The 242529-nt window shown below is 36.1% G+C and overlaps 2 protein-coding genes across 2 annotated transcripts; both read right to left on the bottom strand.

Annotated features, from left to right (window-relative positions):
* Nucleotides 1–47501: 47501 nt before the first annotated feature.
* Nucleotides 47502–77620, bottom strand: SERPINI2 (serpin family I member 2). Its single transcript, XM_081077244.1, has 8 exons — nucleotides 77358–77620; nucleotides 71222–71452; nucleotides 69592–69786; nucleotides 69321–69513; nucleotides 58458–58555; nucleotides 54737–54823; nucleotides 51655–51744; nucleotides 47502–47589 (listed from the first exon to the last, which is right to left on the bottom strand). Exons 1-8 carry the CDS (start codon nucleotides 77602–77604, stop codon nucleotides 47513–47515), a joined length of 1218 nt encoding a protein of 405 aa, XP_080933370.1. The 5' UTR covers nucleotides 77605–77620; the 3' UTR covers nucleotides 47502–47512.
* A 7384-nt stretch (nucleotides 77621–85004) lies between these two features.
* Nucleotides 85005–221275, bottom strand: WDR49 (WD repeat domain 49). The gene is given in 20 exon segments (XM_081072548.1): nucleotides 85005–85203; nucleotides 102683–102829; nucleotides 104450–104559; nucleotides 112014–112195; nucleotides 115934–116128; nucleotides 116879–117066; nucleotides 119012–119176; nucleotides 120804–120902; nucleotides 123386–123541; nucleotides 130678–130702; nucleotides 130708–130824; nucleotides 133965–134129; nucleotides 159425–159658; nucleotides 175921–176069; nucleotides 177785–177952; nucleotides 194298–194469; nucleotides 195300–195476; nucleotides 205523–205963; nucleotides 220566–220782; nucleotides 221096–221275. Coding segments are annotated over 19 exon segments (3165 nt in total). The 5' UTR covers nucleotides 220710–220782; nucleotides 221096–221275; the 3' UTR covers nucleotides 85005–85072.
* Nucleotides 221276–242529: the final 21254 nt, after the last annotated feature.

Here is a 242529-nt window from a genome sequence, read left to right as displayed (position 1 = left end):
TAAAGAGATAAAAATTACCCACAGGGAAGAAATTGAGAGCACAGACTTATTGAATTCAAAGGATAGCTGCAAGGTCATGCTGAAAAAGATATATTCTCTCTCTCTCTCTCTCTCTCTCTCTCTCTCTCTCTCTCTCTCTCTCTCTCTCTCACACACACACACACACACACACACACACACACACACACACACACACACACTTCCATTAAGAAAGCCAAACACATTAAGCAATCTTATGTTGTACCTGGTAGGCCACCTGCTGCCTGTAGGAAATTTGTGGCAGGTGTCATGACTTTGTTGGTAACTCACAGGTAATAAAATTTTTTTAGAAGAGAAGAAAAATTTCCAGTCAAAACTTTGCCTGTGATTTAGCACTAAGTTTTTTTTTTCTTCCGCATTGGTTGGGCCTGCTTACTGCAGGCAAGCCTGAAATCAAGGACCTGTGAAGAAAAGGATTATGTTTCAATTCCTCATCATCCATTCTTGCTTTAGTCTTATTAATTTCTTACATTAAGATCACAGGAAAGGACAAGGATTAAAGCAGCGAATTCCTAACTTGACTTGTACTCTGCCTGCCAGCTGTTTAAAGCTGTGGAAGAAAAATGGGTTCTACAGAAAGTAACCTCACCAGGTCATCTGATCATAAATTCCAAACTGGGCAGGTCATGGTGGGTAGTCATGCAGCAGGCATATAACTTTTTTAATAAAAGGTTTATCTTTGCCATAAGCAAGCTCTGTCCATTGTTTCTGTGCTTCTAGGTTAACAAATGTTTTCTGAAATACCTCTTTTTAGACTCCTTCTTCTAAAGCTTGACCACCTGCAAGAGAGTACATAATCTTAACTATCCTGTAATTCTATCCTCACCATGCTTTCTCTTGCCTTCACATAATCTTCCTTATGGTCCCTTCATTCCAAATGTATAAGAGAAGCTGCAAATTACCATTCTAAAAGGCATTTTTCTCAGTCTGTTGTGATCTTACTTCCAGGCATATCCTGTTGGACTCAAACACGTTTTTGTAAAAATTCTCTACAAGTCTGGACATTCTTACGTCGACAAAGCTGTCCATTTTCCAGAGACAACTGGGGACCTCTTACAGGCATTCTTTTCGATGCAGGTGATGCATTCTCCTCAGACTTTTGCTCACTGAGCCCGTAGGCATCAAGTGATTATTCTCCCTTCTCTCTGCAGGGTCTCAATGGTCCTCCCAGACAGAATTTTAAATGACCCACTCTCTGTTACGTGTTTGCACGTTCCATGTCTGACATACAAAAAGTGCTCTTATGTACTTTGCCCTGCCGTGCTGGGGGAGTGCAGGAAAGCCAAAACAGTCACTCCTCTTTGGCTCATAGACCAGCAACCGGCAAGCCTAACAATTGCACTTCTGACTCCTCAGATGGGAATCAAAAACCAGTCCACCGTATCCCCAACTACAGGGACCCACTGATGTACATCTTACCAGGCTTGAAATGACAGTCAGGGACTATTAACTAACAAACATTGTCCAAGACATAGAAATAAGATAAGGAACGTCTTTTCAATGCCTGTTCTAAGAGCCCACTCAAAGATTACCTTATTCTCTCAGAAAATGTAACTTTTTATGATTATCATATACTATTCATAAGGCTTTAAAACTTTACATTTAACTGTAAAGTTATATGTTAATTGGTAGGCTTTATTTCATCTACATTTTTCACGTCATTTGTATCTGTATATGTAAATAATTTCTGTCCTTAGAAAAATAATCCCAGGGTTTAGGGTATTATTGCCCTGTAGTACATTAACCAGTTTTGTATTTAACCTAAAAATCACATACCAATTTTTGTCAATGTTTATATATAGTCAGCCTATCAAATTTTTCTAAACCAGCTTTACTATTCTGGTGTTTCCTTCCTTAATGAAGTAAATAAACTATGAAACAAGTACATTCTATAGTTAGAGAACATCATGTTCTTAACTACTGAAATAATTTTTGATAATACCATGCCTTACTCTTTTGAAGGGACATGGAACACAAAATAAATCAGCAGCTTTCCAAAAGTAATCCACTTCTTGGCTCCTTAAACTCTTTTATAGGCAGAAGTCCAGGGTCAGGTCAGACGTACAAAGCAAGTTTTCTATCATCTCCTTTTTACAAATCCTACAATGTAGCCTTCGTTTGAAAGGGAGCATCTACTTTCTTCATGCCTTGGCAGACACTGAATATAACATCTTATTACATACATATGGGATTTTTTAAATTGTCAAGGATAATTGAGCTTTAGAGTCAACATAAAATCACAAAAAGATTTCTCCAAACCTAAATTAGTATGATATAAATATATTTAATTTTGTCTGAAAGACTAAATTTAAAGTAAGTAAAAGAAGAAACTTGTAGTGAGGAGGTGAAATTGTCCTTTAATAAAGTTTTTTCAGCATTGTAATTTCTGGCTGTCATTCATGACACAGAATTCTTCAGCAAATAAATTTCCATAACAAAAGGAAATTATTACTGATGGTTCACAAGTAGAGGAAAATGATCACGTCACATGATCCCTGTAATGTGCGGTACTTTCTCAATAAATGTATAGGCTTATTGGGTGGGCATAGCTGCATTTAATCAGAAGTCAGCCAACACCTGTTCTATCTCAGACACTGCCCTAAGATGGATACAAAGGGGAACAAAGACTGCATCTCTCTCTTTGAAGAACCCACTGTCTATTGAGGGAAATGAGTTTACAAATAATGAATATGTAATGTTGCAGGTATGTATTTATAAAAAATGGTAGCGTGAAATGTTTGCTGCCTGGCCAGAATTTCTGGATAGTTCAAACATAGTATTTGTAGCAGAGAGATAAGGATGAAAAGTTGTGCTGTGGACAAATTTAAAGGAACTTCAGACAGTACCCTGTGCACAACAGAAACTCCAAAATTGTTTTTAAAACAGAAAATAATCATCTCTGTATGCTTATAGCAGCATCTTTCAAAGATTATAATTGCAGCAATGTGAAGTTGGGGCAAAAGGAGAACATAGAAGCAAAGGAACAAGTTTAAACTGTGGCTATTTTAGTCCAAGATAGAAATGATGAGTCTGGAATAAATCAAGGCAGAGGGCACAGGCCAAGTGAAACAGATTCAAGGGGATTTCTTCACCTCCAACAGGACTTGGAGACTGAAGAAATGGGTTATCGAGGAATAGGGAACAGTTCACAGAGAGTTGGGACCAAGGAGGTGGTGTAGAAATTAGTTCAGTTTTGAAGTTTATACTTTTGAGATAGCAATAGGAAATGATAAAAATGAAATGTAGGTCTAGTTATTGGAAAGTGATGGGAGTGGGCCATATATATTAGAGTGTCATCAGCTTATAGAGAGTAACCAGAATAAACTTAAGAAAGGATGTGAAGGACCTATACACTGAAAACTATATGACATTTTTTTTAAAAATCAAAGAAGACATAAAAACATGGAAAATATTCCATGTTCATGGGTTGGAAAAATCAACACAGTTACAAAGATCATATCACCCAAAGCAATGTACAGATTTAATGCAATCTCCATCAAAATCCCAATGGCATTTTTTAAAGAAATAGAACAAAAAAATCATCAGATTTGTAATGGAACCACAGAAGACCCCGAATAGCCAAAGCCATCCTAAGAAAAAAGAATAATGCTGGAGGTATCACACTCCCTGACTTCAGCTTGTACTATAGAGCAACAATAACCAAAACAGCATGGTATTGGCCAAAAGAAACAGACACACAGATCAATGGAATAGAATTGGAAACCCTGTAATAAACCCCATAAATATGGATAATAATTTTCGACAAAGGAGCCAAAAACATACCATGGAGAAAAGAAAGTCTCTTCAATAAATGGTGCTGGGAGAATTGGAAAGTCACGTGTAAAAGAATGATGATAGACTGCTATCTGTCATCATGTACCAAAATTAATTCAAAATGGATCAAAGACCTAACCATAATACCTAAAACAATAAACTGCACAGAACAAAACATAATACCTAAAACAGTAAACTGCACAAAGATACTAAACTTATGGACCTTGGGTTCAAAGAAGATTTTATGAATTTAACCTCAAAGTCAAAGGAAGTAAAAGCTAAAATAAATGAATGGGACTATATCAAACTAAAAAGCTTCTGCACAGCACAAGAAACCATCGACAAAACAAAGAGGCAACCAACGGAATGGGAGAAGATATTTGCAAACATTGCCTCCCATAAGGGGCTAATAGCCAAAATATGTAAGAACTCATACAACTCAACAACAAAAAGACAATCTAATTAAAAAACGGGCAAAGGACCTGAAGAGACATTTCTCCAAATAGGCCATACAGATGTCCAATAGACATATGAAAAGATGCTCAACATCAGTAATAATCAGAGAAATGCAAATAAAAACCACTATGAGATATCACTTCACACTGGTTAGAATGGCTACCATCAACAAGACAAATAATAACAAGTGTTGGAGAGGCTGTGGAGAAAAAGGAATCCTCATACACTGTTGGCAAGAATGCAGATTGGTGTAGCAACTATGGAAGGCAGTGTGGAGGTTCCTCAAAAAATTAAGAATAGAATTACCATATGACCCAGCAATCCCTCTCCTTGGTATATACCCCAAAAATCTGATAACATTTATCCATAAAGATATATGTGCTCCAGTGTTCATTGCAGCTTTATTTACGGTGGCCAAGACATGGAAACAACCAATGTGTCCTTTGATAGATGATTGGATAAAGAAGTTGTGGTATATATACACAATGGAATACTACTTAGCCATAAGAAAAGATGAAACATTGCCATTTGCAACAACATGGATGGATCTTGAGATTATTATGCTAAGCGAAATAAGTCCTACATAAAAAGTTGAGAAACATATGGACTTCACTATATGTGGGATATAAAACTGAAAGCAACAAAGGAACAATAAAAAGAAAGAAAGAAACAAAAACTCATGGACACAGACAATAGTTTAATGGTTAGCAGAGGGAAAGAGGGCAGGGTAAATAGTAGATGAGGGTCAAATGTAGGGGGTTAAAGTAAAGAGGGTCAAATATATGGTAATTGAAGGAGAACTGACTCTGTATGCTGAACACACAATGTGATATATAGATGATGTATTACAGAATTGTACACTTGAAAGCTATGCAATTTTACTAACCATTGTCACCCCAATAAATTTATTAGGTTAGTGCAATAGTAATTGCAGTTAAAAAGGTTAAAAATAATTGCAATAACTGCAATTACTTTTGCACCTACCTATTTTTTTTTTTTTTTTAAAGAAGGAGAGTAATCAAAACCAAAGGGAGAGTTGAAAAATGTTCTGGTAGCCTTCAAAGAAGTATGGAGGAGGAGGTTTTGATACATTTATTCAGCATTCTTAACACAGACTGGTGTGAAACTCATACTTGAACTATTTTATCCAACAGTATTTATTGCAGGGTCCTCACAAGTGAACTTGACAACCTGAATGAATGTATTAATATGATCCTCAAATATTCTGTTGTCATTCATACACTTACTTTCAAGAAGCATGCACTGTGCACAGTGGTTAAAAAAAAAATCTGGAACGTGTGTTCTCAATATTGATTCACCTATATTCAATTCATGTAAACAGGTCCAGAGTAGGTGAAGATAGAAGTCACCTGATGAGGCATTTGGAAAGATACTTTATTCTAACACAATACTGTTTTATTTATTTATTTATTTATTTATTTATTTTTACTACACACTCTAATGTAATATGAGGGTGACATTTCTTGGTTACATCCAGAAATTGATAAACAACTATAAAGGACACCAATAATCAGCCCTTCATCCCCTTCCCTTTGCCTGGAAACAATCTGTGAGCCTCAGCAGCCAAGTTTTCCTGTACAACCCAGCTAACCCTTGTAATGGTTTACAAGAAGTCCAAACTGAACGAGTCAGATTCTCTCTTGTGAGAATGTATGATTGAGATTGAAAGAGAGGTTCTTGGATTAGCAATATTCTACCATTGGACCGCAGGAAGGAAAAAAAAAAAAGGAAGAAAGGATGAAAGGAAGGCAAAAAGGAGGGAGAGAGGTAATTTCATGGAATTTTCCCTTTCTTGAGGACTAGCTACATATTAGCCTTTGGGTTCCATGTTACATCCTTGGATCCCCAAAATAAATTTGTCTTTGTTTCTTAAACTAGTGTGGCTTGGTTTCAATTTTGCAGAACGAAGAATCCTAACTAAGATGACTGCCAGAACAATCGTAATGTGAAGTAACTTTTTTTATAAGACAAGTCCAAAGTGCAGATTCCCAGATAATTCTTTTAAACAGCTGCAGAACATTAATATGTCTTTCATAATTTTAAATGAATATTCCTACGTATCCAAAGACAGAAAAATAAGCTGGCATTCTTTTGAAGCCATTCCTTCAAAACAAAAGCTAAAATCTCTTGTTTAGTTTTTAATCAGCTTTATTTCTTATTTTGTTTTAAGGTTAGCTGTGTCGGTTTCAACAGTCGACAATTATTTACAACAGATGTAGATTTAGGGAAAAGCTAATCTTAAAAAGAAAAAAGCTGGCGTTTCAGAGAAAAAGTCATTCATTTCTGATCCTTGCCAGGTTTGGATAAGTGTATCCTACTGTCTTCTTGAGATTTATGCACTGTTAGTTGTACTTCATTTGGAAAATTTGCATTTTTCTCTCATGCACTCAAGCTGTGAGGCACAAAACAAGAGCTACAAGATTTGTTTGACATGAAATGTCTAAGTAATTTTCTTTCATCAACTTTATTCTCCTATTATTCTTAACCCCAAGGGCAGATTTTTTTCATCAGATTTTGTGAAACATTTTATAACAGCCTTACCTTTGCAGAAGTTGTTCCCCAAAACATTCAAAAGGATCTGTCACAACTCTCTCCATTATGGAACAAACTAGATTTCCCATACTTATGCTCATTGTGAGTTAACATGATCTGTGCACCCATTTTCACATTAGTTCAGAAAACCATATGTGTCTAATGTAGATAGCTTTCATGAAGGTGTGGACAGAAAACCATATGCGTCTAATGCAGCTAGCTTTCATGAAGGTGTGGAAGGTGTGCACATACTTATTGAGGACCTACTATGTCCCAAGGACTTTGATAGATAATGGATATAACCATGAACAGGACAGATTTGTATTCTATCCTTGCAGAAAAAAAAGTAAGTCTAGATTGTAGATACAGGTGATAAATAATTCAGAATAATAACTGCTAAAACTGTGTGAGAACGCAATACTGTAGGAACACAGAGGAAGGACACTAAGCCAACAGTTGAGGCTCAAGAAAGGCTTCTCAGCATAAATGATGCCCTATCTAGATTTGGACTAGAGAGTTGAGTAGGAGCTCCAGACAAGTTTGGGGTGGGGTGTGTGGGGGGGGTGAAATTAGAAAGTGTTCTGTGTTGAAAAAATAATGCGTATGCAAACGTCCCCACAGTGAGTCAGAATATGGTAAGTCTAGAAATGTAAAAATTTCCAGCATTACTGAAACACGAAAGGGACTTAGAAGTGGGGAAATGGAAAGGAAAAAAGTGGGAGTCATACAACTCTGGCAAAGAGGAGACTAATTAAGAGGGTATTGCTATAGTCTTGTAGGTATGAGGGGCCTAGGCCAAGATAGAGGAAGCAAGACTAAAGGCAAGTAAAAGGATTAAGATTTATGTTGAAAAATTCGAAAGTGGATTTGTAATTGATTATATGAGAGGGTGAGAAATGAAGGATGGTCCCCAATACCTATGATTAGGATTGAAGATAGAATTTTTTTCATTTATGTTCAGGAGAGATGTTGGTCTATAATTTTCTTTTCTTGTAATGTCTTTGTCTGGTTTTTGTATTACTGTAATGTGGTCTTGTAAAATTAATTAGGAAGCATTTCCTCTGCTACTATCTTCCCATAGAGATTGTACAGAATTGGTATTTCTTCCTTAAAGTTTTGGTAGAATTCACCAGTGAATCCATGTGTGTCTGGTGCTCATTCTTTTGGAAGGTAATTGATTATTGATTCAATTCATTTAATGGATATAGGCTTATTCAGATAGTCTATTTCTTCTTGTGTGTTTTGGCAGATTGTGACTTTCAAGGAATTGTCCATATCTTCTTGGTTATCAAATTTGTGGGCCTGGAATTGCTCATACAATTACTTGATTATTCTTTTCATGTCCAATAGATCTCTAGTGACTTCTCTTTTCCTAGTATTGGTAATGTGTGTCTTCTCTCTTTCTTTCCTTAGGTAGCCTGGGTAGAGGCTTGTTGAATTTATTATTTCAAAGTACCAGCTATTGGTTTCTTTGTTTTTTCTCTGCTGATTTCCTGTTTTAAATTTTATTGATGTCTGCTCTAATTCTTATTTATTTTCTTCTGCTTACTTTGGATTTAATCTGATAGTATTTTTCTTTCTTTAGGTTGAAACTTATGTGATTTATTTTAGATTTTTCTTTCTTTTTAATGCATACATGAAACACTATAAATTACCCTCTGAGCACTGCTTTTACTACATCTCACAAACATTGATAAATTACATCTTCTTTTTCATTTAGTTCTCTCTCTCTCTCTCTCTCTCTCTACATATATATATATATATATACACATATACACACACGTATATATAATATTTATATTATATATAAATTATATATACATATACATATAATTTATATATAATATATACATATAATATAATATAATATATACATATAATTTATATATAACATATATTATGTATTATATATATTATATATATGTGTATATATACATGTATAATTTCTCCTGAGATTTCTTCTTTGAACCCTGTGTTATTTAGAGGAGTTTTGTTTAATCGCTATGTATTTGAGGATTTTCCAACTATCGTTATGTAGTCTATCCTAATGAAAATTCCACGTGAGCTTTAGAAGAATATGTCTTCTGCTGTTGTTGGGTAGTCTGTAGATGTTCTTAATACCCAGTTGATTGACGGTGTTGATGAGTTTAACTGTGTCCTTACTGATTTTCTGCCTGTTGAATCTGTTCACTTCTGAGAGCAGGGTGTTGAAGTCTCCATTTATAATAGTGGATTTGTTTATTTCTATTTGCAGGTCTACTAATTTTGGTCTCACATATTTTGACATAGTTGTTAGGCACATAAATATTGAAAACTGTTATGTCTTTTTAGAGAATTGGCCCATTTCTCATTCTGTAATGGCCCTCTTTATTCTTGATAACTTTTCTTGCCATGAAGTCTGCTCTGTCTGAAATTAAAACAGCTATTCTGCTTTTTTTTTTTATTAGTGTTAGTATTATTTATATTTTTCCATACATGTATTTTTTAATTTATATGTCTTTATATTTAAAGTGTGTTTATTTTAGACAATGTGTAGTTGGGTATTGGTTTTTGACGCATTCTAACACCCTCTGTCTTTTAATTGGCACATTTAGACAATTCACTTTCAACATGATTGTTGATATATTTGGAATAATTTCTACATTTGTTACTTTTTTCTATTTGTTGCTCTTGTTCTTTGTTCTTATTTGTTTCTTCTACTCTTTTACTCCTTATTTTGGTCTTAATTGAACATTTTATATAACTCCATTTTTCTCCTCTCTTGGCATATCAGTTATGCTTTTTAAAAATGTTTTTTAGGGGCCGGCCCGGTGGCTCAGGCGGTTAGAGCTCCATGCTCCTAACTCCCAAGGCTGCCGGTTCGATTCCCACATGGGCCAGTGGACTCTCAACCACAAGGTTGCCAGTTCGATTCCTAGATTCCCACAAGGGATGGTGGGCTGCGCCCCCTGCAACTAGCAAAGGCAACTGGACCTGTAGCTGAGCTGCGCCCTCCACAACTAAGACTGAAAGGACAACTTGAAGCAAAACGGCACCCTCCACAACTAAGATTGAAAGGACAACAACTTGACTTTGAAAAAAAATCCTGGAAGTGCACACTGTTCCCCAATAAAGTCCTGTTCCCCTTCCCCAATAAAATCTTTAAAAAAAAATGTTTTTTAGTGTGTCCTAGGGTTTGTAATATATATTTACAACTAATCCAAGTCTACTTTCAAATAACAGTGTACTGCTTTACAGGTAGTGTGAGTACCTTATAATAACAAAATAATTCAAATTCCTCCCTTGCTTTCATTGTATCATTGTTGCCATTCATTTTATTTATATATAAGCATATATATCATACATATATATTATATATATGTAATATAGATATACTTACAAAATCGAATACATTATTGATATTATTTAGAACAAACTGTTACCTGTTAGATCAATTAATAAAAATAAAAGTATTTATTTCACCTTCACTTATTCCTTCTCTGGTGTTCTTCTGTTATTTACATATAGCTCTTTCTGACCTATATAACTTTCCTTCTCTCTAAAGAACTTCTTTTAATATTTCTTTCAATGCAAGTCTACTAGAAACAAATTCCGCAATTTTTGTTTGTCCGAAAAATTCATTTTGCCTTCCATCTTGAAGGATAATTCTAGGTTAACTTTTGAAAGTATAGAATTCTAGGTTGTTGGGATTTTTTTTCTCAACAATTTAAATATTTCACTCCACTCTCTTCTACCTGATTTAGTTTCTAAAGAGAAATCAATATAATTCTTATCTTTGCTCGTCTCCATGTAAGTTGTTTCTCTTTTGGGCTTCTTTTAAGCTTATTTTGTTTGTTTGTTTGTTTGTCTGTTTTTATCTTTAATTTCCTATAATTTGAGAATGATATTCCTATAGTTTTTAGGCATTTATGCTGCTTGGTGTTCTCTGAGCTTCCTGGATCTGTATTTTGGTGTATGACATTACTTTGGAAATTCTCAGTCATGTTTCAAATATTTCTTCTCTTCCTTTCTCTCTTTCTTCTCCTTCTCGTATTACAGTTACATGTATGTTCTCCTTTCTACAATTGTCCCAAAGCACTTGGATATTCAGTCTATAATTTTTTTTCAATGTTTTAGCTGTTTGTTTTCCAGTTTTGCAGGTTTCTGTTGAGATAGCCTAATGCTCAGAGCTTCTTTTATCAGAGATATGCAGTTCACTAATAAGCCCATTAAAAGCATTCTTCATTTCTGTTACAGTATTTTTTATTTCTAGCATGCTTTTTGCTTCCTTCTTAGAATGTAATCTCTGTGCTTACATTACTCATCTGTTCTTGCATGATGTTCACTTTATTCATTAAAGCCCTTAATATCATAGTTGTTTTAAATTCCCAAGCAGATAATTCCAAGATCCCTGCCATATATGAGTCTGGTTCTGATGCTGATTCTGTCTCTTCAAACTACGTTGTTGGTTTTTTTTGTGTGTTTTTTTTTTACTTTGAGAGTGCCTTGTAATTTTTTTTTTTTTTTTTAATAGCTGACATGGTGTCTGGGTAAAAGGAACTCCTATAAATAGGCTTTTAGTAATGTGGTGGAAGAGGTGGGAGGAAGGTAAATATTCAAGTCCTATGATTAGGTCTCAGTCCTTTAGTGAATCTGTGCGTCTGGACTGTGTACTTTTCATATGTTTTTCAGTTGTTTCATTACCCCTTTAGGTGGGACAGAATGCTAAAGCCAGCTGGAGTTGGGTATTCCCCCTCCCCCAGATCAGTCAGGCTTCAAAAAACAAACAAACAAACACAAAATCCAGAGGTTAGATTCTGTTTAAATAATTTCTCCAAAGTGTAGACCTTAAGAACAGAATGCTCTGTCATATTTTAAAATGGTTTATTTTTCTTTTACTCTGCCCCTGCAGGAAGCATGAAGGGATTTCTCCTCCTTATTCACTGTGAAAACCTGGTAGAATTTCAGGAGGAAAAACTCACAAAAGTGTCGGGTCCCTCTGGTGACTGTATTCCCCTGGAGTTTTTAATTCCCTGAGTTGTCCTCACTGCACCTCCAGCAATTCTAAAATTACAGTTCAAGCTTCCATTCTCTGGCACTGGTTCCCAAGCAGGTCTCAGTTCCTTTAAGATGTGATTCTCTGTATTTGCCTGTAGGTGTTTACAATACAATTAGGGGGCAATGCCTTGCCCTGTGACCTCACTTCTCTTATAGATCTAAGAAGCATTGTTGATTTTTCAGTTTGTTCAGTTTTTTACTTGTTGTTAGGACTGAATGGTGACTTCTAAATTTTTACATGCCATACTAGAAACCAGAATCCTCTGTTTCTGTTTGTCTTTTTAAATAATTAATATGTGAAAATCACGTATTAAATTTCCATTTACCTCATAGCGAGTTTGAACATTTTCTAATGGCCATTTGTATTTCTATTTCTATTGCTTCTTTTTAACATAATTGATTTTCAAGTGTTACCACTCAGTCTCTTCTGTGATAAGGCCATCTTTTCTTTTATCCAGCTTTATTGAGGTACATGTAACATACATACAATAAATTACACATATTTTAAGATTATAATCAGTGAGTTTCGGAAAAATGTATATACTTGTGTAACTACCACTAAAGTCAGGATATAGAAAATATACATCATCCCAAAAAAGTGCCGGCTTGCTTCTGTGTTGTCAATACCCCAGGTAACCACTGATCTGCTTTCTGCTACTATGGAATAATTTTTCCTGTTTCATATTTATTGTAAATGTAAGCATGTACTCCTTTGTGTAAAGCTTCGATCCCTCAGCATAATAGTTCAGAAATTTTTCTCTGTTGATCTGTGGATCAGCAGCTTGTTCTCTTTCGTTGCTGAAAACTATTGCATTGGATAGATATACCACAATTTGTTTACATATTTACCTATTAGTGGACATTTGATTATGTCTAGTTTTGGTTTCTTATGAATAAATTTGCTATACGCATTTGTGGGCAAATATGAGAGTTCCATTTGCCACCACTTATTTTGTGAGCATAACCTGGAAATCACATGTATGACTTCAGTCTATGTCCCATTTAACAGGGGTTAGTCATGTGACTACACCTAACTGTAAGGAAAGTTGGAAATACAGTCTGCAGCTGAGATGCCAGGTGCCCATCTAAAACTCAGGGCTTCTATTACAAATGGAAGAAAGACACATGGAAATGTCAGGGATTGACTTCATGTGAAGTGGAGAAATCAAAAATGTTTTTTAGATTTTGGATGGATGTTGGTGCCAGTGAATGATTTGACAGGTTAAATTTAAGATTTTAGACAACCAAGTAGATGGATAAGCAAATTGTTCACTATACCATTCTGGTATATTTCCAGCATGAATCAAAACAAAATATAAATTTAGGAATCATCAACATATAGATGGAATTTAAAGCAATGGGAGGAGATGAAATTATCTAGGGAGTAAATGTAGGATATGTTATCTTTCCGATACAATGATTTCAAAACTGTTTTCAGAAACCAAGCTAAGTATAAATATAACTAGCAGAATGTTAATTAGCCAAAAACAAAACAAACAAACAAACAAATAAAAAAAAAATGTTTCACCTCTGTTCTCTGGTAAAGCAGTAAACCACTTAAGGATTATATTACTTCCCAGCCTCTCTGAAAGTTAGGTATGACTGTGTGACTAAATTCTTACCTATGGAATGTGAGTGATACAGTCTCCTTATCAATCTGAATTCCCATCTCCAGGTAGACTTTTATGTAAAAGGAAAGGTTAACGCCTATCCGATTTAAGCCACTATATTTGAATAATTTCTAGCAATGTAAGGCTTACCTTAATATTCATGAAGCATACTTAATTATTTCTTATGCTCAGCTAAACAAATCTCTATTGCCAATTATTTTATTCATTTTTTATTGATTTTATCACAATTTTTTATTATTATTTTTTAGCTTTACTTATTTAAGTTTAGTTTTCAAAAAAAATTAGGTCACTAGTATTTCTAAACTGCTCCAAGAAATAAAGTAACGATGTTATCTTGCAGAATATTAATGACTATTTTATTCGTGTATTTGTGATTCTTTCCAGTCATCGCTTCAATTAATTCTTGAAGCTAAAGTTAAAAAAAAAAAAAAAAGCTAATGTGGTTGTCCTCATTTCACTGAAGAGAAAACCGAAGTAGAGATATTAAATTATTTGCTGATAATAGCAAACCAAGTTAATGGAAAAGGTGGAAGTAAAATGCAATTATCTCACTTCTGTCTTTATTGAACTATTGGATTATAAGTCACAACCAATTAAATACATGATACAAGAGCTAAGAAGCATGACATTTGTATCATATAGATGGCCCCAAAAAGCCCATCAGCATTTTGTAAAAAGTTTTCTAACACTTTAAAAATGAATTTTATTGACCTTTTTCACTAAGTTTATACACACATACACACACAAAGTTGGACATTTAACGTCATAAAATCATCCTAGAAAAAGTGCTATATACCTCATTGCTGAATATCATTATGGTCACCTTTGAAGTACTCCCCTTGGGAAGCTATGCACCAATGCCAAGGCATAGTCCACCCTTCAAAGCAATTTGGAATTCCTTTTCTGGAATGGCCATCAGAGCTTCATCATATTACCCTTGATGTCCTGAAATCATCAACATGTCTTCCTTTCAGTATTTCCTTTATCTTCAGGTAAAGAAAGAAGTCATTGGGGTCCATATCAAATGAGTAGGTAGGGTGTTCCAATACAGTAATTTGTTTACTGGCTATAAACTCCCTCACAGACAGTGCCAGGTGAGCTGGTGCATTGTCGTAATGCAAGAACCATGAATTGTTGGCGAAAAGTTCAGGTCATCTAACTTTTTCATGGAGTGTTTAGAGCACTTCCAAATAGTAAACTTGGTTAACGTTTGTTCAGTGGGTACAAATTCACAATGAGTAATCCCTCTAATATCAAAAAAGGTTAGCAACATTGGTGTAACAAGTTTGCTAACTTAATTGGCATATCTCGCACGCACGAGACAGAGAGAGAGAGAGAGAGAGAGAGAGAGAGAGAGAGAGAAAGAGAGAGAGAGAGAGTGTGTGTGTGTGTGTGCTACTTACAGATAGGGAAAAATGTGAAAAATTTTTTTAAATAGAAAATATATTCCAAATTTTCCATATATATTAAAAACTGTTTATATGTTTATATGTGGATGCATTTTCTTCCAGCCCTTTCTCAATCCACATCATTAATCATTTAATTTTCACATATTTGTGATCAAATATAAATTCAGATGGCATCTATTATATATAGTGTTTCTCAAAACAAGTGAAATTCAGCAGAAATCCATTGGGTGGAGTTGTATTATAACTTAACATTTGAAAGTGTTTCTCAACTTTATCTCTAACTTTCCCCCCAGGCTTTATATAACTTATGGCTAAGCAAAACTGATATTTGAGACTTGAAAATATTTTATTCCCACTATAAATTGTTTGGAGATTGTTGGCTCAGGCATTATTTTATTTCCCGATTGCATCAAATACAAGACACACGCACATGAACACAATTTAGGATTTGATAATCCTGTCAAATAATATGTTGTTTATTCTTCAAAAATATGAAGATGAAAAAGATTAAATAGAATATCACAGTTGAATTGGTAACAATGTTGTTCTGTTCTTTCATCTCTCCAACTTACTTTTTTTTCTGCCATCGAGAAGAAAGGCAAGCATCTAATTTTCATTTCTGAGAGAAAAAATGCTACACGCCCGAAATAAGCAAGTCTTAATTAATGTTGATCCATTCTCATAGGTGCTACAGAAAGCTGCCAAGAGTTTGACATATACTTAGGGAACTAGCTTCTGAAGAAATGTTCGTACCTGTAGCTGGACAACTTAAATCTTATTCATCAGCCTGCTGATCTATTCCTTTTTCAGAAACACAGATACCATCACAAAATTTTCTGATATCTTTGTTTTTAACAGTTGTGGCTTGTTGAATGAAAGCAATGAAAGTCATGTATTGATTTGGGGGGAAAAAGTGTTGGTACCTGCGTGCACAACCAGGTTCATCTCTCTCTCTCTGGCAAAATTTCTAATTAAGTGACATAAATATCAAGGACCCAACCCTAGCAATTGTGATTTTGTAAATTTGAAGAAGACTTCAAGGATCTGTAAATTTTATCAAGCACTCACAATGTCCAAGGATTATATGTGGAAGTACCAACCTCAGGGAAGGACAAAGAAGATGGGGACCTTGCCATCAGTTAGTTCACAGTCTTCAGCCAAAGAAGGAAATAGAAACATATTAAAACATGCCTCTGGTTCAATGATCACTCTAATTCAAACCATTCATCCTCTGAAGGGAGGCCTAAAATTTTCTTCTGTGCTCAGTAGGGCTTATTCCCCAACACTATCAAAAGTGAACCAGTTACTTATGCTGTTCAGAAAAATTAAGGCCAAGACTGTGGTTGGAAAATAGTGAGATATGCAGATTTATAGATTGAGCTAGATGGGTATTTTCTTTCGCTCATTAGGAATTACTAAAATTCTTCCTTAGGAGGAGATAATGTTCTTGACTATTCCACTTTTGATCTCACATTTTGTGTATAATAGTTATCAATTTTGGTACTCGCTGGTTTTACCTGTGATACTGGTGTATTTTATGCAGGCATAAGGTTGTGTTTTTTTTTCTTTCTTTCTTTCTTTCTTTCATTCATTCATTCATTCATTCATTCATTCATTTATTTATTTATTTATTTATTTATTTTTGCTGGCTGTGTTATAAGAACAGAGAGGATTACCAGTATTACAGGAGCAGCTGTCATGAAAAGATCATATATTAAAGACTCCTGAGATCTGAAATTAAATCTGAATTCCACATGTAGTAGCTGAGTAAAAAAAGGAGCATGTTTCTAACATCCATGAGTTTCACGTGTGTATAATATCAGTAATAGTGCTTTAACACTTTATTAGGTTGTGATGAGCTTTTCAAGAAAGCACACAATAAAAATACTTTATAAACTGTGAAGTGTTTTGAAAATCACAATAACCTTGTTTCTAATGATACACTCGCACTTCCAAGTCACTATCCAAAACAACACTGACTGTATATAGTGCATACAAATTGAAGACTAAGAATCTGTAAAATGTTCTCCAATGGTCAATTAAATCAAGACTTAACACCCTCTCTATTCTCAGTGCAATGTTAATTCTGATACAACATTAAAATTATGTTCCTTGTGGTCCAGTTGATTACAATAGGATTGTAGAAGAGTAGATTTGAAAGAAACATTACAGGAATGTTTCTCGATCACAAGCCTCATTGGGGTACTTGTTAAAAACTCCAATTTCCTGGCCCCGCATCAGATCTACTGAATCGGAATCCCCAGAAGACCTGAGAATCTGTATTCTATAATCAATGCAAGAATGTTGTTATGATGAGAAAATAATTGGGAAACTTTCTAATCTACTTTTTTTCCAAATGCCTATACCATGTAAGTATCACTCAGACAATACCCTTTAATTTGGTTAAGCTCACATTTTCAAAGGGTAATATATTCTATTATTGGAATTTTGGTCAATAAAGAGTTGAGAAGGCAAGATGTGTGTATAAAATAGCAGCAGGCACTATAATTGTTCAGTTTTGTAATGAGACACACTGATGCTATGTGCTGGACATCTATGTTCAAAAGTAATGTTGACAAAGTTCGATTTAAAAAACAAAAGTATCTAATTCCATGTTAATTTTTGGTCTAGATAGCATGACATATCAATGTGCTTCCATAAAAATAAATATTGAGAAGATTTTTACTTTATTTGTATGACAGCATCAATTAACTTATGTGTGACATTTTTAAAGCCACACCAGGCCCATGCCAGACACTGCAAAAAGGAATAGGAACAGTTAATTACATGTTGGTCTCCTCTATTCACATGTGTCTTTGATCGGCCTCAAAGTAGGCCCATAATTCCTTTCTCTTTATGCCTCCTTTTTTCTGGCACAGAGAAAGATCTCCACCTCCTTCTGCAATTCTACAGGGTAGAAGGCAGATCTGAGTCATGTTTTAAGAAGTTCTGTAAAAGCTATAAGATCAACACCTTGCTTTGTGTGGTCCTATGTTCTCCCTTTTGTTCCACTCAGTATCAGTGGGACAGGAGAGCTCTAGGGCCTGCTCCTTTAACATGGCCTGTCATCCTTCTCATCTTTCCTTTCCCACATGACTGTTAAGTCTAAATACATTGTCTTGGTTTGAGACACCCAGGTGGCAGCTTAAGCAAGCTTTACCATATCAGAGCACAATTTATTTATCTTTTTTTTTCACATTTTTCTCTTTGATTCTGCCCTATTTTGCCTTTTCGTCTATATATGATATAGACGAAACATTATGTAACATTATGTAACACTATGTAACATTATTATATATATTATATATATATATATATATATATATATATATATATATATATATATATATATATATATATATGTTACAAATTTGGAAGACCTACAGCAAGAGTATGAAATTAAGAGAGAAAGCCATGTGGCCTACTTTGGTTTAAGGGTTTGGCTTCCTTGGAATATAAGGAACATTGTGCATGGTTCACCCTCACTTACTGGAGTTCTATTTTCAGGCTTGAGTCCAAAGCTCAGTTAAAATAAGGTCTTTTTTTTGTTTTGCTGTACCCTTTCATATCTCACTCAGGGATCACTTGAAGAGAAAGCAATCAGTCAAGCCATGGCATGATTTCAGAATTCTTATTCTCCTGGCCAAAGTTCTCCGCAATAGAGCCCAGTCTAATCCATGCAAAAATACAGTTTCTGAACACATCTAAGCTAGTGCGCTGATCCTGCGCCTGTTCGGCCCAGATCAATCTTTGCTCTCTATGCTGTCTCGCAGCTGCACTGCAAGACAGCTGACAGCTGGAAGATGCTTTTCCCTGGACCTCCGTCAGCTGCTCCCAACTGGGTTCTGTTGTCAAATGTACAGCTGACCTTTGAACACACTGGCATTGGGGGCACCTACCCCTTGCACAGCCAAAAATCCATGTATAACTTTTGACTTCCCTAAAACTTAACTAATAGGCTACCATTGAACAGAAACTTAACTGCTAGTATAAACAATCGATTAACACATGATTTGCATTGATATGTATTATATACTGTATTCTTACACGGAGGTAAGCTAGCAGAAAGAAAAACTTATTAAGAAAATCATAAGGAGAAAATACATTTACAGTATTTATTGAAAAAAAATACATGAAGAGGCGAACCCGCCCAAAGATAAATGAATGACTATGGAAATGAGGTTAGTCTGCATAGTTGTAAGCCTGGGAGATTGAGAAAATCAACACTACTATGGTGCACAACTCTAGTGGACAACATTCACATTGAAGAAAACCTGAAATGGCTTGTAACAGATTTGGACAGAATGTAGTTTGTGTGGCCAATTTCAAGCCACAGAGCAAAAGGCTGTTAGCACTGACGGGGATAGAAATGAAAGGAAGAGTGTTAAGGATGATAAACTGATAGGCAGAACAGAGTAGTGGAGAGAAGACTGAGTTAAATTTGAAAAATCTGGAATTGTTAATGTAGATGGGATAGAGTGAATTCATCACAATGGATAAAATCACTGAGGGAGAAAGGATGTACCAAAATATGACAAATATAAGGTTGGATTTAGAGCAAGGAAAACGGGCAGAAATAAGTGAAAGAAATAAGTGAAATGGACAAAAATAAGTGAAAGAAATGCAGAAGTAGGAAGAGTAGAATAACTGAAGCAATGTTTTAAAAGCCAAGAGAGAAAAAAAAAAAAAGAAAGATCAAATGTGTCTAATGGATAGACAGAATAGAAATCTTCAGAGAATGAAAGATGAATGCAGGGCCTGGACACCGACTATTAGAGGGACAGTTAAAGCAACTGTGGGGGAAATACCATGTGCTTGGTTGTGGAGAAAATTCCGTTACAAATCCTTTTGCTCTAAAAAACATTATAACTGATACTAGGTTATATGAGTTTTATGGCTTTATGATTGAGAGCAATTACAATATTTAAATTATCTGAAGACAATAGATTTTAAACGTCTGGGTGCATAAGTATTGCCTGGGGACTTGTTAAAAATACCAGTCCCTAAGACTCATCTCACAAGATTCTGATTATTTAGGACTGCCACCAGACTTGCTAAGTCAGTGCTACTCAAAGTGTGCTTGTACAACCAGTGTGAGTTCGCAAACTGATTATTACCAGTCATGGAAGGAAGAAGTACAGATAATGAGAGTAAGGAACCAGAAACTTTCTGAACCGGATGACATTACTGCAACATCCAAGTTCCAGGATTAATGGATTTGTCTCACTGTACACGGTATGGAACAAAAATATCAGTCCTTCACAGAATAAGGATAAAAAGAACTTTCATCACACAGGTTAAGAAGCCCAGATCTAGATAATTTTGATGCAAATAATCCATGAACCAGATTTTAATGAAATATGCTATTAAAAAATTTCATGAAAATCTCAATTCAGTCACATGTGAAATACTTTTTGCATAGCAAAGAAATAGTATTTATATATATGATATATGTATATATCATATATATATCAAAGTAATATATGTTAAAAGATAAACTGAGGCATATTGAAAATTTTAAGAATTTATTTGAGCAAAAATTGATTTAAATCAGGCAGCATCCAATTTAGCAGATAGAAAGGAGCTACAGAGAGGAGTGTAAAATGAAAGACTTTTATGGGAGCAGGAACAAGGAATTTATGCTAGGTAAAAAAGCAGGTTGGTTATTCCCAAGTTACTTTCCTTTAGGGGATGGCAGGGGTCTATTAGGCACATGACCTAACTAGTGCTAATCAGACGATTCCTGATTGACTGGTTTAAGATTCATTTCTGAGAGAGCAGAAATTCTAAGTTTCAGTTGGGTGACATAGGCTTAGCATAAGCAACTCCATTTTGGGCTTATTTTCTTGTTTTTAACATATTCAAATGGACTCATACACAATATCAAATAAGTGGGGAAACTTGGGGTGCATCAATCTAGAGAGTTTTGTTATATTTTTCTGTCCAGATTTAACCTATGTTTAAGAAGTAGCAGCTCATTTTATTTTGCTTTGTTTTGTTGAAGCTAATCATGAATGCCCGGGTATGTTATAAATATTCACGGTTTATAAATGAGAAACTGCAAATGACAAAGTCCTTTCAAAATAAACATAGTAATAATGATACACTAAAGCCTATAAGGTTTTGTCAATGAACATTTTAATTGGAAAAAATTACATTAGCAATTTTTCTCGCCATTTCTTCCTAAGAACAAAGGATGATGAAGGCTGAGATACAGCAAAATTACTTCAGGGAATTTAAATGATCTGTCTGGTTTTCACAGGACTTAAATAAAATATCACCACCACATTAGATCTGGTTGTTATTGGAAAGAGCAGAAAGGTACTCTGTCCTAGTCTCATATGATAAGCATGACACTGCTTACCTTTTTTTTTCTTCCCTAATCATTAAATCCTTAAGCATCTCATTTATAAACATGAAGAAGTCAACTACTAGTCTGCAGAACTGATGACATAGTAGTTAAGCAAAGAGATTCTCGGTGATAGAAATCTGGTTTCTTTTCACAAACATCTTCACCTACATCTTACTTATCTTCCCTGGTTTGAATTCCTGTGCATTTTTCAGGTTTTTCTTTCAGCCACCGATTGACTTGCTGTTTGCTTTGAATAAGAAAGAACACCACCCTAGCAAAGATACACAGGTCACCTCATATACACACTGTGTGAATGACCCATGATGCTCTTTTTGAAATAAACGACTCCCTATCCCATTCCAGCATATGCACACGCATATAAACAAACACTTTTTTTTTCTTTTTCATATCATGAGAAAATGATCAGATATATGTTATTTCCATATTTAATCTTCCTTGAAACACTACTTACTCTCATATATTAATATTTCAGTCCCAAATGTAACATGTCAAAGTGGAGAGTTGTGTTGACCAGCAAGAAGTCAGAAGGTAAGAAATTTCGCTGCTTCCAGAAAACTATTGTTAGTACAGCAGACAATAAATAAAAGGGAAAGGCAGGAGGCAGGCTTTTATGCTGAGAGAAATGCAGACGATGACAAAACTTATAAAGCTAAGAAAAGAAAACAAATCATCTTTAGAAGAACTTTTATTTGAAGTGGCTTTGCCTTTCAGAAGGAAAAATGCCTTGCTGAATCAGCAGCATTCGGGAGAGGAAAAATCTTGTATTGTTTTTCCAAATACTAAACTCAAACTCACTGGCAAAAAAGAAAAGAAAAAATTGAAAGGTTGTGTTTGCATGTGAAATGAGAATGAGTTTAATTAAGCTCAGCAAACTGCAAATTACAGTCAAGGAAAATCAAGCAGAAGGGTTGGGAAGAAAAGTTTGGGCTAGTAGCATGCTGATGTACAACAGAAAAATCCACATAGTAGGTAGTGTGCCAATTTCACCCTGCACTTTGTTTCACCAATGAGCTTCAAGAAGGGGGACAAAAATGAATGAGCGCTTATTCTTGTTCAGTCATAAAGCTGTTCAGTCAAGCAAGTAGACAGATAATGAATTTCTACAATGGGAAATTAATTTGTGGGTTCTGAAATTCTTCATTTTGTTTGTTTCAGAAATGTGTAGCTGTGTCAGGATGTCTTGCTTTTTTATTTTTTTTCTTTTCAATATTTTATCACAGCAGAAAATGATGACTATAACTGTGAAATGCAAATTTATCTTGAAATGTCAGATATACTATTGTCAGTCTACAACAAATATAAAAAGGAATAAGATTCTCTGAAGGACCAGATAACATAATCAATAATATGCTTTTCTATAGGAAACGAAATACCCAGTTGTTCAGAAAATATTGCCTGGATTTCTATAAACTTTAAAATTACTGGCCATAAATTGTGATATGTATGTTGTAATTAGTTAGAAAATATTTTCTATACCTAGTGAATTTATTGTGTAATATATCTACATCGATTGTATAAGGATTTAATGAGCAACTATTATCACTACTGGTTGGTATTGCCATAGAAAAAAGCCATACGCAGTCAGGAACAAGGCCACAGTGGAGGGGATTAAGGCGGAGACCATAACAAAGCCAGAGGAAATAACTTTAATAGTTAACAAAGCCATGCCAGTTGCAGAGCCCGCCCAAACTATCAGCTCAGGTGTAGCGGGAGGAGGGAGCCAATCAGCTTACCCAGCCCACCAAGATTAACTGCCCAAGTACAGAAGACCAATTAGCTTTGACTCGAGAGTTATAGTTCTCAGCACAGCCCAGCCTGCCGGGGCATTCCATTTCGGAACTCCCTCTCTTAGGAGAGCTTTTCTTTTGCACTTGTTCTCTTATGCTTTTATAATAAAACTGTACTGCTTAAACCTTACCTCTTCTTCCGAGTCCGTGTTCTCATTCTTTGGGTACGTGAGACCACGAATCCTGGGAACACACTAGACACCAGAATTCTATGTCAGTATTTACTACAAACCTTTTTTTTTCTCATCTAAAGAATTATGATAGTGCATGAAAAAAAATTAGCTTTTAATATCTGATATTTGTAAACTTTTAGCAAAATTTGAGGACATGTGAGACACCAAAAATAATTGCTTTTAAATTGTCAGGCCAACTTGGCTTCATTGAAAATCTTGTACAGAAACAGTTAATTAAGATGCATTGTTAAACTGATAAGAATCAGCAATTCTCACATAAAAGAAAAAATAGTTTACAGAGATAATCCAAATAAAAACCCAGCTATTGTATATTCATCCACTCACTAATAAACTCACTCATTCATAAATAGGTATTTTGTTAATACTTTTGTTGATGTAAGAAATTTTGTTTTGTTGATCTAAATTTTGTTTTGTTGATCTAAATTTGTCCTGTAGACAGTTTTAATGAGTTTATTTGAGCCAAACTGACAGTTGCCAGGAAGCAAACTCTCAACGGATTAAAAAAATGTTGCAGAAAATGGCAGTTTCGCTGCTTATTTTATACACTAGAATCAAAGGAGGAGATGTAAGGATGGTTACATGAAATCCATTGGTAGTAGATGAAAGGGGTGGGAGAAAGCAAAGCAGGGGAATCTCTGGGACCGATCAAAAGTACAATGGAGAGACACATACTTCTTTTGCATTTGTGGGCACAGGATAATTAATAATTAACATTTACAACACATAAAGATGGTATTTGTGAAACAAGATAACAATGAAAGGTTGGTTCTATGGTCTCGTGCTGTTGTGTGCAGTGTGAGTGAACTGAGGGGTCCAGAAAATGGAGGTTACTCTGAGATTCCAAGGGTATGTTTTCTTAGATGCAAAAGGACAATAGACAGGCTCACTTAAGGTAAAGACTGATCTTTATCAAGAAAGCTACAGGCCTAAGATATGACTACCAGTCATGACCTGCGTTTTGGAAGTTTTATGTTCAGACTATGCTATATGGTTAATTTTGGTCTCTGAGTTTGTAGGGCCTGCCATGCTGGCCTCCCTTGAGCTTGTAAGGTTTAGTATGTGGCCCCTTTTTCCATCCACACTTTGTAATAAAAAATATTTTATTAGTACCACAATATATTAACAGCCATTTATAGAAACCAATATGCATCAGCCATTATATATATGCAGTCTCAGAAATGTTAGGAAATTTGCTAATTGTTTCAAAATTATTAAGCACAAATCCAGTCCATTTAAACCCCAGTCCCTATGAAACTGAAGCCAATGTTTTTTTAAAAACCCTGAGCTCTTTCCCTTTCACTATTTTTCATAGCTTGCACTCTGGTGCTGAAGATGGGGACACAATTAAGATTACTATACAATGTGGTGCTTTGAAAGTTGGACTAAAAAATAGATTGACTGAGCTGAATGTTGAAGTATAAACTGGAGTTTCTCACTAAAAGAAGGAATTTCTTAAAATGGTGGGTAGGGGTCGGGGGTAGGGGTGGAGGGTGGGGATTGCATGTGTAAGGTCATGGAGACAAGAGACAATATGGTATATTCAACAAACATTTATTATGTGTCTATTGTGAAGCAGAATCTACACTATAGATTGGCATTGGTGTTAAATGAATGAATAAAATATGGCCCCTAGACTCAAATATTTTATGATCTTATAGAAGGTTAAATCTTATAAACAACTAGGTACTCTAAAGTACTACAACTGATATTATGGATTATATACAGGGACCAAACCAAAAAAAAAAATTAGTTTCAAATGAGAAGTTCAGCAAAGACTTCTAAGAAGTAACAGTTGAACACGGTATCAAAAAATGTTTCAGATTTCTCTAGGCACTTTCTGATTCCAATTAGGACACAGAAGACATGAGAAACCATGAGAACATCAAAAACATCTGAATAATATAAAAATCATATCTGTATATGGGACTGTCAAAGAATAATGGATACAAGAAAGGTTTGATAATCAAATTTCCAGAGAGAGGAGCCCTTCATAAGAGAACACTGAATTCTAGACAGTGTAGAAGCGAGGAGAGCAGAAGGCCGCCCAAGACCCAGAACTGGAGACAAAGCCATCTGAGCTACTGGCAATGGTGGAGACAGGTGGAACGTGCTGGCATCTGAAAGACTATCAAGTATAATAATAATTTGCTCAGCACAGAAATCATCTCCACCCTACTCCAAATTTACTGAAAAAAACTGAAGTAAAAGCAGGACTGATAAGCAGAAAGAAATCATTCCATCTGCCCTTCCTCTCACATTCTCCATATACCTGAAATTGAGGGATTTATAGGGGTTACATGGGATTCCAAGTTAAATCCTGATAAGAACAATTAGATGCCCTTTATTTGGAAGATGGATGTTGGGTGTTGGGCTGACCAGAGGTGAGCTAAAGTTCAGTCCCAACCAAATGAACACTTGCTGAAATTTGAGTAATCACCTCTCTAATTTGACCAACAGGGGAGAGAACTTTAAGTGTCTGGGAGGAAAATCAGTATTATTCTTCAATTCTTACTTTTCTTCTATACATAACTTCCAGGATGCAATAATAAATTACAAAACCTGCAAACAGGCAAAAATAGGACTCCAAACCAAGGTAACATCAACAGAAGTAGACCACTAATGACCCAGATACAAGAATTAACAAAATAATTTAAAACATCTATGTTAAATAAGAAAAGATGGGAAGAACAGGTGAATGAATGAGTGGTTTGGCAGAGAAATAGAAAACATAAGAAAAACCAAATAAAAATTATATATCTGAAAAACACAATAATGAAAAAATATGTTTTACAAAAAAATCAACAAATTATTAAATGATTGGTGACCTTGAAGACAAATGAAAAGAACTAATCTGAAATAAAACATGGAGAGAAAAGAAAAGACAAAAAATACACCAAACAGAACATTAGTTGACCTGTGGAACAATATCAGACAGTCAAATATACATGTTATTGGAGTCACAAAAGGACAGGAAAGACAGAATAAAGCAGAAAAGAAAAGAAAAGGAAAGAAAGAAAGAAAGAAAGAAAGAAAGAAAGAAAGAAAGAAAGAAAGAAAGAAAGAAAGAAAAGAAACAATGATTGAAATTATTCCTTATATGTTTAAAAATGCATAAATCTATAAACACAAGAAGCTCAGTGAATGTCAAATGGAATAAATACATATAAAATGCAGCTAGGCATACCATTGTCAAACTACTGAAATTCGAAGGTAAAAAGAAAAATTCTAGAAGGAACCAGAAGCCAAAGAAAAAGTCTATCATATGTGTTTGTGGGTGGGTGTGGTCGGGCGAGGAGGGGAGAGGGATGAAGGGTGGGCAACAAACTCATTAAAAGGAATGCAAGCCATACACAATGGATTGACACCTTTAAGATACTAAAAAGAAACAATAAAAAATAAGTTAACCTAGAAGCCTATATTCAGTAAAAAAGCCTTCAAAAATGTGAAATATGTACATTTTAAAATAAATGAATAAATAATAAATGAAAGCTGAGAATGTGTTGCCATCAGATTTGTACTACAAGAAATTTTAAAAGAAGTTCTTTAGTCTGAAAAAGAGTGATACCATTTGGAAATGCAGATCTTCAGGAATATTTGAAGAATTCTAAACATGGTAAATGAAGTAAATATGCTTCCAATTTCTTTTTACCCCTCTAATTTCTTTTAAATATATTTGACCAATTAAAGAAAAAAACATTTATGTAGTAGTGATTATAATATGTAATAGTAATATATAAGAATAGTAAAACTGATAAAATGGGGATAATGGAATTATAATTTAGTGAGTTTCCTACATTATACATGAAGAGGAGTAATATTATTCAAGATAGAAAATGATAGTTTAAGTGTGTGTACTTTAGCCTCAAAGCAACTACTCGAAAAATAAAATGAAAAAGTAAAGTAAAAGTCCAAGTTAGATAAAACAGAACTCTAAAAATACAGAGAATGCCAAAAAAACAAATGTATGCACATTTTAAGAATGGAAAACTGTATTAAAATTGTAATACTCAATTATGCCAACAACAAAAGATGAATAAAAGTCACATTTGACTTCTGCAATTACAAGAGGTGCTCAAAGTCGTGACCATGACCTGCTTGAGCAACGCTGACAAAGTGTCCATTTGTATACAGTATTTGGCACCCACTGGCTTATTAGATTAATTTGAAAGGAAGCAAAAGAAGTATGACCAAGACAAAACAGAGGAAATAAATGGAAAATAAAAAGAATATGTTGAAGCTCAAGCAAATAAAATCAATAATTATATTAAATATAAATGAAATAAACATGCCAAAAAAAAGTGATATTGTCAGAGGGGATTTAAAAATAATTACTAATAATAACTAGTGGCAGTTAAAATCCAATTACTAATATTAATAATATGATCTCTACAAAAATTTCATTTTAAATGCAACACAGATAGGTTGAAAGTATCAGGATGCAAAAAAGTACCATGCGAACCCCAATCTGAAAAAAACCTGGCACGGCTATACTAATATCTGACAACGTACATTCCAAAACAGGACTATTACCAAAGATAATGAGCAATATTTATAATGATAAATAAGTCAATTCACCAAAGAGACAAAATTTTTCTAAACATGTATTGTCTCCAATAAAGGAGCTTATAAGTAAGCAAAGCAAAACGTACACAAACAAAATATAGACAAATCCACAGGAGACTTTATTACTCTTGCAAAGAGAAATGGGCAAATGGGGGCCGACCTGGTGGCTCAGGTGGTTGGAGCGCAGTGCTTCTAACACCGAGGTCGCCAGCTCAGTTTCCACATGGGCCAGTGAGCTGCACCCTCTACAGCTAAGATTGTGAACAACAGCATTCCCTGGAGCTGGGCTGAGAAACAACAGCTTGAACTGGGGACAGGGGGCAGAAGAAAGGGGGAGAAAAAATAAATAAACTAACAAATTTACAATTATAGTAGGATATTTCAACATTTTTTCTGTCAAATAATTAATAGAACAAGTTTTTAAATGAAAATAATATGATGAGAACATTTTACGTTCTGGTAGCATTTTTGAGAAGTATTGAAGAAGAGAGAAAGTGGTTACTAATTAGCAGTCATTACAGCAATCTAGTTAGAAATAATGGTGGTCTGAATTAATAAAGAAATTGTGGTGGTAGAGGAGATAAGGACAGAAACTAGAACTATATTTGGTTTATATTTGGTTTCTAAAATTAATAGAAACATCATTTCTTGCATGTTTGGTGCAGGTGGGAGTTGGGAATAAGGAGACATCTAGAATCTTCAAGGGTTCTTTCTAGGGGAGTGGATGGATATTTTTCATCAAAACGGTGTAAAGGAGGAGAATCACATCTGAGAAGAAAGTCAGTGAGTTAACTTTTGTACACTTTTGAGATGCTTTGAGACATTGTTGAAAATGTCCAGTAGGTAATTGAATATGTGGATTTGGAACACAGGAAAGAGGTCAGGTTAGAGATAGTTGCAGTGATTGAAGTCATCGGAATGGTAGAAATTACCCAATAAGGCCAAATACAGAACCCTTGAACTCTGACATAGAAAGTGTAGATAGAGGAAGAGGAATCTGCAGTGGAGACAAAAAGGGAAAGGATGAGATGATAATCAGAAAAAGTCTGTTAGCAAAACTAAGGAGAGGTATTAATTCAAGAAGAACTGTGTCCACGGGAACTAAATGCTGCAAGAAAGTGAAGACTGAAGTGCACTCATTGCATTTGGCAAATAGAAGATTTCTCCCAATTTTAACAAAATAGCTTTGTCAAGAGGTTGACTGAATGAAAGATGAAGATGAAGAAAAAGTTTGTATAGATTATTTTTTCAGGGAGCTTGACTTCTAAACTGAATAGGAACTCCTAACCTGAAATTAGTAATCACAAAAGGCGTTCCTGGTAAGTTGGTGTCACCAATAACTCAGAAGACTACTAAGAACTATGAGAAAGATACAGGAGACACTTTCTTCAACTTAAGTGACCAACAAATTCTTCCTGACTGGAGAGATTAGCATAGTTTCTTTTCTGTTATGTTGATTTTCAACCTAAGTGACATCTTCAGAAACAGCCCTTAATAGCATGTTTTTATGAGAAGCACTGTATGTGTAAAGTTTCTAGGAAAGGTTTACAATTATAAAGAAGAAGGTGGTAAACACGTCAAGGCAATTTTGGCAAAAGCATATTTTTTACAACAAAAGTGGAAAAGTTTAACACAGCTTTCTTAGTAATTTATACAATGGAGACACTCTTCGTGGAACTCATGAGGTTGAAATGGTCTGTGTAAAAGATGTAAATAAGATATTTCTCATTAGAATAACCCCTGGACTTGAGCATCATGTATACATCTAGGAAAATGTCTTAGAATTCAGATTTTACTGCAAATTAGTGAGTTCTCTAATGTTCTCTACCATGATCTTCAGGAATAAAGTGAAAGGAGTGAGAAGACTATGGGAAGTGGCAGCAAAGGTCCAAACCGCAACTTTATTTCTGAAAATAACATGAGGAATGGGAATTGTGCAACGTAAAAAAAAAATTTTAATTTTGTATATAGGACTTGGCAGTTGAAAAGTAACAATCTCACTCAAAAGATGAGTTTTCTTCTAGTAGTTCCTGAATAGCCTGACTGCCTAACCACTAGTAGTGCTTTCCTGCCAGCTTGCTCTACTCTCAGCCCTGTTTTACAAATGGCCACAAAGTCAATGATCTCTCGGTCTGCTGGGTGGCGCCAGATTATCACATAGCAGCAGAATCCCAGCAACATCAAGCATTTCAAAACCTTAAATGAATAGGTATAAACACATGTTTATGACCCTCACTGTATACTTTAAATTTCTCTAACAAAATCCAAGTAAGGATACCAGAAAGAAAAAAATGTATGAAGTTTCTCAAGTGTAAATACATTAATGTAAAATGATTTTTTTCCGCTCTCTGGAAGTGAGGGCAAGATGTCAGAATAAATATTGCTGTGCTTGCCGCATCCCCTGACAACATCAAAATTACAACTAAATTATAAAACAGTCAACCTGGAGAATCATTTGAAGATTAGCTGAGCAGAAGTCCTATAACTAAGAATATAAAGAAGAAGCCACAGGGAGACTGGTAGGAGCGGTGGAGATGGACTGGCCCCCAAACCCGTGTGTGGTAGATAAGAATTGGGGGGATATCTTGGCTGTGGAGGTCCCATTCCAGAGAAGTAAGGGACTCTGAGCTTCATACCAGCTTTAGGTTTGAAGTATCCCTGTTCATAAGCAGTTTGTTTCCTACTCAATAAAGTATCCATATCAAGACTTAAAAAATGTTTTTTTTCTGGTATTAATGCTAAAATATTTTTATAAGTATAAATGCCCAAACGTAATGTCCACACCATATGACTTCCCTTATCAGAGAGGCAAATGCAGGTGTAACATGGTTTATATGAGTATTATAATTACTGTTGTGCTGGCAGAGTGCTCTGGGAAGACCTTGACCTAGTCCAACCCAGCTCAGTGTAACACCTCCACTGTGCCCCCAGGTGATCCGTTATAGTGCCTCCAAGTTTTTTCTGGCTGACTTACGTTCCTCCAAGCTTATCTTAGACAACTAGAGTCTCACCTCCACACCCAACTTACAATCAGCTCCAACTGGTCTGCAAAGTACTTATTCACTCTCTCCTCATTAAAAATATTGCTATTCTGTTTCATCACTTCAAGATTTTGCAAAAGCAATAGCTACTTTATTGACTAGACTATGCTGAAAATGGTGATGTTTTGAATGAGTCTTTGGTGGAGACTTTTAGTTGTCTACCAAAACCCATGCTCCTATTCTTTATAGGACTAGAGTTCATACTGGGTGTGTGTGGCCACCCGGTTGGAGACTGTTTTCCAGACTTCTTTGCAGCTGCCTCTGAAATGTGCCTCAGTTCTCACCAAGAGAATACATGTAGAAGTGACAAGTGCAATGTCTACCTCATTAGTTTTAAAGGAAAACTGGCTGTCCTGGACCTCTGTTCTTTTTCCTGGTCTTGAGCCAGAACATGGAACATGGTACAACTGCAACCCAGCTTTGATCATGTGGATGAAGACGTTGCCTAGAAATTGACAAATCTTTCAATGCCACTGTATTTGGGACCTACTTTCTTTTTTTCATAGCCGCTTAACCTTTACCTAACTAATACAGATGTTAATAGACCAGTGAGTTTTATCTCCCATGTTTGCATTTTTAACACAGGCAGCATGGAGACCTAGTTACTTAATGACAAGGAGCTCCTCTACTGCAAGAATTCTCCACGTCTTGACAAGTCAGCCATGTCTGCTACTGTCACAGCACTAATGACTTGGAAAATAAAGACTATGTCTTTCTAGCTCGAGCATTTAGCACAGGTTTTAGTGCAATGACAGGTGCACTAAAATATTGGGACTAGGAAGAGTTTGCAGCCTCTAAAATCATGCCACAAAGGCAACCACGTAACCTGCTTACACATAGGGTGAGCCCTGCAAAAGTTAGGCTTTATGAGCACGGACACTGCTGCATAGCTGAATAGTGTCAAGCTTAAAACAGACCATATGGCTAATGCTTCCACATTCTGACCTGCCATAAAACGTGGCAGTTCATCAGAAGATCAGCAGTGAGTATATTGACATTGCTAACTTTCCTGACATCTGAACTGTACTTCAATATTAGTTGTCATAAAATTACATGAATGAGATATCTATATGCTTAATTAAAAAATACTGCGGGATTAATTTACCAGATGAAGGATAATATAAAAATTGAATCTAGTATTCATATTGCTACTTGGATGCTGTGTAATAGCAATCTTGGCTCTCCCTGGAGCATCCTCGCAGGCTATGTTTGTGTAAGCTAGCGCACACCTGGGCAGACACTGACCTCATTTACATGTAAGCATTATTTTCCAAAAGGCACTGCTTGAGAGCATGTCTCAGGCTGCTCTATGAACAGTAATCTTAGTGTCAGGTCTGCCAAATCTAGATATCCATCTGTAACATCCGTTGAAAGTGATTTTTGTACTGGGCTTGATCATAAAAGCAAAATGAGTTACGGGAGAAATTACTCCATCGAGAGTTTTTAACCTGATATATTCCCAAGAAATACAAATAATACTTTGCTGGTCATCATCACCTCTTCACTAAGAAATCATAGCCACATGTAGAGAAAATGTCTTTCAGGACCCAGGATAGGTTTCAGATACAGAAATCTTGGAATAGATTATTTCACTCTGAGTCTTAAAGTGAAATCTTTCTGCTCCACTCTCCTTTGTCAATATTTCCTTCGATTCACCTTCCCTTGCTTTTGAAGACTGAATATAAAGGGATTAAATGTAGCTCTGTGCTTGGGAGAGATGTAAACAAGCTGCTCTGCCTGATTTGATTCCAGTTTAAGCTGTCTTATCATAAGCCAGGGGATTTTGTTTTTGTCTCTTCCTGTCCAACTCAGCCTATAAATAAAACAAGTGCTTTAGAGTTAAGGCAAAAAGTCATGTATGAATAAAGCATTTGCATTTTTCTGGAGACTTCCAAGAATTTGGGCATGCTGAACTCCAACATTTGTAGGTTCCTGAGAAGAGTACAAATGGAGGCCCATCAACCATACGTCCAAGTCAAAAATTTAAAGAAAGTATCTCTATTCTCCTACTTCAGTAAAGAAACCTTCATAATAACCTGAAAGGCCAAGCTTGAATTTAGAATTCTTGAATGTGTTGTGTTTTTGTAACAAAACATGGCAGCCGAAAGAGAGCCAGTCCATTATTCCCAGAAGGTAATAACCCACTCCTTTCCCTTCTATCCCTGCCTCTATCCCACTTTGGGAGGGGCCTGGTTGCATGCCTGTCCCAACCTGTACTTGCCTCTATGCCACTGCAAACACCAGTCCTTTGGTCCTTTCTTGTATCTTGGGGTAGGCCCTCTAGCTATGCAATATTTCTTAGAGAGAACAGACTCTAGGAATACCCTACAGTAACCTTGAAAGCAGACTTGGGGCTGTTTGGGAAGTGAATTCTAGAATTTCAGAGATCCAAAGCATGGTCTAAAAGGGACAGGCCCAAGCTCTAGATGGACACACCCTTTGGTTTTACAGACTTTTAACTTTTTGGATAGAGGACATGGTCAGAGGAGGTTTATAACATGGGACCCAAACTCTTGCCTGGGTTTAAGGGTGATACTGAATCTAGGGCAGTAGAAGGCAGCTAGGAGATTTGGCAGTTGGGTTTTGGTCCTGTTTCCTAATACTACCACCTGATTTCAAAAGAAGAGTATACTCCTGAGTACATTAATTGTTAGCTATGTTATATGGAGATTCATAACATCAAATTGGGTCCATAGGATATGTTATACACTAAGAAGAAATTATTTCTGGGCACTGCCATGATAAGCATAGAAAATGGAGAATTCAAATGAATTGTTTATAAAAAGCACTATTACTGCTGCATATGTCATATTGCCCTAGTTATTAAATTAGTCTAATTAAGATCCAATTCTCTAATCCCAAGTGTGGAGCTACTGAAATTATTTTTTCCCGTTTAATTAAGTGGGTACTTACATAGAGACACAAGTAAAACAATCCTGATAAGACACAGGCAAGCTTAAATCCCACTTGAAATATCTCTCATTAACTAGAGGAAGAAAAGATACAGTACATGGCCAAATAAGACAGTTAGGTGTAACATTTTCTCAGCATTCTAGGCAGGATTGAAGGAGAGTAAATCCCATTCCTACTAAAACAGTTCTGATTTTTAGCTGTTCCAGGAAAGGTCCATCGTTTCATGCCAGACCATTGATTCAGTTTGTCAGAAAGGGATAGCATTTAGACTTTCCATTTTATGAGGTCAGCTGGCTGTACTTCTCACATCACCAAGAGTGATGAGGCATTCTGACAAAGAACAATCTGGACCAAATACTTTAAGAATTGATCCCAATGCTAAAAGTCAATTATATGCTTTCACTGCAGACCTACACATATCCACAGTAGTTAACAGCTTCCATTTATATATAGGTTTTCATTAATTTAGGTGAGAGTTAGTACCCAAGAAAGAAATTTTATTACAATATAGCAATTGCTTAGGGAGCCTCCAACTTCATAAAGAGAAATGTTCAGGGGAATTCTACCAAAATAGATAACTACTATGAGATATAAAGAGAGTTTTAGCACCAATTGCTAAAACTGTAGTGATCATACGCTGAAATCACAATTAGCTGAGGCACTGGGTAAGGTAACTAAGTTACTTAGAGATAAGTAGAAATCTGTTGGATATATTTACATATCTCATTACTAGTGAAAGGTAGTGTTTATCCAGCTCACAAAGTATGTCTCTGAGAACTAACTGATATTCCTTCATAAGCATCAGCTCCAGAATACCTCTAGGCAATAAGTATTTTGATTAGGGCTGGACGTAACCCAAACTGAGCCAATCAGATTACTGTAAGGAATTGGAATTGGAATCTGATGATGGTAGCCAGCCTCTGATGGTGGCTTGGTTTATAAATGCAGGAACTTCCATGGGTCATATATATAACCCATATGGTCATAGATATAACAATATCCATGAATGAGCAAAAACACCAATCTATAGAGACAGATGAACTTGAGAGGATCTCAACGAGAAGCAAAGAGGATAAACCGTAGTGCTCCAACAGGAAGCATAATCATTTAATAACATCCTGAAGAATTAATGTTGGTCAATTCCAAGTACTGGTCCCTCCAGAAACTTGCTTACAATTTATATTTTTCAGTAATCAAAATATCCCTGTGTCCTTAAATAAATCATTCCTGTTTCAGCATGTGGGCTTTGTGCCTTGACAAAATATTATTTGAATGTCTCATTTACCCTGTAAAGATCTCTGCAAACACAGAGAAAATGAAAAATGAGTTTTGCTTTTCTCTTAATGCATCTTCTCTACAAAACAATGTCTATGATTTTATTTTCCCTCAAGGGGGAAACACACACACACACACACACACACACACACACATAAATAAATGTATTTTTTTTTTAATTTGCATTGATTTTCTGTGGTCCTCCTTGTGGCTATATTCTGCTCTGTAGTCACGCACTGTAGTCCATCTGTCCTGTAGCCATGTAAAAGATTTTACATGTTTTCCATTTCCTTTTCTGGTGTGAGAAAAAAATTTAAGGGGGAAGTGTTGTAGTACTTGAAATAGTTATCCACACTGTGCGGGCATCTTAAACTGTGATGTGCCTATTTCACAGTGTAATATAGTCCTGGTTTCCCAGACTCATGCTTCTACTCTCTTTGCCATTAGTCATCTAGTTTTGTTTTGTTTTGTTTGTTTGTTTGTTTGTTTGTTCATTAGTGGTAAGTTTTGAAAGTCTCATGTCAATGTGGCCTATGTATATACACTAGGGATTCACAAACTTTTTGGTCTCAAGTTATCTTTCCATAGTAAAAAATCACTGTGCATACCAAAGAGCTAGATATTTGTCATATGAGAAAAGAAAACTTAGCAATTAAAATATTTATATTAATTTTTAAATGGCAATAATCAACTTATTACATGTTAACATAAATGATGTATTTTATTAAAAAACAGTATCTTCCAAATTTAAAAAGTCAGAGAAAATTAGCATGTCTTTATATTCTTTAAATCTCTTTTATATCTTATTTAATAGATGACAGCAATAGTCTTATATCTGTTTCTGCATTCAATATGTTGCACTATCACACTGCTTATAACACGTGAACTTTGCTGTACACTCATGTGAGACTGAGAGTAAATGGGCAATTAACTTCATAATAGTGTCATGAAAATAGTTTGACTTCATCATGTCTCGGGAACTTTGAAAGTGTTGCTGTACACTATACAACCACAACATTAACCTACCAAAAATCAAAAGTAAGTTAATTTTTATACGATCAAAAAGGAAAAATAAATAAATATTTTGACATAAAAAAATGTCATTGTGGCCTTTAAAGGAAATGACCAAATTAACATGTTTGGGGCATCCTATACCAATAACTTCTGAAGGGGAAATCACATTCCTGTTTTAAATTTGCTAATACATAAAATACTTCGGGGAAATTTAAGGTGGATATGAAAAAGTTTATATATCAATCCATGTAGCAAACGGGTTTGTTAATTTTTCATCATCGTGTAGATAGAATGAATACATTACTTAATGTCTTTACTTAAATGCCTTAACTTAAATGTCTTACTTTACTTAAATGTCTTAGATGACTAACATTACTTTTTTCCTTTGAATGTATCCACATACAGAAATGGACTATTCTAGCATTTTTCAGTTTTGATATATTTTTTATACTAACCAACTGGTATATTACGTTATTACGTTATAATATTACGTTATTATATAATGATGAAAATTATATAATGATGAAAATAATTCATCATTAATATATAATGATATATAATGATATATAATATATATATAATATATAATGATATATAATGATATATAATGATATATAATAATGAAAATAAAATTACAGAATTCTACAAATCTCTAAAAAAGGAAAGAGTATGCTGTGATTTGGTGTATTTAAGAAAGCTCAACTACCTCACCTCCCAAATTATCTTTCTTCAATAACCTCTAGATAATTTTATCAAATAAAATGTCCTCTTTTACAATCTTTTGAAAATAAACCAGGGTAGAACTCAGTTATATTCTATCTGTTCTTAATTCCATGCCAAATTCAACAATTGTATGGCTGCTGAAATAAAACTCAACCCTTCTCAATGGCAGGCAAAAAAAATCCAGAATCACAGAGACATAGTAATAATAACAATGACCAGCATACAATCAAAATGTTACTAATGTGAAAAAGCAGAAAATGTAACCCACAAATAAAAGAAAAATCAACGAATAGAAAAATAGACCCCAAAATAACAGTGGTGATAATTTACCTGAGAAGGACTTAAAATATCTATTATAAATATACTTGAGTATTTAAAGTAAAAAATAAAAACAATTTGGAGAAAAACACACTTTTTTTTAATGAAATTTCTCGAGATAAAAAAATACAATATCTAAACGAAATATTCACTGAATAGAGTTCAATGAAGGTTAGATCCTACAAAAGAAAAGATTAATGAACTTGAAATTTACAATGGAAACTATGCAAACCAATGCATAGAGAAAAACAAGCAAAGCTACAATATTCTGCGGAGACTGCAATGCAGTCTATCATGTACATATGTACTTGAAGTCCAGAAGAGGTGGGGGAGGAAAGAAAAATATTTGGAAAAATAGTAGCCAAAAATTTACAAATCTGATGTTAACTACTAGCCCACAGATACAATAAAGACAACAACCCCAAGTAGGATAAACACAATGAAACTGATACAAACCACACTGTAAACAAATTGCAAAAGCCAGTAAAGAACAAGGTCACGTTACCTACAGAAGACACTTTGTGAATTTCTCAGCCTCCAGAACTGTTAGAATGAAGTGTCTGATATTTAGTCCTCCAAGTCTATAGTATTTTGTTGTAGCAGCCCAAGATGATCAAAATACAACACCATGGGGAGAGAGTAACTGAAGGAGATTGAGTCTGATAACTGTGGAACCCCTACACAAGCCATAGATTGGCGACTTCTAGACTTCTTTTACTTGACAGAGAAGTAAACTTTAATCATCTAAGCCACCCTTTTCTGAGTTACTGATACTCACAGTTGAAATATACCTTTCCCTAAACAATTGTCTACAACTTTTGGGCCCTCACAGCCCAAAAGGCAAAAATCTATACCTGAATTAGTGACATTAACAAAGGTTTTTTTGTTTTGTTTTGTTTTGTTTTGTTTTTAATTCAAATGACTCCTCATTCAGCATCTGCAGTGGAGTCCTAGGTCCTATAGGAAACATAAAAAGGAATAAGACCTCACTATGGTGTAATTTAAAACTATGAAATTTTTCCTGGACCTATTGTTATATGAGCAACTCAAACAAAGAACTGTTATCATGCAGGGTCTCTGGTCCCGCTCCCCACACAAGAACACAGGATATGGTGAGGCCAAAAAGGAACACCAACGGAGCCATAGATAGGAGAGTCATACTGCTATATTCTGGCAGCTGGGTTGGAGACGCAGGAAGCAGAAGCCACATGACCCGCAACCTGCTGTCTGCTTCTCTGTCAACCAACCCACCCCCTACAGTAGCAACGGCAGTTATATTAGTGGCTAATGGCTAACTGGTAACAGCTGATGGCCACCCAGCAACAGTAGATGGCCATCTGATTACAGCTGATGGCCATCTAATAACCGAGCTAGCACCTTTCCACATGAGGCTGAGAGCCTGGAAACTGCTCTCCTGGCTCTGTCCCCACAGAGTCTTAATGGGAAGAAGTTGAAATTGAGAACACCTTGACTGACTTTTTTTAGGAAGGAAAATATTTAAACTAGGTCATGAAGCAAAATTAGAGCTTTGGCAGATTTTGCAGAAGGGGAGAGAAAAGCATTTTAGCCAGAGGAAGTAGCTTAAACGTCATCACTCAAGGTGGGGGATTGGGAATGTGTTGGATGACCGAGTACAGATGGGTAAAGATCAGTCTAAAGATGCAGGATTTAATTCTGGATGGCTTTGAATATTGGATACAGTCTTGCTTTTATTCCTCATGCAAAGAGGAATCCTTATCTTTGTCACTTATTTATCTCTGTTCATTTGGATTTTTAATGTAGTCTTTTCTCATTGGTCTCTTTTTTGCATGGTAGCTTCTTTCCTATTACACTGTCAAATCATTCTGAGTACAGCAAAGGAACTATAATAGTATAGAGAAGCAGTATACCTTATTTCAGTAGTTCTCATAGTATGATTCCCAGACTAGCAGTATCAGCATTATCTGGAAACTTGTTAAAAATGTAAATACTTAGGAGCCAACCCAGACCTTCCAAATCAGAAACACAATCTGTGTTTTAACAAGCCTCTAGGTGATTCTGATGCACATCAACTATACTTTGATGTGCATCAGATATGTTAGTTCCTTTGCTCTACTTAGAATGATCTCACAGTTTAATAGGAAAGAAGCCACCAGGCTGCGAAAAAGAGGACAATCATTAGCTTAGTGACTAAGAGGCCAACTATTAGCTTAGTAACTAAGTAGGTGAGGTGTAAAGTAAGAGAACTAGAGTTCAAATACCAGTTCTACTATATACACTCCATGTGTGTCCTTAAAAAAAGTTTCATAAACTTTAGTTCCAATTTTCTCATTTTATAAAGAATGTGACAGAAATGTGAAGATTACATAAGATATTGTATGTACATTACTCAGAGACAGGAAGATCTATAAATATAAGCTATTGTTAATTACAAAACAGGCACTTGTCAGAATTTTTCTCTATATTTTCAATGGATACAAGAATATGAATAATATGATACAAGGCATGACAAACCAAATCATTCAAATCTAATTTGTACATATCATCCAAAAGAAAATTTGTTTTGGTGTTCACAATGCCTGTTGAGAATTTCTCAGACCAGCTTTTCTTTGTCATTTTCTGTGAAGCATTGAGAACATGCTTTAAATATCATCAGCAAGATCACATTTTCATCCTTTGCAAGTAGGCATAATATTTTTTATTAGTCAAAAATCTGTTCAGGGGAGAGGTTCCAGTCAAGAGGGTGAAGTGGGTAAACGCTGTGTTTACTTTCTCTCACAACCACATCAAAATTACAACTAAACTACAAACAACCATCACTGAGCATAACCTAAACTCTTGATGAAACAAAGCCCTACAACTAAGGGCATACAGAGACAGCCACCTAGAGACTGGTAGGAGGGGCATAGATATGGAATGGGCTGGTACCACATCCGCATATGACCATTAAAAATCAGGAGAGATATCTTGGTTGTGGAGACCCCCCACCAGAGGAGCAAGTGGTCCCAACACCATACCAGGCTCCCCAGCCCAGGGTTCCAATTCAAGGGGGAGAAGTCTCCATAATTTTTTATTGTAAAAACCAGCGGATATTGTGGCTGAGTGAGATGGAGGGCAGACGGACTCCCAGCAGATCCTCTTAAAGAGACCACGCAGAGACTTACCCACTGATGAACTCACTTGCTCTGAACTCCAGCATTGGGGCATCAGTTCAAAAGGTGACAGGAACATACAGGAAGACACTGAGATCTGGCTTGAGGGTGAGGGTCGAAAGGGCAGCTTCCTCTGGAAGGAAGAGCTGACAGAGGCCATTGTTTCTTTGTTGAGCCTTCCTTCTTCCCAGCATGCAGACTCTGGTGGCCGCCCTAATCTGAGTTCCCATCAAGCTGGCCACGCCCTGGTGATTTTGAGACTATGCCCCAAACAACTTTCCAGCACACTCAAGCTGCTTCCAGTGGCTTTTTCATATAAACCACCTACTTTGGCTCATGCTATAGACTTTTCTAGGGTCCATTAAAGGTTCACAAAACCCAAACAAGCATCATCTGGCTTCAGCATGCCCCATACCTCTGGCTGAGCAGCCCTAAGCCCAGCACTAACAGCAGCCAGCTTTGGTTCCCGGCTTGGCCTCTTGAAGCACTTCCAAGTACAGCGAAGGTGGCGGCCACCTGCAGATTGCCTTGTGGATCCTATCAGGTGGCCCTGGGTGGGGTACAGAATGTGGCTGAAGTTGGCCTGCAGGGGATTCCCTCTCAGGAGGCCCTGGGACTGGTGCACCCAGTTGCCACCTTCGAAAAGAGCTGGAGCATCACCCAGCTGCCTCCAAAGATGACACACCCAAGAGGAAGATTGGGCAGTCACCACAGCCCAGCTGAAGCAGATCCTGCTTCGTCAGGTCAGCCCCTGCACAACAGCTCCTTCATTGAAATTACAACCAGTCTTCACATCCAATGAGCCTGAGGGTCAATCCCTCATTGATGTGCAAATAGCAATCAAGGTTTAACTACAACAGGAGGGCACACACAGACCATATAAGGGACACACCTGGAGTGCCCAGGAAGAAAGTGCCACTGAGCAGCACAGCACACCTACTACAGAAGGCCACTCTACTAAGATTGGGAGACATAGCCACCATACCTAATACATAGAAACAAACACAGGGACGTAGTCAAAATGGGGAGACAAAGAAATATGTCTCAAATAAAAGAACAGAACAAAGCTCCAGAAAAACAATAAACAAAATGGAGACAAACAATCTAACAGACACAGAGTTCCAAACACTGGTTATAAGGATGCCTAAGAATCTCAGGGAGAACTTTAACAAAGAGATAGAAAATATAAAAAAAGAACCAGTCAGAAATAAAGAATACAAAAAAGGAAATGAATATATTAAAGTAGTATATCAACAGTAGATTAGATGAAGCAGAGGATCAAACCAGCAATTTAGAAGATAAGGTATCAGAAAATACTCAATCAGAACAGCAAAAAGAAAAAAAAAAAGAAGAATCCAAAAAACATGAGGAGAGTTTAAGGGGCCTCTGGGACAACATCAAGTGTACCAACATTGACATTATAAGGGTACCAGAAGGAGAAGAGAGAAGCAAAGAATTAAAAACCTGTTTGAAGAAATGATGGAAAACTTCCCTAACCTGACAAAGGAAATAGATATACAAATCCAGGAAGTGCAGAGAGTACAAACAAGATGAACCCAAAGAGGCCCACAGTTAGATACATCATAATTAAAATGCCAAAAGTTAAAGACAAAGAAAGAATCTTAAAAACAGCAAGAGAAGAGCAGTTAGTTACCTACAAGGGAGCTCCCATAAGACATCAATTGATTTGAAGTCCAGAAGGGATTGGCAGAAAATATTCCAAGTGATAGAAAGCAAGGACCTACAATCAAGATTACGGTACCCAGCAAATTGATCATTTAGAAGAGGTGGTACACATAATAATGGAATATTACTTAGCTCTAAAAAAGGTGGAAATTTTGCCATCTGCAACAACATAGATGGAACTAGAGAGTATTGTGCTGCGTGTAATGTCAGTCAGCAAAAGACAAATGTCATATAATTTCACTTATAAGTGGCATCTAAAGAACAAAATAAACAAATGAAACAGAATCAAACTCATAGATACAGGGAAAATTTTGATGGTTGCCAGATGGGAGGGGGCTTGGAGGTGAGTGAAAAAGAATGGATTAAGAAGTACAACTTGGTTGTTACACAGTAATTATGGGATGCAGGATATAGCATAAGGAATATAGTTAATAATATTTTAATAACCATGTCTGACGTTAGATGGGTACTAGTTTATCTGGGTGATAGATGGGAGGGGGGCTGGGACAGTGTGGAAAAGATGAAGGGATTAAAAAATACAAATTGGTAGTTATAAAATAGTCACAGGGATGTAAATCAATAATATAATCAATAATATGACAATAAGTATGTACTGTACCAGGTGGGCACTAGTCAAAACTATCACTTTGTAAATTATATCAATGTTTAACCACTATACTGTACACCTGAAATTAATATAAAATAATATTGAATGTAAAAAAAAAAAAGAGGAAACACAAAAAAGAAAAAAAAATCTGTTGAGGACAAATCTTTGAAGAAGATACCTTCACTCTCTCCAAACCCCCACCTCCACAACACACGCACATACACACACACACACACACACACACACACACAGAGTAACTAGGAAGTAAAGGATAAAGGCTGTTTGTTTGTTTGTTTGTTTGTATATAATGGAAAGAATCTCCATCAAGAAAACTATGTGGCAGCCAGCAGAACACCGCATTACCTAGTAAGCTTTCTGCATTTTATATTATTTTTTTCTCCTTTGGTGAAGATACATTTTTACAAAGGAGCTGAGCAATTGCATGGGGAAATACACTGGAATATCATTCCTTATCTCCTTTCATGAATTAGGCAAACTGAAATAGTATTCTAGAATTTGTTCTTAACAGATGTCAAGCATTAGGATGAGAAAACATCTACTATAGGGATATATATGGAAAACATGCATTAAGAACATAGTTATACGATTTTGGTGAGACTAGATACCTAGTTCCTATGGCCTAACATCATATGGAGTATTTCTTGCTCGGAACAGAATCCAGTGTGTGAATCCCTGGTCAGTGGTGGTAGGGCAGAGGATAAGATGTATGTTACCCATGCAATTATCCAGGGACTCATGTTGATGGAGCCTCTGCCATCTTCCAGATGCCTTGTGAGGCTTCCACAGTCATCCTTAATGTTGATATACAACCAGCAGAATGGACAAAAGAGAAAGAAAAACAGACAAACTTACTTCCTAATCACGGCAGCTAGAAGTAATATATAGCATTTCTGTTCATATTCCACCTTGTGAGAACAGGTCAAGAGAGTCTACCAAGTTCAAGAGAGATGTAGTCTCTGGCTGGATAGTGGGTTAGCATGCACAGGATCTAGTTTCCAAGTTATCACAGGCAACAATTTTACCACACATTTCCACAATTTAACAAGCTCTCCTGTTTTCCACTCTATGTCTGTATTGTTCTTGTTATTGCTGTCCAACTTCAAAATATGCCACATATTTTGGATTTTGTTATAGAAGCACCCCATTAAACATTCTAAATTAACACTCACTCTCATCACTAATAAATCTCTTAAATTCCAATGAAAAGATCACTCTTGCTCACATCACAATTCAATGCCAGTAAGACACTCTTGGTTGGCTTTGACCCAGGCATCAAAGAGGGTCTGTGATGCACGGTGAATCTAGGCTGAAAGTGGTTCTGGCATCTTCTAGGGCTTCCAGGGTCACCTTGAGCATTGACATCTAGCTGATATAGAGGAGAGCACTTAGAGAGAGAGACTCTTATTTCTTATCACTTGAGCTCACAAGTGACACACTCACCTCCGCTCCCCTTCCATTGATTAGAACTAATTACAAGGCCCTACTTAGATAAAGGCAACAGTGGCTGAAATGAAGTCTCTGGCTAGATCACCACTGCCTGGCAACAGCTCCACACGGTGGAAACCATGATCAAAAAACTTTGCTAGGAAGAGGTTTCTGCCACAATAGTAAAATTGTTTTATATGTCTTTTGTTTTTATAAATTAAATTTCAAACCTATAAAAAGACAACTATAGATAGTTAAGGATAATGTAATGAACTAGGATCCTAGTAAGAGGTACATCCTGGGTTGCTTTGTTTGGTTTGGTTTTGTGACAAAGCACCGCATATAGACAATATTGATTCAAAAGACATCATTCCAAATATGTGTCTCGATTGAGAAGTCCAAAGTTTCTAAACATAGAACTTTGGAAGAAAGATGTTCAGTAGGATTTGTCCAAACCTTCACTATACAGGTGAGGACATTGAAGCCCCAGAGAATGGAGGTGACAAGCCAAAAATATAATGTTCAACAGTGAAAAATATCCCATCTTTTATTTCTTTTGTAGACCATCAGGGTGGTCACTTCAGGCTTCAGAAAGAGAAAGAACCTAGATTTTTGACCTCTTCGATTTCGGGCTTCAGATTTACAGATGATCGCATAAGGAGACAGAGAAAAAGGGGCGGAGTCAGAAAAACAAAACTCTTACAAGCAAACATTACAGTGGGCCCACTTTTTCATCTTATGCATGGAGTCAGTCTCAGGATTCACAGCTCAGGAGAACGGCTCCTCAGAGAGTATGTTTCAATGGTCTGAGGCCGTACTGTGAGAAAATATCTTATATCCAGAGGTCCAAAGCACTGACTTCTAATGAAATCTGCCTAAAGTTGTCTTTGTATCTTACAAGGTTTCCAAATCTTTGTGATCTAATTCAGGAGAATTCTATAAACCTCACCCCCAAAAAAACGAAGTGTTCGTTGTCTCAGGCTTTTGACCTCTTAGGTCCCACAGCCTGATGTAGCAGACTTCTCTAAAAGGAGAATCATAACTATGTGACGTCAATAAAACCCAATTCCAAATTTCCCCCCCAAAATTCTACTACTTAAATGACCATTTTACTTCAAGGAGGGAAAAAAGTATATATGTAGTAGACTTTTATAGGGAGTTTTAACTTGACAATATTTTTATCCCATAAAAGTATGCACTGTTGTGAATCTTTAAAAAGTCATATAGTTTGGCAAAGAAAATCATTTTGTACTTATTTTATTTCATAATAGACATCTATTTTATAAAAATATTCTTGACACTTCAAACCTTTGTGATATGCAGCAGTAATAGCTAATAAGTTAACTGCAGCTGAAGGTGAAGATTAAAGGTTTTATTCTCTGAAGTCTTCTGGTGACTTTATTTGAGAGAAAGGTAGAAGAGGAGATTTTCAGCTTGAACCCACACCAGAAGGCTACTTTCTCTGCTATAAAAACTTAAACTTTCTCACTTTTTAATCCAAGTCACCTACCAGAGACAGAGCATGAAATCAGAGAAGAGAAATAACAACCCAAACTACCTGCCCTACAATGCAAATTCCGGCTCCATAATAGGGAACCTGAGATGTACATTTAACAGATCTTATTGAAGAAAAGCAAATACATTAGGAACACATTATAAAAACATGTACTTAAAGTGAAACTTAGGCAGTCACTTTATTACATCATTTCTTTTTATAAAACTCTTCTTATTTCCTCATACTCTTTTATTACTGTCATTACCTTTCACCATTTGAAATAAACTTCTTTTTGTATTTGTTCACCAGTTTACTCTCTTGCTGCCACCAGGAAAATGTCAAACCCCTGAGGGCAGACACCTCGTCAGATTTGTTCATTGATTTATCCCCTGTATCTAGAACAGTGAGTGGAACATGGTGGGAGCTCAGTTAAAATGTATGGAAAGAATAAATGAATCTCCAGGGCAGACTGACTTGTAGCACGTGGAAGAAGAGAATAGGAACTCTGTCAATCCAAGGAAAACAAAAATCCGGGCCAAGCCTGAATAAAACTACTATACTCTTAACTGAGCTTCTTATTCTCTTTTCCTGAATAGAGGAAGCACATTTTCAAACCAGTTCCATGGTGAGGAACAAATCTGTGGTATATCATTAACACATAGATTAGCATTTACTGTATCTAAGTAAACTGGAGCTGACAGTCTAGGAAAATGAATATTCTTTCAAATATGTTATGGTTTTAAGCAATCACAATTAATTCTAAAATTGTCTTCATAATGTCTTGAATATTGTTCCAGATTTTGCTGGAGGTGGACACCCAGACTTTGGAGACTAGACAGCAAAATGTTTCAGGGGGAGACCTGTACTACATTGAAGGATCTCATAGAAAGAATTATAAATTAGTGATTATGGTCACAGACTTCTAGCTCAGCTTTACCATATTTCAAACTTAGGCTCAAAGTTTGAAATATGGTAAAGACCACCGTATTTATTTGCTTTATGTCCCTGACTGATTTATGTAACATCTTTGAGTCTCAGTTTCTTTATCAGGAGAAAACTCATAGGCTTTTTAATACATTTAACAATGTAGATAAAATATTTACTTTAGTGTCTGACACATAATTAGGACTCAACAATGGGTTGTGATTATCATTAAACTCTACTAAGAATCGCAAAGACAAACAAAGAGACACCTTACTTCATTACCATGAAAATGGAAAAAAGTGTGAAGCATGTTATATGAAGTCATTAGAACGCAGTAGTGTTTTGGATATTTCCATCTGACATGCTAGAATATTTAGAGGACGGGTTCTCCATTTAATCCTTATAGATTACCATCTTGGCTCTAATACTTCCTTAGCTCAGTGGTGTAAAATTATGAAAGATCAGCCTCCTGAATCATGCTAATTTAGCTGTCACTTTCACATACAGGAAAGCTTTACAAAAATTCTCTTCATTTTCACTTTCTACACATGTTTAAAGCAAAAATCAGAACCAAAATTAATATGTTCCAAAAGGTATTAAAACAAGGCAAATGTTAAATGTAACACACAGAATATCTAATTATGATGAGCGAAAACCTCAAAGCTTGTCTACTGTCATAGATACCAAATCTCTGTATCTTAAGTATCATCCCAGAGAGGCAACCACGATACCCACTCTATCTTGACCTTACTTCCCCATGGTCTGGTTAATGCTGTTATGCCTGATAGTTAGCTAGTCTTGTCTTTTAGAAATATAGACTTTGATATCTAAGAATTTCATATGCAAAATAGCTTAGTAACATTTAAGTAAGTAATAGCAATATTTTATGTTACATGCTGTAATATAGACTTTATAGGACATACAGAAAGAATAGAAACATTGAATGCATTTTTATTTATCAATAATTTCACTTATTCATTAATACAGGTCTATGTCAATACAGATTAACAAAGGCACATTTAAAACATAAACAGATATATAGAATACATTTGCAAGATGATGATATTTGGCCAATCAACTATTTTCCAGGAATCATCTTATATTCTGAGGTGGTACTTTTTATTCACAGTGAATCTAAATCTCTTCCATTCATCTTTTGGATGTCAGGATTTGTCACACGTCCCATAAACAAAATTGATTCTAGGAAAATAAAAAAAAAACATATTTCAAGAATATCTGGAGAAAAAAGTTAATAATTAGTTTTTCTTACTATTTTAACAAACCATTTAGTCAGCTAAGCAATGTCTAAGAGCAAAAGCATCTCCTTTGTCTAAAATACATAATTATATCATTATTAATCATTTTCTGGTAATTTATAAAGTAAATTAACACCCACAACAGCTTGCCATGAAAAATACATTAGTCCTGTTTTCATAAAGCAAAGCAAAAATATAGTGACTGTGAGGTATTCTTCTAAATATAGAGACTCAGTCAGGCAAACACAGCATAATAAAATGGTAATGAGCATGGTAGAGTTTTAAATTTAAGGCATTAGCAGTCATCTTTTTATGCATGTAACATAGCCCTTACAGTTAAAAGTGTAGCTTCTCAGATCTCCTTTAGCTCTGAATCAAAGTTCATTGCTAAAAACAATGTTTTCATATCACTAGTGTTTTCAAAACCTCATGAAGGTGATATAATATACAGCATAAATGAAAACACTTATTTACAGCCATTCTGTGTTTGCAAGTGGAAAGGAAGAACTAGAGGACAAAACAGAAATAAATGATGTGTCAAAATCCATTCACCTTTCTTTTCAATTATGGTAAGGGAAGTGGCTTGAATGGATCAATGTCAAGGGTTGCTTTAAGTTCCTATGGTCATGTAATAAAGGTTAATTTCAAAAGTGATAAAATAAATTTTACATAATTTTAAAGGTGATAAAAAGCATATTTAAATATATTTGGAATAACAGTGAAAGAGTCCTTTCTTATTAACTCTTTAATGTTCAGTCCAAAGACTTTTTAGAAGTAAAAAACATGGAAATAGCCATAGTCTCCAGCAGTTTTTTTCTTTTTATGAATTATTACAATAAATAATACTTTATGAAAAATTATAATCAATAATAATAAAAAAATCAAAATAATTCTGAAAAAAAGAAACAAAAACCCCTAGTTTTCAGATAGATAGGATGCATTCCATGTTTCCCCGAAAATAACACCTAGCTGAACCATCAGCTCTAATGCATCTTTTAGAGCAAAAATTAATATAAGGCCTGGTCTTATTTTAATATAAGACCCGGTTAATATAATATAATATAATATAATATAATACCGGGTCTTATATTAATTTTTGCTCCAAAAGATGCATTAGAGCTGATGGTCTGGTTAGGTCTTATTTTTGGGGAAACACAGTAAGTAATTTTCCTAGGATATATATTATACTTAGTCACAATAGGATTATCAGTGACTCTTGTATCTTTATAATTCTATGCCCTCAAAATGCTTGTCAGAATTATTGTTCAGAAAATTTTTTAAATAACTTTTATAGAAATTCATAATTGAAGACAATAGTTTAAAATTTTAACACTCAGAAGTGTAGCATATTACATCAAAGTCATTTGTCTCAGACTTTTCAATCTGTTTTTTTGACCAAGGAGAACCACATTTTGAATTAAGTCTTTATGCAGTCACAATCTATTCACTACTAAAATGGACAGACTAGTGAAATCTCCCTTGACATAATAGCAATGTATTTAGAGGCAGGCTGAAGCAGAAATCATTATCGTGTCCATTTTTCTCTTTATGTTCCCTTCTTAAAGAGGTGCCTCCAACCATATTTAATCATTACATTTAAACAATGTATCCATCAGATGGAAGCAAATTTTACCTACTAATATTAAAATACAATAACATAATCAAAGCTCATAACCTACAAGGAAAGATTTCTCCATAAACACCCTGCGGTCTGCTTCTCCCTTTAACTCAAGATCTGAAAGAGTTCTAAACACACTATTTTTGAATATGTATGGCATACTGTCAGTTTCAAAATCATGATTCACTACTTTGTCAAAAGTGGCACGTTTCATATAGGATCTTCCACAGTTTTCTTCTGAAAAATCTGTAAAGCTATTCTAGACCCTCAGCCTAGAAGAATAAAAAATGTTCTTCATTTTCTTGGAATTTCAGCTTAATAAGAGCTTTTGATGATTAAAATATAAAACTAACCTGATAGGAAAATACAAATCATGTATGGGTTTTGCACAAGAGGACTATTTAACCCCAAATAAATTTTAAATCTAGATAAAAATTGGTTGTACTAAATCTAAAATCATTTATCCTCATACTTCTGAAATTGTCAAATGAATATATTTTATGTAGAGCATTAATCCACTTAGTCTACTATGCTATGCAAAATCACCATCTTTGTTAATCTTAATGTTTTCTTGAGTCCATTTGTGAGAGAGAAAAATAAACCACTGAATGTCTATTGTCTTAAAATAATAGGCTATTCTACATTTTATATGGCAACAATTTACAGCCCTCAATAATAAATGAGTGGTCATTTATTTGAAATAATACTTTAAGGGAGTAACCTTAGCTGAGAAAGTTTCATTACAATTAAGATCATAAAATAGTGGAAATTGTCATTAAGGTCCAATAGTGAAGGACTATCACAGATAAATGAATAAGTGGATTATTTGGAGTTTTGAATTTCACTGCTGTTTAACTGATAGCTATTACATAGCCTTAGTCATCAACTTGGAAAATAAAGAGTCAGACATCACTATTCTAAATGTAATTATTTCCTTGTGTGTCAATGCCCAATACAACTTCATTTCTTTCTGTTCTCCATACTCAACAATTACATACTAATTATAAGAAATTAGAGTCATCCAAAGGTTAAAGATGTATATATCAAATGACATAATCAGAATATCTTTTAACATTGACACAACCTCTACTGGAAATGAAGCTGTATTTGTGCAATATCAGCAAATCAAAACTGTTCCATTGTTTTCAAGATATAACTTTCAGAAGTGTCAGTTAGCACTAGTGTCATGGAGCCTAAAAAAGAGGCTGGTATATCCTTTAGGGAGCCAATAATATCAGAGTACCTAGTTAATCTAACAGATTCAGATTCTGAAATTAATTATGTTTCATTTCCATGTAAACCAACTTCTACAGAGACACTTTCATTTTTCCTTTCTTTATTTATTCAAGCATTCACTCAATTATATTTATTGATTTGTTCATCATAATAAACACTATGTGCCAAACACAGTGTTACAGGCTTCATATATTATTTTATTAAATCTCTGAGATCGGTACAAATATTATGTTCATGTAGGAGATAGAGAAAATACGGCCAATAAGTGATTGTGTGAAAACTATTAGATAATTGAGCTGAGACTTGAGCCCAGGTCTAACACCCATGTCCATGCTCTCAGGCTTGAGGGATATTGATATTATGTGCAAGTCACTCTGCCAAATACTTGGCTGGATACAGAAACGAATGACAAACGGTATCTGCTCTCCTCTGGTTTATAACCCTCACATGATGATTGTCTCCTGAAGAGTCCTAAATATAAAATTAAAGAAAGTTCCCTCACTCTACCCAAATTCCTGACTTCTCTTTTTCATAAGAGAAAGTGACCCAGACAAGCTGCATTTCCTCATGTTAACACTGTGTCAAATGCCAGTCCAATCCACCATGACCTCTACTTTTTGTACCTAACTGCATCATCTTTCACCAAGTTCCCAAATTGGAGATTTGAAATTATGTTTGAGCCCTCCCTCCCACTCAGAGCCTATATCCACTCACTTATTCTTTTGGAATCTACCTCTGAAACATTCACAACTCTATATATAATTTCTAATTTCCAATCCCATTGTAGCACTGTAGGGAGCTAATTTCAGAGACAAGTAGGTTCTGTTCCCACCCTGCCATTTAGACAAACTACAGAACCTCTTCGAGCTTCTATGTCTTCATTAGTCAAATGTCTAATATATTAGAATGGTGTTAGCTTTAGAGATAAGTATTTAAAATGGCTAGAACATACAACAGCTATGTCCTCAACTATTATTACCACTGCCCTATTTTAGGCTGCTGTCATCTCTTAAAACAGAATGCTTGGTACAAAATTGGCACTCAACAAATACCCATTGAAAGAATAAATGATTCAGATATGTAGATTGCAATCAGCAGCTAGGAATAGGTCTGCTTGACTTAAGCAGTTCCACCAGGGAATTCTCAAAAAGGTACCTGCTGGGTTATTCTTCATAATAAACAGAAATGGATGATTTGCTATAAATTGGTTTGGAGACAGGCTCATGATCGCAGGGATGTGTATTCCTACGAAAAAGAGATAACAGTTATTTAGATGTTCACATTAAAAGATCAGTAAAGAAAGTATATCCATAATACTTTTTGTAGACAGGAAAGGCCATTTTGTTTGAAGAGTTAACAAGTGAAAATATTACCATTTTCTAAATACAGAGAAGTTTGGAATAAATTTAAAAACCAAAGAGCAGAAGAATAAATATTGGATCATTCATAGACTAATTCTAAATTCACATTTATGCTCAGTGAAGAAGAAAGTCAGATACTAGATTCAATTTAGTGAAAGCAGTTGAAATATTTTATCTTTTAAACAGTAATTTTCTGCTCACTGTGTATTTACATTATATGATTTATTCTTATAATATTTCAACTCTAATTCCTATGCAGATATGTTTGCACTTTATTTCCATTCTTCAGGCTTGTGGTAATCACATCTGAGTTAAAATTTATTTTTTTAACTTACCTTTCCAAAATTATTCTGTGAGCTCAGAGCTTTTAGGATTTGTGCCGTGAATGTATATGAGGTTTTTATTATGCGATGAGGAGATTTTATCTCTTAACAATTATTTACTATGATAATTTATATTATGCTGCTCCATTGTGTCCTTTGTCTATATTTAGAGTGGGTAAATATAAATGTTTGGATTTCTTTTCTTTCTAAGTTAATACTTCTACACTCAACTTAGATGGTTTCTTTACTAATAGTACAATGCTTTTGTACATTTTTTTCAAAACTGTGAAAAAAGCAATTTTTAAAAATGTAACATGTGTGATTAGAATTGAAAAATAATTGTATGGAAGGAAAAAACTGTTCCTCTACAGTCTTTGTTTGGGATGTGCAAATTAAACTGACAAAAAACAGATGAATGGAAGACATGCTTTAGTTTTTATCCACACAGGAGCTTCATAGAAAAGAAATGACTACCCAAAGAAGGGCTTAGGCTTAAGAGCTTATATGCCATATTTACAAAGGGTGGTAAATTGTGGAGAAGTGACTAGAAAAAGAAAAAATGATTTGGAGTTCTAGGGGCAATAAATCATGAGAAGATAAATATAGAGGGAAAATTAATGGTAGATAAGGTTTATTTAGTAAGGTTTGTTATGCAGAGTCATTTCAGTGACAACTTTCATCTCCTATGATAAAGGTGAAATATATGCCCTGGTTTTAGACAGATAGGAGGAGGACAGAGAGCTCATTTTGTATATTTTGTTTCTCAATTACCTGCAGCTCAAAGTAATTTTTCTGTCAAAATGGCGTATTTTGGTTTGGCATATTCTGATCCCCTTCACAATCAAACATAATCTTAGTAACATAAAAGGCATGGTACTCCTACTATCTGGATTATCAGGGCAACATAACCCAAATTGCCAATGAATAGTGACTCATGTCTGAACTAATGAGATAATCAGGAAAGCAGAGTCAGTATCACCTCCATTCTCATTTGGGTGAATACTTGAGCTTTTTTGTTCTTGAGTAACCCCTGAGCAGATGCCTGAAAGTAAAAATATTCATGCTGACTATTCTGAGGTGTGGTACATCAGGGTCACTGCTGATCCCTTAAAGATTGTTACATCCTTTTAAGAGAATGCTAGACTTAAAATGAGAGGCAGTGGGCAATGGCAGAAAGAGCTCTGAACTTGATGTTAGGAAACCTGATTTCAGTTCAAATTCCGCTGTCAATTAATAGTCTGATCTCAAACAAGCTACTTCACATTGCTGGGCCTGTTTTCTCACCAATATGAGAGGATCAGACAATGATCTATAAAGAATCTTCCAGTTCTATGTAAAATTTGTCTACATGGGCCAATAACCTCATCCCAATGCAACCTTTAGATTTCTCCAAGGATTGAAATATTTCATCCTCTCCAATCTATGTTTTTTGAGCACAGTAATGTGAAGTCCTTCAGGAAATGACAAAATGGTAGTGAGAGTCCAGTGTGTCACACCCAGACATCAAAATCCACTGGTACTATGGAGCATTACAAATTAATCAAGAAATTCATAACATGGACATAAACTTATAGAAATTTATCAATAAGAGAGTTTAAATGATACATATCTTTTACATATTGGTTAGAATCCAAATAATCTAAAAATATTTAAATACACCTATGAGGGATTCATTAAAGTAGCTTTTCCATTTCCAATTTAACTCAAGGATTTCCTCCAATTATTTTTATAGTATCACTTATATATAGCATAGATACTACTCACAATGCCACCAATTCAAGGAAATTAGAGGCACGGTTCTCAAACTGTAGTGTGTACACAGATCATGCAGATTCTAATTCAGTAGGTCTGGAGTTGGGCTGGAGGTTCTGCATTTCTAGCAAGCTCTCAAGGGAAGCACATGCTTCTGGCCGATGTACTACACTTGCAGTAGCAAAAACAGGCTGCCAGCCCCTGTGAGCACTGGTCCTCAGCCCGGAAGCACGTGGGGAACACTTAGAAAAATTTAAGAAAACACTGGTATCTGGATTTCACGTCCAGACATACAAATTTAATTATTTTGGGCTGTGTGCTGGGCACAGGATTTGAAAAAGCTTTCCATGTGATTCTAACGTGCAGCTAAGTTTGAGAACCACTGCCACAAAGACAATGACAAGAATCAAATTAGAAAAGCAGAGGCTAACGTGGTGTAATGGAAGAATGAAATTAAGACCATTACTTAAGAGTGAGCATTCCTGAACAATAATGATTTTATATTTGAGCCTAAAGTTTGCTCTACAGGTCCTATCTGCTAATTGGCAGGTAATCCCATGTGCAAAGCAAATGTCAGTAGATGAGGCTCAACTTTTAATCAAATCCTTTTATTTCCCTTTGCATTAAGCTGTGGCTACAGACATGCGCAAGCACCTTGTACAACCAATTTCTTTTTTCTTCCTGCAGAGTACTAGACAACAGGAGGCAACAGGGAGAACAGATTACAGCACAGTGCCAGCACCCTAATGCTCACTCGCCTTGATCTTTCCTCCTAGCTTTTTGGGAAATCATTCGTCTTACCAGTAGATGCTGCAGCTTCGCTGCCATCTTCATTTATCTCAAAGAAAACTTGTTGCATGACTTGGGAAACATACACTTCAGATGAATCTGTTGGAAAATGTGAAAGTGTATTTAAGGGTTAAAATTCAGAGTCATTGCTTATTAGGTCCCCAGTTAATTACATTTTCAAATGAACAAAGAAAAGGAAAAAAGAAAAAAAAAAAAAACTGTTTCCAAGTTAGATAATTTGCTAGAGATAAAGGTGTTTTAGGTATAGCTTTTACAGAGTGATCCCAAGACAGAGATAGAGAGACAAAGCTTAGTTCAGATATAAAAGGTAAAGATAGAAGGGTATAAGCCTCAACTCAGGTATCCCACTAAGCGAAATATTGGACTGGACAGAGGGTTTTGCCCCCCCTTAGCCATGGTCTACAGACAAGATGAAAGACGCTTTACAGATTTAAATTAATCCTACCCTACGTATTCAACCTCAAAGCCAACTTGCCTTTTAAATTCTGTATTCAGTTTTGATCTAAGTTTAAAATAAAATTTACTTTCCTTCAAGACTGATGAGGCTGTGAAAGTCTAAAGAGCTTTTGTGGCATCTGTTACAAATTCACTTCAGAGCTGTTTTAAAACCTGTCAAACTTTTCAGTGTAAGATAGTGTTTTACAATGTTTTGTTCTGGTGTAGATGAAAGCTGAGGGAGAAGGCCTCTCTTCTCCCCTTGGAACTGATGTACGCGTGAAGCATTTCTCACATAGTGGCCTGGGAGTATAGTCTCTTCGAGAAAGGGGAAGTGAAACCATGAGTTCAGAAGTCATCAGCCATCTCTGCTCCGTTAAGACCAGATAGATATAACAATGTTCCTTCCTCAAACTGAACCGTGGCTGTGTGTTCAATGGTGACAAATGGGAGGAGGAGAGGAAGATGGGCCTTGAAACTTTAAGAGAAGGGAGAAGAAAGAACTTTGTCTCTCTTGAGACATCTCTCTGTGATGCAGGTGGACGCCACCAAAGCGACCAAATTTGAAAGTGTTCATGAAGAAATACCTTAGTAAAGCGGAACCAGCTCTAGCAGCTTACTGAAAGGTAAATCCCCTCAGACAAAATAGAGAGATGTCATCCAAGCGAATTTGCATAAAAAATGGCTTCTCATCCCACTAAAAATAAACTGCAAATTGTTTATGATGACTCTGTCTGGGCCCCAATTACTTTTTATCCTCATCTACTACCCTCCTGTCCTTATCCAGTAGCTCAAGCTACAACATCAAGCATCGAGACCATAGCCCTGGCTCTCCCTCCACTTAGAACTCCTTCCCCAGAACTTTCCATGACTGGCTCCCTTGTTATTCAGGCTTCAGCAAAAATGTCACTTAATAATAGCAGTCTTCCTTCACCACCCTGTCTAATTCTGACACGTAAGATGGAGAAAAGGGGGCATTCGCCCCATTGTGGGGATTAATTGAAATGTGGGAGATTGGTCTTTCAAGGTCAGGCAAAACATAATCTTTCTCTGGGATTGCCTGGAAAAAGATAGGATTCACACAGGAGAGCACTGAGTACATGACCTAGGGGCCCATCCCAGGAGCAAGGACCAAAACGCAGGTTGGGAATGAGTGGAGAATTTCTCCCAGTTTCACAAAAGTACCAACAACTGACTCTGGCTAAGTAGACTGAGCAGCTTATTCTTGTGTTTTCCATCTTATTATAGAGACGGCACAGTCTTGGGAAAAGAATAGGACCTGAGGGGCAATAGGCTAGAACAAGGAATCTGGACTCCATAAATTCACTGGTTTCTACACTTTTATAATAACTCTTTCCCTTTATTTCTATGAAAATGCCTCATATGTCCTTGTGAAATCCAGAGGATGAGAAACCTGCAGCTTTGCTAGAAGATGTGTAAGTAAATATTAATGTACCAATTGCTTCCTTTGTTGTCTTTGAATTTAACATACACTGAGTATCTACTATGTGTCAGATGCTGACCGAGGTGATTTACATATTCTTTCATTTAATTCCACAACTAGGATATACTGTCTCATTGAACAGATTTGCAAGGTGAGGATCACAAAGGTTAAATGTTTTACTAAAGACGACATAAAAGGTAACAACAATTAGAAGTCAAATATTCACCTCAAAGTTTCTAAAGAAACTCTGAAAACGTTTCATCTAAACCTTGGGAAATATATGAGTAAAAGGTTGTCTTTTTGGTATAAATATCCCATAGCACTAGGTGTGGGCTGTTTCCCAGCAGCCTTTAGTGAATGCTTACTGCACAAATGAAATGTAGGGATGGCAGGGAATTCACTATTTTCCTAACGACCAGATGTAGGGCCACCCTTGGCTGGGGTTGTTCTATTTCAGGCAATAAGGCAGACCAAAGATGGTAAAACAACTCAAATAGGTAACCCAGGAGAAAAAGAATCGACAATGCTGGACTTGTATTCTTCTCTGTTCAGGGTTATTTTCTCACAGACATTCTTTTATGAAGCATTTTGGAGATATTTTCTTGACAAATTTGCCTATAACAAGAAATTGTGTAAAAGTCACAAATTGCTGGGAATTGTCCGAGGGAGTGGCTGTTGGACATGCCTAAGGTATAGTGAGTAAGCTTCCGAAAACCAGAGAGAAGCTAAAGAGAAAAAGGTACTTGAAAAAGGGCATGCTTCATTTCAGGGTGGCGGGGGGGGTGGCTGTGTTCTAGGGCACACTTAGATGGCGTCCTGTTGCAGTGAATACTGACTGTTTCATTTCTGGCATTGATGAAATTGTCAAAGAAGTCAGATCTGTCAGTATGAGAACAAGTAGCTAAATCATGTAGGAAGGTGGCAAGGAACATCTATGTCACCTGTGTACCGCACCCAACTCCTCCACCAGGAAAGCTCACTGATTCTGTTCATTTACTCACATAATTGATAAGTGAATGATTTAATGAATACTTCTAATCCAAGATATTTATATGGGAATACACAAAAATTGCATGTTATGATACAAAACCACATCAGATAGTATCATTAGGCCCCTTTATAGAAAACTAGACTATTTAAAACAGGGTAAGTAACTTGGGACAAATTGGTCCTATTCATCATTTTTTTACTCTCTTTAATTAGGTATTAACTAGTGGGTATCACCAGGATGAGAAAAATTAAAAGATTGTCTCAGGCTTTGCTGTACCAGGGAACATCTTGGCTCTGCACAATTTCCTAGGTGCAAGATAAAGTAAGAGCTCCATGTCCTCAGATCTGTGGTCAGTCCCAAGCTAAATCTACCAGCTGTAGCATTACAATTTCTAGATTGTGTTCATCATGCACCATGTTGTGAAAGCCTCTTTCATGCGCTCTAATATTACAGAATTAACATTTGAAAATTGGTTTATAAGAGTTTGATTAGTTCTGCTTAGATGAGAGACTCGAAGTTGTACTTCCCATTGTTCAAATAAGGAAATCCAAATAGGAATGAAATAGAAGCCCATGTAATACTTTACCTACACAGTTTCATTACAAGAATGGTTGGAAGTCTTATCCAACATTCTAAAATGTTTTTTGGCTTTCATTTAGAAAAAGTACTTAAGTGCAAAATAGAGTGCTTCTTTACAAACAGCTCAATATGACTATGGCATTTATTCACTGGATATGTATTTTCTGGGGCCAGATGCTCTTTCAGTTTTAAGATCATTCAGTTAACATAGTTACTAAGACAACACATTAACATGATAATATAAGAATTATTTATCATATTACCTGTTATTCCAGAAAGGTCACAGCCACCACTAAATATTTCAGTTATGTTCAAAGAATACAAAGCTTCTTTAAAGTCTAATTTTTGTTCTACTTTAAATCTGTTAAAAAAAAAAAGATGAAGACAAGTCTTGAAACACTATACACATTTGCTATCAAAATGTTTTTTGTTGTTTTTTTTTTTAATAACTCTAAAGTGGATGACTTGGAAGAAGTTATATTATGAAATCTTTTGCTTTCCTTAACCTGATTACATTTCCTTACATTTCACACCATTTTTTCCACAGTTCCACTAGGCAGTTTTGGGTTGCTAACAACGTGCTTCCAAGATAAATGGTTGGTGGGAAGAGGGAAGAGACTACTCTACTTTTTAAAGTAACAATTACCAAAAAAAACAGGGTGAGGATTTTAAGTTTGCAATTGCTGAGCTCCTTCCCTAGAAGTGTAAAATTGTCCTCCAGCTACTATATACGCTCCGTTTTTTTCATACCATCTAAGACGGTTCCTAGCAGATGCCCAAAATACTATGAGAGGGGAAAAGGGAACCTGCAGTCTTTGGGGGAGACTGTTGGCTATTGGGATACAGAGAGGGATTAATAACTTATTATCCTTCCCATCCATTGTCATAATTGATGTGATTTTCTTCAGTTTATGAACACACCTAAAACTTCCCGCTAGGCCTTCTAAAGGGATAAAATATTAAAAGGGAACTAAATTTCTTCCAAATGAAATAAAAGATAAAAACTATAGGAGAAAAACAGTAATGCCCAGTATTTCTGATGCAAGGCCAAAAGTTAGGATTCCAGATACAGATCACCTAGGCTGATGTGAAAACGGACTTTACCCAGGGAATCTCAAAGATTCTCTTAGGCACTGATCTGTGATACCAAGTCAACAGCAATCACTGACCCTCATATTACCATTTTAATAATACTAATACTAATGCTAATAATATAATAAAAGAAGCTATTTTATAGATGCTTAAAGCATCAACGTACATTTGAAAACCAGGTTGGAAACTCTGTTTATGAAAGAAAAGAGTGTAAGGTCCTTAAACAGGAGTGTGCCAAAAAAATGTATACACATGACTTGTACTCCTCTTTTGTTATCAGTATATACTATTACAATTTTAATACAGTTTTTTTCTTCCTTTTTTAAAAAGTGTATGCAATTTGGGACACCTTCTGTATGTTCCCACATCAGCCAAATTCCCAGGCAATTCCCGCCCAAGTTGCTTTGTGCCCTGCTGGGCATTTGCCCCTGTGCTCTCTGGTTTGGACATAGACACAACTGCTCAAGCACAGAATCTTTGCTTAGATCATTACTTAGTTAACAGATAGGCCCACATGCGGGGCTAGAAATTAGCTTGAGCAAAGGGTCTAATTAGATCACTGTCTTCATTGCCAAATACTGAACAAGCAAGCTTCTTAATTATAATTTTTCAAAACAATGAACATGCAATGGCAGAAATTTACTGGGCCTTAATTATTTCTTGGTAAAATATTATGCACTTTTGGAAAATGTTAACTCATTCAGAACCCTAGCTAACTGGGAATGGGCACAATATGCATATTAAAATCTACTGATAATAAAAATAGCTTGTCTTATGCCAACTGTGTTCAATTTCTTCCTCTGAACTTCCTGCTAAGAAAAATAATGTGCAGCATGATGGTTTGAGGGTTTTTCTTTTCTTTTCTTTTCTTTTTTCTGTTTGCTGTTTCATTACCACACTCTATTTTTAAATTGAATGGAATATGGGCTTCTAAGAGGTGGAAGATAAATGTTCCACCTATAAATTGGCTAATTTTAGTATAACAGTACAATAATTTTAGGATGATGCTAGGAATACTGCGAGACTTATTACAACTTCTAATAATGCCTGATTTTCACCAAAGTCCCTTAAGTAACAGTCCTGCTCAGAATATAGTCCAATGGAACTCACAGTAATAGAAACACATTTAACCATTTAATCAAAGTAAACTCTGCAACCAATTTCTAATTATCCATAATTACTGGAGCAATGAATAGCCACATGTGAAGTAGTACTTCCATGTGTTAGGCACTTAATATAGATTATAGTTTTTAATCTTCACAAAAATCCTATGATGTTAGCATTATTATTCCCATTAACATATTTTTAAAAGGGAGGGTTGAGGAGGTTGATTTTCAGATTCAAGGTCAAGATAGGAGACAGAGCCAAGATTCAAACCTTGGTCCTTTTGAAGTGAAAGTTAATGTACTAACATCTATGGCCATCTAATAAAAGTTAATTAACAATCATTATATATATATATGTATATATATATATACATATACATATATAATATCAATTGTGTACCTTTTCCAAATTTTGCGTCTGAATGTTTATTCTAGAGGTAGTTCATTTCCCCTTTTCCTTGACCTTCCTGTAAAATTTGTCAACAGAATACAGCTCAATGGTAAAAGATTGAGTAGGAAGAGGACTGGATAGACAATTAACAACTAAAAAATCATGAAATGAGTATCTATTTGCTAACAAGACAGCAACTCACTGTCAAATGCAACCATTGTGCTTAAAGGGGTCTTACGCAGGTAAAAGCTGCAGAAAATGAAAGAAAACAATTCAGAATTCCCGTCCTGAGATGGATCCAATCCTGTGCTGCAGGCCTGACGGTGGATTGGTGGTGTTCCTTCATTTTTCTTTATACACAGGACTCTTGTTCTTGTTTAATGAAAAAAAAGTCTTGGATGGTTCTCCCTTGGGGTCCGTATTCTTATTATTTGGAATCCCAGTTTAGATAAAGTGGATTTGAGTCCACATTGGAATGTTCTGTCTTGGAACCAACCAAACCAAATCTTAAAGCTGCACACAAGAATGAAAATATAATGCAATCCTTGACAGTGGTGGCCCTGGACTATCATGTAAGTACATAGTAGTTTCTGTTCACTTTCTAACCAGTTATTTCAGAGAGAGGAGAGAGAGAGAGAGAGAGAGAGAGAGAGAGAGAGACAGAGACAGAGACAGAGACAGAGACAGAGACAGAGAGAGACAGAGAGAGACAGAGAGAGAATGTGTGATATACTCTATTAGCTACAAAGGCTGGATTAAAAATGCTTTCTGTCAGATATGAAACACGTGGACAATGTTCAATGTAAACTTGGGATTCCAATTTGTATCAGTGTCCAATAGGTTAAGGAAAATCAACATTTTGTAACCAACTACTAGTGCAGTTGGTCATGACACAGCTATTCTCATACCCAGCCTTGTTTTCCCTGAGTTCACTTTCACCCGCACATAGGCCACATTCACCCACTTAGAAATCCACAGCTGGCGAAGCCTGGGGTAGATTTCTAGCCCAGCAAGAAGATGATACTTTGTGTCCTATGGGAGGCATTAGCTATTTGCAAAAGTCGCCTGGCACTGCTGCCCCACATCTTTTATATTGCTGCTCGTTCTGCCATTGATTATTTCCTCTGCTCTGTGCTCTCCCTCATGTTGTCCCCACATTACACCTATTTTCTGACTTTGCCATTTGTTAGCTGTATAACCACAAGCAAGGTATTTACCTGTCTGCACCTCCTCTGTAACCTGAGTATAAAAATAGATCACTCTCGATTTGTTGTGGGGAATAAATGAGACATGGTGAAGAGAAGTAGCTAGGAGAGTGTAGGTACTGTAAGAGATAATAAATGTTAACACTGAGAGAGGATAATCCTAAAAATAATAGTAAAATGTAGTATCAAGTACTAAAACTTTTATGCAGATTATTTATTTAACCCTCACAATAACCATAAGAGGGATGTATTATCATTATCCCGTTTAATAACAAAAGAAAAATCTTAGGTAAGGTAATAAAAACTATACAGTGAGTGAGAAGGTAGCAAAATTCTTAGTCGTCAATATTATGTTCTATTTTCCATGATCTGGTTCTAACAGTTGATAAAAGATACAGTGAGATGCCACAACAGTCAATATTGTTTAGAGAACTCTTCTCAGACTATGGCTATTGTTTAGCTATTACTATACTTTTGAATAGAACTTTAGTATTTAACAAATTTAAAGACCTGGGCAACCAAAAATTCAGTGACAACTACAAAGCCTCCCCCAAGGAAAATACACATATGACCTTTTAGGTATAAACTTGCTAATAATTTCAAGGGCTTCAAGGACTGTAAAGCTTGCCCCAGAACTCTTCAGAAGTCCATGGTGCCCAGTTAAGGATGCTACAAAAGAATAAGAAATCACAGTCGTATCATTTTCCTAGTAAGTCAAACTTAGAACCTCAAAACAATCTATTCCATTTTCACCCATATCTAGTCAGTCACACGCCAATGTCTTTCTACTTCCCCAGCTCCTTACTATTCGCAGGGAGGCTGCTTCTTTTAAACCCTCTGAATTATTGTGTCTGAATTATTGAAGTGGTTTCTTAACTGTTCTGTTGGGCTTCAATCTTTCCTTCTTTAACACATTCTGAACATAAGTACTATTTAGATTAAAGCAGCAAATGTTCATTGAACAGCTGCTATTTTTTAGATGCATACTTTGGGCTGGGATCACAGAAAGGAAATATTTATAGCTTCTGACCTCAACAAATTTACAGTCCAATGAGAAAGACAAACAAATAATTTTAATATAACTGCTCTGCAGAAATAAACACAAGGTACCCGGAGAACTTTTCCCAGAAAGGGAGAGATCAGAAAACTTTCTAAAACCCAAACTTGGTTTTAAGGACCATTAGGAGTTATCCAGAAAAATGGGGATGGTGGGGGAGAATGAGGAAAAAAGTTTAAACAACTTATCCAGCACGAACAAAGGCATTGTGACTACCAAATACATCTATCTAAAACACTGACTTAATTATTACACTATCCTACTTGGAAATTTTCAATAATTTCTCATCGCATCTGAGATTTATTCCTGTTGATTTTTAAAAGCTCAATTCAAGGCTTTCCTCTTTCATGAAGCCTTTGTTTACAGTTCCAGTTTCTGTGCTTCTTCCTTCTCTCCTCTCTTTTTTCGTGAACCTCCTGGTGCTTACTGGTTGTACCATTCTTTTAGTATTTACTCTATACTACCGGATATTGTTAATAAATTTCTTGTACAAATCTTGCACCACTCCACCTAAGTAGTAACCATCTCATCAACAGGGATTATGTGTATCACTTTGTAACTGTCCTAGTTCCTTGTCTACAGTGGTCCCAATTTATCTGTACTTTTGAACAGGACATACATTTTCTAATAAGTAGCAAACTAATAACACCATAAATCGATGTGCTAATAGATATGAGAACTTATCCCATCACCCAACACTTAGTTGAATGTCAATCAATTAATTGTGGAGGGATTCAGTTTCCTTATCTGTGAAATATAAGATATAACCAAGTCAGACTATAGAACGACAGTATTTAGTATTAAAATATACATGCTAAATGCTTTAAAATTTTTAAGTGCTATATAGATGAAAGTTACTTGCTTATTTACTTGCTTACTTACATGTACTAAATGATCACTTTTTTCCACATATGTAATCATAAAAACATATTCTCAGAATGTTTCTTATAAACAGAAGAATCTAATACCAAGCAAGTTGTGTGTTAGACTCTTCAATCTGAGGATGTTTGACTATTAAGATGCTGACAGGATCCCATACTGCATTTAGACAAAGTGACATGATTATTTTAGTTGCTATCCAACTGCAGGATAATGCCCCAAATTAGGTATCTGGTATGTTACAGATAATAAACATTAGAAATCACCTTAGTATTTTTAGACTATACTCTAGCTTGTTGGCCTTGATTCTAAACTACTCATACATCAAAGAAGGGAAAGTGTTTCTTAAACAGTAACTATAATCTAAATAGTCAGTGACGTGTTCCTTTCTATTGTTGCTTATATGCAAGCATTCTTAGATTATTTTTTTTTCCCTTTAGCATTTACTAAATCGCACCTTATAATCTGACCTTATTTGAAAATTGGGTCATGGCAGATGTAATTAGTTAGGTTGAGGTCATACTGGAATAGAGAAGGCCCTTAATCTAACATGACCTGTGTCCTTATAAGAAAGGAGAATGTTACATGAAGAGAGATGACCATATGATAACAGAGGCAAAGATTGGAGTGGTGCATGTACAAGCAGAGGAATAGTCAGGATAAAGGCCACCACAAGAAGATACGGCGAGGCAAGGAAGGACTCGACATTGAGTCTCAGAGAGGGCATGGTGCAGCAGACACTTTGACTTTGGACTTCCAGACTCCAGAATTGTGAGAAAATGAACTTCTCTTGTTTTAAACCACCATTTTGTAGTAATTTGTTACAACAGCTTTAAGAAACTAATATACCTGATTAAACTGTTTCAGTTTTACCAAAATGTTCAATTGTCAGTTTGAAACCATAATGCATTCATTCAGATATAAAAGAACCACCTCAATGAATAATAAAATGTAAACTTGTCAGTCTACACAAAAGTATTTATTGAGCCTGTATAGTTTTCCCTCTTCTGTACCGAACAGATTTTAAGGGGATATTTTTCTGTTGTCAGAAAAGTATTCATTTTGGGGAAAATCCATTTCAGAACTTTCAATCCATAATGCTTAGGGAATTTAATTCAACAAATGTGTCCTAAAAAACTAAAATTGTTTGTGAACTTAACACATAAGGGAATTCTTCCTTTAAGAAACTGGAAGACTAATACTTTTATAGAGAGATGTTAATACATTTTAAATGCAATGTTTTATTAATGTGATTGAATAATTGATAACAAAATTTTCAGTCCTGTGAATTTAAAAAAAAATCATTTTTATTTCTCTAGTGAGAAGTTTCCAGGAAAATGGTTGATGTCCTATTTTTCATTGTGCTGCACATAAAGGAAGGAGGAACAGCTCAATCAGAATCCTCAGAGGGAATGAATTAAAGAGTGACGAGAAAGTTGAATTCTGATTTTTGAGATATGTAAAATTAGATAAAAGAAAGTAACAGAATCTTTCTTTGAAAATATTTGTATGGCTTAATTCAACAATATTCATTTAGCACATACTATGTACCATGAAATGTGCTAGGGACTACAGAAACCAAAATGAAGGAGACATACCCCCTGTCCTAGAGCTCACATCTTAATAGAATTGACAAGAATGTGAGCAAGAAGTGAAAAAGCAGTGTACTGACTGCTATAATGTAAATTCACACACAACGTTCAAGAAATAAAGATAAGGAATTGTTGATTCTAATTGTCCATGCTGATGAAATCTACATGTTGATGAAATCTCTGAGAACAGTTCAATTGTGAGGAAACCTTGAAGAATGAATGATAATTTACTGGTTGGACACCATGAAGAAGGGTCTATGCGACAAGAGAGGATAAGAGTAAGAGAAATTTAGAAATCAGAAGACTTTCTAGTTTGGTACTGGCTGGGTAGTGATCCTCTTAACAAAAAAAGAAAAATAGCCATCACTTATTTAGCATGTTCTATTTGCCAAACTTTGTGCTATGAATAGAAGTATGTAATAAGGTACTTAATTAAACTACCACTAAATTAAAAAAATAATTGTGGTCGAAATTGTTTGGAAAAAGGGGGGTACAGCTGCCAACTAATGTTTCTGTTCCCATATAATTGAAGATTCAAATTCACCTGTAAAGTCAAAAGGTGTTCATTTGTTTTGCAAAAGCTTTTCATTATGCAAATAGAACCAGTAACATGAAGATAGAGAAATTTGAGATGATGAGGCTGTAATATATTTGACATGACATGAAAACATCATTTCATTGTGGGTTGAAATCTACTGCTATAGATTCTTATCATGACTGGGAAGCTGACCTTAGAGAGGATGGGAGAAAAATCTGTGATATCTTCTTTATATGCTGAGAAAAGTTGGAGAACTCTGGAGCCTGGGTAGGACTGAGATGGGAAAAACACCCCTTTTCAGTGAGAGTGGGCTCTGATACTATGATAATGGCAGGCTAACAACAGCAATGAACAGGATTACAAAAAAAATGGTACAAAAAAATAAAAAATAAAAAGCCTATACTCCAGGAATACCCATCCCTGGCACCTGGTTTGAAATTACCTTGTAAGCCCCTCTTATTAAGAATAAACTTCCAGTAAAGTTTGGTTAAACACTCAAGTTGTTCTTATTTGTATTAGTTTGCCAAAGCCAACTATTTAACAAATTACCATAAACTAGGTGCTTTAAATAGCAGACATTTATTATCTCACAGTTGTAGAAGCAAGAAGTCCAAAATGTGGCTAACTGATTTCTTCTCAGGGCTGTGCAAGGAAGATTTGGTCCAGGCCTCTTTCCTTGGCTTATAGACAGCCATCTTCTTCCTACACATCTTCACTGACTGTTTCCTCTATGTGTATCTCTATATCCAAATTTCTCCTTTGTATATAGACTCCACCCATATTGGATTAGAGCCCACTCTAATGACTTCACTAAGTCTCTCTCCAAATGAGGTCACATTCTGAGTTAGGGATTTAACATATTAATTTAAAAGAGACATAATTCAACCCATAACAGTTGTTCTTAGAGAAATTTTTTTAAAAAGTCTATGTCTACACTTTGGGAGAAGTTTTAAGAAAAGCGTGGCCACAGTTTGGAGAAGCTGATAATAAGGCCAAACAGTTTGGAAAAGCTGTTCTGGATGGATTTGTGACTGTGAAATATTCCTGTAGGGATTCCTAAAATGTTGCAGAAGAGAATTCTGGTGAAAAAAATTTTATTTCCTGTTGTCAATTGAGTTTGGGATGTATGCATCATTCTCTAGACATTTGTTATCTAGGCTGATGAAGCTGGGGACACTTATGGTTACAGGTATCATTACCCTCATTTTACACTAATAAAAACACAACTCAGGATACCGTAGTCATGTGACACTCCTAAGAGCTCAATGATAGTACAGGGCATAGTCCATTTTCAAACTCAGGATTTTTTGGACCCAAACAATGATCTTTCCAGAGAGAGAGAGAGATGAGGGAAGAAAAACTGAAAATAAACAAATTAATTCAAAAAAATTTTACTGCTATTATTACAAGGTAAACTATCTGTCACATACACCATTATATCCCAATGTTAAGCACATGATAGTTGCTACAAAAGAACACTCCTTGAAAGACTGAATAACATTCAGGTAGAGATATACAGATGATACGGAATAGGAAAAGGGGTTGGGGAGGAGATTCAGATTTAGATACATAAATAAAAGAGAGAGTAAGAAGAGGACATTTTCTGAAGATGAAACTCTGGTAAATATTGTTTGTGAACAGAAACAAAAAAATGTAAGTCATGGAGCAAGTAAATTTGACAGAGAGATCAAAAAATAAATACAAGTGTGTAGTGCCACAGGGTTAAAGAAAGATTTTTAAGAAAAATAGGATGGTTAATAATATTTGTATCAAGATCCCAGAGTTCGAGTGAGAAAGACACATCTTTCTCCAGGGCATTAAAGAAAGTAGAGAAAGAGATTACAAAGAATTGTACATATTTAGTGGTTACCAGAGGGTAAGGGGAGCGGGGGGGTGGGGTGGGAGATGAGGGTAAGGGGGATCAAATATATGGTGATGGAAGGAGAACTGACTCTGATTGGTGAACACACAATGGGATTTATAAATGATGTAATACAGAATTGTACACCTGAAATCTATGTAATTTTGCTAACAATTATCACCCCAGTAATTTTTTTGAAAAAAGAAGAATTGTACATATTTTGAGGTGAAGAGTAAAGAGGTGAGTTTGCTTGATGTTATGTTTTCTTTAAGGAACAGAAAGTTGAGACATATGTTGAGAGTAAAAGATATCAGCATAAAGTAGTACATTAAGAATAGAGGTAATGTTTTGGTATTGTGTGGGGTTTTGATGTGGTGTGGGTACTAGAAAAGAAAGTTCTCTGAAGATCAACAAGGAGTTCCAAGCTCCAGCCTTGGTGAGACCAGAAGTGATTGCTTTCTGGGTTTTGGTAAACACAATCAGTAGTTGTGGAGGAGGAGTGGCTTTTCGTGTAGACTCAGGATTGACAATGGTTGGGGAGGGAATTAGAGAGGGGCACAGACAAGGTGACAAAACCATTAAAACTGATGACAGTATGATTAAAATGCCTGACCGGGTCCTGGCTAAGTGGAAAAGGAGAGAAAGACCAGGAGGTGTGAGAGACCAAGGGCCTGGAAGAGAGGCGGACAGACCATGCAGGCCTTGAGCATTAAGAAAATTTAAAAATAAAAGAACAAATATAATGTGTTAGACATCTGTCTCTTTTTAAAAATTCAGGTAGAGTGTGAACTGACTTATTTGGGCACCAGACTCTCTGAAGTTTCTCTTGTCTCCTAGAAGCATGATATTAAGAAATTAGTGTTTATAACTACTGTCTCCTGAGATATGCCTTTGCGTATTCCATTTTGCATTAACTATCTAAAACTGACCATAGAATTCTATTTATAATTCCATGACTGTTAGAGAACTGTCTGTCAAATGTGACTTAATGTAGCTTTTAATTGTATAGTATCATAAGTATTTTAGGGTTTTATTTTCCTTAAACACAATAGAAGATAAATATTTTAAATTCCAATCAGGAAAAAAAAATTAGAAAAAAACAAATTTGTACAATAAAAAGAATAATAATTCCTTTTAATGCCTGCATTCTAGTTTGAAGACTTACATTTCTTCATTTCTTTCAGGGACTACGGAGCTCTTAAATTTAGTCTCCCTTATGGCAAAGCAATGCTGGTGATGTTTAGACCTGCTTTTGTATCCATAATATGTAGTAATACTTCCAAATGCATTTTCTTTTCATTTTTGTCAATAGACTTTTCAAGCATTTGTTCTCATTCATCTGGTTATTCAAATTCCTCCATAAGTAAAAACATGAGAACTAGAATAATAAAATGGCATTACCAACCTAGGAAGGCTTATTTCTACTTCCTCTTCTTGCATCTCTGAGAACCATTTGAAGATTTGATGAGCAGTAATTAGTTTTTCCATTTCTTCTATATTTATCTCTTCTGCAGGAAGTATAATGATTAAACTAAACTCATCACCTTTATAAGGTAATTCCAAAACCTGATAGTTCATGGAGGATTCAGAAAAATAACCTGGAATAGAGAATTAAAATGTTAAATGTACTTGGTAATCCCCAAAGTCATGCTTTAGAGTGTGCTTTCTCATATTACCATATTTTGTCCTCAAAAGAGCCTTCATCATTGGGATTTTAACTGCTGCACCATCTTTCTTAGTGAAATTCATCAGCTGTGTGTCCTCTTTTCTGAATTTTTGTTTCCAATCCCCCTTGAAATAAATAGCATTCACCAGGACAAGCCGAGTCAGAGGGCCAAATTCTTCCTCTGAAAACATGTCTTTAATTTTTCCTGTGAAGGGGGTAGAGGAGGAGATAGGAAGAAATATGCAATAGTGATTCAGTAAAAGTGCTTTAAATAGAATTAAAACAAAAATTTCTTTTGCAGATCAGTTATAAACAGGGTGCTTCATCATCTAAACGTAGCAATTTTGAGAGCAAAGGGGAGCACTATTAAAAATTTTATTTAGAAACGGGTGCAAATGTGTTTCACTAGGAAACAGGAGATAGGGGATTATCTTAGGCAAATTTGGACAGACCTAGTAATGAACTCTCTTTAGTGAGTTTTTTCTTTTAAATCATTTTTCAGTCAGAAAGAACAGAAACTAAATATCTCTTCCTGCATATTTATTGGTATTTTTTAAACTTTATTTCAAGGTTCTTCAGTAGGACAATTAGAATCAATACTTTAATGGTAAATTCAAACTTGATACTCTTGCAGCTGCAGCCACTGACCATTGGGAAGAGACAAGTATATAACTGGTAGTATGATTTACTTCTCCTGAAAAAAAACACTTTCCTATTTCTATGTCCAGTGAGCATTTCAAAGTTGTGAGACAAAAGCGTGATTGGGTGCCTGGGGTCTGTCTAGGGATGTTCTCATTTTGTATCCTATTAATAGGACTTTCCTGTGAACACAGCTCACAACACCGTCTCACATTTTCTACTATGGTTCTCCATATGAGGCTTCCCATAAATAAAATAGTAGCATCTTACACCATCTTACACTGTTACAATATTTTTGTAGCAGAATGAATAAGCAAAGAAACAGACTACTGTTAATCGAGGACCAGATATATTTTTGTCATTTCGCATACATTATTATGAAACTTTCTAATAATCCTGAAATTTTCATAACATTCCCATTTTAAATAGGGCATAACTTAGAACTTGTTAAGGTTTGAACCCATCTGTATGATGTTAAGCTTATGTTCTTTCTACCATACCATCCCACAGCCCCTTTGGAATTTGTGCTAGCTTGTATTTAATTTAAAGTTAAGATTACCATGTTTACGATAGGACTATCAACATTTATTATTAAACATTAACACATCCAACTAAGATGTGTTAATTATTTATAGAATATGTGGGAAAGAAAACATTTGGGATCGACAGATCTAACTTTTATCTGGCCAAATATATTATTCCTACTGCCGTACTTTAGAACACTTACCAGTAAACAAAAATTACTATTAAAATACTTCCATTAAGAATTCTACAGCCGTCTCGCAAAAAAGAGAGAGAACCTCTGTGCTTTTCAAAACAGCTTACAATTTCTTTTGTTTTTTAAAATTTAGTATTACTTTGAATAATAGGGAAGTAAAATAGGAGATTTAATCCCTCTGAGACAGTTTAGTGGGAAAATATTCAACCATTCTTTACTTTAGGTATTAAAAAAACATGAATACAATGTCAAATAATGATGTTATGAAAATGAGAAACTTTACCATTTGTTTTGCTTTCTACCCAGGTACTTATTGTCTCTGCACAAGCCTTTGCATCCTGAAAATTCACCAGTTTTAAGGCACTCTGAAAAAATTCCTCGTTGCCATGGAGATACTGTTCTTTCACAGTGAATCCTTCTTGAAGGTAGAGGGCACTGGCAAGATTAAATGTAAATTCTTGTTTTTTCTCCGAGGTGGCAGAGAAAAATGACTTCAGCACAGAAAATTCTTCTCCTAAAAAATAATTATAATGTACACTGACAAATCAAACAACATAAAAACAACAGATTTTCAGCTTTGCTTCTAAGCAATATGATTCATATCATCATTTTTTGCAGTCATGTATAATTAACAATCTTTTATAATTTAGTATCAATATTTTAAGCATGTGTCTATCTCCCACAGAATATATATTTTCTGGACAAATCAGCTTTTACATAGAAAAAAAATGTCCATGTAAGTTTGAAATTTGTCAAAAACAAGAATATGCATTTAAATAGTATGAAGGAAATTCGTTCTTTATAGTCAAATTTAGCTTATTCTTAGTTGTTGGAACTTATTTTTAGAATTTCATTCTCTCTATAACATGTGATTTTTATGAAACAGGAATGTTAATGTCTGCTGATAGGGTTATGACAGTGATGAGCAATCCTTTTCAATATTATTTTTATTTCAGCTTAAGACAGAATTGCTCTTATAAGCAACTGCACCGGTCCAAGGTTTGAAATTTACGAAGCAACCCTAGAATCATCTCTTTAACTGCATAAGTTTCAGAATTGCATATTTCAGGTTCATGAATCTATATACTTTGGCTATCTACATGAACAATAAAAATATTTAACTATCCAAACTATAACCATTAGCCAGATGAGTCCATCAGAGTCACCTAAGGCTCACTGTTGGGCTATTATTTACTTATCATCAGATTATTCTGACCACAGTGTTGTCAGAAAGTATAAAAAAAATATGGTAAATGCTGAGCTGAGTGCCATCCAATAGAAAGGCAGGGATCTTCAATACGGGAAGCAGCACTTTGAACCTTAGTAACAGTGTGTGACAACTTTCAACTTGTTAGATGCAGTCAGTCAGGTGTGAGCTACGGTTGAGAGAAGGTGTGTTTTAAAATATGCCATAAATCATGGATCATGAACAATGCATTAACACAAAATGGGCAAATGGTTTCATCCTCCATCATGACAACATTCCATGTCACACATCACTTCTGGTATATGGCAATTTCTGTCAAATAAAAACATTATGGTGTGTCCTCATCCACCTTTGTCACTGTCTCTGGCACCATGCGACTTCTGGCTCTTCCCCAAAGTCAAAATGACTATGAAAGATAAATGTTTTGAATTGATTCAAGACATCGAGGCAGCTACGACAGTACAACTCACTGAAGACACTCACTAAAGAGGACTTCTAGAACTGCTTCAGAAAGTGGCAAGAATGATGGCATAAGTGTGGTCAAAGCCAGGGGGAGTATTTTGAGTGGTATTAATGGCAATGTGTCTTTTAATTTAAACATTCACTGTATTTTTTGATCACACCTCATATGTGTCTATGAGAGAATTCAGCTCTGAACTTTACTCAGTGGCTTTGTGTTCATTAGCAAAGGGTACAGACAATTTTCATTCCCTTCTGGCTTAATCCTGGAACTCAGTCAGTTAGTCTGGGATCTATATTTCAAATCAAAGATTTACTTGGGGCCATTATCATATTTTCAGTTAAATACTGAAAATACCACTTTTATAACTTTAAAGTTGATTATATGCAATTAATTTCTATTGAAGAAAAATAAATGGTTTATCATGGTAAGGTGCCCATTGAATAAAGAGATATAAAAAAGTATTACTGAGAGAAACTTGCTACTCAGTGTCTATTAGAAATAAGGCATGCATGTGTATGTGTGTGTGTGTGTCTGTGTGTGTGTAAACACTTTCTCAGAGAGCAAGCAGCCCATAGGGCATCTCCGTGCAAATAAGAACAGATGCCCTCACTGGAGTGCTAAGGCCCGTAGTCTCACATCTTACCCCACTGAATAGAGGCTACATTTCAGTCCCCAATGATCTCTTTGTCCCATCACTCTTGTGTAAGTATAACTTGCACAACTATATAAGAGGTTCTGGAAAGTATACTGCATTGTATTTCATATTATGATTCTTCATTCATGAGACATAGGCACAAGACATAAAAGATTTTAGATACAAAAATTTCCTTCTATATGATTGGATACGAAGGGTTTCAGTAATTCTTTACAACCCTGGAATTCCTTACATAAGGAAGGGAAGAAAGTTAATCTATTTTACTTTTTCATACAATGATTTCAGATGCGATCATTTCTTGCTATTTGAAGTCAAGAGAAATATCTCAATGCCCAGGAGGCTACAAAGAAGACTTCCTGAGTGAAGTCATTAGAACTTCTCTAAAATAGAGTCAGAAATAATGTGGCAAACATTGAAACCAGTTTTCAGGAGCTTGTAACATAGGAACATTTTTAAAGGAATGGGAAAGTAAAGGAGAGGGGAAGAAAAATTAGTCACAACTCATTTGTCAGAGCAAATAGATTTATATCATGTCTTAAGGTCTAAGACTATGTGACAATCAGCTGACCTTTGACAAATCGCTGTACTCAGAAGTCAATGAAAAATATCACCAACTAGCACAAGTTGGGAGGAGAATATAAAGTTATCTGCTTTATAAATTTGATTTAATTTATAGATTCATAATCTCTTGTAGCACAGATCAAAAAGAATACATATACATGGCTGCCTATAGTTAATGAGAATAAGTTTATTTAATTTCCTACATTAGAGCCATGGAAAACCGACAGATCATGGAGTGAATGTGACTTTTGGTTTGACTGTACCAGACCTCCAGAAACTGCTCTAAAATTCAGTACATGTTTACTTCTCCTGCTATGAAGGGTACAAAGACCAATTTCGTATGCAGTGTGAGAAATCCAAAGATGAAAACTAAGGCCGTCATAGGATTAGAGATGATTTTAGCCAAAGGGTCCATATAAATCATCTCATCCAAATTCATCTTTTTATAGTGAGGATTCTAAAATCCAGAGAGATACAGTAACTTGAGATGTGCCAAATCACAAGATCATTTGATTGCAGAGCTGAGTCAGGAATTCATGTCCAGTTCTCTTTCCATAACCATCTTGGAATAAAGAAGCACCTTCAATTTAGCCTTTGCTTAGTAAGCAGCATTATTAGATGCCAAGGAAAATACAGCATTATCAGAGGCTCAGTAAACTAGAGAAGGTAAGTTCTGAACAGATGTTTTAGCAATGGGGGAAAGAAGGGGAACTGATACTGAGAATACCAGGGGGGTGGGACACCAAGAGTTGTGTGCCTATCTGTAGAATAAGCCAGCTGTTAATGTGAAACAGATTTCCAGCAGAAAAAAGTAAAATATAGACTGATTCAACAGAATGTATCTTTGGACAATCAGTGGGAATTGAAGGCAGAGCTAGGACTAACATAAATTGGAGACACTCACCTTGCGCATAAAATTTAAAAAGATGCTATCAAACTCAGTAATCAAGATAAATAATATTTTATTGCAACATATATACTGGGGGTGCCAAAAATATATATACAAGTGTACATTTTGGTCAACGTTACTCAAGCAGTAGTTCACTGTAATCAAAAGTGTCTGGATGCTGATGGTAACCACTTTGAGCACCTCTTGTAATTGCAGAAGTCAAACATGACCTGTATTCATCTTTTGTTATTGGTATATATTGAGGATTACAATTTCAATACAGTTTTCCTTTCTTAAAATGTGTATACATTGTTTTGGCACCCTCTGCATTTTAAAAATCAGTATTAACGGAAATCCATGATGAACAAAATACGAAAACTTTAAATAAAGGCAAGATCATTATTACTGATTTTTCTTTTTTTCTTGGGTTCCAATATGGCTCTGCCAAACACTAACTTCTTCTGATCTGTCACACCCTTCATTCTACCCTTAGTGCTATTTTGCTCTTCTTTCTCCAGACCCCCTGAACATTTTCTCCATCCTGTTGCACATTCACTCTGTTCCCTCCCTTAACTCTGTGTTTCCTTTTTCTGTATTCCTTAGTGTCCCCTTCTTTTTTTTTTTTTTCCAGAGTTTCTTTTTCAAATCTTCTCCATTGTTGGCTAGTCTTTCTTTTCTTTTTGCAGTTATCTTTCATCTGTATCTCCCTTAAGAGAGCATAATAGAAAGCAAGTTTGGTAAATTTTGTTATCTGTGTCAAAATGTTAATGTGAAATTATCTATATGTACTCTTCTAAGGAAAACATGGATATTTTCATTATTGCTCATGTGATCTATAACCCTCAGTGAATTATTTTTGGAATAGTTCTGGGCAAGTTACTTAATCTTTCTTTGCCTCAGTGTCCGCATCTGTACAGCAGGCTTATGTCTACTTCACAGAGTAATTATGAATATTAAATGAAATCATGTACATAAAGCACATAAAACAGTGACTATGACACTATATACTTGAAAGTGACATCATTATCATTATGATTATTTCATTCACAACTTAGAGTTATTAAGACGTGTTTCTATACGAGATGAAATCCATTTAAAGTAATTTAGATTTCAGAGGCTCTAATTTTACTAATTTATCATGGATTCAACTTTACATATCTTCATAAACGTTCTATTACTTTTCAAAGCAGTATCATAGGACTGAAATGTTTCTGGGACTGTATAGTGGGATTTGCTGAAATTAATATAGACAGTGAAGACTAAATCTGGAACACGGTGGCTTCATTTTCCATTATTCACGTAGGGAAACTCTTGCAATGAATTTCATTATCACCAACTTTTTTTCTGTATAAAATTGCCTTTATTTAAAGTAACACAAGTAAAACCTTGTAAAGAAAAACAAATTCCTACATATAACTAATCTGCACTAAGACAAACGTATTGAAATTAGTTATAGTGAATAAATTCCCAAATCAAAAACCTGGATGTTTCCTCTGATGTTCAGGATGGATTATCTAACAGAGATGTAAAAGTGAGAAATTAAAATTATTATGGAAATTGAGAACACAGAAGAGTCAGAAAAATAGACAACCACCCCTTCAAATGGAATGCCAGCACTAAAGCTTCTACACAGTATCTCAGATGAACCTTTGGGAGACTCCAAAACAACAACCACTCGCACTCAAAAAGGCCTCTGAAGGGCTATATAAAGGCTTTTTATCCCCAAAATTTTCTTTAAAAACTATTAACCAAATAAGCTTTTAAAATATATACCTCAATGCTTTTTCTTGATCTGATTTAAGTGAAAAAGTTAAATTTTACTTAGAAAATTAATTTTAAAAAGCTAACAAAACAGAGATGTACATTAAGATTTCTGGGTGAGTGTACTCACCAAAGCATTTTTATAAAAAAAGTATTGGAAGCAAACTAATAAAGAAGGATTAAGTAAGTTATGGCATTTCCATAAGAGGTAGTAAAATACAACAATTAAAAATTGTATTCTGAAGTAGTTGCATGATATGAGAAAATGATCACAACATAGTAAGTGATGTGGAAGAATATCTGTGTATATACATATGTGGGTACATCCAGACGATGCCAAAAATGTATACACATTTTAAGAAAGGAAAACTGTATTGAAACTATAATACTCAATGTATACCAAAAGATGAATACACATCATGTTTGACTTCTGCAATTACAAGAGGTGCTCAGAGTGGTTACCATCAGCATCCAGACACTGCTGATTACAGCAAACTTCTGCTGGAGCAATGCTGACCAAAGTATCCACTTGTATACATTTTTTGGCACCCCTGGTATACGTACAAACACACACATACAACATAACCTCAATTAATTAAAACTGGCTAACTTAGAGTAGAAGAAAATATACAGATATACACATAATTTTATATCTGTATAAAATTAATTTCTTAAACTATTTTGGCAGCATATTCATTATGAAATGATTATACATGAATAAATATCATTTACATTTACAATTCTCCATTTTACTATAATTTTAAACTTTCTATAATATTTTTAATTTATTAAAGTTCTATGACCCTGAACTTCTCTCTAATATTTAAAAAATAAATTTGACTAGATCTTATCCAATATAAATAATCATATGTTAAAATCTCACCAGTTGAGGTGTCCTGAAATTTTAAAGTTTGTCTTATCTGCTGTTGTGCTTTTCCTTTTGCTCCCAGTTGTACCATTCCAAGAACCAAAGTTGTTCCAAGGGGGGAGAATATAATGTTGTTCTTATGAGATGAACAAATAGCTTGATAAAGATCCACTGCAAATTCAGTATGTCTTTGAGCCAAGGATCTTGAGGCTTGACTTCCAGAAAAAGTCAATAGGAGACTCCACAACAAGATCTTATCCATTTTGACCTCTGTGCATTAATTAAAAATATATTAGTTTTCAAAACTAATAAATATATTAGTTGTACCATATAAAAAACTAAACAGAAAACTTTCTACCTATTAGAATTTTCTGTCTTATTAGGACAAATTACCACAAGAAGACTCTAATACCAGTTTTCAGACTACGCATCATCTATTAGAGAAATAGGCCATAAGCTAATGGTCTCTTTTTATAGTCCTTCAAGAACCAGTCCAAAATATAGAGCAATTTTTTAAAATATCAAAGGATAAATTATAATTCTGGCACATAATAATTAGTAATAATATACCTAAATAGCTATATGATCTTTTTCTTATCTTTTCCTGTGCTTTTAAATGGGATAACTGTAACTCTGATATCAAGAGAACCCTCTGTCCAGACTACTCCAGAAGGGTTAATAGATCAAAAAAGAGAAACGGAATAAAAAAATGAACACACTCCTTTATGATTTGGGACCTATAACATTATGAAGTTAATGTATTCTAAATTGATTAAGTAATCTGGCTTTTTACAATAGGAATTCTCACACTTTATGAAATGTATAGGGCAAAATACCCCCAAACCCACATGTACCTTTCCAAAGAGAGAAAAGAAACAAAATTACAACTAAATATAAATGGTACAGCTATAACAAAAGAACAGAGCATTAAAAAAAAAATCAAAGAATAACTTGACAAACAACAAATATAAGAAAACTTCAATTGAAAACTATAACCGATTCACAACAACACAAATGACACCCTATTAAAATACTCTCCACTAACACTGCAGGAAATTCAACCCAAATTACATCTTGAACAGAATGAATTTTGCAATTTTACCAAAGACTTGTGGAATACTACACTCTAAAGGACTCATACATTTTAGCAACACTAATTTTACCTTACAGATAACACACTTTAGTAACCCTTAACAACCCACAGTTTAATGTTATTAGGAAGTAACCTTTCATTGGAGGTAAAGATGAAAGCCTTCAAAATAATGTATTGTGAGCCTTAAAGAAATGAAGAACTATAATGCACACCATTAGGAAGGTCACCATGACCAACGAATGGGTTAAGAATCACAAAAATCACTCTTACATATAAAGATTACTAATAGTCAAACATTCTCCAAAACTGAGCTGTGGAGTCATTATCTAGATATTTCAAATTGTTTTCTAATATATGAAGTTAAATCTATTTGTCTAGATATACAAGTTGCAAAGGAAAATGTAATCCAAATATAATCCAAATTTAATTAAAAACAATTGTTAGAAAATAGTGTTTTGATAAACTACAAATACAAATATATATATATGCTATCAAGCAAATGTTTTACTGAGGATTAAATTAGAATATAAGATTGTAAACAGCAGCACAACAATAGTAAAAGCTAATGAATCAGAGAAGTTATACATGCAAAATAAATTTCTGTATATCATTTTCTAATATATTCTATATCTCAGAAAATTTCTGCCCAAATGTTGGTTTGTAGATATATAGTCAAAATGTTATCAGTACTTTTAAGTCATCAAGTGGCACTCCATTAGGTACATCTTTATGTATTTAGTCTGTGTTAGAATAATAAATAATATTACATAATAATATTAAATAAAATACATAATTTTTACTTATAGTAAAACCTGGAAGTTTTCCTCTCATCATTATTAACAACGTCAATACTTAAAATGTGCATTATTTGAGCATCTGTTTATTCTAGAATATTTCTAGACACTTAATGAATTATAAGTGCATACAAAAAATTGGTTTTAAAAATTCACTTACCTCATTGGCTTTTGGATTGTATCTCATCAGAAATCACAAAGTACTGATGAACTAAACAACCTGACGAATAGTTCTACAAGAATTTGATATTTAAATTTATGACATCTTTTAAGGAGAATAAAGAGTAATATGCTAATCTGATAAATTTAAACAATATCTACCAAAGTTCATTGGAATGTATTCCTATTCTATTAAATACTCAGGGTCAATATTATAGCACATATACTATATTCAAAATCTATTTAATTTTAAGATACTTACCCCAAATTTGCTTCTGAGTATTCACGGTAATGTTATAACTAAAATATGCCTTCTGGGAAACACTAGTACATGGAATACCTGATCGGTCAAGGCCAACTCTGTTTATCTTGAACACTGCTTGATTAATTCCTCTAAAACCAAAGCAGGTGTTCACCACATTTGTATAAGAGGACTCACATGATCAGGTTAATTACCAGTGATGAAATATCGAAGAATCGAGAGAGAAAACAATAATAGAATTTTAAAAGATCATTAAGTTTGTATTATTATCTCATCCATTATTTCACTTCTTTTATTAGTAGAAACTGAATTTGAAAGAATGTGCCTGTGCTTGTAAATTTGCTAATAATTAGTTCTTTTTGTTTCTCACAGGACTCCCATATCAGATTACCAATGTATTCCATCATAAATATTTCAGAATGCCTATGAGAAAAATAAAGCTAAATCAAGTCCAGAGACAAATTACTGGACTTGATTTAGAGACAAATTACTGCTGCAGCATTCTCAACAATTTATCAAATTATACAATAGTCAAAGGAATTTCCTGTGGATATAAGGCCCATTTGAATCCTTCAGAAAAAAACTGGATATTGAAGAAATATAATATTTATGTTGAATAAAAAAGACCAGATTAAGATTATTGATTTATCAAATTATATCAAGATAATACTATTCAACATAAGGAATTTGATAATAAACATAGGTTTTACTTTTATGTGATTTTTAAATTTTACACCGTTTCGTCTACAGACAGTTCATTAATAAAAAAATATATCATTGCATCATTGAATGGGTTTTGATGTCATTGTTCTAGTTCAAATCAATCACGTCAGTGGCAATCAGCTATTAAACACATTAGATTATTTGTTAGTGGCCTCTGATAAGAGAAATGAAAATTTAGTTCTAGACTCAGAGATACAGAAATAAACTGATGGTTTCCAGAGCAAAGGAATGTTGGAGAGCTGGGTGGAAAAGGGGAAGGAATTAAGAAATACAAATTTGTAGTTACAAAATAGTCACAGGGATATAAAGTACAGCATAGAGAATATCATCAATAACGTTGCAACGACAATGTATAGTGCCAAGTGGGTACTAGACTAATCGGGGGGAATCACTGCACAAATTACATAAATGTCTAGCCATTATGCTGTACACCTGAAACTAATATGAAGTGATACTGAAAGTCAACTGTAACTGAAAAAACAAAATAATTTAAGCTTTAAAAAGCATGCTCCAATTACAATTAAGCAAGTATTCACTATTGATTACTAAATGTAATATTGTTTCTGATAAATTCATTAAAAAGAAATAAAGTGAATGTAGATACCTTTAAAAGGAATTATTTTTGAAATACTTTTTCAAGGACCCTGTTAACAATTTTCAGTCCTAGTAGGGCTATAGCTTAATAAGAGGCCTGAGTAGCCTGATGACTGTTATTGGCCATAATCTCCTAATTTACCACAATTCTTTTTTTTTTTTTTTCAGTTAAAGTGTATTGGTGTGACAATGGTTAGTAAAGTTACATTGGTTTCAGGTGTACAATTCTGTAATACATCATCTACATATCACATTTTGTGATATATATCGCATGCACCATCCAGAATAAGTCAGACAGAAAAAGTTGAGAACCATATGATTTCACTGATATGTGGGATATAAAACTGAAAACAACAAAGGAAAAACACAAACAAAGAAACAAAAACTCGAAGACTAACATTTTTAATTAACCATCTAGGTATCTCTCATTTACTTTTCTAAATTCTGGGAATCTAATCTAATATACACTTAATCTAATATAAACAATCTCATTTCCAGCTTTTCACTTAACAGTGTTAGAGATAATTTTCCAGAACACAGTTATGCAACACAAGAACACTATCATTCTTTTTGTTCTACTCTGCAATTACAAATAACAAGTCTGAATGTCCAAGACTGTCATTCAATCAATGCTCTCTTACCCATGTAGTGACACCAGCAAACATCCATCACAAGTACACTTGGCTACCAAATTATTATGTCTGTACATTACTTGGATCATAATGCGATTTCCCCAGGAATAGGCCATTACTTTTCCTCCTAGTGACAGAGACAGACACTCTGTCTTAGTAAGATCATTTAATGAAGTTGTTCTGTAAGGACCTTATGGTAGAGCAGTTCATGAAGATTACATTTTCCTGTCTCTTGGGAAGTAAAAAGCAATGGCCATGAATTTATCCTCCCTGATTTAAGCTACTTTAATATCTTTTTAATAAAGATAAACTAAGTGTCCATAAAATGTTACTGCAAACCTATTCAATATTTTCAAAAATCTGTTTCTTCTACAACTCTATTTTGCCCCTAACACATCAGGAAAAACAATTATTCATTAGTGACAGCCAATATGTTTTGGTATAAATTTGAGCACCTTCACTGTCACCCCTACTGTAAAAAAATAAACCTGGGACTATGTATAAAACTATAGCAAGGGGTGACAGGTTTAATCTCATTATCTTTCTTCACATTTAACAGTTTTTTTTTAAACTAAAAATATATTTAATTTCAAACTTTAAAAAAATATAATCAAATGCTCTCATTAATAAAAAAAAGGACTTAAAAGTTAATTCTTCCATGGATTAATTTCAGATAGTTTTATCCTTTATCAGTTTGTTCCATATATTTTGGGTGATAAGAGGAAAATGTTCTGAAAAGAGAACAGGTTAAATTATGTTTAATGTAAATCTTCATACTACAAACAAAGTAGCCTATTTAAAATGATGGCACATCCTATTTTAATATGACAAGTTCTTTTCACGGTGGAAAACTGGATCTTAAATAAGTAAACCTAAATGTTAATTTCAGAAATAGCTCATAAAGTCTTCAGTTCTATTAACATTTGGTAGGTGAGATCCTGCTACCTATCTAGCACAATTAGATGCTATAAGGTATAAAACTAAAACAATAACTAAATATCTTTTTTTTCTTTTTATGTATGCATTTTGTTCCTAGTATTAGAAACAATAACATTAAAAGAGACTTTCATAACTTTAAAAATTCTATTCTCATTAAATATACTTGTGCAATAGTTCCTCTTAATTCCTTTCACAGAAGAGGCACTGAAGTTAACTAAGGATGGGATTCGGGTCACACACAGCATAGTACCTTGTACACGTAGTAGGCTATAGAGAGGTTTGTCTATCTGAACTAGACTATTTCAGACTAATCACTTCAAAGTCATCTGCAGGAGTGAAAAAAAAATTAAAATATGTCTAGTAAAATAATTTCCAAGTTTACCAGAAAAACTAGTGGGCCCATTCAATTTTTTTTAAATTAAATTTATTGGGGTGACAATTATTAGTAAATTTACACAGATTTCAGGTGTACAATTCTGTATTACATCATCTATAAATCCCATTGTGTGTTCACCACCCAGTCAGTTCTCCTTCCATCACCATATATTTGACCCCCCTTACCCTCATCACCCACCCCCCACGCCCTGGCCCATTCAATTTTTGCTTAATAAACCACTGCATTTTATTTGCCTCCATTTGTGTATGTCTCGTAACCAAAATAGTTCTTTGCATATACCTTCAATAATAGGATGGATGATGAACGGATGGACTGATGGATGGGGAAAAGAGCCTTCATAAAGTATTTGGCATTCATATTACATCTTTTTAACATCTTTATATTCTTTTAAATTTCTGGAAACGCAGCTCAAGTTTCACTCCACTGTACTCTTAACAACTTATGATTCATAAATCATATGCTCTAAGTTTGAAATGATGGATTGTCCAATCAAACCTCCCAAACCTGTGGAAGAATTTTCTGCAATATCCCTGTGAGGGAATCAGCCTCTGCCTGAACATGTCAAGAAATCCTTTGTCTCAACCAGCCTTTTCATTTTTAAAAAATAATTCACTTTGAAATGCTTTTAAATTAACAGAAAAATTGCTAGCATAATACAAAGAGTTACCATCTCCCTCTCTCCTTGTCTCTTAGTTTCCCCAATTGTTAGAATTTCACCACATATGTGTGCTCTATCTATATAACTAATCTCTATCTATCTGTCTGTCTATCTCTATCTTTCTCATACGTATGTAGATACGTATATGCAGTGTGTTTGTGTGTATATGTATATAGAATGCCTGATTCAGGATGCACTTAAATGTAGGTGGAGGAGGGAACTGTCTCCTGAAAACCTTTTCTCTGCCACCCTTTCTGCCAAATTAACACATTTAATCTACTGATGATGTAAATTCTATTGTTAGAATTCATTCCACTAACTATATACTAATAAGTGAGTGAACAGAATGGTGAAGGGCAAAATATATGGTCTTTGGAGAAGAGCAGATCTGGGCTCCTATCCCAACTTTGCCATCAATAACTAAGCACTCTTCTAATGGATCCAAATCTCAGATTTTTAACCTTGAAATAGATACATCTTATATCATTATTGTGAAGTTTAAACATGATGAATTTTGCAGTAACTGGACAGAATAGGCCCCTACGCATTGTTCGTTATTTTCTTTATTTGTGGGTGTTATTGCAAAATTCTTCTCAAAATACAAATATTTTTTAAAGGACTCCTTAAAATATTAATGTATAGTAAACAACTAAAGCTATCTCAATGAAATTATTAATTATTCCTATAGGACACAATAAAAAAGCAGCATAATAATAGTGATTGCTAGATGATGATATTTATAAAGAAAAATGGATCAAAAAAGTGAAGTTCAAAACCAACATCTCCTATTTGACCTTCCAAATAGACGGAGTCCTTTATATAGCCCCAGTCCTTTTTATTTCTTTGTATTTATTTTTTTGAGGCTATTACCTCTTTAGTTGTACTATGACACCCAATTTTAGAGTACATTATAACAAATTATAGAAGTAGAACTTATGTGGTGATTTCTTGAAAAGTACATAGAAGAATGGATATAAATCAATGAGAATTAATAGAATAGCTGATAATGACAAGGTCTAATTGCATGATCAGAATCATTTTAAAAAGCTAGGAAGTGTATATTAGTGGAAACTTTTTTTAAAAGTCAAGTTTGTAGATCTTCACTGTGTAAGTACTTTTCATATTTAATTTCAGTGAGGGTTTCACAATGAAAATTGACCAAAACTATTTGTCTATAGAAGCAACCAAAGGTGTAACTGGTAGGAATACCTTGTTCTGAAATTGTACATTTTTTATATATAAAAACACTTGAGAATAGATAATACCAATTGATACTGCCCTCTCTTTTGTCCAATCTTTCTTTTATTGAGAATACAGAGAGAATAAAAGGTGATAGATAAAAGCAGCACTAAAATATCGACTGAAAATAAAACTTTCTGAAGTTCAAATATAAAATAAAAATAAAAGCGGTGCAGAATTCTTCATTCCTTTTCTGCACTTCATATACATACTTTATGTGACAAAGTATTTTTCTTTCAATTATAATTGCTTCTTATTTCTTTTTATCTTCACTTCACTACTTGTTTTTTGACACAATTGTTTGGCTCTTTGTTCACGATCCAGAATGTCTTTGGGAAACAGGTTTTTCTCAACAAACACAGCTTTCAAAGCTACAAAATGATGAAGAAAATGACATGTAAATTATATTTGGGAAGGGACCCATTAAATGAAATAGTGGGGAAAAAATTCTCAAATTTTACTTTATCTAAAAAAGTCTATGTTTCTTAAACCAAGAGCTTATTCAGGAAAACTTTCTCTTAAGCTTCTGCTATTCCTTTGACATCAGTTTAAATTTAAAAGTTAAGTTTTAATAGTTAGTTCTATTAATGTATTTATATCATGATAGAGATCCACCATTTGACGGAAGACTAAAGAAGATTGTGTTTTCCATTTTTGTTTTTTAATCTACTTAACAACTACAAAGTACTCATAAAAAGCCAAGAACAAATTATTCTGTATTGAAATAAGACAATCAAAATAATCAAAACACAGTTTGACTATCTGCATGACTAAACAAGCACATCTGCAATCGCATCCTTAGAAGATACTTTGATCTGCAGGGATCTGTGGCTTCAGAAAAAGAAAAAAAGAGAGACAAATTATCCCCATGAGTGGTTATATTGTGTATCAGTGAGAAGTAGGAGGAAACCATGCCATGCATTCAAAAATGAATTTTGGCTTTTTGCTTAATTTTATCATTTCAACAAATGTTTACTGAATGTGTGATATTCATAATGTTCTGTGCTCAGGAGTAAATGGGGCACAGATATGACAAAGTCACAGGCTTTCTTTCAACTGAAGTAGAAAGCAGAAACAGTACCCAAATAACCAAAACATTATATACCATAGGATACAATTCTAAGAGAATATAAGCAATGTAAATTGTGGTTTAGCATACAAAGAGATTATAACAATGTACAGAAATCAGAAGAAAGCCATAAGAAGCAGATATTATCTGAGGGGAACTTAAAATTCAGAAAGGATTTTAATTGATAATAAGGACCATGGAAAGGTTACCAAGGGGGAAAGGAAATGTCAACTAGAGGGAACAAAGTACATAAAAGTGTGGAGAAATAAGAACTATTATTCAGGGAACTCTGAATAATTCAGTACAATTTAACAGAAGTATAAAATATATGAAGGAGATGAAAGTAGAAGAGTTTAGAGCTGAACTGAGGAGCACTTTAAATGCCAAGCCAAGGAATTTGGAATAAAGAAACTATGTATAAACAGTGAAACACCTCACTGTATAACAGCATCTATCTATCTATCTATCTATCTATCTATCTATCTATCTATCTATCTATCTATCTATCTATAAATAATAAAAAAATACGCAAAACTCTCTGCTACCCGTACAATCACGACTATGTAAGCCAATGAGCTTTCCCCTTTTTCTCTTGGCTATTATACAAGAACAAGCAGGAAAATGAGGAAAAATAACTCTGCAAACAAATGCCACGTTCCATGTTCAGCAAAACCCAAAGCTAGATGTGACCTACAGTCTATAAAATATGAAGAAGGGCATTCAAACAGCTGAGATTGGGCAGAAGTTACACAACAAAAGTGATGAGAGTGGAGAGTGTAAGTAGGCCATCAGTAGCAGCATCTCAGAAAGTGCTAGCAAAAAAGACACTCACTAAAGAGGAGGGGCTCAGCTGGCAGTACAAATACTTTATCTTTCATTTATATCTATGGATGGAAGCAGAGGTGAACAAGACAGGAAACAAAAGCTCTCCCCTACCTCCTTTGGTTCAGAGAAACAGATGAGGCAGGGCTACATAAAGAATCACACCCAGGAGCTATTTTTCGCTAACCACAGTCTGCCCCTGTGGGTTGTAAAAACTGAAGGCCTTACTGATCACACATTACAAGCTTTCTTCCAGGGACCTACTACAAATTTCAGGTCTAAGAAAAGCCAACTCATTAAAAAGCTAATTAATTAAAAGAGGCAATTTAGAAAATTAATAACTGTCAAACCATCGACACAAAGATATTATAAGCAAAATTCAAAACAAAACAAATTTTTAAAAGAGCAGCAAAAGTAACCAATACATGAACCAACACCAGAAAAAGGTTGCCATTGGACAGATAATATTGTTACTGGGCATTTTGCCACAAATTAAATTTTAAAACTTGAAAAGGCACTTGCCTCTATGAAGGAAGATCACATAACAGAAGGGAAAGAACTCAGAGAAGAGACTAAGACATGGCAGGAAATAATGAAATGTGAGCTGGCAGTACTCAGGAAAATACAGGGAAAAAGTATCACAAGTGAAAATAGACATAATGGGAAATATGGAGTATACAAATGAGAAACTCAAATATAATTAATAAGATGAAAATTAGAAAGAAAACAAATTAGAAAGGAAAATGGCAGATAATGGAAAAAGTAGATCCAACATAAATGGGGTGAGTTCTTAAGAAGACCAAAGCACAAAAAATATTTAATGGTATGTAATAAATCTTTCCTCAAATAAGAGACAACTTGACATATATAGATAAAACATACAGTCATCTCTGGGTATCCTTGGGGAATGGGATACAGGATCCACCTCCAAGTGCCTAATATTGAATGCCTGGTATACATATCCTTTTATATACTTTAAAACGATTGCTAGATTACTTATAATACCTAATATGGCGTAGATATTATGTAAGCAGTTGTTGTACTGTATTGTTCAGGGAATAATAAGAAAAAGTTACTCTACACGTTCAGTATAGACTCAACCATCATAGGCCTAGCTATATAGTACATGTCAGCAACAACATAATATTCTTTTTTGAATACTATGAATCTGAGGTTGGTTGAATCGGCCAATGAAAACATCATGGATACTGAGATCCAACTGTACTGTGTACCTGGAATAACAGACTCAAAATAGTCAAAACCAAGACATAGCCTAGTAAAGTGATCAGACTTTAAAAATAAAGACAGAATCATTTGGCAGCCAGAAAAAATGAAGAAGTCACTTAAAAGGAGAGAAATCTAGCTTATGTTGGATGTCTTCATGGCCATAAGCAATACCAGAAGACAGTAAAGCAACACCAATACGATAATCAAGGAAAGAATAAGTGAGTTAAAGGTACTGTAAATATCCAAGCTGTGCGTCAAATCTAAAAATGACAACTAGTTTCAATATACAGGGTATTCAGGACCTATTGTTTCCAAGAGTCCTTTTTAAGAAAATTACTGAAAAACAAATTGAGAAATGACTGAGGAAAATTTGGAAAAAGATTTGATACCGAGCATTGAATATATGTAAAAGTAGACATGAGATTAAAACAATGTGGAATTCAGGACGAAAAAATAGATGTTAAATACCAAATGCTTGACAATGTAGACACGATACAACTGAAAATTTGGAGGCTAAGGGAGAAGATACTTCACTCATGGTAAATCAACAACACCTAGGAGACAAAGGACTTAAACCAAGTTAAGTAACAGCACTATAAGAAAATTTAACAAAGTAAAAGTAAGCACAAAGATCATATTATTGAATATAATTGTGTTGTGGAAAAGGGGGAGGGGAATGAAAAAACATGCTTATTTTACCATCACTCAGCATGGATCTAATATTTAACTGTCTTAGAGAAATTAAGGGCTAGAAGAATTATATCAACCTATGATTATAAAAGTACCACTAGAACAAACTGAAAACAAAGAAAAAATTACAGATCCAGTGACAACCTTAAAAATATAGAGACAATAAAGAGCGTAAAAGAGTATGAGAAACGCAAAACCGAGCTGTCTAAATATCAATAAGGTTAAATGTGTTCAATTTCATAATTTTTTTAAAAAGGAGGTTTTTTTGTTTTGTTTTGTTTTTAGTTGGATCAAAAACAAAACCCAAAACACCTCTAAAATAAAATGAGTCAGAAAATTTGAAATGCAAGAATTGGAAAAGTATACTTGGCAAATAAAAACCAAAAGAAAGCAGGGCTCAAAATCTAAAATCATTAATGCATACAGAAATTCTCAAAAGGTACACAGAAACTCGTAATTATGGCTGCTGGAAATAGGTGCTAGTAAAAACTGGACAAGTTAGCATCACGGAAAGGAAAGAGACTTTTCATTGAATATTGTTTTAAATGTTCTAAGAGTTGAACTGTATAAATATGCTTTTTTTTTGTTTGTTTGATTTTGTGTGTTTTTTTTTTTTTTTAGCAACCATGAATAAACCCGGAACTACCTCATAAGGGAAGCTACATATGAAAATACTTTCATTTTGCCTAATACCACAATAGGAGATGATGTGGATTTCTGTACATTAGCAGTTGGTCCTGTCCCACCTGACTGCAGATTAGCACTTCAGAATCACAAGGCTTTCTGAATGTCTTAGAGCTCTCTTGAGATTCACCGTGGAGCCAGAATATTACTTCTGAAGTAAACTCTAGCTGTTTTTACTGATGTTTGTCACTAAATTAGACAAATAATTTTCAATGTAATTAACTGGTTTTCAGGACAATTAAACCGATAGCTAACTGATAGGCCCTTTTAAGATCTTGAGAGAAACCATCTTGCCAGAATAATTCATTTTTTTATTTTTAGTTAAATATGATTAAAATATTCATATGTAGAGATGGATCCCTGTTTTCTGGGCCTGAAGCTTACAATTTTCGAATCACTCTTTTAAAAAAGCATATAAAATTACAAATACAAAATTATTCATAAAAGTGGCTATTTACTTAGGATGAGAGAAAAAATATCAACAAATTACCGGAGATTTGTAGAGTTGGGTTCTTTTCTTCTGAAATCTCTTTTAGGAAAGATACCTAACATGCTTACCTGAAAATGATTGCTGCTTGCAACCTGGCTTCTGCTCTTCACCTTGTATGCTTTAAAATTCCCAGCAACTTTCCTACTGCTCTTAAGGATCTTTGTAGGTGAAGCCCATAAAATAACTTAACCATCATTGGTGTCATTAGCAATCTCCTTTATGTGGCAAAAACATCTCAAAATTAACCTAACACCCTCTAAAAGGGAAATAGTAATCATTTCCTCTCACTATTCATAGTAATAACATCTGTCAGGTTAATGGCATGAGGTTTTCTTATGATGATGTGAGTGAGTCTGCAATGGATTATGGTTCATGTAAGAAACTATTAACCACTTACTGAATTTATTTAAGATTATAAAAGAAAGTCTTGAACCTTGCTCTGATGACATGTTTTCTTGATGTATTAACTTGGCAAGGCTAACATCCCAGTTATTCAATCAAACACTAATCTAGGCGTTGCTGTAAAGGAATTTTGCAGATGTAATTAAAGTCCCTAATCAATGGATTTTAAGTAAGGAAGATTATCCTGGATAATCAGGGTGAGCCAGACTTAATCAGTTGGCAGGTCTTCAAAGCAGGGCTGAGGCTCCTAGAAGAGGGAAGAAATTCGATCTCTGGACAACAGCTTCAGCCTGTGCCCAGCCTCCCATGATCTTCCCTTCCTGACTCAACCCTGTTCACTTTGGACTTTCTCAGTAAGCCCTTGTCATAAATTTCAACCTATGGTCCTGCTGGTTCTGCCACTTCCTGGAACACTGATCCACTTGCTATGAAATACACTGTTTACCACACAACACTGCAAAGGGTAAAGTGTTCCTACTGAGACCAAAAGACTGGTTGGTCAGGTTTCCTCTGGTTTGTAACTGTAATCTGTTGGATAATCCTTGTAAAGAAAATGTATGTTTATTTCAATAATACACCTTGTCTTAAAGCACCCTCAAGTTCCCACATAGGTGCTAGCATAAGAACCTCAAGTCTCAAACTTCTTGCTTTCCAGGCCCCACAATTTACTTAGAATCTCAGAGAGCAGTTCTCTTAGAAATGTTAGCAATAGCAAATGTATATGGATTCTTGGGGTCACATTCCTTCTTCAAATACCCTAAAGGTTTCCCTTCACACTTAAACCAGGCTACATGGACCCACTTGGCCTGATCCCTAACCCTCCCCCGCCCCGCCAACTTCATCTGGTGCCAGTCTCCATAGCTCTCACTCTGCTCCAGCAGAACTGACCTTCTCTCTGTCCCTGGAACATGTCAACCTTATTCCCACCTCAGCAGCTTTACACTTCTGTGCTCTCTCCTTGGAATATTCTGCCCCCAGTTCTTTGGGGGTTGCTTCCTTCTTTCAGGATTCAGCTCAAAAATCAAAGAGACATTCACTGATGCTCATCCTAGCACATCCTCTCACATTATCTTGTATCATTTTCTTCATACCTCTTACCAATTTCACTATCCAAACTTAACTTCTTATATGTAGTTACTTATTCATTGTCTATCTCTTACCTGGATGCTAAATGCAATGAGAGCAAAGAATTTGTTTGCCTTTATACTCCACATACCCTTAGCACCAAGCATGGTGTCTGGTACCTGGAAGGTGTTCAGCAAATATCTTTGTTGAATAAATGAACAAATAAAGGAAGATACTTCCAAGCATGCAAAGGGGTGGGCTCAGTCCCTACACTTTAGAATTCTTGCATTCCAGAGACCCAAGGGCTCGCTCATGGGGAAAGGAGGGTGGTTCTCCATGTCATATATCGGAACATCCATCTACTTATCTCAATCCCTGCTCATAAACATCCACATCTAGTGTTGTTGGTAACCATTTATATTCATTATTTCCTAACTAGGAAAATATGATATTTATATTCATCACTTCATTTGATAGTTGGCTGCCTGACAAGATTTGTTATAATGATAACCAAAAGGTGTTTTTAAAGCAATGAAAATAAAAGATGTAATGGTCATGAAGCTATTAAAACATTTTCACTAAAATAAAATGATTCAGTGATTTTAATGGAGCAAAGTTAATTTTTTGTCATCTGATCCTTCCCTCCCCACCAAATTGGCCACTAAGACATGAAAAATAGTGTCAAACCAAGCAAAGGCAGCCTGGTAAAAAGGGACTTGGTGACTATGTCAATATAGCACTGCAATGACCAGCCATTGATAGCCTATGAGTGCACAGTATTCTGAAAACCTTCTCTCTAATTCTTATCCTCTATGTCATCTAGATAAATACTTCTCAAACTTTAATGTGCATGAAAAATCACCTAGAAATCTTGTTAAAATGCAGATTGTGATTCAATAGCTTTGACCTGAGGCCTGTAACGTTACATTTCTAACGTGCTTCCGGGTGATGCCCATGCTATTATCCACTGTACACATTTTGATGTCATGGTTCTAATTCTAAATCTAGACTCTAGGTCAGTATTGCCAAGCTGTCATTCAACTTTCAGCATCATCCAGTAAGAGTCACGTGACAAAGCAACAGAGTGGTGAAGATTAATTAAAATGCTGTAATAGTCTACAAATGACTCTTGAATGATTGTTATTCACGACCTATTGAGCCTTTTCTTCCCTTTGTTTTTAAAGACAATGTTTAATAGTATTTTTAGGTTTACAACAAAGTAGAAAGGCAGGTACAGAGATTTCTCATATTCTCCCTGTTTCCACACAAGAATAGCCTCCCAGAACCTCACCGGAATGGTTCCTTTTTTTTTTACCAAGGATGAATCTTAATCATCCCAAGTGCATAGTTTACCTGAGGGTTCACTCTTGGTGTTGGACATTTTTGGGGTTTGGGCAAAGGATAATGATATATGTCCCTTATTATATTACCATACAGAGTATTTTCACTGTCCTAAACAATTCTCTGTGCTCCTCCTACTCATCTCTTTTCCCCAATCCCTAGTAACCTCTAATTTTTTACTGTCTCCATAATTTTACCCTTTCCAGAATGTCATATAGTTGGAATCATACAGTGTATGCCTTTTCACATTGGCTTTTCTTACTTAGTAATAATCATTTAAGACTCTTCCATATCTTTTCATAGCTTGACAGCTCTTTTTTTTAAATGCTGAATAATATTGTCTGAATGAACCACAGTTTATTTATCCATTCACCTACTGAAGGATGTTTTGGTGGCTTCCAAGTTTTGATAATTATGAATAAAGCTGTGAAAAACATTCATTTGCAGTCTTTTGTGTGATATAAGTTTTCAACTCCTTTGCATAAATACCAAGGAACACGAATGCTGGTTTGACAAGGGTATGTACAGTTTTGTGAGAAACCACCAAAATGTCTTCCAAAGTGGCTGCATGATTTTTCATTCCCACCAGCAATATATGAGAGTTCCTGTTGCTCCACCTCCTCACCAGCATTTGGTGCTGTTGGTGTTCCAGATTCTGTCCATTCTAACAGGTGTATAAAGGTATCTCATTGTAATTTTACTTTGCATTTCCATTATGACATATGATTTGGAACATCTACTGAACCTTTTAAAAAAAATGTTTTCACAGGTTAATGACTTCTGTTTTGCATGACCCAAATTTTGGTAGGTGTGTATGACTTTTAAGATTATTTGGTGTTATCATATAAACATAGATATAAAATAATAGGAAGCATTTTCACTTCTAAAATCTGTCTTGTGCTCATTCTGGATCTTTAATTATTTAAATTTTACTGGAGTGAATCGTGTAGTAATATCTCGTTTCTTACTCAAAATGAACACATCTATAAATATTTTCTTCTTGTGCTTTAATCGTTTGCTTAAGTAAGAAGGGTTTTACAATATCAATGATTCTTTACTGATACTAGATTTAAGATTATATTCTAAAACAAAGATATATTAAACTAGAATTTACTGAAAACCTATATGTATATTTTTCACCTATAATTTAAGACCTATAGAGAAAAATTTTGTGTGTCAAAGGAAAACCATATATGTCTCTAGCACACCCTTCCAGGTGGTCAGATTCTGTCTGAGTTCACTATTTCTGAACTATTTTGTCCCCTCTTTGTAAATTGCAGGTTATCAATAGATATGTGGTAGAGTCTAATCTGTATGATCAGGTAGAGTTTCAATTGACTTCCTCCCCTTCTTTGGAAATATATAATACCAGTTTGGCACCTACCTGCAAACTGGATTGGAAAGTGTTACCTTGCACAAACTACCAAAATTTAGAAAATTTTCAATTCTTCCACTTTCCTTATCTGACTACGATTCTCCAAACTAACTTTCCTACTTCTCACACCTGCCTACAGCCCAAATCCCTGTCCAGATGCTATATTGTCTTGCAGATATCCTTTTCTCTCAGGATATCCAGGACTCCAAAACAACTGACCATTGCCATCAACTTGCCACATATCATTCAACTGGTTTTGCAGGAGTGATGCCAACAAGAATCCCTAAAAAACAACTTCTTAGATGCTGCTTTTCCCCACCCAGATTTATGATCACTTCTGAGTTGTTCAGTAATTGATGATATTTATTTATCATGAACAAAAATGGGGGACTGATAATGTTAAACTTTACCTGAGCCCTATGCTCCTGGAAAGCAGAGAGTTAAGAATCCTGCCACCCTTTTTTGTTTCGGAAACAGATACTGTGTTTCCCGAAAATAAGATCTAGCTGGACTACCAGCTCTAATGTGTCTTTTGGAGCAAAAATTAATATAAGACCTGGTATTATATTATTATGTTATATTATATTATATTATAGTATAGTATAGTATAGTATTATATTATAAAGATCCAGTCTTACTTTACAGTAAAAAAAAGATTGGGTCTTATATTAATTGTTGCTCCATATGACGCATTAGAGCTGATGGTCCAGCTAGGTCTTATTTTGGGGAAACACAGTAACAGCAAAGCACTACTCTGCTATCTTGTACTCTGAGGTAAGACCCTCTCTACCTTTCCTCACACATCTAATAAGACTTGTGGATTCACTGACCTGCCTCTGTAAGCTCAGGCCCCCTTCCTTTTCTCCGAGATGTTCCTTTTTAATGAATATTCTCTCTATTATGCAGTAGTCTGATTGAAATCACCTGTTTAATTGTTCTGATCATTTTGTCTTGACAGAAAAACAACAACAAAACAATTCACCTGAGGTTATCACTAATGCAGCATTTTCTCTGCACTGGAAGTTTTAAAGATTTACAGATACAATGTGAATTCATTATTGAAACCTGACCCAGAGACACTTCTAAGTAGTTTCCTGGTTTTTGAATCAAGCATATCAAAGAAGGGTTTCAAGCTGTTTGAGAATCCGCGGGGAACAACTTGGAAGCTGAGGAGTGTGAAAAGATGTCTCAACTTGAAAGGGAAAGAAAGAGAATACAAAAGGACATTAAAAACCCAGCAGGTAAGAATAAAAAGTCACCTGGGGATTAGGAAGTGTTTGAAAACTGTCCCTAGTTCTAAAGGGATAGTTTAGAACATTGAAAGTAAGTCTGGCACAATGCTTCTCATCATACAATTGCCAAATAACCTCCTGCACACTGTAATTATGGAGATTGAAGGAGTGTATGCAAAATGCAGTGCGAAGACTTTAGGGACACTGTAATGATAGCATGGAGGGGCGATAAATTAGTAATGGAGATTTTTAAAAACTCTCTTTTGTAATAAGCATTTTTAAATTCAGCAATTATTGTCCTGAAAAGATGAACAATTTTAAATAAAAGTGATAAAAATAGATATTATAGTAAAATGGTTGGTTTTAAAATCAGCATAAAAAATAGGCTGCCTAGGGAATGTGATTTGTGTACTATTTGAACAAGGAAGGCTGCACTTAGAAATATTAATAACATGGTCACCTGAATAACATGGACACTTCTCCTCTAGGGTCCACCTTTTACTACCTATGTGAGATTAGGTAAATTACTGTGTTTCCCCAAAAATAAGACCTAGCCAGAAAATCAGCTCTAATACATCTTTTGGAGCAAAAATTAATATAAGACCCGGTATTATATATATTATATTATATTATATTATATTACATTATATTATATTATGCTACATTATATTATGCTACATTATATTATGCTACATTATATTATATTATGCTATATTATATATTATATTATATTATATTACATTATATTATATTACATTACACTATATTATATTACACTATGTTACATTATATTATATTACATTATATTATATTATATTACATTGCGTCATGTTATGTTATGTTATATTATATTATGCTATATTATATTATATATTATATTATATTACACTATATTACATTACATTACATTACATTATATAGACCTGGTCTTATATTAATGTTTGCTCCACAAGACGCATTCGAGCTGATGGTCTGGCCAGGTCTTATGTTGGGGGAACACGGTATTTAAACCCTTGAAGCTTAGCTGCAGACTCTTGATGCCTATGCCACAGAGTCTATGCCACAGACTCTCCGTATAGAAAATAGGGACAATAATAATTCCTCTTCATAGAGCTGCTGAGTAGAATAATAATAAAATATCCATAAAGAAAATGTATCAAACTCTGATTAGGTGTCAGGCCCTGTACTAAGGACTTCACATGGGTTATTTTATTTCATGTTCTCGGCAACATTATGAGGATGGTAAATAACATGATGCCCATTCTTCATTGAAAAAACTAAGGCACAGATAGTTGCATTGACCTGCTCAAGGTCACATAGCTAGCAAGTGGTAGAGTCTTGATTTGAACCCACGCTAATGCTTTATTGTTTTGAGTGTTCCATGTTTTATTCCCTCTATAAATGGAAATTCCCAAGAGACAACCATAATCAATAACTTAGTAGAAATAATGACTGCAATTTCAAAGGTTAAAAACTAATGTAAAGAACCAGAAGTGGGTAAAAAGCACTCAGAGCCAGGTAAGATGATAAGATACCAGTTATCAATGTACTGGCCCTCAGCTCCAAAGCCACTCTTCACTGCTTGCTCTGTGATAATGGACTGGAGCCCCTTTGCCAGCTGGTGTGATGTTGAGCTCTGTCACTAGAGGGCACTGTAGGGACACTAAAGGAGAATGGATTTCTCTTCCAAGTGCGTGCTCTTCTCAGGAGGCTCCCACAGTGCATTTTCTCCAGCAATAGGCTCCTACAGCATGACCTCTCCAGTCCCAGGCTCCTACAGTGGCTTTACCAGCTCCAGGCTCCTGTGATGCAGCTATGGTTTCTCCAGAGCCCAGAGCCAGCAGCTTCTGTTGTCACCTTCTCAGGGCTTTACAGCAGAGTGTCACCTGTCTGCCACAACCAGTGAATGAATTTCCATAACACCCTGAGAGGCAAGTAGAGGACCCCCAGTGTGATTCCTCCCCTGCACTCCCTTGATGGCTTCTCAGTGAGTTCTAGACACAGCACCTCCCTGAGTATGGCTTCCCCTGGCACCCCTGAACGCAGACTTCCAGCAAGTTCCACCTGCTAGGTGAACATCTTCCTTGGTCTCTCTGTCTCAGGCCTAGGAGTAGTGGCCTCTCTTTAGATCTTCTATTCCTGTGTTCTTTAAAGTTATCTTTTATCTTTAGAGCCAATTTTCTATAATGCCCATGTATTACATCTAAATCAGAAAAAAAGTGAACTTAAAAATAAAACTAATTCTAAAACATGTTCATCTTAACTACAGTTGCTGTTCAGTTGCCATTCTTGGTCTTTCCTTCCTACTATAGTCAGTTCTTGGGAAAACGTTAGCCTTTCTTGGTAGATGTCCCACAGGCACCTCTGTCAATATAATCTAAAAACTGACTCTATAAACTACCTTCTCCTCCTGTATTTCCTCCCTCAAAAAGTCTTTTTTTGACATAGTTATCCAACCTAGAAACCTGATAATTACGTCTTCACATCTCATCAGGGGACATATTCCTTTATTTTTCCTTAATATTTCTCAAATTAGTTTCTTCCTTTTTGGGGCCTCCTTATCTTCAGAATAATAATAGATACTATTTAATGAATGCTAAGTACATGCTACTCATTGTGCTAAAATTAACCCACACAACTCCAAGAAGCAGATATCTTTAGTCCCATTTACAGATGAGGAAATTGAGACTTCGTAGCTTATATAAGTTATCCAGATATAAACAACTTGTAGAAGGTAAACTGAGGATTCAAAAGCAGGTACCTGGCTGCAAACAAGTTCCCACTACCATAATATGCTGCCTTCAGTTTAGCCTCATTATAATGGATCCACTACACAGTTTCTAGAAAGCTTTCTGAAATGCAAATGTAGTCATGCCACTTTCCTGTTTTAAACATTTCAACAGAAATTTTATTCTGGATTGGATTTAATAGGTGATAGCAGGCCATTCTTTTCATTGCATTAGATGGGGGGAAAACATAGGTAAATTCAGAAATAAATTTTTAAAGCCATCAGAGGACTGTAGAAGTAAAGATTATCAAATTAATACTCTAGAGATGACAGAACCCTTCTTAGATGAGCTGAGATTGCCAAACATTTTCTTCCCTTTGGGGATTTATCATGTCTGGGCATTTCTGAGAAGCAGGCCTACCACAGATAGAGAGACTATTCTAAGGGAAAATAAAACTAGAAAAGTTTTTGATGACTCTGTGGGTTGGTGTGATATACTGGAATCTAGAGAAATTCTATAACTATGGCCAGTGCTCCCCACAGGACACATTCTGAGTACTGGGATAGTGTGGGGGACTCTAGATTGGACTGACGAGGCAGAGAATGGTTTCCTACAGTTTTTCAGGACTTAGGAGACAATATCCCACAAAGGGAGAGGCCCAAAACATTTCAAGTCAGCAGCAGAGTAAATCTAACGAAGGCTGTAGCCCAGCACTGACCAAGCTCAATTTCTATTGGATTAACATGATCTGCCCCTCATGCTCTCTGTCGAACTAAGGAAAGGGTGAACTTTCTCTGGGAGAAAATAACATTAATTTCAGTATCTATGGATCTTTTATATATAATTTATGTCATACAATAAAAAAATTGTACAAAAATTACAGCACTTACAAAGAAGGAAAATGTGACCAATAACCAACAGGGAAAAATAGGCAGCAGAAGCAGAACCAAGGGTCATGTATATGTGTGTGTATATATATATATATATATATATATGTGTATATACATATATATATATATATATATGTATATACATATATATATATATATATATATACACACACACATATATATATGATTTGAAATTGGAAACTGATCACGTAGGTTTAAAAGTAGACTGGCAAAAGACAGGATTAGTGAATGTAAACACAAGTCAATATAAAATATCCAAAATGAAACCCAGAAAAGAAAATGGAAAGAGAAGAACATATGAAACACTTGCGATATGATGAGAAAGTCTAATACGTATGTAACTGCAATCCCAGAAAGACAAGAGAGTGGGAATTGGAAAGAAACCATATTTCAAAAGATAATGGCTGAGAATTGTCCAAAATTGAAGAAAGGTACATTCAAGAATTCCTATCAACCGCACACAGTATAAATATATAAAAAATAAATATTTATACACATCATGATAAAATTGCTGAAAAACAAGGATAAAGAGAAAAATCTTTAAAGCATCCAAGAAAAATAAGATATGACATTCAAACAAGCAACAATATTAAGAGTAGATTTTCAATAGGAAAGATGGAAATAAAGAAACAATGGGATGTTATCTTTAAGGAGTAGAAAGAAAGAAAAGAAAAATCCTGCTATCCAGAGTTTTAAACCCAGTTAAAATATTCTTCCAAACCCAAAATGAAATATATGCATTTTTCAGACACACAGAAGCTGGGAAAATAACTCACCAGCAGATCCACATTATAAGAAAAATTGTAGGAAATTCTTCAGACTGAAGGAAAATAATCTCAGATGGAAACATAGTACCACAAGAAGAAATAAAGAACACAAGAAAGAGTACTGTAACCTCTAGAGTAATCACTGAAAGAATAATACAAAGAAATATAAAAACTGAAAAATTAAAGAGATAAAATGGGATCATTTAGAATACTTGATTAAAACATTTTAATGATTCCACATCTCTGGCAAAATAAATGTCCAAGTCCTTAGCACACAGAAAAAAACTAAGTGCTCCATGATCTGGCCCCATTTACCTCTCTAGCCTTAATTCTACATCATGCCTCTTCTAGTACCCAGCTATTTGGAGCTACATGTAGTTCCCTAGCACACCATGTTACTCATACCACCTGACATTTGTGTATGCTATTCCATTGCCAGAAATATCATCACTATTTTTTCTTACCTGACTAATACCAACTTAACAGTTAATATGCAGCTTAGTCCTAATCTGGTTTCTCCAAAAACCATCTACAAATCTCCATGTGGTCTCAATACCCAGTGCTTATCTCTATTATAGCCCTTATAAAACATAATTATTTGTTTCCTTATCTGTCTATTTCATCAACTAGTCTTCAAGATTTTGCAAGGCTGGGTATCTACATGTGAGCTCTGTGTCTCCAGCATCCAGCACAGGGCCTAGCACAGAGAAGGTATTCAATGTCCACCTTAGGAAAGGCTGAACACATACATGAGCAAGCATTATTTCAGTGTCTGCTAGTTGAAGGGTCTATAATACTATGTCGAGCATGTTACAATTCTCTTCCATCCTCCAAACCTTCGTTTCTAAGTAGCATACCTCAAACTCAACACATTCCAGACTCAACTCTACTCCTATGTGTCAAACTCAGTTAACCTGTCACCATCTGAAGTCAGCCATTTCAGTAAACTTGGAATCACTTGAACATCTACCCTCCGTCATCACTGAGGTGTCTTTCCTTACATTATTTCCTTGGTGTTGATTTGCTTTATTCCTCCCTTACCCTTTTAATGCCTACTCATTCTAAGTCCCAGCTCAAATATGACTTCCACTTTGAATTCCTTCCTCTGTTTCAGCCAGAGTCAATAAATATGGTTTTTTCCTTGGTGCTTCCAAAGAACATCATCTGCGGTATTATGTGTTGTGCATTCTGATGTCCTCAACAGTTTGTATCTGTCTCTCCCTCAGGTTGACAAAACTATAGAAAAAAAATAAAAAGAAACTATTTTCACTTTCAGAGAAGGGAAAGGGAGAAATGCTGAAGAAAATTTTTAAAAAAGGCAAGAGAAAAACACATCCTTTTAAAACTGAAAATTACAGGAAATGTTTATATTAAGAAATTCAGAGGGGAAAATATATTTGAAAATGTATTAGTCTTTTACGTATTCGCATTCAGCCAGCCACCTCACCTCCCGCTGTCCAGTAGGACACGTCCTCCATGAGCAGTAGGACAATTCACCCGTGGATGGAGGAGAATGTATAGGGCCCCTCACGTAAGCAGGCATTCACATGGCTGAGGAGAGGTGATGGCAGTCCTGACTGTTGACCTCTCCCACCTCCTGCTCTCCAGCTTCTGAATGCCCCCTGTTGCCCATTTCTCTTGCCTCAGTTCTGATTCCTGGTCCATCTTAGTTTCCTTCTTTGTGCATGTTCTGTGTCTGGACTATCTTTCCATTCTATCCTGGCTCTCTGGCGCTCTTCTTAGTGTAGGTTCCCCAGACTCTCTTTCGTCTCTGATTCAGGAGGACCAGATAAGTATTCCCCATATTTATCCCTAAACATGAATCATCCTGGTGAAAAAGAATAGAATGATAGACTGAAAGCCCTGTCGGATGCACTAAAGTTTACTTGGAGCCCTGAAGTTTGTGGATTCATGTTTTTAAAAGAAATGAGCAGAAACCATAGATGAGCCTCATGAGAGCAAATATATGATGACAAATTTAGAAAAGAGGAACTCTGAGACAAGGCAAAGGAAGCTGATGATAATTAGACTGGAAACTGTGGCAATGAGGAGTGACAGCTGTACCTTGCTTACAAATGGAATTTCAAAAAAAAATTTGACCAGCTGTTTTCCCCTTCCATAGGGAACCAGTCAAAGAAGAGAGACCTAAATTTCCTCAAGCATGAATGAAAAGAAACGCCTCCCTCCTACAAGGTTATTATTTCTCAAGGATGATGTTGAATCCCCATCTCACAGGATTTGAAAAGTTTAGAAACCACAGATCTCAGAAGATGGTTCAAGTGTACTTCTGATCTTCTGACTGTTACAAGTTGAAACTTGCACTTTTCATTAATTATTTTAAATAAGCTCCCTGCAGTGTCCATATGCTTTATGAGTGCTTCACTGAGAATCAGGTTGTGCTGTCTGTGCTCCCACAGGGCCCCTCTATGTGGATAGGATGTTTGTACAGAAATTTTTCTTCAAATTCTTACAAACTCAGAGGCCTATAACAGTCTGAAAAATAGAGCATTATTTGGCATATCTTGTTTCCAAATCTTGAAAGAGCATTTCTTTTTATTTCCTAAGTTCAGCTTTCTGGTCCTCTCATCATATGAGCCTAGCACTGCAGCTGGAAGTCTCTAAGACAATACACTTTAAAGAGCCTCTATTGTAGTGTTCCACATGAAAAGAACAAAACCAGATTGTCAGAGACTGTTCTAAAACAGTCTTATGATGTCTCTTTCTCTGGTATCTGTTTTGAAAATTAACATTATATGAGGGGAGGGTTTTCCATCCATGGCAATCCATAATGCCTCTTCATGGCATTCTGACTTCAGAAAAGTGACAAAATAAAATATTATTTTTATGTATTCCAGCATGTTGGCTGTCTTTTCTGAGAAAACAGAGCAGCAGCTAAGCTATATAAATCTTAACAGTCAAACCACACTTCATTTCACTGAAACCTAGAAGGCAAACCTGTTACTTTCATGCATTTCTACTTTCTATTTTTAATTGGTTGAGTTTCATGGGAAGAGATGATGGAAGTATATGATGGCTGAGAACTTACTCTTATAAAGTGACGGAAGCTCTGGAATCTTGGGACACTCCTCCTCTTGCTCTTCCCTAAAATATTTCTCCTGGTCTAGAAGAAAAGATGGTTTATTCACTTCAGGTAGCTCTTCCAGGACTCCGAGGCTTAATGATCTAAATATGCCTTCACAAAGCACATTTTAGAGGACAGAAACAGAGTATATCATTAATTCCTCAGAAGGAGCTAGCACATTTCCAAGTTAACTTTTTTAAATTTAACCTTCCTGCTACTCAGCTGGTACAGCTGCAGTCATCAGCAAACCCTATAAACACAGCTGTTCATGATAAATCCACAGTTCTTTTATTCAAAGGGACCAAATGAAACTCAAGGCTCCCCATTCATTTATTTATTTTTTTTTAATTTTGTATTCTTTTGCTATTTTCCTTTGAAAATGAGTATTCTGCAGTTTGGGGAAAGCTCTAGTTTCTCTTTTATCTACAAGAAAATTGTATCTTTTGTGATATGAAATCTACTTTTTTAAGCATTTAATTTAAGAAAATATCTAAATGTTTGAATTTGCAGGTACTTTTTCATTGTGCTAAAATGTAAACCAGAGCTGTGTTGTTGTATTTATGATGCATACAATGAGATGATAGGAAAGAAAGCTCTTTTAATCATGCCCTTCAAAGCAAAGTCTTGGACAAAGTGAAAACGTTTGGATAACGGAATGGAAGTGTACAAATGCTAAATTCAAGATGTGATTTCATGTTTGTTTGACTGTTACCTCTGCCAAGGGTAAGAACTGTGATTTTGCCATAGTGCTGGCTCAGTAAAGGAGAAGGTAATGAGCTCCTGCTATGGGGCAAGTCGCAGGCTACTTATGGTTCTCAAACTTTACCCCACTTAAGAATCACCCAGAGGGCTTGTTAAAACATAAACTATTATGTGCCACGCCATTTCTTATTAGTAGAGTGGGGATGGGACCCAAAAATTTACATTTCTGAGATCCAGGTCATGTTGATGCTGCTAGGACAGTGAACACAGTTTGAGAAACAAGTTTTTTGTCAAAGCAAAGGAGAAAAACTTCATGACTTATAAAGTGTCATTGGGCCCTTCCGATGGATGAGGAAATAGAGGAGGGGCCCCACATGCTTTAATAACTTGCTGAATTTACACAGCTAGTAAACAGCCGACCTTGGACTTATGTTCAACTATGTTTCACTCCAAAGGTCATGTTCCAAGGTATTATAACAACAATAACAAAATAATATTAATAACAGTAATAATACTACTAATAAAGATATATGTAAAGCACTTAGAACAATGCCTGGCATATTATAGAACCTGAGGTTCTATAATATGTCTTACAATCCTGACAAAATCCTATGAAGTACATCAGTTTATAAATGTGCATTGAATATTAACAAATAATGATGTACCTTTTGATAGCAAAATTTTAACAAAAATTCTAAAATTAATTTACCTGCTTTATGAAAGGGCAGCTTCCCCTTGGACGTAAATTGAAAAAATATTTGTAATAAGAGCCTTGGGAATGTTGCTCACTCCACCTTGTATGTATATTCTGGCTTTGACCTTATACTTCTGCCACTTGTATACTGTGCGTCCTTGGACAAGTTACTTAATGTCTCTGAGCCTTACTTTTCTCCTTTGTTAAGTAAAGATGACAGGACCTTACCTTCGAGTTCATCAAGGAATACCAACATTCCTGACACTCATTGGTCTCATTCATATCAATCTACGAAATAATAATACTATGAAAATATATCAACAATGATTACTTACTGGATGATTTTTGTATAACTTCATCATTATAAAGGTTATGTGATTTTTTCTTACGGATATTTTTTTCCTTATATTTTATACCTAGATTTATGACTTCTGATGATCTGGCTCTAGAAGAAAATAATACATGGTGAAATAAAATATTAACCACAAAGTATGAACAAAGACTTTCCGGCTATAAATATCTATCTTACTTTGACAAAGAAAAACATCTCTAGCCCATGAACCTAAGTGTGGACATTTGTTTATACCAATCAAGCCCAATCTTTGAAAAAACTGCCTTCTAGCCAGGTGAAGATATACATAAATAGGAGCTAGAGAGGCCAAGTGACTAACTAGTTAAAGCAAAGATTCTGTCTTCATATCAACTGGTAAGTCAGGGAAAATGCTATGCAGAAGAAATTTTCATAGCAACACACACTATGCTTGTCCTGTGTGCAACTTATATGGTTCTATATAATATAGTTCATTACACAGTAATACCTAGGTTTACGAATGTTTCCGTTGATGAAAATTTCAGTTTACGAACGCTGTAAACCCAGAAGTAAATGCTTCGGTTTTTGAACATGCCTCGGAAGTTGAACAGGTCACGCGGATTCCCCTGAGTGCAAGATCGAGGCCTAGCTGTCAGCTGTTTTTGAATGTTTCAGAACTTGACCAGTCTTCCAGAATGGATTACATTGGAAAACGGAGGTACCACTGTATAGTTCTATATAATATATAGTTCTATATATTATAGTTACATATAATATATAGAGCTATATAATTATATAGTTCTATCTAATATAATATAGTTGATTATGTAGTTCTATACAATTCCAGGCAGAAAACAGGAAATGGTTTCAATATGTTTAATACTCACTGTCATAGACTTCAACCTTAATAGCTACAAGTTGTGCTGCCAAAAATCTGACTCCTTAGCTTCCCAGACTTTTCTTGTTTTCCTGACCTTGAAAGTTTTGAAGAATACTTGTCAGATTTTTTTGTAGAAGATCCCTCAAATTGGGGTTATTTGATATTTTTCTTATGATTAGAGGGGGATAATTGTTGTTGAGAGGAAGACAATAAAAATGAAGGCTAGTCTCATCACATCTTTTCAAAGGTACACGTTGTCAACTTGACTTATCTATCACTGCTGATGTTCACCTTATCACCCGACCAAGGTTGTGTTTGCCAAGTTTCTGTACCATAGAGTTACTTTTCCTTTCTTTCTGTACACTGCTCTCTGGAAGAAAGTTTCCAAGTACAGCCCACACTTAAGGTGGGGGATGAGGAGGGTAGCTCTACTGTTATGATTGGGCGAAATATCTACAGAAATTATTTGGAATTATAGATTTTTTTAAAGGAAACCTTTGACATCCAAAAGACTGAGGGCTGGAGGCAGTTTTCCCGAAATCACATTGGGATGGACTCCCTTGCAACATGCCATCTCCTATGAAAAAGAATATGTTATTTAGCCACTGCCTGGGCTTTGAAGACAAGAATGACAGTATCATTAGAGAGTCATTTTATAATGGTAAAAGAGTCTGTAACAAGAAGAAGTTGGTGGTGGATGTAGGAAGGGTACAGTATGGTGAAGATAGGCCTTGTGGTTATTAGGTTAAGAATTTCTTTTTTCCCAGAAAAGTATTGTTAAAATAAACTGAGGTACAAAAGGTTGAGAGAGGCTTAGAAGTAGTGAAGTCTATCTTTGACTATTTAACACAAGACCTTGACTTTTCCCCAAACACCTTGAACTCCTTCTTGCTTTTACACCACTACTTTCTGGCTCTGTCATCCAGTAGTATTTAAATAAAACATTACTATGTATATAACAAAAAACTTTGCCTAGCTCCACTAAAGAGTTTAATCCACAAAGGGAGATATGGGCAGAAGGTAGGAGGGAATCTCCTGGGTATCACAACAAATTGTACTACTTAGGTGACTGCCTAGGAAATACAGCTATATTGATAAAGCTGCAAGACCAAAGACAGCTCTTTAAATAATTAGACTGTAAATTTAACTACATATTCAAAGGCCAACCTATTACTTCCTTTCCATAGATATCTGATATTTGGGGGAGTGGTTACTATGAAAATGTATAGGGAACTAGAAAGAGGTTAATATTCCTAAAATCCCAATATTTCTAATGGATGAAGATAAAGAAATAGAAGAATGAAATAAAGGGCTTAGATAAAGTTTAAAACATTTGCAAACATGTCTTACATGATGATGTAGGAAAGAGGGTCTGGTAACTATGGGCTCCAGTAACCTGCCCATCGATCATATGAGAAGGAAAGGCTCTACCTGACTGACCTCCCATCTCTCTGTTCTGGGTGTAGAAGGAAAGACTGATGTGTGACCACGAGGCTCAAGGAAAGTGAAAGTGCCTAGAGTAGTGGCTTACACATAGCAGGTACTTGACAAAATATTTGATCACTTGACTCAGAAACCAATAACTTTTCAATATTGTCACATGATGCTTGTTGGACACGGCGTATAGAGTAGTGGCAAAGTGTACTGATTCTGGAGCCAGAATGCCTGATTTGGGATGGATCCCTGGTCCACCTCTTGCTGGTTGGTTGACATTGGGCAAATCACTTAACTTCTTTGTGCTTTTTTTCCTAGTTGTGAAATAGGGATCACAACTGTAGCTATCCCTGAGGATGACGGTGACAATTAAATGAGTGAAACACATAAAGACCTTAGGACAGTGCCTGGAATATGGTAAGAGCTCAATGAGTGCTAGCTGCTATTAATATTACTTTAAGCAATAAGGCATTTTTTTCCACTAAAAGCCGAGAGTTTCAACATCCCCGATAGCCAGTTCTAATACTCCTGGCAACTATCAGATGATAAGACAAAAAGTAAGGAGATGTGGCATTTACAAAAATAATAATTGGCTGTACTAGTGTTTTTTAAGACTTAAATTTCAAAAATTGAGTAGACTTTAATTTGCTTTCATTTGTCATACATAGGTATAGAATAGTTATTGCCACAGATTGTTGGCAGAAGTAGTCTGTTAATTCTCCAAGTGTTTTATGTCAGATAATGCCTGAATTTAAAATGAGATTTTAATGTTTTGTATATTTTTTCTTATAGTTGTCCATAAATTTTCCAATTTAATTTCTCACATGAGATCTACTGGCAGAATAATTAGGTCTCAATAAGCATGTAAATAATATTAAATATAAGTTTCCTCATAACAATAATATAGAACTGAAAACACCATAATTATTTCACATGTCTAAAAAACATTGATTTTTAAGTGTGACTTCCACCTTATATAAATTTACTAAGAAATTAATGGAAATTTTTGTTTCACTTTCTATCTGATTTTTTTTTAATCCTGGTTTCTAATAATTAACCCTTTCTCCATAAGAAATATTTTAAATAGTAACCAAAAAATAAATTTATCAGATAATAGCATCTCAAGAAAACTTGTTCTTTGTCACCCTAGAATAAGAATGAAGATCAATAAAAGAGACTCCTACAAATGGATAAATTGGACTTAACATTAGAGCCATTCTATGGTAAAGAATGGTTCCCTAATAAAGATGGCTATCTGGTAAGAAAGTGAGCACGTCCCATAGCAATTATTCAAGAGACTGGGATGTACTTCTCTTAAAGATGCTATAGGGGTTAGTTTAGTAGACTTCCAATATCCCTTTCAAATTCATCATTTAACTATTAAAGGTTAATAAACATCTGAAAAAACATTCACTCTCCCAAATAATAAAAAATGCAATTTAAAACAATAATGGACTATCATGACAACAGTTTTTATCATGACAATAGCCGGTGTTGGTTCAAAGGCAGCCATTTTCATATACACTGGAGGGAGTCCCCACACATCAGGACAGCAATTTAGCAAGATGACCTAAAGACCTTTAAACCTTCAAAGAATTTATTGAATTCAGGTGCACATGAAGTTATTTAAAGAAATGTTTTCCCAGTTAAAATTTGTAACAGTCTAAATGCTTAAAAACCAAAGAATGGTTAAAAAGCTACACGATGAATTTCTTAGGGAGTCATTATGAATGTTGACGTCTGTGGACACTCATGTTAATAGTACAAAAATGAACGTGTTGTGTATTTCTGAGTGATAAATAGGTTATAAATAATGTACACTAAGTCCTCATTTTAATAAACTCTCCATTTATTTATTTGCATAAGTATGCCCAGAACAAGCCACGGGAGTAAAATTCTTAAGTGTTAGCAATGTTTTTGCTACAGGTAATTTCTTTTCATCTTTTTCTTCTTGTTTATTTGTATTTCCAAATTTCCCCCTAGTGAACATGCATGATTTTTGTGATAAAGAACTATTCTAAGGTTATATTTTCTAAATGATTTATTTTACCTATATTTTTAGAATAATTTTTATTAGAATAATTTTGTGTGAGTCCAGAAATGAAATGTTGCCATACATTAAGAAAAAAAAAATGCATGTCCACTGTAGTTTTTGCTGCCTATTTTTTCCTTTCATTTATTTATTCTTTTTTTTCTCTAATGGTAATATCATTTTTGCAGAACCTAAGAAAGGGAAAAATCTATTTCTCTGTATCAATTTTCACTCAGCATTAGGACTTCCTTATTCTGTTAAACTTTATATTAATCTTCATCTCCTCAGGGTTTAAATTGAAGTTGACATTTTACCAGCTATCTACTTCTCAGCCATAATATTATAAAATACCTTAAGCCAGAAGATGATATACACCAAGATTTTTACCCTGGAGAAAGAATCTTAGGATTTAAGATGAGAAGATAGTTTTAAATTATTTAATATTTTTCCCACGTTTTTCCTCCTTCTCTCTCTTTTTTTTTAATGGCTTTTTCCTTTTGCTTCTCCACCTTTCTTACTGTTCCCCTCACTCATTTAAACATACCCCCACCTGTATTAACACATACTAAATGTACTTTTCCATCTTTTGTCTAACATTTTTCTCATATTTTTCCATACGGACATGACCTGGCATGATTCTCTCCTTGATTTATTAATCTGATTAAGAAAAGGGCACATTCTTAAGAATAATATTTCCTTAAGGAGAAACTGATCTGTAATCTCTTCAGTATTAAATGGAGGCCATGAAGAACATTTTACAGCTGACAATGGACATTGCACTTGTGTGTTTCCCACATAGAATTGCTGGTCATGTTCCTGGGAAAAGTGAGGGGTATACCAGACACATCAATTCTGAGGATATGTTGTTAACATTTTTCCTTCAATTAGTTCAATAATTCCTAAATGACATTATTCTGTTCTCTCATTGTTAAAGTCTTATAATTATTTCAGTCCAGTCATCTGAATTAAATAAAGGTAGAAATTGTAAAGATCACAGGTTGTTCTGATGTATTGTCATTTGACAAGATACAGTTCAATACAGATATCTTTCATCTTGGCACTGGAAATTCCCCTCTAGGCCTACAGAAACCTATAAACAAGGTAAGAAGATGACTCTACTGGTCACCTATTTAATCTGGCAGAATACAAAGCTCTACTTTTAAGAGAAATCTGTTAATTTAAAAACCAATATATCACACTAATTTTCATAACAAAAAAATGTCATGGTATAATAGGAAATGTAATAAGATGAGATAGAAACCAGGAAAGAAGTAACAGTTCAAATTGCCAATTTTTAAATCTAAGCAAAGTCTGATTTAAAAAAATAACTGAGTTTGTCATAAGGAGGGGGACATTTGCATGCTGGCTGAAATACTCCTAAACAGGAATCTGTAACACTTGCCTTCACTTTTCTAGAAGTGTGACAGGAAGAGAAACAATGATTTACCTATGTTATCTGGGAGTAACTTGATTTCCTGATCTATAAAAGTTAAGTTGGGTAGCTGGGTGGGGCATTTTATCGTATCAGAAATCTTTCCATTTCCAGCATTCTATTATTGTACAGGATTGGTCATGCTATGTTTCTAAATTGAAAAGATCATTCTGCCTGAAAGTAAAATGCCACTTGACATTTCAGCAAGCCATTATTCAAGGAAATGGGAGAACAAATACCAAAGTGTAACAGGATGTTTAAAGGGGACTTTTTTTCCCTTCTATCTCCCTGTCAGCAGAGGTCCAAAAGGTCTGAAAGCATAATAATTAATTAAGAGGAAAAAGCATTCCCATATTCCAAAGTGAGGTAGCTCCAAAACCAACCTGGTGACACCCAGGCCAACTACCATTCTAGGATATAAACAGACCAAAGATGTGATAACGTAAGAGAAGAGAGGACAGAGTTATTGGTGTGTGTTCAGTCCCACTACCATGAGAGAGGAGGGAAGCTTCCCCTTCAGTTCTAGGCTCCATTCACATAGATCAATCAAACGGTTTAATGTATACTGCCTGGAGAAATCATTAGCGGGAAAGAATAGGCCAGTGAATACCTAAAAATGGCTGCAGGCAAAAGCTGCCGCTGGAGCTACCCAAGTAAACAAGAGGAGAGGAGCAACCAGTGAGTAGTTGGTGTGGCAAGGATGAGTGAGTTTCCTATTGGCCAAACAGAAGTTAACCCAAGAGGAATTATGCAAGAGGGGACACATGCCAGTATGAGGGGACTGTAACAGAAAAACACTGTGATGGGTATTTCCGAAGGCAACCCTAGCTGGTGGGATTGAGCCACAGGAGATTGACCAAGAGTACATTAATTTGGAAATGTTCAATGCAGAGGTCCCTGAGTGGGGTCATAAGAGAACCGTTACCTGTACCCTCTTAATGTAAACTATGGACTGTATAATAAGTAATAATAATGAAATATCAATACTGGTTCATCCATTGTAATAAATGTACCACACTAATGCAAGACACTGGGTGGGGTGGGGTGAGGTATGTAAGAACTCTGTACTTTCTGTGCAATTTTTCTATAAATGTAAAAAAGGTTAATATATGCACATGGTACAAAAAATTGCATCTGAATCAAAGAAAATACAATGAATAAAATCATTCTCAAAAAAAATAACGGTTCCTTAGTATGAAAGGCAAAATTGAAAGCATGGAGTGAGCAAGAGTATAGGAAATAACTAAAGTTGCCTGACAGTAGAGAGAAAAAGCAATGTAAGAATGGGATCTGGCAGAGTGGTGCAAAGAGAAGAAATGGTTTAACAACATGAAGGAAAGGCTAGAAGCCTTAAAAGAAGAGTCACATCTACTATTCAAAGTTAATCTATTTCAACTTCTGTCATCTAACCTTCTGTACTCCTTACCAAAACCAGGAGTAAAATCTGACATTCTTTCTGAGGTAGATACCACACACATGCACACACACATACATATATGCATACACACATATATTGTTTTTGAGGAAAGGTTCTAATTTCCACAATAAGGTTGGTGATGGATCAGAAACCAAGGACTGGAAGACACTGACTAGAAATCAAGAATTTAATGGAGGCAAGAAATAAGAACCAGATATAACCCTGAGAACATAAATTCTCTCCCTGCCATACACAAACCTACCAAGCCCCAATTTTTCAGAGAAATCTTGAGGTAGTCATTGGAAATTTCAGAGAGCACAGAAGGAAATTTGGGCCAATCTTACCTAGGTCTTATTCAGACTCCAGTTGCTATCTGGGTAACACTTAAACTTACTTGTATGTTGCTTCATCTTTATTTTTCTTATCAAATAGAGAATGTTCTGTTGGTTCTAAAAATGATTCCTCCTTAGTAAGTAAAGGAATGCCCCTTATGTTTTCTTCTTGAATCTCGTTTTCCATTAAATTAATATCCTTTTTAGGAAGGGAAAAACAGTTTTCAATTTGCCAATGCTTTGCCTGTAAAAGCAAAGAGATTTATTTTATTTTTATGAAATTTATTTTCCTTAAACATTTACACTATACTACACTACTAATTAAAGTCCTGGAAACAGACAAAAAATAAAGAATAAAACATGATTTCTGTTCTCAATGAACTTACAGTCTTATAAGGGAGATAAGACATATACATGTAACTTTAATAAAGGTAGAAGTGATAAATGTCATAAGAAACAAATAAAAATTCTCTGTAAAGATAACAATGAACGACAAAAAAATGACTTTCCTACTTTAATATACTGAATAACAAAATGTATATTTAGTAAAAGAAAAGCAAATTTTTTGTTGAAGAATTACCAGAGTTGATTTTTCATACAACTACTTTATTTGCATCGTGTTTCCTAAAACTATCTCAAAAGCCTGTCCAATTATTTAGCAATTCTTTCCAGAATACATTATATAATAGTTTTCACAGTTATTAGCTATAGTTCTTAATATGTATCCATCTTGCAAAAGTTCCCAGTGACAATCTATTTTATTATTTAAAATGCAGAACTGATTTCCTTGTTATATCAATTCACACAGAGGGTGCCAAAAAAACGTATACATATTTTAAAAAAGGAAAAAAACTGTATTAAAATTGTAATACTCAATAGATACCAATAACAAAAGATGAATACAAGTCACGTGTATGCATTTTTTGGCACCCCTAGTATTGAATACAAAGGAATGTACCAGAGAACACAGCCTGTGTGATATGAGGGTAACATTAGGTATCCCCAGGATATCTGACTGACCTACAAACTGATAACCTTGTCAAACAATTTTACAGAGTAAACTGGACCAGGAAGATGATGTCAGTGAATGAATCTAGGCCCATATAAGATGATGAATAGCAAATGAAATTCAGCCTCAGTGTCATAGGCAATAGGGAAAGGCAGGGACAGCACTGAATTAGATAGACAGAACCCATTTTACAGTTAATCTCAGGGAATGACATATGTTCTTTTTCAAGAGAAGCAAGAAATCTGGATCTTATATGAAATCTTCCAATGTTTAAATATGGGCAACCCAATCAAATGTTAAACACTGTGTAAACAGGCACAATCTAGTCACTGGCCCCCAGATGAGAAGGTGAGGTGCCAATACACAAATTCTACACAATCCAACCATGGTGAGTGCTCAAAGAGGCATACCGAGAAAGTGCACACATCATCTAATTTCTTTTTATACCACGATCATCTGACAGTTTTCTGGGATAAATGTATCTCTATGGTAAATCATCCCCACTCTAATTTCTCCAACTATAGAAATAGACATATCACACCACTTACTTTTAAAAATCTAACTTGAAAAGCAACCTCAGAGCAATAACTATGTTGCAAAAGTGATTCATAGTTATTAAAAAAAAGCTTCTTCCATTAAATATATATAATCACATTGCATTAAATTTTAAATACTTTAATCGGCTCTATGTAATTGAAAAATTAAGTCTTAATGTAGGAAATTAAAATATATTAATGTTTAATATTTTCCACCTGTTTTTATAACTGCTAGACCAGAATTAATTCAACTAAAAGATAAATGCCTCAGTCAAATGTAGGGCAAAAGTCACTAGAATTTACAAATCATGTTTGTTCAGTAAAGTTATTCTGAGTCCAGTTATATTTACTAATTGGCTCTCTTTTTCTTCTTATCTATGTATTTCCCTCTGCCTCTCATATCTTGCTGTAAAAGAGTGTCTCTTCTTACACACTATGAGAAGGACATTCACTTGCTATTTTCCAGTATCTGCTAATTTGTCTCTTCCTATATCTTCTTTCCTTCCTTCCCTATTCCTTCTTCCTCTCCCCTGTACCCCTTGGAACTAGAAACACCCATATTCAAGACAGCTTGATAAAAAATGTCCTTAAAAAAACTTTAAAAGCTCAAGCTGAAAGGAGTAGAAAACACAGCTGTCCCAGCTTTGCCCAACTTTACTTTCTAAAACTACACCAGCTCTGGTGGCTCTTTTCCAGCAGGAGGAAAAAAAAAAACAAAACAGCAATTATTTCTTGCAGGCTTTGGGAACAGAAGTTCTTCAAAATACAAAGGATTTTATAAACCAACTAAGAAAAAATATCAAAGGTATAACAATGAACAGTTTTACTGCCACATATTTCTTAATTAAAATAAAATTTAGATGCAGGTTGTGTTTAGCGAACACAGTTTTTATGACACCCACCCCTAGAACAGTCTTAATTTTGCTTCCACGCCATCTATGGGATTCCTTATACTCCAGCTGTCACCTGCTTGATGATGCTTTGTTCACTGGTCATTCCTACCTCCATCTCATCTCAGAGCCCATGAGGCCTGGTCCTTTAGCAATGTTGGGATTGCATTAACTTTGCCACTATCCCAAACAGATTTCCAACTCTTTTCATGCTCAGAATACCAGTGTGCCCTGCTCTGTCTCACTCACTACACATCTACCCACACACCCATTGAGTTCCCACTCAGATGCTGTTTTTCCTAAGAAAAGTCTAGCACTTGACTCACAGAGCAGAAGAGACTGCACAGCTTGAGTGTTACTTTGAGACTCCCACACTAGCCGGCCAAATGTGGGCCCCCTCCCCAGATTATTTTCTGATTTACCATCACTCTCCATGTCCTAAAGGGTTGTATAGAATTCTTTCAGCACAGGCTGACATCATCAAACTGACTTCACAAATAGAGCAACAACAGACTGTCTTCCAACATGAAGAGAACTGCCGTATACATACAGCATGAGAGTGACACCTGAGGTTGCTGGACGGAACCAAATCAACCAGCCAAACAGAAATTGAGGTTTCAGCGTAACCTCACAACACGTTTGACCAGTACTGGTTGAATCAGATCAAACCCATAGTTTGTTCCCAAAGCACAAAGGGAACAAGAGCAGAGTTCCCATGAAAACAAACAGAGAAAAAGAGTAGAAATGTGAATCAATGAATAGTTCCTTTCTTCCATACCCCCACTTCCTTTGTTTCTCCCCAAAGGCAGGTATAAATCAGAGCTTAGTTTCATAGGAGGAGGGAGTTTTTAAAGCATGAGGTCTGAAATCAGCCAGCTTCAGTTCAAAGCAAAACTCTACTACGTATTAGCTTTTGTGAGCTCAGGCAATTTATTCAAACTCTTTCTGCCTGTTCCCTCATTTGTAAAATAGGAATAATGAGAGTCCCTCCATTATGGGTGGGCAATTGTGAAGATTACATGAAATAATTCAAGTAGAGACCTTAGAATAGTGCCCCAAGCATACTGGAAAAATTCAGCAAATGTTAGCTATTATTATCTTCACAGGAGTAAACCATACTATGAACAGAAAGGTTTGTTTGTTCTAAAACTGTCTATTTGATTATTACCTTGACTATTCCTTGACAGTCATAGTGATCTTTCTGTTTAATAATGGTATAACATGGTAATTTTATCCACATTGTATTTTCACTAAATTTTGAAATCGAAGGAGTTCACTTGAAGGTAAATTTTTTCTCAGAAAACCTGGACTATATTGAGTGGCACAGAATTATCACGTTTCCCTGTCCCTGGTATCCCCCACATGATGGAATGCCACGGTGGGTGGTAAACAGGACAAGAGATGCTTGGAGCTACAGCTCCAGAAATGGAAGTCAGTTCTTTCATGACTAACGAACATCAACAGCCATGAGATTCAAATGGAAATTAGCCCAAGTTCATACTAAAAGTTAAGTAAATTCTAGAATAATAAAGAAGTAATATGTCTACCTGACCGAAGATCCAGACGGGAGCACCGCAAACATCAGTCACACAAACAATGCAGTCTGCAGAGGAGATAATCAGTTCATGGCCACCGAGCTCACACATCTCTAAGGAACTTATCTGGTCTTCATGAGGTTGGAATGATCTTATCAGAGTTGGGGCCTGTGTGATTTTGCTCTCATTGGAATTAAGACAGTACTCCTGAATGAAAAAAAAAAATGCCAAAATGCTACAAAGACCCATATTAAATTATTGTAATAACATAGCATTTTTAAAAAAAAAGTTTGATATGGAAATAAAAAAAGATACATTTTGGAACAATAATCTGTGATCCAAATGCAAAATAATAGTTCATGATAACAGAGGTTAGAAAAATGGTATTAATGTTCAAAAAAGTTTCTAACTGACTTGACTAACTTGAGACATGGAAAAAAAGGAAGGAGGGGGGTAGGAAGGATGGGAAGAAAAAATAGTAAAGTCAGTTATTTGATAGAGATTAACTTTATTATGTATAGGTAGTCACATATTATACAGTTTTATAATAGAAAATTGAGGCCATTGGTGACACAAATATCCCAAACTAACTCAGAATGGCAATATTGTTAGATGAAGGACCGTAATTCATTTAAATTATGTACATAGTCTTATTTCAAATAAGGTATATTCTAATTATTTATGCTCAAACAATGCTGCAGTACCTACTGACAATATTGCATTCCTAAATTGGGTGACTGACTTGACTATATTAACACATTTTTAATATAAAAAAAATCTGGTTTTCTCTGCAAATTATTTAAAGGAAGTCTGCTCAATACAGTAAATGTTTCCCTTGAAATACTCAAACTGAACATTTCTTTTATCTGACAAACAGACAACACAGGATTCATAGTTATCTGCTACAAAAGGCAATCAAAAAATAATAAAGATGATGTGAGAATGTTTTCAATTCACCTCTATATTCCAGATTTTCAACCATCCATCAAGATCTCCTGTGGCGAGGTATCGATTCAATTTATCAGTCGACATAATAATAGATCCAACTCCACTGTGAGCCAAAAATTCAGCCAGAAGTTGCTTCTTAAATGTATCCCAGAATCTGACATATCCAGATCCTCCACATGACACCAAATTAGCACCTCCTAATGAGTAAAGGAACCTAATTAGGAAACTGACAATGATTACCAGAGCCAACTTCACTGTCCTGCCCTGTGGAGAGCACATGCATGTTGGAGAGGTGGGTAGCCCTCACATTAATTGTCAGCACTTTCTCTCAAATATAAAATAACAACCCATGACAACCTCACTGGTTTATGTTGAGCACTAAAAGAGATAGGGTATGCAAGATATTCTATTACATTTAGTTCCCTTTCCTTCATTCTTTTGATATTATTTGGGTTTTTAACAGTTAGAATTAATGTGTTCCTTCAAATAAACTAAAATATTAGTTGCAATTTTATGATAATACTCCGATACCCATTTTTCTTAATAACCCATTGGACACGTATATCAAAGAAGTAAACTCCCCAGGCATAGATGTGGATGTGTATATATATATATAGTTAAAGCAGCATAATTACTTATTTCTCTACATAGTGGCATGCTTAAAATTTTATCATTGAGCTTATATTTACATTTTTCATCAAGAGTTTGTTATAAGCTCTTATGGGACAGTTTTTTGGTTCATAGGCCTAGAACTAACCTTTTCATTTTCCAATTTTATATGCTCCGTAGAAGCATTTTACCTAAATTATTCTTCTGTGGCAAAGTTCCTATTCTTATTTGATAAATCTGTAGATGACTTCCAATTTGCTTCACAAATGTACTGCTGATTAACAATCATATCTGTTTAAAATAGAAATGATAGCATATAGCTGCTTCAGTGGAAACAATTTGGGAATACTGATAACATTAAGAAGAATTAGTCTTGAGGAAATGAGAGCAATTTCAGAATAATAGTTCATATTGTGAGTATAACTGACTTCTAGAAAATGTAAAATTTTATAATCTAACCATTTCAAAATATATATTTAAATATTCCACAGTGTTTCTAAAACTCCTTAGGGGTATACCTTTGTCGATTTTTATGCTGAAAATTTTTATTTGAAAATCATGCAGATTTCCCATCTGCAAATTGAATATGGGAAAGTGAATGTAGAAAACATGGTTCAGATATTTTTTTAAACATGTAACACACATATGTCTAGATTCTTAATATTAAGAAAAAATATTTCTAAAATACGATTTGTTTTATTTTAGATAAAACATCAAAAATATGTGTTATTCTCAAAAGGAGATTTTGATTTTGGGAAAACGCAGGCTGCATTAACACCAAGCTAACATGGCCATTGAAAACAGAGGTGAAATTAAGAAAATTATTTCCTCTCTATATAATACCAAATAACACAGTTAATCATATGGTAGCACCAGTGTTAGCATACAGCCCAGCAAAAGCTCTAACTAGGTCACTGACATATTCTGGAAAGTATGCACAGCTGGTAAATGTACCCAAAGAATTACTCCCCACTCATCCACAAAAAAATAAGATAAAGAGTAGGCAGCCCTCTTGCGCTGGGATCAGCAGTTGTTTTAAACTTTGCTATTGCCTCCAATCTCCAAGTTTCTCACTATTTTCCTCTAGCCAATTTTGAGCCAGGTGCCAGTCCAGTCAGTCCCAGACTCCACCCATGTGCTGCATGTAGACCTAACCTTAAATCACACATTTGGAACATATTTCTTACAGGGGCCTACCAAACCTTCTTGTCATGGCTGAAATACCAATTCTGACTGATGCTCATATTCAGCAGTTTGCCAGAGTTTTTCTCACTCTGATCCTGACATATGCAGTACTATACAAAGTGCTGGCAGGGTCTAATCTAGCTTTAGTTTCTGGACCCATCCTCCTGAACCCTAACGTCATCTGCCGTGGCCTGTGGCCTCCCATGATCCAGTACTGACTGTTAGCTAGAGGCAGTCAAACTCCGCAAGACCTAGACACAATTGGATTGAACTCTTTATTGCTCCCTTTTCCAACATTTTACAAAATATCAAAGCAGTCTACAGTCAAAATATAAATATATAGTTTACCTGTCACTGAGGTGTTTTTTCTTGCTTCAAGGAAGCAAAGCTTCATAACAGCATTATTACACTTGATGTCAGTCTCAAAGGAGCAAGCTCCCAGGGTAGCCTGGTCTGCTGTGGGATAGTTGGAGCAGCTCCTCCTGGCACCAAGACGCTTTTGAGGCTCTGTGTCTGGGATGGAGACAAAGCCAGGTATCTTAACGAAGAGAAACATCCACTTCTCAAACAAATGCTTATGAAAAACAACAGGCCTGCCTTCATCACGGTCTCAGAATAGATTTTCAGTCAGCATCCATCAAGACTTCTGATATTCATTTCCTCAACACCAACTAGAAGGATTGTTTAATTCCTTTTTTGTTTGCATATTCCATTGTTTGAATATTCCACGCTTATTGTGTTTTCCCTTGATGTGAACTAACAGAGACTTCATTTTGTAATCACTGTTAACATCTCAGAGATTCTGATATGTTCAAAACAAATATGATTCTATTTTCACAGCATTTTCAGCTTATCAATCATTAATAGTATTCTTGCAAATGATTTAATGAACATGAGATATAATGACTATTTAAATATATTTAAATAGTAATTTTTTTAGCAATATTATTTGTTAGTGAGTGACCATACAGGGGACATTTCTAATGGTATTTTGATTATCTCATGACATCATCTCCAGGCCAAACTGACAGAAACTGGGGATGTTTATCTTAGAATCTATGAATAGTCTGCACATAACTATGAAAAAGCTATACAGAAATATCTTCAAATTTTTAAAGCAAGAAATCTATAGCAATGCATCTTGTGTCTTTCAGAATTTGATATTATCTGTTTTTCATTCTTATCTACCTCTATGTTTTTAATTGTAGCCACAGTTAGGTTGGCTGTAAGAGCAAACCTAACTCTCCTGAAGGACAATGTAGTGGAAGAGGAAGAATCCCACCCTCTCCATGGAGGCTGAAGTGAACTCTAATGGTTAGCTCCTGGTACATAAAGCAAATAAGAGTTTAGTGCCTGCAGTAAGTCCTAAATCTCTTAAGTTTGTTCCCTTACTCGTATCAAATCAGTCACTCGGCTTTTCACACACACAAAAAAGCTGTATCTAATGACCAGTCTTATTCCTAAGGTTCAATTTAGCCTCTGAGTTTATCCAATTGAGACAACAGAACCTCTCTGGGCTGTGAGGAATGATACATTCATTACCCAAATAAATTAGTCTGAGGAAAAATCTTCAGTATCTAAGGAAACTAAAATACAAATGTAAAAGGCAATTGTCAAGACATTTTGCTTAAGTATAAAATATTCATGTGCTCAGCTAAACTCTCATAAAATACAATATACTCCCCTCTAATGCTCCTCACCGGTTTCTAAAGCAAGAAATAATTTAAGATTTCCAGGTGGCATCATATTTAATACAAGCTCCAGACGGAGCCTGAGCAGCCTAGCAATTGAACATGAGTTCCCATTTTCTTACCAAGGGGTACCCAAGGTTCACTCAAAGGCAATTTGGTGAGGTCTACTGGTAAAAACTAAACTAGATAGAAATGAGAGGCCTGCTGTCAGTAATTCAGAAACACTGATCTAGCATAAAGGAATAGCATGACCTGGAGAATTTGCTAAACCAAGTAAATCTCAAGGTTCTTTTTAGTTACTTCGACGAGAGCAGTATCACTAATCTCTCGCTCTTCTAGCCAATCATCTATAATTTAGGAGCAAGCTGCATCAGGTACATGAATAAGCAGCCCTGTCCACTGTGGTTTGACTTAGTTACATTATTTTAGTTTCAAACTTACATTCTCACCTGATTGTGATTTTAGCGGACTCTGGTAATCGGGATGAAGAACATAGTGAGCGTTTTCTGTACTATTGTTCCACAGAAGAATTTCTCCATCATAACTTCCTAAATGAGCCAGGATGGAGAACATTGCCAGAAAGTTAGAGAATATGAGCAACAGCAGTGAGAAGTCATTAACATAAAATCTTACATGGAATCTGGCACATAGTAGGTATTCTATATATTTTTGGAGACATGAGTGAATAATAATAACTAGTGTTTTTATTAAACTTTAGAATGTATAATCCTCCCAGCATGCCTATGTATTAGGAATGGTAGAAATTACTACCGTGTTTCCCCGAAAATAAGACCTACCTGGACAATCAGCTCTAATGTGCCTTTTGGAGCAAAACTTAATATAAGACCCAGTCTTATTTTACTATAATATAAGACCGGGTCTTTAATATAATATAATATAATGCCCGGTCTTATTTTATTATAAGACCAGCTCTTAAGTAATATAAACCCGGTCTTATTTTACTATAAGACTGGGTCTTATGTAATATAATGTAATAGAAGACTGGGTCTTATATTAATTTTTGCTCCAAAAGATGCATGAGAGCTGATTGTCTGGCTAGGTCTTATTTTCAGGGAAACTTGATATTATATATTTTTATTTTATACTAATAAAACATTCAGAATAAGGGTTTTGCAATTAAACAATTTTAGTCTTAAGTCTTGGTTCTGCCACCTACCAGCTGTGTAATCTTGGGCAAGTTATTTAACTCTACATGATGCCACAATTTACTTACCTAAAAACCTGAGTGAAAAATTGTATGCATCTCATAGGATTGTTGTGAAGAATGAAAAGTACTTAGAATAGTGCCTAGCATATTATAAGTACTGAAAAAGTGTTAATAATAATTAGCACACCTTTTTATTATTGAGCGAGAACAAGCAAATCAAGTCCTTCTAGGTTTCCGTTTCCTATATCTCTTTGTGTGTGTGTGTGTGTGTGTGTGTGTGTGTGTCTTCTTTTCATTCCCTCTTTCCTATATTCTTTATTGAATATTGTTTTCTCCAACCCCAAAGTTTTACCTATAAAAACTCATTCCCTACTGCTCTTCACCGAGAACATAAAAAAGCCCAAATAGTGAGGCTAAATCTGAGCAAGCCTGTGTTGAGGGTGGAGCAATGCCTGCCAGACCACTGCTCTCTGCAGCTCAGTGAAGAGCACTCCCTACTGAGCAGTGTCAATGTCAAGTGGAGAGCAAAGGAGAAAAGCGGAGTTTGAGTAGGATGTACAGATATTGCCTTTCTTGGGATTTGGAGAAAGAAGAGAGTAATGTATACTAAACTTTGTATGTCCTGGAGAAAGCAACCTGTGTAACTCACAAATTGGCCAAGGGTGATGATGTATTTCCATGGATTAGCTCCCCGTGGGAGTACCTATCTGTTCTTATAGTTTTGAAATGTTTTATTTGCAGAATGCTTGACCAAACATTTTCACATAGGACTGATGGTATGAGAACGAATGAAGACATTATCTGCTCATCAATTACAATGGTATTTTGTGACACTTTCAAAATAACTACACAGCCTTATAGGTTACTAGTCTCCATCACAGTTCAGTATGTGATACTTCCTGCAGAGAGAGACTTCCAGCAGCTATAAAGTAAATTGAATAGCAGTGCTGGTCCTACTGGAAGGTAATCAGGGAAGTCCCCAAACAGCGGAAATGTAAGTACAGATAGAGGAGTAAACCTCATACTGTAACATTTCATAGATATCTTGGCTCTTTTCCTATAAGTTTTCATTCCTCCTAATCAATGACATTTTTTGGTTCTATAAAAAAAAATGTAGGCTGTGAAAATACAGACTTGTTAATTTCATAGTGTAATCTGTCTTTATAAATTGTTTTCTTTGGCTGGAAATGATACAACAATTTCTGTCCACTTTAATATGTCACATCAAAGTCTGCTCATGGATCCTTTTAGGAGCTGGGATTTGTGGGCATTTTGTGAAGCCAGTCTTTAATCGATATTACTTAGACTAAATTGTGCCAAAGGGTTAATATGTTCCCATTATGAAACATCTGAGTACCACGGAAGTGTGATTTGTATCCAACAACCTAATGCTGCTCCCGGAAAAAAGGACAATAAAAATAAAAGCCAATCTTTACTGATGAGCTTCTGTGTGCTGAGCACTGTTATTAGACCCTTACACAGATTATCTTATCCATGATGAACTAAGATACAGATACACCATTGTTAGCCAGGAAAACTATGATTTAGAGTTTAAATAACTTGCTCATTATAATACAGTGGCAAGTGGTGCAACCAGGATCTGAAGCCAGGTAACCAAGTTCAGGAGCTGATGGTTTGCCCTAAAAATAAGGACCAAGAGTAGATTATGTGCAAGGACTGCTTCTTAAAATAAATAAATAATAAATAAATAAATAATAAATAAATAAATAAATAAATAATAAATAAATAAATAAATAAAATATTCATTTTGCAGTTGGGAAAAGGCTTTTTTAAAATGAGTAAGATAGTAGAAACCAAGCTTTCACCATTGATCATTGATGGTCAAGTGAAGGTTCAATTAACCTGTAACAAGAGTTTGTGGAGGTAAAAATGCAGCACACAAGATGTCATCTCGGTGCTGTATTCCTCCCTTCCATTCTTCAGGCTGGATGAAAAATTGATTGAAGTTGGGAGGTCGAAACACCGTAATAGCCCTAGTAAAAAGGATATAACATTTAGCTGTGGATTTAAAAGTGATATAGATATTGAGTAGCCATCCTCCTCTTGGGTGGTGTGACTTGAGAAGCCTAAAAGACTGTGCTACCTCAAATTTTATTCCCACATGTCATTCATAATACTGAACTTCCCACACTGAACTTCCTTTTGAATTCTCTCATTAAATTCTTTGATAAATTATGAATACTTAATATTAGAAGGTTAATCATCTTTTCACGATCATTAATAGCAAACACGTATGCATTTACTAGATTAATTATCAATCACCAAGACTCTAAAACAAAGTTCCCCCTTATGGGTACCATGGAACCATTAAGAGTTTTGTGACAGTAACAATAAAAAAGGGGCTGGGTCTGCAAAGACATAATACTTGGTACTTTGAACAAAACTAAGAAGATTTCTTTCCATCAGAGTGCCTAGGACGTGTTCACATTCCCTGTGGCATTTCCCATACTTAATCGATCACAGAGTCCTTTCTCATCTTAAAGAGCTACCATTTGTGGAAAACAGTTAGAAAATGCCACTCCAAAGGAATGGTACACAGGACAGACATATTTGTAACAAAAGTAATAATTTTAAGAAGGTCAGTATCTTGGGGGACTGCTGGTGAATTTGAAGACAGGCTAGGATGGGCAGAGAATGAAAGGCTTTGTGCCTCGTGCCTGGTGGGGAAAAGAGGAACACAAAAAAATTAAATAGTGGGGGCATTGATACTATCCTGTTTCCACCTGATTTGAGCTCTAGCTACCATCCTATGCTAAGCCTCTTCCTCCTTCCAGAGCCACACACAGCTCAGATGAGCAATTGAAAGCTTGGTGTCTTCACCCTTACTGTTCACCTTCCTGAAATCATGCTTCCTCTAGTCCCACCACTCTGAAGGTCTCCAAATTGTCCTATCAATGTAACTCCTAACTCTCTGATGGATGTGGCTTTCTGCTCCTTCTGGAAACTTTTCTGTTTCTAGTATATCCTGCTTCTTCCCGCCTCCCTGATCTTTTATTCTCTGTTCTCCATTTTCCATTCCCTTCTTTCTCTCCCTCCTTTTAATGTGGGCATTTCTTATTGTCATTTTTCCAATCCATCTCTCTGCTCCAAAAAGCTTGTTCAGGGATTTTGTAGACCACCATGAACTCCAATCTCACTACTATACAAACAATTCTTAAATTTATCTTCATTTATGACTATTTTTCCAGTGTTGAGTAATTCTCCCTTGCCAGTTGACAACTGAATATAATGTTCACATCAGCAGCATATCAAAATCCATAATTTCCATCTTCCCTTCATATCAAGCCTCTCTAAATTCCCTATTTTTGTTAATAGACCAAAATCCTAGCCTCCTGCATGCCTTTCTCATTCTCAGTTAAATAAAATACTCAGATTCTACCTCTGTGATATGTTATGTATTCATTCCTTCTCTTTTACTTTAAACAGTCAATGACAACTTCCTACTATAGTTCAGTGCTCACTTCCTCATGAAAAACTGAACAATTGTAACAGCCTCTTAACCAATTTTACTGCCTCTTGTCTAGCCTCCTCTACCATTAGATTAGATCTATTAGATTGATCATTTGGGGAGCTCTTAATATGCATTTATTTTACAAGCATTTCTTGTTTTCTCTCTGGAAGTCACTATTCATGGTGTTGTCGGGGATAGAACCATGAGCATAAAATGACTAAAATGCAGTGAGATGTGGTAAGTTCCAAGGAAGTACTGATCAATATCCATGGAATTCCAGATGCAGAAATCACAGGTTGAGTTGAGGGGTCATATTAGAGCTGGACAATAAATAGGTGTGTAGGATTTGAAAGAGGAAGGCATTCTAGGCAGAGTGAGGAAAGAGTTAAATGCCTTGTTGAAAAACATTGTTTTCCATTTCCTACATGAAAAATTTCAAACGAGGGGAGCTGTTATTCAAGACACAATAATATTTGGATCCAATCAACATTTTTAGAATTATGTCTCTATTCTTCTATTCTTGCTTAACAAAGTAAAGTGTGAATGTCCAACTAAACATTTGACAGAGCTATTGGGAGCCTCAGGGCAAATACGACACACCTCCCTAACTGTTCATTTTACTCAAAGATTTTGGGGGGAACACATTTTTTTATATTACTATAAGGATGATGCATTGATGCAATAGAATACACAATTCACCTGGATTTTAAAGATAAGAGTACAAGGTTTCAAGTAGATTTCTTGTTTGCAGGAGCTGTTTTGAACTGTTAGGGGTATTAAGGAGCTAAGTTTCCAAAATTCACCTTCTTGTTCAACCCAAACAATATTCTTATTGCTCTCTAAGCACCTTTCTTGTTCTCTAACCACACTTCATGTTTCTAGCTGCTTTGTTTCACTTATGATGTGCTCTTCCCTCCATGGATTTCCTTTCACACACAAACTCACATCTAACTATCCACACACCCATTCCCTAAGGCATGCATTGTTCAGGCAGACTTCCTTAGTAACTAGAGTTGAAAGAAATATTTCCCTCTTCTGACCTCTAACATGGTTCACATTTTACTTACAACATTTAATAAATATTATATAGCCTCTTCTCCTAAGATAGATTGTACGCTCTCAGAACAGAGATCTTATCTTATTCAGCAACCCCACAGTAGCCAGCATAGTAACCTGCACATATTGAGTGTTCAATAAATACTTGTCAAATGAATGAATGAAAAATTATCTGCTTAAATGTGGGCTCCTCGAGTAAGCCTTTCCTTATCACCCCAGCTGAAGACTCTCCCTTGAGTCTCTCATGCCTCACCTATATCATTTTTCTTTAATACATTATCATCATGTGATATCATGATCTATGTTTATTTTTCATCTCTTTTACCATAAATAAGCTCTAGGAGAGCAGGGACTTTGATCTTTTCGGCATCAGCAGTGCCTGGAATACTGCCAAAAACATAATAGGCATTTAACAATATTTGCTGAATCAATGTATGATTATATTTTTAATGAATAACTTAATATTAATGTCATTTTAGTAATATTAGTATGAGGCTTAGCAAGATAAAACATGATAAATAAGGTAACTTGAAGTTCTAAAGTTGTTGTAATCTCATAATAGCTTTATATGTATATATTTTTAATTTTCTCTTTACCAATTGGTAAGTTTGAAGATATTGCCCCTTGGAAATGGAGAGTATGAGGCGGGAGAGAGAGGGAAGAGGTCAATCCTACATCTCTTCTATTATCTCTCTGCCGAAATTCAATACCAAATGTCTTTTCACCGAGATACCCTCGGTGATGGAGATATATTTAGGGAATACCACCCAAAGGCACAAAATGGTGTAAAAAGTAGCCCTCCTGATATTTGACCTTATGTGTCAAAATGTCAAGAAATTAATTAGCTGCCACCTTTCCCGTAAAACCTAACCTGAAACTTTCATTTGATATGACAGTTATCCTTAAAAATACCTTCAGAATCTACACTGTATTTCTTACTTTGTCCATTTCAAAAATATCTTTTTTTAAGTCTGTACTTTTTGCCAAGAGTAAAATTAAAGTGCAGAATGAGCCAATTTTAAGGTCATTTTAGGAGTCTGAGTGATTTGTTCTTTCTCACATTGAAGAACTTTACAAGTTCTATTCCACAATCCATATTTGAAATCCTGAGAGTACTGCCACTGAGTCATTGTGTCATCTTGTGAAGATGATCATATCTCTAATTCAGAATTTAGGTATAATGACCAATTCTATGAGAACAAAATCATCTCATCTGTCAAGTGCAAAAAATACAAAAAAAAAAAAAAAGAAAGTTAAAAAACACACAAAACTTCTTTTAGGATGAATGAGTTAGAAAAATAACTTTTACTAAATCTTACCATGTAAAGAACATGGAAATTGTCAGGGAAAGAAGAAAAAAACACAGTCACCTAGTGGTTCCCTTCAAAGTTAATTGTTCATGTGTTGTTAGTTCAATTCTTGAAAACTTCAGAAGTTTAGAAGTTTTCATTCTGATTCTTATCCTCATAGTAGAAACCAGTTGAGTCATACAGGATTATAGTTTCTTACTAAGGTAATTATTAAGAATTTAAAATCTTTGATAGATAAGTTTTATTGTTGAGAAATTTTAAATCCCTAATCTCATTTCATTTAAAAAACACTTTTAGAAATCAAATTATATCAACAGCTATTTACTGAGCATCTGATTTTTTGAGCTTTGTGAAGGATACTGCAATACATATTTTCAGACTATTTGAAATTATGTGAAATATTTTCTTTTTCAGTATTTGTATAAGTCGATATTTTACAGAGATAAAACTTTCATAAACAGTGATTTCTCCTTTAACAGAAAAGAGAGAAATAAAGTGGAAGAAACTAAGGGTCTGAGTCTATTTTTATACAAAGTTGTTAAGTATAGAATTGTAGAGATTTAGGGCAGGATAAAATGTTAAACTATTATAATTATTTATTTGATTTTATCAGAATATACATATTATATGACTACTTTAAAAAAATGCAAAGATAATTGATCATTCATTCATGTAATTTTATCAAAATAAATATTACCAGGTATTTAACCAGATGTTTCTTTTAATTGACCCAATGTCAATTCACAACTTTGTCTCTGAGTATAATTTGCTTTAAATGATAAGAAACATATTTCTAGAAGTTCTGAATTTGGGGCTTCTTTTTTCTGACAGAATATTCTCTAGACATGAATGACCATATTTCTAAAAAAAACCAACAGCATTGGTTTTCTCTCTAAATAGGTTTTGAAATCACTATAGCTAAAATATGCAGAATGTACTTAAGAGGTAAAGGGGAGGGGGCATTACTACCAGAAAAGACAAATTAGAAGGTTGTGACATTCATGAATGTAAAAATGATGCTCTAAATTATACAGTTGTAGTAGTAATAGGAACAAGTTTGAGAAATATTTAGAATATAAAATAGATAAGGCTTAGTAACTACTTGGTTATAAAAACAAGTGAGAAGCAAAAACCAAGGTGGATGGCTGAATCTAAATCTAAGAGGAGAAGCAGTTTTGAAGAGGGGAATAAATAATACATTCAGTTCAGAAGATGTTGAATTTCGAATTGCAGTCAGACACTTCCAGCAAGCAAACGTATAGTGAATTTGGAGAGATAATAGCTAAAGATAGAGATATGAGATACCTATAAAATATTGCACACCTACCTCTCAAGATGAAACTACAGATTAAATTAGATAATGTTTGTAAAGTGCCGAGTGCTACAAAGCTTTATGAATAAAATAAATGGGATGGCATATTTAGATACCTAACTCAATAAATGGAATTTTTATTCCATCCTGGGCAAAATTATTAAACCAGTCTCTTTATTTAGATAGAGCCTGAAGTTAAAGTTTCAGTTTAACAGTTTCCTCTGGGTTTTAAAGAAAGCTTAATAAGCTAACTGTCAATCTTCTAGTTATTTCTTCTCTAATCACTAAACTATTAAGGAGTTGTCTTAATGAACCATACTTCCCCAGCTATAACCAAACAGGTGACTGTCCTCTTGCCTCCTTTGTTAAATGTTTCCTGGTATAAAGGTCCCTGCAAAGATCTTCCAAAATCCATCTTAATATAATGTCTCTGACTTAGGAAATACAATTTTTAAATCTAACAATATTAAGTGAGTGAAATTATATAATTGGAAATGTATTCACTAACTTTCAATTTCAACTGAGATCCACGTCCTTACAACTTTGTGGAAGACAGAAAAGATGGAGAAATATGGGAGGAGTGATCACTGTTCCTCTCATTCCGATCTTCCCAAAGCTTCCTCCCCAAGATTATAGAAACTGACCACCCACCAATATGAATCAAAACATTGGGTATTCCTTTAAACCACTGTTAGATGCCTCTGTATATCTAATCTTCAAAAATTTTCCCCTGTAAGCAATCAAAAAACCTTATATTTGATGTTAATTTCTAACTATGAATAACTAACAACATATAATTAAGACAACAGTATCTCTAAAGTTTTGCTTACACTGATTAATTTCTTTAATTTTTTTGTTAGGTTCAAAATTTAAGTTGGATCAGCTGTATATAGCACATGTATCCTGCATCTATCCTGCATAATATCCTGCATGATATTAAAGAATTAAATTTATTCATCGTGTAGCTTAATGATAGAAATCATTACGCCATAATCTGTTGGAGTGGTTATGAGTCATTAATGGATCATGATTGTTTCCAGGGATGTGAAGAAGCCTGGTCTTTCAAAGTGAGGATTATATTAGTCCTCAACAACAAGTAGAATAATCTGGAGTATACTTACTTTTCTTATAGTCAAACTTCCCCTGAAAACTAAGCTGTGTGCAGCATTATGTTTTCTAGTCTACATATGCACATTTGCATTAGAAGAAAATCCTTTCATATGATTGACAAAAATCCCCATCTATATACTACTAGTCTTCTAGTTATAAAATCTGATTTAATCCTAGCTTCAAACCATTAACATCATAATTCTATAGTGAATAATGCTGGGCAAATTACCTATTAGAACAATATTTTGTGAACTGTTGAATTTATGGACAATGTATTTTCAAAACATCACACTTTAATTTTCCTAGTGCTTATACAATGCCATAGAAAGGGTCCTGTTTATGACCCCTTAACTCTCTCAGGAATAAAAAAGGAAAGAAAAGTAATTTTCCTTGTAATGAAATGGAAGAATTGCTCCTTGAGAACAGTAAGTGGGCTGTGAAAGGCCCTTCTCTGCACTGATAGGAAGGACATACTAATACAGAATTGAGTGGGCTAGTTCCCTCTTGTGCTGCAATTTAAAATAAGTAACAAGAGAAGAAGGAACACATTTCTTTTACAGTGGAAGGAATGTCATCTACACATTAAGAATGTATTGCCTATAAAATTTGGGAAAGTGTTGGAGTTAATATTCAGGATATGGTATTATGTCCCTATCTGGAATGGTTAAAGAAAAAGACAGATTCCCAAAGCCAGGAGCAAATCCTTTAACACTTCTCAAAGCTGCTCAAGCAACATGATCTTAATACTATTGTAGTCACTAAGCAAGCATTCAGTCCAATCCAAATAGAGTTTCACTCAGTTTCACTCAGCAAGTTAATGACTCAGAACCAGTCAAAATTGCTATGTTTTTTTTCTTTTAGATTTTGGCTTAAACAAGAACATTAACCTTTTAACTTCCTATTGTTTTGCATGAAGAATATCATACCTGTCCCAGCCTATAACCAGTGTTGTCTTCTTAAGAACCAGAATCTGTGAAATATCCACAGCTCCCTCTTGCCCAACATTTAGTACGTGATGACAATATCCATTGAAGTCCCATACCTTAAAAAAGAAAATTAAAATCATCTTTGAGACAAGAAAAAAAAACACGTCATATCTTCTCCAATGAGCAAAACAACATGGTGTAATAAGTTTATTCTAAACTCTTGTGCTTTCATTCTGGACTAGGGTAGATTCACTCGGGATATGCAATAATTAAAAAAAAAAATCTCTCACCATTTAAATTTTGCCATTATATTTATTACTCTATGTGTAACCCTATCAATCTATTCTAATAATACTGGATTCAAAGGCTAAGAAATTAGTGTGTATTTTTAAGGGGGGGGGTATCAATTAAAATCATGAAAAGCCACAGTTTGGAATCTGTTGCAACCCTGGTTTTCGCTCTAAGTATGTCTCTCTAAATTTTGGTTTCCTCATTCACAACACAGGAACCTTACTCCTCAAAGATACTTGGAATTCTAAACATATAATCCAGAGCCTGAAACATGTACTAGGTTTCCCATCATCTGCCCATAAAGCCTCCTGTTGATAGTGGGTGCTAGACCCAACACTACAGAGGCACAAGCAATTGTAGTTTACCTCCTCAGGCAATGGTGAACACATAGACCAAATGGATGTACTATAAGAGAGAGAGCACCTTAGGTCACCAGCAGTTAAAACTAAACCCTGCTATGAAACATTGTTGGTACATCACACAAAGGGCAAACTGGCACTGTCAAACTTAAAATGCACATACCCTTTGACTTGAAAATTCCATTTCTAGAAAATCATCACAGAGAGACACTAAAATGTGTGAAATGGCATGTTTTGGAGAATATTCTTGAAGTATTTTTATAAAAGCTAAAAGACTTGAATCAACTTTGCCACAATGGACTGAATATCAGAATATGTAATATCTATACAGTAGCATATAATGTAGCCATTAAGAAGAATGAGTCACCTCTGTGTGTCTAAGCTCTGCCAAAACTCAACCAGCTATGAACCTTAAGCAAGTTGGTTTATCTCCTTGGGCTTCAGTTTCCTCATCTGTAAAACTGGAATAATAATAGTACCAAACATACTGATGTATATGCATGTGTGTGTTTAAAATAGTTATGACAGTGCCTGTTCATAGTAAGCATGCAATAAAAGTTAGCTAACGATTTTTGTGTGCATTCATATTAATTAATGTCCAAGACAGGAAAATGCAAAACGCAGAACAGCATGGATGGTAGGCTGCCATTGAGTAACAAATGGTGCTCATAGGCTAGAAAGAGGCACAAGAAGTTGGTAGCCATGACAGCCACTAGTGAGGAGCTGGGAACAGAGTGGAAAAAGAGATTTTGTTTATATTGTATATCTCTTTTATTTATCAAATTTTATTGTATGTATGCATTAATTATTCAAAACATTGATTAATTTAAAAACAGACACTTCAACACCTTGATAAATAGGGCAATACATTTAAATCTTTGATTCCATAGGTATTGGTTTTGGTTTGATAAATGTGGTTGGAAAATGTCATTCATCCTTGTTTCTTCTCAGAATATAGCCTAATTTATGTGTCCTATGCAGAGGTTGCCAAATTTCAGAATTCTATTGTGCTGTTGTGATAAAGATAAATGTACCTTCAAAGGTGTCGATTATACTACTAAATTCACATTAACTTTTAAGAGGCCAAGGCTTGAGCGGAGATATTGAGGGGTGCAGGTCTCCTCACCCATGTAATTTTTCCCCCTCTAATCATGGCTTTTACCAAGCCCACATAAAATAATACTGACAAATAGGTATCGTGAAAATACCAAGATCCTATCAAGTCCCTTCACTGGGACCATTTTAGCAGCTACCTGCAGGTCTACTTTACCCTGGACTCTAAGAACAGTTACTTTCCAAGACAGGGGTAAAGGGAACCTAATCCACTTCATTTTTGGTTTCCATCTCACACTCTAGGACTGGTAGGTGGGACACTTGCTCTTTCCTTTTGCCTAAACCACAGTCTAATACTCCAATTCCAGTTGTTTCTGTTTTGTTCCACCTTGACTACTGAATTGGGACTGCCCCATTACCTTCACACATATTACCAGTTCTGCCATGAATTTGATTATTTTGTTTAAACCCAAGCTCCCAGTTGATAACTCATGTCACTGACCTTCCCAGAGGCCAAGGGCAGCTGATTTCCAGATAGTCTCATTGAAATGTGCCACAGCACATCCTTCACATTGACACAGCCAGCCTAGAATAGCCCTGAATTCTTGCCCCCAACTTCCAGGATGTTCTACCTACATATCCATATAGCTTTCCATTACCTTCCCCAGAAATCTACCCAAATGCATCACACACCTTACCATGGAAGGTATGTCTAATTGATATCCTTCTGACTCCAGTTATGACAGAAGTTTGAAAACCATCTAAAACTTATTCAGAGGACTGTATCCTGTTGCCTCAGAGTGTCACAAGCCATCTCCAATAAAGCACTGTCATTACCCTCAGAGCTGAGGAGAGCAAGGAAGATACACTGGTGGGCATGATTTCAGATTGTAAGTATCTAGCTTTGAATGAAAAGTTGATCAGTTTTGCAAAGTAAAATTGCAACACCTTCCTCCCAGAAGAGATTAATAATAGTTACAAAATTTAAAAAAAGTGGAACCATAAAATCATGTTTGTTTAAGATGGATAATAAATAAGATTATGGTTGTTCTTCCTTCTATCTTTCTTTACTATCTCACTTACCTTCACATAAAAATGTAAATTACAACCTGGGTTGGTTTTAAAATATTAATTTTCTGCATCTATGCCATTTTTTTAAAGTTGACTTACTTGCCCTGATTTCTCATTTTATAAACTGAGAAAAAAGAAAACTAGAGACATTAACTGAACACATAAAAATTATTCAGGCCTCTTATTCCCCAAAGTAGTCCTATATACAAAAGATTAGAAAAGGCTTCCTATAATAAATAAGCCAAGTTGTTTTTATTCTAAATAATTTATCCAAAACAATAATTTCTTCATTTTCTTGCAGAGGTTTATTTTCCTAACAGCTTTGTTATTAGACAGTTTGGGTTATTTAGTTCTACTTATCTGGTCTCATCTCTCTTCTCGCCAGGCCAGAAAGGCAAAAATAAATATAGTCAAAGCTGTTTCTCCTTGCACAATATTTTAACACCTTTTATCTTCATAGAAAAGCATTGCTGTGTTCTTACCTTTACAGTCCCATCTGTACTGCCAGTCAAAAGCCTTGTCTCATTTGCATTGAGGGCCATAGTGCTGATTTCTGCATTTCCGTGGCAACCAGTAAATTGTTTGATTTTCTGCCCATTGTTTATCATCCAGAAAGAAACAGTTGACCCCACATCAGAGCTGATCACCTAAGGGAAAATAACATTGTAAAGAAATTAAATATATCCCCAGGATCATCATTTTTATTTTAATAAAAATATCTAAGCTGTGCATTTTCACTACTGAGATCCCTCAACATTTAGAGACATTTTTTAAACACACATGTTTTCTTTGTTTTTGTTAAGCTGACAACATTTCAATTTCTAGGCCAGAGCTAAGGTGATAAAGTCATGATACTCTTTATCAGAAAAGATAGGAATTTACTTGCCTTACCCACTATTAAGCTTAGTGTCTAGAGGCCATCCTGAAATTGAATCCTACTGAAAATAAACTTATAAATCTTTTGCATTTAAATGAGAAAGCTGATTTTATTAGTCATCGTGCTCTGACACTGTTTACTATGTGAAAAGAAACATTTCATTACATATCAGTTTCCATTTAGCATTCAGAAAAGAAAGCACTACCAGCCATTATGAGAAAAAGTTAATTTCAACAAATTGCTAGAGCTATTGCTTTTAATGCCATTAGTCTCTCTCTTTCTCCTATCTGGAAGTACTGTGTATATTTTTACAGCTAAACACAATTATTGATATGTCACTAAAAAGAAAGAACACAGGAAGGTTAAATATAAATCTGCATATACAGTCCAAGAGCAAGGCAACAAAACAAATGCTAGTAAGGATAGGATTATATATATATATATGTGTACACATATATATATATATGTGTACACATACACACACACACACACACACACACACACACACACATATATATATATAGTAGTTCAACAGCGAGAAATCTTACAGTGGCAAGTAGACTGCTAATTTCAGCTCTAGGCATTTAAGCAGATTTATAAGTTTATAAAGAGATTTATAAGTTTAAAGTATCTCACCAAATTGACTTTAGGACCCAAAAGAATGAAAGAAAAAAAACAAAACACTAAACATACAAATGTGTGGTTAAGAACTTGCCTGAATCCATATAAACCAAAAACAAGACAAACAAATGAGAAACAAGAACTCATAGACACAGACAATAGTTTAGTGGTTACCAGAGGGTAAGGGGGGTGGGGGGAGGGAGATGAGGGTAAGGGGGATCAAATATTTGGTGATGGAAGGAGAACTGACTCTGGGTGGCGAACACACAATGGGATTTATTGATGATGTAATACGGAATTGTACACCTGAAATTATGTAATTTCATTAACAATTGTCACCCCAATAAATAAATTTAAAAAAAAAGAAAAAAAAAAGAACTTGCCTGAATCAACATGTACTTTGAGAAAAGTTAAAGCATGTCTTTTTCTGCATAAGTCTTGATTACCATTGTATAAACGTAAATTTATTAAGAGTATGTTATATGTGAGTACAACATTTTCATAATTAAATGGGTTAAAGTTTATCAAATGCATATGTAGAAGGCCTGGAAAGTTGGCCACCAGGCATGCATGCATTCATTCATTCTCCAGATCCTGAATATCCACTATGTGGCCAGCTCCAGGATGGCAGTGGGCTCGCTGATGAATCACTGATCTCAAGGAGTCTCTAGTCTAAACTTGTACATTAAAATCACCTGGGGAACTTTATTAACCACAATTGCATACCAGACCAGAGACTGATTTAATTGTACCCAAGAGGGGCATTTTCTAAAGAGCTTCCCGGGTTAGTTAAGTGTGCAACCTGGGTTAAGAACTACAGTGTTTCCCCGAAAATAAGACCTAACCAGAAAATAAGCCCTAGCATGATTTTTCAGGATGACAACCCCTGAACATAAGCCCCAATGTGTCTTTTGGAGCAAAACATGATTTAAGACCCAGTCTTATTTTCGGGGAAACACGGTACTTGTCTAGGTAGAGAAATAGAAAAGAAACATAAAATGCTAAACAAATGTTACAAATTTAGAAGTATCACCCTGGGTATTGTAGGGGCACAGAAGGGAAACCCCAAATTCACTCAATGGGGTGGGGAATGATGAGTAAAAGGCGAGTAGGGTCGATCTGGGATTGAAGACAAGAACATGTATTTATTGAGTGTCAAGACCTGTATATTCATTATCTTATTTGATCTTTATAAAAGGTCTGTAAAATAAATAATGTTACCACCCTCATGGGACCAGTGATGAAACTCAGATTCTAATCAGCTAAGTACTGCTCCCAAGCTTATTTAATGAGGTTTGAATCATCAGCTGCCTATGACAGACACACCATAAGGCCTTCCTTTATTTCAGCACAGTATCCCAGATAATTAAGAGTATACTTAGGAAAGAGAACTTGAAGAATATTCCAAGCATGAAAAATAATAAGAAATGTAATGGAGCCAGAGTGTAATTGATGGGATAAATGGTAGAATATCAGGTGAGGAGTAAGCTGGTTGTCAAGATATTTGAAATCCCTGATGAGCAATGCCAGAGAATAATGAGTATTGTGCATAAAATTCTTTTTTATTCAGAAAGGGTCCATCGCTTCCATTGGATTATCAGTAGGGTGTATAACTCAAAAATAAAATTAAGAACAATTGTTCTTAATAAGGAGGAGAGTGATATAGCATTTTTTGTTGATTGGTTTATGAAGACAACTTTGGCAGCAGTGTGGAGAACAAACTGGGGTTCTGGGAAAACCATCTGGAGGCTACTGTAATAGTCCAGGCAGGAGAGGATCACCTAAGAGAGTTCTGGAGGTAAAATGAAGAGGAGGGACTGGGAAAAGGGCCACCACTTAGCTATATTTATGTCTCAGCAACAAAAACATGATCACGAGCACGAGCTCTCATAGCTTTTTCTTGAGATTACAACTCTGAATCTGAACATTTCTTAAATGATGCAATACTATTTTTGTTACACATTCTCTCTCAGTGAAATCAAAAGTAGCCTAAATATGTATTATTGTTGTTAAAGCATAGTGTAATTTCTAGAACAAATGACCGGAATCATTGAATCATTGAATTAATGTGACCTAACACTTTAATTATCATTGCACATAACTGACTGTTTCTGTTGGCTTTGCTTTGTGCTATGAGCACTGGATGTGGAGGCAAGAGGCCCGAGTCTGAATGTCAGTTGTTTGACCTTAGGCTTTTTACTTAACCTCTCTAAGCTTTACTTCCCTCACCTATAAACCAGAGAGAATCTTAGTAACTACCTCAACTGTTTTTAAGAGGTTTAAATAAGCCAATATTTGTAAAGCACTTAGGACAGCACATGGCATATAAAAAATAAGCCATAAAAATCAGCTAATGTTACTATTCCATTTAAGCTTCATTTATCTGATCCTTTATTTGGGCTGAAATCACTTTTTACATCCAAATCTACTTAAGAAAATATTTAATAGCTTGCTTTCTTCCAACCATGACAGGGAATATAGACAATTGCAATTTTAGAAACCAGATTTGTAGATATACATTAAGATTTAAAATTATATAATACTTGTGAATTTCTTACATAATTGCTCAGCAATTTGGATTGTATTTATTAAAGACAAAACCATGAAAACATACGATTTCCCAAGCATGAGTGAAAATTTTTATAATGGTCTTTCAAGAAAAGGTTAAAGGTTGTGAGGATTTTTAAATGCTAGGCATTTCAGTACTAAATGATGAGCACTCCCTGACAGAAAAAGAAAAATCTAAATAAGGTTCTACTCAAAGGAAGGACTTGCTTACTTGTTCAAGACTGGCTTCAGCCACATTACAAAGCATCTAATCATCCACCTCACCATTTTTACCTAATATAGACATTTAATCAGAAATTAATAAAAATTTGTTTCTTGCTGCTTTGTACTCTCCTTCCTCTGCCCACCTGACAGAGCCCTAACATACCGTGTTTCCCCGAAAATAAGACCTAGCTGAACAATCAGCTCTAATGCATCTTTTGGAGCAAAAATTAATATGAGACCCGGTCTTATTTTACTATAATATAAGACCAGGTATAACATAACATAACATAACATAATATAATACCGGGTCTTTATTAATTTTTGCTCCAAAAGATGCATTACAGCTGATTGTTCAGCTACGTCTTATTTTCGGTGAAACATGGTACTACTCATCAGCTTTCAGCATCTTTCTGTGTTCATTAAACAATTTCTCATGAAATCTGAATCAATAATGACAACAGTGCATAGCCAGCCAGATTTCATTTTATGGCAATCTGCTTTAAGGTGCAGGCTTCAGGAAAACAACGTGTTGAAAAACAAGGACTGACTATGTCACAACACACAACCAGTATTAACCAGACTCTACTGTCACTATGACAATATTAGAATATGAGAACAACAAGGCATACAAAAAGACTTTCAAAGTATGGTGAGAGAGGGATACATTTAACATCAGTTGGCAGGTGAAGGGAGTGATTTGACTATAGAACATAGGGGACTTTATTTTTAGCAAGCTGTTTTTAATCAATAATAAAGCCCATGATGAAATAGTGGCATCACATTCGTATGTCACATTTTGATGACAGCAAATCTCTTTAAGTTTTCAGTTCATTCCTGGCTGCTATTCATCCGATCAGACGCTGCCAATGCAGTCAGGGCGCCACACTGCAAAGCAGAAACCGTCCTCTCCTAAGAACCATCTGCAGTACAAAGGGCCTGGTGAGCAAACTGTTGTTCTGTCAGAAGCACACTCCACTTTATGTACCTGAGTTAATACCTGTTTAGGAATACACGGGCGTTTTTATCTCTCTCATCTGAGGCCGTCACAGCCAATCAGACAATCCTAAGAGAAGTGACACGGTATCCATGTCCCTTAATTGTCTTCTTGCTATTCCAACAAAAGTAGACATTTTAGTTGTCTTTTATATGCATCCTAAGTTCCTAGGTCTAAGCAAGAAGAGGAATCAAAAATTACAGCATCGCATGTCGCTGGCTACCAAGGAATCAGGACACTTGATTTAATTGCTGTTTTATAATTTTATTTTTTCCGTCAGTGCTATTTATGAGCTAATAACATAAAACAGGTTACCTCCTTTATTTTGCCTCAAATCTCTGGAAGTTACATCTCAGTAAGTAAGGAGAATGATACCTCAGAGTCCTGATACTAAGGATTCGAATATTGAAGGCAGTCATTCTCCATGTATAAATCTTACTTATTGCATATCACCTCTTCTTAGATTAATTTGTAATTTTCTCTTTCAAATTCATTCCTTACATTTATGGAACACAGGATCTAGGCACTGGAAATACAGTGGTGAAATATCCCTGCCCTTATGTTTAGTGGGGGCAGGGGGGAGAGATGCAACCAGATTAGAAAAGAAATATATGTATGTATACATATATGTATATATATATACACACACACATATATATGCATATATAAATACATATGTATATATATGATGTTTATATATACAATAGTACGCATTCCAAAAAATGTATAACAGAGAAGGAGGTAGAGATCATTGGGAGTAGGTGCAAAGTTGGGCGCTGTGGGAAGGCCTCCCTGAGTAATCATTTGAGGAACTACATGACTGAGTGAAGGAGAAAGTCATGCAGGGACCTGAGTGAAGAGACTTCCCAGCAAAGGAAACAGCAATGCAAAGGCCCTGATGCAGTTCCATATTCAAGGACTAACAAGGAGGCTAGTAAGGCTTAGGCAGTGTGAGAAGAGGGGCCACAAGCTGTGACCACCTGTGGTCATCATACTGGCATTCAAAACACTGCCAAAATCACCAGGCACCCACAGGAACCAGGGGACAAAGTCAGAAAAAATACCACTTCCCCTATTTTTGAATAACATGTATTTACCTTTTACCCTTGTTTTGTTCTGTGTGTCTTCATATACAATACCCTTTATAGAAAGTCTACAAAGGGGTATTATAATTCCTATTTTCTAGATAAGAAAACTATTGCTTAGAGAAACTAAATCACTTGCTCAATGCAAAGCATTGGGAACTCTGACTTTAAAACCTCACCACCTCCTTTATTTAAAAAAAAAGAAATCTTTGAAAAACTCTACTTCAAAAATAGTCGAAACTGCATTGGACTCCCAGGTTCCAGTTCTGCACGTTTGGACATTGTCATTCCATCTTAACAATAAGTAAAAACTGAACAAACTGAAATATTAACAAGCCTTCTTAGATTAATATAAGAAATAAGGTCACAGGGCAAATTGCTACCCCCAAATTGGAAAGACCATCAGGCAACTAAAGAGAGTCACAACTTAGCCAAGGAAAGACTCGTGAACTGAAAACTCACAGGAAACAGCACCAAGGTAGGAACACCAAAACTATGATTGACAAATTTCTGGAGGCACAAAGTGGACAAGTCTGAGAGTTAAAAATTCCAGAGGGAGCCAGGCATAGAGGTACCTCACAATTTTATGAGTTTTATTTTGAGAATACTGACCACTGTAAAATGGTTCTCACTGTAAAATATTCAAGGAAAATCCCCTTGTGCTCCTGGCATGGGCAAGGAAAAGAAACTATCTAGAAATATATCAGTATTTTCTTCTTAACTAGGTCTGCCCTCAGGAGAAACTATGTAACCACAGCCTAACCTGCTGGGGTTTTATCAGAGCCTAACTGACCTGCATTAGGGAAATACTAAATTAAGTTAGCTGTTGCCTTTCTATTCTACCCAAGGGGGCGAGGGAGACACCTGAGAAGCACATGTGAAGCTCACAGTCCAGAGGTACAGGATCACTGAAGGATGAGACCTAATCATAGGACAATAGAAGGCTTCCCCTCCCCCACACCTCACCACCACATTTCCCAAGGCCTATTTATAGCAGTTCTCTTTACCCAGTAGATAATGTCCAACTATGAAGAAAAAAAATTACAAAATATACTAAATGAATGGTAAGAAACATCATTTGAAGATACAGAGCAAGCATCAAACTCAGACATGACAGGGATGCTGGAATTGTCAGATAAGGAATTTAAAATAACTATGATTAATACATGAAGGGCTCTAATGGGTAAAATAGACAGCATTGATTCTAAACTGATTCTGAAGTTCATATAGAGAGGTTCAAGACCCATGATCCAATGCAATATTGCAGGTGAAGAACAAAACCGGAAAAATGACACTACCCAACATCATAAATTACTATAAAGCTGAAATAATCAAGACAGTGTGATATTAGCAAAAGAATAGACAGTGAATCACTAGAGTAGAATGGAGAGACAAAAAATAGACCCACATAATCAACTGATCTTTGGCAAAGAAGCAAAGGCAATAATACAATGGAGAAAAGATAGTCAGTTCAACAAACTGTGTTGGAACAACTGGACAAGCTGGACTTCATTACATTTAAAAATTTCTGGTCTGCAACAGCCACTGTCAAGAGAATGAAAAGACAAGGCACAGACTGAAAGAAAATATTTCCAAAAGACACATTTGAAACACTGTTATCCAAACTATACAAAGAACTCTGAAAATCCAATAATGAGAAAATGAACAACCCATTTAAAAATGGACCAAAGATCTTGACAGACCTGATCCAAAGAAGTTAAACGAATGGCAAGTGGTGAATGAAAAGATGTTCCACATCATATGCCATCAGGGAGGTTCATAGTCAAACAACAATGTGATGCTACACTTTAGAAATGGCATAAAACCAGACCACTGGCAACACCAAACGCTGACAAGAATGTGCAGAAATAGGAACTCCCGTTCATTGCTGGTGGGAATGAAAAATGACAGCTACTTTGGAAGGCAATTGACAATGTTTCACAAAACTGAAAATACTTGTACCATAAAATCTAGCATCAGGTTCCTTGGTATGTCCACACAAAAGCCTGCACTCATGTTTATAGCAGCTTTATTTATAATTGCCATACTTTGATGCAACCAATATGTTCCTCAGTAAATGAATGAATAATAAAAAAAACAGATATAGGAATGGCGGCAGCGGGGCACATTTTGTGAGTTCTCCTCCGGATTTTATTACAAACGGGACATATAACCCATCAAACAACTCTTCGCTCATCACGCAGAACAGCTAAGAGATTCCTAAGAGACTCGTGTAAGGATTACTTGAAGCTGCGCAAATTGGGCGAGCAGGGGAAGAAAGAAGGGAGCGGAGAGGAAACGCGCGGTCGCGCGGTGGAATCAAGCCGGCGGCGGCGGCTGGCGGTAAACTGCAGCTCTAAAGACACAGGGAGATATAGAACACGCAGAACAGCGGGGAGACTCGTGGAGGAATTTACCTGAAGGTGTGCGCGGATTACAAGCAGGGGAGGAGGCGGGACAGCGAAGTGGAAGCGCGCCCCCCCACCCCCACCCGCGCGGAGCCGAGGCCGGCGGCGCCGGGACTACGGAACGCAGACTCCTGGAAGCGGAGCACAGGCCGTGCAGCGTTGCTGCGCGGCTCCCAGGTCGGACGGAGGCTCGTGGAAGGTTTGCTTTGAGGTGCACTAGGTGGGCGAGCGGGGGGGAGGAGCGTGCCCACAGAAAAAGTGGAGGGCAGCACCCGGGGCTCTAGAGTCCCACGGGAGCCCAGGGTGTGGCGGCGAGCGTAGGGTCCAGGAGGTGAGCTCTTTCCCTGCGTCCCACAGTTGATCGCTCCCGCCGGGGCGGGCAGCTCGTGGGCCTTAGGGCAGACAAAGAACTGAGACGCCACACCTGGGCCCCTCACCGCGCTTTTCGAATCCTCCCCCCGCCCTTCCAGAGACTCAAACTACCCCTAACTGAGAAACAGTGTCAGATTACAGAGGGGCGTCTGCGCTCAGGCGCTGGGAAGATTGGCAGCCGGCTCTGACCATCGGAAGAGGCTGGGAGGAGGGGATTTTCGCTGGACGAGGAGAGAGGAGACTCCCACACCCCCAGCCACCACCTTTTCAGGCCTGCGGGAGGAGTGTGAGTGGCTGGCCTGGGAGGGAGGAGACCCCTCCATCCCCAGGCCCCACCCTTTTTGGCTGGCCTGCGGCGGGGCAAGGGCAACCGCGGAAGCAATCCCTGAGTTCAGCAGTAAGCGGCAGTCGCAGCTCCCGGCTTTCAGCAGCTTAGAGATCTCCCGCCCGCCCCCTCCCACTCATCCTTGGAAGGAGGGCCCTAAGACTCAGGAGTACTGGGCACAGGGCTGTTGGAGCTACTCTCAGCGTGCATTTGTGCAGGAAAGGACAGAAACTGCAGGGTCTCTCTGAAAACTGTCATCCAGACCCCTCAGCCCCTCGCATTTAAATCTACACTCCCAAATTCACTCTGGGCACCAGGTGACTAGCGATGCCTGCGCACTAGGCAGGGAACTCTTTGGCACAGCGGAGGACAACCTGGAGATCACCTGGTGGGCTTAAGCCAAGACTGGTGCTGCTTTCTGTTTTGCTTTGCTTGGTGGTCTTTATTTTTATTTATTTTTTTATTTTTATTTTTTATTTTTTATTTATTTTTTTTATTTTATTTTATTTTATTTTTTTTTCTTTCTTTCTCTTCTTTTTCTTTTTTCTTTTTTCTGCTTGTTGTGATTTGCTTTGTTCTGTCTTTATTTCTTTGATATCTTTGCCTATGTAGAGTGGGGATTGTCGGTTGTATTTTATTTGTGAATGTACTTGATTTGTTTTCTTTGTTGTTGTTGTTGTTGTTGTACTTGCTAACTTTATTTGTGCTGAAACTGCCCTACCAGGGCCCAGCTTAAGAGGCACAAGATTCAACATATCCAGAAGCCAACTCTGGACCAAACCAGAGTACTACCGGGTTTGACCTACAAGTCACCCACGGAAGGAGGGCCCTAAGACTCAGGAGTACTGGGCACAGGGCTGGTGGAGCTACTCTCAGTGTGCATTTGTGCAGGAAAGAACAGAAACTGCATGGTCTCTCTGAAAACTGTCATCCAGATCCCTCAGCCCCTCGCATTTAAATCTACACTCCCAAATTCACTCTGGGCACCAGGTGACTAGCGCTGCCTGTGCACTAGGCAGGGAACTCTTTGGCACAGCGGAGGACAACCCGGAGATTACCTGGTGGGCTTAAGCCAAGACTGGTGCTGCTTTCTGTTTTGCTTTGCTTGGTGATTTTTTTTTTTGTTTGTTTGTTTGTTTGTTTGTTTTGTTTTGCTTTTTTGTTTTTTTGCTTTTGTTTTTGTTTTGTTTTGTGTTGTTTTGCTTTGTTCTTCTCTTTTTTCCTTTCTTTTCTTTTTCTTTTTTTTCTTTCTTTCTCTTCTTTTTTTTTCTTTTCCTTGCTTGTTGTGATTTGCTTTGTTCTGTCTTTATTTCTTTGATATCTTTGCCTATGTTGAGTGGGGATTGTCGGTTGTATTTTACATGCGAATGTACTTGATTTGTTTTCCTTGTTGTTGTTGTTGTTGTTGTTGTACTTGGTAACTTGATTTGTGCTGAAACTGCCCTACCAGGGCCCAGATTAAGAGGCACAAGATTCAACATATCCAGAAGCCAACTCTGGACCAAACCAGAGTACTACCGGGTTTGACCTACAAGTCACCCATGGAAGGAGGGCCCTAAGACTCAGGAATACTGACCACAGGGCTGGTGGAGCTACTCTCAGCGTGCATTTGTGCAGGAAAGGACAGAAACTGCATGGTCTCTCTGAAAACTGTCATCCAGACCCCTCAGCCCCTCGCATTTAAATCTACACTCCCAAATTCACTCTGGGCACCAGGTGACCAGCGCTGCCTGCGCAATAGGCAGGGAACTCTTTGGCACAGCAGAGGACAACCTGGAGATTACCTGGTGGGCTTAAGCCAAGACTGGTTCTGCTTTCTGTTTTGCTTTGCTTGGTACTTCCTTTTTTTTTTTTTTTTTTTTTTTTTTTTTTTCTGCTTGTAGTGATTTGCTTTGTTCTGTCATTATTGCTTTGATATCTTTGCCTATGTTGAGGGGGGATTGTCGGTTGTATTTTATTTGTGAATGTACTTGATTTGTTTTCTTTGTTGTTATTGTTGTTGTACTTGGTAACTTGATTTGTGCTGAAACTGCCCTACCAGGGCCCAGCTTAAGAGGCACAAGATTCAACATTTTCCAGAAGCCAACTCTGGACCAAACCAGAGTACTACCGAGTTTGACCTACAAGTCACACACCCAGAGGGAATTCTCTGAAGGCACAAGAGCCCATAGAGGCCAAACCTCATTTAAGTGGCCAACCCTCACCCAGCAGAACACCCTGTGGTGAGCAGAGCCAAGTTTCACAACTAGACGGCCTAGGAGTTAAGCCCACCTACTCACAAGCAAAAAGCAATCAAAGTTCTTCTTGAACAGGACGATATACTAAACACACGAGCCTCCTGTGGAGCACATGCAGAGAAGAACGAAGTAGTCCAAGTCAAATATAAAAGACACATACTACATAAGATAACCCAGCAAGAACTAAGAGCTCTAGGGGATCTTCCTAATACATCAAAGCAAACACAGAGAGTCAGTCAGAATGGGGAGACAAAGAAACATGTCCCAAATAAAAGAACAGAAGAAACCTCCACAACTGGAACCAAATGAAGCAGAGGTAACCAACATGTCAGAGACAGAGTTCAGAACACTGGTGATAAGAATGTTTAAGGAGCTTAGAGAAGACATAAAGAAGGATATAGAAATCATAAAGAACAACCAGTTAGAGCTAAAAAAGGATGTAGAAATCTTAACGAACAACCAGCTAGAACTAAAAAACACAATTACCGAAATTAAGAACTCACTTGAAGGAATGACCAGCAGGTTAGATGAAGCAGAGGATCGAATCAGCGACTTAGAAGACAAGTTAGCAGAGATCACTCAAACTGAACAACAGAAAGAAAAAAGAATAAAAAACAATGAAGATGGGTTAAGAGACCTCTGGGATAACATCAAGCGCAACAACATGCGCATCATAGGAATACCAGAAGGCGAAGAGAAGAAGCAAGGGATTGAGAACATATTTGAGGTAATAATGTCAGAAAACTTCCCTAACCTGATGAAGGAAACCAACATACAAGCCCAGGAAGTGCAGAGAGTTCCAACCAGGATAAACCCAAACAGGCCCACACCAAGACACATTATAGTTAAAATGGCAAAGCTTAAAGACAAAGAGAGAATCTTGAAAGCAGCAAGAGAAAGGCAGAAGGTTACATACAAGGGAACTCCCATAAGACTATCAAATGACTTTTCTACAGAAACATTGAAGGCAAGGAGGGAGTGGCAGGAGATACTCAAAGTGATGGAACACAAAGGCCTACAACCTAGATTGCTTTATCCAGCAAGGCTATCATTTAAAGTTGATGGAGAGATAAAGAGCTTCCCAGAAAAGAACAAACTGAAAGAATTTATGACAACCAAGCCAGCATTGCAAGAAATACTAAAAGGACTTCTGTAAATAGAAGAAAGATGAAAACAATTTACTACAAATCTAAAAATGGCAATAACTATGTACCTATCAATAATCACTTTAAATGTAAATGGATTAAATGCTCCAATCAAGAGACATAGGGTGGCTGAGTGGATAAGGAAACAAGACCCTTGTATATGCTGTATACAAGAGACTCATTTCAGATCAAAAGACACACACAGGCTGAAAGTGAAGGGTTGGAGTAACATATTTCATGCAAATGGAAGCAAAAAAAAAGCTGGAGTTGCAATACTTATATCTGACAAAATAGACTTTAAAATGAAAAAAATATTAAAAGACAAAGATGGGCACTATATAATAATAAAGGGATCAATCCGACAAGAGGACATAACCCTAGTAAACATCTATGCACCTAACATAGGAGCACCTAAATATATAAAACAGGTACTGATGGACATAAAGACAGAGATCAACAGCAACACTATCATAGTAGGGGACTTCAACACACCTCTGACAACAAGGGACAGGTCCTCCAGACAGAAAATCAATTTGGAAACAACAGCCTTAAATGATACTTTGGAGCAGTTGGACTTAATTGATATTTTCAGAGCATTTCACCCCAATGCTGCAGAATACACGTTCTTCTCAAGTGCTCATGGAACATTTTCTAAAATAGATCATATGTTAGGACACAAGACAAGCCTCGATAAATTTAAGAAAATTGAAATCATACCAATTGTCTTCTCTGACCACAGTGCTATGAAATTAGAAATGAACTACAGGGGAAAAAAACCAGGAAGATACACCAATTCATGGAGGCTGAATAACATGTTGCTAAATAATGAATGGGTCAAGCAGCAGATCAAAGAAGAAATCAAAAGATATCTTGAGACAAATGAGAATGAGAACACGACGACCCAAAATCTATGGGATGCTGCAAAAGCAGTCCTAAGAGGGAAGTTCATAGCACTGCAGGCCTACCTAAAGAAACAAGAAACATCACTAATTGACAGTTTATCTTCACACTTAAGGGATCTGGAAAAAGAACAGCAAAATAAACCCAAAGGGAGCACAAGGAAGGAGATAATAAGGATCAGAGCAGAAATAAATGAAATAGAAACCAGAAAAACAATACAAAAGATCAATGAATCCAAGAGTTGGTTCTTAGAGAAGATAAACAAAATTGACAAACCTTTAGCCAGACTCATTAAAAAAAGGAGAGAGAGGACCCAAATTAATAAAATCAGAAATGAAAGAGGAGAAGTGACAACAGACACCACAGAAATACAAAAAATTGTAAGAAATTACTATGAGCAACTATATGCCAACAAATTTGACAACCTTGAAGAAATGGACAATTTTCTAGAGGCGCACAACCTTCCAAAGCTAACTCAAGAAGAAACAGAAAGCCTGAACAGTCTGATTACCACCAGGGAAATTGAATCAGTAATCAATAATCTCCCAACAAACAAAAGCCCTGGACCAGATGGCTTTACAGGTGAATTTTTCAAAACGTTCAAAAAAGAATTATCACCTATTCTCCTCAAGCTCTTCCAAAAAATCCAGAAGGAAGGAAGACTCCCAAACACTTTTTACGAAGCCACTATCACCCTGATCCCAAAAGCAGACAAAGACACCACAAAGAAAGAAAACTACAGGCCGATATCTCTAATGAACATAGATGCAAAAATTCTCAACAAATTATTAGCAAACAGAATTCAGCAATACATTAAAAAGATCATACACCATGATCAAGTGGGATTCATCCCTGGTATGCAGGGGTGGTTCAACATCCGCAAATCAATTAATGTGATACACCACATTAACAAAATGAAAAATAAAAATCACATGATCATATCAATAGATGCAGAAAAAGCATTTGATAAAATACAGCAACCTTTTATGATAAAAACCCTTAAGAAAGTGGGAATAGAGGGATCATATCTTAACATAATAAAGGCCATATATGACAAACCCACAGCTAACATCATACTCAATGGGGAAAAGCTAAAATCATTCCCCCTAAGATCAGGAACAAGACAAGGTTGCCCACTTTCTCCACTTCTATTCAACATAGTGCTGGAAGTTCTAGCCACAGCAATCAGACAAGAGAAAGAAATAAAAGGCATCCAAATTGGTAAGGAGGAAGTAAAATTATCATTATATGCAGATGATATGATACTATATATAGAGAACCCTAAAGACTCCACCAAGAAACTATTAGAACTGATAGATGAATTTAGTAAAGTAGCAGGATATAAAATTAATATTCGGAAATCAGTTGCATTTGTATATACCAATGATAAAATAGCAGAAGGAGAAATTAAAAAAACAATTCCATTTACAATTGCTCCAAAGACTATAAAATATCTGGGAATAAATCTAACCAAAGATGTAAAGGATCTGTACTCAGAAAATTATACAACACTGAAGAAAGAAATGAAAGAAGACATAAATAGATGGAAACACATTCCATGTTCATGGATAGGAAGAATTAATATAATTAAAATGTCCATACTGCCTAAGGCAATATACATATTCAACGCAATTCCTATCAAACTACCAACGACGTTTTTCACAGAAATAGAACATATAATCCTAAAATTTATATGGGACCATAAAAGACCCCGGATAGCCTCAGCAATCTTGAGAAATAAGAACAAAGTGGGAGGTATAACGATACCTGATTTCAAACTATACTACAAGGCTACAGTAATCAAAACAACATGGTACTGGCATAAAAATAGATACATAGATCAATGGAACAGAATAGAGAGTCCAGACATAAATCCATGCCTATATGCCCATCTAATCTACGACAATGGAAGCAAGAATGTACGATGGGGTAAAGATAGTCTGTTCAATAAGTGGTGTTGGGAAACCTGGACGGACACATGCAAGAAAATGAAGCTGGACCACCTCCTTACACCATATACAAAAACAAATTCAAAATGGCTTAAAGACTTAAATGTAAGATCTGAAACCATAAAATATCTAGAAGAAAATATAGGAAGAAACTTCATGGACATTACCCGGAGTAAGATTTTCACTGATATATCCCCTCGCGCGAGCGAAGTAAGAGAAAAAATAAACATGTGGGATTACATCAAACTAAAAAGTTTTTTCACAGCAAAGGAAACCATCAATAAAACAAAAAGGGATCCTACTGTATGGGAAAAGATATTTGCCAATGATATATCTGATAAGGGATTAATATCACAAATCTATAAAAAACTTACTCAACTCAACTCCAAAAAAACAAACAACCCAATTAAAAAATGGGCAGAGGACTTGGGGAGACATTTCTCTAAGAAGGACATACAGAAGGCAAGAAGACATATGAAGAAATGCTCAACCTCACTAACCATCAGAGAAATGCAAATAAAAACCACAATGAGATACCACCTCACTCCAGTCAAAATGGCTATTATCAATAAATCAACAAACAACAAATGCTGGCGCGGATGTGGAGAAAAGGGAACGCTAGTGCACTGTTGGTGGGACTGCAGATTAGTGCAGCCACTATGGAAAACAGTATGGAGGTATCTCAGGAATCTGAAAATGGAACTACCCTATGATCCAGTAATTCCACTCCTAGGCATCTACCCGGAGAAATCCAAAACTCCAATTCAAAAATCTGTATGCACTCCTATGTTTATTGCAGCACTTTACACAATAGCCAAGATATGGAAACAACCAAAATGCCCATCGGTAGATGACTGGATTAAGAAGCTGTGGTACATTTATACAATGGAGTATTACGCAGCCATAAAGAAGAAAGAAATCTTATCATTTGCAGCAACATGGATGGATCTAGAGAACATTATGTTAAGTGAAATAAGTCAGAAAGAGAAAGACAAGTACCATATGATCTCACTTATATATGGAATCTAAAGAAAAGACTATGTGAATGAACTAATCAGAGTCAGTTTTGGGGACGCAGAGAAAAAACCGAGAGTGGTTAGATGGGTGTGTGGGAGGGGGTTGGGGATAAGGGGAAAGGTGAAGGGATTTGGAAGCAGCTGGTAACCACAAGATGGCCTCAGGGTTTTTCTTTTGAAAATTAATTTGGGGAAGGTATTCTATAATGTTGTAAAGATTTTGTTGGGTATCCGATGGACATGCGTCCTATTTGGGAGACCACCTCAGGGATACTGTGGATACCTGATCATGGCATTGTACATCAGAAGCTAAACATTAATGAATGCCAACTATAATTTTATATATATAATGTGATGGTTCAGTGTGAGGTCGGAGGGATAGTGGATGGGGGGAGGGGGGTTCACAGTATGAGGGATATAAATGATGAACGTCTAAGTATTACCTTGTTTTGTACACCTGAAACTAATAAATAAATTAATTAATAAAAAAAAAAAAAAAAAAAAAAAAAAACACAGTGGTTCATATCCATACAATGAAATATTTATTCAGTGCCAAAAAAAAAAAAAAAGAGTTTTCAAGCCGTTAAAATACATACAGGAAACAAAAATGCATAATATTGAGTGACAGAAGCCAATCTAAAAAGTTACATACTGTATGATTCCAAGTATATGACATTCTGAAAAAGGCAAAACGATGTAGACAGTAAAAATATCAGTGGTAACCAGAGTGAGAGGAGGAGGGTGGAGCACAGAGGGTGTTTAAGGCAGTGAAATTACTCTATATGGTGCTATAATGGTACCTATACGTCATTATACATTTGTCTAAAGTCACAGAATGTATAACACTGAGTGAACCCTAATGTAAACTGTGGTTACATTTGGTGATAAGGATGTGTCAATAAAAGTTCATCAATTATAACACACGTTGCACTCTGGTGGGAAATGTGGATAATGAAGGAGGTTACGCACGTGGGAGGACAGGGGTATCTGGAATATTTCTGTACCTTCTTCTCAATTTTGTTGTGAACCTAAAAGTGCTCTTTAAAAAAAAAAAGGTGTTTAAAAATAACTTAGACTGTGATGATGAGAGAGGCTGCAGAACGAGTGCTCTCCTACCCTGAAGATGGATTCTATGTGGCTTTTATGGAGGACATTTGACAGCATCTACCATGGTTACTGACATAGCCTTTTACCCCAAAATTCCAGTTCTCGGAATCTATCCCACAGATTATTTCCTCACTAGTGCTAAAATCTGGGTATTCAAGGTTGAAAACTACTACATTATTTGTAATAGAAAAATACCAGAGTTATTCTATGTCCATAAGAACTGATTCATAAAAATTTGGTAAACCCATGTAATGGAGTACCATGCAGCCTCATAAAGAGAGAGAATACAGTTTAGGCTGTATCATTAGGAAAAATCTCAATGTACAAAGCAATGTTTCTATTTGTATAATATGCAATCATTTGTATAAAAAGCTTTAAAACAATATGTTCTTAAATATTAATAATTACTTATATATTTAGAAATACATATTTACTTGCGTATGAACAGAATAGCCTTTGAAGGGGGATCAAAGAACTCTAAAACCAGTGCTCTCCAGGGAAAGAAACTAAGTAGGTAGACACAGGGGTAAGAGGAAATTTTCTCTGTACGTCCTTTTGAGTTTTGTAACACTGAAATGTGTTGTGTCTTCCAAGCTCATCACATTTAAATAAACATGCATGTGCCTGCATGTGCACATGTGTGCATATATATGTTTTGCTGTAACCTTAAGACTAGGGTACTTCACGTGTCTCCATCTGGTGATTAGAGTTCATAGGTTCAGGACTGATATGAAACCAAGTAAAGCCTTACGAGTCAGCTGACTAATGAAGAAAAGCCACGTCAACTGAATGGAGGGCACTTGGAAGCCAGCAATAAGGCAGGCAAAGAGAAAGTCTTCATTTGTGCTCATCCAGTTCTGTTCAAGGGAAACTCATTGATTTTGCCCTAAATACAAGCACTAAAGAAATATAATGTCATGTCAGGTGGAAATAAATTTCCCTCAATCTTGTCCATTTCCCTTTTCTCAAATTTTACAATTACCAAGGGAACTATAAATTGAATAGTTTAGATTATCAAATATCTCAATTCCAAAAAAAAATGCTATACAGAAAAGAGGACAGAAAATGTACTGTCATTAAAAAATTATGGCCCAGCTCCATTTTTCACGAATGATGTGGTATTGTTTCCTGTGATAGTGTCAGTGTTGGTCCTCAAGAAACAGTGCCACTCTGGATAAAGTGAAGAAGGTCTCATCTTCGCATTTGCAAAACCAGTATCTTCTGCTGAATTATAGGAACCCGACCAAGCATCTCAGGAGTCCTGCTGGAGGCAGCCAGGCAACCATGTCTCTTTATGTAACCATGTATGTGATTAATATGTTTACTCTAGAGACTGGATAACATGGTAAGATTCTGGGAGGCAATTTGTGTATCAAATTATATGCTATGCATATATTTTAACCGAGAAAGTAATTTCTAAGATCCCTAGATAGATAAAGTAATGGGCACAAACATATTTATGTACAAAAAAAAATTCATAATAGGAAAATTCTCATCAAGGTAAATGGATCAGCAAATGATGATACATACCTACAAGTGGGATACTGTGCTGTCTTTCTTTATATGATGAAGGAGATCTACAATTAGGTATAAGGAAATATATTCCAATATGTTAGAGAACAAAAAAGGAGGTTACAGAACCCTATCATATAAAATAGTCTAAGCACAGAGAGGTATTTAGAACAAGGTGATATTTAGTTTCTTAATGGGACTTGACTGCATTGTTTTAATTTCTTATAATAAGTATACATAATATTTCACAAAAAATTAAGTTATCTCAATAACAAAAATGGTAAATATTATCGCCTGTCAAAATTGGATGACACCTAAATACCTAGTTGACTGTAAGTGTCTTAGGTGCAAAACAAACTGAAACATTACCTATTTTACAAAAACACATCAACCTACATCATTAGGATAAGAGCCATAGTGATAACTCAGATATTTTATCTATTTCTGTTTATATCTACAAATACATTTTTTTGAGCTTTCTAAAATCCATGGGTTTTTAAGAATAGTTTCATTTAAGAACTCAATGCAAAGGCAGTTCCTTGGAAATGCTTACAGGATACTGAGTTTCTTTGATTCTTTCAAAATTGTACATTCCAGGGACTCCCTCATCCTGTCCCAACTTGTTCTGTGTTCTGTGCTAGCTATGAAGACAAGTTTTCTTTCTTTCTTTCTTTCTTTCTTTCTTTCTTTCTTTCTTTCTTTCTTTCTTTCTTTCTTTCTTTCTTTCTTTCTTTCTTTCTTTCTTTCTTTCTTTCTCTCTCTGTCTCTCTCTCTGTCTCTCTCTCTCTCTCTCTCTCTGTCTCTCTCTCTCTCTCTCTCTCTCTCTCTCTCTCTCTCTGTCTGTCTCTCTCTCTCTCTCTCTCTCTCTCTCTCTCTCTCTCTCTCTTTCTTTCTATTAAAATGTATTGGGGTGACAATGGTCAACAAAACTGGGTTTCAAAACTGGGTTTCAACTAGGTTTCAATTGTACAATTTATAATACATCATCTATATATTGCATTATATATTCACCATCCAGTGAAAGAAAGTATGTGGTTCTTTTTAAAAGTCTTTGTATGGCTTACCATCACTTTCTTAGATTAGGAGGTCAAAAGCCAGGAAAATAAAGGAAAGTCCCAGAAATGTGCTAGTCTGTTTTTATATAGGGATTATGTTAGGTTCCCACTTAAGTCAAATAGAATGAAATAATACTAAAGTGTCAGCAACATGTTGAAATTACAACAAAAGAAGGAAAGTTTTTCACTAAATTCAGATAAAGGGAAAATCTTCAAAAAAGACACCAAATCAAAGAATCAAAGAGCAAGCATCACTGGACTGAAAAAGCATGGGTTCCTTTTGAACTTGGAATAAAAAATGACAATAATTGCCCAAATTTAGCAATTGAGTACCCATTTGGTGCTAAGAAGAGTGTTAGAAGTTATAGGAAAATACAAAAGTGGAAGATAGGATCTTTCCCTTATGCCAAAACCAGAGAAGGAGAGGAAAACGTGCATTTAATTAAGTGGTTAGCAGGAAAACAACTAGAAATGTGACCAATGCTCAGAGAGGGGTGACATAGCCTGGCTGGATCTGTCCTTGGAGACTTTGGAGGCTGAGAAGACCAAAACCAAACCTTGGAATTAAATGTTTATGAGAAGGAATTGGAATAGCTGAGAAGGGACAGGACAAACAACATCCTCACCTCAACGGGTGTTCCTAAAGAGGAGTGGAGTGGGGACGAAGCCCAATTCAGTATCCCCTCCATCTTGCTAATTTTTCCTAATGTCTCTTTTCACAGGACACATGGTTAAATTAAAGATTAAAGAATGCCAAGAAGTTAACAAGCAAAAGTGGTGTCATAAAGCATCAATATTCAACCTGAGAGTGACTGGGGACCTGAGAGTACCTTGCTAAGCTGATCATTTGGGAGGAAGGAGAACTGCTTCCAAAAGTCAGGCCATAGCAAGAAATACTAGAGAGGTACATGTTGTTACTGATATCCTGTCTATGCTCCACAGAAACATACATTTTTAAAAGTTAATAAACTGAAGCTTAAACATGATAAGTAATCTGCCCAACATTTGAATTCTGATCTCTCTAACCCAGAGGTTCTCCAAATTTTTGATCTTGAAGGTTTCCAGTCAAGATAGTGGAGTAGATAAACACTGTGTTGGCCTCCTTTCACAAATATGTCACAATTTCAAACAAACTACAGAACAATAATTATTGAGAATTGCCTGAAAACTAGCTGAACAGAAGTCTTATAACTAAGAATACACAGAAGAAGCTATGCCAACACTGGTAAGAGATTTAGACCAGGCTAGTCCCACGCATACATATGGCAGTTGAAAAATCGAGAGGGATATTTTGGCTGTGGAGGTTCCTTCTGAGGAGTGAGGGGTCCTACACTCACATCAGGTTCCCCAGCACAGGGTTTCAGTGCCAGGAAAAGAAGTATGCACAAATTCTGGCTATGAAACCACTGGAGATTGTGGCTGAGTGAGATGAAGCTCCAGCACTGGGGAAGTAGTTGAAAGCCACCAGGGACATACAGGGAGGAATTGAACTGTCTGGCTTCAGGACAGGGACTGGAGGGGCAGCTTTCTTCCAGACAGAAGTAATGGCAGAAGGCACTCTTCTTTTGTTGAGTCCTTCCTGTACCCAGTGTGGGGACACAGGTAGCCACCATATCTGAGTCTCCTTCAACCTGGCTAACACAATTCACTCCACTCTGGTGATTCTCAGAGACCCTGCCCCACTCAATTTGCAGGCCCATCCAAGCCACTTTCAGTGTCTTTTCTGTATAAAAAGCCTGTCTTGGCTCATGCTGAAGACTTTTCTAAAACCTCTCAAAGGTTCACAAACTCCAAACAAGCAGCATCTGACGTTGGTGTTTCCCATACCTCTTGCCAAGCAGGCCCAAGCCTGACACTTCACAGCTTAGCCTCTCCTAGGTACTTCCAAGCTCAGCACAAGTGACAACCATTTGAAGACACAACCATTTGTAGCTCATACCACGTGGCCATAAGTAGGGCACCTACTCAGGTGACCTTAGCAGCAGGTGACTAACCTGCAGCAGAGGCCCTCCCAAGAGGTCTCAGAAACAATACATTGGTGGCCAGCTTCAGACCCCACCAGAGTACCACCCAACCACCTCCACAATGACACACCTAAAGGGCAGGCTGGGCAGGCACCAGAGTCCCACTAAAGCAAATCCTGCTCCATAGGGCCAACCCCTGTACAACATCTCCTCCACTGTAATCATGGCCAGTCCTCACAACCAGTGAGCTTAAGGTTCAATCCCTCCCATTTATGTGCAGATAGCAACCAAAGCTCAACTATAACAGGAGCACAAAAGGAACACACCTGCAGCACTTAGCTCAGGTGACCAGCATAACTGTGCCACTAGGCCCACAGAACAGCTAAGACATAAGGCCACTCTACCAAGAACAGGGGACATAACACCTCTACCTAATTCATAGAAACAATAAAAGGGAGGCAGCCAAAGTGAGGAGACAAAGAAACATGTCCCAAATGAAAGAACAGAACAAATCTCTGGGGGAAAAAAAGAAGAAAACTAAACAAAATGGAGACAAGCAACCTACCAGATGCAGAGTTCAAAAACCGCTTATAGGGATGCTCAATGATCTCAGGGAGAATTTCAACAAAGAGATAGGAAATATAAAAATGGAGATGGAAAACATAAAAAGAACCAGCCATAAGTGAATAATACAATAACTGAAATAAAGAATACATTAGAGTGAATCGACAGCTGATTAGATGGAGGAGAGGATCATATCAGTGATTTGGAAGACAAAGCAGTAGAAAACACCCAATCAGAGCAACAAAAAGAAAAAAAGAATTAAAAAAAAAAAAAAGAACAGTTGAAGGGGCCTCTTGGACAATAGCAAGCATACCAACATTCACATCATAGGGGTACTAGAAGTAGAAGAGGGAGAGAAAGGACTTGAAAATCTATTTGAAGAAATAATGATGGAAAACTTCCCAAAAGTGGAGAAGGAAATAGATATACAAGCCAGGAAGTGCATAGAGTCCCAAACAAGATGAACCCATAGAGGCCAACACCAAGACACATCATAATTAAAATGCCAAAGCTTAAAGACAAAGAGAGAATCTTAATTAAAGCAGGAAGAGAAAAGCAGTTAGTTACCTACAAGGGAGCTCCCATAAGACTGTCAGATGATTTTTCAACATAAACTTTGCAGGCCAGAGCGGGTAGCAGGAAATATTCGAAGTGATGAAAAGTGAAGACCTACAACCAAGATTACTCTACCCAGCAGGGCTATATTTAGAATCAAAGGACAGATAAAGAGCTTCCCAGATAAGAAAAAGTTAAAGGAGTTCATCACCACTAAACAAGTATTATAGGAAATCCTACAGGGAGAAGGAGGAGGAGGAAGAGGAGAGAAGAATATGAATAATAAAATGGCAAATACTATGCATCTATCAGGAATTATTTTTAATGTAAAGGGATTAAATGCTCCAATCAAAAGACATAGTGAATGACCTTCACTATCTGGTTCTAAGCTCCCTTTACTGTCTTAAGTTCCACAGCATTTGCTAAGTGTTCCCACACTTAGCCACACCAGAATGAACCTTCTTCCCATAAATTCAGTATGAGTGCTCAAGCCTCTTTGCAGGTGCTCATGTTGTGCTTTCTGTCTGGAACTACTTCTTTCTTCTTTTAAAGATTCCCACTGTAGCTTTCAGGCTCTGCTGAAATGTCATCCAAGAGCCCCAGGCAGAACTGATCACTTTCCACGGAGAGTGCTTGGCTCTTACCTCTACTTTATTATACTGAATTACACTTGGGGATTGGTAATGTATCTGCCTCCTTTCTTTCTCAGCCCACAATCCTGTCATGGGCACCTACTAGCTTGAGGACCAGGAATACGCCCTGGATCTGCACATAAAGACCCGAGTCTCCCTGAGCTACAGGGGCAAAGAAACTGTATTGTAAGAATTAATCTTTGATTCCTCAGTCCTTGCTCCTAGTATCTGTCCAAAACTGTTTTATTGATTTGTCTAATTAGTCTAAAATGATAAACATCACTGGCTGATGGAACTGTGGGTGATATTGTTTTGTTTTGTTTTTAACTTGACTGCAATACATTTTTATAATTATAAATGTAATACAATGTTAAAGTGTTTCTTTATAGCTTAGTAGCTGTTAGGAAGCACTTATGCATATGATACACAGCTCTATCTATGTGATATATATATATATAAACGCTTTTAGTTATTTATACTATTAACAGCAAAAATAAGTAGTGGTGTGATTATTCAACTCAATCGTACAGTGATTCTTCCTACATCATATACCATATGTGCATATTCTATTGTTGCCTATAACTTGTGTTATACTGGCTTTATCATCATGTCCCAAATGGGAAATTCCAGATCTTCTTTGTGTCTCATTTCCTGAATTCCTCAGTGAATATTGCTCATCTTATAGCCAGGCAATATGGGATCTTAACATCTACGGAGAAACCTAGCTTTTTAACTTTGCAGATCTCAATTAGCAAAATGTTCTCCTGGAAACAAATGCATCTTTCAGTGGCCACCAGGGAGCCGAATTAACTGGTTGCCTTCATAAAGTTCAGTAAAACATTTACGGGGGAATGTTTCCCACAGATGGAATTCAAAATGGATTGTTTTGTAAAAGACTTTTATCTCCTAGGATAACCAGAAAACAGGATGTTTGAAGTAGTGACGTGACATACTGCTCATTCCTAACAAAGAGCTTTCCACCCCTTGCACCAAATCTGAACTATTCATTTCTGTGTGACTGCAGAAGCTTCTGCAGAAGGGAAGGCAAGAATGGGTTGGAGTTATTATTTAATTGGCTGCAAGCTGGATACTGACGATCTGCTGGTCTGCCACTGTGCAGTTACACTCAGGCCTGAGGTGATCACTGCAGCAGACTGACCTTCACTGGTACCCACTCCCTGCAGGAGACCCCCGGCTGGCCCTCCCTGTCCTCTAAGAAGGTGTGCAGTCCACGCACATCTCTGCTCCAGAGGAGCTGCGTGTCTTCATTGACATGCAGGTAGCGCTCCCATAAGCAAAGGCTGCAGAGTGTCATTAAAGTGGTGGGGAGACAAACAACACTTGTGCTGCATACCAAGTGGCACCACATTTAACTGAATCATTTTATTATCAGTACATTCCGGGCTGGCACTGTGAGCCACTGGTATAAAATGTGCTGGCAACACAGATCTCTGCTAATTACATTTCATGCATATTTCAGAATTTTCCACAGGGATACAGGAAGATGGTGTTCATAAAAGAAAATTTTACAACCAGGTTGACTTGCAGTTGGCATTCCAAACTAGCAGGTAACACAGATAAGTTCAATTATGTTACCTTGCTGTGTTTGTTTTAGCTGAAATATTGCAATTCCTTGTAACTCTATCAGTGTTGCCGTGGTCACTGGCTGAAAATGAAATCATATTTCAAATCCACCTAAACACACATTACTGCAAAAAAAACATGACTATTAAATCATTTCTTTCCCATGGTCCTTTTGCTATAGTTGTCCTCAGTGACCTCAGATTGAATCGAGAAAATGAGCTTCTGGATGTGGCAACGTGTTGAAAGAGAGACAGAAAAGCATCATTACCTGTTTCAAGAGTGAACTGTAAAGAACACAAGTGACGATGTTCTGATGACTTTTCACCCTCTTGCTGGCTTCCCTTTTCATTGCCAACAATGCTAGCTGGTGATTAAATGAAATGAAAAGTCGCCCATGGGCTTCATCAAAGTGGAAGAGGCATCTGAAGTCCTGACTTTTGGGGAAAGAACATGCTATCCTCTGGATGGACAGCTGGTGCTGAATATCCCAGAGTCTCAAGACCTGGATGAAAAGTGATAAAGTCATATGAATATGTCAATATCATTTCTAAGTTTTTAGCCAAAATTTCTTTGTTTGTTTGTTTTTTTACCTCATCCTCGTCCCCAGGTAGACAGCTATTTCTTCCATATTGCTATAATTGTTCACATTTCTGTTATGGCACATTTATTTTGTATTTCCCTTATCTATTTAAATACCTCATCAATTGTAATCTCTTCTAGGGAAGGCACTGTGTTTTGTCTCATCCCTGGAAAAGTGCTTGACAATTAGGAAGTACCTGTGGTAGGCAGACTAATGGTCCCCAAACATGTCCATGCCCGATCCCTGGAACGTGTCATCGCATTATCTTACATGGCAAATGGGATTTTGCAAGTGTGATAAATTAAGGACTTTGAGATGGAGAGATTACCTTGGATGATTTGGGTAAATTCAATGTAATCACAAGGGAGATCAGAGTGATGGGATGTAGAAAGAACTCTACCTACTTTTGCTGACTTTGAAGATGGAGGAAGGGGGTCTCGAGGCAAGGCAGATGGAAAAGGCAGAGAAACAGATTCTCCCCCAGAGACCCCCAAAAAGGAGGACAGCCCTGCTAACATCTTGACTTTAGCCTAGTGAGACCCATGCTGGAATTCTAACCCACAGAATACAAAATCATTTTTTACTGTTTCAAGCCAAGCTAGGCAATTTTTCACAGCAGCAATAGAAAACTAATAGAGCATCTTTCTAACTATTAAAATTGTAATACTCAATATACAATACTGATAACAAAAGATGAATACAAGTCACGTTTGACTTCTGTAGTTACAAGAGGTGCTCAAAGTGGATAGCGTAATTTTAATACAGTCTTTTCCTTTCTTAAAATGTGTATACATTTTTTGGTAACCTGTGTGTGTGTGTGTGTGTGTGTGTGTGTGTGTGTGTGTGTGTGTGTATTTGGTATTAAATGAAATCAAGTTCAAATAAACCACAGATATTAGATTCTTATTCAAACACAGACAATCAAGACACAAAAATGACACACAGATAGAATAAGACAGAGAAAAAAACAGGAAACACAGTTTTGAAGGTGCCAAGTGTTGCTGCTGTGAATCATGGTCCAGAATTAACACAGGCCAGTGAGGGAAATAGAGTCAAAAGGGAGATAGTGAGAAACCCTTTCCAAAGGGGTTAGCAGGCACACTCTAGGGCCAGAGTTCTTGGGTTCTAATCTTGGCCCTGTCCCTTACTGAATGGTGACCTTCAGCAAATTGTGTCTCTGAGTTTGTGATATGGTACCTTCCTCATCCAGTGCTGTGAGGATTAAATGAGAGCCCATGTCAAGCACTTACTGTGATGACCAGCACGCAATGTGTTCAATAACTATTATTATTAAATTTATTTTAATAATAAAATAATGAAAATTGTGTAAATATTAGACTCTAAGAATGAAGACGGTTCTTTCAAATAAACCAGTCTACCTTATCCAATGTAAGAATTATTTCTAAATTATCTATTTAAAATAGGACTCTGTTTAATATACCATTACGTGTTTATGATTCCATAAGGAAGGCCACCCTGTAGTTCTTAACCTATTTTAAATCAAATATTCCTTTAGGGGAAAAAAAGTCTGTTGAAAATTACGGTCTGTCCCTTCCCCCTAAATGTATATACCCATAAAAGGACATGATTTTTTATATAATTTTGGAGGTATACAAATATGTGCAGACCCCCTAAATCCACAGGATAGGAATTTCTACAGTAATTGTTTAAATATGTTCAGCCAAAGACATCCTCTTCTACCTCTTTTCTTACATCTAGATAAATCTCTTCTTACACCTCTTGGCCAGGTTATAAATGATCCCAGTTCCTTCAGTCATCATGCTATCAATTTTTAGATCCCATTCCACCATGGCAGCCTCTTGATAATCTCACTTTGTTTTCACTTTCTCTCCAAGGGAGGATGGTCATTCAAGATCTTGTTTAGTTTTAAAAATCATGGTAAGATATGTCCATGGTATAAAATCCAATAGCACTGAAAGGCTTTTCTCCCAGCCCATCCCTCTGAACCTCAAGACACACTCCTGGGAGACAGCCTTCTTTAAATCTTTGTGGGTTATGGTTTGCTTCATGACAGCAACTAATAGCAGTGTGTGTGTGTGTGTGTGTGTGTGTGTGTGTGTGTGTGTGTAAATAACATATATTAATCACATATCTAATGACTCTCTACTCTAAAAGAAAAGGAGTTATTTAACACTACATTTTTTCCTTTATTTCCCCATTCCTCTCAATCTGAACATTTTATTTTTTAGCCCTATTGGCTATTATAATTTAAAATAACATATTTACAAATTAATTAATGCACTTTCAAATTTAAGACAGTATCTCTCAATTCACCAATATGTACAATGAGTACCTTAGGGTCCTCAAGGCTTTGTGTTAAGCAATGTGCTTAGAATAAAGCCAATATTTCAGGTGGTTCTCACAACAGTTACAGATGCTATGACTTCTGAAAGGCAGCCTATTTCAATATTAGCTGATTAAGCCACTCCATCATACCTTTCACTTACCTTGAGTCCTTAACCAAGCAAAACCCTAGATCTTATTCCCACGAACAAATAACCAAATGAGATCTCTACCATCCTGTCTTCAAAAATCTGATGTTTGAAGCTAAGATTGGGATTTTTCCTACTTCTGATTTAGAGTTACAGTGTGACAATATAATTTCAAATTGCAATTCAATTATATTGACAATCTTTCCTTGATTTGTTCACACATTTCATTTAACACAGTAGATGTTCAATAAATATATATACATTTTTTAATCCGTTGAAGATTGTAGCTCACCTGACAACTATGTCGTTATCCAGTTTAATTGGTGAAAAAATTAGGTAGGACAAATCCAAAAATATAGCACTCCCATAAAAAACTTGCCTCACTTCTACATGGTTATTCATCTAATTGTAGATCTTACATAATCTACAATGAAATTTTATGAGACTTTTTCAAATATCTCGCAGAAATAATTATGCTTATAGGGTAACCTCACCATCTACCAAAAATCTTAAACTGACCTAGTCAATCCCTACCAGATAAACAGCATTACCAATCCCTCTAACCCCAAAAATACACATTTATAAAGTAAATTGTGTTTTCTTGGAAATTTATTACATAATTCATGCTGGTTCTTAATCATTATTAGATCATTTTTATTTAAAACATTCTGGAAACTCTCCAGAAAATGTTTATCCTTAGGAATATGGATTCTACAAAAACCAAGACTTGAAAGTAGATTTCAATGTGTTCAAACTATAAACAGAATTGATAAACCGTTATTTTGAATGTGAAAGCCATAAAATTAGACACATCTAGATCGTTTGCAAACACTCATATTACTTGTGACAGTCTTGTCTTCATTCCAAAATCCTGTCTTGTGTAGTATGGACCCTGTTCTAGAAAGCAAAAAGTAACTTCATATCTGAATGATAATCGGGGGCATACTTGAGTATAGAGTAACAATAACTCTACAGGATTACTGGGCTATAATTTTCCCAGAATCATTTTCTACTGTGTTGTTCACATAATTTATATTGTCTTTCATATTTCATTGACATTTAGTCATATAAATTGAAGGAAAAATTTAAAACAGATGAATGACAACCTCTCTACTCTATGACAGGTTATTTCTTGCCGTTAGCAATTAAAATTAGAAATATTTTTATCAGAATGTGTATATTCATTTTTTCTTAAAATAAATTTGTATAGTTCTTTCCTTTCTGCCTCTGGAGAACTCTGTAGATTAATGATCCTATTAAGTCCACCTTCTAGCTTTAATTCTCTAATTTTTCTGTCTGCTAAGACTCAAAGCATTTAACAGTGTTCCAGCATTCTCCTAGATGTCGTGTCATAATATGTGACCTAACATAAGTTTTTCAATTTTCACTATACAACTATATTAGATTCCAGTGGCTCTTAACCTTGACATTAGCAACGCCTATGATGCATTAGAAATTGACTATGCTGGACCCTTTTCCCAGGGAAATTAAATTGGAATCTCTGAAGATTAGGCTAAGATAGATATAGATATAGATGATATAGATATAAATATATATCCAGGGGTGCCAAAAAATATATGCACATGACTTGTAGTCATTTTTTGTTATGAATATATATTGAGTATTACAATTTTAATATAGCTTTTTTCATTTCTTAAAATGTGTATACATTTTTGGCAACCTCTGGATAGATGAATATATATATATATATATATATATATATATATATATATATACACACACGCACATATATACATATACAGATACAGATATATATATATATACATATATATATATATATATATATATACACACACACACACACACACATGCCCTTTCTCCCTGCTGCCTGCCAGAGGTGAACAGAATGATTTCACAAAAGCATAATGAAACTGTACCAAGTAAATAATTAATAAATATTTAGAAAATAAATAAATAATTTAGTAAATAAATAACACTTGCCTTTTGTCCTATCAATATTACATTTACAAATGGATAACTTCATGGATAAGATAGGTGCGTGAATAGATGTATGCATAGATAAATAATCTGTTTTCAGTGCACTTTTTAAAACCAAATAAACATTATTTACATGTTAGCAACATGTCCAAATTTAATTCAAAGTAGTTAGGTGAAAAAAATTCACAATTCCACAATAACAGAAGGGAGAGGGAAAAGTAGAAAACAAATTCAGATGACTATATGGAACTGAGACTTGTTTGGTTTCATCAAACATTTACTACTAACTCCTGCCATGCTGTAGAAGATGGATATTAAATGACAATGAGGGGAGAGAGAGAGAGAGAGAGAGAGAGAGAGAGAGAGAGAGAGAGAGAGAGAAATGCATCCCTAAGGGATTTTGAAAATAACACTGCACCAGCTCCGTTCTCAGGGGGTAATCCACAAAAATGGATAGCCTACTTGCAGATCATAGGATAACAAGAACTGAGGGCATGGCTCTCCTGAATATACATTTATGTATGAACAAGTCTATTTATTTAGAATTTAAGCCTTTGGATAATCCAGAAAAACATAGTCAGTGACTATTTAAAGGCAATTTTCTTTGACATGATATATGCTGGTACTACCTCAGCTAATGTATTTATCTTAAAGTTATATAGTAAATCTTTCTTTAAGAAATATTTTGACCATTTTTTCAAATAGTGAAGTCAAACAAAATATTAGGCAGAAATTAAAATCTTCTCTTGTGCTATTCATCTTTAAATTGTTATCATACCCATTATTCTTCCTTCTTTTTGTTCATTCTTTTTGACAAAAATGAGAAAAGACATTAAGCTCTAAGACTCAGATTTTTATGATCTGTCTGTTTGTGTATTCTGTCACTGACTTTGAAAAAGTCAAAATGTTTTCTAATACTGTGAATTGTTCTGCAGAAACCTCATTGATTTCCCAGCTCGAATTTGGCAATAATTTTAACTAATACCAGCATTTTATTTCAGGTGTTTTCTTTTTTTAGAACAAAAGTTCCTTTGAGGAATTTTTAAATTTCAATTAAGTTGATTTTTTTGCCCTTCTCATTACTCACATAACAATGAAAAAGATAACAGATTGTTTTCCTGGTTTTTAAAAAGATTTCTAACTTTGCCTTTCAAAGATCACAGTTTCTCTTTTATTTTACACAGTAAATTTAAACACTTTATGTTTTTTTTTCTTTCTTTGTACTCAATATTTATACTAACAACAGCTTTAAAGGAAATAAGTAAAAAAATAGCTAGAACAAAGGAACTCTAGTTTCAGTATCATTGCAGACTAGGTTTTTGTAGGGGGCCTTCCTGCTTCAAAGAAACACAGTTCTGAATAAAACATAACTCTGTTGACTCGCTGGGCCTTCAGGGAGTGGGGACAATCTCCACCAGTCTAAAAGAAGAAAGAAAGGAAAAGAAACAAACTTAAGATGGAGACAGTGAACAGTAGGCATAAAAGCAGAGACTACAGTCAGGAGCCTAAGCCTTGGACCAGCAGCAAGATGGAGGCACTGAGGCGAGACTGTTCAATTAAACTGGACAACAGAAAAGGAGAATACAGTATCCTCAGGACAGTGTTTTCCTCATTTCCACCCCGCAAAACAAATAAAAATCTTCTCTGGAGGGAAGCATCTTCAATTTAGTTGCTAAGAATGCCTACAGTTTAGAACCAGCAGAAAACAAGGTAACAGTAAAAAATAACCAAACATAAAAGGTAACAAGTCACCATGAGGAAAACCATGAGGGATAACCAAAGCAGCAAATATCAGATTTAGATCACCAAGGACTCCAGATCTTGGAATTATTACATAAGAATATAAAACAATGAATATAAAATTAAAGAGCTCAAAGTCAAATTCCCCCAAATGAGAAAACTACAAAAAACTATCCAAAATTACCAGTTTGTTACAAAAAAATTTAAATAAAAAAGGAATTTCAGCCAAGATGGCAGAGTAGATAAATGCTGTGCTTAACTTCTTTCAAGACCATATCAAAAGTACAACTAAACTACAAAACAACCGCCATAGAGAATCACCTGAAATCTTGCTGCACCAAAGTCCTATAATTAAGGACAAACAGAAGAAGCCACCTCGAGACTGGTAGAAGGGGTAGGGACATGGAACAGGCTGGTCCCACACCTGCATGTGAACATTAAAATGGGGAGGGATATCTCGGCTGCAGAGCCCCCCTCAAAGGAGCAAGGGGTCCCAGTGCCATACCAGGCTCCACAGCTCAGGGTTCCAATGCTAGGGAAAGAAGTCCCCATAATTTCTGGCTATGAAAACCAGCAAAGACAGTGGCTAAGTGAGACGGGTGGTGGGGGGCAGCTGGAGTTTCAGTTGCTCCTCTTAAAGGGACTACACATGGACCTACTCATTGATGGAATCACTGGCTCTGAGCTCCAGTGCTGCGGCAGTGGCTAGAAAGGCACCAGGGACATACAGGTATGTGTGGGGGGGCAGGGGGCAGAAGGGGGGTTGGTAACTGAGTTGTCTGACTTCAGAAAGAGAGTTGGAGAGACAGTTCTCTCCCAGACGGAGGAACCGACAGAGGCCATTGTTTCTTTGTTAAGCCCTCCCCCTTCCTGGCACTCAGACACAGGTGGCTGCCATATCTGATTCTCCATCAAGCTGGCTGACACCATTGGTTCATCATGCCCTGGTGATTCTGACACCCCACCCCACACAACTTTCAGGTACACCCAAGTTGCTGCCAGTGGATTTTTCATACAAACCACCTGACTTGGCTCATGCTGCAGACTATCCTAAAATCTCTCAAAGTCTCACAAAACCCAGATAAGCTTCAGCATATCCCATATCTCTGGTTGAACATCCCTAAGTCCAGCACTAGTGGCAGCTGGCCTTGGTTCACGGCTTGACCTTTCAAGGTACTTCTAAGCATAGCACAGGCAACCATCATCTGTGGATGGCTTTGTGGCTCCTACCAGGTGGCTCCACGTGGGGCACAATCTGCACCTGAACGTGACCTGGAGCAGGTCACCTCCAAGGTGGCCCTGGGGCTGGTGCGTCCAGTAGCCAGCTTCAAAACGAGCTGGACCATCACCCAGTCACTTCCAAGAAAGACACACCTAAGGGGCAGATTGGGCAGGCACCAGAACCCTGCTGAGGCCCTGCTCTGTAGAGCAGCCCCTACAACACAACTCCACTGTAGTCATGGCCAGTCCACACAACCAATGAGACTGAGGGTCAATCTCTCCCACTGACATTCAAACAGCAAGTAAGGCTCAACTACAAGAGGAGGAGGAACTACACAACTCACATAAGAGATAGAACTGGAGTGCACAGCTCAGGTGACCAGGAAGTCTACATACCCAACAGCACACCAACTACATAAGGCCACCCTACTACCAGGACATATAGCAGCCCTACCTAATACATAGAAACAAACACAAGGTGGCAGCCAAAATGGGGAGACAAAGAAACATGTCCCTGCTTCCCAAAAGCACAAAGCTCCTGAAAAAATACTTTACAAAATGGAGAAAAGTAATCTATCAGATGCAGAATTCCAAAAACTGGTTATAAGAATGCTCAATGTTTTCAGGGAGAACTTCAACAAAGAGACAGGAAACATAAAAATGGAGATAGAAAACATAAAAGAGAACCAGTTAGAAATAAATAACACAAGAACAAAAATGAAGACTACATTACAGGGAATCAACAGTAGACTAGATAAAGCAGAGGATCAAATTAGACATTTAGAAGGTAATGTAGCAGAAAACACCCAAACAGAACAGCAAAAAGAAAAAAAGAATCTTAAAAACATGAGAGTTTAAGGGACTTATGGGACAACAGAAAGCATACAACATTCGCATGTAGGGGTACCAGAAGGAGAAAAGAGGGAGCAAGGAATTGAAAACATATTTGAAGAAATAATGACTGCAAACTTCCGTAACCTGGAAAAGGAAATAGACATACAAGTCCAGGAAGCACAGAGTCCCAAACAAGATGAACCCAAAGAGGCCAGTTCCAAGAGACATCATAATTAAATTGCCAAAGGTTAAAGACAAAGAGAGAATCTTAAAAGCAAGGGCTTGGCATATAATATTCAAGTGATGAAAAGCAAGGACCTACAACCAAGATTACTCTACCCAGCAAAGCCATCATTTGGAATTGAAGGACAGATTAAGAGCTTCTCAGAGGGAAGAAATTAGGGGAGTTCATCACCATCAAACCAGTATTACAAGGAATCTTAGAGGGACTTCTTCAAAAAAATAAAAAATAAATAAAAAATATGAATTAATAAAATGGCAATCACTACATACCAATCAATAACTACTTTCAATGTAAATTGATTAAATGCTGCAATCAAAAGATGGGGTTGGTAAATGGATAAGAAAACAAGACACTCATATATGCTGCCTACAAGAGACTCACTTTGGATCAAAAGACATACCGTATTTGCCGGCGTATAAGACGACTGGGCGTATAAGACGACCCCCTAACATTTCCACTCAAAATACAGAGTTTGTTATATACTCGCCGTATAAGACTACCCCCTCTTCCGCACACCTTCCACACACCAAATAACTTTCAGTTTAAAATTTGCATCATACTTCTTTCTTTTGGCTGGTGCCATGATAGGGATGATAGGGGTTTGACTGGTCGACATTTTCTATGCTGTACTGTACAATGGTGCAGTATTGTGGTTGGCTGTTGGCTGTATACAAAGCCTGATTTGATTGGTCCCTGCTCCCTGTTTGCCCGCCCTGTCACTATAGCAGTCTGGTCCACCCTTGCATCAGCATTTCCCTGGGACCTCACTAGTGCGCAAGTACGAGCTCTTCAACATTCTAACAGGCACCATGATAGCGCAAAATCGCGAATCTTCAATGCATATGTAAAGAAATATACGGTAACCCGAATTTACCACACTCGCAAAATCGCACACAGCCGACCATACACCCAGTATGGTATCGTGATTCGCGATTTTGCGCTATCATACTGGGTGTATGCTCAGCTGTGTGCGATTTTGCGAGTGTGGTAAAATCGCATAACAGCAAAATCGCATAACAGCCGAGCATACACCCAGCAGCGCTGCTGATGCCTGAACGGTATGTGAAATGAAGTGGGTGGGCATCGGGAGGCCACTATGGCATGGGGCAAGCACTATGGGCAGTCTATCTGAAGTGTACCTGGCGTATAAGACGACCCCCCCACTTGGAGGCATATTTTTCGGGGCCAAAAAATCGTCTTATATGCCGGCAAATACGGTAGATAGAATGAACATAAAGGGATGGAAAAAGATATCCCATGAAAATGGAAACAAACAAACAAACAAAAACAAAAAAAAAAAGAAAAGAAAAACCTGGTATAGCAATATTTATACCAGACAAAATATACTTTAAAACAAAGACTATAACAAGAGACAAAAAAGGATTTAGTAATCTCACTTCTGGATATTTATCTGAAGAAACTCAAAATGCTACTTTAAGGAGACATACTTGTCCATATGTTCATTGCAGCATTATTTTCAATAGCCAAGATATGAAGGCAACCTGGGTGTCCCTGAATGGGTAAAGAAGAGGTGGTACATACAGGGGGTGCCAAAAAAATGTGTACACATGACTTGCCTTCATCTTTTTTTATTGGTATATATTGAGTACTACAATTTTAATACAGGTTTTTTTTCCTTTCTTAAAATGTGTATACATTTTTTGGGTACCCTCTGTATATACAATGGAATAGTACTTGGCCATACAAATAATGAAATCTTGCCATCTGAAACAACATGGATGGACCTAAATTGTACTGTCTTGACTGTAGTAAGTCAGACAACGAAAGACAAATGTCATGTTTCACTCATAAATGGAATCTAAAGAACAAAATAAACAAAGAAAACAGAAGCAAACTCATGGATACAGATAACATTTTATGGTCGCTAGGTGGGAGGGGGATTGGAGGTAGGTGAAAAATGGGACGGGATTAAGAAGTACAAATTCGTTGTTACACAGTAGTCATGGGGATGTAGAAAACAGCATAAGGAATATAGTCAATAACATTGCAATAACTATGTATGGTATCTGATGGGTAATAGATTTATTGGGGTGACAGATGAGAGGGTGTTTGGGGGCAGGGTAAAAAGGTGAAGGTATTAAGAAACACAGGTTGGTAGTTACAAAATAGTTATGGGGATGTAAAGTAAAGCATAGTGAATATAATCAATAATATGGTAATAACTATATATAGTACCAGGTTGGTACTAGTCAAGAGGGTCACTTTGTATATTATATAAATGTCTAACCACTATACTGTACACCTGAAATTAACATAAAATAATATTGAATGTCAACTGTAATTGAAAATTTAAAAAGGAGGGAAAAGATAAACGGTAATAAGAGGTTCAAAGTTCCAGGTATAAAACAAATAAGTCTTGGGGATGCAATGTACAGCATAGGGAATATAGTCAATAATATTGTGATAGCATAGTACAGTGTCAGATGGTTCCTGGACTTATCATGGTGATCAATTATTGAGGTATATAAATGTTGAACAACTATCGTGGACAACTGAAACTAATATAATATTGTATGTTAGTTATATTTTAATAAAATTTTTTAAAGAAAATAATTTGAAAAATAAAATCTATGTTAAAATTAAAAACTTTATGCATGGTTTTACAGAAAGGAGACACTCACCACCATTAGAAACACCACCATTAAACTTGAGAATATGATTACATGATCAGGGTGTCTCCTAAAATATGGAGGAAAAACTTGAACAAGGAATGAGAAAGAAATCTGTGCATAAAATTTTTCTGAAAAACAGCTATAAGAATGAATAAATTGGTAAATACAGGATGTGCTTTCTCAATATTTTAAAGATGTCAAATATCAAATTTAATGCAATTCCAATTTAAATATTAATATGATTTTTTCATAGAACATAAATATTGGTCTTAAAATTTACTTGGAAGAATAAAATGCCACAATACAGATAAAATTAAAGAACAAACGAACAAACAAAAAACAGAAACAGGAGTTGCCTTACCAGTTATCAAAATATACAATAAAGCTATGTTTAAGCAGTATTATGTTAGTGTAGGAAAAGACAAGTAGACTAATGGAAAGAATAAAGCATCCAGAAACAAATTCATGTATATACAGTAATTCAAATGATGAAACCAAAGGCATTTCAAACTGAGATAGACAAATTATTCAAAAAGTAATGAGAGAGACAAATTATTCAAAAGTGAGAGAAATTATTCAAAAAAGTAATTTTGGATATCCATTGGTAGAAAATAAAAACTTAACACAAAAATAAATGCAAAATCAAATGCAAAAAAAACCCCACAATCCTACAATATACAAAGTATTAGTGGAAAATAGACTATTTTTATAAAGATGAGATGTTGAAGACATTCCTAAGATAGCTATGAAATCCAAAGCCATAAAAAAGAAGTCATTTCTTAGATTCAACTTCATAAAAATTAAAAACTTTTTAATGGGAAAAATGATATAAACAAACATAAAGATTTCTGCTTGAAAGATATGTTTGCATCACATATAATAAACAAAGGATAAGCAAAATATTTTTCAAATAACAGATCAATATGAAAAAGACAGTCTAGTTAAAGATAAAGGGCATGATCAGATAGTGCACAAAGAGCAAGAAATGTAAATGGCCAATACACATCTGAAAAAATAATTCATCCTAATGTTTTGTCCATCAGGTTCACAAACAGGTGAACAAAATAATGGTACTGACTATAGACAAGAACATGGGAATCGCTTCTCGGCCTTTTGGCTAAGATCAAGTGTGAAGAACACGGGAAACAGGTACCTTTACACACCTCTGATGAGTAAGTATTTCCAATTGGTACATTTGTGAATTGAAATCAGCAATATTTACAAAAATTGTTTAAGAAATGCATCCCTGTTGACTTAATAGCATCACTTCTAGGAAGTCCTCACAAAGATATTTACTTATGAGGTCTAGTGGGGTGTGTTTGTGTGTGTGTGTATGTGTTTTGTTTGTGAGATAGTTGGTTTATAAAGATAAAAAATTAAACAGTATATTTTTCCTAACTAGGTGATTGACTAAGTTATGACCATCTATACTATAAATTAAATTACTAGGTGTAGCAGGTGAAAATTCAGGTATACGTATACTCACATGGGAAGATCTCTAAGAGAGAATAGAGAAAAACAAATTGCAGAAAAATACGACATGTGTGATATTGTTTACCAGAAAACTAATAATAATACTTCCTGTATTTGTACACACACTTAGAATGGCATATACAGTTATATATTATAAAAATATCATATATTATCACATAATAAAATATTAGGTGGGATCAAATATATGGTGATGGAAGGAGAATTGACTCTGGGTGGTGAACACACAATGGGATTTATAGATATGTAATACAGAATTGTACACCTGAAATCTATGTAAATTTACTAACAATTGTCACCCCAATAAATTTAATATAAAAAAAATTAGGTAATGATAAAACAATATGAGAAGACTATTTTGGGGGAGAGGAGTTGATTTGAAGGGGAAGTGAGCAAGAACAATATTCCCTTTTTGTACTACATGCTTTTTCATTTGTAATTTTTATGGGAGGGCATTAATCCATGTACTTATGTAATTAAAACATAATATGTTCAAGAGGGAACTTGAGGAGTGCAGAGAATAAAGAAGGGAAAAGAAGACAAACACAGGTAAGAAGGAGGTATGGACAGGAAAGTCTGACTTTGTATTTTTCTTACAACCTTGGGTCTACAAGGCAGAAACCGTGCTCTGGGCAAAATCAGAAACTCAAACAAAGGATTAAGTTACAAACTGATCTGGTTCTGTAGTCAACACAGGATTAGTAGCCCAGGAGAGAAGAGCTAAGAGCAATAGAAAAGCCTAATCAGGTTCACAGGTTAGAATATCAACCCCCAGTAGAAAGAGTTCCCCTAGGCTGGAATTCCTTTTACTTCCCATGGTGATTCCTCCTTCAAATAACCAAGTTTCTGGCTTTTTGCAGGGCACTGCCTGATATCAGTGACTGCCATCCTATGAGACAGTTTAGGAATCCAAAGCAAAATGCAATCAGACAATTAGTATGATACCAAAGTCCATAGGGATAAACTTGTGCCTATCCATCACTGTAAAGTGGCAATAGTAGAGTCTTCCAAAAGAGAACTGGTTTCAGATTACTTTTGGAGGAAATTATTTAGATCTAAATTGCTTTGGTCTGAGAATCCTCTAATTTAGCAACTCGTTGACCAAAACACGATTCAATCAAACACTCTTTAAAAAAAGGATGCCTCCTTTCATTTTTCCTGTTCCCTAACTTACCCTCAGTCCTCTAAAATATCCAAAATAAATTTATGTCAATAAAGCAGAGGTTAACCTGGTAGCAGAAAGCCCTGCTGTTTGTTGTGAAGACATGAATACTGAGATTATTATACATTTTTTGAAGTGAAATGGATTTAGACTAATGTGAAAGACAGCACGACAAGCTTTATTATAATGTAATGGTTTAGAAATCAAAGTAAAGATAGAATAATAAAAGTGTTTTGGAAGAGGCCAGGTAGTCTTAACAGTGATAATAGCTGTACACAATCAATTCAGACTGTAAAGACATTTTTTTCACTTGCTTTTAAATTTATAAAACCTTTCAGAGAACTCCGTGATGATAAAATACCTAATATTTATTTCATTTTTATGTTTAATAGGGATTTGTTCATTTAACTACTAAACAAATTTATTAGTTCCTTAAGATTTATTGAAGACTTACTATGTGTATCACACAATGCAAAAAAGACATAACCCTAACTTCACAAGTCCTATCAGTTAGTTGACAAGTACACTATTTTATATATTGTGTTCAGCATGTGTTTAATGTACGTTAATATGTGCTAGGTCCTGGGAAACACAAAAAATGAGTTCAACAAATAATCTTTGCCTTTAAGCCCTCAAAATCTAGTGAAAGATACAATGTATGTATATAACCTTGAGTATACAAGTCAGATTATGTTAAATTCAATAATGGCAGTTAGAACAAAGTGCTAAAAGATCTCAAAAAATAAAGCAACTAACTTTGACTAGGGCCTCAAAAAAAAAAAAAAAAGGTTTTTGCTCTTGCGTTTCTTTAGTACTTGAGATTCATGCTAATGTGTCTTCACTTAAAGCTCCCAACAAATAACTATTGAACAACTACTACAAGGTGCCAAGTACTGTGATAGCATACAAGGTAAAAAAGATGCTGACTCTACTTAAGGAAGCAAACTAACAATTTCAGTACAACATGGCATGAGCTCTAAAAGAGAGACACACAGGGGCAACGGGGGTGCAGAGAAAGAAACACCTAGGTCTGCATGAAAGACTCCAAAAAGTCTGAAACTTCCAGGATAAATAGGCCTTTGTTGATTGATCATGGACGAGAGGGGCCTGAAGGGAGAAGCAAGAGCATGTTGCAAAGTCATGAGATAGCGTGGTGAAAACAGCCAGTAGTTTGATGTGACTGAAGCATTAAATGAATGGAAAAGAAAAGTAGGAAGTGAAGTGGGACAGGTAGACAGGGGAGGGCTTTGTGTAAAAGGTTAAGAATTTCAGAACTGATATTTAAACTGAGGGCAAAGATGAGGAACTGAAGAAGTTTTCATACAAACTACTTATTTAGCAGAATGGAGGGCAGACCAGTCTGAAAGTAGGGGGATGTGTTTGGAAACCTTTGTAGGTATTTCAGGCAAAAGAAGATGCGCTTATGAATTATAGCAGTGGCAGCTGAGAGGGAGAGGTAAGGCTGATAAACATATTTTGATGGTAGAATCAACAGGAATTGGAAGTTGATTGGTGAAGTTTAAGGGAAAGAGAGAAGATTTATGTGATAAGTGTACAGCAAAGTTTGGCAAGACTTATGTGGGTGGGGTGAGTCCAAGGAGTTGACGATGAATTTCTATTTAATTTTTACATATACATGTATCATTTTATAATGAAACAAAAAGTAGGATTCACTGAAAGAGTCTTGGAAGCTGTCCCCAATAAGCCTATTGCCCACGCTTTTTCTCTTCACAACCGAGTGTCTTGAAATCTATCACGTGCTAACTGGCATTATATAAAATGGGAGTTTTACAGAGGTGACAAGATTCTTAAAGACTAAGAAATTTTCCTAAAGGGATATAAGTAGTAAATAACATGGTCACAATTCAATCTGTTTTCAGTACCATATTTTTTCTACCGTATTTAAAATATCTCATCAATGTCATTAAATAGAAATAGACTTTTATACTTAATTGAAATGTTCTTAATGTACTTGATACTCTTCATTGATTTATTACTCGATTTATTACTTACTGAATCTCTTCAATATCAAAGCAACAACAGCTATTAATAATTGGTTGTGTCTGTTCTGTATCTTACAAAAGAAATATTTCCTCATCCTAATTTTCTTCTCTATTGAATAGTGAGAACTTTTGAAACTCTCAAGATGTGAGCTATTAAGAGCTTAATAATAAGGATTAAATTCATGAATACATAGTTTGGGAAAAAAATTAATGAAATACTTTGTCCAGCTGACCTGGATTATTGTTAAGTAACCATCAATACCTTTTCCAAATATAGATTTCCAAAGACATCAATATTTTTTTCCAAATATAGATTTCCAAAGACATAGTAGTTAGCAATCATATTTTTAAAATCTAAACTATCTCTCAGAGTAATTCAAGATCAAAGATATGTTTAGGTAGAACTGGAGAGGCAGAACTAAATAAATGCACAATGTTACTTACTTTATCTTTGGAGAAACTGAAAAGTTGTTTTCTTGCAGCAAAGAATTGGACAGCTATTACACTGGCTGAGTGACCCCAAAGAACACCAACCGGCTTAGACACAACATAGGGATTCCAAAGGCAAACTTTATTGTCAATGCCAGCAGTTGCTAATCAGAATTAGAAAGAAAAAAATGTGTTAAATAACATGAATAACCCACAGCATTTCATTTTTGAAATGAATTTATCACCTATCTAGATAAATGCCTTCTAGCACTAATATGCCCTGTCTTAAAGGATGGAAAATCTTGTCACTGCCCCAAAGCCCAGGCTAAGAGGGCATCAGCTCAATCATCTGAAATAGCTGAAATGGAGGGAGTAGGGGAGAAGGGCTATTCATGAGGTGAAAACACAATATAGTCCCACTTAGGAAGCAACCAGCAGCCACATCAGGAAGGGACAAAAGATCCCTAGATCCCCACTCTCTTGCCAGAAGAACCTAGGAATGTAGGCATGTTAAAATTATCCCAGGAATAAGAAAGAACTAAAACAATATTTAAAGTTTCCAAACTAACTAAAAACTATAAGCAAATAAATTATTTTCACTGCCATGAAAATAACTGAGTATTTATAAGCAACACAAATATATTTTGGCCTGATTTATTAAGAGACTAAAGTATTTTTTAACATAAATTGGCTGTATTCAGGGAGCAGGTCAAGAGCAGGAAGCACACCGGTGCTTCTTCAGATCTGTGGAAAGACCAGAAAAGTATTCTTTGTTGTTCCCTCTAGGGCTGACTGTGGAGCTGAGGTTCTTCACCCTTATTTTTCCAGCACTGAGCCAGGTTCAAAGTAATAAATAGTAGAAAAGGCTTGAAATAATTAATCAATCAGTCAATGAAATGGTTGATATTTGAGTCCTTCCAAACTCAATTCACCAATGCCTCCAGCCTTCTCTAATAAATCTACAATACTCCTTGAAAGTGTAATGTTGGCATATTCCTGAGTTCATATTCAAGCTGCCTTTTACCATGATTATCAGCTATTATTGTTGGGAATTTTAGAGACTCAGCCCCCTAGCTAAGAGTGTATCAATACTCTTTTTATGAATAATAACTATTGGGTTAATATGACCCATTCTACAGACCATATATGTTCATTTTCTGTAACTATCCTATTAATTTTTTAATATCTTACTTTTATACAGTGTTTCAACTAATAGCATATATATCAAATTATCAGCTTTCAAAATGTCTATATATTTTATTTAAATAGTTAATGCCGGAAACCTTTATAGCTTATTTCCTCAGCTGAAATATCTTTTTTTTTTTTTGAGGTGAAAACTAGTTTTTTATTTATTGTGTAAAACATACTCTTTCACATCAAAAGAACTCTCCTTTAATAAACTAAAGCTAGGATAATCTGAAAATTTTCAAACAGCATTAGAGGGTATATTCTGACAGGTGAAAATATTCTACATTTTGCAGTTCTGTGTATGTGTATAGTAATAGTAGTAGAGTAGTAGCAGCAGCAGCAGCAAGGAAAATGATGCATTTGTTTGGGTCAAGTATTTGGTGGTGTGAGAAAGATGGTGGAAGGGCAGACACTAAACATTCTTTCTCTACATCATTTTACTATCTCACTAATTCTAATAAAAACACTACTTAAAGCACTGAGGTGCTTTCTCATATTCTCACCCCAGTGTAGTTCATATACACTGTACAGCATAATGCATCATTCTCAGACATTCTCAGGCAATAAAATGTGAGCTGTGCAAGTTGGTCTCTGGCAATAAAGCAACAAGGTGGATAGGTACCACGCATACAAATATGCATCCCAGACTATTTATGAGACACTCATAGTTATCATGATTTATTTTACATACCAATTAAATTGAGCCAAGAGTGGTAATCAAAAGCATGAATGCCCTGGGCAATGTTGAAGGATGTCATTTTAAGGTGCTTTTTTGACTTCTCTCTCCAAGCCAGCACCACAGTATTTGTATTGTTGGTTGTACTAGAAATGATAACATCTAAAGATGCATTGTAAGTAACTAATAAAAAAAAAGAAAACAATCTTTAATTGATTTCTCATAAAACGACATATTGAGACATAGAACTGTCTTAATATGTACAGTTAAAAATTAAACTCAGATTATGATGACACAACCCAACACTTAAGAAAACACCTCACCAATCCCCCACCTCCAATTAAAGAACTTACAGTGAAAGGTTACAACAAAGACCACATTCAAACATTTTACCCAAACTAAGGATACCTTAATCTTTTTTCTAATTGGAGCACATGAAGGAAACAATATTAGTCACAATAATGATATGGGATTCTGGAGATCTAAGATGAGTAATTGGACAAGTTCCTGGGTTCTGCCTCCTGGGTTTGAAGCAGTCAGACAGGAAGTTAGCAGCCATCTGCTGCTCTCAAAGTTCCAGCTCATGAGAAAACCATGGTTTATTTACATTGTGACTGGTCTAGAATGTCTGAGATTCAGATGGCTAGGACTCGATACCCTCCCAGGATTCACAAACACAGCTAGAGACTCGGGTGAAATGGCTGTTCCTGCTTCTGGATGACCCACTACCAGACGATCTGGAGCGGAATCCCATTTCCCAAGCAGGGCAAGTGATCCTGCTGCCTTTTGGCATACCTTTCCATTCCTGTCAGACGGACATGCTCCAAAGAAAAGAGCCATAACTGCTCTTTCCCCAACTTTGGACCACTACTGACCTCCATGATTAGGTGGAAGTTCTCTTTTGCATTTTGCTCAATGATTTGCACTCAAACTTGAAGGATTTCGATTTGACTTCAAGATCACATACCCACCGTACACATACAGAGATGTTGTCTTTGCATAGCTTAAGGCAAGTTGCTTTAATAAACTGGCTCTTGGAAATACTTTTGATCTGCATATTATATAGACTCAAAAGTGACATTCTTAGAAGACAACTCTCAACGGATCACTAGAATTCCTGCACTTCTTATGAAACTTGGTTCCACACTAACTTTTCATGGATGTTTGCATAGAAAGCAACCTTGGAATGTAGACATGCTATCTCTCTCTCTTTGTAGCAAATGGTAGACACATTTACTACTCAGAATGATAAAGATAATGTATTTTTCTGGAGCAAAAGGCAGGCGTGCATCCTGTCTACTATAAAAGACTCAGATTCTGTGAACTTGGGGCTTCTTTTCTGTAACACAACCCTCTCTATGCACAGGTATTCGTCTGGGACCATCCGCTCTGCCTCTGTGGGACTGAAGGGCAAGGGAACTGACGCTAATAAGCTGATGCTCGCGCTGCTTCCTGCCCTGTGAGTCAGGAAGTCCTCTTTTCTCTAACACAGGAGTCTTGTGTCCTATATTCTCTGTCATTTTATGATTTAAAAAAAATGCATTTCTCCAAGTAAGCACCACAGTATTTGTATTGTTGGTTGTGCTGGAAATGGCTTAGTAGCTAACTTGGAAATAGTTTTATTATTTTGGTGAAAGAACTTAATTTGCTTTACACACACACACGCACACACATATGTGTATGTGTGAATACATACATATGAAAATATATATTTTCAAAAAGTTACTAAAGGCAAGGAAATTTTGAGGGGCAGGATAGCTCAATACATTTCTTTTCTTCTAGGATATTCTATAGGGTTGATAACAACTGGGATTTATTAATTTAAGAGCTGATATGACATTATGTAAATAGCTTAATTTAACATATTTTATATCTATATCACTATGAAATGGCTTAACATGACAAATTTAAAAGTAAATTAATGTGTTTGAGTATCCAATGTGTCATCTACAGACATTCTCTCAAAATATGGCATCTGATCTTCAAAGATTTATTGGGCGTCTATTATGTGTCCTGTGTTATAAGGTTAATAAGAGAAGAAATAGACACAACCTGGATGCTCCCAAGTTTGGAATAACAGATATGTAAATCAAACAACTAGAGAAAACTTTAGCACCTGATAAAGTAATGGATTGAGTGGTACAGAAAATACAATAGAACTTCAAAGAAGAACGAAAGCCTGTGACAAAAAGATATAATTTCAATAGATGAAAAGCGGTGATAAAACACGTGTGGGAAACAGGGTGAACTCCAGAATTTAGTGCTGAATGAAGACTACTCCTTTATTTTACAGATGAAGAAATAGAGATCCATGCAAGTTCCATGATTTGGCCAAAGTCAGCAACTTACTATTGTCAGACTCTGGACCAGGGCCCAAGCATTCTGACCCTGATTTTGATACAGTTTAATATTACATAATATGCAATATTAAAAATCGAAGCTCAGGACACCACCAGAACTAGAGTACAAATTGAGAATACAGAGCATGATCTCTTGACCACTGGAACAGTGGTTCTCAAATCCTAATAGGCAGACATGTCCTCTGGAGATCAGATTCGTGTTAAAATGCAGATTATCATTCAGTAAACCTAAAATTCTGCATTCTTACCAAAACCCCACTTGCTGCTCCTGATGTCTAAGGACCACACTCTAAGTAGCAGAACACTAGAATATATTCTACAGAGTAGCCATCATTTTATACTCTAGAGAATTAGTCCATAGTTTTTAAAATTTGGGAGTCCAAATGTCCCTTTGGGAATGTGATGAAAGCTATAGACCCTATCCACCAAAAAGATGTGTATGCACACTTTTATATATATATATATATACATATATATATATATATGTATATATATGTATATAAATATTTATATATATACATATATATATATATGTATATATATAAAATACCAGGATTTTAAGAATCTCCCTGTCTCCACTCACAAAGCCCAACCATGATAGATCTGAAGAACTCAGTTGATGAATCTCTAGCTACAAGTTCATTTTGAATTCTAAAACACTCCACTTGCTTTCTCAAGTGATTCTAAAAGTTTCCATTACTAATGATGTTCAAGTTTTATGTTCATCAATGCCTATTTTGGGCTCCTCTTTTAAGCTTCTACTTCTTTAAAGTAAATGACTTTAACTGGCCTTTTCACTTTTCTATGCCTCTTAACTCCTAGAAACAGTATTTTTATGTCCTCTTTGTTCTCTCTCTATCCTTTTCTCACATCTACTGTCTTTTCTTTTAAAAAATGAAAAGAAAAGGTAGGTAGAATGTAAGACAGAAACAAAAAAAATGAAAGAAAAGAGAAAGGAGAAAGGAAAGAAGGAAAGAAGGGAGGGAGGGAGGGAGGGAGGAAGGAAGAAAAGAAGGCATCTAGGAAGTGATAAATTACTATAAAAATGAGTCCTTTGAGCCTCACTGGGGAGCAATTAATTTCAGGGACATAAAAGTCTCTGATCAGCTGTTATACCACTATTGCTGCTTTACTAGAAGTATGAACAATATAAAATCTAGTAACAATTGTTTTCATTAGGAAGCAACCTCACTGGAAATATTCGTTTTGTTTACAGAAAAATCTCAGGGTAATTATAATTTGGCACAGTGAATCAGATGTAAAGTATACAACAAACACTATATCTTCAAAGCCATGGAAATTCCACAATACCTACACTACAATCAAAATAACGTATATCTACCCAGAAAAGTACTTTGTCATGTGTTCCCACATTATATCCAAGTACCATCTTTAGTTTTGAGGCTATAAAGAAAGACATATAAAGAAGTACATTCTGCTCTGGTATTCAAAGTATAGCTTTAAAATTTGAATCTGCACGTTGCCAAGTGACATTTATGGTCTTGCAGTGTTATGTATTGAAGTCTCAACAATTCTCACTTTATTTCTAAAGCAAGATATAACTTGTTTCTGATTAAACTGTAGAATGCCAGAGCTCCTGAGAATGCCTGAGTGAAAGGTGAGAGTGAAGTCATTTCTTTAAATCCAAATTATCTGATAGATAAAAATGTTTTCCTCACTTCCCAAAGATAGGAAATGAAATGATAGTTTATAATGTTTTTAAAATATCAAGCTAGGGAATGGGAGGAGCTGATAAATTAAATGATCTGTTTTTAATATTCTTGGTGAGTTTGTGGATAGGAAATTTTTTTTTTTTTAATTTCTGTAAGATAATATTTTGAGGAAGAAAAAGACAACTTGATCAATTCTGTCCATTAAAATGCTACCTTTCAACTTCTCTGCTCTCTTGCCACTTAGTCATTTTTAATAAAAGGCATTAAGGAAATCTGACATCAGTCCTTGCCCTTGTGTGTGTCAAAATGACCCTGTGTAATAGCAATTAGGTAATGTGGGAAAAGTGATTTGAAAATGAAAAGTAATACCTAAAAACTAAGTAATGCTATTAGGTGCACTTAGAGTAAGCTAGCATAAGACCACTCTATCATTTGCCAGCAGATAAGAGCTGTAACAAGGTAGAAAATTGGGCCATTTCTAACTAGGAATTCTTATTATCATTTTCTAGGCTTTTACTTTATGAGTCATGTGACTTAGTAAAACACCCTGCCTTGAACTTTTTTTGATGTTCTCTTGTTTGAGAGAGTTTATTTTCAATTGCTTTTCTTATTTTGAAGTTGGAATCCCATTCTCTCAGACCACCACAGGGCTCTCTATGTTCTGAGCAACTACCATTTGAAAGAGGAAAGACAGAAATAACTCTATCTATTCCATTTTAAAAATCAAAATGCATCTAATATAGCATTGCTAAGTGTATTAAAAAAAATAGAATGCAATTAATTTCATGACTTTTCAAAATGCTGATTAGACCCATGTCCATGATACAAATGGATCTTTCCGTCATGCTATAGAGGAGCTGCAGAAACAGACCTGTTTCTTCACACCTAGGCAACCCGTTCACAGCTGGTTTCAAGTACTTTAAACACAGTGAGGGAACTGTGCAGAAAAGGCAGTGTGTTCTAGCTAACTCAGTGGTACACCATCTTTTTGTCTGGAGGACTGATTTAGACGCAGTGAAGTGGAACAACACACAAGCAAGACATTAAATCTGGCTTCTTTTCCAAACCTAGTTCCTATCAATTACGAAGGCTCCCTAAGGAAACAACCTGATGCCTGTATTCTAAATTCTCTGGCACAGTCCATTAATTAGTGTGGCAATTAGTGATGTTATTATCAGTTCAAACTGTTTTGTACCTTATCGTTTTAAAGATTTTTATTAAAATATAGCTAACATACAAATATTATCTTAGTTTCAGGTACACACCATAGTTATCCAACATTTATATGCCTAAAGAAATGATCATCATGATAAGCCCAACAACCATCTGACACTATATCATGCTATCAGAATATTATTGACTATATTCCCCATGCTGTACATTATATCCCCATGATTTATTTGTTTTATACCTGGAAATTTGGACCTCTTATTCCCCTTCACTTTCTCCTCCCTTTAAAGTTTTTTCAATTACAGTTGACATTCAATATTATTTTATATTAATTTCAGGTGTACAGCATAGTGGTTAAACATTTCTATAATTTAAGAAATGATCCCCCCTGACTAGTGTAGTATCACCTGGCACTGTACTTAGTTATTACCATATTATTGACTGTATTCCCTGTGCTTTGCTTTACATCCCCATGACTATTTTGTAACTACCAATTTGTACTTCCTAATCCTTTCACATTTTTCACCCTGTCCCTCAATACTCCTCCCAACTATCACCCCAATAAGTCAGGTACCCATCTGATACCATATGTAGTTATTACAATGTTATTGACTATATTACTTATACTATAGCCTACATCCCTATGACTACTGTGTAACCACCAATTTGTATGTCCTAATCCCTTCCCCCTTTTTATCTACCCGCAAACCTCCACCTATTTGGCAACCATCAAAATATTCTTTGCATCTGAGTTTTTTTCTGTTTTGTTTCGTAATTTCATTCTTTAGATACCACATATAAACAAAATCACATTGCATCTGTCTTTCTCTGTCTACATTCCACTCAGCATAGTACTCTCCAGGTCCATCAATGCCACCACAGATGGCAAGAAACCATTCCCTTCCATGGTCAAGCAATATTCCATTGTATATATGTACGACCTCCTCTTTATCCATTCATCCATCAATGGACACCCAGGCTGCCTCCACATCTTGGCCATTGTAAACAATGCTGCAATGAATGTATGGATACACACATCCCCTTGAAATTGTATTTTGGGCTTCTTTGGATAAAAACCCAAAATGGAATTACTGGGTCCTTCTTTGTCTCTTGTTATAGACTTTGTTTTAAAGTGTATTTTGTCTGGTATTGCTACTCCAGCTTTTTTTTTCTACTTGTTTTCATGAAATATCGTTTCCCATCCATGTTCTTACAGTCTGTGTGTGTCTTTCAATCTGAAGTCAGTCTCTTGTAGGCAGCATATCTTCTTTTCTTATCCATTCAACCACTTATATTTTGATTGGAGCATTTTATCCATTGACATTTAAAGTAATTGTTGATAGATATGTAACTATTGCCATTTTATTATTTATATTCTTTATTTTTATTTTTTTCATTTTAAAGAAGTCCCTCTAAGATTCCTTGTAATACTGGTTTGGTGGTGATAAACTCCTTTAGCTTTTTCCTGTTCGGATGCTCTTTATCCGTGCTTCGATTCTAAATGATAGCTTTGCTGGGTAGATTAATTGTGGTTGTAGGTCCTTGCTTTTCATCACTTTGAATATCTCCTGCCAATCCCTTCTAGCTTGCAAAGTTTCTGCTGAGAAATCAGCTGACAGTCTTATGGGAGCTCCCTTGTAGGTAATAACTGCTTTTCTCTTGCTGCTTTTAAGATTATCTCTTTGTCTTTACCTTTTGGCATTTTAATTATGTATTTTGGAGTGGGTCTGTTGGGTTCATCTTGTTCCTGGGTTTGTATATATATTTCCTTCATCAGGTTAAGAAAGGTTTCCATCATTATTTTTTCAAATAGGTTTCAATTCTTTGTTCTCTCTCTTCTCCTGCTGGTACCCCTATGATGTGAATGTCAGTACGCTTGTTGTCCCAGAGGCGTCTTAAACAATCCTCATTTTTTTTGCTGTTTTGATTGAGTGTTTTCTGCTACCTTAACTTCTTAATCACTGATTCACTCCTCTACCTCACCTAATCTACTATTGATTCCCTCTAAAATATATGTTTCCATTATTGTATTCTTTATTTCTGACTGGTTCTTGTTTTCTATCTTTATTTTTATGCTTCCTGTCTCCTTGTTGAAGTTATCTCTGAGATCATTGAGCATCCTTATAACGAGTGTTTGGAACTCTGCATCTGATAGATACCTTGTCTTCATTTTGTTTAGTTCTTTATCTGGAGCTTTGTTTTTTCTTTTATTTGGGACATGTTTCTTTGTCTCCTTATTTTGGCTACCTCCCTGTGTTTGCTTCTATGTATTAGGTAGAGGTGCTATGCTCCCTGGGTTTAGTAGAGTGGCCATACGCAGGTGTTCTGTGGGGCCCAGTGGCATAGTCTCCCTGGTCACCAGACCTGGACAATTCAGGTGTGTCCCTTGTGTACGGTGTATGTGCCCTCCTGTTGTAGTTGAGCCTTGGTTGCTGTTTGCACATCAATGGGAGGGATTGACCCTCTGGCTTATTGGTTGCAAGAACTGGCTATGACTACAGTGCAGGAGCTGTTGTGCAGGGCCTGACCTTATAGAGCAGAATTTGCTTTAGCAGGGCTATGGTCTGCCCGCTGGGTGTGTTGTCCTTAGAGGGGGATGGGTAATATTTCGGCTCAGTCTGAAGCTGGCCACCTTGAATGCTAGTCCCAGGGCCTCCTGGGAGGGGAGCCACTGCAGGCCAAATTCATCTGCAGCCTGAGCCCTGCCCAGACCCAGTTTGCTTGAGCCACAAAGCCATTTGCAAATGCTCAACCTCACCAACCATCAGAGAAATGCAAATAAAAACCACAATGAGATACCACCTCACCCCAGTCAAAATGGCTATCATCAATAAATCAACAAACAACAAGTGCTGGTGCGGATGTGGAGAAAAGGGAACGCTCGTGCACTGTTGGTGGGATTGCAGATTGGTGCAGCCACTGTGGAAAACAGTATGGAGGTATCTCAGAAATCTGAAAATGGAACTACCCTATGATCCAGTAATTCCACTCCTAGGCATCTATCCGGAGAAATCCAAAACTCCAATTCAAAAATCTGTATGCACTCCTATGTTTATTGCAGCACTATACACAATAGCCAAGACATGGAAACAACCGAAATGCCCATTAGTAGATGACTGGATTAAGAAACTGTGGTACATTTATACAATGGAGTATTACGCAGCCATAAAGAAAAAAGAAATCTTACCATTTGCAACAACATGGATGGATCTAGAGAACATTATATTAAGCAAAATAAGTCAGAAAGAGAAAGACAAGTGCCATATGATCTCACTTATATGCGGAATCTAAAGAAAAGAATAAGTGAATGAACTAATCAGAAATAGTTTTGGGGACAAAGATGAAAAACTGAGGGTTGTTAGATGGGCAGGGGGGTAGGGATATGGGGAAAGGGGAGGGGATTAGAAAACAGTCAGTAACCACAAAATGGCCTCAGGGTTTTTGAAAAATAATTTGGGGAACGTAATCAATAATGTTGTAAAGATTTTGTAGGGTATCTAATGGACACGTGTCCCATTTGGGAGACCACCTCAGGGAAGATGTAGATGCTTGATCAATGTACTGTACACCTGAAGCTGAACAATAATGAATGCCAACTATAATTATATATATATAATGTGATGGCTCGGTGCGATGTCGGAGGGATAGTGGATGGGGGGGTGGGGGAGGGGAGTCCACAGTGTGAGGGATATAAATGGTGAACATCTAAGTATCACCTTGTCTTGTGCACCTGAAACTAATAAAACATAATAATAATTAAAAACAAAACAACAACAACAACAACAACAAAAACACAAAGCCATCTGCAGATGACCACCACCCCACTGGGATTGGAGGTACCTTGAGAGACCAAGTCCCAACCTGAGGCCGGCTGTTACTAGTGCCAGATTTAGGGATGCTCAGCCAGATGTACAGGACATGCTGAAGCCATGTGTTGCTTTGAGAGATTTTAGGAAAGTCCTCATTATGAGCCAAGACAGGTCCTTTGTACAGAACCACTGGCAGAGACTTGGTTGGGCTGGAAATTTGGGTGTGCTGAGGTCTCAGGAAACCACCAGGATACGTGAACGAATGATGTTAGCTAGGTTCATAGAGATTCAGATATCATAGCCACCTATGTCTGCAGGTCAGAAGGAGGGAGGGCTCAATACAGAAACAATGGCTTCCACCAGCTCCTCTGCCAGGAAGAAAGATGCCCTTCCAGCCCTCGCTCTGCAGCCAGACAATTCAGTTCCTCCCCGTATGTCCTGGCACCTTTGGAACTGCTGCCCCAGAGCTGCAGCTCAGAGTGAGACCATCAATGAGTAAGTATTTGAGCGGGCCCTTTAGGAAGAACGCCTGGGAGTGTAGCTGCCCTCATCCCACTCAACCACTATCTTCACCAGTTTTCATAGCCAAAAGTTTTTGGGACTTCTCTCCCTGGCACTGGAACCCTGGGCTGGGGAGCCTGGGGCTGAGATACCTCGCTCCTCTAGGGGGGATCTCCACAACTGATATATCCCTCCTAACTTTTGATGGTCACATGTAGGGGTGGGACCAGCCTTTTCTGCGTCCCTGCCCCACCTACCACTCTCGAGGTGACTTCTTCCATGTTGTTTTTACCTTCTCTTAACTATGTCCAAACAAAGGGGGAAAAACATATTTCAACATAATAAAACATCAACAGTTTTTAACTGTTGGCAATTTAGAGTTCACTCTTTCAATAGCTGCACTTCCAGTCTATAGTTTCCAAGGTTTCCAGTGATATTGTCTATATGAGAAATCAGTTATTTGAGACCCCCCCCAACAAAAGAAAAATTTCCTGAGATTTGAGACGTTTATGTCTTGCCCCTATTGCCCAATACATCTATACTTACTTTACAAGCATTTCAGAATGTAATTATGTTTCCATTAAAATATAACACAGAACCTTTCAGACAAGATGAAAACATTTTCTCCTTCAAAATTTTATATAAGAAGTTGAACCTTACCTTAAAGCAGTAAGCTAATACTCTTATGTCTGAAACTGAGTTTTCCCTTTGACAGTTAAGTTTCACAGATATTTTATCGTTAGCTTCAATGAAATATTATTATCGTATTTGCTGATGTATGCCTTTCTTTCTGCAATTGTATATTCCCTCCTCACACAAGAAAATCAGCAAAAAATTATTTCTTAAGGAATTCTAAGAACATCAATTTATATTGCTGGGGTAAAAAAGAATATGTAATGAAAGTAACCATTGGTTGCTTGCTCCTAATAGAGTAAGTCTTGCAGACCAAGGAGCATAATCACTATTAAGCTCACTGTCTTACACATAACTCCAGCCTGACTTCTTCCTTCTCCCCGCCTCCTCATTTCAGCCTTCCTCCCTTCTCTTCATGTTGAAATAAGTGAGCTGAAAACAAATAACCAAAAAGTTTTAATTAATATCTAATTTCTATTGCTAAATCTGAGAAAAGGCATTCATTCATTGGTTAGGACTGAGTAGGGCCCCCTTTCAGAGATACTGGAGCTTCAAATCTAAAACTTGAAAGAAGAGAAAATTTTATATAGATACTTCACCTCCTATACTCTTTACTTTCTCCTTTTTGAGTTATCATCTCTTCTACTAAATTTTCCTTAACATCCATTCATGTAATATTGAACTGTATGCTATTTGTAAATATATTTTTCTCACCCTAACCATTTCCTTTTAACCATAAAAATCTCCCAATTTAATAAAAAAATAAAAATAAGTATTCTACAAATATTTAGCAAGATTTCTTTTGTTTCTTTCTCTTTTCTTTTGAAATACTTTTCATAACATTTACCCAAATATCAGACCATTTGAGTTGTTATAACAAAATACACTGAGTGACTTAAACAATAAACATGTATTTCTCATAGTTCAAGAGGCTGGGAAGTCCAAGATCAAGGCTCTGACAGATTCAGTGTCTGGTCAGGGCCTACTCTCTGGTTTACAAATGGCCTACTTCTTGCTGTGTCCTCACATAAGAAGTGAGAGAGCTCTCTGGTGACTCTTTAAAGAGCACTAATCCCATTCATGAGCGCTTTACCTGCATGACCTAATCACTTCCCAAATGCACTACCTCCTAATATCATCACATTATGAATCTCAAAATATGAGTTTGGGGAGGACACAAAAATGTGGTACATAATATTCTGCCCCTGTCCTTCCTCAAAATTCATGCCCTTCTCTCATGCAAAGCACATCCCAAAAGTCCCCAAAGTGTTAACTCATTCCAGCACTAACACTAAAGTCTAAGTTCAAATCTCATCTAAATACCATGTAAATCTGATATGGGTAAGACGCAGGACACAATTCATCCTAAGGGAAAGTCCTCTCAAAACTGTGAACTCGTAAAACCAAACAAGTTATGTGCTTCCAAAATGCAATGATGGAATAGGCATATGATAAGCATTCCTATTCAAAAATAAAGAAATAGAGAAGAAGAAAGAAGTAATAGACCCCATGTAAATACAAAACCTAACAGGAAACTTCCATTACATCTTATGGATCAAAAATAATCCCCTTTGTACGAAAATCAATTGGGGAAATGTAATCAATAACGTTGTAAAGATTTTGTAGGGTATCCGATGGACACTTGTCTCATTAGGGAGACTACCTCAGGGATGACATAGATACCTGATCACTGCACTGTACATGTGAAGCTGAAGCTGAACAATAATAAATGTCAACTACAATTTTATACACACACACACACACACACACACACACACACACACATATATATATATATATATATATATATATATGTATATATAGTTACAAGAAGCAAAGTACAGCATTAGGAATAGAGACAGTGGAAATGTAATGGCTGTGTGTGATGTCAGAGGGGTAGTGGATGGGGGAAAGGGGGTTGTCACTGTGTGAGGGGTATAAATGATAAATGTCTAACTATTACATTGTTTTGTGCACCTGAAACTAATTTTAAAAATGGTTAAAAGAAAAACACTATTAACCATGAGCTAATAATTATGAAGCTGAAAAATGGGTACAGGGGAGTTTATTACACTATTTTCTCTACTTTTGAATATTTTTAAAATTTTTATTAATAAAGTGTTAAAAACTAAAAAAAAAGTTGGGGATTTTAAGTTTAAGTAAAATCAGCCAACCTGAAAAATAATAATAATAATCCTCTTTGGTTTGATGCTTTGTCTTCCAGACCCACTGGGATAGCAGTGTCACCCCCCTGGGTACTGCTCATGCTGTGGCAGTGACCCTAGCCCTGCTGGAGATCTCGGAGGTGGTCCCTCTCACGTCATAGCTCCACCAGGTGTACCCCATGCTACAGGTCTTTGCAGTTCCTCACCCCAGCCCAACACACACCCCCCCTAAGGCTCTGAGCTGGGCATCCTGAGCCACCTGAACCAGAGAGGCAGCCCTACCCTTTGAAACTGCTCTGCAATATCCCAGAAAGAAAGCTCCTGGAACTTGAACACACAGAAGCAGAATCTAACTAATGTAAAGCATAGTAATTGAAAAAAGATTTTTAAAGCCCCCATAACTTGTAAAAAAATATGAAGCCTCTAACATACACATAATGAGAGTTCCAGGGAAAAAAAGGGGAAAGACAAAAAAACATGGAAAAATAACAATTTTTTTTTTCAAATTTAATAAAAACGATAAATGTACATATCCAGGAATCTTAATGAATTCTAAGCCACATAAACACACATACATATCAAGAAAAATAAGGCACATTCTAATCAAATTGCCTAAAATCAATGAAAAAGGAAAATCAATGTATAAAACACTGTGCTACGTGTCATAGAGGACACTAAGAAAACAAAGGCAATATTGCCTGCTCTAAGAAGATTGTTTTAATTTTCCGTTTATGGATAAACGTGATTTGCATGTGAGGCATACAAATTTCCTTCTCGGATTGGAAAGTTATGAAAGACAGGACCAAATTCTGATGTGGGTACAACAATTTGTATGAGGGTTTCAGAGATGAAGAAGCATCTGAAAGGAACATTTTCAAAAGCAACCCAGGGAAAAAGCCAAAATTGAGAACTTTTCAAATCATGCAAGGAAGACTCCATTTGAATTAGATGGATGAAGAAGGAAAATAAGGAGCTTGGCAAAGGTAAGGGAAGTTTCAGGAACAATACTGGCAAGAAATACTCCTCTTTGGTAGCAAATATGGGATATCACAGGATAAGGAGGTAGTCAACATTGAGAAGGCAACTTGGGAAGAGACTGATCACTGGGCTCAGGAGGGCTTCAGTGATCTGCAAGTGAAACACTCCCCATCTGGAGACTGAATTCTTTGTAGGACATTCAAAAATGGCTCATCAGTCCATGTTTTCTTTTTTTTCTTTTCTTTCTTTTTTTTTTTTTTTTGAAATTAAAGGTTATTGGGGTGACAATTGGTAAAGTTACATAGGTTTTAGGTGTGTAATTCTGTAATACATCATCTATATATCACATTGTGAGTTCACCACGCAGAGTCAGTTCTCCTTCCATCACCAGACATTTGATCCCTTTGACTCTCCTCTACCACCCCCTGTCCCCTTCCCTTTATTCTGCCATGAGATGAAATAGTGCCATTTGCAACAACATGGATGGATCTTGAGATGATTATGCTAAGCAAAATAAGTCAGACAGAAAAAGTCGAGACCCATATGATTTCACTGACATGTGGGATATACAACTGAAAACAACAAAGGAACAAGACAAACAAATGAAGAAACAAAAATTCATAGACACATTCCACATTTTCAGATCTCAAATCCTGGAGATTCCTGTTTCAGAAGTTTGCTCATTTCTCTCCTTGCCTTATCATTTCCTCTTACTCATGATCAAAAGCCTTTGAACTAGCCAGTCTGACAAGTTGCTTTTTTTGTCCTCCAACCCAGGATAGACAGAACTACCAAACAAACCTTTCCTAAATACTGTCTGCATGAGGTCTGTCCAAGTTTCCACAAACCTCTTCAAGGCTTCACTGTTTCATTTTCTATCAAATGTGAATTGACCTGGTTGATAAGATCTCCCCACACATGTCCTCATTAGACCTATTCACTTCTATTCTGTCAACATTCAGTCTCTGATCTATTAATGTCCATCTCTTCCTCCCTCATTCGTACGCCTGCTTGTCTACCTTTATTCTTGTTCACCATACTCTCTCTTTTTGCCTCCACCTATCCATCCTTCAGGTACCACCACCCACCCTTATAGCTTTTCCTTTGGTTCTTCCTGCGTAAAAATTACAATAGGAGTCAAAATCTTGTTCATATGGTTTAGTAATTTTTAGTACCATGGTACAGTGTTCTAATAAATTATTTTATATTAGTCTTTAATTCTTATTCATATATAAAGTTTCTTGAGGGTTAATCCTATAATTCATCTTTCTTCTAGTCTCCAATGCCTAAGACAGTTTTAAGGCACATAAAAGATAAATTAATAATTGCTGATTGATTGACACATCAAGTCTACAATTCAAATAAACTGGCCTACATAAATGTACTTTCTCAGCTATACTTCTAAAGATTATCCACTTAGTTACAGTGAGTTTTGATTCAAAGAGCTAAGAAATATGTAATCCAAATTACATAACTAGCAAAGATCCCTAATATATTTATTCATGTAAAACTTTTCTATAGCCAATTCCTAATTGCAGTGATTTAGAACCTAACTTCAAAGTTGGATTCCTTAGGTCATAAACATGAATCTCTACTGTTCATATTAAACTAATTTCCCATGTTCTCTTGTCAGTAGACAAAGAAACCACAGATTAGAAGATGTCAGAATGTGATGAACAATGAATTCACATTGGCCAAGAGAAAAATCCGTCTCCTTCAACTTAACAGACAAATGTTCATCAGCAGTTTACTTCCCCAATAAGGTTGTTTGTTGAGAGGTTTAAATGAAATTGCAACAGGGTCTAGAATGAGAACTTTTCATTATCTTCCTAAATATAAAGAGCATATTTAAACATTACTCATATTCAGAAAAAACAATCTCAATTTTAAAACCTTGCTTATTATATCCCCAACCTTGTCAAAAACAGATCTTATCAGCTACTTCTCTGCATTTATTTATGTTAATTTAAGGTCGTGGAACTCAAATAATACACTAAACTTCAGGAAACCTACTACACATAGATTTTAAGAGCTATGACTTTATTACTGCAGTCTACCTATTCCTTGGCTTATGTATTAAATACCATGCTTGTTTGGAAGCAGCTGCAATAGCTCCCTACAGTTTCTAGTACTGTGATTTTTATTTTCATGTTATGAAAACATAACATCATTTTGTACCTGTCACACATGGTGTGACAAAAAAATATTGCCTTTTGTTTTTCCCACTATTAATATCATGCCAAAATTAAAGGACGGGAGAAGATACCAGAGACATGGTATGATTTATGTTGAAGAAAAAAATGCAGAATCTATAGTTTTTCATGTGGAATACTATTATTGTGGTTCGTGTATTAAAGAATTAGTTCCAACCTTCTAAAACCCAAAAAGGGTGAAATTACCATAAAAGCCAACAATTGGGTCCATTTTGACTGTCCCTTCTTCAAAGTATATTAGGAATAGACTTACAGTATTAAAGCCAATGAGATTGTGAGTTCCCGTTTCTTTTAGTGGGCATTATTTAGTGTAGCAATTTAGAAATGAGAAAATTACTATACTCCTTAGTCTCTGGACTGAAGGAGCTATCAGAGCAGATGTTGCACATTTGGATCTTGAACTATCAGATGCAAATTTTGGAAAAAATAGGCATATTGTGAAATTAATGAACTCACTGGTGATTAGGTTTTTGAAATTCTGGCTTTCTATAGTTGTTTTATAACACAATTCTATCAAACAGAGAACTGCTGTTCAAGTACTCTAGATCAGAGGAACTCAGTCGTTGTAACAAAAAAAAAAGAAAAAAAGAAGAAAAGATAATTAAGAGTATTCCCTTTTGAAGGCAGTCAAGCTAATATACTTCCCAAGAGACCATAAAGAAAAAAGGACTAGTTTTTGAGGGAAATTGTTAAATCATGTTTTTTTATGCAGCCCAGAAGTGACTAAATGAGACTCGCTTGTTTCAGAGTTGGAAGTTAAATGGATTCTGTGACAATTTTTTTCCCTTCTCTTGAGATTTTTTTTCAATGCACTGAATTAATTGTATGAGGTATACATTTTAGAAGGAAAGAAAAGAAAGAAGTCCTGCGAGTGTGCAGGGATAGCCCACAGTCCCGGACCAAACCTCCAGAGAACAATTTACTGGTTTCTAGATTTGAATATTTTGTATGTAACATTTTCATCAAAGAATATAAATGTAGAAGTCGAAGGTAACCATTTCATTCATTACTATCAAAATTCAATACCTTGCCTGACCCGATCTCCGTGATGAAGTTTGTGCTCTAACGTATAGCAACATTTGTGGTATCCAGAGAGCAGTTCTGCCCAGGTAAAGGTCATGGTGGCTTCATCTTCACATGCACTAGCAGGACGCTCAAACAGGGAAATCAAGGCTGCCGTGAAAGCAATTGCTTGAACCTTAAGAGAAACATTGAAAGAAAAACAAGTATGGGCAGAGAAATTGTTGGAAGAAGAGTCTATGTTCTTTAAGATTCATAAAAAAATGATATTTAATTAATTGGAATTTCTTTGATATTATTTAAAGGATACAAACAGTTATATTAAAAGACAGAACAATGTTGGTAAGGCAATTACTAAGGGAGATTCATTTGCTTTTATGATACACTTGTCATTAAAAACAGTTAAGAATGAAAAGCTTTCACAATTATGAAAGGAAATTGTTCAAAGTAGACTACTTCAGAGTTCATAGGCATACTCTAGTGTCATTCAGTAAGTAATAATTTTACAGAGGTTGGGTGGAATTTGATAGGAAGACAGAAATCACTGCATCCAATGTCCGGGTGCCTGTGCTACCCTAATGCATCTATCCTTTGTTACATGATACAGGAAATAATCACTTTCCATAAGGCTGGTACTGAAAACCCTGAAACCTTATGAATGAAAATCAGAATAATTAATGTGAAAGTGTTATAAGAGATAACTTTAGACATTTAATATTTAATGTTCATTAATATGGGGATCTAACAGATTATAAGCATCTCATGGTGAAAACAGCTAGCAATTTTTTTTCTAAATAAGAAAAAATTAGATTACACATAGGCAAGAAAACACATAATGAAGGTTGGTTTCCATAAGCAAAAGGATTGTGACCTAATCCATGTCCATCATGTGTGGCCTTAAAATTTATAATGTAGGTCAATTAGGTCACATTCATTACATTGTATTTCTATATGGAGCTACAGTCAGATGATAAAAGTAGTTGTCAATCTTACCATTCCCTTACTTACCTTTCCGGTTGTATCCCCAAAAGAAAGAATTGATTCATTGGCATCGAGAGGGTCATACCAATAATCCATGCAAATTGGTGTTCCTTTCAAGCCTTGGAGTTTATATTGACAAGGGAATTCTTCTTTGGATAGTAGATCATAGAAACAAATCTCTTTACTTGTAAAAGCCACTGCTATCTAAAGTAGCAAAGTAGAAAATCAGAAAGCATTTTTGATGGATTTAGTAAAATCAATAGGCAAAGAAGACAGGCTAATCTTTAGTACCTAATCAGACAGTGTCCCTTGAGGGTTCTTAAGACTATTACAGAAGTATAGCATGGTGGCACACATATGCTGTATTCTAACTTTGGACTCTGACCAAGAAAATATATTTTCCATTAAAGTCATACTTTGAACATACTTTCTCCCTTATCCTTACTTCACACATCCACCAACATCTTCCATCCATGGGAGACTAGATGACCAATCACAAAGGAAAAACAAAGACACAGAGAACTCCAACAACCTGATAAAGAGCATGTGAAAAGAAAACCCACAGCTAGCATGATACTTAATGGTGAAAACTGAATATATTCTCCCTAAGATTAGGAACAGATGAAGATGTTCACTCTATCAACTTCTATTCAACACTGTACTGAAGCTCTAGCCAGGGAAATTAGGCAAGAAATATAGACATCCAGATTGAATCGGAAGAATTTAAACTATCTCTTTTAGTAGATGGCATGATCTTATACATAGGGAATCCTAAAGAATCAATGACAACTAACAACAACAAAGATTAGAACTAAGAAGTGATTTCAGCAAAGTTGCAGGATATGAGATATTTTTTTTAAACTTATTGTATTTTATACACTAGCAATAAACTATCTGAAAATGAAATTACCATAGGCAGTGTTGAAAGAATGAAAAGACAAAACATGAACTAGTGTACCCTATTGATAAAGTATCCATTTGATAAATGTATATACCCAGAATCTATAAAGAACTCCCAAAAGCCAACAATAAATAACAAAACAAACTCAAAAAATATTAGTAAAACATTTGAACAGACTTCACCAAAGAGGATATACAGGTAGTAAATCAGTGCATGAAAATATCCTCAATATCATTAGCCTTTAGGGAAATGTGAATTAAAACCACAATATGATAAAATACAAACCTATTAAAATGGCTCAAATTAAGAGAAACAGAACACCTGATCATACCAAAGGCTAGTGAAGATAGGCTATATCCATACACAACAATAAAAAGACAAACTACTGACATATCCAACAACATGATGTATTCCAAAATAGTATGCCAAGTTAAAGAAGTCAGACAAAAAAGGAGCACGCATTGCATGATGTCAATTATGAAAAAGTCTAGAAAATGCAAACCAATCTATAGTGACAAAGAGCAGATCATTCGTTACCTGACAAGGAAGGAAGGGAGTTGGTTGGAGCGGGGATTACAAAAGGGCACAAGGAAACTTTTGAGGGTGATGAAACTGTTCATTATCTTCACTGTACTCTTGGTTTTTCACAGGTATATAAATGTATTAAAATGTATTCATTTGGGAATCCGGATCAAAATGGCGGCGTGAGGTGAGTCTCTGTAAAGCTCTCCTGGAATTTACAACTAATTGGACAACAATAACTCCACAAAACACTCCCTGCACAGCAGACAGGCAAGACGAAGAGGTCCACTACTGAATTCACCTCCAGGTGGGTGAATCGCGCGAGCGGGGGAGGAGGGAAGGGAGAAGTGCGGGACGGAGCCCCGCGGGCGCAGGACACAGACCTAGCTCAGTGCTCCGAGCTCGCTGCATCCCGGAACTACCGCAGCTGCGGGAAAGGGAAGGACTCGGACTGCTAGGGCTCCGCTTACGGCCCACAGGGCTGAGGGGGCAGCATATAGCACAGCTGAACCCAACGTTCACGGCAGACCTCGGAGAAAAGACTGAGGGAAGAAGGCTGAAAACTGTGATTAAGCCCTCACTGCCGAGCGGAGAACGGAAGCCTTAGGCACTGAGACTAGCCGCCCCTCCCTACCCTCCCAGAGCTCGCCCCACCCCCACCTGCCCGGTGCTAGAAGCGATAAACTAGCAGTGTCAGATCACAAGGACAGGATCTTTGCTGTTCTGAGAACTGTGGACTGCAGAAACAGATTCGCAGCCCAACTAGTTACGGCAAAGGGGAGGGAGCTGTGGAAGCAGGACCGGCTGTGGTGGTGGTCGCCGCCATTGCTCTGGGCCACCTCTCACAACTCACCCCGCCCCTGGCCCCACCTATCTGGGCGGATCCCTGCAGGAGTAAACAGAACTGCTGAAACATACGGGCTCTGAATCGGGTGCAGAAAGAGCTTTGGAACTTCAAAAGCTCTCCGCACCCCCACAGGGACCTGACGCCCTATGACCCAGGTGAACTGTTAACAGAGGAGAGGCCCGTCTCCCAGGGAATCTCCCCATCGTGTGAGAAGCTGGAAAAGTGCAGAGAAAATATAGCACTACTGTGTCAGAGAGACCTCTTCCTATCAACCTGTTGAATAAACCACTCCTGTAGATGTCTAGGAAGAGAAATAATAAATCAGTAATTGCCATGAATAACCAAGGCAACAAGACAGCTCAAAAAGAAAGTGAAAAGTCTCCAGAAAAGGAACTTAGAGATATGGAAATATGTGACTTAAATGATAGAGAATTCAAGATTGCAGTTCTGAAAAACCTCAAAGAGATGCAAGAAAACACAGAAAGGCAATTTAATGAACTGAGAAACGCAATCAAAGAACAACATGAGCATTTTACGAAAGAGATTGAAATTTTAAAAAAGAACCAAATGGAATTTCTGGAGATTAAGAACTCAATAGAAGAAATTAAGAATGAAATAACCAGCTTAGGTAGTAGAGTTGACCAGATGGAAGAAAGAATCAGTGACATCGAAGATAGAAACCTGGAAATTACACAGATGGAAGAAGAAAGAGACTTGAGACTTAAAAGAAACGAAAGAACTCTACAAGAACTTTCTGACTCCATCAGAAAGAGCAATATAAGAATAATGGGCATACCAGAAGGAGAAGAAAGAGAGAAGGGAACAGAGAATATACTCAAAGAAATTGTCAATGAGAACTTCCCAAATTTGTGGACAGAACTGGATCCTCGAATCCAAGAAGCAAATAGAACACCTAATTACCTCAATCCCAACAGACCTTCTCCAAGACACATTGTATTCAAGCTGTCTAAAATTAACTCCAAAGAAAGAATCCTCAAGGCAGCCAGGGAAAAGAAGACGGTAACCTACAAAGGAAAGCCCATTAGATTATCATCCGATTTTTCAGCAGAAACTCTACAAGCCAGGAGGGAGTGGAACCAATTATTCAAACTATTGAAAGAGAGAAATCATGAGCCAAGAATAATATATCCAGCGAAGATATCCTTTAGATATGAAGGAGGAATAAAGACCTTTCCAGACATACAGAAGCTGAGGGAATTTTCTAATACACGACCTGCACTACAAGAAATACTAAAGGAGGCTATTAGACCACCATCAACAGGGACAATTTGTGGCAACCGAAACATAAAAAGGGGGAGCGTAAAGGCCTGAACCGGAATATGGGACTGGAGAAAGTAAGCGTGCTGAAGAAAATGGAATACTCTAAATATCAAACTTACTTTTACATAATCTTAAGGGTAACCACTCAAAAAAATTCCAGAACTGAAATATATATTGTAATAAAAGAAGAAACAGAGGGAAACATCATAGAATACCACCACACAGAAATAATCGACAACAACAAAAAGGCAAAGAAACAATGGAGACACAGCCTTACCAGAAAACTAAAGCTAGAATGACAGGAAATCCTCACGTATCAATAATCACCCTAAATGTAAATGGACTGAACTCACCAATAAAAAGGCACAGAGTAGCAGATTGGATCAAAAAACTAAACCCAACCATATGCTGTCTCCAAGAGACACATCTCAGCTACAAGGACAAGCATAGACTCAAAGTGAAAGGGTGGAAACTGGCACTCCAAGCAAATGGTACCCAGAGAAAATCAGGTGTAGCCATAATGATATCAGATGAAACAGACTTCAGGGTGAAAAAGATAACAAGAGACAAAGATGGACATTTCATAATGGTAAAGGGGACTATACAACAAGAAGACATAACAGTCATCAATATTTATGCCCCCAATCAGGGAGCACCAAAATACACCAAGCAACTACTAACAGAACTAAAGGGAGAAATTGACCAAAACACAATTATACTAGGGGACTTAAATACATCATTGACAGCTATGGATAGATCATCCAAACAGAAAATAAATAACGAAATTGCAGCCCTAAATGACACATTAAATGAAATGGACATCATTGACATATATAGAGCACTTCATCCTAAAACATCAGATTATACATTCTTTTCGAGTGTACATGGAACATTCTCAAGGATAGACCATATATTGGGATATAAAAGCAGCCTCAGCAAATTTAAGAAGATTGAAATCATACCAAGCATATTCTCTGATCACAAGGCTTTGAAATTGGATATCAACTGCGAAAAGAAAGCAAAAAGAAACACAAATACATGGAGATTAAACAACATACTTTTAAAGAACGACTGGGTCAAAGAAGAAATTAGAGGAGAGATCAAAAGATATATAGAAACAAATGACAATGAAAATACATCCTACCAAAATTTTTGGGATGCGGCGAAAGCAGTTATAAGAGGGAAATTTATATCATTACAGGCCTATCTCAAGAAACAAGAAAAATCCCAAATAAACAACCTCATGTTACACCTCAAAGAACTAGAAAAAGAAGAACAAGTGAAACCCAAAGTCAGCAGAAGAAAGGAAATAACAAAAATCAGAGCAGAGCTAAATGAAATAGAGAACAAAAAGACAATAGAAAAAATTAATGTGACAAAGAGCTGGTTCTTTGAAAAAATTAATAAAATCGACAAACCCTTGGCTAGACTCACTAAGATAAAAAGAGAGAAGACACTAATTAACAAAATCAGAAATGAGAAAGGGGAAGTTATCACGGACACCACAGAAATACAAAGGATCATCCAAGAATACTATGAAGGACTATATGCCACCAAATTTAATAACCTAGAAGAAATGGACAAGTTCTTAGAAACATATAGCCTTCCAAGGCTGAACCATGAAGAACTGGAAAACCTAAACAGACCGATCACCAGTAAAGACATTGAATCAGTCATCCAAAACCTTCCCAAAAGCACAAGTCCGGGACCAGATGGCTTCACTAGTGAATTCTACCAAACCTTCAAACAGGATCTAATACCAATCCTGCTCAAACTCTTCCAAAAAATTGAAGAAGAGTCAGTACTCCCTAACTCATTTTATGAGGCCAACATTACCCTGATACCAAAACCTGGTAAGGACAACACAAAAAAAGAAAACTACAGACCTATATCTCTGATGAATACTGATGCAAAAATCCTAAACAAAATTTTAGCAAATCGAATACAACAATGCATTAAAAAGATTATTCATCATGACCAAGTGGGGTTCATCCCCGGGGCACAAGGATGGTTCAACGTCCGCAAATCCATCAATGTGATACATCACATAAACAAAATAAAGGACAAAAATCATATGATTATATCAATTGATGCAGAAAAAGCATTTGACAAGATACAACATCCATTTATGATTAAAACACTTAATAAAATAGGTATAGAAGGAAGATACCTCAACATAATAAAGGCCATCTATGACAAGCCCTCAGCTAATCTCATAATTAATGGTGAAAAACTGAAGCCCTTTGCTCTACGTTCAGGAACACGACAGGGCTGTCCCCTATCACCTCTGCTTTTCAACATAGTGTTGGAAGTCCTTGCCAGAGCCATCAGGCAAGAGAAAGAAATAAAAGGCATCCAAATTGGGAATGAAGAAGTTAAAATATCACTCTTTGCAGATGATATGATGCTATATATAGAAAACCCTAAAGACTCCACCAAAAAGCTGTTAGAAACAATCAATGAATACAGTAAAGTTGCTGGCTACAAAATCAACGTACAAAAGTCCATTGCATTCCTATATACTAACAATGAAATCTCAGAAAAAGAAATACAAAAAACAATTCCCTTTGCAATTGCAGCAAAAAGAATAAAATACCTAGGAATAAATTTAACCAAGGATGTGAAGGATTTATATGCTGAAAACTATAAGACATTTTTGAAAGAAATTGAAGATGACACAAAGAAATGGAAGGACATTCCGTGCTCATGGCTTGGAAGAATCAACATAGTTAAAATGGCCATATTACCCAAAGCAATATACAGATTTAATGCAATCCCCATCAAAATCCCAATGGCATTTTTTAAAGAAATAGAACAAAAAATCATCAGATTTGTTTGGAACCACAAAAGACCCCGAATAGCCAAAGCAATCTTAAGAAAAAAGAACAGTGCTGGAGGTATCACACTGCCTGACTTTAGCTTATACTACAGGGCTACAATAATCAAAACAGCATGGTATTGGGGGAAAAACAGACACGTAGACCAATGGAATAGAATTGAGAACCCAGAAATAAAACCACATAAATATGGACAGATAATTTTTGACAAAGAAGCTAAAAACATACAATGGAGGAATGACAGCCTCTTCAATAAATGGTGCTGGCAGAATTGGATAGCCACGTGCAAAAGAATGAAACTGGACTGCTATCTGTCACCATGTACCAAAATTAATTCAAAATGGATCAAAGACTTAAGCATAAGACCTGACACAATAAACTGCATTGAAGAAAACATAGGTACTAAACTTATGGACCTTGGGTTCAAAGAGCATTTTATGAATTTGACTCCAAAGGCAATGGAAGTAAAAGATAAAATAAACAAATGGGACTATATGAAACTTAAAAGTTTCTGCACAGCAAAAGAAACCATAGACAAAATAAAGAGGGTACCGACTGAATGGGAGAAGATTTTTGCAAATAGTTCCTCCGATAAGGGTCTAATATCCAAAATATACAAGGAACTCATGAAACTCAACAACAAAAAAACGAACAACCCAATTGAAAAATGGGCAGAGGACCTAAAGAGACATTTCTCTAAAGAGGACTTCCAAATGGCAAATAGACATATGAAAAAATGCTCAACATCACTAATCATCAGAGAAATGCAAATAAAAACCACAATGAGATATCACCTCACCCCAGTCAGAATGGCTATCATCAACAAGACAAATAGCAACAAGTGTTGGAGAGGCTGTGGAGAAAAAGGAACCCTCATACACTGTTGGTGGGAATGCAGACTGGTGCAGCCGCTATGGAAGGCAGTGTGGAGGTTCCTCAAGAAATTACGAATAGAATTACCATATGACCCAGCAATCGCTCTCCTGGGTATCTACCCCAAAAATATAAAAGCATTTCTCTATAGAGACACGTGTACTCCAATGTTCATTGCAGCTTTGTTTACGGTGGCCAAGACATGGAAACAACCAAAATGTCCTTCGATAGATGAATGGATAAAGAAGTTGTGGTACATATACACAATGGAATACTATTCAGCGTTAAGGAAAGATGATATAGGAACATTTCTGACAACATGGATGGATCTTGAGAATATAATGCTAAGCGAAATAAGTCAGACAGAAAAAGCAGAGAACCCTATGATTTCACTGATATGTGGTATATAAACCAAAAACAAGACAAACAAATGAGAAACAAGAACTCATAGACACAGACATAGTTTAGTGGTTACCAGAGGGTAAGGGGGGTGGGGGGAGGGAGATGAGGGTAAGGGGGATCAAATATATGGTGATGGAAGGAGAACTGACTCTGGGTGGTGAACACACAATGGGATTTATTGATGATGTAATACGGAATTGTACACCTGAAATTATGTAATTTCATTAACAATTGTCACCCCAATAAATAAATTAAAAAAAAAAAAATGTATTCATTTGGATACGTTTAACATGTGCAGTATATTTTTGTGTAATTAAACTTCAATAAAGCTGTTTTTAAAAAGAAGAGAGCAACACCCCTTAAGCTTTTATGTTGAATAAGTGCAAAAGAAAGTATAATATTTAATTATCAGTCCTGGAAAGAAGAAAAAGCACAACATAATCATTACATAATATAGCAACACAAACATTACATGATAACAACAGAATGCTGCACACAGATATAAAAAAATAAATCTGAACTAGAGCTATCTTTTAATCCATATCAGTTAAGCAGTAACACCAGACCCTTTGCAAGAAAACTGTGCCACTATGGAGGCAACAAAGACTAAAAAAGCACAGGTTCTGAAATCAGGCTGCTTCCATTTACAAATCTTGCAACACTGATTACATTCTGTGTTAACATCAGGCAAATTTCACAACCTCTGCTTGCTCAATCTCTGATTCTTGAAGTGGAAATACTATCCACTTCACGGCAATCTTGAGAGGATTAACAGAGCAGGGCATGTCACATAGGAAGCTGATGATGATGATGATGTTTCTTTATAGTTCCAGGCAGTAGAGCACCAACTAAAAAGAACCTGGCTCTCTGGAGAAATGGCTGATTCTGGATCTTGCATAATAAATATACAAGATAGTCCTGGAACATTTTGTCATACCGGAAAGCAAAGAAATTTTCAAAGACTGTTAGGGCTATATTAAAACAGACTCAGAAGCTGACTTATATTCGTTCCATTGCCCAAAGATAGTACAATTTGTGGGATGGGATTAAAAACTCAATGGATGGACACAATTCAATTTTTTTAAATCCATGTGTTTATAATGAAAATGATAACAATAATGATAAGAGTACTCATTTTTTCTCCTTAGAGGATCTTAGAAAACCAGCTGATAATTTTGAATACTAGTAAATAAAAGTAGTCATTTATTCTGTAATAAATGACTATTTGTAATACAATTTATACTACATGATAGCTAAATAATCGACAAGAGGATTTTTTTAATAGAAGGAAGCTTATAAAGGAAGCTTATAAGGGAAGAAGAAATGATGAAATTAGAATGCCATCATCTTGCAATCCCTAATAAACTGATGAATCTAGGAATAATAAGCAGTAACTGTTAACATTCTAAGAAGAGAGAGAACCAAGCATTTTGTGTCTCCTGATTTAGGAACACCGAGACTTTAGACTTGACTACTGATTTACTGGAAATACAAAGAACCAGTAGACATGTTAAACAACCCCATATAAATACAATCTGCAAAATCTAGACTGTGGGAAAATTTAAAGGACTAACACCGAGTTTCTTTAATAAAAAAATCAACAGCAACAACAACAAAAAATGCAAGAATAAAGAAAAGATGGAGGAAAATCAAAAGAGACATAACAACTTGTCACCATGTTTGGACTTTTTTCAGATCTTGGTTCAAACAAACAATAAACTATTAAAAATCATAAGACAAGGAAATATGTACATGACTGAATATTTGATGATATCAAGGAATTACTGCTATTTATATTAAATGTGATAGTGGCATTATGGTTATGCTAAGAAGAGACATATTTTAGAACTACCAAATATTTACAAATTAAATGATTGTTGTTTTTTATTTCAACAAAGGGAATATATAGATGAAACAAGATTTGCTGTGACTTGGAAAATGGTCAAGGGTGGATACTGGTTCTTAGTATTGTTATCCCTGTTTGTAAGTGTTTAAATTTTTTCAAAGTGAAACTTACCATCTGGTTAATATAAAATACTAAGAATATGAATTCTTTAAGCGGCACCCTTCCCTCACAAATTGATTTTTCTTTCAGTAAGTAATCTTCCTCATAGGTAAAATTATATGAGGATATTTGGGCTGAATGGGCCCTACCCATCGGAATTAAGAAACCGATTAGTACAGTGGTCAAAATCATCAAAATCAGACAAGCAGTTCTCTGTAATTGCACTCAGCTGCGCCATGCACTGTTAAAGCCTCTCAGCTCTGCATATAGATCCATGATTCTGCGGTAAACTATCCAGTTGTAAAGGCCTTATTAGCTAGTAATTCAGCATGGCCACTTTTGGGACAGAGCCAAGAACCTGTGTCAGTATCAGCCGTGTCATTTAAAGGCACAGAAGAGAAAGCTTGGGACATGGAGTAGCTCCCTTGGCTGTACTTGCATTTTCTCTAGGTCAGGTAAAAGGCACAGAAGAATAATGCTGCTCTTTGTCACTGCTAGTGTTATACTTGGTATTGATCTGGAGCCCTGTCCCATCATTTTTCCCCTTTACAAGCAGTACATTTATTTATAAAGATGTTGTACCTTGTTTACATTTTCCAGTGAAACCAGACTTGTCACCCACAGGTGTTTAAGCTTGGTGGCATCTGAAGTGATGGGAAGTGTTTCTTGCAGCTTTAAATTCTCTCCCCAGATTCCTAATAAACCTTCCTTACTGATGGTCAGATAACGACTTGAACTTTTTAAGAAAATTACTTTTTGAATGGTGTCTTTGTGTTTCACTGGCAGGAATTCAAGGTCTTTCCACTGGGGAACCACAGTTGCCTTTGCTCGTTCATCATTCTCAGAAAGTGCTAACAGCATAAACGAAGTCAACTTGTCCCAATTAATGAATCCATCTTGGGCCACATCCACTTTGTCAAAGAGCTCCCCATATTCTTCCTTTGTGCCCCAACCAACAATCTCTGTCATACTCTGCATAAACTCTTCTCTGGACATACAAATGGTTTGAGTTGGCTCTGGGGACTCCAAACAGGAATAAAAACAAGACAAAAGTGAAAGCATTCTAAGTATCAGAGCGTTGTGATACAGTGAAAAGTATCTTTGACTTTATAACAGAACTATATTTAAATGAATTTGGGCTGGGGGGCAAATGATTGAGTTGATAGGGCTACAAGCTGACATTCTCAATAACAACGTCCTTATAACTGGAAGAGGGGTGTGGGATTGTCAAAGATTTAATATGATGACAGAAGCAGAGTCATGCAGGACTATGCTCCAAGGAATGCAGGCAGCTTCTAGAAGTTGAAAAAGGCAAGCAAACATTCTCCCCTACAGCCTCCAGAAGGAAGACAATTCTCACACCACCTCGATTTTGGCCCCATAAAACCCATTTTGAAACTTCTGACCTCTAGAACTGTAAGGTAATAAAATTGTGTGTTTTAAGCTGCTCAGTTTGTTATAACATCAGTAGGAAATTAATATGGTGGTTTACAGAAAATGGGTGAATCCCTGAAGAAAGTTTAGCATAGCCAGTAAAATTGTACCACAGTGAAACTTTAAACCAAGGGCAAGAAGTCCACCTCTGTAAATATTCATAAAGAACACTGAAACCATATACAGTTGATTTTTGTTATTCATGGTAGTTGTATTCTATAAAGTCTCTACAAACACTAAACTACCAGATGCTGAATCATTGCTCCTTGGGGAAAAGTTTCTTTGAGCCTCTGGTCACGGTATTTTCATCAACTGATCAATTCATAATTTTGTTTTATGTGTGTTTCTGTTGAAAGATAACTTATTTAATATATATATTGTTCATTCATTAACATTGAATTCATGGCCAACAACACTGTAACTCACGAGTTAAGGAAGTTTATCAAACACTTGTATTTTCTCCATAAGACACATCTCAGCCTTCCTGCCCTCAGGAACACCAGACAGAACTTTACCACCTCTCTTGGGGTCCATTTTAAAGAGTAGAATCCCCAACAAAAGGCACAAAATGCAAAAACAAATTGGCTCTAAGTGGACCACAAATAGGACACTTGTTTACAGTAAGAGAGCTGGATTAGAAGGCGGTGTCATCTTGTTTGGCCTCAGCCTGGAATACGCACATTGGAAGACAAAATTTTTGCCACTCTGTATGTACAAGTCTGAATGACTACGGAAGTGCCTTAAGTATTGATTTTGGGGTTACAAATAAATTTTAGCAAGTAGGCAAATTCACAAATACAGAATACATGGATAATGAAAATCATCTGTATTTCAAATAAGCACATAGCTTAGTATTGAAAATGTAATGAGTATAGCTTTAATAAAATTTTCTTCTCATAAGCATTTTGTTCCAATTTGAATGTATACCTACCAAATAAAAATGACCCAATAGTGTTTTAAAGTATGCCCTTTCACTTCTATTACTCAAGACTCTCTGTCTGGTATTTTTGAGGTAAAAATAAGTATCCCTGTGTCACTTAGAACTCCATTTCTAATAAAAGCGAAAAGTGTATGATGCATTAGAAAACACATTCTCATTCGGCACTTCCGAAGATACTGTTTGTAAATTTATTTTGCTATGTCTATTTAACTTTTGAGTAAGAAAATAATGTTATTTTCTCCAATTTTTCTTCCAAGAAAGCTAATATATTCAGAATATCTGGCTGATTATCTCAGTAGGCACATCTTTAGACCTGTAGAAAATTTTCCTGTCTCCCTGAACCCTTTCAAAGAATATTCTAAAAATCATTTCCTTTTACCTAGAGAGGCTTTTCTGCAGCTACAGTAAGGTCTAGTGAGCTGCCTATTTATTAAAAACAAAACAAAAACTAAAATGAAGTCTGTAGAATTCCCTTCAGCTTCTGAGTTTTATCAGATTTGGATTTTCTTGTAATTTATAGGAAAGCTGAGCACTAAATCTAAGTGCAAATTTCCAAAAATATACCCTTTATAAGAAACTTGATAACCTTTTTTTCTTCACTAAGAAGAGATCATGTGCTTTTAATTAGCAATGTGTGAGTGTTTCAACACATTTTTTAAATTATTTATTTTTGCACAAAATGATCTATGTTTTTATTAAAGAAAAAACAAGATATAGAAAAGCCCAAAATTACAATCCTCCACCAGCCTTTCATATCTTTTTTTATGCATAAATAGAAATACTTGTGTATTATTTACCAAATGGTATCATGATATACATATCTTTGATTACTGCTTTTCTACTTTAGATCATGCCATGAAGCTATGCCTTGTGCAGCGTACACTGGTCTTTAACACAATTTTAATGGCTGCACAATATTCTACAGAGAAGACATACAATTTACAACTCCCTATTATTAAGATTTCAATTTTTCCCAATGCTTTGCTGTTTTATATAAAAAAGCTTGCAGGAAAACATCCCTACACATTCATCTTTGTCCAGTTGTCCAATTATTTCCCGAGGGAAAATCCCTAGAAGCAGAATTGCTGAGTCAAATAATTTACACAGTCTTAAAGTTTTTGATATGTCTTGTCAAATCCTCCTACAATGATGGTTGAACAAATTAACATTTCTCTCAACAAAATATAAAGATCGCCTATACTCGAGACCTCACCAAGCTGTGGTATTCACATTCTTTATATGACTCACCAATTGGTTGCTAAAAAATAGTTCTAGTAAGCCTAAACATTTACATACTTTCTGGTAAAACATTTCCAAAGACACTTAATGCTCTCAAAATCTGCAAATGGTTAGAAATGTTATTTATGTTTATTTTTTCCTTAACTTTCTCTTATAGCAATATTTTATAATGAAATGAGGAAAGAAAATATGTCTTCTTCAACTCTGTAAATAAGGATTTGCCCAAGACAAGAATATAAGTCCCAGTTAAAAACTATGAAGAGCATACAATTCAATTTGATCAGAAATGTGGGTATTTTCTCCTCTGCCAAAGCTGACAGCGTATTCGCATGTCACTGACCCAAAGATCACTGCCCTTATCCATCGGTTAGTATTTCCTTCCAAATCCTGCAAATTAATGTCAAATGGTGAGTTGTAAGCCACTTAGAGAAACATTTCCAGCCAGCCACCCATCCATTGATCAATTAATAAATGTACACTGAGTATGTATGTATATCACACAAAGTAACACAGGTTAGTTTTATTTATTCATTCATTTAATAAACATTACGTGCCAGCTCCATTCCAAACACTATTATTCTAAGCACTCAGCACCAGCTTTGAACAAGAAAGACGAGATCTATGCTCTTTACTTATACTTCAGCTGGCCTTGCTGTGCTGGTCACAGTGAATGACACATGGTTCTAGGTACCAAAAGTAACAAGATCACAAGAATCATATTAATTACTTTGCATTTTCCAATTTCAAATGTAATTTAACTTTTAAACATGTCAGAAACATTCCATACACAGAAATCTTGTATGGACCAGTAACCTTTCCTTAGTTTGAAAGCTTTTATTTTTCTTTTACTTCAGATCATTAGAATTATGCATGCTTTTTCTATACATGAAAAATAATTTCTAATAGGATCTCAGTATCTTGTTTTCCCAGAACCTGCTAGTTTTATCAAGCATTTCACCAAAAGTATTTCTTCTGCCAAATATTTGGCATGATTTGGGGGTAATGTCTCATGACAGCTGAATTAGTATGCACTATCAAAATGTGTTCTTTCCCCGTATCTCTCTAATTAAATTAAAAATTAACATGCTGCTTTTCATGCTTCATTCTGTTGCACTTGCCTCAATTTCCCTTGGTTACAAAGCATATTAGTTATGAATATGTATTAGGGTTTGCTGTCAAACCCTGTGAACAGGTTCTGGAGCAGAAGATTAGATGTTATTTCAAAAGCGATACATCAGTTTATATCATCCCCTGCAATTTTCAACTACCAATGTACATTCATGAGAGATTGAACTACAGAACAGATGAGACTAGTCTACCAGCCAAGGTTCATTTTGCTCCTTTTTCTTGCTTCACTGGATTTTAGTTGGTTTCCATTTTCATTAACACTATATCAATGACTCAAAAGCTCACCAATCTGAATGGAGTTACAATTTTGTGGCTAACAAAAGCACAAGCCTGGAAATACCTGGACTGAATTTAAGTTTGGAACCAAACTTTCCTGAACCAAATTGTCAATACTCAGATTTTCTATCAACTGGTAAATTAGAATTGAATTACAGCTGCAGGGAAAAAAAAAATTAAAAATCTATCTTTACCTTTTAAATAAAGATGATCATAATCCCTGACACGTATAATTGTCCATATCAGTTTTCTCTGTGTGGAAGTTTTTGATCTTATGCTTTAGACCTAAGTTATGTTTATCACCATCATCTGTTGTGCCTATACTAGAAACTTGGGGGGCTGAGCTTGAGCGGAGGAATTGTGTAGGCGAGACACAATTAAGCTTCATTGATCATCATTTGGAAATACCATTACAGAAGGATAAACATACACTGTTTTTAAGAATGATTTTAACTGTTTTTAAAACATACTTTTAAAAACAATTGCTTTTTATTGTTTTTTTAAACACATTTTTTAAATCAACTGCTCTCCCTTTGTTGGAAACCATAGATTGAGTCAAATAATGCATCCATGAATTTCATGCATATTAGAGCTGGAAGGAAATTTAGAGAATCTACACCAAACACTGCATTTAAAACAAAGAAACTGAGGCCCAGAGAGTTAAAAAGACTTCTCTGAGGTCACATAGCTCACTGGTGGTAGAAATAGGCCTACATCCAAGGACTTCCAGTTCCTAACCACTTTCATCACACTACAAATATGCTGATTTCATGACATCAACAAAACCTCATTTTCTCTATAATAACATGTTCACCAACAAACCAGAAAAAAAATGAGGTTGGAATGTGTACACCCAAATGATGAAATGACTAAAATCTCAGAAAGATTTCAAGCCAGGTTCTAGAGGGAAATCCTTTCCACCAAATTCTCAGATCCTACCTGCTCTTGCATCCTTCTCAAACCAATGATCCAACACTTCAACCAATCTCTGGCTATTCTATTCATTCCTTTGATCATTCATCCTTTCATTCCAAGTAGCTAGCAAAACACTAGCCCTGGAAAAGCAATCGTCACCATGCCTACCTCCAGACTGCTGAACACTGATGGGCAAAGATCACACAAATGGGGAAATCAGTGCCACTATAATAAATACCTGTTCTCCAAACTCAAAAAGTTGTTCTATATGACTAGGAACCTTCCAAGTTTTCTTGCTGAACTCTTAGTCTTAGTCTCCTACAGAGAAATTTGACTCCTAATTCACAGAAATAATGAAGAGGAAAATGGGAGGAGGAAGAGGAGAAGAAAAAGGAGAAGATATCAATCGGATGGGAACTTTCTCAATTTTCTGCTTCCCCCCCAAAGATTGACCTGCATCTTTTCCTTCCTGTGAGAACAGAACTGCTCCACTCTTCCGATATGTCCTTCTTTCACCATCTCAGTGGATCTCTCCCATCATCATCCTCTTGCTCTCTATTGACTCTTTTTCATTAGCCTTTAAACATGATCAAGTCACTTGAATCATTAAAAATCTTCCCTTGACATTACCATCTGCTTTTAGCTACTTCCCTTGATTCTCCTCCTGTAAAAGAGCCATCTTGAAGGAATCAGGTTCACACATTGTCTGAATTTCATCACCTCCAATTGATTCAAGCCACTGCAATCCAGCTTTTTTCCCTTTCCCTCTGCTAAAGCTGCTCTTACAAAAAAACTAAAAACCTGTAGCTACACTTTCAGAGGACTCGTGTCAGTTCTTATAAGATAAAAGATATAGCAAGTTAATGTTTGGTACCAAAATATCTTTGTTTGAGAAAATTTCTTGAGATTTCCATTTAGTTGGAAAGTGAAACCTGAGGTACATGTAAGACGTCAATTAAGAAAGAAAAGGGTTCAAGCTGCTGTAAATGAAAGGAGAATAATTTGATATATTTTTTTTATTGATTTGGTTTTGTTGATTTGATTTGGTTTTGTTGTTTGATTAGACAGAGGAGCAGAGAAAAGTGGCAGAAAGGGGAGGTGGACATGGTGGGAAACAGTAAGACGGCAGAGGGTGACATGGCAATAAAGGATCATTCAGAAAGTCCCACAGGAATATAGTTAAAGTGACTTAAAGTGACCTCATGTCTTTTGATTGGAGCATTTAATCCATTTAAATTTAAAGTAATTGTTAATAGATATGTAGTTATTGTCATTGTATTTTTCATATTTTTTATCTTTTTTTCTTCTTAAAGACAGCTCTTTAACATTTCTTATAATACTCATTTGGTGGTGATGAACTCCTTTAGCTTTTCTTGTCTGAGAACAATGAATATTCACATATAGATATAGATATGGATATAGATATATATCTACAGATATATATTTTTTGTGCATGTCATAATTTATTTAGGAAAGTTCGTAGAACTGGAATTGCAGTTTCATAATTGCTATTTTATAATCTTAGTAATGGTGCCCATTTCCCTGATTCTTTGCCAGCAGTAAATATTGATCTTTTTAATCTTTGCCAAGCTGATGAATGAAAAAGGATGTCTTCTTTTTTGACTAAAGTTTCAAATCAAATTCCTAATGAATTTGGGTATATTTTCCCATGATTAGCAGCTATTTGTGTGGCACTCTTCCTGAATGCATAAAACATGATAATATATGTAAAGTAAAGCTATATGTGACATGTGTATAAGCATATATAGATAAAAATAAATAAAAATACATTGGAAAATGCAATATTAAGAGTAGTTACCAGGGCAGTGCAGTAGTTGAGGGTGGGCCATAGTAATAAGGGAATTTCACATATAACTTGGATTTTTAACAAGGAAAATAACGTATTCCAACATTTTTTAATAATAAAGGGACTGTTAAATAAATAGGAATCATAAGAAAGAATGAAATTGTATAAGACTGGCTACACCTTCTTTTCCTGGTTGTTTGCTTCTCTACCTTCTACTTCCAGGAAATAACCCTGCTTCTTTATTTATTGTATCAACTCCAGCAGTTTTTCTACCCCTTTGAAGGATTTCCTTAAGTCCCATCTTAGGCACTCTGCTCTCTCCTCCAACACCCATGGTCTCCACCCTCTGGAATCTATGGATCTCACACTGACTTCTCTCTGCCTGCCTGACACTTCTACTTGGCTTTAAACAAATAATGGCATTGTACTTCATCAGAGCATCTGCAATTAGAACAAAAAGAACATACAGTAAGCTCTGAGAAGAGAAAACAGGAACGTTGGTTAAGTGCTAATCCAGCCCAGGTGATGAGAGAAGACTGTCCTAAAAGAGTAGTATTTAAACATGAAGTATGACTAGGTGATAGCTGGGAAACTGGGGAGCAGAAAGAGGCAGGGATATTCCAAGTGAGGCACCAGCATCTGACAGGCTCTAAAGCAGAAATATAGTTAAAGCATTCAAATAACTAAAATATGACCAGCATGACTGAAACAAGTTGGATAATGTTCCAGTGTCAGATAATTTTGTGACTGACTTGTTGGAACCATAAATGGAGACTAAACACCTGCGGGGTAGGGGCAGAGGTTTGGAGGAGGGAGGTAAGGATTCTCCTGAAAGGAATGGATGTTTGCATTCTTTATAGTCCTAAGGAAGGAACATGGAAACATAGGTCGTAGACTAGTATGAGGAAAATATTTTCTAGTATTTCTGGGGCCAAGAATCAGTTTGGCATCCAGCAGCAAAGGCATGAGAGGTCTGGTATGTTTCCAGGGTGACTGAGGGACTGAGAGTAGCCCCTTGGCCATATAAGTGTAGCAAGAAGTGAAGACGTGAAATAACTTAGTAGGATATCATGAGAAGCAGCAGTGTCCAATGAGGTTTTCTGCGATAATGAAAATGTTCTATAATCTACACTATCCAATATGGTAGTTACTAACCACATGTGGTGACTGAATACTTCTCCTGTGGCTGGCACTTGTGAGGAACTGAATTTTATTTTATTAAATTCTTATTTTATTTCATTTTAATTTAAATAGCTACATGTGGCTAGTGGCCAATATATTGAACAATGAAGGTCTGGAGCAAGACCGGTGTGACAACCTGGCCTCAGATGTGTTGAAAGAACTTGGGAAGAATGTGTACACACACGGGAGATAAAGAAGTAGAGGATAGCGGAGTCCCTGGTAGTCCTCAACAGAGAATGTTGGTGCCCAGAGAGTCAAGATTTAATGAGAGTCATATTCATAAAATAGTGGTAAGACACAATGAAGGAAGAAAAGACCCTGGGGGAGTTGGGCCTGAGCAAGTTTGAGGCAGGGCCTTGGGGAAAAGTCAGATATCATCAAGGGACAATTCAGAGGTCTCCTACTTTTTGCAACAGAGCTAGTGGGGTCTTGTGTCATCATTGGGTATGTTATACTTGGTAATAAGGGACAAATGTGAAGTCAAAATAGCACAAATTACAGTTCTTGGTTGTCTTTTTTTTTAATATTCAGGAAATTTTAAAAAGTAGGCTGCGGTCTACGGGTCTGGCTGACTACATCGATGCACTACAAATGAATAGCGATAGAAATCTTTGTTTTCCCTCTCCCTCCTTTATAACAAGTTTCCTGGTTGCTTCTGCTCCAGTCCTGGCTGAAGCTCAAGGTTAAAATATTTGTTCACCAAAACACTCTTTCTCACCCTCTCTGATCCAGATTAATTTTTGTAAGCACCTGTTCCAAAAGCACACAGAAAATTTGGAAAAGGCACGGAGCTGAAAGAACTTGTCACAGAATTCAGCACAAAGGCAGCAGCATTCAGGAAGACTAATTTTCCGTGTGTTGACACCCAGCTTCGCTTGGGTTTAGTGATGACATCATTTGCTAACCTCACCCATGAGTTCTAGCAAATCAGATAAAAACCATCAAAGAGTCCTCTATCATTTCCAATTCTGACAGCTGCAGTGGTATTAGATTTGTCTTCACACTATTACTTTAATTCTGAGGAGAGGGACCTGCAAAGTCTCACTGATTTTCAGCTGCCATCAAAAATAGTGTTGTTGTTTTTTAATTCCACTAAGGGAGTTGGGGCCAGAAATGCTCTGACCTGCTGCCTTTGTTCCGCAGGTAATAAATTGACTGAGTCTGCTGCATGCACTCTGTACCATATAACAGAGTTATAAATTAAGCTTTACTTGTTTACCTTCTCACAGATCTCCATGGAGATGACTTTAGAAAGGAAAAAAATAACAATGACAAAATCAATGGGCTATTCTTATGTCTTCCTTTTATTTTTTCTATTATTTCTCTGCATTGATTTTATTGTAGGAGTTGTCGAAGATTTGATGATAATGCATTAATTCCAAGTTACCAGGACACCAAGCCCGTGTGCTATTAACTTAGCATGCAAGCATTGGTACTGAAGTACTTATCCTATTGGAGTCCTGTTCCTTAGAGCAACATCCCAAAAGAAGGTTGCCTTGTGTCCAAAGGGTGTCATGCCACACAATGGGCTCACCCGAGCCCTGGCTCTGTCTGCCTCATAGGTAATTCAATTAAATACTTTTAAACTTCATTCTCCTATGTGTAAATAGAAAATAAAAATGTCTGCTCTACCTACATTCCTGGTTGGTGAGAGGATCAAATAACATGGTACCTACAGAAGTACTTTATAAAATCTTAACAAGCTTGAAAGATTAAATTTTTGTTCATCATTTTTACCTCCACTGATTTCCAGAAAGAATTTTAGTTCAGTTACAACAGAACGTACATAGGTGGTTAGACCATTAAAGCAAAGATAAAAGAACAGGAGTCACGTCATGAAAATAGCAGATAATTGTTCCAGATAAATCTATGTTAAGAACAGTTATATCAACTGGACACTTCATTTAGCTTTGAACTTCCTGGAAGCTAAAGCAAAACACAAAATACTATTAGGCACATGACTCTCCTTAATCTACAAAATGAAATGTGCTGGTTTACTAGGAAAGAAGGAAATTTCCTTGCCCTTAAACTCTAAGAATTGTGGGTGAAATTGGTTCCGGGGCCCAAACCTGATTACATTTTTCAGCTGCCCTTGCAGTTGTGATAAGAGCCTGGCCCACAAAACCTTCTCCATGCGCTTGCTCCTTCATGCTCTTCCCATACTAGCTTGACACATAGCAAGAATGGAAAGTAGAAAATAAAAGGAGGCTGGTATCTGAACCCCTACTTGGCACTGCCTCCCAATTAGAAATATCTGCTTTCTATTTTGTATAAATAAGAAATAAACCTCTATCATGTTTGAGCTATTTCACTCAGTTTGCATATTCTTTAAAAATTAAGGTTTTCTTATTTGGAAGTTTATTAAATAACATGACATGCAGAATTTTAAATTCAGTGTTATCTAATTTTTTTTTTAATGATCTGTATGGACTGTCTCATATTTTGTGAAAGACAACCAAAATCTAATGGTTCTGGGAAATAGAACGAATGAAACCATGATGGATGATTTTATTTATGTGTTTTGGATGGTGATTCCTGGGGTATAAAGTAAAGTAAAACACAAGAATAGTTCTAGGACGTGAAACACGTCCAGGAAGTTTGGTCCCTTGAGAGTGACGATACAATGAGAAATGAGAAGACCGAGAGAAGACTGGATCCTTAATGAATTGAGGACAATCCTGAGAGTTTAGAAAGAAGGACAAATAATGGAAAGGTAGAAAAGAACTAAATCTGATTTTCTACATTTCCTTAGAGCCTAGCCTGCCTGGTGGGGTATCAGAAGCCTCGGCTTTGACCTGTTAGAGCAAATAAGCCTTGTTCATAGGACCTGTTGCAGAATCAGTCTGCAGGCATCTTGGGAATTTTATAAAGACAGTCAAGCATAAGGATATCATAAATTCTGTGGATTTAATCCCTCTATTACCCCTCAAGCACAATTTTCAGACATACAGAATTGCTCTGGAACTTCTCTGTCTTTTGAGATGAGGTTAGCACAAGTGCATTGGGTTTAGATTCCATTCACTCCCATGGCAAGTTTGTTCTGAGAGGCCCTCTGAATATCCCTGGAGACTTCCTGCTAGGACTTTTGCTATGCCTTTCTTACACTGAACTGTTTGGGCCTTTCTTACTTTGAGTATAAACACTTCATGTTTTATACATGGTTTAGGAGAGTCCATTTCTAGCTATTTAAAGATTTGGCGGGGCTTGGGCAAATGGCAGCATGGAGTAGACAGGAAAGGCCAGCCCCTGACTCTGGGATAATAACCTGGGCCGGAATGGATGTGCCAGGAGATAATACAGACACAGTTGCTGACAGAGGCAAGGCAGGACCCAATCCAGTGGGGCCAGCAGTGCAGGCAAACTATAGTTTCAGGCCAAATAGGCAGCAGGGCATCCAGGATTAAAGAGCAGAATGTCTTGGCATGCAGAGGTCAATAATGAAGAATCCAAAAAAAGACATATTCAGACCCCAATAGACCAAGGCCGTAGGCAGAAACTTAATGTATGTCGGGGATCATTGGGGCTTTTCTAACATTCCATTTCTGTTGGACCATAATTTCTACTTCTCAGCATTCTTAGAAAATCAGCAAACCACAGCCATCCTGACACAATAGCTGGCTTTCAAAGTATCCAAGAAAAATGTAAAATATAATTGACATCAAAATAGTATGAATATTCAGAGACCATGTCATTTCTCAAAGGATTACAAGTACTACAGGAAAGTATGAATAACAGCCATTTTATAATTCTATGCATAATATGAGTTTCACTCCCTTCAGGATGACATATGGCTTTTTGGACACCATCACTTGAAAGAAAATGAAATTCACAAGTTAGTGTTCTACTACTTCTACCCAGGTAACATTTTTTGTTCTAAATAAGAGGATCAAGGCATCAATTAAAATCTTTTGCATGTTAGTAAAATATGAAATTGGAGATGGAAAAATGACTTTTTTTTTTACTCTTCTATATGTATTTATGTCTTTGTAACTTTTATTGCTTCCACTTCCTACCATAACTAAAAGGAATGTAGAAGCATAATTATGTTATTAGAAGTTTAATTTCTTTTAGGAATTAGAATCCAGAGAATGTTGGAGGCCATGTGGTTTTAACCTCAACTCACTGAATTAACCTATGTTAATTGAGCACTTAATCTTCAAGCACTCTTTCAACTGCTCTCCAGATAATATCTCACTTAATTATCACAACAACTCTATTATCCTCATGTTAGAAATAAAGGAAACTGAGGCTCAAAGAGGTTAAGTGATTTGCAGTCACATTATAAGTGGCAAAACTGGAATTCAAATCCAGGAAGTCTGACTCTTGTCTCTTAAACACTAAGCGATTCTGACTCATTTGCACTATCATACAATCAACATAAGCATTACTTACTTTATTCAAAAATGTTACTACTAAGATTTGCATGGTATGTAATATTCATTTGGAAATATGTGCAAAACATTTGCTATACAAGTTAAAGACCCAACTTCCTATTTTTCAATTAAGCACTGTCACTGCTATTAAAGGAGGTGGAGTTCACCTAATATCTGACACCTCTTCAGCCCCAAATAAGAAATCTGTATATATTAAAAAGTAAAATAAAATAAAAGATAAAGGGATACAGTGCCAGAATCTTGGCATTTCTAAGAACATGTCTTCAGTGACTAGACTACAAATCACTGCCTTTACAGTTGTGTGTTGCAGGATAGCTGCTAAGCGCAATTTTTCCTTACACCAATCCACACCTGTAGCCTGTTGGCCTAACGCTCATGAGAGATGGACTGGATTGGACTGAAATTGCCTAGTGTATCATTCTTCTATACATGTCCATGCTGTGTTTGGAAATTGTGTTGGCTCAAAGGCCTCACTTGTAGTCCTAGTTGCACACTGGCCATTGGATTGTTCCATTCCCTGTGGATTGAGAGTGTTAATAACGGATGGACTTCATTTTTTCTGGAAAGCACACCTGCAAAGCTCAATTTCCTTCTTAAAAATCGTCATGAGATTATCTATGTTCATGCAAGCTCTGAACTACTAGGTTAATGCAAAAATAGTTGCGGTTTGAGGGTTAAAAATAATTACAAAACTGCATTTACTTTTGCACCAACCTAATACAATCTCTGATATGCTTTGGTCCATCAGTACTACCTGCTTTTCCAACTGGTAATTTCAAAATAAAGGGTCTGGCCTTTGAAATGTTTCAAGTTAACAAAATCTTGAGATTGAATAGACCGGTTTCACATGTGTTTACTCCAGATAATCAGTAGTGTGAAAAGAACACCCACCCCACCTTCGGTAGCAGGTTCACTCTCTAACATATCAACTTTATAATGTTAACTCTATTAATAGACCCGAGCATTCATATTCTTTGTGTCCTTAGCATACGACAAAACTGCCACATTTCTATTCATTCCCGAGTCAAATCTGTCATAATCTGCGATTAACATTTTTCTGAATGTCCTGTCAAAACGTTTGCTATGTCTATCAAAATATGGCAAATTCCTTTGGGGCAATGGACATGAGCAGCACTGAAATCTTTCAGACAAATAGGATTGGATGACTAGTAACTATATGAAGAGTGAAATGAGAAAAGTGTAGGGCAGAGCATATCTTTGCTACTAAATAAAAATAGATTGTATTATAAATAAATGATTGATACTATTGGGACATTAATTTATCAACAGGTAGACTCTAACTTGTTATACAAAAGACAGGAGAGCAGAGTTTTTCAATGGTTTGCAACTTTTTTTGGATAACTAAAGATTATAATTTGTGCAAATTACAGGTTAATTGTTAGAGTTCATCATACTTTATTAATTTCAAGGTAATATTCCAAAATAAATATGTCTGCTTCAAATTAACACGGATACTCCTCAGCACCCTGAGGGAGTGAGGGGGGGATCTTCTGAAGCCCCGAGATCATAGTTTAGCAAACATAATGAAATAGAAAGGATGGAGGCTCACGCCTGCTTAAATTCTGTAGCATAGAAGAGCACTTCTTCCTACATGCATAAGAAACTAAAAATCATTTTGATGTGCGTGCATAGCTGCAGAATTCCAAATTAATTAACTAAGATAGAAGAAAATTCTTCATTTATAGCTAAAATTCCTAAGATTTATTTTATATGTAGGATTGAAATGAAAACTTTAAATTTTGTTTTCATTGGCATTGTTCCAATACATACAAAAGAGTGGGAGACGGGTCCCTCACATGAATCTCGGGACAATAAAGTGCCCAATCAGCTTTGAAAGGCTGTCAGTTAGGGTGAGGCAAGGAGAATTTGTGCAAACTGAAGGCACATATGTGCATTTCCAAAGTTCTACTTCCATGCTACATGCAAGGGCAGTTATCACTGGGAGTCACCTTAGAGCTCTATCTGGCTTTCCCCACTCACAACCATAACTTTTAGTTGTGATCTGAAAACACGGTGATCTCTAAGAAGAATTTTCTCCAAGAATTAATTTTCTTTCCTCCATGGTAATGATATTCAACAACAGCAATTTCATACTAAATAACATAATTTGGCTGGAAGAACAGAGGGATAAAAAGTACTGTGGGGTTAAATCCAAGCCTGACCAATTCTTTTCAATTCCCTGTTTTAACCATCAAATACATAAACAACTTTAAGAGAAAAATCTCTCTCGTTTCATTCTAGTCTCCTTCATTAGCATCTCAGTCTGCAGTAAATAAAATTAATGCTTACCTCAAAGGCTCTCTGTATTTTGACAAAGTCGCTCACACTGAGAAGGTTTTCAAGCAGAGCTGTGCGGTGGTCTTCACCTTCTGTTCTCTCTGGCCCAGGCTGTGACCCCTTATTCAATTCAAGTCCAGCATTATTGTAACTCATAATGGTTCCACTTCTTTCAACAGCCTTCAACTATTTGTATACATTTTTCTTTTTTTTCTCCTTCAACAGGTACCTTTGAAAAGGAACCCAACTTAGCAGTAGAATTACAAAAATTATAAAAGTACATTTCAAGGCATACAATAAGAAGGCAACATGTTCAAGGCGAGAGGTGAGGAATGAAAGCCCTCAACTCCAACACTTCCTTAGTTCCACAGTTTATTTTCAGAGTCTAAAGCTAAATCATTTTAAAACACCCCCTCCTTGTACCCTGTTGAACCTGGCTTGATTAAAAACATGTAAAGCTTCCCCCATGTTTATAGCAACTGACACAGAGTGCAGCTTCTACTCCTCATTTTAAATGCATTAGAAAAGCAACTTCTCCAAACCTTTTTGGTTAATCTTGCTTCTATTAGCACGTGGTTTTAAACTCTGTTTTCTTGTCTGGAGACATTAGGTGATTCAGCTGTAAGGTTTCCATCCCAATGAAGGGCTCCCTTCTGAAGGCCACCTTCCCAGCTAAGTGGAGTTGTTTGTTTCATCTGTTCCTGCTGCTTTGTATGTCTCCTGGCAACCAACATAAAACCAACTACAACTTTTCCTCTTCCCCCAGCCCCAACAACTAATGACTGACCTGAAGGTTTGAATATATAATGCAGATGCTGAGTTTTTTCTTAAAGGACAATTCAGCTCTCTTTTTAATTAAATTTTAAAGACAGCTTTTATAAATATATGTTTTTATGAAGCATATCATGTGTTACAAATTGATATGATTAGCCAAAGGAAAGCATGACATTCAGGAATTTTGTGTTTTCCAAGTAGGAAATATTTTCTTTCTTGTTTAATAAGAACCTGTTCCTTATTTTCTCTTTGTCTTAGTTCCTACGTATTGAAGATGAGGATGGTTTTAAAAGGTTTTCAATTCATTGAAAATATGGGGAATAACATAGCAAAATATAATATGATAAACCTTATATAAAACTACTTACAGTACCGTTGGTGTTTAAGCTACTGTTAATAGAAAGGAGGGAAAAAGAAGAAAAGTTAACATTTTTTGGAGCACTTTGCATTCCTTATCTTGATTAAGCTTCACAAAAATCCCACAAGGTGACAACATCACTACCCCCATTTTACAGATGAAGAAACAAAGTAAATGCCAAGGACTTCGAGTTAGTAGGTTTGGAAGAGGACAGAGTGACTCCCGGAGCCTGCGCTCCACATGGATGCCCTCTCTGCACCTTGTTTTCATCTCTGTAGGACTGAAAACTTGTCACTAGAGACCCTGTTTCCCCAAAAATAAGACTGTCACGCAGGGGACCCTGCTCGCTGCGCCATTTGTCGTGCTGGGTCTCAGCTCCCGCTCCCTGCCCAAGAACGCAGGACACGGTAAGGCCAAAAAGGAACACCCACGGAGCCATAGATAGGGGAGTCAAACCAATATATTCTCGCTGGCGGCTGGGCTGGAGACACAGGAAGCAGGATCTACATAATCTGCCTAACAGCAGTCCGCGCTTGCCAGCCACCATCTTCTTGCTAGCCCCCATTCCTTTCCTGCTAGCGTAGCCACCAGCCGTTATATTAGTGGCCAATGGCCTACGGGTTACAGCTGACGGCCAACTAGCCACAGCTGCTGGCATCTGATCACAGTTGATGGCCATTTACTACCCGAGCTGGCACCTTTCTATGTGAGGCCGAGAGCCTGGAAACTGCTTTTTGGGGTTTTGTCCCCACAAAGACCTACCCAGAAAATAAGCCCCAGTTAAGACGGTCAGCCAGACGGACGCATTTAGTACGTTATGACGATGTTCCAGAAGAAGATGACATGACGGTATTTGAATAAATGTAGATTGTTGTACATGAAAAAATAAGACATTCCCTGAAAAGACTCCTAATGTGTCTTTTGGAGCAAAAATTAATATAAGACCCGGTCTTATTTTCGGGGAAATATCTCTAAGATCCTCACTAGATGTCACTTATTGTTTGCCTTTCCACGGTGAGCTGGTGTTCACAAGGCACATGGTGAACACAGGGAATTTTCCACAACGTAGAGAAGCATCCTACAGGCCTTCCCATACCAGCTTTTTTTTGGAGGGGAGGGATGAAATTTCATTCATGTATCCATGAATTCATCCACCTCTCTATTCATCATTCATTCCCAAAACCATTTATTAAGAATCTACACTATGTCAAGTCCTGAATTGGACCTGGTGCCTACCCGTGAGGGCTTTACAGCTTTTAGGAGCAGTTATCTTTCATGCAAATCCCAACCTCTTGCTGTTTACAGTGCTATGTTAAGGAGGATTCTGAAGTCATAGCTAAGCTCAGGGGAAAAGAGTGGCATTATAGATTATAGATTTACAGATGTGTATCACAGACACAGAAAGACTGAGGGAACATGTTTACCACAAATTTTCCTTTCCTCGTTAAGCCCTTTGTGTAAGTTAGGAAAATATTTTTAAGCCCTAATATTATAAATTCCCCTGCTTATCTCACATAGGAATAAAATTTGTCTTCTTACCATGCTAACTTGTAAATTAATAATAGATTTAGATCAGCTGGATCAGCCCCATAAATGTTTGCAAAATGTTTTATAGTGGCATTATGAAGAGTTGGGCTTCGTTCAGGAACAGACACTAATGAGGGAAGGAAGAGGGAATAGAAAAAAAATGTTCTGTAAAGCTACACCAGGAGAGGTAAGTATCCCACTGGCTGACAATGCAGAATTCTCTAATTATTCTGAGACAGTCAAACTGCCTGGCCTACTTTGCCTTCATAAAGATGCAGCTCTAAAGGTTTTCATTAGTCAAAACAGGAAAATAGAATGAGAAGCTAACAAATTACTGCAGAAGTTAATCAATTGACACCGTTTTCTTTCTGTAAAATCGTGGCATTAGAAATAAATCTAGATTGTCAAGTTGCAAATGGTTCTTAACCTTCTTTGTAACTCTGTGCTTAATTTTCAGGTTAAATTTCCACAACACTATAAAAATCCATAACTAGCCTCTTGACTCTGCTGAAATTTATCTTCTTGCCATGAACCAATTATGATTTTGGGAAAACTCGGCCACAGGCCCACTCCAATATCAGAATCTTTGGGGAACGGTGTAGTGCTGAGGGCAGTCTGTGCTCAAGGAGTGGATGGTTTAGTTGGGAGAGAAAGCTAATAAATGGACCAACACTTGCTCCCTTCTCCTGTAGGGACTGGCTACCACTCATTTGTGGAGTGGAGCGCTGAGCACCCAAGCAGACAAATCAAGCTGAAACATCCACTGGCCTTGGCTTCCTTTGCAACTTTCGGACTGAATCACTCTCTCCATTGTACAGTCGCTCCCATGTGTCTTTATCACAACGTCCCAGTCCACTCCCAAATCCCTGCTCTCTTCCTCCCCCATAATTTATACCCATCAACATAAATGCAGGCCTCACCTTTCTAATTTCCCTTCCCTTTGTTTGCCCTCCCCTCACACTGAAGCCTATTTTTACTGACATTTTTAATCATTCCCTAGAATTCTTCCTCCACCTCCTCACTTCAACTGATACCAGCTTCCCCTTACCACACCCATTTCCCACCAAACCATCTCAAGTTGAAGCTTCTTCTTGTCCCGGTCTCAGTCCCTCGGGGACAGTAGGAAGATGTCATGCCCTGGACTCCTTGCTTCTTGAACCTGTGCCTTCCCAATTGGCCCCAGAGGCCAAACATCCCAGGGCTTCGTTTCAACACAACCTCTTCCCAGAGCCTGAGAGAAAGAAAGCACCGGCCCAGCCTTTGGTAGTTTTTAAGCCCTTAGTAAATATTAGTTTCCTTTCTTGTTCCTAATCCTCCCAGTTTGAATTCCTTACTCCTTCCCCCCAGCAAACACAGCATTTTGTGTGTACTTTAACCAGAACACTTTTTCTTTCTGCCTTGCAAGATAACGAGTTGCCTGTGTATGTATCTCTCTCCCACATGAACTCCCATAAGAACAAGGATGATACCTCACTGATGCCGACAGCCTTGTATTCCCGGCACTACACAACATACACTACATATACTACACAACATATGTGTGCTCATTTGTAAAATAAGATGGGTAGAAAATGAAATTCACCCATAGTTTTGAGTTTTCAGGGCAGGGTCCTGGGGATAGGTGACATCAAATCAGAAACAAAGGCAGGATTCCGTGAACAAAGAAAATGAGGGAAAGAAAACTTGAGATTGCATCTTCAAGGTACTTTCAATCAACTATTCAAGCATTCTTGAAACAAAGCATTTATTTATTTATTTGTTTTATACATACGATTTCTATGGAAGATGTACACGTGTGTCGAGGCCCTACTATGCCCCAGGCACTACCCTAGGCACCAGGAAAAAAAAGATGGATGAAATACAGCTCTGTGCCCACCATTGCTCAGAGATTCACATACCAGTAAATGATGGTTTTAAATTGATCCTGAATTTTGAGAAAGCAGGTCCCCTATTAACTGTTAGGCAACATAATGTTTGCCTTTGTCTGATCTGCTGAACGATGTTCAAAATGACAAAACTATTTTCATAACAACATTTCTCAGACTTCTCAAGTATTTGAACACTGAGAATTCATGATATCCTAAAATAACTAAATGTATAATTCTGCAATAAATTGTATATCATTGTACTTTCAGTTCTAGTCTAAGCAGTGATTGCCAAATTAAAAAAAAAAACCTATATGAAAGTGGAATAGAAAATTGAGAAAATCCTAATTATTGATTTAAGCATTGCTACCCATTTGAAAAAGGCCACTGTGATTTTAGTTTATCAGTAGACACTTAGGATGCACTGAACTGAACACTGAGAATCAGTGCTTAAAAGTATCTCAAGTTCCGTCTTTTAATTCAAATTTTGATGGGTTTTCCCAACAGTTAATCACTTTTGAGGCTTCTTTAACAGTCTTTCTCTTTGAAATCCAACATCCATTTTCAAAGTCACTTGTGGGCTTGTTGTTTGTCAGCGGGGCTTTCACCAGGGAGCCATTTTCTGGGCTATTATTCTGAACTAGGTTACCAAATTCCTTTATGTTGCCTCTGAGAGAACACTGACGTTTATTCTACTTGGAGTTTTAGAACAGTTCCTCAAAGTCACCTTGATATTGAACACTTGCATCCATGCATAGAACGCCTGTAAAATAGTCATAAAATCATTGCATGAAAGGAGTCACTGAAAATCCAGTACACATTTATTGATTTTCTCCTTGAAGAGAGAAAGAAAGCACGTAGGTTGGAAATTAACAATTAGTGAGTTCCTCGTATATGCCAAACTCTATGTTAGGTACTTTCAAAAATATTATTTTACTAAACCGCCTGATATCCCTGCAAGATACTTAATATTGTTTCAATATTATTATTATTATTATTATTATTATTATTATTATTATTTTACTGATGATGGAACTAAACAAGATTAATTATCCTGCCTAACTTCACACAAGTTATAAAATGTATAAGATAATAAATAATGCCATGCTATATGGTCTCTGCTAAAATTTTACACTGATTTTTTTTTTCCATTTAATTCTCTTTGAAATCACACTATTACGGTCATCATTTTATAGATGAAGAAAGTGAGGCTTAGAGAGATTAAATAATTTGTCCAAGATCACCCAGCAAAATACCAAAGCTGGAATTCAAAACTCAGATCCTTTTATGTACTCCCGATAGTCTATGTCCTTATGCAGAGTAATCTGCTAAACACCACAGTAAATTCTAATCCAGTTTGGAAGCTGAGCTATGTGAAAGTAATGAAACAAAAAAGTATACCCTAGGTAATAAAGTTAAAGGGGCTTAGAATTTGGAGTCAGAATACAAGGTTGAAGTCTTAGATCTCTCATTTTCAACCCTATAATCTTAGGCAGGCTGACACATTTCTCAAAATAAAGATAGTAATATTGTTTATCTCATAAAATGGTTTTTAAGGTTTAAACGAGATAACATAGTGAAAGCTGCCTGTGAATTGTAAAAACATTATGCACATGAATTAGCATTAATATTAGTACACAGTCAGAGGACGGCAAATTTTCTCCAAATTTGGGGAGATCAGGTAGGAGGAGTTCATTAAGGGATTGGAATATTATAATTGTAAAACAGAATGAAGTAAAATTACCCACGTCATGACACTTCATATTGAAGCCAGGACTCTATAATCATTTCTATTGCTTTAGGAAATGCTTATGTGTAAATAAATCCCAGAGAGACCAAGGCCATATCAATCAATATTCTCAAAGTTAGTTATTAAATACAATGTGTGTGTATGTGCAGTATTTAACATTTTGGGGGGGAAAAAAATCTGCCTTAAAATTAGTCAGACGTAATGCTAACTACAGAAATCTTCTCTAAGAAGACCTGGTTTGTTTGCCACTGTCTGAATCCAGTTTTTAATCACATCAGAAATGGCTCTTTTCCAAAGTCAAAGCAATGTAATTACTATCTGTCATAAAGTGACTGTCTTAGAGAGTTTGAGTGCCCAAATCCCCAGAATCAGATATTTTGTTTATGAAGCATTAAATACTCTGTTCTAGAAGGGAAAGGATTTTAATTTAATATGGACTCTTTGAATGGCTTAGCCTCAAAGGAACATACATATACACATACATATATAAATATACATTTTCGTATATACATATATACATACATATTTGTATATACATATACATATGTATACACATACACATACATATTCATAGAGAAAGACAGGGAGATAGAAACAGTGACAGGGAGAGAGAAAAGAGGAAATGTGTAAGAGTATAAGATTGGGAGCCTCTCACACAAGCTGCCTTGTGAGCGAGGGAGAATTGTGGATCTCCACAAAGCTTTGGGTGAGCACTGATCACTAACTGGGTGGCAGAGGTGTAATCTGAAGATAAAATATATCTCCATGAGGCAAAAAAATATAATGGCACAAGAGCATTAAGGTCAGAATCATTAGATCTGGGTTTTAAAACAGTCCCCACCATGTCTATATAACTCTGGACATTTACCTTCTTTGGGCTTCACAATCATACGTGGAGATAATAATTTCTACATGCCCATTTCAAGCACTTGTTTTGAAGCTCAAATGAGATCATGTACACGAAAACATTTGCTAACTAGAAGGGCTATGTAAATATTTGTTGGTTGGTTCATTCATTCATTTTATATTTTTATATAACAATGTGTAGCGTATCACCCTGGTGATACCAATAGTTATCAGTCACGGGTCTTAACAGTAATGGGCATAAAAATCTAAAAAAATGAATCATATAGGTAAAAAACATTATAAAGTACTATGTGGGTTCAGTTAAGGAAGAGATTGCTTAAATATAGCTGAGGGGGCATGGTGGATGGAACAGGGATAGCTTTGGAAGAAGTGACATCAGAATTGGTGTTACGGCTTGAACTGTGTCACAAAAGTTCTATGTTGAAGTCCTAACCCCTTGTATCTCAGAATATGATCTTATGTGAAACAGGGCCACTGCAGAGATAATTCTTTAAATTAAGATAAGGTCATATTACAGTAGGGTGTGTCCCTACTTCAATATGACTGTGTCCTTATAAAAAGGGGAAATGTATATATAAATGCACACACATTGACAGAATGCCATATGAAAATTGGAGTTATGCTGCCAGAAGCCAAGGAACTACCAGAAGCTACAAATGAGACCTGGATCAAACCCTTCCCTAGTGCCTTCAGAGGGAGCATGCCTGCTGTCACACTAATCTCCTACTTTTAGCCTCCAGAACTGTGAGATAATGAATTTTTGTTGTTTTACTCATGCAGTTTATCATACTTTGTTATGGCAGCCTTGGAAACTAATATTGTTGGTTATATAGATATTACAAGAAAGACAGTTTATGTACAGAAATGTATGTTATTAACATGTTTATTAGTATTAAACTAATATAAAATATAAATACAATTATTATAATACAATGATATGCTTACAATATTAAGAACCTAACAAAGTGCTTGGCATATTCTAGGTACCAAATAAATACTTGCTGAGTGAATGTTTTAATGAATAAAAAGGAGATCACAGAAAAAGGCATGGATTGGCATCAAGTATATATTTTTTATCGCTTTCATACTTCCCCAACGCCTGCCCCAGTCCTCTACTTATCATACACACACACACACACACACACACACTCAGAAAAATCCACATTCCTGTGAAAAATGCTGCCATTTCACCTTTGTTTACTCCAAGAAATTCTATCTAGGAAAGTAAAGAATTTTTTTTTTTAAGGTAATAACAAGGAATTCAAAACTTGTGAAAATCAAAGTTCTGAGACAAATGCACTTTAGAAGATTGAAAGCTGTGATCCCGAGAGGGAACACTCCACTATAAACATTTCTCACAGAACAACGTAGTGCTCTCGAACATGGCGCTCTGATGAAAAGCCTTAAAGACCAAGGGCCTCTATTTCTCTGTGGCAGGAGCAGCAATTGTCAAATTAATATCAGAAGTACACTCCTAAATCAAATTGTTGCAAGTGTACTCATATAGAAGGCATCTTATAAAATGCAGATGGAGCTTTTGCAATCATTGCCTAGACCAAATGTTTTCAGAGAAAATGGATCTTAATTTACTCAACATATTTTGGTTTTGTAATTTTCAAGATTAATTCTTGCCAATGGCTGAAAAACATGAGGCTCTTAAAAGGCGAGCTTTTAAAATGCACTCTGGAGTTGGGAACAGAGTTATGAAAATGGGGGCGGGGGCTGATCACTGTGTTCCTGTCCACTACAGATGTGTGAGGGGGTTGGGCAGTCAGCTCAGGAAAAAGAGCTCATCCACCTACTGGGAAAATATAGCAGTGATAACAGTCTAGCTCAGAAATTTACAAAGTGGATGCTAAATTTAGGGAAGTGAGTCAGGTTTCCAACTAAGGGGAAAATGATAGAAATCCATGAGAACAACCAGCTGCATGACCTTGGGGAAAGTTATTCAACTTCACTGATTTCAGAATCTTCATTTGTAAAATTTAAAAAAGAAAATTAAATCACATGATCTTTAAACTCCCAGTACTTAATTTTAATAAGAGAAGAGGGGAAAGCATAAGAATTCTGTGACCTCTGCAGAAAAGATGCTATGTCCCAGGTAATAGCATTGCATTCATACTTGTTGTACCCAGAGTATAAATGTAGACATTGCAAATATTTTTTTTTAATGATGATGAATGAAATCATCATATGGTCAATTACTGCATCTGTCAGTTAAACTTCTGTGCACCTGCCACCTGCTGAGTCCTACACCACCTGCTTCTCTTGTTGGATTACTAGTGGGGGTTTTAGTGCTTAATTGTGGCACATGAATTCTCTCAAAAGAATACAATTTAAATGTGTTTCCTTATTCACCCATCCATTCATTTCCCCATACATTGATGGGTATGATAGGCCAAGCATAGTGTTAGGCATTGGTGATATAAAACGACAAAGACAGACCGACCCTGCTCTCGTGAAGCTCCCATCGAGTAGGGTGAGATAAATAAGCAGATGATTCCTATACAGTGCTGCAGGAGCAGGGATGCGGTGTATTCAAGAACACACAGGGGCTCCGAAACCACAGCTGAGTGATCAGGAAAGAAGATGTGATTGAAAAAATTCATAGTTATGATGGCACCCAAATGATAACTAGGTATTCACCAGATAAAGAGTAGGGAGAAGGGGGTTTAAGCAGAGGAAACAGTATGTCAAAGGTCTGGAGGTGACCAAGTGCCTGGGGATAAAAGCAGTTTAATCTGAGTGGCTCATGCCGCACACAGCGAAGGAGGGCTGTGAAGAAGGGGCAGGATTCCAGCTGGAGAAGTGAGGGAGGTGAGGGGATCTAGCTCACGACACATGTGCTGAGGAGCCAGGTGTCATGCTGAGGGCGCTGGAGTTACAGAAGTTTTTAAGCAGAGGATGTGACATGATGAGATGTGCATTTATGGAAGATCACTGATGCCCTTGGTCGGATTCTCATTTTCCTTAAGTCTAGTTTCCTTGAAACTCCTACAGTCAATGTGTAAAAGGCGATTCTGCTAGCCATCATGCAAGCAGTTTGGGTTTCCTATCTCTTCCTTGCCTCTTCCTCGATTAACAAAAACGTCATTTCATGCAGAACGTCGTGTCCAACACCAGGCAAGACAACCTGCTTTTATCCGATCCCTTACAGGCAGAAACAGCCATGAGACACAGTGACACAACTCTGGACAATGAAACCATAAGTGCAAGACAGTGGGGGGCCTGGAAAGGCTTTTGTTTTATATGATAAAGGGGGAGCGGTGCTCCCCTTTTTCTTCATCCTGCCCTGAATGTGGACATGATGACTGGAGTAGCTGAAGGCAAGACGACAAAAAATCTCAAAGTCCATGCTTGAGACACTTAACCAACTGCGGCAACTGCCCTTTTCTAGATTTCTTACATCAAAAAAAAAAAAAAATCCTATTTATTTAAACATTAGAGTTTTGTTACCTGCAACCTAATACTTCTTAACAATTAGGAAGATAACATTTATCTTGTTGGAAAATACTGAAGTATATGAAAAGTTTCAGCAATAAGTTCAATTTTGGACTCAGGTTTCTGAGAACCAGCTAAGTGGGGTGTCCAAGCAAGAACTGGTTGTGTATGTTGGCATGTTTTCTTCGGCGTTTTGTGTTTGGGAAGGCTGGAAGGAAGGCAGGAAGGAGGGAGACGAAGATGGGGATGGAGGTCAGATCAGCATCCTGACCCCTGATCATAGACAAGCTACACCTGAAATCACTGTTCGATGTTTCTGTGCTTTGTATATTTTGAACACACAGGAGGCAAAGGAATGGGTAAGGATTGTAGTTCCTTCATGCTTTCTCTGTTACCTGGGAAGTATCTGTTGTATATGTTTTTCTCTCTTGAGTAGGAAAGAAAAAATGAAAAACAAACGAAAGTCTGGCAGTCTTTTACTGTTAGTGAGAGGGAGAATTTCAGGGTTCATTCTTTTCTAAACTATAAGGAAATTCTGATTAGCCACGGGTGTTCTTTAGTAGATAACTCCAGACCAGCAGAAAGAAGAGCAATGCATAATTACACTGTTACCCTTTGTCTCTCCCTCCTTTTTTTTAGTGGTAAATTATCAGGGAAAAAAGAGGAAAGGGATATAGTGGGGAAAATGGAGAAATTAAGAGACTAAATTGTAGTATTTTGGCATTAGGAAAATAAACTAGTACCCAAATATCAATACTCCGCAGAGAGCTACTCCAAGACTCCCATTAGGCAATGTAGGTTAAGCTATTTTGTTTATGAAAATCAAGCTCAGTCAGATAGCCAAACAATGAAGATTTGTTATATAGTGTTATTAAAAACAGGGGGTGAGGATGGGAGAGAAAAACAAATTAGGCACTCCTGGAGAAATAAGGAATTACGGCACTGCCAAGTTTGATGCAGTACTGGAAAGTACTGGAAGGTCATTCTGGAACCCAACCAGGATTTGGAATTGGATTATTTTATTTCAACAGCAGTCAATTGGATTTTAACTTACATGTAACTTGAGAAACTCTCCAGCTGTTTCTTTTCAGGTTTCTACACTACTTTTCCACTACAGACAATTTACCCTCTGATCAATTTTCTCCACCTCATCCTCACTCATGGTTTCTGCTGCCTCCTGATGTTATTCATGCCCCTTCTGCTTTATAGCTCATTGTATTCTTTCAGCTCCCTCTCCCACTGCCAATCAATCTTTAGAACTGCCCAATGTAGAATTTGGAGCAGGAATCTGAAGTGGCCGGGCTCATCCTGACTGAGCAGAGCTATTATGGATTGGCTGTCTCAAAGGCCATCCTCCAGCAAGTTTTCCCCTTGGTTGAGGTTTCACTCCTGTTCCAATCAATGTAGCTAGGAAGGATCACATAGGAATAAGCCAAGATCCCTTCCCTTCAGCAAGGACCACGGGTGAGGGGGCTGTTCCTTTCAGAGAGCAAGTCTGGAGGAAACCAAGTTAGCTCATCTAGCGCTTCTGAGAACCATCAAAAAGGGGGCACTTAAGAAATATGTTAGTGCGTATACTGCCATGCAGAGAGTAACTTCCTAGCTATAGTTTCAGAACCAGACATTATAGGATAATTATAGAATAAACACGTGTGTGAATAGCTGATTCGATTTAGAAAGATGACTGTTATTTCCCTGCAGTGGTATCAAATGACTGGGTTTATTTTCTCAAAGACCTTAGTAACACATGTTTCAACAAGCTTAGCACTTTTGCTTGGGATATAAACCTCAAACTGTCAAAATCATAAAAAAACTCTCTGAAACAATTTTTGAAAAAAGCTTAATAGAAAAGAAAAATGCATGAACATTATAAAGAAACCACATACAAATGCCAATCAAGAAAGTAGGTGAAATAGAACAGTATACAGCCATTTTTCCCCCACAGAAATCTTAACTCATTTGGAATTTAATCTGTGTAATTTCTTCTTTTTCAAATTCTATTTAGGATAATGTCCTGTAGGTACTTTGTATCTTTTCAGGCAATGTGCCCAGGTGTAGAGACATCCTTTCTGAAACACTGTTTGCTCTCTTATTGAGCACATTTACAAAGTATCTTAATTATTTCATGTTGAGTGAAGTATTTTAGTACATTTATAAGGTAATGTTATTTAGAATCCTCTAGGACATTTTCCTTCTTCCCCTCAGTTCTTTTCTTGTAGCTGAAAGGCATAGTCTGCAAATTCATTTTTCTATTCTTGTGTGTTTTTTTTATCATGGTCTTCGTCCCTCCTTTCTTTAGTATTACTTTTAACAAGTGAGGCCACCTTCCTTAGGTCTTCCTTTTAAGCTATCTGAAGTTTCAATAGATTTTATTGGCATTCTTTTCCCTAATTTCTTTTCTCTGTTGCTCTGCAAGAAAAAAAAAAAAAGTCTTCATTTAACAACTTTACTCATCTCTTAATCTTCTCTACAGATTTTTCTATACCTAATATAAATTGGATATTGCTGAAACTCAAGTAGTCTGAGCAGTCATTCTTTCAATATTTATGAAGTGCCTACTAAGTGTTAAACACTGGGAAGGCTGCTTGACCCGATAATATGCTGCCTTTCCTCTTCTGGTCTCTGAATGTTTTTGTGTATGTTTTAGGATGAGGATGGCATTCTGTAGTATTCTACTGTCAATACAATAATGTAACAAATATAATTTACTAGTCCTACTCATTTTCCACCTAAAATGAACTATATTTCATTTTTCTTTGGCGCTACTTGTTGGAAAGCTATAATTTGTTTTGTATGGGGGAAGGGAGGATGTCCAAAATACATGATTTGCCAAAGTCAAAACTTAAGGTCAGTTTGTATCCAGAACCCAAATTACTATAATGGACTCATGGGTGGTGTTACAATAATATTTCAAAGACAATGGAATATTTTACTTATTGATTATATTCTAAATTCAGGTGTTTTGTCAGTTCTTCTAGGTTGTTCTGTTGCCTCTTTTCCCTTTACAAGTCTTACTAACAGATCCAAGACTCCTTCCTTGCAGTCTGTGATGGTTAGTTTTGTATCAGATTGAATGGGTGAAGAGGTGCCCAGATAATTGGTCAAATATTATTCTGGGTGTTTCTGTGTGGGTATTTTTGAATGAGAGTGACATTTAAATCACTGACTGAGTAAAGTGGATTGCCTCCTTAAGGTGGGTGGGCCTCACACAATCAGTGGAAGGCCTGACTTTAACAAACAGGCTAACTCTTCCCTGAGTAAGAGAGAATTCTTTCTAGCCTGACTGATGGTCCTTGACCTGAGATATTGGGTTTTCCTGCCTGTCCTTAGACTGGACCTGCACCATCAGCTCTCCTGTTTCTCAGGGCCTCGTCTGGCACTTAACTATTGTCCTTGCTGCGTCTCCGGCTTGCCAACTCACCGTGCAGATCACGGGACCTGCCAGCCTCCATAATCCCATGAGCCAATTCCTCATCTGAAAACCACTCAATCTCGTTCTCTCTCAGCTCTGTACAGATGCACCTTGACTCATGATAGGCTTACGTCCCAATAAACCCACTGTAAGTTGAAAATAGCATAAATCAAAAATGCATTTAATACACCTAACCTACCAACCATCAGAGCTTAGCTGAGCCTGTCTTCAAGGTGCTCAGAACACTTCCATTAGCCTGTAACTGGGCAAAACCATCTAACACAATGAATACACTGTAGAGCATGGGTTGTTTACCCTTCAGGTCGCATGGCTGACTGGGATCTGTGGCTCACTGCTACTGCCCAGCTTCACAACAATGTCCCATCGCATATCGCTAGGCCAGGAAACAGTCAAATTTGAAGTATGGTTTCTACTGAATGCGTACCCCTCCCACACCATCAGGAAGTCGAAAAATCCTAAGCCGAACAATTAAGTTAGGGACCATCTCTCTTTCTCTCTCTCTCTCTCATGTATTCATTTATATACAAAATCTGGCATCTCCTGTTGGATCCATTTCTCTGGAGACCTAACTACTACAAAATCCTACTGTCCGGCCATCCTCCCTTCCATCTTCTCCTGGAAAGATGGAAGCAGACAGGCAGCCATGGGCAAAACACAAGGAGGGTAGTTTCATTAAGAGAGTAAAAGGGATAAGGAGACAAATATTTTTTTGGTGGGGGCGGGAAGCCTCTTTCATCTGCTCCCTAATTTTTCAATTTTCCTGAAATTGAAGTTCAGAAAGTTATGGTTTATATAAGGTCACACAGTTAATAAGAGGCAGAATAGGTATCTCATTCAAAAATATGTTCCAGGGAAATAAAATTTACATTGTAATTGACATTCTCTATCTCCTTATATCTGAGTTGGTATATTCTCTTCTGGAGTATTTTCAGTAATGACTAGTATATTTTTTCTTTTGTGGCATTACCTTTGCTATAAAGCAGTTCATTAATAAGCAATCACCATTTCTTTTGGCTGGTTTCTCCTGTGCTCTCTCTCAATTCTTTGTGGGACTCATTTCCATTTTATCACATAATATAAACAACACAACTTAGTTTTGTCATTTTCAAGAACACTATTTTTTCAACCATTGGTATCAGATTTTACTTGTCCTATTAAGTCCTGAATTCCATACTCCAGGCAGGCAATTTCTTGAGTAGTGCGGTAGACTGAAGCATGTTCCCAAAAATTCATATGTTAAAGGCTCAACAGCCAATGTGATATTTACAGATCAGACCTTTTGGAGGTCATTAGGTTTACATGAGGTCATGAGGGTAGGGCCTTCATGATGGAATTAGTCCCTTATAAGAAACACCAGAGAGCTTGTCTCCCTCTCTCTCTCCTCTGTATGAGGACACAGTGAGAAGGTGGCCACCTACAAGCCAGGACGAGAGCTCTCACCAAAACCTGACCATACTGGCACCCTGATCTTGGACTTCCAGCCTCCAGACCTGTAGAAAATAAAATTTTGTTGTTTAAACCATGAAGTCTATGGTATTTTGTTATGGCAGCCAGAGTACACTAATACAAGTGGGTTTAGCCATTACTAGTAATCCCAGGTTTTACTAATTTGTCACAGTTGTAGTTCATTGGATCATCACTGGACTTGATAGACTCATTTCCTAATTTGAAGCCCATGAGTATTCCATTTTGGCCAACATGAGTATGCCACTTAGAACTTTCTCAGAACAGAAAATTGTGTCTCAAATTAACTTGCACGTTAACAGCAAGAGTACCAAGACCAGGGTAAAGAGAAATGGAGCTTATTTCCTACTAGTGCTGCCTGTGGGAAAAGGGAACAGGAAGAACTGGGAGGAGCCAACAGCTTTCTCCTTCATCCGTCTTCCCAAGGGAAAATACAGGATGATGATTATCTCTAAGGCCCAGGCTTTCAATCTATAGATTTCAGGAATTTTGCATTTCACAAACCAGCAAAATTATTCCAGAAATTGGAAAAGGAAAATGGTGGCTGTCTGATTCTTAACAACCCTCAGGCCCTCCTAAATAAAATGATACATTTAGCAAGGAGAGTAAATTAAACCTTACATGACTTATGCCTCCAGTATTAGGAGACAGTGAACACTGCAACCTTCAAATCACCTGTAAGTAGAGAAGAAACACTTCAACAGAGTTCCCACTTCTCTACTACTGCTGGCAGGCCTGTGGTGAGGACAGCACGTAAGGGGAAGTTTAAGAAATTCTGTGAAAAGGAGTAGGTAGGACCAGAGGGCTGAAAAAAAGGCAAAGGTAAAACCATCCCTAGAAAGTGCAACAATAAAGGCCAAAATTCTGAACACAGGTGGGTATTTGATAGTTCATGGAAGTAGGTACACAGAAGAGGCAGGACTGAAAGTGGCAGCTTTGAAGAAGCTGTATCCAGAAAAGAAGGGGCAGTAGAAGGAAAGACGGAAATAAAAAAGGAAAATTAAGTATCTAAAGGTAATAAAAGAGACAAGGCACACTGAGCTTTCTCTTTCCCTACCATCAACACGACTCATTACTGCTGCTGAAAACCCCTGTCCAAAAAAGACCCACGCAGCTAAAAATCAAACCAGCACACCCCACCTAAATAAAATATCCTCAAACAAGGCATATGGTATATGAAAAACTAGCCTAAATCAGATGTACGAGTACTAAAAATAGAAAAGCGCAAAACACAGGGAGACATGAGAGTTGACTGAATGTAGGAAAGACATAGAAAAAAGAAATTATATCAGAAATAAAGAATACATTCAAAGGTGACTGAGAGAGTTATTTGGATAAAAATTTAAGGCTTGAAAAAAAGCAGGGAAAAACAACCAAGAGAATAAAAAGGAAATAAAGAAGTTAAAAAGGTCACAGAGAGAGCGATTAAAATAGAAGACAGGCAAACAGGGCTGAACATATGCTAACTAATGTCACAGAAGGACAAAAACAATGGAATCAAATTAATACTTAAAACTGTAAAAGAAAACTTTCCAGAAATAAAGGAAGAGTTGAATCTATACATAGAAAGGGCCCAACAGGTACCAGGAAAATTGACCTGGAATGATCAACTCTGATACATATCTTAATAAAACTACTGGACTCTGAAAATTAAAATAAAATAAAAAATTTTTAGGGTCTTCAGGCAAAGATAAAATAATGTAAAGGCAAAAGAATCAGACTGAAATCAGACTGCTCAAAACAGCAAAGCAAGGCAAAAGTGAAGCTACATTTTCATAAAACTTAAGGAAAGAAAACGTGAACCAAGAAAGATATATACAACCAAGATATCCTTTAAATATGACTATAGGAAAACAATGTTGAACATGCAAGAACTGAGAGAATAAATATAAATGTATAGTATAAAAGCTACTAGAAGATGACTCATTCAACCTAGATGATTGAGAAAACTTAGGCAAAAGTACTAATCACGAGCAATTCACGTTTTTAATTGTAGAGGTTAAGACTGAAACAATGGTGGGGCAAGGGTAGAAGGATAATATGTAAATATTCTGTTTTGATAAAGTAGAAAAATGCAATTAAAAATGAGAGATCGGAGAGTAAAAGAAAATGTAGAAAAGGAACATTGACTCTCACTTAGGAACTTTTTCAAAAGCAAAGAGGACACACTACAAAAAATAAACAAAAAAATCCACAAGGATTCACAGTACTCATAACATAATATACACAGAAATTATAACAAATAATATAATAGAATTAAGCCCAAACATAACAGTCACCTCAATAAATGTGAATGGATTTAACTCAAGGTCAAAAGACAAACTTCAAAAAAGCATTAAACGAGACAAAAAAGAACACTTTATAACATTAAAATCCACATTTCACATTTAGGATGTAACAGGTATGAATATCTATACAACAAATAACACAGTCACCACCTATAAAAACAAATACTACGAGAGGTAAGGTGAGGCAGAAACACACCACTAATAGACACTTTTACACATGGTACAAGACAGGTCCAGTGAACAACACAAAAAAGGATATATAAGAACTAGACAACATAGGTAAATATTTTGGATATATATTAAATACTACATCCTAATAATAGAGAACATACAATCTTCACAAGTATGTATGAAACATTCACATAGCTGTGTAAAAAAAAACTGATCATATATTAGGGCACAAAGAAAACAGCAGGTACTACAAAGTTATCACAAACTTTGCTAATCATAAAGCAATAAAAATAGAAAATAATGCAACCAAAAAGGCTCTTCCACTTAGGAATTAAAGGTATTCTGATAAACTTAACTGTCAGGCAAAACAGGAAATACAACCAAAAATTAAACAATTTTTGAAAACAATAAATATATCTGTGGAATACATTCTAAGCACTGATCACAGAAAATTTTATAGAACTAAATACTTGTATTAATAAAAAATGAAGATTAATTACATTCTCAACTGAAAGAGCTAGAACTAAGTAAAATAAAGTCCAAGATAAAATGAAGAGCTGAAAATTAAAAAAAATTAGAGCATAGAAAAATAATACATCAAATTAATGAGTAAAATCCTGTAAAACAAAAACATCGACAGAGGATTTGCTCGTTTAATAAACAAAAGGGGAGATGGTGAAGATACACAGAATAAAAATAACAATGGAGAAATAGCTATTGATGGAGAATAAAAAATTATTTTACTCACTTCAATGCAAACGCATCTGAAAACATAGAGGATATGGATACCTTCTTAGAAAAATACAGTTTAGCAAAATGACTCCTGTACAAAGTTTAAAAAACAATTTGCATAAAAGAAATAATTATCAAGAAATTACTTCATTAAAAAGGCACCAAGCCCAGATGGTTTCATAGTGGAATCAATACATTTGTCTACATAAAAATTTTAAGTTTGTATTTAAAAAATGCAAAATAAGAATCACAAAAAAATATATAAAAATGGTCCTTAAAAATGAAAGATGCTGAACTTTACTCATAGGAGAAATGGAAATTAAAGATAAAATTAGACACCATTTCTCACCCATCAGATTGGCAAAAACGAGAAAGCTTGACAATTTATCGATAGTGAAGCTTTGGGGTCTCACACATTCCTGGTGGAATATGAATTGCGATAACCTTTACAGAGATTTGGCAATACCTAATAAAACTACATATGCATATGTCCTTTGACTCAGTAATCCCACTTCTAGGAATGTACTCCAAAGGTATACCTCCAACAAGACAGAAACACATCATTGACTGTAAATTACGTGAAATTTTGCAAAATTATAAGCACTACCAAAATGCCCAAACATAGGAGATTAACAGATAAACTGTGGTACCTACACACCATTCAATGCTGGACTGAGAGAGAGAGAGAGAGAGAGAGAGAGAGAGAGAGAGAGAGAGAGAGAGAGAGAGAAAGATTGACTGGGAGATACATACGAATTCACAGGGAGTGTTTATTGGAGATGTTTAGTGAAAAATGAGATGTCCGTAATAGCATGTATGTGAAATAGCTAATAATAAGCACATGAAAAGGTGCTCAATTTCCTTTGTCATTAGGGAAATGCAAATTTAAACCATTAGATACCAATTTGTATCTACAAGAATGTCTATAATATAAATGCCGTTAACGTATGTTGGTGAGGATGTGGAGAAACAAGAACCCTCACACATTGCTGGTGGGAATGTAACATGGTACAGCCACTTGGAAAAATTTTTGTTAAAAAGTTAAATATAAATGTATTATACAAGCCAACAATTCCATTCTCAGGTTTCTACTGAAAGAAATGAAAACGATGCCCCCAAAAACCTTGGAGGTCAATGCCTATAGAAGCATTATGCATCAGAGCCAAAAAGGAAGAAACCCATGTCCAACTGTAAATAGACATGCAAAGTTCATATACTGGAACACTATTCAGCAAGTCCTATTAACAGAAATGCTGACATATGCAATGATATGGACCTCAAATACCTTATACTAAGTAAAAGCCAGACTAAAAAGTTATCACTGTATAATTCTATTTATATGAAATGTCCAGAAAGAAAGACCTATGAAGATATAAAGTAGCTATTGGTTGCCTGGAACTAAGGAGCCAGGATTGGGTGCGAACAAGGAATAACTGCAATGGGGCATGAGAAATTTTATTAGGAAGAAAATGGCCTACAACTGGATTGTGGTCAGAATGCACAACCCTTAAAATGGGTCAATTTTGTGGCACTGAATTGTGTAAGAAAGAGGGGATAAGAAAACTCATTTACCTTTCTTCATAAAAAGAAATAGGGAAAAAACAGTGAAGTTGGATACCTACATAGGGTCGGGGGTGGGGTGGGCAGAAGACATATGAGTGACACTTCTCTCAGAATACTTTTGGTAGTTTTTGTAAGCATGTTAATGTTCTATATTTAAAAAATAAAATTAAACCAACAAGGATGGGAAGGTGTGTGTGGGAGTGGAGGCTTAAACCTGGAAGAAAACTGAAACAAATAAACTCAATTTATTTCAAACAAATAACATAATCACAGTGAAGGAGGAACAAAGAATGAATCCAAGTAATTTATGAACACAGGATGTAATTATATATCTTAGCCTTAGGCAGAGTACAGATAGGGAGAGAACTACAATCTTGCAACCTTTTAAGTGTTTTTTACAGTGATGTGGGCAAATGCCAAGAAAAACTATTTTAGATGTATTATAGGGATTGAACAATTGAAAAATGGACTTTTTTGGGAGCCAGGATTCTGAGGAAGGGATATAGAAATATGGAATGGGAAAGGCAAGAAAGAATCCCACGAATACGATTTCTGAAATCAAACACAAGATGTATAGGAGCACATGTAAAACGTATGTGTGCATGCATACTTGTGTCTATGCATGTAGATGCACATTTCCTACTACTGTCGGCTGAACAGGCCAAGCCCAGGAGCACTGAGCACACACATCCAGTAGCCAGATCCATGGATCTAACATTCCCCAGGGTTCCTTGGAGACACTGCTGATTACAGATCCTGGAACACCTTTTATTTAAGACAACGTGCTTAAAAAAACAAAAACAAATAATGCAGTGGATGGCACAAAGACATAGAAGCCACACTGAAGAAGCTTCTACTGCCCAAGTCTAAGACAATTTAAGCAACAAAGTGATGAATAATAAACCACTGAAAAAATAGAAAACCGAGAGTCCCAAACAATGGTTAATAAATTCATGTGGATGAACGGATGGATGAGGAAGAAAGGAGGGTTCCTTCTTACAGTAGAATGCTGAGTGCCAACTGGTACATGAAGGAATGCTGGAGTTGGAAAGTCACCATTTTGCCACTATTAAAAACTGAATAAGCAAGAACCATCAATGGATGCTAAATACCGATGTTAGCATGACTTCAGTCTCCCACAGGTTGTTTATTAGATACAAGGTAAAAAAACCATAAACTATACATTTGACAAACTGAACACCACCTTGACCCAGTGACCAAAATGAACATCGCCAACGAGGATTTACGCCCTGTATGCCCGAAACCTGATGACACAGTATCACCAACGTCGTATTCTGACCAAGAACACATAACCTCAATCTAACGAGGAATTCCAAAATGAAGAACATTCTATTAAAAAGGGGAGGAGAGGCGACAGAAGACTGTATTCTTTAAAAACATGTCATGTTAATGCCATAAAAGATAACGGTGGCCACAGAAATGAACCAGAGTAAAGGAGACTTCAGGGAAGGTAAAGAAGCAAATGATAAAATAAAAATGGTAAAATCTCAACAATAGGTGAAAGACATGTGGATGTTCTTTGTACTACTTTATTCTTGCCAATTTTCTGTAAATTTGAAATTATTTCCATAAAAAAAGTTAAAAACAAATTAGGAGGGACTGATTATTGAGTTGCCAACTTCATGTTTTACTTTATAAAGTTATTAAAATGCAATCATTAAAGAAAACAAAACTACCACCTACTATTTATATCATTGTGTTTAAAGGAAGTATGAGGAACAT

This window comes from Rhinolophus hipposideros (assembly GCF_964194185.1).
Source record: "Rhinolophus hipposideros genome assembly, chromosome: 2".
NCBI lineage: Eukaryota > Metazoa > Chordata > Mammalia > Chiroptera > Rhinolophidae > Rhinolophus > Rhinolophus hipposideros.
This window is presented reverse-complemented; position numbering and strand designations above follow the sequence as displayed.

What these genes read in the sequence shown, in the direction of transcription:
- SERPINI2 (XM_081077244.1), bottom strand. Translation starts at nt 77,604, where the DNA reads ATGGATAAGATCTTGTTGTGGAGTCTCCTATTGACTTTTTCTGGAAGT. An exon ending in TCTTTTGAGGACAAAATATG is followed by an intron (nt 69,514 to 69,591) that starts GTAATATGAGAA and finishes TCTCTATTCCAG; the next exon opens with GTTATTTTTCTGAATCCTCC. An exon ending in GTAGAAATAAGCCTTCCTAG is followed by an intron (nt 58,556 to 69,320) that starts GTTGGTAATGCC and finishes TTTTTTTAACAG; the next exon opens with ATTTAAAGTAGAACAAAAAT.